Source organism: Carcharhinus amblyrhynchos, chromosome 1 (genome assembly GCF_965287045.1).
Source record: "Carcharhinus amblyrhynchos chromosome 1, sCarAmb.v2.hapA, whole genome shotgun sequence".
Taxonomy (NCBI): domain Eukaryota; kingdom Metazoa; phylum Chordata; class Chondrichthyes; order Carcharhiniformes; family Carcharhinidae; genus Carcharhinus; species Carcharhinus amblyrhynchos.
The window spans coordinates 157,475,911-157,764,268 of NC_137324.1; the positions used below are offsets into that span (position 1 = coordinate 157,475,911).

At 43.3% G+C, this 288,358-nt stretch overlaps 2 protein-coding genes across 8 annotated transcripts; one reads left to right on the forward strand and one right to left on the reverse strand.

The window, feature by feature from the left end:
* The first annotated feature begins 9,569 nt into the window (after positions 1 to 9,569).
* LOC145346724 (ETS-related transcription factor Elf-2-like) lies at positions 9,570 to 139,531 on the forward strand. Of its 7 annotated transcripts, XM_080194418.1 has the most exons (10): positions 9,572 to 9,975; positions 60,110 to 60,479; positions 63,592 to 63,681; positions 73,002 to 73,167; positions 104,204 to 104,317; positions 118,271 to 118,444; positions 120,639 to 120,725; positions 123,543 to 123,735; positions 128,598 to 128,969; positions 136,487 to 139,531. In XM_080194418.1, exons 4-10 carry the CDS (start codon positions 73,116 to 73,118, stop codon positions 137,127 to 137,129), a joined length of 1,635 nt encoding a protein of 544 aa, XP_080050544.1. In that variant the 5' UTR covers positions 9,572 to 9,975; positions 60,110 to 60,479; positions 63,592 to 63,681; positions 73,002 to 73,115; the 3' UTR covers positions 137,130 to 139,531. The 7 variants fall into 7 exon arrangements, with proteins under 7 accessions (XP_080050507.1, XP_080050497.1, XP_080050544.1 ...); XM_080194381.1 differs by lacking the exon at positions 63,592 to 63,681 and having other exon boundaries at positions 9,570 to 9,975; positions 136,490 to 139,531; XM_080194371.1 differs by lacking the exon at positions 63,592 to 63,681 and having other exon boundaries at positions 9,571 to 9,975.
* Positions 139,532 to 146,196: 6,665 nt separating this feature from the next.
* LOC145346758 (nocturnin-like) lies at positions 146,197 to 175,203 on the reverse strand. The gene is made up of 3 exons (XM_080194454.1): positions 174,916 to 175,203; positions 150,733 to 151,005; positions 146,197 to 149,204 (listed from the first exon to the last, which is right to left on the reverse strand). Exons 1-3 carry the CDS (start codon positions 175,145 to 175,147, stop codon positions 148,375 to 148,377), a joined length of 1,335 nt encoding a protein of 444 aa, XP_080050580.1. The 5' UTR covers positions 175,148 to 175,203; the 3' UTR covers positions 146,197 to 148,374.
* Positions 175,204 to 288,358: the final 113,155 nt, after the last annotated feature.

Genomic DNA, 288,358 nt, shown 5'->3' on the forward strand with positions numbered 1-288,358 from the left:
GGGATAATTAAGCTTGGTGGAAACTGATGTAAGAAAGAAGCTTTCAGCTGCAGATGGATTGAGGCAAGGGAGCTGGGTGCGGGCAGACTTGGTTATGAAGATATGGGGCACGTAGCTCAGCTCATCAATAGGAAACTCAGTTTGTGAATGGCCTGGTTCAGTGCCAGACAGTGGCAACGGAAAGAGATGGAATTGATGGTTGAAAATGGACTATTTATTGAAGGCAGTGGCTTTGCTCTTCCCATTTTATCTGGTGGGAATTTTGGTTCATCCAAGCTGGATGTTGGACAAGCAGTCTGACAACATCAATGCAGTGTCTTGGTCAAGAGGTAGCGATGATGTAAGCTAGGTATTGTCAGAGTATGTGTGGAACTTGCCTTTGAAGGAACAGAACCTATAATAGAGGCTACAATTACTGTCAGGAGATCTTGTGGCGCAGTGGGTAGTGTCCCTGCCCCTGAGCTGGAGGTTCCAGCTTCGAGAGCCACCCTAGGACTTGATGGCCAAGGAAGGCATGTTTGTAACGTGGTCAACTTGTAAATCCTTTCAACCAAGCCAATGGCTGATGATCAGAGTGGGAGAGACTCCTGGTCAGCCATGTTTGTTGTGGATGGCGCCCCTCAAGTTATAAGACTCTGGCAACAGACCAGTGACTTGTTCCTGGAATTACTAGCTATAGGAACGGACAAGTTTCTGCCTTAGTGTACCACTAGGCGCAGGAAGAGGATTGAAATTCATAGTTTCATTTATTTTCATAGGTTTACAGTGCAAAGGGAAGCCATTTGGCCCATCAAGTCTGCACTGACCACAATCATACCAAAGCCCTATTCTCATAACCCCACATATTTACCCTACCAATCCCCTGACACTAGGGTCAAATTAGCATGGCCAATCAACCTAACCCGCACATCTTTGGACTGTGGGAGGAAACCGGATGGACAATCTCTTTCAAACCCTTTGAGGTCTAGAAACTCCCATGCAAGAATGACATCTCCAAAAGCTCGATACAGCTTTTCCTGAGAACAATTGGGAATTCCTATAAATGATAATTGAAAAATCTGCCTCATGGTTAATGATTAGTAACAGCAAATGGCCTCAGACAGGCAGGAAGGTCAGTAAATAGGTTCAGCCTCATAATGATGCGACTTGACCATCATCTGTTGAAGTTCCTGCCCATTTCAAACAGGAACTGTGGTTGCCAGGAATTTTACTCTCTGACAATTCAGATTAGTTACAAAATCAGGTTGGGAGGAATTTACATTTTATTTTGTAGCCACTACTTCCCCAAGTTCAAAAACAATCAGGGTTGTATGGGGTCCAAAATCTCCAATGACCATCACAATTGAAAGGATGGCACAAAATTAATGCTCTGCTCACTAATTATTGTCAAACCATAGTCATAACACTCTAATCAAAAAGCACACTGTGAGGATGCAGGAAATCTGAAATAAAATCACAAAACTGCTGGAAACTTGCCGAGTGTTTTCAGCATTTTGATATAGTCATAACACACTGTTGTTAATTGTTTAAAGCTTCTGTTTTCTTGATCCTGATTGAAGCTCTATGCAATTAGTCGAGAAACTGTTCGATAGGATGACCATGAGCTGATCTGCTTAGAGCTTCTTTATTGGCCTCAATGATTTAATGTTAGCATTGACTGTATTTGCTCAATTAAAAATTGAAAGGATTTAAAAACGAGCTCAGTATTATTACAGGCGGCACAGTGGTTAGCATTACTGTCTCACAGTGTCAGGGACCATGGTTTGATTCCCGGCTTGTGGAGTTTGCACGTTCTTCCCGTGTCTGCAAGGGTTTCCTCTGGGTATTCTGGTTTCTTTTCACAGTCCAAAGATGAGTGGGTTAGCTGGATTGGCCATGCTAAATTACCCCTTAATGTCGGGGGACTAGCTAGGGTAAATGTGGGGGGTTAGGGCCTGGGTGGGATTGAGGTCAGTGTAGACTTGATGGGCCGAATAGCCTCCTTCTGCACTGTAGGATTCTATGATAGCCTCAGTGATTTCACGAATGATAAATGCCCTTTACACTCTTGTATTTGTTCCTAATTATTATGAAAAGAGTTCCTGCCACCCTGTTTATCAGTGCCTTTCTTCTTCTACTAATCAGCAAAGAACTCACTGGCAGAGATGTGTACTCTGAGCAGGAGCAGCCTGTTGGTGTTTCTGTTTGCTTTGTTCTGAAGCTGGTGGGGTACTCATGAATAGAATGCATTTTGAAAATTTAAAAACATTATTTCATGGGATGTAGGTGTCATTGACAAGTCCAGAATTTGTTGCCCATCCCTATTTGAGCTTGAACCAAATGTCTTGCTAGGGCCATTTCAGAAGCCAGTTCTGAGTCAGTCACATTGCTGTGGGTCTGCAGTCACGTGTAGACCAGACCTGGTAAGGGTGGCAGATTTCCTTCCCTAAAGGACATTAGTGAATCAGATGAGTTTTATGATAATATATGCATGGTCACCATTACTGAGACTAGCTTTATATCTATAATATAGATTTTTATTAATTGAATTTTTAAATTGCGCAACCTGCTGTGGTGGGATTTGAACCTGTGCTCCCAGAGCATTAGCCTGGGCTACTGCTTCACCAGCCCAGTGACATTACGACAGGACCATTATCTCCCCCCATTGTTATTCATTGTGGATTATAAGAAGGCTGAGGCATTCTGTGGATTTTTTTCTAACTAACAACAAAGACTTTGGGTGGAATTCTCCCAGGTCATTGGTGGGTTAGTGGAGTGTTGTTGGTGGGGAGGGGTGGGGGGCAGGGGTGGTGCAGAATGTGGCAGGAGGCCCAATAATTGGTTTTATGACAGCATTAATTTTTGGCATCTTCTGCATGTGCCCGCCATGGCAGATTGGGAAACCCACTGGAAGTTGCATCATATTAATGGGATGCAGTTGAAGGCCTGACTGCCCATAGAATCCTAGAAATGTTACTGTGCAGAAAGAGGCCATTCAGCCCATCATGTCCATGCTGGTCAAATAACGAGAAAAAAAACGCTCATTTTAATCCCACTTTCCAGCACTGGGACTGTAGCCTTACAAGTTACAGCATTTCAGATGCAGATCCAGGTACCTTTGGATTGAGTTGAACGTTTCAGCCTCAACAACCAGCTTAGACAATGAATTCCAGACACCCACCACACTCCGGTGAAAGTACTTTTCCCTTCTATTCCTTCTATCATTTACCATAAATCTATGCCCTCTGCTAATTGACCCATCACCCTCGCCTGATTATCTGCAGTGCCAATGGGAAACATGCCAATGCAAAAGAAACACGTTTGGAACAAGGTGGCATGCAGATGTCTGTACTCAGTATGGAGGTCACTGACACATGGAATGATGTGATGGATTGGTTTCTGTTAATTGCAGAGTTGGTGATTTGAGGGAAAAAGGAATGAAATAGATTGATTGATTTTCGCTGCTTTATATTGGTAGCTGTCCTTTAATTCAGTCACCTCCCCAAACCCTGTGAAATGCCTTGGAGTTCTTTCTTTTGTTAAAGATATCTGTTACAATTCCACAAGGACACTGCTTCTTCAGCCTAACTTCAGTGGTCGCACTGTGAAGATCCTGGAAAAGCTGTTGCAATGCTGTTCGACTGGATTTCCACCGAGGTTACAGAGAAGGAATGACAGAACCCAAGCTGAAATTTACCTGTACTATCTAAAGACAAATGGTTCAACTGGTCTGAAGTATTGATCTTGTAAGGTCGTGGATGAAACAATGTTGGAATGACAGGGTGTTGAGGTGTCAACAATAAAACTATAAAGCAGAAAAATCATTGGTGATCTTCCACCTATCGAAGCTGATGCAAAGAATCCATGTCAGTGGGGTGTCTTCTTTTGGTGCATCTTTGCCGATGGTTGTAAAGGCCAATTCTTGAGAAGTGGGCTTTGCTACAATTGCCGCACATGATGCACTTTTGCCACAAGTGCCTCACAGCACTGTGTGGAGCTTGCATATTCTCCCCATATCTGTTTCCTCTGGGTGCTCCAGTTTCTTCCCACATTCCAATGGTGTGCGGGTTAGGTTAATTGGCCATGCTAAATGAATCCCAGTGTCAAGGGGATTAGCAAGGTAAATATGAGGGGTTGCAGGTGTAGGGCCTGGGTAGGATTGTGGTCGGTGCAGGATTAATGGGCCGAATGGCCTCCTTCAGCGCTGTGGGGATTCTATGATCGATGAAAGTGCCAAGTGGCGTTGCGGGGTTATTGTTGTAAAGCATCAAAAATAACACTTTATTTAACTGAAAACATGACTGTCACAATGTTGATGTTCAGAACGGGTTCTTATATACAGTAGGCTTTTTAACCTCTCCAACCTGCTCACCATTCAAGTAGGTTATGGCTGATCTACATGGGGACACCATCTACCTAGTCTGATTCTGTAACCCTAATAGCCTTGCCTAACAAGAATTTATGAACCAGAGATTTTCTCTATTCTATCCCCTAGCTACCCTTTTGATTATCTTTATACACCTTTTTAGTTAACAATGCAGTTCAAATGTATTTCTTAATTTGTTAATTGAGACTTGGATTCCATTAAAAAGGCTGCACTACTTTGCTAACTACAATGAGGGTTTATGCCTCTTTTAAGCAGCAAGTTTCAGACCCTTGCTACTCCCTTTGGGAGAAATGATTTCTCCTCATCTCCCCTCCAATTACTCTGCCAATTACTTTTAAATCCATGCTCCCGAGCTTTTGACATTTCTGCCATTTTTAGATGCAACTTGACACTTTCCCTTGAATCATCTTTCTCTGACTGGTCTGCCGTGTGTGATGTCATCAAAATCCTTCCCAAAATCCACATAGACTATGTCAAAAGTGCTATTGTCATTACCACCTCCTCAGAAACTTACAATCAAGCTAGTCAGTCTAGATCTTCTGATTGTCCTTGAATAATCTGTGTGTTCTAAATGATTGTTTATATTATCCCTCAGACCTTTTTGCTAATAACTTGTCCACCACCAAGTGGCCCGTATGTATTCTGTCTATCCATCCTCCCTTTCTAAACAAGTGTGCAACATTGGCAGTCCTCAAGTCCACTGAGACCACACCTCAAACCACAGAGCATTGGAAAATAATGGCCAGAGCCTCCACGCTTCCCCGCCTTGCTTCGGGGACACATTTCGTTTGGGTTTGGCGATTTATCATTTTCAAAGATGGTAAGCTCCTTAACATTTCCTCTTTCATGATTTTTATATCATCCCTATATATCCTTATATTATTTTATATCATCGATATATTTCACATTTCTCCTACTTAAAGACAATGACGGGGGGAGGGCTTACATTTAAAATGTCATTCGCAGGCTTCCCCACTGTATTATCCCCTCATAGGTGCAACTTGACACGGCGGCACAGTGGTTAGCACTGCTGCCTCACAGCACCAGGGATCTGGGTTCAATTCTGGCCTCAGGTCACTGTTGGGTGTGAAATATGTACGTTCTCCCCGTGTCTGTGTGGGTTTCCTCCGGGTGCTCCGGTTTCCTCGCACAGTCCAAAGATGTGCAGGTTAGGTTGATTGGCCAAGCTAAATTGACCCTAGAGTCAGGGGATTAGCAGGGTGATGCGAATGGCACCTGAATGGGCTGAATGGCCTCCTTCTGCACTGTAGGGATTCTACGTAAAGGATTTCCCCCACCTCACTGGCGTGACATCATATTGGTGAGATTTACAACATAAAGGCAAAATCTCAAACAATGATGAGACACTGTACAGGAAAGAGATAGAGGAGCTGGTGCAACGATAATAATCTCCCCCCCTCAATATCAACAAAACAAAGGAGATAGTCATCAACTTCAGGAAGCATAGTGGAGAACATGCCCCTATCTACATCAACGGGGACAAAGTAGAAATAATTGAGAGCTTCAAGTTTCTAGGTGTCCAGATCACCAACAATCTGTCCTGATCCCCCCATGCTGATGCTAGTTAAGAAAACCTACTAGCACCTTTACTTTCTTTGGAGGCTAAGAAAATTTGGTATGTCTGCTACAACTCTCACCAACTTCTACAGACACACCATAGAAAGCATTCTTTCTGGTTGTATCACAGCTTGGTATGGCTCCTGCTCTGTCTAAGACTGCAAGAAACTACAAAGGGTTGTGAACGAAGCCCAGTCCATCACTCAAACCAGCCTCCCATCCATTGACACTGTCTACACTTCCTGCTGCCTCGGAAAAACAGCCAGCATAATTCAGGACCCCACGCACCCTGGACATTCTCTCCTCCACCTTCTTCCGTTGGGAAAAAGGTACAAAAGTCTGAAATCAAGAACCAACTGACTAAAGGACAGCTTTCCTGCTGCCATCAGACTTTTGAATAGACCTACCTTGCGTTAAGTTGATCTTTTTCTACACCCTAGCTATAGACTGTCACACCATACTCTGCACTCTCTCATTTCCTTCTTAATGCACGGTATGCTTTGTCTGTATAGCGCAAGAAACAATGCTCTTCACTGTCTGTTAATATATGTAACAATAATAAATCAAATCAAATTTAAAAAAGTACCACCTCCAGGAGGGGAGAGGGTCATGCCTGGACAATATCCTGGCACTGCCAGGATTGTGCCTGGAGGGCTCTTGTTGCGGAAGTCTTTGTTGGGAGTGGAGATTCCTGGATCTTATGTTCATGGGGGGAAGGGGGTGAGACATGTTCTGTGCCCATGGAGAGGTATTTTTTTAAATGTTTATTTGATTGGGGTGCCCTGATCTCTGAGAAACTGAGGTTGCTGGTGAAACGGATTCAGTTACAGCTCGCCACACCAGCATGAAGTTGAGGGAGCCACCTCCAGGATTTTTGTTCCCACAGAGCATCTAACAATTTGGTAGAAAAAAGATGACAACACAGCTGGCCGGTGGGCTACACGCTGCTTTTCCCACTCTGGAAAAGAGAAAGGAAATTCCGCCCGCTGTCTACATATTCCCATTCTTTTGCAAAGACAGATGCAAAGCATTAACTGAGAAAGAGGATTTTACAGCCTCACTCGTCCCGAAACTGTAAAATGTAGCCCAAGGTCAATGGGCCTTCCCATTGCCTGCCCCTCGCCCTCTCTGATTCCTGTGGTGGTAAAATTCCGGCCAGAGATTCACGTTTTGCACACACAAGTTACCCTTTCGGTCTCGAATCAATGCTTTAGCCTTTTGCTCTTTATGTGTTTATTTATACAACATCTTTAGTTTTTTTTCTTGATTTTATCAGGCAAATTTTAAAATATTCTTTGTTTTTCCATTTGCCTTTTTAATTTGACACCTGTGCTTCCTGCACTCCTCCAGGCTTCCTTAAGTATTAAGCTCTCAGCATCTGACATAAGCTTCCTTTTTAACCTTATTCATGTTCTTAAATATCCAGTGACGTCTAGATTTGGGAGTCCCACCCTTTCTCTCTTTGTGGCAACATATTTGTTCCGAATCCTCTTTAGCACCATGACACTCATTTCCCTCCAAGTTGCCATTTCAAGTCCACTTTAGCCAAATCATAGAATCATAAAGCGCGGAAGAGGCCCTTTGGCCCATTGGGACGTGGACCAACATGTGAGAAACACCTGACCTCCCATTTAATCTCATCTACCATCACTTGGCCCGTAGCCCTGAATGATATTATGTGCCAGGTCCTCATCTTGATACTTGTTTAAAGGATGTGAGACAACCTGCCTCTTCCACCCTCCCAGGCAGCACGTTCCAGACCACCACCTTGGGGTAAAAAGGTTTTTCCTCACATCCCGCCTGAACCTCGTCCCCGCCACCTTTAACTTATATCCCCTTGTGACTGACCCTTCACTTAAGGAGTTTGGAATTCTCTACCTGAAAAGGCAGTGGAAGCAGAGGCTTTGAATAGTTTTAAGGCCGATGTGGATACGTTTTTGATAACCAAGGGGGTGATAGTGATTTCAAATTTGCATCTCGCTAACCTATCAGATTAGCACTGATCTTATTAAATGGCCCGGAAGGCTCAAGGGGCCGAACGGTCTACTTCTGCTCCTTGCTCTATGTTAATTATTGAATGATTCTTAAGTGTCAAACAGCCTTTTTCCCCATCTCTAATATTTCATATCATTTTATAAAGATTTTTTTAAAATGCTGGCAGCAACGTCCTAGAGATTAATCCACAATTCCTGGAGATCCGGTGTCAGTTTTAAAGGGTTCGCATCCTAACCCGGTTACAACCTTATATTGCGAAATGTTTCACTTTGGAATCAACTCACAGAATTGGGTGAATGCACAGGCACTAAATAAAGCGTGACCACATGTGACCACTGCAAGTCTCTGTGGGAACGTATGTGATTAACATGACAGTGAATGGGGTACTTAAATCCAGTAAAACGATGGGGAATGCAAACTCCGGGCGGGAGAGGACTGGAGGCGGGATTTCCTGTTGTCAATCGGGCGCACAGACACACACAAAATAGCAACCTTATTCAGCAATGTTGCACAAAACATTAACACTTGATGCTATTCCCTGAGTTGCAGGTTCAGGGCCATCACTTTGGCTGTGGTGGGACAGATGAGTTATATTTCCTCCCTTCCCAAAAGAGGAGGGGGGTAAAAGCAAAACAACATCCAGTGAGCTGAAGCTCACAATTCTTGAGGGGAACTAGGTCTCAAATCAAACCAGCCCGCGGAAGTGTAAAATCGAGCGCAGGAACGCGGGGGGCAGCGAAGGTTCCAATTTGGAACGCGGGGCACCCCCGTAACATATTTTTCGAACGTTGTGGGCGCCGAATGTTCTAATTTCGAATGTTAGGCGCCCAAAGGTTCTAATTTGGAACGCTAGTGCACCCCCCGTTCCGTTTCTTTTTCGAATGTTGGGCGCCCAAAGGTTCTAATTTGGAACGCGGTGTATCTCCGTTTCATTTTTCGAATTCGGGGAGGCTCCGAAGGTTCTAATTTGGAACGCGGGAGGCCATTTCGCGCGCTCCGTTCTCAGACGTTGAGTAGCCAAGGTCCTTGTTCAGGGTGGCCAGGATCTACCTCCTCTCTCTTTAACGTTGCCGCCTGCTCCTTGTTGACTTTAACATTGCGACAGGCCCTCCTGGGCCTCTCTGCTGCCACAACACACACACAAAAATAAATCCTGCTCCTTCCTTCTACATTACGACCAAAACCTCAGCCACATCCAAAAAAATATATTTTTACCAACGTGGTTTTCCTTTTCTTTAAAAAAAACACAAAATTAAATGGAACAGATCTCGTGACAACCACCCATATTCTTTCTTCCTGCCTTGCCGATTTAAAAATAGCACCGGAGAGGGAATGTAAACAAAACTCTTTTGTGTGCAAAAGATATTCTGCGCTGGAAATGAAAAAATAAGTGATTTCGATATTTAAATCACTGCTTAATTTAAAGGAGGCTGATAAAGCCAAGAAAGATTAACCGAGTTATTGTGAGCTGTTTCAAATAATGACTTTTGCCACCCCCCTCCCTCAAAAAACAATATTGGAAAATGACCCGCGAAGAAAAAGCACGGATGACGTGAAAGATGGTTGGTGGGTGATGCAAACCAGCTGATTGTATTTTTTTTTCCTCCTTCTTCATCGTCTCGGCAGCCAGTGGGATAATTCCTGGGAAAGGGGGTGTTTTTTGGTTGGCTCAACGTTGTGTTGCTGTGTAAGAATCTGGGAGGCTGGGGAGATGTGACCTGGATTTAGCCTATCAAGCCCTTGGAAGAGAGGGAGAGAGAGAGGACAGGCAGAGCAAAGCAAAGCAAAGCAAGAGAGTGTGCTTGATCTGTGTGTAAACTGAAACCTCCGGCTTGCCTGGGGAGCTGCAGAAGGACGGCGACCACCGGGGGGCTGCCGACAGTCACACAAACAGACCGACATCCTGGAGACACTGCAAAACAACACAGGGCTATTTCTCAACCTCTTCCCCCCTCATTCCCCTCTTAACCACCATCCCCAGTTGGATTTGGATCTGAATTGAAAGCGCCCCCCCCCCCCACGAGAGAGAGAGAGAGGTAAGAGAGTAAGCTTTCAAGCTGATTTTCTTTTCACTCCTTGTGCCTGGGCATGAGCCCTGTCTGTAACTTGTTTCGGCTGTAAAGTTGTGGACATTTTCAGGGTATTTTATGGATTGTTTTCAATGTAATTTGGAATATAGCTCGGGAGGTTGCCCCCCCCCCGCTCCCCACCGCCTGGCTTGCTTGCGCGGGTAGAGTTGAATTCTGGTGTTTTGTGTTGAGTTTGGTGTTTGCAATGGGCTGCTGTATTTCGGTTTCATTTATGAGTCAGGCGGACGGAGAAGGCTGATTCCATTCCCCTCCCCCCCCCCCCCCTCTCCGGAGCACAACGTGGTGTAAAATGAAAGTAACCCTTTCTCCCCCCCTTTTTTTAAAAAAATACATTTAAAATCCAGGTGGGCAATGTGGATGACCCTGCTTTAAAGTTAGCGTTCACACACTAAAATGATTTTTTTTAAAAAAAAAGAAAAATGAGAGCTCTGTTAAAACTTGCACTGAGCTGGGGTGGTGGACACTTGTCCTCTGCTTTGGCCTGTGAAAAATAACCCGGGGGGGGGAAGCACATTATTTTAAATGTTTGTTTGGGTTTTTCTGTGTTATATAGCAATACAGTTTTTAATCTGAAGTTTCTGTTTTTCTTGAACAGCGGCAACTTAAACAAATAGTGTACAATTACATACCAGAACTCGATTGACTGATTAATTGATGCCTTGTCACTGTAAATGACCGAATAACCCTAAAAAGAATCGCGACCAAGCGTGCAAAAAGAAATGTACATTTCATACTACCTGCCTGACTTTTATTCGGGGGTCAAAATGAATAAATTTGGGAGGTTATTGTGTGTATGTTTTTACCGAATAGAATTTTTTTCAGCGTTATTAATTTGATTGCTTAGTTTCAATCCACTGCAGGACGGTCTAATGGAAAGTTTATTTGTGAATCGATCATTGTGGCTCCTGGATGGTTCTTGTAAGCTTTTACAGTAACACTGGAGTGGGATTGCACTGTGTTACTGCCCACTGGGCCAGGGAGACAGTGCGTACTTGCAACGTGCTCTTACACTGTCCAGATGATTGTCACATGTCCAACAGATACTCTGAGGCTCTTTCATAAAATATCCCGTGCCAGAGACTAACAATTTATACATAAGTGTCTTTAGCACATAGCTTAATTTCACCGACTTGCAGTTGTGTTTAAATTCCAGTTACTGCCTAGGCCACTTGCAGTTTATGTGGGGGGGGAAAAAGAAAGATTTGTTTCTTCACTTGTCCACAGAAGGATCATGGAGGTTTACAGCATGGAAGCAGGCCTTTCGGCCCAACTTGTCCATGCTGCCTTTATATTTAACCACTAAGCTAGTCCCAATTTTTGCCCGGCCCATATCCCTCTATACCCATGCAACTCTCAATGCTTTTTAAAAGATAAAATTGTACGTGCCTCTACTGCTATCTCTGGCAGCTTGTTCCAGACACTCACCACCCTCTGTGTGAAAGAATTGCCCCTCTGGACCCTTTTGTCTTTCTCCCCTCTCACCTTAAATCTATGTCCTCTAGTTTTCTTTCACCTACTCCACCCCCCCCACTCAAAAAGTATATTATGTACCTAGTGTTAACATACAGTCCTGAAATCTGTCCAGAATGCTCACCTTCAGAGCAGACCTAAAATGGCCTTAATAAATAGGGAGTTTCTTTAATATTGTGTTCAGTGGCATTCGAGAATATATGAAAGTTGCATTTACACAGCACTTGATCCTGTGACTCGATCTCAATGTGCATCATGTACAGTTAGTTACCTTTTGGAATGCAGTGACCATTTATGTGATAGGCGCAGCATCTGTGCCAAACAATGTCAGATCCTACAAGCTGTTTTTAAGAAGAATCTGTCTAGTCTGATGGTGGAGGAAGGGGAATGCGCAGGGAGTTCTTTGCTCTTTGAGGATGCTGTCTGGGCGACACAGTGGTTAGCACTGCTGCTTCACAGCGCCAAGGAACCAGGTTTGATTCCTGGCTTGGGTCACCGTCTCTGCGGAGTCTCCTCTGGGTGCTCGGGTTTCCTCCCACGGTCAGCAAGACGTGCTGGTTTGGTGCATTGGCCGTGCTAAATTCTCCCTGAACAGGTGCTGGAGTGTGGCGACTCGGAGATTTTCACAGCAACTTCTTTGCAGCGTTAATGTAAGCCAACTTGCGCTACTAATAAATAAACTTTAAACTTTTAGCGTTGTTAACACAGACTTGAACATCTAGGATAGGAGGACTGGGTCATAATTTGATGTTGCCTCAGTATTGTGTTCCAGTACTTGCCTATGGTATGAGCACATTTCCTGATGTGTAGCTAGAAACTGACAGCATTCCAAGGCTGGGATGCTCCCAGTAGAACCTGGCTGCTATTAGTGGGTATTAATGGGATTAAAGTGGTTGTTTGGGATCAGATTCTCTGGACCCTTAAAGTTTTGGTTTAGTTTCTGTAGGTGGGCTGTGCCTGAGGCATTTTAGGTAAATACCAATTCACTGTTTGCAAAATAAATACAGATAACAGAGCAGTTATTGATAGTTTACAAACAGGGATATTTATGCAGGTTGGAGGAGTGGCACGGTGGGGGCACAGTGGTTAGCACTGCTGCCTCATAGCGGCGCGGAGTCGTGTTCGATTTGCAGCTTGGGTCGTTGTCTGTAGAGTTTGCACATTCTCCCCGTGTTTGCGTGGGTTTACATAAGAACATAAGAAATAGGAGCAGGAGTAGGCCATCTGGCCCTTCGAGCCTGCCCCGCCATTCAATAAGATCATGGCTGATCTGTTGTGGCTCAGTTCCACTTTCCCGCCCTCTCCCCATAACCCTTAATCCCCTCTCTTATCAAAAACCCATCAACCCGCTTCTTAAAAATATTTAGCGAGGCAGCCTCCACCACTTCAACGGGCAGAGAATTCCAGAGATTCACCACCCTTTGAGTGAAGAAGTTCCTCCTCAACTCCGTTCTGAACCGCCCCCCCTTTATCTTGAGGCTGTGCCCCCTAGTCCTACTGTCTTTTTTGAGCGGGAAGAGTCTTTCCACCTCTATCCTATCCATCCCATTCATCATCTTATACGTCTCAATGAGATCTCCCCTCATTCTTCTAAACTCTAACGAGTACAAGCCTAGTTTATTCAGCCTCTCCTCATAGCTCAACCCCCTCAACTCCGGTATCAGCCTAGTAAACCTCCTCTGCACTCCCTCCAAGGCCAAAATATCCTTGCGCAGGTGCGGCGCCCAAAACTGCACACAGTACTCCAGCTTCCTCTGGGTGCTCTGATTTCCTCCCACAGTCTGAAAGATGTGCAGATTAGGCGAATTGGCCATGCTGGATTCTCCTTCAGTGTACCCGAACAGGTGCTGGAATGTGGCAACTAGAGCATTTTCACAGTAACTTCAATGCAGTGTAATGTAAGCCTACTTGTGACTAATAAATAAACTTTAATAAAGTATGTTGACTGGGAATGCTGCTGGGAATGTGCATCCAACACATTGAGCACCAGGTGTAGGTGTATTTAAGTTTATTTATTAGTGTCACAAGTAGGCTTACATTAACACTGCAATGGAAATTCCACTACTGTGGAAATCTCCGAGTCGTCACACGACAGTGCCTGTTTGGGTACACTGAGAGGGAATTTAGCGTGGCCAGTGCACCTCATCTGCACCTTTTTTGAATGGTGGGAGGAAACTGGAGGACCTGGAAGAAACCCATGCAGACATGGGGAGAACATTCAAGTTCCACATAGTGATCCAAGCCAGGAATTGAACCCAGACCCCTGGCGCTGTGAAGCAGCAATGCTAACCACTGTGCCACTGCATAATCTGGAATGTTATCCTTAATTATTACTTGTTATGTTTGTTTATGCACGATGAATAAAACTATTTCCGCACTTGTTAATATTAAAGTTTAAAAATTTCCAGCATTTTGGATGGCTGCATCTTTCAGTATATGCAGCCTGAATGCAGCACATTGAGTTTTTCAGTGCAACTTGCACATATGTAGGCAAGTAGGATTTTGTAATAAAAATACAAAATAATGGCTTGCAAAGCTGAAAGAGATTTGTAATCCTTTTCAGTAGCTCCAGTAAGTTTGGCTTGCGTACCGTGTGTACAGACACAAATGGTATTGTATAGCTGAAGCTAGGTTGATGTACAATCCTTTTTGCAATACTGGAAGCTGAGGCTCGGAGTTGAGTTCTGAGATTAAGGCCAGTGAAAACGTGATATGCCCTGGAGGTGGGAGAGGAATAGTAGTTTTGTTCTTAAACCTGATGTAGTTTGGATGAATAAAAGGCTACCTATAAATGGATGTGATTTGCAATTATTTACTACAGCTTATGTCTGCTGCTTCTGTCTCCTCCTCTGTAGTGTGAGGGCCAGGCAGAATGACTCGTGATTATAGCATTCCTACAGTGTGGAAGGAAGCCATTCAGCCCATTGAGTCTGCACTGACTCTCTGACAGAGTACCTTATCCAGGCCTTTTTTCCCCACTCTATCCTTGTAGCCCTTATACATTATGAACCTGGGATAGTGGAGTGACTGCAGGTGCATTGGCATGTACAGATGCACCGACTTTTTAGTTACTGATCTTGCTTGGTATTGCACCATCCAATCTAAGCCGCGTGCTTTTTTCCCCTCTGTAAATTACGTGTTTCGATATTTATACAATCAATAAAATTGCACAATTTGTGACCCAGTCATTAGAAAGAAAAGTATCTGTTCCTTTTACCATTCTGTTTATCTATGCATGTGTTCCACACATTATAGTTTTTTTCAGGGATCTTCTTTATACTTGAGGTATGGAATGTAGATTGTGGAATGACTTTTCATTTATAGTACCTGGGGCCAACAGCAAATGCTTAGGCAGATAAAGAATAAAGGGTCAGTCAGATTTTTAAATTTGTCTATGGGATGTGGGATCTCCGAGGGGCTTTTAAGAGTCAAGCACTGCAGAGTAAATCTTCTAGTCTTCTCCAACAATGTGCATTTATCTAATCTCCGCCTTCTGTAGAACATCTACTCAACTAGCCTGACCTTTTTCACTCCCCTCCTCTTGGCCTTTGAGTAAAACTGCTAATTTATTCCTGGCCTACTGCCCACTGGAACTGGGTGGTATTAGTACAAACCTGTGTCAAATAGAGTACACTTGCGTCCAGCAGAGAGAGAGAGAATCCTTTAATTTCGTCTGTTGTGTTGCATTTGAAGCCATGACACAGTTGTGCCCCACCACATTACTCTGTTATTTTCCCTTAAGGCTTGCACGCTTATAATGGGCCTTGTTTGTATATGGAGGGCTGAGGTCAACTGTTCCTACAAATATATTCTGTACTATACAAGTTGGTGCTAAATCTGGCAAAAAGGACTGGATGCAGTGCAAAATAACATGTATTTATTATCACAGAATCCCAACAGTGCAGAAGAAGGCCATCTGGCCCGTCTAGTCTGCACTGACTCTCTGACAGAGCATCTTACTCTGGCTCACCCCCATGCATTTAGCCCACTAATCCCCCTAACTGAAACATCTTGGGGTATTTAACATGGTCAATCCACCTAATGTGCATATCTTTGGAAGAAAGGTTTGTTTCCTACATTCTTAGAGCCGTATCATAGTGACGCTAAATGAGAGATTTATCTACAGCATTACATCGCTAATTTAGTAAATTGAAATTGTGGTAAACTTATTTTGGTTATAAATTTGAAGGGACAACAAATGTTTTATTGTTAATAATCAAATGTAAAGTTTGAAACAAAAATATGCAAAATAAATGCAATAAAATTGCAGCTTCATCTATTCTTAGACCATAGAATCCCAACAGTGCAAAAAGAGGCTATTCGATCCATTGAGTCTGCAACCATCCAGGCCATATCCCCATAACCCAAGGCATTTACCCTAGGCTAGTCCCCCTGACATAAAGGGGCAATTTAGCATGGCCAATCCACCTAACCTGCACATCTTTGGACTGCGGGAGGAAAGCGGAGCACCCGGAGGAAACCCACACAGACACTGACTGCAAGCTACTCACAGACACTGACTTGAGGCCGGAATTAAACCTGGGTCCCTGACGCTGTGAGGCAGCAGTACTTGCCACCGTGCCGCCCTATTGTAGTTGATCCCGATTATTCAATATGCTCCATAGGATTGGGATCATAGTGTACTCTACTTGTCCCTACATTTCATCTTTGTAATTGGACTGAAGAGTGAAGGCTGAAGAAGAATTGTACAAACTCGAAACATTAACTCTGTTTTCCCCTCCACAGATGGTAATAGACCTACTGACCAGCATTTTCTGTTTTCTAGTTCAGATTTCCAGCATCCGCAGTAGTTTGCTTTTATTTGAATTAAAGTTACTGTTGGTTCCGAGGTGTGTCACGTGGGGGCGGTTTTTGGACATTGGTGATGGTAGAAGCAAGATTACGGAACTGTTATTTGTTTAATTTATGGATAGGAAATATATTTTCTGCTCATGGGAATAATTGTATCTGTTTTAAGTATTGAAAGAGGGATTTATTTTGAGGGATTGATCGGATTGAGTTCCCTAATTAGTAACGTAAGGCCCTGGCATTCCCACTTAGTATTGAAATTAAGATAAAGTAACTCAAAATATTGCATTGTTTTTAACCCTAACTGTTGAGGTAGTTAGCGATGAGCAACACATACTGGCCTTTGTCACAATCCCCACATCTTGTGAAAGAATAAAGAGAATTCTGCAGTGCAGAAGGAGGCCATTCAGCCCATCGAGTCTGCATTAACCACAGTCCCATCCAGGCCCTATCCCCATAACCCTGTGCGTTTACCCCAGCTAGTCTCCCTGACAGTAAGGGAAAATTTGCTTGGCCAACCCATCTAACTTCCACATCATTGGACTGTGGGAGGAAACCAGAGCACCCGTAGGAAACCCATGCAGACACGGGGAAGTGTGCAGACAGTGAGCCAAGCTGGGAGTCGAACCTGGGTCTCTGCTGCTGTGAGGCAGCAGTGCTAACCATTGTGCCGCCCAATAAAACTTAACCCATCTGAATTTTTTGACATTTGATTAATTGGTCATGCTCTTGGGCGAAATGTTTTCATTCATCTTGCTATGCTGATGAAATTGACAGGATAATGTACCTGCATTTTAGAGTCGTGCTACCTTCATTAAGTACTGTACCGTGTAAAACTTGTTTCCAAAAGTATGACCGAATTATAATTTTTCCTTGTCACTACTTGTCTTGGACTGATTTGTTGTGTTTTTTTTTCAAACTTCAAAATATTTGAGGAGGGCTGGGAAATAGGTCAGAAATTGTGCTACGTGAAATAACCTTTTATGAGACAGTTGAAATTGTGAAGTATTGTATAAATAGTTAATTTTAACAAAACACTTGGATGTTGCTTGGCTTAGGGTGTGCGATTCAATCTAGTGTAGTAATTGTACGTCAGTTTAAATAAGACAAAGAAATTATGTTCCTAACTGCCAGTCTTGGGAGCTGCTTTTCAAGGTACACAGTTTTGTCCTGGTAAAATTGCAGTTGTGGTATATTCCGTCTTCTCAGAAAAGAACAAGACCCAAGTCTAGAAATGTGGTGTTTTCTGTTGCTGTCATAGTAATCGGGTAGATTTTGTAATGTGTATTTTTGTCTACACTCTTTGTCATGAATTGAAATAAGATAAAGGAGCAAAGTTCCTGAATTGAACTCTGGTCTTGGGGTGATTTGTTGCTTATAAAAACTGAACCCTTCATTCATCCATAACACAAGGCTGATACCACAGGAGCAGTCACCATTATTACTCCAGAGTGGCGTGCACCCATTTTGGAATGTGGTCTGCTTGATCTACTGGCTGATTCATTCATTTTGTATGATGCTTCTTTCTTTCAATATAAGTATAGTTTTGACTTTGCCAATGTAATGCTGGTCAAATTTCATCAATGTATTTCATAAACTCGTGAATTTTTCTTTTTCAAACAGGAGACTGCCTGAAAAGTCTCCCTGTCTGAGGCACGCTAAGCATGCCTAGTCCTGTTTGCTTCAGTCTATGCAAAGATTTCAAAACTTCATTTTAAGATATTTCTGCCTATGCACTTGCATTCAAATGCTATATTGTAGGGGTTAAGCTAACATTTGACTACATTTTTAAAACTCAGAAGGCATGCTGCATTAGCTGAAAATTGACCGCGTTCCGATAAGTACACAGCAAACAAAACAAGTTTTGATAACAACAGCTGCAAAGCCTGTTTCCTCGAGACAGACAGACTGCAAAGGACACTCACAATAGCGAGATAAGAATTAAAACAAAGTTTGGAACTCTTTGTTCAGCTGGCAGTTTTGTTTTCAAGTTCAGTGCGATCAGAACAGGAACTGGCAGGAAAAGCCAGTTTCTTCAAGTTTGCTTTGCTTTTTCTTTTTGCTTCTATAATGATTCATTTTTTTGGGGTGGCACGGTAGCACAGTGGTTAGCACTACTTCTTCACAGCTCCAGGGACCTGAGCTCGATTCCCGACTTGGGTCACTGTCTGTATGGAGTTTGCACATTCTCCTTGTGTCTGTGTGGGTTTCCTTTGGGTGCTCCAGTTTCCTCCCACAGTCCAAAGATGTGCAGATTAGGTTGATTGGCCATGCTAAAATTGCCCCTTAGTGTCCTGAGATGTGTAGGTTAGAGGGATTAGTGGGTAAATATGTAGGGATATGGGAGTGTGGCCTGGGTGGGATTGTGGTCGGTGCAGACTTGATGGGCCAAATGGCCTCTTTCTGCACTGTAGGGTTTCTATGATTCTTTTATGGTATCTATGATATATTTAATTTTCTTCAAGTTCTGTTCAATAAAATAAATTCATTTTAAAACCTGTACTAATGCTGTCCTTGTCTATTCAAAGGAATGAATGGACCCTACACTGTCTAACCAGTGCTGTGTTAGTAGGCTAACCACTGCTTGCTGGGACACTGAATACTGTCTGCTTAGTCCATTTCACTGTAGAGGTTCCCAAGGATCTCTTGAATTTCCGAACCAGGTTTTGGTACATGTTCCATGTGTTGAGTGGAGCCCAAGCCAGATGGTGAAGTGACTAGATGCTAATTGTTTTCTTGATAATAGGCTTTTTCCAGAAGGTAGCATTATCAAACCTCCTCCCCCTCATGCTGTGCCCCAAGGGTCTCCCTTTATACATACAGTAGGTATTCAATTAAACAATGCCCTTCATCTATGTATCTTTACAATATAGCTAATACACTAATACACTGTTTAACATCATGCGTGCCCACACCCTATTCCAACAAGTGGATGTGTAAAGTAGGTGATAGCCTGGGTTAACCTAATACACTAGTGTTGTCCAGATCACTAGCTGCAGAGTTGGATAATTGCATTTCTGGTTTTGATTCTAAAAAATAGAGACCATTTAATGTGTGGATGTGATCTCCGTGCTGCATGGTCAAAGTATATGTATTTAATCTTTTTGTGGTTTTGTTGCTTAAAATGGGAAGATAAAAGGCTTAGTCTCTGAGTTATTTGATTTTGAATGTTTTACTTGGTTGCCAAATGGTAATAGATATTTGTTAAGTATGAACATGACAGGTATGTTTACTGTATTATGTTTGTGTGTGTGTGTAAGTGAATCTGGCTGAAAACACTGCCCCTGTCTAAAGCAGTGCCACAGATGTAAGTATTTCTTCTAAGCAGTGCTGTTAAACGCTCCACCCGATTCAGTTCAGTGGAAAGGAAAATCAGGAAGAGTTTGTAACAGACGGCTGATCTGCAGTTCCCCAATTTGTGCTGCCTACTGAAATTTCAGATTGTGTTGAGAACAAGAAAATTTAACTTTCTCAATTAAGATGCTAAATTGCCCTTGGTGTCAAGGGGGACTAGCTAGGTAAACGCATGGGGCTTTGGGAAAAGGGCCTGGATGGGATTGTGATTGGTGCAGACTCGATGGGCTGAATGGCCTCCTGCACAGTAGGGATTCTATGATTCTAACAACGTATCCAGTAATAATGACACCAATGTCAAATTTTTAAATTCAGATGCGCGTTTCGCGGCAAGGTCAGTATTTGTTGTCCATCCCTAATTCCTTTGAGCCACCATCTTCAACCACTGATGTATGTGCTGTAAATACGCCCACAGTGCTGTGGGGATAGGAATTCCATGATTTTGACGTGGCCACAGAGAAGGAGCAGTGATATAGTTCCAAGTCTAGTTGCTATGTCCCTATATTGAAAGGGGATCTCATAGAAGCTTGTAAAATCCTGACAGGGTAGATTTAGAAAGAATGTTCCCGATCGTGGGGGAACTCCAGAACTAGTGGTCATAATTTGATGATAAGGGGTAAATCTTTTACAACTGAGGTGAGGAGAAGTTTCCTCACCCAGAGAGTGGTGAATGTGCGGAATTCATGACCACAGAAAGGAGGCCAAAACATTGTCTGATTTCAAGAGGAAATTAGATATAGGTTTTTGGGGCTAAAGGGATATGGGGAGAGGGGAATCAGGATATTGAACTTGAGGATCAGCTGTGATTGTAATGAATGGCAGAGTAGGCTCAAAGGGCCCAATGGCCTCCTCCTGCTTCTATGTTTAAGTTGAGATGGTGAGTGACTTTGAGGGAAACATGGTGTTCACGTGCATCTGCTGTCACAGCCCTCCCAAGTCACAGGTTTTGGTAGGTGCTGTTGGAAGGATCAAAGTTGCTGTGATATAATCGCACATGCGGCTCGATCTGTGGGATGACAGTTGCACTAATTTAGATCAGTTTTACTGTGCTGTAAGTAAGTCCTCCCTGCAACGAAAGTGACCCAGGGTTAAGGCCCAAGAATTAGCCGTATGTCAAGCTGCATTTGCTGATGCAGTAAATCTTTATTACCTGGCCTGTGTAGAGAATGGGTGGCGCCGGTTAACCCAAAATGATAATTAACAGAGCGTTCCTTTTACCAGCATTTATCGCTTGAACTATTGTGCAAGTACTTGGGGAAACAAAGAACAGTATTCTTTTTACTTGTGACCTTCAGCAGTGCACTAAAACACGAAGTATAAAATAATTCGGTATATAGGTACTGATATAATTATTTCTACTTGGCAAAGTGATGGTTCATTTAAGGGGAACATAGAAAATTCTGTTTAGTAAAGAATTGACAGATTGCTAGATAATGGAAATTTTACAGTAATTATCTTTAAAATGCCCTGCAGTGAGAGGGCCTCCGCACCACTGCACCAAGAGCTGGGTGAGGGTGAACCCAGCAGGAAATAGACCCATGTGAGCAGAACACTGCTCTCTCTCCCACATTCTTCATATGATTCTGGCCTTTTCCTTTGTGGGTGCCGCTATCTCTGTTTGTGATTGGTGTCTCAATTGTTACTGCTGCTCATCCCTGAAGGAGCAGGAGGGGTTTTGATTTGATTTGTTGTCACATATGCTGGGATACAGGGAAAATTACTGCTTCTTGCGCACTTTACAGACAAAGCATATCATTCATGAAGTACAGAGGGGAAAAGGATAGGGTGCAGAATGTAGTACTGCAGTTACAGATAGGGTGAAGAGAAAGATCAGCTTAATACAAGATAGATCCATTCAAAAGTCTGGCAGCAGGAAAGAAGCTGTTCTTGAGTCTGGTACATGTTTTCAGACTTTTGTATCTTTTTCCCAAAGGAAGAAGGTGGAAGAGAATATGTCTGGGGTGTGTGCCGTCTTGGAATCAGTGGTCCACTTTGAGTCCTGCAATTGTTGTTATCGGGCCACAAAACTGAATGTGGCTCCTGCTGTCAGCATAGCCCCAGCTGCAGGAAAGCAACAGCAAAGGTTACTAGAACTTGGGTACAGCCATTTATCAAATGCACCCAATTCACATTTGTTCAAATTTAGCGTTCCCCCCACCCCTTGTGACCCCACTGATAACTGTCTTCACCTTCCCAAATCGCTGGTTTGACACCTTCTGTGATAGGTGTCATGACTGCTGAGTTTCCAGGGAGAGAGTGTGGGTGGCATGATGGCACAGTGGTTAGCACTGCTGCCTCACAGTGCCAGGGACCTGGGTTCAGTTTCAACCTTAGGTGACTATCTTTGTGGAGTCTGTATGTTTTCCCCATGTCTGTCTGTTTCCTCCGGGTGCTCCGGTTTCCTCCCACACTCCAAAAGATGTACGGGTTAGGTGGATTGGTCATGCCAAATTAGTGTCGGGGGATTAGTAGGGTAAATACGTGGGGTAATGGGGATAGGGCCTGTATAGGATTGTTGTCGGTGCAGGCTCAATGGGCTGAATGACTTTCTTCTGCACCGTAGGGATTCTATGACTAGATAGTAACAATAAGCCTTGGTATGTCTGGAAGTGGAAGGGAGAGACTGAGGGTGGATGACTTCAATTTGCCCTCCCCTCACTGGGCTTAAAAAGAAGCCAAGAGTCCATCAGTGGTCTTCTGATGAAATCATCAGAAGAGAAAAACCTCCTCACTTTTTTTTATTATGAGCAGTTTTTTGAGAAAGACTCAACACTTTGCGGAAGATCACTGAATGTTAAGTGAACAGAATAGGAATTATTCAAACAATTCTCCTGCAATTCTGAAATATCTTTCTCAACATAAATTTCCCAATCTCAGCAATATGTCATTTGATGTTCCATCAAACAGACTGCAGAACACTTGATTTAAAAGGTTATTTTAAACTATTTCAACTAAAACTCCAGAATTCCTATCAAAGACTGACTTTCAAATAAATCTATATGATTAAATTATATCAATTATATATGAAATGATTAAGTCACATTCACAATATGTCGCAGCGCAAAGCGGCTCGACTAACACTAGATGTTGAAAAATGCAGTTTGGAAATTACACAAATGATTGTGGAAGAAAAGAACTGTTCAGCTAAAGCCTTATGTTTAAGTTTAAAAACACTGGAGCACAGAATTGTATTTAGGTAGGAAAACAGTCACATATAGGCAACCGTGCAAAAACAAAACTGTTCAAACGTTTTCCAAAGTTACAAGAATTATTGATGGCAACGTCAATCAATCAAACATTTGACACAATATTCTTGTGTCTTTTTAGCAAGGCTTCTTGTTTCTTTATACAATTAAGGATGTTTAAAGGCTTTTTTGTTTTGTTTTTGAAAATATGTGAAATGTTTGGATTAGAATTGCAGCCCAAATGATTCCCCTATGCAGACCGGCACCGAAATCCGAGGGGTCACGTTCTGCTACACTCCCAAGCGTGCGCTGCAAAGTGGCTGAATGGAAAACACTCCGAGCGGAGGGCTCCAGGATACATCAGTGACACTGAGTAATGGACTCCATAAGACGTAGGAGTAGCATGAGGCTATTTAACCAATTGAGTCTGCTCTACCATGCGATTATGGCCGGTATGTTTCTCAACCCCATTCTCCTGCCTTCTCCTCTTTGATCCCCTTCCCAATCAAGCATCCATCTATCTCTGTCTTAAATACATTCAATCACCTGGCCTCCACAATCTTCTGTGGCAGTGAATTCCATAGATTTCCCAACTTCTGGCTGAAGAAATTCCTCCTCATCTCCGTTCTGAAGAGTTGTCCCTTTTACTCTGAGGCTGTGCCCTTGGATCCTAGTCTTGCCTACTAATGGAAGCATCTTCCCCCACATCCACTCTTTCTGGGTCTTTCTGTATTCTGCAAGTTTCAAAGCGATCCCTCTGCCTCAACCTTTCAAATTCCATCGGATGCGGATTCAGAGTCCTCAAGCGCTCCTCAAATGTCAAGCTTTTCATTCCTGGGATCGTTCTCCTGAACCACCTCCAGACTATCTCCAAGGCCAGCACATTGTTCCTTCGATATGGGGCCCAAAATTGCTCACGATGCTCCAAATGTGGTCTGACCAGAGACTTCAGTGTCAGAAATGCATGAGTATTAATTACACCATTCGACAAATTCCAAGGACACCCAAAATCTGGTACCTTAATGTTAAACCTATAACGAGGCAAACCAAAGCTATGGCACCTTCTGGAAAGACACAGACTTTTCAACAACATGAGAACAGAAAACTTCTTACACTTTTAAAAACAAAATCTCTTTTTGAATAGCCTAGACAGATCTTTTCCTCAGAGGTTTCTAATAGGAAATCATAATCCAAGAAAAACTATATAGAGAACAATTACCTCCACTGTATTTCACATCCGTATTGTTATGAACAAAATCTGCCCTATTGTGAGCCCTGTAGAGACAGGTAACTTTGGCAAAAGAGATTAATTGCCAGCGACTGACAAAAAGTGCTGAAGGAAAATAATTCATGCCTGAGACTTTTACTGCAACAAAGTAGAATTAACATGGATGAAATATTAATGGGTAACCAGTATGTCACACTAACGAAAAAGCATGCTTTGTATAGAATCATAGAATTCCTACAGTGCAGGAATGGGCCATTTGGCCCATTGAGTCTGAACTGACCACAATCCCATCCAGGCCCTATTCCCGTAACTCCACATATTTACCCTGCTAATCCCTCTGGCCATGCTAAATTGACTTGCATGTTAATCAACCTAACCGGCACATTTTTTTTTCATTCGATAGCTTGTACAACCAAAATAAGTCTTTCAAAAATCCTTTCACTATATTCTGTATGTGACAATACTGTACCTTTTAAGAAATGAATTTTAATCATGTTTCGAGCAGTCCCTGGCTTTTTGTTGGAGCCATGTTGTCTGTAGCTGGTGGCCCCTCTCGTTACTGAAGCAGTATAATTGATATCGTGGTTGTTTTAATCTGAACGAATGCAGTGTTCTGTTATTTTAATGATCTCCTGGGATGGCAAGGTATAATTGATAGGTTAGGTCACGTGATTGGAGACAGCTATGTTTTCACAGATAATTCCAGCATGGTTTTTCAGATGCTATGTGGGATTTGAGACAGAGTTTGTTTCCCCCTCCCTGGAGTTGGAGTGTCTGCGTGGCTGTTTTTTGGAAGCTGCAGAGAGAGAGAGAGAAGAGGTATCTTTTCCTGTCCCTGGAGTCTGAAGCCCAAAAGCTGCTAGACATTAGGTTTACTTCTCTATTTTGCACCCTTGAGGATACATTCGCTGAAAAGCACTAGTTTGGATTTCTGTCCATACGTGTTACAAAGCTGGGAATCCGCTATCCATGTGAGCATGTTTGTCTTAATGCTAGCTAATTATGTAGAAGGGTGTATGCCTATTGGGTTGCTTTTACATTGAAACAATAGAGACAGCTAGGCGTTACGAGTTGTACTGTGCCACGTTTAAGTCTTGTCGTAGAGTCATAGAGGTTTACAGCATGGAAACAAGCTCTTTAGCCCAACTTGCCCATGTCGCCCAGTTTGTACCATTTAAGCTGATCCCAATTGCCCATATTCCTCTATACCTTCTTACCCATATAACTGTCTCAATGCTTTTTTAAAAGAAAAATTGTACTCTACGACTACCTCTGGCAGCTTGCTCCAGATACTCATCATCCTCTGGGAAAAAATGCCCCTCTGGACTCTTGTATATCTCCACTCTCACCTTAAGCCTATGCCTTTTATTTTTAGACTCCCCTACCTCTGGGAAAAGATGTTGACTATCTACCTTATCTATGCCCCTCATTATTTTATAGACTTCCAGAAGATCACCTCTAAGTCTCCTACGCTCCATGGAAAAAAAGCTCCAGTCTATCCAGCCTCTCCTCATAACTTAAACAATCAAGTCAGGATAGCATCCTACTAAATCTTTTCTGCATTCTTTCTAGTTTAATAATATCCTTTCTATAATAGGGTGATCAGAGCTGTACACAGCATTTTAAGTGTGGCCTGACCAATGTCTTGTATAACTTCAACAAGATGTCCCAACTCTTGTATTCAGTGTCCTGACCAAATGAAACCAAGTATGCTGAATGCTTTCTTCACCACCCTGTCCAACTGTGACTCTACTTTGAAGGAACTATGAATCTGTACCTCTTGATCTCTTTCTTCTGTGAATGTTCCCAATGCCCTACCATTAACTGGGTTCCTGCCCTGATTCAATCTACCAAAATGCATCACCTCGTACTTATCTAGATCGTAGAACCCTACAGTGCAGAAGGAGGCCCTTCGGCCCATCGAATCTGCACCAAACACAATCAAAGAACAAAACAGCCCAGGAAATGGGCCCTTCGGCCCAACGAGCCCGCGCCACCATTTTAACATTGAGTCCCCCCTCCACCCATGACCCTTGTCTATGCTTATGGCATTCCACATTGAGGGAAGACTAATTTAGGGTCAATTTGTTGCACCAATCAGCCTAATAGCACGTCTTTGGGGTGTGGGAGGAAACCAGAGCACCTGGAGAAAACCCACACAAGCACGGGGAGAATGCGCAAACTCCCACAGACACCGGCCCAAATCTATGTATCTGCACAGCAAACAGTGATAGTCACTGAGCTGTCGTGTTGCCCAGCATCTGGTCCAGTTTAAGCGTACACTAACGACGTGAAGTACTAGGCTATTCTCGAAACAACCAAGAGCAGCCCTCGTACGACCCATCGCGTGTATGCCCCTTGTTGGACAATCCCACCCAGGCCCTACCCCCATACATTATACCCACTAATCCCTCTAACTTACATATCCCTAGACACTAAGGGGCAATTTCTTATCATGACCAATCAACTTAACTCACATCTTTGGACTGTGGGAGGAAACTGAAGTACCCGGAGGAAACCCACGCAGACACGAGGAGGATGTGCAAATTCCACACACAGTGACCCGAGCTGGGAATCGAACCCAGGACCCTGGAGCTGTGAAGCAGCAGTGTTAACCACTGTGCTGCCCTGTTAAATTAAAGTCCCATCTGCTATTCATCAGCCCACTGGCCCAATTGATCAAGATCCTGTTGCAATCCTAGATAACCTCCTTCACTGTCACTATGTCTCCAATCTTGGTGTCATCTGCAAACTTACTAACCATGCCTCCTAAATTCTCATCTTGCAATTGGTAAAAGTTATATCAATAAGAATTAGCATATCCTATGTTCTTAAATTCTGTTAGATAAAAGTTTCTTTGTGGGTTCCATGGACCATACGTGGAGTAAAACACCTTATGCTTACCAGTGCCTAAATCAAATATTAAACTTAGGTTATAGGCTAACTTCACAAAACACCTTAGAGTTTCTGGCTTCGGTCTTAACATCTACATGTTAGAAATGTAGCATTATACAAACAGTTCAATAGTCATTCCCATCTCTCCAGTAGGTTCTCCTTCTCCCACTACACCAGGGTAAAATTTGAGTTTTCCCAAAATACAATTACTACCAACAAGATGCACATTGGCAACTCTCCATCCCTTAAAACCTCCGGAGCCCCATCTGTTCTATTCTCTTTCTTTTGAACAGAAACCAAATTTTCACTGGCGTTCTGCTTAACCAGCAGCAGAAAACAGCCTAAGCCCCCCAGCAGTAGCATCTTTGTCTTTTCGTCTCAAACCAACGGCTGTTCCTTTTGTTCTGTTAGATACTGCGGATATGTGTGAAAACCACCACCATTCATTCATTACTCCATCCTTGCTGACTCGCATTAGGTAATGGCTCTCAAAAGGTTTACATTTTAAATCCTCTCAGAAGAAAGAGACAGTCACACTTAGAAATCGTTGGCTCTGGTCCAAACTGGAGTTCCACCTTCCCGTATATCAGACCAGTCAGCAAGGATGGGGGAATGAATGAATGGGGCTTGAGGCCATGTTGGGAATAGCCACGAAGTTTCCGATGAACTGAAGTTTACAGAGAGCAGAGAATTGTGTGGCTCGTTAGGAGAGCATTTGGATATTCGAGTCTGGAGGTGACCAAGTTGGAAGGGTTTTGGCAGCTGGTGAATTGCAGTGGAATAGGATTCCTACAGTGCAGAGGGAGGCCTTTTGGCCAATTGACCCTGCTCCGATAACATTCCCACCCAGGCCCTGTCCCCATAACCCCTCGTATTTGCTCTACAATTCCCCTGACACTAAGGGTCAGTTTAGCATGACTGATCAACTTAACCCGCGCACCTTTGGACTGGGGGAGGAAACACCTAGAAGAAACTAAGCAGACACAGGGAGAAAGTGCAAATTCCACACAGTCACCCAAGGTCAGAATCAAACCTGGGTCCTTGGTGCTGTGAGGCAGTGGTGCTAACCACTGCCACTGTGTTGCCTGTAGTGTAAGTGGGCGTAATTCTGGTTAAATCTGACACAGGTTACAAACATTTTGGTTCAATTGGGGCGGAGAATGGAATTGATGGCAATGGTATGGAAGTGGTGACGTCTTTGCTGTTCCCAATATATAGTTGGAATTAGTTGGGTGTCTGAAGTAGTCTAACACCATAACCTGGTCTCACAACACCAAGTTAAAGTCCAATAGGTTTATTTGTAGCAAACGCCACTAGCTTTCGGAACTGGCTGTTTCTTTGTCAGGTTCATCGCTCAGCTGATGAAGGAGCGAGACTCTGAAAGCTTGTGCTGCCAGATAAACCTGTTGGACTTTAACCTGCTGTTGTGAGACTTCTTACTGTGTTTACACCAGTCCAATGCCGGCATCTTTACACCATGGCTACTTTTAGCGTTGTCAGCAAAAATATTACAATTTTACATTGCTACCTGAGGAGTGCTGGCTTTAAAATCAATGAAGATTTTGTCATCGAGTCAGAGGTTTTCAGCACGGAAGCAGACTCTTCAGCCCAACTTGTCCATGCCACCCTTTTTTTCTTAAAACCTGAAAGCTAATCCCAATTGCCCGCGATTGGCCCATACCTCTCGATACCCATCTTACCCATGTAACTATCTAAATGCTTTTTAAAAGACACAATCGTACCCTCCTCTACTACTATCTCCAGTAGCTTGTTCCAGACACTCTCCACCCTCTGTGTGAAGAATTTGCCCCTCTGCACAATCCCCTCTTGCCTTAAACCTATGCCCTCTAGTTTTAGATTCCCCTACCTCTAGGAAAAGATATTGACTATCTAGCTGATCTGTGCCCCTCATTATTTCATAGACCTCAAATGTTGGCAAGTGCGAGGTGGTCCACTTTGGTAGGAATAATGGTAGGAAGGATTATTACTTACGCGGAGAAAAACTGCAGCAAGCGACGGTGCAGAGGGACCTCAGGGTCCTTGTGCATGAGTCGCAAAAACCCAGCTTGCAGGTGCAGCAGGTGGTCAGGAAGGCGAATGGGATGCTGGCCTTCATAGCGAGGGGGATTGGATATAAAAGTAGGGAGGTCTTGCTGCAGCTGTATAGGGCATTGGTGAGGCCGCAGCTGGAGTATTGTGTGCAGTTTTGGGCGCCGTACTTACGCAAGGATATTTTGGCCTTGGAGGGAGTGCAGAGGAGGTTTACTAGGCTGATGCCGGAGTTGAGGGGGTTGAGCTATGAGGCGAGGCTGAATAAACTAGGCTTGTACTCGTTAGAGTTTAGAAGAATGAGGGGAGATCTCATTGAGACGTATAAGGTGATGAATGGGATGGATAGGATAGAGGTGGAGAGACTCTTCCCGCTCAGAAAGGACAGTCGGACTAGGGGGCACAGCCTCAAGATAAAGGGGGGGCGGTTTAGAATGGAGTTGAGGAGGAACTTCTTCACTCAAAGGGTGGTGAATCTCTGGAATTCTCTGCCCGTTGAAGTGGTGGAGGCTACCTTGCTAAATGTTTTTAAGACGCGGGTTGATGGGTTTTTGATAAGAGAGGGGATTAAGGGTTATGGGGAGAGGGCGGGAATGTGGAGCTGAGCCACGACAGATCAGCCATGATCTTATTGAGTGGCGGGGCAGGCTCGAGGGGCCAGATGGCCTACTCCTGCTCCTATTTCTTATGTTCTTAGCCTATCCAGCCTTCCCTTATAACTCAAACCATCAAGTCCCAGTAGCGTCCTAGTAAATCTTTTCTGCACTCTTTCTAGTTTAATAATATTCTCTTTATAACAGGGTGACCAGAACTATACACAGTATTCCAACTGTAGCCTTACCAATGTCTTGTACAACTTCAACAAGACGTCCCAACTCCATTGAACTATTCAATGTTCTGACCGATGAAACCAAGCATGCTGAATGCCTTCTTCACCACCCTGTCCACCTGTGATTCCACTTTCAAGAAGCTATGAATATGTACCCCTAGATCCCTTCGTTCTGTAACTCTCCCCAACCCCCTACTATTAACTGACTAAGTCCTGCCCTGGTTCAATCTACCAAAATGTATCACCTCACATTTATCTAAATTAAACTCCATCTGCCATTCGTCAGCCCACTGGCCCAATTGATCAAGATCCCGTTGCAATTGGAGATAACTTTCTTCACTGTCCACTATGCCACCAATCTTAGTGTCATCTGCAAACTTACTAACCATGCCTCCTCTATTCTCATCCAAAACATTAATATAAATGACAAATAACAATGGACCCAGCACTGATCTCTGAGGTACACCGTGGAGTCCAGGCAAAAGATCTGTGAGGAATGGTCAAACTGGAAATGTAAATGGGGCTGTTGTCCTTGCATCGTTTCTGAAATTATACTGTGCAGTCTGTCTGTCATGTTATGGTTTGATTCAGGGTGTGTGCAGAGCAATCTCTCTCTCCACTTACAAGTGACAAACTCCTGGAAGTGTTGCAGCTACCCATGGGGTGGGGCAGGGGTCACGGTCTCTGTGTGGAGGGCGTGAGTGGCAGGTATGATTAATTGATGTCAAGCCTTTATCCTGCAGGTCACAGGCAATAGCTGTTGTTAGGCTGAAAGATGTTGGGGTCACTGTGTTGATGTGATTCATTTGCCAGTTTCTTTCCTACTCTGACTCAGCGATTGTCTTTAGAAGTGCAGGTTTTGTGCAGGATTAACCAGTTCTTTCCACTCTGTTCCAATGCTGAAAGGGTTTCAGATCTTATCTGGAGCTTTTAATTTTGCTGTTAGACTCCATTTGCTTACCAGCAGCTATCATTGCGAGAGGAATGGGAGAGAAGCATAGGTTTTTCTTCCATTAACATGGACAAAAGGGTATATTTTGGCCTTAGTTTTCATCTTGAGCTTTTAAAATACAAGTGTGGGTTATGTATTGTCCAGAGTTCCCTGTTTTTCTTCATTCTTTGCTCCTCCGTCTGTCTCCTGATTCTACACTCACCAATAGATAGCTTGTTCTTTGTATTAACCTGTGCCATTTGTTGACATGATGTGGAGATGCCAGCGTTGGACTGGGGTAAACACAGTAAGAAGTCTCACAACACCAGGTTAAAGTCCAACAGGTTTATTTGGTAGCACAAGTAATGTCTTTCATGAGCCTTTGGAGTGTTGCCCCTACATCAGGTGACTCACCTGATGAAGGAGCAGAGCTCCAAAATCTCGCAATTCCAAATTGGACTTTAACTTGCTGTTGTGTGACTTATTATTGTTAACAGCCATGGTAAGTGCCAAAAGCGAATTCTATATTTATACGGATGGCCATAGACTAAAGCATGATACCACACTTGCGAGTGACTCTATTTCCTTCCGGATCCATTTGGAGAAAACAGCAGCAAAGGTCAATACAGAAACAACCTACCAACCATATTGGAACTTCCCCTCGACACCTCTCCCCTAGCTTCCTTAATGAACTTCACTCCACCACACATCCACCGACCACTGAAGACCCACAAGCTGGTTGTAATCATCCTTGCTGCACCTCACTTATCATTCTGTGATGACCTGTTCAATCCCACCGATTGCCCACCTTTCATTTTGATGTCCTATGTGGAGCACCCTTCCTGAGCAAGGCTGACCTGCATTCACCCTTTGGATCAGACAATGGGAATCTTGGGATGTCACCGATAAGTTCCTTGGTGAAAAATCGGATCTGTTGAATGGCAGCCTTTGAATTAGCACAGCAACGGTGGGTCCTTGCTGAATAGGTTCAGACCAGACCAGGCCAGGGTCACCTGTGTAGCAAAGCTCCGTTGCTGGGGCCTCAGTGGAAAGACACCATCAATGCTGCATATTACTGAGGAGGGTTCCCTCTGCAGGCTAAGTTGTGGACTAAACCCACACTTAGAAAATGAGATTGTTGCTTAGCTTTAGGAATTGGCATTGGCTAAACAAATAAATATCAGTAAGGTTTTTCCAACTTTTTACATGATGATTGTAAACTAAAGGTGCGAAAATGGCAGTGTGACAATGAAAGACGTAGCTTGCATGTTGCTTAAAAAGTTCATATCCTAGTGCTGGGATTTTCAGGCTCTGTTGCGTTTCCACCCATCGCAGAAGATTTGGCAGCTCAACCAAAAGTCCTTTGATTTTCAGCAGGAATGGTCAATCCCAGCAGTGGACGGGAATAGAAAACCCTACCCTTGGATCCCAGATGGAAACTCGATTCCTCCTTCCTTTAACTGTTTGAGGACCATGAAAACCTTTACTTTGCTCTGGCTGATCACCTTTTCTTCATTCATATTAACCTCTTTTTATTCAATCTTGGCAGTACTGGGTGGTATGGTCCTTGGGCGGCACGGTAGCATAGTGGTTAGCACTGCTGCTTCACAGCTCCAGGGACCTGGATTCGATTCCCAGCTTGGGTGACTGTGTGGAGTTTGCACATTCTCCTTGTGTCTGCGTGGGTTTTCTCTGGATGCTCCAGTTTCCTCCCACAGTCCAAAGATGTGTGGGTTAGGTGGATTGGCCATGCTTAAAGAAATTGCCCCTTAGTATCCTGAGATGTGTAGGTTATAGGGATTAGTGGGTAAAATATGTAGGGATGTGGGGGTAGGGCCTGGCTGGGATTGTGGTCACTGCAGACTCAATGGGCCAAATGGCCTCTCCCTGAACTGTAGGGTTTCTATGATTTCAGCGAGGTTTCTCAATAATATCACAAGTTGAGGAGGCTGTGAGAAGCCTATTGAGGATATGTCTGTATATAACATCCCAATGATGCTGCAGAATAGATCATCAGTAAAACCACAAGTCGCAGCAGCAGAGGCAGGCCACTCAGCCCATTGAGTCAATGACAGCATGACTGGTCTGGTGTGTTAATCCTCAACTCCACTTTCCCACCTTATTCCCATAACCCTTGATTCCCTTACTGATTCAAAAGAACGTCCACATTTTTTAATATTAAATACGATACCATGTTGAATTCCATTTTTGTCCCCCCTTCAGAATGTTGGCAATACATTTCCTACCAGCCTGAGGGTTGTTTCCAATCAATGAATAGTGAAGCATGCAGACAGATTTTTGTATGCTCATGGTAGTCTATAGTGTGCTACTGAATAATTTTAGTAAGGTCAGTGTTTTAATTATATACATATTCACATATACATTTAAAAGTTTTAAAGTTTAGTTATTAGTGTCACAAGTCATCTTAAATTAACTCTGCAATGAAGTTACTATGAAAATCCCCTAGACCCCACACTCCGGCGTCTGTTCTGATACACTGAGGGAGAATTTAGCATGGCCAGTGCACCTAACCAGCACGTCTTTTAGACTGTGGAGGAAACCGGAGCAACTGGAGGAAATTCACGCAGACATGGGGAGAATGTGCAGACTCCGCACAAGCAGTGACCCATGTCAAGAATTGAACCAGGGTCCCTGGCATTGTGAGGCAGCAGTGCTAACCACTGTGCCACATGTTTAATAATATCATAATCATGAAGTCCCAATGCTTCAGTATTCACTGGCTTGTAGAAAGATGAAGCATACACCTTCTTTGCAAACATTTCTTTCAGAATATTATTGCAGTATTGCAAATGCACTGTGACCTTTGGTTTTCTAGCCTAATGTAATTGAGAATCTGGTAGATCCTTTGTGGGTGGCGTGTTTGATTGCTCCCCCTCTAGGAACAACTTGTAAGTTTTCGTTTTGGCGAAGACCAACTATTGTAGTGAAAATTAAAGTAGGGGTATGATAGTGTCTGCCTTTCTTTTAACGCCTTTATTTACTTTTGTACCATGTTCACTACGTAATTATTATGCTGGAGGGCGGGCAACCTACCCAGTTATTGGATTCCTGTGAAGGAAGAATTTGATTGAGTCTGTGGCCTTTGCAAGGCAGTGGTTAGCAGCTGGTCTAGGGAGAGTTTTCATTGGCTGAGTGGACAGGGTCTGACAGCTAATGTACAGGCAGCATGGTTGCAAACAGGGAAATGGGATCGATGATTAGCTGTTTCTTAGCGGAGGCTGTTCAAAGGGGGGAATTATCAGCATGGGGGAACCTCCATGCTCTTCCAGTATCTGAGATTGTCCAGTTGTGCCTTGGCAGACGGGCAAGGCCTCCAATTAAACACTGGCATCACTGATAATGTAGCACGCCTTCAGTATTGTGCCAAGCTGTCAACCCAGATTGCATGCTCAAATATCAAAGTGGGATTGGAATCCCCACAGCTTTCTAGCTCAAAGACCGAGGATGTTACCAACTGAGCTAGGCTGACGCGTGGGATTCTCAAGAGCGAGAAACTGTTTGTTTGTTTGCTTCATTCCGAAAAAGCTGAGGCCAATTGGAGTGTCTTTCTGGCACTCCAGCTCTGAAGGTCTCGTCCGCTTCTGGCTCCGTGTGATAGCACGATACATTGACCCACCGAGCAATAGAGAATTCAGTAAATGTACGGCCACCGCCCATTTTATATCATTGCTTTAACGTGAATTTCAGGCAATTGATGATTATCATTTCCTCCCATTGTGACTCAATTAGGCAGCGCATTGCAGGATATTTATCATACTGAGCGAGATGATTCTGTGTTCGATGCCCAGGTCTGTGCTGAGATAGCTGATCTCAGCTAGGTTGTACTGCCTCCAGAACTAATCAACTTCCGCCTCTCTGGGCAATGTAGGAGGAAACACTGACAGCAGCCATTCTTGCTGCTGACTGTGATGAGGATTGCTGTCCATGTCCCACTTGGCACCAGGCATTATGCACACTTTGGGCCAGATGCTAATTCAGTGATGGAGTGGGCAGGGGGAGCGCTGTGTTTGCGAAATGAGTACAAATGGATTTTCAGTCTTCCCTGCTGAATGATGTGGAGATGCCGGTGTTGGATTGAGATGGGCGCAGTGAGAAGCCTCTCAGCACCAGGTCAAAGTCCCAACAGATTTATTTGGTGTCACGAGCTTTTGGAGTGCTGCTGCTTCTTCAGGTGACTTTAACCTGGTATTGTGAGGCCTACTGTCCCTGCTGAATTTAATAGCAAGACTGGATTTGTATTTCTTTCTTCTGATTCCCATCCACAGTTGGGGAGAGGGGAATGAGGGAAAACTGGGATGGATGGGAGAGAGACCAAGCTCAGAGGAAATCTGAGGTTGGAGGGGAAGATGGCACAGGCTGGAGTTGAGGAAGATTGGCAGCCGAGTTTGGAGATCAGAGGCTCAGGAGAGATTGCGGGAGTGGGGTGGAAATTGCAGGAGTGTCTGAGTGCGAGGGATGGGTGAAACAGAAACTGGATCCAGTCCTTGGATCTAGCAGATCCTGCCTCCTGTTGGCTTCTCATGGCCTGGAAATACTCGATTAGCCAGTATTAAATTTAAAAGTGTGGTGAACACAGCCTTGTTGTAATAATTGAATTGTCAACTCATCCCCTGGAAATGAGTTGGTTTTCCATCCCACCCTCCCACCTCCGTAGATGAAAATGTAATAAAAATGTGCATGCAAGTCAAAAGTAAATGTATTTATTCTCTCTTAATTCATTTATGGAATGTGAGTGTCATTGGCTGAGCCAGTATTTATTGTCCATCCCAAAAGTCAACCACGTGGCTGAGAGTTTGGAGTCACATGTAGGCCAGACCGGGTAAGGAGGGCAGATTTCCTTCCCTATAGAGGACATTAGTGAATCAAATGGGTTTTAACAACAGTCGACAATGGTTTCATGGTCGCCATTAGACTTTTAATTCCAGATTCTTTTATTGAATTAAAATCCCACCATCTGCCACGGTGGGATTCGAACCCGGGTCCCCAGAGTGTGACCCTGGGTCTCTGGATCGTTAGTCCAGTGACAGGACGACGATGCCACTGCCTCCCCTCTCTTGCGTAAACAGCGCATCCTATCATATTCTGCAATTGGTGACAAGAAATCTTGAGATTAAACTCTGCTCAGAAGTATTCATCTCTGAAAATTTTGCGTTAGCTTGAGGTCCAAGCTTTCACCTGAAATATGAGAGAGAGAGAGAAAAAACGATGCTTCCTTTCTGAAGATCACTTCCTCAATTATAAATCTTTTTATATTCAGACAGCATTGTTTTTGGAAAAAACTCTCTTTATTAAATATTGCATAGTTTGTGCTTCTATCACTATATCTATTCAGGCATCTAAGAGGAATTTTCAGAGTGTCCCTCTTTTGGTGGGAGGGAATCTTGTATTTAGCTGAACTCAGCTAGTACAGAGACTGTGAAAGACGGCATGTAGTTAGAGTTTATCGCTAATGCATGTATCGGGAGAAAAGATAGTCGGCAAGCACTGGCTACCCTTTCTGACGTAACAGTACAAGTGAGATTGATATACTCTCCTGAACGCTTCGATTCCCCACTCAATTTGTCACCCAAACTGGAGGGTCCAATTACAATATTACAAATTATTACCTTAGCCAAAAGCGTTCTACCTGTCAGCAGGATTAAGAGCTTGTTAGTCCATTGTACCTGAAAGTTCTTCCCTTGCTATTAGGAAACCTAACTTTGTAAATCCGGTAGATTCAAGGGTATTTTTATTACCTGCAAATTTTAATTGGTAAGGGGATTCAGTTCTGTTGCTTCTGTCCAGGGAATTTTCACAGTAAATTCATTGCACTGTTAATGTAAGCCTACTCGTGACACTAATAAACTACCAGAATGAGAAACTGTACCAACCTTGTTAACAATAAGCTAATACACTCCTGTACATTCCAAAGCCCTGATTAACTTGCAGCTGCCTGACTAAAGCTGATAAGGAGAGATGCTCACTCTATACTGTTTTGTCTCAGAAGAATTTGGTCTGTTGTCTACTTGTCTATTTCCCATCATGCCTGTTGGCCAAGGTTTACAAGGAGAGAAGGATACAGTTTAATTTCATAATACTTGGTTAAATGCATATATTGTATCAGGCACGTGGTGAATCCTTATTCTATATATAAGGCACCTTGTAATCTTTACTTATCCTAGTCTATTATCGTAAATTTAAAACAAGTGGCTTGTATACTATGTTTTATATTACCCTCCTTCAAGACACTGGAGGCATTTATCATGTGGGTATTAAAAGTTAGCCTGTATTTTGGATTTTCAAACTTAACAAAATCCTCGTTTTGGCTGATCATGCGAGCTTCTCAAACCCACGTTATAGATGTGGTTTTGCAGTGTGCATTGTAAGGATCAGGAATCCATTTGGTCATGTTCCTTTCAAAGATGTGTTGCACTGTTTGCAAACCATTTGGCTCCCTGCCAGCTGCAGTACACGTCTAAAGTACATACGTGCTGTGCTCTCAGACCTTTGAAAATAAATAACTCTGGTTATTGGGTAGAAATTAATATTTTGCAAGGGACTAGCTCAGCATTTCTAACACTGCTGGGATTGGAGACTGCTGCAACCCTTTTCTCAGATTATTCTACTCATTATTTTTAAGACGCGGGTTGATGGGTTTTTGATGAGAGAGGGGATTAAGGGTTATGGGGAGAGGGCGGGAATGTGGAACTGAGCCACGACAGATCAGCCATGATCTTATTGAATGGCGGGGCAGGCTCGAAGGGCTAGTTGGCCTACTGCTCCTATTTCTTATGTTCTTATGTATTCATTAGAGTCATAGGGGTTTGGAGCATGGAAACAGGCCCTTTGGCCCAACATGTCCATGCTGCCCTTTTTTTTTAAAACCCCTAAGCTAATCCGAATTGCCTGCATTTGGCCCATATCCATTTATACCCATCTCACCCATGTAATTGAATAAATGCTTTTAAAAGACCAAATTGTACCTGCCTGTACTACTACCTCTTGCAGCTTGTTCCAGATACTCACCACCCTGTGTGTGAAATAATTGCCCCACTGGCCTCTTTTGTATCTCTCCCCTTTCACCTTAAACCTATGCCCTGTAGTTTTAGACTCCCCTACCTTTGGGAAAAAGATATTGACTATCAGGCTGATCTGTGCCCCTCATTATTTTATAGACCTGTCTTAAGATCCCCCTCAGCCTTCTATTCCAGAGAAAAAAGTCCCAGTCGGTCGGGTCTCTTATAATTCAAACCATCAAGTCCGGGTAGCATCCTAGTAAATCTTTTCTGCACTCTTTTTAGTTTAATAATATCCTTCCTATAATAAGGTGACCAGAACTGTACACAGTATTCCAAGTGTGGCTTTACCAATGTCTTGTACAACTTCAGCAAGACGCTGGTAAACTAACCAGAGTAACATTAGCTATATCCTGCAGGGAAAAGACGTTCTCACTGCCACTTGGTAGGAGGGATAGAAATAGAGAGATGCATTGAAGAATGGTTACAGGGAGATATACACTGGTTAGTTGTAAACTCTGACTCTAAAACACTTTGAACATTCTATGCCACTCTTGTATATGATATCTATTGGAGTTTCAACTACCTATCTGATATGTCAAGTAAGTCATGAAGCCAACACACGAAAGAGAGCAGCGTTAGAAGTTTTGGTTTGATAGTTTCCTGTGCTAGCTAATTATTTGACCACAATAGCCTTAATGATGGAGTTGCTATGATTGACCATTCCTTTCTTGGATGTGGCTGTTTTAGATAAAATGCAATCCAGTGGCTTATTCAGCGACACTTGGAATTCTCCAGAGCAGTTAACATCTCATTGTTTCTTTATTTGCTAATCACGTGCAGAATACTGTGGCTCTGCCAGACTCGACAGATCTGCCGGAAGCTGTTCTGGGCTAAGTTTGACTTGGAAACAAGCAGTGATCTCCCGGTAATTAGTCACATATGGTTTTCTGTTTACAGGTCAAATTTCTTTTCTGCCAAATATGTTGTACAGAGTAATGGTGATAATTGATACCAGGGTGCCAGTTACTCCTGTATCTGTACCAGGATTGACTTGTTGGGCACTGTTGTTCAGATTTAATTGCATTTTGTGCCAGAAGATTGTGTTCAAAGATTAGGGGTATGGCATGTGATTAATGACAGGCCGGTTTCTTGCGTCGCTTAGATGACCAGAATCTCCTCACTCCATTGCCTCAGGGACAAGTTTGCCCTTTTCCAGCAAAGCGAGGTGGATGGAAGAAAAGGAAACTGAGAGAAATCCTGTCAGTACCATTTTATTTTAAATATGCCAGTTGGTTCCAACTCAAGAACGGTATCCACGGAGTCGTAGTCATTGTTACAATGATAGAGGTCTACAGCAAAAGGCCCTTCGGCCCATGGAGATAACCCCAGCTCAGGTTGTTCCATTCCTGTGAATTAGCAACAAGTTAAAGGGGTCAGAAGACAAAGGGATTATCTGGCCCCACTGTGTTAGGAACCTTCCCACAGGGGAGATGCAGTGGTCCAGCCAATAGTCCATTGACTTTTGGTGGATCAGGAAGATCACAGCTGAAGTATTATCAATATTGTGGAAAACCATTGTTTTGTTGAAGTAAAAAAATACTTTTTAAAAGATGCAGACGCTGCTACTGGATGTATGGTGAAAGTGTTTCCTTCGTAAATTAGTTAATGTGATTCTTCCCAAATTTCATGAGAAACCGTTGCTTGATCTAAAGTACAGTTGCCACAGTCCCAGATGGCCATAGATTGTTCTACCCTTTTGAGAGGGAGAGCTGATTGGTGGTGATTTAACCTGAGGCAAAGGGCAAGGTTGAGAAGGCAGGCCTTCATGAATAATCTCAACCGGTATGGGAGTGGAACCCACGCTGTTGGCCTCACTCTGCATTATCAACCAGCTATTCAACCAATTGAGGTAAACCAGCCCCCAGATCAAAAGTGGAGAATGTGGCCAATGATTTACTGAGGAGCTGAGTCAATAAGTACACATGGAGCTGTCCTAACTGCTGCTAGGTTTCAAATGCAAAGCATTGCAAGAGGTGGGAGGGCGTGAGTTTTGCTTCATCTGCACAGAGAAGAATTTCCTGCACATAATGGGACAGAAAACCAAAAGCCACAACATTGTTGCCCACCTCTTACTAGCTGGGAACTGACTGGCATTGGAATGGACCTGGAAACCGATTACCTGCTGCAACTCCTTGTCATGTATGACACACACTGGCAGCAGTGTCATCTACAAGATGCATTGCAGCGACTCACTAAAGTTCCTTTGACAGCACCTTCCAAACCTGCGATCCCTCGCACTTAGAAGAACAAGGGCAGCAGAAACATGGGAACACCACCACCTGCAAGTTCCCCTCCAAGCCTTTCCTGACTTGGAGCCATTATCACCGTTCCTTCATTGTCACTGGGTCACAATCCTGGAAGTAAACCTCTTTCCTAACATCGACATCCTCACCACTTTAAAGCACTGTGGGTGTTCCTCCAACCCATGGCTCACCTCCACCTTCTCCAGGGCAATTGGCAATAGGGGAATAAAAATAATTCTGGCCCAACTAGTGACACCGTCATTCTGTGAAAGGAATAAAAAAATTGAATCTATAAAATTGGAAAATATAATGTTAAAGATGAAAATCTCCGATTAAAGCAATAAATTTGGCTGACAGGTTTTAATGGTCAAAATTATACTGCTGCAGTTGCATGGCACTTATGTATGTTGGGTCCATTCATTCATTTGAACAGACGAGAGGGCAGCACTTAGTACAAATTTTAAAATGGTTTTCTTTTATTGAACAGATCTTAAAAAGATTAACATGACAGCAACAGTAAAAAGTGAACTTGGAGATTGGTTTCTCGCCAGGCCCTCGAACTGTATTGAACTTATGAACTGAACACACAGTTCCAGAATATATTTTGACCCTTATCTCGATAAATGTTTCTCCAGACGGAGACAGCCTGCAAAGGACAATCTTTGCAGCTGCTGTTTACCAGCATTGTGTACCCTTTAGGAATGCAGTCAATTTTTAACTGACTCATCATGCCTTCTGATTCTACATGTAGTCAAGCCAGCTAGAGTTGTTAAGCTTAGCAGAGTTAGTTGCATAGGCAGAAATATCCTAAAATGAAGTCTTTGCATAGACTGAAGTAAACAGAGCTAAGCATATATAGGATCTCTCTGTTATTTATGTATAGTATAGTAGTGCACCAGAGGCTTGGATGAACAATTCAGAAAACATTGAATATAAATTCCACCATCATAGTTTGAGAATTTGAACTCCAGCTTTTGCACTAAAGCTGGTACCAGTAAAAGTGATGATGAATCTGTCAGGTTCACTCAGTCCTTTTATGGAAAGAAATATGTTGGCTGTATCCGGTCTGGTTCCTAAGCGATTCTAGTCCCACACAATTGAATTTGGCAACTAACTATAAGCAGGACAACAAGGAGTGGTCAATAAATGGCATCCATGCTAGTGATGCCCTCGTGCTGAAAATTGAGAATAAAGATCACGCTCTCACAGGCTATTGTCAACACTATCATTGGTATGTTGGGCAAGGTGTTTTTGTTAAAGTATCTCCCACAGTGTATTAATATGAACAAAGAAAATTACACACAGGAACAGACCCTCTGCCCTCCAAGCCTGCACCGAGCACACTGCCTATCTAACTAAAACCCCCTGCCCTTCTGGGGACCATATCCCTCTCTTCCTATTCTGTTCATGTATTTGTCAAGACGCCCCTTAAAAGTCACTATCGTATCTGCTTCCACTACCTCCCCCCGCAGCGAGTTCCAGGCAACCAACGTCCTCTTCGTAAACCAAAAAAGATTTGCTTCATGCATCTCCTTTAAACCTAGCCCCTCGCACCTTAAACCTATGCACCATAGTAATTGACTCTTGCACTCTGGGAAAAAGCTTCTGACTATCCACCCTGGTCTGTGCTGCTCATAATCTTGTAGCCTTCTATCAGGTCGTCCCCTAACCTTTGTCGTTCCAGTGAGAAGGCGTATCTTTCAGATCCCAAATTCTGAAAATGGTGAAGGCAGTAGATGGGGTTTGCGTTGTTCACAGAGGGATTTATCTCTCTGTTGCAAACAAAGTGATGATCATAGGTTAAATTTCAAAATTTCTGCATTGGATTAACTGAATTTTTTAACCTTTTTTATAAATGTTTAAAAAGAGAGAGATGAATACTTGTGCTCCTCAATGTGAGGGTTGTTGCTTTAACATTCTCCCCTTCAGACATCTGATGTTAGCATCAAACTCTCCAGGTATGGTAACTTGCAGAAATAATCCCTCTGTCCACACTCTGATTCTATGATTATTTATCTGATTATTTAAATTTCCTACATAAGCCATCATGCAACCTCTTTTATAAATTTTAAAAACTTCTTTTTATTCCTTTTGAGAGTTATGTTCAGAGTGGACCCGACAAGCCCTTAATCCATCTCCTTGATCCCTCTAATAACCACATTCAAATTGAATCCAATTCATGGTCCCCAAATCGAGACATACTGGATCCAAGCTGACAAGAAAATATATTACCCGATCTCGGGCTTGATCCTATGCTTGATCGTAGCTAAGTGTAATTGCTGATTTAAGTACTGACAAGTGGGTGGCAAGGTGGCACAGTGGTTATCACTGCTACCTCATGGCAGCAGGGATCTGAGTTCGATTCCGGCCTTGGGTCACTGCCTATGTGGAGTTTGCACATTCTCCCCCGTGTCTGCGTGGGTTTCCTCCGGGTGCTCTAGTTTCCCCCCACAGTCCGAAGAGTGCGGATTAGGTGGATTGGCCATGCTAAATTGGCCGTTAGTGTCCAGGAGGACAAGCTAGGGTAAATGTATGGAGTTACGGGGATAGGACCTAGATGGGATTGTGGTTGAGGCAGACTCGATGGGCTGAATGGCCTCTTTCTGCACTGTAGGGATTGTATGATTCTACGAATTGAAGGTAGTTTTAAGTTGTGTGCTGCTGTTGTAGACTATGGGCTTGAATGCTGGTAAATGGGGATAGGTGGGAGTTCAGGTGTTTCTAGTGTGCCGGTGCAGACCTGATGGGCTGAGAGGCCTCTTCTGCACTATATGATTCTATGCATTGCAGCTGTCAAAAATGTGGTTTATGCAACTTGATCACCCTGGGCTGAATTCAAATCTAGGCCTTGGAGGTGAAAGCACACTGTGCCATCCAGTCTTATGTAAAGTTTTATTGAATTAACACCTTACTTTTAACATCAATTAATCAAAACTCCCTATTTGTTTTGCAACTGCAGGGGAAGGTGCCCGTTAAATCTCCGTGTTGTGGCAGGTCACTTGTCTCTGTGTTCTTTCGTGATGCTGGCACAGAGCTTGAAGTGGATGTTGGAAATACTTACTCAGCACTGCTGAATTGTTTCAGCTTCACTCAATTTAAAGTGGGACTTTTGCTTTTCAAAGAAAGCTCTGAACGCTCCTGGGCCTGACCCAGAGTCAGCAGTGACGAGATGCAAATCAAATCTTCGGCCGCAACCATCAACCAAATTGTGTAATTGCTTCAAAACCATAATCAGTTTGGAGCTGCAGCTCGAATGGTTATGGTTCAAAGTCCCAACTGTAATTTACTTATTTATCTTAAGCACTTAACTCACTTGTGGATTGTACTTTTGACTTGGGTAAATGCCAAGCCTGTCGTAGGGTCATAGTATCATTGTGGCACAGAAAGAGGCCATTCGTCCCATTGAGTCCAGGCTAGCGAAAATACTTCTGCCTGGTTCAGAACCAGGGACTTTTTTTTGTTGTTAGATGAATGTGCTTGCCACTCTACACTTACTGTAGTAACAGTAAGAAGGCTCACCACACCAGGTTAAAGTCCAACAGGCTTATTTGGAATCACAAGATTTTGGACCGCTGCTCCTTAATCAAGTAAAAACACTCACCTAACGAAGGAGCAGAGCTCCGAAAGCTCGTGATTCCCAATAAACCTGTTGGACTTTAACCTGGTGTTGTGAGACTTCTTGCTGTGCCCACCACAGTCCAATGCCGCATCTCCCCCTCGTGCTGCAGAAACGCACTGTCTTATGCAGTCTACGTTTAAGCTCAAAGGGAAAAAAAATTCAAGAGGTGGCTGGATATAGCACTTGGGATCAAAGGTTATGGAGAAAAAGCAGGATAAGCCATGATCGTAATGAATGGTGGAGCAGGCTCGAAGGGCTGCATGGCCTCCTCCTGCTATATTTCTTTAAAAGAGAATTCAGAAGATCTTTTGGAAGATTCACTTGTCAGAATTCAGGCATGTTGGGAGGAAAAGGGCTGAAAGTGAACTCATTTTAAAAAGTTAGAGGGACAAAACTATCCCAGTTTTGAGAGTGACTCAATTCTTTTGTGTTTGCTTAGTTGCTGAGAAACAATGGGATGTGAGAGGCCTCAAGCTAATTTGTTTTTAATTAAAATGTGCTGTTGTGCTTTTATTTCTAAATGTACTTACTGTGTTGCATTTCTGAAAGCCCCAAGCTATCCAGCCAATAAACTACAATGAAAGAAAGGGTACGGTGCTACTCCAATTCAGGCACACTCTGAATTTTAAATGCCTTCAACTCATTCCTTGTATGCTTTATCTTTTTTATATTTCCCTCCCCAGTGTAATTATGTTTGTGCTGTGAATGAATGAAGATCCACAGAGAACTTTAGTGTTGTGCAGGAGAACTTTGAAGCACAGTTATATCTTCACATGAGATGAATTTGACCCCATTCTCCTCCTGCATTGGTGTCCGACTTGGTGCATTCCCACAGCTGTATATATAAGATTGGATGGGCAGAACTCTTATAGAATCATAGAACCTTACAGCGCAAAAGAAGGCCATTCGGCCCATCGAGTCTGCACTGACCACAATCCTACCTGGCCCTATCTCCATAAGCCACCCATGTGTTTTCCCTAGCTAGCCTCCCTGACACTAAGGGGCAATTTAGCATGATCAATCTACCTAAACCACACATCTTTGGACTGTAGGAGAAAACCAGAGCACCCTCAGAAAAGCCACACAGACATTGGGAGAACGTGCAAACTCCATACAGTCACCCAAGATGGGAATCGAACCCAGGTCCCTGGCACTGAGACAACAGTGCTAACCACTATGCCACCGTGCTGCCCCATCTTGACTGTGACATTCTGAGTAAAGGAGCCACTAGATGTGATCGTTCAATGCTGGGACTTTTAGCTTGATAGGTAGTAATGCAAAGTGACTTAACTGCAGTGAGTTTCATAATGGGACCATGTTAGTTATCTTTGAGATAGAGGGCAAGAGACATCACGATCATGAAGTGATGAGACTGTGGGACACGAGTTTCAGTTAAGTGGGCACAAGACGGTGAGGAAAGGAGTCGGGTGAGTGCCTCTGACACATTGTGTAGAGCTGTGGAAAGATGCAGCAGAGAGTTTCTCTGTTAAATGTAAGAGGCGAACTGGAGGCTATGAGTGAATGGGATGACAGCTGTCCAGAAGAGTTAAGAGCAGTTTGATTGCTTGTGTTTTTAATGGTTTTGGGATGTTATAGTCTGCTGGCCAGGACATTATCTGAAAGATATTTAAATGGTTCTGTTCAAAAACTTACTATGCATAGACTTGAGAATTTATAACCACTTGCTACATTACACGATTCTGCAACAGTTTAAAGACACCACATAATTTGATTTTAATAAAGATTATTTGAAGGTTTAATCAAATGATTTCATTTTGTGTATAAGTTGAATTTCTACAAGCTCTGTTTGAATAAAGGATAATTTTCTACATCCTCTTCCTTATTCTTCCTTTCCTCCACCTCTTGTGGGTATTTCTTGATATGTTTTTGAGTTTCGTTTGAGTTGCTGGGGTGAGTTTTTTTTTAAGTTTATTTATTAGTGTCACAAGCAGGCTTACATTAACACTGCATTGAAGCTACTGTGAAAATCCCCTAGTCGCCACACTCTGGCACCTGTTCGGTACACTAGGGTAGAATTTAGCACGGCCAATGCACCTAACCAACGTGTCTTTTGGACCATGGGAGGAAACCGGAGCTCCCAGAGGAAACCCACACAGAGGGAGAACCTGCAGACTCCGCACAGACAGTGACCCGAGCTGGGAATTGAACTTGGTTCCCTGACGCTGTGAGGCAGCAGTGCTAACCACTGTGCCACCCAGTTTAGCTGCTATAATTTTAAAAAAAAAAGTGCTGAAGAAACGCAGCAGGCATGGCAGCATCTGTGGAGGGAGAAACAAAAGTTAACATTTCAGATTGGCTCTGATGAAAAGTCACAATGACAGGTGATGAACTGAAACATTGAACTCGGTATTGGTCCCCAGAGATGATGCCAGGCCTGCTGAGTTTTCCCCAGCATTTTTCTGTTTCTTACTTCGGATTTTTAATGTCCACACAGTTTTGAATTTGGATGAATATAATTGCTCCCTTGAGGAAGGGAGAGAGAAGAATGGACAAAATGGAAAATGACATCTTATGGTTCAGGTTTTTATAGGAATTCCCTCTACTGCCCAGGTCTGAAGCTCTGAAATTCCACCCCGTAACATCTCTCCTTCTGCAGCAGGTGATGTTGGAACTTTAAAGGGCTTTTAAACCAAAGTAGGTTAGTTTAAAATAGGGACCATGATATGTCTTATACCAAAGGTTTTATGCTGTACCTCCCACATGTGTATTATGAAGGTGTTGCCTATTAAACACAACGTAATCAGTAGAAGTGAGTTGTTAACAAATATTGTAATTTTAAAATGCAGTTTTGAATGCCTAGTAAGCTTTGGTCAAGGGGCGGCTTGCCCTAAAAGCATAATGGGGAGAAACAGAACCAGACAGGCCACGTTTGCTGGAACAATGACGTATGGAACCTAATCAGTGAAAGGCTTTGGAAGACCTTGCAGCTGGAAGGTACTATGATAGTGGTGTGAGTGGAAGGATTTAATTGCTAATTAAAATGAATAGGAACATTCTGCCCCTTACTCTTGCTGTGTCTCTGTAGGGGCTGTGATAAGGTAAAGCTAGTTAGGCAGAATTTCAGTTCCCACAGTGGCAAGGGGGAACCTTGAACCTGTCAGATATGCTTAGGTAAGGTTGCTAGGCAGCAGAGGAAAAGATTTCCAGGCCCAGTTAACCAATGAGTGCTTAATGATGCTAAAGGGTAGAATGCTGAGGGAAATGGTGTGTATTAATGTAATTGGATCACCCAGCTTGGATGGTGGGGCGGGGAATATGAATCTTCGAAAACAGTATATCAGAAGTGCTTGTGTGATGTAATTTCAGAGAGGCTGGAAGCCATCCTGCATCTCTCTCTCCCAATACGTACTGATCTTTAACCACATACTGTCTCTTGCAAGTCTTTGCGTTTAGCTTTATTTGGCAACGTGCAGGACCCTCTGAATTGGGGGCCCCAGAGAATTGCCCGAACAGCTTCTTTCCCTTTCTTTCCTTATTTAAGATGCTCCTCAAAACCTACCTTCAGGAAGCAAGAGGTCATCGATGACCAGGGCCTACCCATTGGATTGGTCCATGATTATGTTTGCCAAAATACTGCAGCTTTTGGCCGTTACCTTCTGCAGTTTCTTATCACCTGCCATCAGATGTATTGTACAGGCTGATAATCAACTGATTTAGTCACCTGATGACCAGCTATCAAGTCCTGAAGTAGGACTTGAACCCAGAATATGGGCCAATCCAATGGGAAGGCCCTGGTCACCAATGCCCTCTTAGGGCATGTTTCCTGAAGGTAGGGTTTATAATAGGGGGAAAAAAGGAAAGAAGCTGTTAGGGCAATTCACTGGGGCCTCAAATTCAGAGAGTCCTGCATGTAGCTGAGACTTGCGAGAGACAGTATGCGGTTAAAGATGTTCTATATTTGACCAGTACGTATTGAGAGTATTGTTACTGTCAGAGGATTTCCCCACAATATCTCCAAATGAGACTCCAGGACAAAGTTTGTTTGATGATATTCTTGTGAAGGTGCCTTGGGAAATTTTACTACATTAAAGGTGCTATGTAAATAGCTTCTGTGACACCACTGTGCCTTTAAGAAATATATTTGTGTCATATTTCTTGTGCAGGATTTTTTTTAGCAGTCACTTCAACTTATTGATGCCACTTTGTCTATGGCCAGCATCCCATGCTGTTATTACAACTTTAAATTGATCTTAATTGCTGGAATATTTTACTCAATCTGGCCTAATGCAGGGTTTTTATTTGTGTTTTCCCCTGGGTTTATTAGAATGGGGCTTGATTGCCAAATAAGGTCATGTGATCATCACTGCAGACCCAAGCCAGAAACTCCAAGGTGTTTATGAGATAGTCTGAACCCTAAATTTCTACATTTGAATTTGGCATGTGTGAGCATAAGGTGTTTCACTTTAAGTATGATTCAAGTGACCCACTAGGAAGCTTTTATCAAACACAGTTAAAATATAAGATTTAGCATAACTTTGTCAATTACAAGAATCAAACATGATACAGTATAAACCTTTACAGCTATCTATTGTGTATCTATGTACCTATGTATTTATGTATGTTGTTCCAAATCAACTGCCATCCAATAGACATAAACCCCCTTAGACTTGACACAAAAAGCAAGTATTCTTATGTGATGTTGGGTCTTCAGCTTTTTAACACCTGCTCTGAATTGATCCTTTGAATTTTAGATTAAATCTCTTGGGCTTCCTAGTCCTGGAACTTTCATCACATCTCAAGAGGCGGAGGGGGGAGGATGGGGTGTGGGTGAAGCACTGTTGCTGCTCTCCACTTCAGGCTACTCCTGAAAAGCAAAGCTTAAAAACTTGGACTTGACTGTGGGGGAAAAAAAACTGTCCCCATGCATCACATGACCTGTCAATCATCCTCCTCCCAGCAATTCCAAGGAATCATTAAAAACCACAGGATCCTCCATTAGTCCAGATTCAAATCAACGTGGTATCAATTATACTGCTTCAGTAATAATTAGAGGACACCGGTTACAGACATTGCTGTGCGAATAAAATCTTTGGAGCTTCTTGGAAAAACCTTCAGAGAAACATGATTAAAATACATTTCCTAAAGGCACATTATTGTCACAAGCATTATAATTGATCTTAATTGCTGGAAAGTTTGTTTTAATCTGGACTCATGCAGGGTTGTTATTTTAATGTTCCCCCAGGGTCTTTTAGAGTGGGGCTCGATTAGGTTGATTGCCAAATAAGGTCATGTGAGTGGGTGGGGGTAGGCTTACAGACAGAAACCCAGCTCAGTTGTTGTTTGGGATCTGTAGAGAGCGAAGAAGTAGCTCTCTATTTCTTTTCTCTGGATTTGGAGACAGTGATCAGCCAGAAAGGTGTTTCTTTCTCTAGAGTCCTACTGCTTGAAGGCAGAATTTTCTCAAAGCTTCTGTGTGGGACTCAGAAGGTAGGTGTCTTTCTCTATTTATCCAGAAGGGTTAAAGGCTGGAAGTCTAGCATTACTGTTTTTGGTGCTAATTTGTTCCGAAATAGGATTTATGTCTATGAGGATATTGCTTAAATTGGAACTATAGAGATAGATAGCAGTTAAGAATTATACTCTGTCTTGTTTAAGTATTTTAATTGGTAAAAGTTATGCTGATGCTTATGTTATATTCTAACTGTATTTTAAAATTTTGTTTTAGTAATAACTACCCAGTAGGCAAATAGAATCACACCTGGAGTAAAAACACATCATACACTAAAATCAAATATAGCTGGGGTCTAGGTTAACATCATAAAATATTTTAGAGTTTCTGATCTAGTCCCGAACACATCTTGGCTAGAGAGATTTAGAAGGAGATCAGCTGATTATGCCTTTTTTTACAGTGAATAGTAAGTAGTCGTGAAGAACCTTGACCAGGATGGAAAGGGGGAAAAAAAGTATTAAATTAAATAAATAGAGGAAAGTGCTGGGAAAGAGAAGCCATGATGTGAGGTGGGAAGGTACTTGATAGTGTGGGAGGCTGTAATGAGCAGAATGAAATAGTGTCATGGCTATAGGATGAGGAACGACTCATGGGATTTGAGCAGGCAATGGGGGCAAAGTACGTCAGTTAAATGTTGGTGATTTAGCATTATAAAATGTGATTTTGTGAAATAAGTGGTGTTGGATCTCTTGAAGAGCACTAAAGTGGATAAGACCCCAGAGCCTGATGGAATCCACCCCAGGTTACTGAGAGAGGAGATTGCTGGGGTCCCCTAACTAAGATCTTTGTATCCTCGCTAGCCACTGGCGAAGTGTTGGAGGACTGGCGAGCACCTAATGTTATTCCTCAGTTCAAGAAAGGGGAAAAACAATTCAGGATGTTACAGACTGTGAAAGAGTAAGTGGAGTGAATTGGCCCCAGTGAGGGCAAAACTGGAGGGTTCATAGTGGGGAACAAGAAATCAGTGGATGTATTGAGCACGTTTTTTAGTTTGCTGTAGAAGACACAAAAAACATGCCGAGGATACTTGGAAAATCAAGAGGTAAAAGGGAGGAATCGTAAAACAATCTCAATTTCTAAGGGGAAAGAAGTACTGGAAAACTAATAAAACTAAAGTTTCACAACTGCCCTGGACCCAATGGCTTTCATCCTAGGCCTTAAAAGAAGTGACTGGGGAGATAGTAAATGCATTGGTTGTGATCTTTCAAACTTCCTAGATTCTGTGGAGGTCCCAGTGAACTTGAAAATTTGTCATGTTACACCATCATTGGAAAAAAGGAGGGAGACAAAGCAGGTGAATGTAGGCCAGTTCATCTAACATTTGTCATCGGGAAAATGCTAGAATCCATTAGTATGGCGGTAACAGCAGGATGTTTCAAAAATAATCCAGTCAGGCATAGTCAACGTGGTTATGTGAAAGAGAAAACATGTCTGGCTATTTTATTAGAATTCTTTTGAGGAAGTGGCAAGCAATGTGATAAAGGACAATCTGTAGATGTGGTGTACTTGGAATTCCAAAAGGCTTTGGCAAACTGTCACATCAAAGGTCATTACACAAAATAAAAGCTCATGGAATAGTAAGTAACATATTAGCATGGATAGAGATTAGTTTGCTAACATGAAGCAGAGAATAAGGAGAATTGGGCCGTTTTCAGGTTGGTGGGCTTTTACGAGTGGAGTGCCACAGGGATCAATCTAGGGCATCAACTATTTACAATTTATATCATTGATTTGATCAAGGGAGTAAACATATGGGAGCTAATCTTTGCTGATGACACATTGTGTGTAATGTAAGTTATTAAGAGAAAGTAAAGAGTTTACAAAGGGATTTAGTAAGGTTAATTGAGCAGGCAACAATTTGGCAGCAGTATGATGTGGGTCGAAGGTGAACTTATCCACATTGATAGAAGGAATAGCAAAGCATTTGAATGGAGAGGAACTGCGGACCTCTGTCCTGGTATACACATCACAAAAAGTTGATTTGCAGGTGTGGCAAGTGGAATTTCGGTATTTATTGCAGCAGGAATAAAATCAGAAAATACTGGAAAGGCGCAGCAGGTTTGGCAGCATGTGTGGAGAGGGAAATAGAGTTAATGTTCTGAGTGCAAGTGACTTCAGAGCCTCGGAAGGAGAGTCAGACTGATTCAGAACATGAATTTTATTTCTCTCTTTACAGATGCTGCCAGACCTCCTGAGTTTTTCCAGCATTTTCTGACTTTCTTGTGTGTTTTCAGCATCTGCAGTACTTTGCTCTAAAGTAGGGAAGTTATGTTACAGGGTGTTGTTGAGACTATGTCTGGAGTACTGTACGCCCTTCTGTTCTCACTGGAGGAAGGTGATGACTGCATTTGTAGCAATTCAGAGGAGCTTCCCATGACTGATTCCTGTGTTCAAGGCATTTACTGAAACTTATATCGCCTGAGGGCACTCGGTAGGGTAGATGCTGAGAGGATGTTTCTTCTTGTGGGGCAGTCCAAAACCAGGGAACGTAGTCTTAAATGGGTGACCCCTAAATTTTAAACTGAGCTAAAGAGAAATTTCTCTTGTCAGAGGGTTGTTGGTGTGTGGAATTCTCTCTCCCCAGAGAGCAGTGGAGTCATTCGATATGTTCAAGTCTCAGATCAGTTGAGTCAAAGGTTATGGAGATAGGGAAATGGAAGTGAGGCTCAGTCAGATCAGGTTTGATCTTACAAAATGGCAGAGCAGGCTCAGTGGGCTGAATGGCCTACACCTCCTAGTTCTTGTGCTGAAATTATGAATCATTTTGCCATAACATTTTTATCAGCAATGTGATGACACTGTGCCTTTAAGAAATTTATTTATATTGATTCTTGTGAAGGGTGTGTTTAAGAGCCAACTTTGTTTGAATGGTGCCAATCTGTCTGCTCCAGGCAGCCCACAGGCTGAGAATGTAGAAGAATAATTGGTCCTAGATAATGGGATGTTTACTTTAATCTGAGCTAATGCAGTGTGTTTTAGGGTTGTCCCCTGGGATTTTAGAGGGTTTAATTAGGTTGATTGACAAGAGGTAAAGTCATGTGAGTGGACAGAGCTTAGCTTACAGGGGAAACAAGTTTAGTTTCCGCTTGGATCTGGAAGGAGCAGGAGGTCACTCTCTCCCCCTATCTCTGTCTGGAGTCTGCTCTTTGGGACCTGCTAGAAAATAGATATCTCTCACCAGAGTGTTCTGGAAGCTTCAGGGCTGGCAGCCCACATACCAGCATGTAAGCCTTATGTTGTTTGCTTACTGATTTTGAAGGGGAGTTTAAGACTATGTTGAATATTGCTTAAATCGGAGCTAATAGAGATACAATACTTAACTGCTAACCTATCATGACATGTTTAAGTATTTCAATTGTTAAATGTAAAGCCAATTAATTTTTTGTATTTAAACTGTATTGTTGAAATAAAGTTTGTTTTGATAACATATTCCTAATGCATAAAACAGAAACACACCTGGAGTGGGATGCAGAGTGGCATAGTGATTAGTACTGCTGCCCTGTAGCGCCAGGGAGCCAGGTTCGATTTCCGGCTTGGGTCACTGTCTGCACATTCTCCCCATATCTGCATGGGTTTCCTCTGGGTGTTCTCGTTTCATCCCACAGTGCAAAGATGCGTGAGTTAGGTGGATTAGCCAATCTAAATTGCCCCTTAGTGTTGGAGGACTAGCTAGGGTAAATGCATGATTATGGGATAGGACTTGGATGGGATTGTGGTCAGTGCAGACCCAGTGGGCTGAATGGCCTCTTTCTGCACTGTAGGATTCTATGACGCACCTCACACTAATGCCAAAATAAAACATAGTTGGAGTCTAGTCAGGCTTTGTAACGTACTTTGGGGTGTCTGATCTGGTCTCTAACAGCAAGCAGAGAAAGCATTTTGTAACCTGGAAGCCAAAGGCTGTTTTATGCATCTTCAGTTCATTCTTGCCATTGAACTTTGCTTCCCTACATTTCCCTGCCCTATCTCCTCCTATTTCCCAGCAAAATATAGAACCAAACATGCTCGGGCTGCAATTTATTGATGAGCTGGTCACACTTCAAGCAGCGACTTACCTCGTTCTCTTGAATGTGTTTCATGTAAACGGGCTACAAGTTGTTTTGCATGGTTTATAATGAAATATAGTAAGAAGTCTCTCAACACCAGGTTAAAGTCTAACCATTTATTTGATAATAAATCCGCAAGCTTTTTGGAAACGCTGTTCCTTCGTCAGGTGTGTGGGAAGTGAGAATCTTCCACACACCTGATAAAGGAACAGCATTTCTGAAAGCTTGTGGGTTTACTATCAAATAAACCTGTTGGACTTTAACCTGGTGTTGTGAGACTTCTTACGGTGTTTACCCCAGTCCAATGCCAGCATTTCCACATTATAGTGAAAGGGGCAGTGCAGTGACTAATCTTCTACCCTGATCATTTGGAGAATGTCTGACAAAGTGATGTGTGTGTTTGTTTTACTTTGAGTATATTTTGTAAGTATCAATTCAGAGAAATGTCAAATCCCAGCAGTTAGCTAACAGAGGAGTATACTCATAATGACAGCTTTATTGCCACGGACACTCACAGGAAACTTTGTTTGAATAATTATAGAAGTCTTATTAATAGACAGTACATTAAGTACAGAGAGTACCGTTTTAAAAATCGTGCTGAGCTAGTGGTGTGACTGAAACTGAATCACTACATGGGGACCAAGGATTTCCCACTAGGAAAGTTTTTCTGCTGCTCTGAAGCCGACTGTTCTTGCAACTATTTTTTTTTATCAATAGCGCTGACACAACTATGAGACTGCAGAATATCAGGCCGGCTGCTTGTTTGGCCAGAAGATAGCCAGTAAAATGTTTGTCCGATGAGTGGCGTTTTTCTCTTTTAGTGCCTTTGTTGTAAAACTGGGCTACGAGTGAGGTATTTTTAAAATCTTTGGTCCCTTCGTACTTAGTAAGGAAACCAAAGCCAAATATTTTCTAATGCTCTGAGGTTGTGTGCGCTGTGCGAAGGGTGGGGGAAAGGGAGGATTAAGGGAGGATAGATACTCACCATGTTTACAATCTGACTGCTTTTTGCAGCTTTTAATTGGTTCCCTGTGGTCTGTTGATAATGGTGACTTTGGAACTCTCATTGCAAATGTTCACGCCATAGTTTTTTTGGGAGGGTCTGAAGTCTGACCCCACTAATCAACAGAGCACCATTAGCCAGGCTGTATCTGTGTACCCTAACAGCTAACCCCACTAATCAACAGAGCATCTTTCCCCAGGCCCTATCCCTGAGCCCTGAAATACTGACCCCACTAATCAGAGCACCATTCCCCAGGTCTACCAATGTACCCTGACATACATGCCTCACTTTTTCCTTCTGTCTGGAAAGGTCTCGCTAAAGGCGGGAAAATGCCTGACCTTTTATCTGGGGGTTTGCCCTGATTGCATGCACGGATATGGTCGTGTAGAACGGTGTCAAAAAGGAACTGGCAACGTTATCACAAGCTTGCAACCTAACCGAGGGCTCCAGTAACATCTTAAGCCAGAACCGTGAAGCTCCCAGGGCTTGTAAACTTGATCTGAACCACGAGATAAAGTTACAGTGCAGCTTTTAATGGGCTCTCTGTCGTCTGTTGATAATAACGGCTGACCCTGGAACGCTCATTGCGAAATGTTTCGCGCCATAATTTTTTGGGAGGGCCTGAAGTCTGCACGGAGGTCCACGTGATGTCAAAAGACAAGTGTTAAAGTCCTCTTTGCAACAGGCTTGTTGATAGGCAAAGGGTTCGCATACTGGGGAAAAAGGATTTTTTTGAACTCTGCAACAAAATCCACCCCCCCCCCCCCCCCCCCCCACAAATTTTTTATACGCTAAATTGGTTGAGCCGACAGGGGATTTTTGTCCCATCATGTGTTCTGTAATTATAAATGATCGTGTGTCCTTGCGTGCGCTTGTATAAATATTTAGTACTTTTTGGTGCCTTGGTGTCATATTGTGCTTTTACCTTCTACTGCGAAATATCTTGGGAATGTTCTATTATGTTAAAGGTTTTGTTTTTGGGGTCCAAACAGCCAGCTCTTTTGTTCCAATTTAACAGTATTCCCCCTCAGACGTTGAATCCCTTCTTTAGAACCAGTGAGTGCACAAACCAAAGATGCAGACTTCAGTGCTAGATTTCCAGCCTTTTGACACTCCTGCTAGGTGACCCAGACAGACCCTTGTCTTGTCTTGTAATTCTCAATAAGAAGTGTCAACACCAGGTTCAAGTCCAACAGGTTTATTTGGAATCACGAGCTTTTGGAGCACTGCTCCTTCATCAGGTGACTCACTTGAACCTGGTGTTGAGACTTCATACTGTGCCCACCCCAGTCCAATGCCGACACCTCCATATCAAGGTTTCTAATTTTCATGCAGCAATTTCCAGAAACCCCACCCCAACCTTCCCTCCCCAAACACTGGAACCCCAGAAAGAAAGGCTTATTTCCTGGCAAATAGACAAAGCGCTAGAGAAATCCAAATTACTCATGATCCTCTCCCTACCTTAAGGGCACTGAGACAATCTGGCTCATGAATGCCCTTTCGGGAAGGAAATCTGCCATCCTTAATTGATCTGGCCTACACTGTTACACCAGCACCACAACGATGTGGTTGACTCTCAACTGCCCTCTGAAATGGCAAGCCACTCAGTTCAAGAGCAATTAGGCGTGGGCAATAAATGCTGACCTGCCAGTGACACCCATGTCCCATGAATGAATTAAAAAAAAAAGTGGCCAAGTTTGACCTGCTCAAGCTGGGGTGATAGCTGGGTAGTCGCTATGTTTTTTTTAAAACACTTTTGTTTAAATCATCCATTTTTTTGAGGTTTCCCTGTAAGCTGGCCGAACCTTATAATCTTATCCATTTTGAGCAGCAATGGCTATTTTAAGTGGGTAGGCATCATCGGTGTGGATCAGGAGGCTGGCAGGTTGGCTGCTGCCAGCTGGCTCGAGCACAATTAATATTGTGCTCAGGGAGGGGGACCGAGCCAGCCTCCTCTAAAGTTGCAGAAAATCTTTTAAATAGTTCACTCAGGGAGCAGGGCTGAGCACAACTCATGGTAATCTAAGATTGGGAGCTTTATGTGACTAGAACAAGTGAGCTATTGTCTGGCTTAACTCCAATGTTCTCGTCGTTAACTCGTGGTTGGGCAGAAACAAAAGCCCATGAACAACGAGCTAGATTTGAAGGAACGTGGATCTTGTGGTGGGTTGTGGTGCAGGTTACGGATATAGGGAAGGGGGTGAGGGCATGGAGGGATTTAAATACAATAACTTTAAATTAGACATGTTCGAGGACCAGAAGTCAGTGCCAATCAGTAAGGGCTGTTCAATTTAGGGACAATTTAACTCCTTTATTGGTAGTAACCTTTATCTACTTATGATTTTCCTGCACAATTTCACACTGCTTTCATGGAATCGTGGTATGTTGGCGCTGAGCAGTCAAATTTATTGGCTTAAAAATCCTAAGTTACAGAGGAAGAATGAGAGGCTGAAGATTATGGATTTAGCTGCAGCCAATCCTTGGACTTACGACACAATTAGTTTTTGCAAACTACGGTCAAAACCAATTTTCCCAAAGGAGCAATGGTGTTTATGCAGGATTGATTCCTGAACCAAGGCCGGAAATCCCTCATGGGGTTGCTGGCACTGTAAAATGATCTCAGTTCTTGCCCTGTCAAGCCGATGAGATGACGTGTTAAGGTGTGCAGGCATCAACAAAGTTTCTCAGGTAGCGTGTGGGTTATAATGAAACGTAGAAACTAGAAGCAGGAGTAGGTTATTGGCCCTTCATGCCTGCACCGCCATTAATTTTGATCATGGCTGATCAAATTCAATGTCCTGACTTTTACCCCCCCACTTCCCCCTCCCCCAAATATCCCTTTATCCCTTGATCCCTTTAGATCCAAGAGCTGTATCTAATTTCTTCTTGAAATCTGACCAATGTTTTGGCTTCACTACTTTCTGTGATACTGAATTCCCTATATTCGCCTAACCGCTGTCCGTTGCCTGTTTAACTCCTGCGAGCCTGAATGCATATTAAATACAGCACAAGTGAATGAATGCATTAAAATTGTGACAGTTGCACCAAAAAAAATTAACGGAATAAAAAACTCCAACCTAACAAAGAGGGTTTGACCTGTCCAGTCATACAGGTGGGCAGTGCAGAATGTTACTGCGCACATGTGAACATACTTGTGTGGCACCATAAAGATAAAACCGCCATTATAATGTCAAAAGGGGCTGTTAATTTATAAACGTTAAAAGTGATGTTTATCCTGTTTCAAATATCGTAAAATCAAGGCCTGCCTGTACTCCTACAGAGTTTTAAAAATTAATCTGCTTGTGGGGAAACTGTGTTGCGCTTAATACAGTAGTTTTAAAATAGAAATTGAATCAAACAAATGCAGTGTTTCCAGCATTATTCAGGAAGGAGCTATTGTGATGATACTGCGCCTTTAAGAAATGTATTTTTCATGTTCTTGTGCAGGCTCTGCTGTAGCAGTTTGTTTTTATTATTGGAGCCGTTTTGTCTGGATCCAGCAGCACTGTATTGTTACTGCAGCAACATAATTGATCTTAATTGCACCAATGCTTGTTTTATCTGAAGTAATGCAGGGTTCTGTTATTTTGTGTTTTCCCCTGGGACAGTGCAGAGGTATTACTTGATTGACAGCTAAGCTCATATGACAGGGTGGGACCAAGCTTTCACAGAGAACTCAAGGCAGTCTGTTGTTGGGATATTTAGAAGGAGGTTGCTTTCTTTGTATCTCTTGCTCTTGCTGGAGACTGGAGTCTGCTAGGAAATAAATACCTTTCTCTGAGATAGTGCTGTCTGGGGAGCTTTGTCTGGAAGTTTGTATGAGATTTAGAAGACGGGTCTGGTCTGTCTGGATCACTCTCTGGAAGTCAAAAGGCTGGAAATTTAGTACTTAGGTAAGCATATTTGGTTTCTATGCTAACTGGTTCTAAAGAACAGATTCATGCCAATGCGGTATACTGCTAAATTGGAATTTTAGAGATGGCTAGATGTTAAGAATTATGCTTTGTGAAGTTTAAGTATTTCAATTGATAAAAGTTATGCTAATTCTTTTTGTTATATTCTAAATGTGTTCTTAATAAATTGATAAAAGCTTCTTTGTGGGTCACTGGAATCATACCTGGAGTGAAACACCTTATACTCATCCAAATGAGAAATACAATGTAGAAGTTCGGATTTAGGCTAACTTCATAAAATATCTCAGTTTCTGATCTGGTCCTTAACACTGATTTTAAAATTGAAGCAGAAGGTTAATTTTGGTTTTTTTCTCTTTTTCCTTTATGGAATACCAACAGAAGGCATCAAGTTAATAGTTGACTAACTTGCTCCCTTATGTACTGTAACGTGCACATGGTTCTTTTGTTTTTTTCGAACTGCTCTCAAGAATCTTTTAGCATTTGCAACTTGGCAGATCAAGTGTAAAAACTGCAGGTGGTGACCAGGTAAGCCCTGTGCAAACCAGGGCAGTGTTGTAGTAAAGGGTGTACTGTGTTATTGAAACACAAGTGTTGTTATCAATCAGGTTTTTGCCTTAGTGCTGCGGTTCCTTGAACATTATAGCAGTGCAACACTGAATTTAAATCAAGCAAACAGAACTATTCAGCTCTCTAACCTTGTGGTCTTGATCTGAAACAAGTCCTGTCATGGCATTTCTTTAAAGCAGTTCATGTCCATCTGCAGACCATCTCCAACAAAAGAAATTCTAACTATCGCCCCATGTCATTCAATGGCTTTATCATCGCTAAATCCCTCACTGTCACCATTCTGAGGGTAATCCTTGACCAGAAACTAAGTCATATAAATACTGTGGCTATAAGAGCAGGTCAGAGGCTGGGAGTTCTTTGGCAAGTAACTCTATTTCTAACTCCTCAGAGTCTGCCCACCATCTACAAAGCACACATCAGGAGTGTGATGGAATACTCTCCACTTGCCTGGATGAGTGCATCTCCAACAACACCCAGGACAAAGCTGTCTGTTTGATTGGTACCCTACCTATAATCAACTGCTCCCTCCACCACTGATGCACAGTGGCAGCAATGTGTAACATCTACAAGATGCATTGTAGCAACTCACAAGGCTCCCGTCAAACCCACGACCGCTACCATCTAGATGGACAACTGCAACACGTGTACGGGAACGCGACCATCTGCAAGTTTTCCCCCAAGTCGTGCGCCATCTTGATTTTGCATTATATCTCTGTTCCTTCACAGCTGCTGAGTCAGTACCTGGAACACTCTCCCTAACAGCACTGTGGGTGTACCTACACCACATGAGCTATCACCACCACCATCTCCAGAGTAATTGGGGATGGGCAATAAAAGTGTTGGCCTAGCCAATGACTCCCATATCCCATGACAGAACTAAAAAAAAAGAAATAAAAAAAGTTACCGTGCTGAACTAATTTGTGGCTACTTTGCTTTGAGGACTGTTTTTTTCATAAGCACTGTGTGTATTAATCTTTAGCACTATTGGAGTGTAACTGTGTGTTAAATAGTGTTGATGAAGTGGAACAGCCCCTATCAATTATCGGATCTGAATAAAGCTGTTTCAGTGTAGAGCTTGTCCAACGTTGCAGTAACCTGTGGGAGTTCTACTCACTGGTGCCCTCTGTTGTTCTTCAATTTAAAAAAAAGCTCAAATATGTATTAATAATGTTTCACACAACTTGGCAACAAATTTCAGCAATGCACAACAGTTCTGATTCTTGTAGGTGAGAGTAAAATTTAGATACAGAGAGTGTCTAGTTATGTGCATTTCAAGTTTTCTTACAGCAGAAAGATCAAATTTAAAAATGACAAAACATATTACTGTGCTTTTTCTTTCTTTGTGTGGCGAGCAGATGAAACTAACCCGCTTTTCTTGTTCTTTTGCAGGCACCTTTTTGCAGAGGTTTGCTTTACTGGAATGACCTTTTCCTCAATTCGTAAGCTGAGAAAGTGGGATCCAGAAAGGAAAGGTGCTCCGGGGGGACTTATTTCTCTGCTGCACAATCTCTTTTTTGTGTGTGTTAGATTTTGAAGAACACTTCTTCTGTTAAGTGCCGCATGATTCTCTATGCGGTCAAAGCAAGAGGGCCTTTTTGGTTTCAGCAGACGCTGAGTGCAGCACACTGTTCTGTGAGGAAGGTTTGTTTACAGCACCCATAGAGGCCCCAGGGAATGTGCTATGACATCAGTGGTGGTGGATAGTGGAGGCCTGGCGTTTGACTTTACCAGTAATGGAATGGAGAATCATCAGCAACAGGTCTGTTTTTGGCAAATACCATGCCTCTGTCCTTTGCAGACGTTATGCATATGTACAGTATACCACGTTGTCCCAGAATTGATTGTATTTCTGCAATATTGCATGCTGTCAGCCTCTGGAATATACATTGAGTTCACTGAATCTAAACGGTTTTCCTTCACAACGTAACTTGAGTGCACAACTGCAAACTTTCCAAATGTGTTAACTCGGTCTGGAGCAGTCAACACAGCTGACTGGATTTATTCACATACCTATTTTCCACCAGTGCTTTTTATGGGAGTTGAGGCTTGATTTTTTTTATTCATAAACCAGTTTAACTAGAGTTGGGGCTTTTCAGTTGATTTTTAGAGTGTAAGAAGTCTCACAACATCAGGTTAAAGTCCAACAGGTTTATTTGGTAGCAAAAACTTCTTACTTGTGTTTACCCTAGTTCAACATCTCCACATCATGATTTTTATATAGACAGTGGATTCTTGGTCTCACTACACATCTGGCTTTGCAGCAACCAGCAGAATCTTCTTGTTGTGGGAGCCCTGATATTTAAGCTTGCGTTTGAGTCACAGCAGGAGTCTGAGCTTCTGTAACCTGTCAAAATCTGACTGCTGACAATTTTTGAGAATATTTCCCTTTCAAACTCAGATTATGTCTAATCTGAAAATGCAAGGACCTTGACGAGGGAATCCAAATTTACCAAGGCTTCCTTGATGATGGTTCTCTAACCAGCAGTGTCCTCCACCTTGAAAGATCAAGGCAGCGGATGCATGGGAACTCCATCATGCAAGTTTGTCTGCAAGTCACAAATCATTGTAATTGAATATATATCACAATCCCTTCATCACTGGGCAAAAGTCCTGGAACTCCCTATCGATTGTAGGATAATCGTAAATAACTCACTTAGCTCTCAAGTCCGAAGGTTTTGGGTTGAACACAAGAACAAAGGAATTAAGAGCAAAAGTAGGCAAATTCAGCCCTTCGAGCCTGCCCTGTCATTCAATGAGATCATGGTTGGTCTCTTTTGGTGTCACATTCATCTCTCCACCTGTTCCCCATATTCCCTTAACCCTCTTTTTATTAGAAATATATTGTTATAAAGCGGAGGTTGATTTCCCTTCCTCCCCCCCGCCCAAGAACTAGCATCAAAACATCCCAAAGAGGAGTACCTCACCCTACAACGTGTGAAGTGGTGCGACCTGCTCTTCAACTTCTAGTGGTTAAATAAAAATAACCGTGGGGTGACACTGGTTAGCACTGTTGCCTCACAGCACCAGGGACCCGCGTTTGATTCCTGGCTCGGGTCACTGTCTGTGTGGAGTTTGCAGGTTCTCCCCGTGACTGCGTGGGTTTGTCCAGGTGCTCTGGTTTCCTCCCACAGTCCAAAGATGTGCGGGTTAGGTTGATTGGCCGTGCTAAATTGACTATCATTTTGGGGGGATTAACAGGGTAAATATGTGGGGTTACAGGGATAGGGTGAGATTGTTGTTGGTGCTGGTTTGACGGGCCGAATGGCCTCCTTCAGTACTGTAGAGATCCTATGATTCTTCTATGAAATCCCTGACACACCCTCTAAAATCAACATGTAATAATTTATTTATCTAACAGTGAACAAATTAACGAAACTATTAACAAACCAAATAAATCCCTTCTAACTAACTATTCCCAAATAAAGCAAGATTCTAATGGTATGCTGTTCAAATATTCCCACTCATTAACAAAAATAGAATTTGTCACTGTCTAAATTACAACCAGGATTTGTATCTTCTGGAATGTCCTGGGCCTTCTCTGATGATTCTTCTATCTGGAGCTTCTTTCTTCTTTGGGACCTTTGCTATCTAGATGATGCTTTCTCTCAGACATAGATAAAGCTATGAGAGCCAATGATTATCTCTCTTTCTCTGTGGCTCTCATAGTTTCAAATATTGATACGTCATCATGGGTATAAAAGAAGGGAACAGTGGGACAAAGAGGTAGAGCAATTGCCGCCTGCCAGAGCTATCAGCTCTCTCTCTGTCTCTCTTGAGAGCTGATAGCTCTAGCTGGTGGCAGTTGCTCTACCTCTTTGTCCCACTGTTTCCTTCTTATATACCCATGATGACATTTCAATATTTGCAACAATAAGATTGGTTCTAAGTTGTCAAAATCATCCAATTTAAATTTAATAGGTTTTTGGTATCCAAGTGCCTGATTCAAATTGATTGGCTAAATTTAAAAGCCTGTTGTCTTGGTAAAAACTGCTGTTTGACCTTTCGGTACTGATGTTTCAGTCTGGGCTCTTTATGTACTTCCATTTTAAATCTCTAAGCACAGAAAAAGCACCATCTTTTAATGGGACAATGTCCCTCCGCCCCTTAGCATTTTACAAACACCAAATGCTAAGTTCCTAGTTCCCAATCTGCAATTACTCTGCCCAACTTCGCAACAATAATCTTGAAATCATTCAATGGTTCAGACTCCACCGCACTGTGGGGCAGCGAGTTCCACAAATTCACCATCCCCTGAGGGAAGTAGTTCCTCCTTATCTCAGTTTTAAATCTACAGCCTCTCAACCTATACCTGTGACCTCTTGTTCGTGATTACCCCATAACAGGAAACATTTGGTCTACGCTTACTTCATAAATCCCTTTTAAAATGTTATATACCTCGATCAGATCCCCCCTTATTCTTCTATAAGAATAGAACTGTTTAATCTCTCCTCATATGTCAACCCTTTCATTCCAGGAATGAATCTGGTGAACCTCCTCTCAACTGCTTTCTGTGCCACCATGCCCTTGCTCAAATAAGGAAACCAAAACTGCGTGCAGTACTCCAGATGAGGTCTCACTAACACCCTATATATAACAACACTTCTCTACTCTTATCCTTCAGTCCCTTTGCAGTAAATGCCAACATCCCATTTGCCTTTTGTATTATATGTTGCACACCTGCATACTGGCTTTCTGTGGTTCATTAAGGTGGACCCCAGATCCCTCTGCCCGGACGCGTTTTGAAGCTGTTTTCTGTTTTACCATTACCATTTAGGTGGTAATTTGCCTTTATTTTTTTTTCCATCAAAATGGATAACCTCACAATTATGCAAATTAAACTCCATCTGTCAAATTTTGACCCATTCTCCTAGCCTCGTCCCAGACTGGTGCAGAAGGTGAAGTCGCAATGGGATCAGAAGTGAGCTGGCAAGGTGGATACAAAACTGGCTCGGTCACTGAAGGTCAGAGTGCATTTCTGAATGGAGGGCTGTGACAAGTGGCGTTCCTCAGGAATCAGTGCTGGCACCTCTGCTGTTTGTAATGTATGTAGATGACTTGGAGGAAAATGTAACTGGTTTGATTAATAGTTTGGGATGACACAGAGGTTGGTGGATTTGTGGATAGTGATGAGGACCATCAGAGGATACGGCAGGATTATAAATCTGGAGGCTTGGGCGGAGAGATGGCAGATGGAGTTTAATCCAGACAAATGTGAGAGAATGCATTTTGGAAGGTCCATTACAGAAAGGAAATGCACAGTAGATGGCAGAACCCTTAAGAGTATTGATAAGTAGAGGGATCTGGGTGTATAGGTATACAGGTCACTGAAAGTGGCAATGTAGGCGGAGAAGGTAGTCAAGAAGGCATACGGCATGCTTGCCTTCATCGGCTGGGGCACTGAGTTTAAAAATTGGCAAGTCATGTTGCAGCTTTATAGAACTTTAGTTCGGCCGCACTTGGAATATAATGTTCAATTCTGGTTGCCACACTACTAGGAGGATGTGGAGGCTTTGGAGAGGGTACAGAAAATATTTACCAGGATGTAGCCTGGTATGGAGGGTATTAGCTATGAGGAGAGGTTGGAGAAACTTGGTTTGTTCTCACTGGAGCGACGGAGGTTGAGGGGAGACCTGATAGAAGTCTACAAGATTGAGAGGCACGGACAGAGTGGATAGTCAGAAGCTTTTTCCCCAGGGTGGAAGAGTCAATTACTAGGGGTATAGGTTTAAGGTGTGAGGGGCAAGGTTTAAAGGCGATGTACGAGGCAAGTTTTTTTTACACAGAGGGTGGTGGGTGCCAGGAACCCGCTGCTGGGGGAAGTTGTGGAAGCAGATGCGATAGTGAGTTTTAAGGGGCATCTGGACAAATACATGAATAGGATGGGAATAGAGGGATATGGTACCCAGAAGGGTTTTAGTTCCATTGGGTAGCATGGTTGGTGCAGGCTTGGGGGGCTGAAGGGCCTGTTCCTGTGCTGTAATTTTTTTTGTTCGTTTTTTTTCTATCTATATTATTCTGTGAAGTCTTTGTTTCCTCTTTGCTGCCTGCTTTTCCAACTATTTTAATATCATCCAAAAATTGTGCTATGTTACACTCAGTTCCTGCTATCAGATCGTTTATATAGATTGTAAACAGTTGAGATCTGAGGATTGACCCCTATGGCACTCCACGAGTTATATTTCGCCAGTCAGAGAAGGACCCGTTTATCCCGACCCTCTGCTTTCTGTCAGTCAGCCAATGCTCGAACCATTCCAGTAATTCTGCCCCCAATCCCCTGTGATCTTACTTTCTGGATCAGTCATCTTTGCGGCAACTTGTCAGACACCTTCTAGAAGTCCAGGTATATCGCATTGACGGATTCCCCAGTATCCACCTTGCTGGTTATGTCCTCAATGCAAACAAGTTTGTCAAGCATGACTTAACCTTCATAAAACCATGCTGACCATGTTGGATTGAGCTTTGTCTTTTCAAATGCTCATTCATCTCCACCTTATTAACTGATTCCAGCAACTTCACCATCACAGAAGTTAAGTTAACCGGCCTGTATTTTCCTAATTTTTGCCTCTGTCCCTTTTTGAATAAGGACATCACGTTAATGTGTTTCCAATCCACTGAGACCTTGCCAGAATCCAAGGAATTTTGAAATATCACAAGCAGTGCAATCACTATCTCTGCTGCCACCTCCTTTAGTACCCTAGGGTGCAGGCCATCAGGCTCCAGAGACTTTATCTGCTTTTAATCCCATTAATTTATTCCATACCTTCCTCCTAATGATGGTCAGTGCACCAAATTCCTCTGCATGAGCAGTTTTTGAAGCCCTACCCCAGGACTTGAGCATGTAACCCAACTTAGCATTGCATTGAAATACTTAGGAAGACCTCCGTTGATCAAGTCACCGGCTTTTGGATGTGACATTAAACCTCCACCTTCTCAGCTAAATGAGAATTCCTTAGTGCTATTCAAAGAGCCAACATTCCTTAACCAGCCAACGTCAACAGAAAAATGATTAACTCGCTATTGTTTCACTTGACGGTTTTGGAATTTGTGTGCCAATTGGCTGTTCGAATGCATACTTTATAACGGGGAATGCTTTAGTTGCAAAGTCCATCTATGTGGTGGGGAGCAGATTTGATTACTGTCAGTCTCTCTGAAACCAGTCACGGAAGGAGAGTGAGGGGCCTCAGTTGCTGCAGATAATCAAAATTCCATTATGACCTTCAGCAGCACTTACACATTAGATACACAATTTAGTGATAGATTTTACATTGCGTTGCATATTGGAAGTTGATGAAGAACTTGAATGGAACTTGCATCAAGTGTTAGCATGCAATGGGAGAGAAATGTGTTGTGAAACCATTTAGAATTTAAATTTTCCCCCTCCTGATTATTTCAACAGGGGCTGCGTATCTGTGCTTTCTATTTCCTGACAAAGCAGAACACGTTTCATCTTAGGAGGTTGTTGCCCTTGAAGCTTTGCAGCAGAATACAAACAGTTCCGATAGTCTCCATAGCTCTGAATTGTCAGTAAATCATGGAATCCCCATAGCGCAGAGTCTGCACTGACAACAATCCCACCCAGGCCCTATCCCTGTAACCCCATGTATTTATCCTACTAATCCCTTTCACATTAAGGGGAAATTTGGCATGGCCAATTAACGTCACGTACAGATGTTTGGAGCGTGGGAGGAAACCGCAGCACCCGGAGGAAACCCACGCAGACATGGGGGAGTGCGCAAATTCCATCCAGACAATGTCCCGAGGCCGGAATTGAACCCGAGTCCCTGGCTCCAAGAGGCAGCAGGCTAATCTCTGTGTCACTGTGCTGCTCCGTGGAGGAATCCCATTCTTGTATAGGTCTGTAAAGTAGCTGTAAAGGTGGGGAGGGGGGTAAAACTTTCTTGCAGCATTTATTGGATAACATTCAAGAGCAAAAAACATCATCTCTGTCGCCCTTGAGCATTCCAGCATTCTCAGTGTGTCTTCCAAAGAAATTGACAGGGAAGCTGCGATCTCCCGATTAAATCCGGTTGCTGCTGGAAATGGGAGGGGTCTCTTTGGTGGTCTTCTGTCTCTGGCCACCAAAAGCTGTGGAATGTGATGGACCCTGAGTTCTAATTCCCTTCTATTTAGTCCTGGTCTGAGCTGTATTGAACAGGGAGATGTCAAACACAGACTATTTAGTGTCCAAAATCCTTTGCCTTTGCGCCTTCTGACTGGCATTAGTGGCCGCTTTCTCTGCACGAGTAATATTGAAAAGATAGTTGCTGTTACGTTGATTTAATGCCTGAGGTCCTTTAAGAAGCCATCCAATAGTGAATGGCAGAATACCCGATTCATTCTAAAATATTGTTTATAATGTGTGCAAATCGACATTTAGAATTTTTCACAAAGCTGTGCATTGGAATATTTTCATATATTTATTTGTCAGAAGGAAATGTTTCTTTAAAAATGTGCTTTTACATTTCAGCCTGGCCTGCTTTAAGTGTTATGTGCTCCAAATGCTCGTCATTCACCCTCCTGCATTTAGTGTGTGGTGTGTCATTCAAATCTATATTAACTCGCTGAGTTCAGGCAACTCATAGCTGGTCAGTGGAGTTGCTTCGTTCTTTGAGCACTGACGTACCAGCAAATACCACTGTCGACATTTTCTAAGCAGCCTATTATCATTAATAACTGTGATAGGCAAACCGATATGCTTCAAGAGATATCGTTCCGTGGTTTATTTCTGGATCTGTTGCATCTCTTCCCTGTTAAAATGAAGATTTAAGTAGGGAGAGTTTGACAGAATTGTTATGGCACAGAAGTAGGCCATTTAGCCCTCTGTGTCTCTACTGGTCTCCAAATGAGTATCATGACCTAGTCCCATCCCCCTGCCTTTTTCCTGTACCCCTGCACATTGTTTCTATTCCAGTAATCATGCAGTACCCTCTTGAATGTCTCACTTGAACCTGCCTCCACTACACTTCCAGGCAGTGCAATCTGGAATCAAACCAATCAAAAATAAAAATTCCCTCACATTAGATTTCCAGAATTTGTCATGCTTCGAAACAAATGTTCAAATCAATTTCAGTTTTAGTCTAGGTCATTTGAAAATTTTGTCAGTGAAATAGAATAACAATTGACTTGATGGAGGGAATAAAAACTGGCTTTGCTTTTAGAACTTTGTCTCTAGCTGAACTGTTTCCCTGAGGATGGCTGCCCCTCTCTTTCTTGCTGCTGCTTCTTCAACACCTCATCTTTATCTAAACTGCTTCCTGGCTCAGAGCACTCTGAGTGCTAAGTATATCAATTGCAAAGCGCACAATGTTCCTTATTCTTTCCTTTTCCTTCCTTTTCTCTTAGTTTCACAGACATGGTTTACGGACTATATGGCAGGTTAATTTTTTTGGAAGAAAACATTCCATTAATAGCGTCCTTCCATTTTGTGAGACTGCATTAAAGAAAATCTAGCAGCTGAGATTTTTTGAGTAGGCTCTTCCAGCAAAAATTTTTTTGCTACGCGAGTGGGTGAAAGGGATGTGGTAAGGAAGCTATGAAAATTCAAAGTCCAGGAAGCACTTCCTTTCAGTGCCTGGGTTCCCTTTTGAAAATATGGGATTGCATGTTATTTCGGTACAACCTGCGAGCTTGGAACAACAATTTCTTCCTGCTAAAAGGGTAAAAACTTCCAAGTTTTTCCTCGGACCTGATTAATCACTTCCCCTTTTCAGACAGCCAGCATATTCCAGGCTGGGAAACACATCACCTCCCATTTTGCACCGTTGCAAGAGGCAGCGTGTTTGTATGGCTTCAGTCAGTGAACTCTGAAGATTTCCGACAGATTTGACTTATGACTTCCCCACTTCACTTGAGCTCCCCTGACAGAGTCCTGTTCACAATTGCCAGTGTCTTCAACTTTCCACGAAATTTTCTTTCTATGTTGTACGCAGTCACTGAAACCATGATCCTCAAACATAAATGAGGCATTTTTTTGCTTTTATATGCCAATACAACAAGCAAAAGACAAATACCAATGTGATTTTGTTTTTTAAAAAAAGTAAACTCATCTACACAAAATAAACTTTGGCTGCTGTAGTAATCCTGGTCCTGTTGATCTGGCCTTTTTGTTAATTTCTAAATTGAAGTTTGTTTATTTTTATGAGCTGTGTCTTAATAAATTGTCATTTATGCAAAATTGCTGTACCCTGAGCCTTGGATATGCTTTGGTCAGCGTACATACTATGTGCGCGAAAGCAGGCGAGTAGCCCTCCTCATTCTGTAAGCAGGAACGGTGAATGTTCAGTATCTGTGCATTTAATATTGGGGATTCTTCACTATATATTCCACATTTCTAAGTATGTAGTATTGTAACTAAGAATTAAATTTGTTTTTGACAATTGAGCATTGTACAGATTCTTTAGGGAAGGAAATCTGCCATCCTTACCTGGTCTGGTTGACTTCAGATCCATAGCAATGTGGTTGACTCTTAAATTCCACCTTCATTGGCTCAACAAACCTCAGTTCAGTGATGTTACAATTGAACATCCTATGAGTTGTTGAATTGCCTTAAAATGGGACAAATGTTCTTACTTAGTAAGGTCTGAATTTAATTTTTATATTCTGGGCTGTTGTGAAATGTTGGTGAGGCTTCACCTGGAATACTGCGTACAGTTTTGGTCCCCTTATCTTTTAAGAAAGATGGATATAGTAACAATCCAAAGTAGATTCACCAGGCTAATTCCTGGGAAGAGAGGGTTGTCCTCTCGAGAGACTAAAGAATCTGGGTCTGTATTCCTTAGAATTTAGAAGAGTACAGGGTGACCTTATTCAGAAATGAGATTCTGAGGTGGCTTTACTGGGTAGATGGTGAGATGTTTTCGCTACTGGGAGGGTCTTGAACAAGGGGTCATCGCTACAAGATAAAGGGCCGGTCGTTTAAAACTGAGCTTGTAGAAATTTCTTCTCGCAGAGGGTGGTTAGAAGTATTTAAAGCGGAGGGGAATAAATATTTGATAGATCAAGGAACAGAGTGCAGTGGGGGGAACGGCACAAAAAAGGAACTGAAGCCAGCATAGATCAACTATGTTTGTATTGGACAGTGGGCAGGCTTCAAGGCTTACTATCTTATGTGATCCACCAGACTTTGCTCATGAAAGTTTATACAACATATATTGCCATCAGTGCTGTGAACCTTCTGTTGTGCCAGAGTACAAACAATTTATATTTGTTTGCACTATCAGTGTTCATGGTTTATAGATTTTTTTGCTTTTTTTTTCATGGGTTGTAGAAGACGCTGCCAAGGTCAGCGTTTGTTGCCCATCCCTAATTGCCCTTGAACTGAGTGACTTGCTGGGCCATTGTAGAGTCAACCACATTGCTGGGGTCTGGTGTCACGTGTAGGGCAGACCAGATAAGGATGGCAGATTTCCTTCCCTCAAGGACATTAATGAACCAGATGGGGTTTTATGGCAACCAGTGACGGTTGTCATGGCCCCCATTTCTGAGACCATCTTTATATTCCAGATTTGTAAACTGAGTTTAAATTCCACTGGCTGTCGTGATGGGATTTGAACCTGCGCCCCCAGAGAATTAGCCTGGGCCTCTGGATTACTTGTCCAGTATAATTGCCGCTGTGTTGTCATCACCATTTAAAAACTAAATAACTCCCTCAGTTGACAATAACACAGCCTGGAGTTGTACTGAACCATTTGAATGGGGAAGGGCTGATACAAAATGCCAATGTGTGCCACAATTGCTGTGCTTCTGTCTAGAGCTCTCCTTGTACCAGAGACAAGGAGCCCAGGCTTGGTTTGATGTCTTCTGTAATCCGTATAGCACAGTACCATCAATAAGCTTGTTATCTGTAGAAATATCTGGAGGATATGAATGCGTTTATTTTCTCTCTAGGCTCCACCTCTGCAGCAAGTGGCCTGCAGCTTAGGCCTCTGCAGATCCTTAGCGGAGCGCAGACAGGCTTGGAAACAAATGGTTGCCCTATCCTCTCTTGCTATGGCTTGTTTGCATTTGGTAATTGGGGATTAGCACTGCACTCGAGTCAGGAGATTAAAGACCTGCCTTGTAGTCTGGGAGTGGCAAACCCTTGGAGATTAATGTCAAGAACATCGATTTAATCTTGCAGACCTAAAAAGATGGTTTAAAAACACATTTTTGAAATACTATGCCATTCCAGATATTTGTCATAGAGGCTTTTGATTGTCAGGTCACAAATGTTGTGTAGGAAACAGAACGTTTTCCAGATAAATGTAACATTTTGTTCAGAAAGCCAACTCAAAATTGCCGTGTGAATTTGGCAAAGTTGGGTGAACCCTCACCACTTTAGAGATCTGAAGTAATTGGGCTCCACCATAGTAAAGACAAAATGAAGTTTGGTGGTGCTGCTATTCCAATGTGCACCTCAGAAACTTAGAAATTAGAAGAAGAAGCAGGCCATTCAGCCCTTTTGAGCCTGCCCTGCTATTCATCTTGATCATGGCTGACCATCGAATTCAATATCCTGATTTCCCCCCTCTTCCTCCCGTATCCCTTGAACCCTTTAGCCCCAAGAGCTATAGCTAATTTCTTGAAATACGACAACATTTTGGTCCCAAATACATTCTGTGAAAGTGAATTCCACGCATTCACCACTCTCTGGGTGAAGAAATTTCTCCTCAAACCTCAGTTCTAAAAGGTTTACCTCTTATCCTCAAAATATGACCCCTAGTTCTGGACCCTCCCACCATTGGGAACATTTGTTCTGAATCTACCCTGTCTGACCCTATTAATCTTCCGTAGTCAGTTGCACACTTTTTCTTTGGAACCCATTCCCTTACCTCTTGAAATGCTGATTACTTTTGACGTGCCTTTCCATTGGTACCTCGTGCAAGTAAATCTTTTCAGGTTATTAACATAGGAACACGGTTTTCCTTACTGCAATTCTGCCCTCGCCACATACCCATCACAAACACAGACAGTCAGTCAGAGGTTCTGGCTGATAAGCGGAATCAGGAACTCTGGATTTATTTGCACATTTTCCCCCGCCGTGCTTTTAGCCCAGGAGTGTGCCAGGGCCAGTGGTAGCAGGTGAATAGCTTTACTTCCCTTCACCGTTATGTGGAGAACAATTGAAGATGGCATTTGGAATCAGTGGCATTAGCACTTGGTGAATTTGGGAAGACTTATTGTTGCAAGTGTTTGAAATCTGGGTAGCTCCAGTGAACAGTCTTTTCCTGCTCTCCCCACACCAGCATCTGAGACTATCTTGGATATAAATGGAACGATTTTACATGCCAGTGGATTCATTTCATGTATTTGACATTTGAACCACCTTGACATTGTATCAGATCATGTTTTCTATTTGTCTCACGCAAAACCATGGCTCCTTAAATATATTACATTGATTTTAAAAAAAAAATCCACATGCACAATTTCTATTAGTGCCAGCAATTTTCATAAGTATTAATACGTCTTGTAAACCAAGTCTTGTGACTTTCTTTGTCACGATAAAATGGGCAATGAATTGTGCTGGGGCCTTTATTCAAAGGCTTGAATATAAGGTAGGAACCCGAGAAGGTGATTCAGACAATCTAATTAGCTAGGCCACGTACAGGAGATTATTCTTGTCCCTTTTTCATCTCCCTATCTGGGTCTAGTCCTCAGTTGGTGTTGCTTAAGGGAGGCGATGGCCTAGTGGTATTATTGCTAGACTATTAATCCAGAAGCTACCCAGATGTTCCGGGGACCCGGGTTTGAATCCTGCTGCGCCAGATGGTGGAATTCAAATTCAGTAGTGAAATATCTGGAATGAAGAATCTACTGATGACCACGAAACCATTGCCGATTGTTGGGACAACCAGTTTGGTTCACGAATGTCCTTTAGAGAAGGAAATCTGCCATCCTTACCTGGTCTGGCCTACATGTGTCTCCAGAGCCACAGCAATGTGGTTGACCCTCAGCTACCCTCTAAGCAAGGGCAAATAGGGATGGGCAATAAATGCTGGCCAGCCAGCAACACCCATGTCCCATGAATAAATAAAACAAATCAGGAATTGCCAGCATGGAGCAAATCCCCAGTCTGCCGGTCTTTTCATGATTGCTGCTGTCACTACTGGGAGTACTACGCTGAAACAAGTAAATTAGCTGTTTAAATCATGGCAGATTTGCCAGAGAACATGACTTGGTGACCAAGGGTAAACAACTCGATGAGTGTAATTTAAACAACAAAACGTTACTGTTCTGAGCGGCCTATTTATAATTATGCATTTTTACAGTCCTCCTTTGTGTCTTGTGCTACTTTCCCCTGTAGGAGGCAGAGAAGGATGCAGGCTATCCGGCAGTGATCGTGGAGCCAGTTCCCAGCGCCAGACTTGACCAGGGCTACGCTGCACAGATATTGGTCTATGATGATGAAACCTATTTGATGCAAGATGTGGCAGAAGAACAGGAGATTGAGACAGATTTGTCAGAAACGGGTAAGAGTTGTACTAATGGAGGGGGCGGTTGGGGAAGAAAATCCACGTGGAATTAATCCTGAAACCCTTTAAATTAAGACAGTGCAACAGAACCATGGAGGGAAAGAAAATCGGTGGGTGTGCCCACATTTGCACGCTGGCTTTGTTTTTGTGGCAGATGCTTTAAAAATAAACGTAATTCCATACCTAATAAACTGATGTACCATTGCACGTGTAAAAATAATCTTCAATCTTCAGTGCAGGGGGTTGAATTTGTATTAGTCTTAAATTTTTTTTTGGTTTCTGGCTTCCTGAGTGTGGGAGAGACGAGGGCCGTGCAGCCATTGCGACTGGTAGGAGGTAAGTAAATGGGTAGGTCTCAGTGATTGCCCTCTCTATCTTTATTATTTTCTTTTTGAAATTCTTCCCGCCCTTCCTTGGCATAAAACACCTGGATTTTGCTGTATGTTTTCACAGAATAACACTGAGATCCATGGGAATATTAAACATATTGTTGCAGTCCAACTATGAATAAGTATCCTGCCACCTTCTGGAACATTAATATATTGTTTCCTTTCTGACTTTTCTGCTTTCCTATTTTCTGAAACACACACTACTGTCTTTCAGTTTGATAAGTGTGCACATGGCCATTCTTAACAAGTGGCTGCGTTTAGTGGTGTTCTTAAAACCAGAATGCTGGAAATTTGAAACAGAAGCAGAAAGTGTTGGAAAACTCTTGGAGTGTGGCGACTAGGGGATTTTCACAGTAATTTCATTGCAGTGTTGATGTAGGCCTACTTGTGACACTAATAAATATTTAAAAAGTGTACCCGTGGAGAGAGGAGCAGAGTTAATGTTTTGGGTCCAATTTGATTGTCCTTCAGAATCGAAACGGGATATTATGGGGAGGCGATGGCCTGGTGGTATTATCACCAGACTATTAACCCAGAAACTCTCACCTAATGTTCTGGGGATCTGGGTTCGAATCCCACCATGGCAGATGGCGGAATTTGAATTCAATAAAAAATATCTGGAATTAAGAATCTACTCATGACCATGAAATCAATGTCGATTGTCGGAAAAACTGAACTGGTTCACTAATGTCCTTTAACGAAGGAAATCTACAGTCCTTATCCGATCTGGCCTACGTGTGAGTCCAGAGCCACAGCAATGTACTTGACTCTCAACTGCCCTCCAGGGGCAACTAGGGATGGTCAATAAATGTTGGCCAGCCAGCGACAGCCATGCCTGATGAATGAATAAAAACAAAATGATGTTGAAAACGTTGGGGAGGATAAGCTAAAATAAAAAGCAAGGTGAGAGGGTGGGAGAGATTAAATGACAAAGATGTCATGGGACAAAAGGCAAAGGGAGAGATGGGTAATTAGGAAGCAAAGCATTAGTCTAGGGTAAGTGTTGATAGCAGAATAAAGAATGGATATGCCAGACAGCCTGTGTGTGGTCAGCCACGTTTGATGTGGAGAGGTGTCCCTCAAGCTGTAAACCGCTGGCGACAGACTGGTGATCTGTTGTGGTAATAACTAGCTAAGGGAATGGACCTGAGTGCACCACTAGGTGCAGGATCTGTGAATGTGGAACATTAAAGCAAAATGCAGACTGGCATTTGGCCAAGAAGGAAACAAAATGGAGGACCGTGTTCATGATCTGAAGCATAGTTGAGTCCTGATGACTGTTAAACACCGAATTGGAAGAGAATGTGCTGGTCCTCTGGCTTGTGTTGCTTTTCAGTGGAATGCTGTAGCAAGCTAAGGACAGAAATATTGAGCACGAGAACAAGGGGGTAGGTGGCAATGGCAGGCAATGGGAAGGTTTGGGTTATGCTTGCGGATTGAGAGGTTCCTGCAACGCGGTCACTCTGTTTCACTTTGGTTTCCCCAGTGTAGAGGAGACTGCATTGTGAGCAGCAAGTATACAGTAAATAAATTGAAAGAAGTTCAAGTAAGTTGTTAATTCACTGGGAAGGAGGGAGCAGGTAAAAGGCAGGCATTACATCTCCAGCGATTGCATGGGAAGGGAATGAGGTGTTTGGGGTGATTGAGGTGAGAGTAAGGGTGTCGCAGAGAGAATGCTGACACAGGATTAGGGTTAGAGGAGGTGATGTTTTTGGTGGTGGCATCATGCCACCACCAAACACATGGAAGGTTTGGAGGTTGGGCACTTGACGGAGGATGATCATCTGAATATCGAGGCTGGTGGGATGGGAATTCAGGACAAGAGGATCCCAATCAAAGAACAACACAGCAAAGGAAACGGGCCCTTTGGCCCTACAAGCCCGCACCGCCCATTTTAACACTGTGAGTGCCTCTTTTCAATCCTCCTTCTACCTATGACTTTTGTCTACATCTCAGGGACTCCACAATAAAGGGGTACAAATTTAGAGAATCATATGTGCACCAGATTAAGGGAGATCCAATTTGGGGACAATTTATTCACACCAATCAGCCTAAAAGCACGTTTTTGGGGTGTGGGAGGAAACCGGAGCACCCAGAGAAAACCCACAGAAGCACGGGGAGAATGTGCAAAATCGTGATTCTGGGAGGGCTGGGGATGGGGGTGAGGGCAGAATTGCAGGAAATGGGTCGAGCACAGTTGAGGGCCCTGTCGACTACAGTGCAGGGTAATCCCAGTTGGAGGCAAAAGGAAGACATATCTGAAGCACCATTGTGGAAGGTAGCATCATCAGAACAGAGACTGGAATAGAGTCCTTTATAGGAAGCAGGGTGTGAGGAGGTATGATTGAAGTAGCTGTAGGGGATGGTGGGCTTATAATAAACATTAGTAGACAACTTATCCCTAGAAATGGAGACAGAAGTCAAGGAAAGGAAGTGTTGGGGGTGGATCATGTGACAGCTGGACAAGGGTGGAAGTTGGAAACAAAATTGAGGATATTTTCCGGTTTCACCCAAGAGCATGAAACAGCACCGATAGTTATTGATTTACTGGATAAAGGAGGTGGCCTGAGTACGACTAGAACAAGGAATATTCCACATACCTCAGAAAAAGACAGGCATAATTCAGGCCCACATGGGTACCCATAGCGACACCTTTTTATTTGGAGGAACTGAGACACGTTAAGGGGGAAAGTATTCAAAGAGAGAACAAGTTCAGCCGGGCAGGAGAGGGTGGTGGTGGATGGAAACTGTTCAGGCCTTCATTCAATGGCAAGTGGAGAGCACTCTGACCATCCAAGTGGGGCATGGAGGTGTAGAGGGATTGGACATCCAGAGTTTTGTTGCATTGACGAAGGGTATCCAAAGAATCTCAATTTTAGTTAGGAAGAGATGACCCGGGAGGAAAAAAATAGAAGAAGAAATAAATTGCTTTGGGCAGGAACAGGCTGAATAAAATGGGTCCACCAGGACGGTGCTGTTTATGGATTTTGATAAGGAGGTAGAAGTGAACTGTTTGGGCTCTGTAACGTGGGAAGCTGTGTAAGGAAGATCTTCAGATATGAGGTCAGATAGGTTTCTAGAAACAATGGCGTGATGTTCGGTGATGGGGCCACAGTCCAGGGGGAGGTAGGAAGAGGTATCTAAGAGTTGGTGCTCAGCCCCTGCATAGTGGAGCTTGGTCAACCAGACAGCAGCAGCAGCACCAGTGTTGTCATCAAACCTGCTGACGATGTCAGGGTTGGACCTGAGGGAATGCAGTGGAGCGGGTTTAGAGGGAGAATGCTTACAGTGGCTGAGATAAGTAAAGAAATGAAGGCGGTCGATGTCACGTCAACAGTTCTGAGTGAAAAGGGGTTAAGAGGCCAGAGGGAGGGGTCGGGGTGGAGAACGAATACTGGTGGCAGGTGAAAGGCTCTGTTGGGGGGTGGGGGTTCTCCCTGACTAAAGCAGTAAAGGTGGCAGGAAATACCTGGTTTACAATTCCGCATCTTACAAAGTGAATCACCGGATCAGCCTTGTGGAAACTTTGAGCCTTAAACTCCTTCAATTACTTTGTGCTGCTCAGACTCCCAGTGTGTGCTCCATTTACAGCAAGTCCCCATTTAATGTTTTCTCGCTTTAGTGTTGCTACGTTAATGGGGCTGTTGCAAGATTCGTTTTAGCATTGTTTTCCGCGCGACCCAGTTTGGTGCCATTTTGGAGTGGCCTCTCCCCTCCATGCTCTGCCAAGTTACTACCTGTCCGTGACACACCTTCTGACTGAGTCTCCACGCCCTGACTCCCCCTCTCGTTTCCTGGACCCACTTTCCAGTTTGAACGTCCAGATCTGATGCGAAGCCAGATCTCTCATGTTGTGCAAGTCCTGATGGTACAGTAGTGCCGAGCTGTGGCCGCTACCATCCATGTTTCTGTATAAATGCTCCTGCCAGCAAGTCCTCCGAGGGTGGACAGTAGGGCAGGAACATTAAAGAAAAATAGACATGGTTTGTAGCAGCCCCAACTTAACTTCTACATCAATCGGCTCTTGCATTTCCATAACATTGGAGCTCCAGCTTTGGAGTGGGTCTTCACAGAGGAACACAGGCCCAGGAGAGGGTGAGCCAAGGAGCGGGAGGTTTTGACCAGAGCAAGGGAGGGTTGGAGAGAGGAGAGGCTACAACTGTGGCCACATTTGTGGAGCTCTTTGCTGCAGAAGGCTGTGGAGGCCAGGTCATTGAGTGTCTTTACGACATAGGCTCTTGATTAATAAGAGGATCAGGGGTTATGGGGGGAAAAGGCAGGATAATGGGAATGAGAAAAAAAATCAGCCACGATTGAATGGCAGAGCAGACTTGATGGGCCGAGTGGCCTAATTCTGCTCCTGAGTCTTATGGTCTTATCTCTGGGAGCAAGGAGGGCAAGGGGCAAATTCACAACTCAGAAGGGGAGGATCTGCAACAACCAGTAGGATTGGGGAGTGGAAGATGTGGGAATCTGGATCTGTGGCAAGCCAGTGGTGCTGTGAGTAGAAAGTCACATTTTTATTTTATATTTTTAAATCAATTTTATTTTATAAGTTGTTTCATTTATCAATGTAGGAATTTAACAAAGTAAAATATTTCTGCCTTAAGAGGGTATAATGTTTTAATCTTTGTTTTTTCTGAAATGGAAGATTGAGCACCTATCTGCAGTTATAACATTGGTTCCTATGTTTCACGTAAAGATTTTCAGGAACACATCTATAACATGTTCGGCACAACTTTGTGGGCCGAAGAGCCTGTATTGTGTTGTAGTTTTTCTGTGTTTCTATAACTTTTAAGTGACATTTTACTGTACTGTATGTGAGTTAGTTGCTAACATTGCTAATGGGAATTGACACTTCCCATTGAACACAATGTGGGAGTCGCCCAGTTCTTCACTATAAATCAGATCCATTGCAACACTTTAGGTAAATGAGAATGTTTGTATTGTAATTACAGTGCGGTGTTTGAGAACATTGCCAGTTACAGTAGTAAAGAGGGAGATGTTTTCCCATTGGGCACCCTGCCAATCTCCATTTATGGCAAATATGTTACAAGACATATATTCTTGTCTCCCTTGTTTTCTGTGGGTATTGTGAGTACTAATTGTATTAAGCAAAAGCGTTGCCTATATTGCAGCCAGTTACAAATTTACTTCAAAGTACTGAAAACATTCAGCAAGTCTGGCAGCATCCATGGAGAGAGAGAAATGGTTCAGAATTAAAGAATCCTACGGTGCAGAAGGAGGCCATTTGACCCATTGAGTCTGTACCGACTGCAATCCCACCCAGGTCCTATCCCCGTAACCCCATGCATTTACCCTAGCTAGTTCCCCTGACACTAAGGGGTGATTTAACATGGCCAATCAACCTAACCCGCACATCTTTGGGCCGTGGGAGGAAACCGGAGCACCCAGAGGAAATCCATGCAGAAACGGAGAGAATGTGCAAGCTCCACACAGACAGTGACCCAAACTTGGAATTGAACCTGGGTCCCTGGCGCTGTGAGGCAGTGGTGCTAACAGTGTGACACCGTGTCACCCAACAACAATGTGACTGTTCAGACTCAGAAATTGAGGAAGAAGCTCAAATTACAAGAATTTGGACAAAATGTGTGGGGGTCAGAACCACAGTGGAAGAAATTTAGTTAAGACAAAAATATAAATATTGTGCACGTGCACACAATGAACAACAGGTGACATACCAAAGAAATGGCGTTTAATCAACTAAGGATGACATTCAGAGGGATTTGAGCATCTTGATAGATTTGATGTTTGACTCTATCAGTGCAAAGTAACAATCAACAAGCTAATAAAATGTTGAACTACATAAGCAAACCTTAAATCAGAGGGATTTTATTCAAGCTGTATAGTACTGCTGGTCAAACCACAACTTGAACATTATTTTCAGTTCTGATTACTAGGACACGAGGGAGATGATTTGCAAATAGCAGCCACTGTAACTGAGCCCTAGTGTCAAAAGTCTATTACCAGGAAAGGCTGGAGAAAATTTTGTTTGAAAAGGAGATACGCAAGACGTGATTTTAAAGGTATGTAAGATAGTTACAGGAATGGGAAATCAGTAAGACTATGTGGATTTAAAAAGGGATTTAAGAATAGAAAAAAAATTACTGTTGAATCTTTTTGTCTTGCACTCATCAGGACAATCGCAAAAATAACAATTGTGCAAGAAACAATTTATACTGCATGGGAAGAGAGTGCTAATTAGTTGGCAAGTGGACTCAGATTGGTGAACTATTGCCAACCAATCCGTATTCTCTTCTCATTCAGTATATATTTGTCGTTTCCTCAGACATGGGTATTCTTGCAATTGTCATGATGAGTACAAGATGAAAAGTTTTGACAAAATGTCTTTTTTCAGCAAAACTCCAGTTCTGTACGACCAAACAACTAATTAAAAAATGGTAATTGAGCTCAAGGATGCTTTGAAATGAACAGTAATTGGCAGAACAAAAGAATGCATAAGAGAAGCTGAAGCCAGAAGAGACCAGGAGAGTATAGCAGAATGAAAATGGAATGAACTGTGAGAAAGAGAAATTAAAGGAGCCATCTGGGATCAGCTAAAATTGTAAATCATAGAACCGCTATAGAACAGTTAGGATACTGGAGAAGATGGGAAAGGAGCCAGAGATTGTGGTCTGAACAACCCGGTAAGAAATAATATAAGAGACTGAAAAAATCTCAAGAACAAGTCCCAAACTCAAAGATAAAGGGTGCAAAGTACTGTTCTCCGGCATACTTCTGGTATTGTGTTAAGGAGGGGGGAATCACTTAAGATAATTGGGGATGTAATTGAGAATAAACGGCTGTCAACTGGTGTGTTTGTGTGATAAGAATTGGCTACGTTTGTGTCTAACTGAGGAAAGACTTAGAATTAAAAAGGGCTAGTGCAGAAAAAATGGACTGTGCCTCAACCAAGAAAAACAATGATCTTGTAAGGAATTTTGATCAAATACTGAGATGCATTGAGAGATCAATGGTGGAGTTGGAGCAGAGTAAGACTGGCCATGAAACTATACTTACCATAGGGTGGAATGTAACCAACCAGCAAGAGTGAACACAAACTCAGACATTCGTGAACTAAAAATGAGAAAGCAGAGACAAGTCCAAGAAAGAAAACAAAACTGTTCCATTAAAATCTGAATGTTAAAAGTATTAAAAGTTAGATGCTTAAAATAGAGATTGTTGTGGTGGTAAGGAACTTGAATGTATGTAGGATTGTCAACAATGTGCCTGATTCTACATAATAGTTTCAAGTATAACGTTAAGGTGTATAATGGATAGGAAAGGAAGAAATGCTGCCCTGTTTAAAACTAGGAGGTGGAATACAGGACATTAGCCATTTTTAACTAGAATAATTGATGTATCGTAGAATCCCTAGAGTGCAGAAGGAGGCCATTTGGCTCATCAAGCCTGCACCGACAACAATCCCACCCTGGTCTACAACTATTCCTGTAACCCCACATATTTATTCTTCTAATCCCCTTGACAGTAAGGGGCAATTTATCATCGCCAATCAACCTAACCTGCACATCTTTGGACCGTGGGAAGAAACTGGAGCATCCGAAGGAAACCTGCACATACACAGGGAGAATGTGCAAACTCCACACACAGTGACCCAAGGCCGGAATTGAACCCGGGTCTCTGGTGCTGTGAGACAGCAGTGCCAACCACTGCCACCATATGCCATCAGCATAAGAAAGATAGGAATGGTTGGTGTGAACGGTCACTTCAAACCAATATAAATTGGGGAAACCTCAAGTGGTTTATAGCTGGGCTTGATGAATGTAATGCATTATTGCTTTATTCCTCATATCAGGAAAAGCACTAAAATGTAGCGTTCACCTTACATGACTGAGATAATTTCCAAGACACGGAAGTTGTGACACTGGCTTGGAGCTGCGCGCAGAATAATAAAATTCAAATGATTTGGGTTTCAGAAATACCAAAGATAAAAGAGCTGTGTAAGTCTAAGCCTCTCACAGTTTGAATGCTGTGTCTAATTCTGGTCGCTAAAACACAAGGAAGTTGCCCAAGAGTTGGAGGCAGTGCACAAGGCTAGTCCTGGCTGTCAAAGGTGTGAGTTATAAGAGAATATTTAAAAAAAAACATTTTCAGTCCTGAAAGGAAGTGTGTGTGTACAAGTGTAAGGTGACTTATACAGGTAATCGAAACAGTAAACTAGATGGAAAAGGCAAATCTGGAGAAGTACTTTAAGTTGTGAGAATAAGATGTGGGGAAATGCTTCAAAATCTGTAGGATTAAAAAAACACATGGGCTTTGCTTGAAAATGCAGGCATGGTGGTTAGTTTGCAGCAATGTTCAGAGTTTAAGATCATGTATCACCAAAGGAAGGTATAAAGGGTCATCTGGACTCAGCGTCAGCTCTTTTCTGTCCTTGCAGATGTTATGATGTGGATGTGCCGGCTTTGGACTGGGGTAAACACAGTAAAAAGTCTGACAACACCAATCGGTTGGACTAAAACCTGGTGTTGTCAGACTTTTTACTTGCAGATGTTGCCAGACCGCTGAGATTTTCCAGCATTTTCTCTTTTTTGGTTTCATCACCAAAAGAGTTGTTTTTGCCAGTTAATGTTGCTTTACCAAAAGATAGAATTGTTCCCCTTTACACTGTCTTGGCTTTGTTTCAGAGTAATGTCATTAATTGATTTAAAGCTTGCTATCAGTGGCTTCAAATCTGATTTCTCTGGCTGCATATGGCAGGGTGTGTCTCAGGCTATAGTCAATAACCACCCTTGAAGTGCCACAATGCCAGATAACAATTGGATTTTTCCCTTGGATGTTAACTGTTCTACCCAATGCTACTTTATCCTTGGTCATAGACTGTTTTACTCTACTAACAGTGTTCTCTATCCCTTGACAGAATATGACCTATATTTGACTTATGCCCCAGAATGTCATCCTTAGGTAATCTGTTTCTGTAGCTCCTATTTCTGCTGCAGAATGCAATTTTTTGGCTTGCAGAGCAAGTACCTTTTGATATTGAGGGAGACTGAGAATGTTGTGGCCATAATATGGTGGTGAACAATAAGTATGTAACAACTGGATAATGAGGAAACTAGTGTGTAAGGCCATAATAACCACAGCGGAAAAGGAGTTTCCTTAATTGATGGCAGAGGAAGTCTTTGTCAATCTTGTGTGTGATACATTGCTTACTCTAAACCCTGCTAGTGGTTTTGCTGCTGGTCTTTTTATGGACATGGAAGTGTTTTCAGATGTGATCTGACCACAAACCTTGCAACGGCGACAAAGTAACTTGGTGGTAACAATTTAAATAAAACCATGGCAAATTTGTTTAATCAACTTGGTGAATGAAGCTGTTATGTAATATTTTACAAAGCACAATTTGTCATCAGTGTACAACTTCAGTAAATGGCTGTAAATATTTTTCCACTCACTCCTGAAGAAAGCTCACCCTAGCATTTTGCTAATTAACTGTACAGATAGGTTGGATGCCTCTTGCTGATGGATTTGAGTGTTACACTTTATTAACTGAGCAGTTTGTATTCTTCATGTTGCCATCTGTATCTGGTTTTGATTTTGATGTTAGGGGCAGCATGGTGGTAGGTACTGCTGCCTCACAGCGCCAGGGACCTGCGTCCAGTTCTGGTCTTGGGTTGCTGTCTGTGTGAAGTTTTCACTTTTTCTCCTTATATCTGCATGGGTTTCCTCTAAGTGCTCCGCTATCCTCCCACAGTCCAAAGATGTGCAGGTTAGGTTGATTGGCCATGCTAAATTCTCCCTAGTGTCAAAGGGATTAGTTGGGTAAATGAGGGTTATGGGAAGAGGGCCTGGGTGGGATTGTGGTCAGTACAGACTTGATGGGCCGAGTGGTCTCCTGTACTGCAGGGATTGTGTGAAATTCCAATTTTGATTTGAACTTGAAAGCAAAGTCATGAAACTTACAAATATGATTTATTGTTTGCTTAAGAGATTGCATACACTTTCATGTCCCTTGAGTTAACAAAAAACTGTTTAAACTCCCCCACTGGACCTGTGTGTGCATTAAGTGTTTATTTTGGTGAGATTGCATATCTTTTTATTCGGCAATATTTCCATGTTGAAATGACTAACTGTGCAGTAAAAGGATCATAATAGTCTCCGTTAAGGTGTAATTTTGCAAAATATTTAGTTTTACTCTTCAGAGACTGTTGGTTAGATTGGTGGGTGATTTACATGAAGGACAAATGCAGAATGCAATTAGACTGAAGCCAAAATGCGAAAGATATTATTTGATCAGTTCAGCTTTTAACCTTGTCTGAATAAGCACTCCAGAAAACAGGACCACGAGGGACCTCCATAACTTGCAAAGTCATCCATTATGAGTGGCATACGTTTACTTTTATTTTCTCTCTGGGAATAACAGAGAAAATAAAATAAACAGGAATGTTTCTGGTGACTTTGTAAATCCAACAACTGAAGATTGAGCAAGTGTAACTTCGGCCAGAACTCAAAAGTTAACTCTCAATGCGGTTTCCTCTTTTTTTTTTTCTCACCTCAATACACAAAAGTATTTAAAATTGAATTACTAACCGGTCTACTGTGGCTAGAAGCATAGTTATGAGCCCTGGAGCCAAACCTGAGTGTACAGAGGGAGTGGAACAATTTGTACGGATCAGAAAAAGTGGCCACAAGGTCAGCAAATCACAAGACAAAATAAAAGCCAAGAGCAGAGAGAGTGCACTTCAGGTGACTTTGCCAGATTGCAAGATGTAGCTGGGAAAAGGAATGACTTGGGGTTGGGGAGGCAGAGGAACTGCTGAGAGTGACTGGCATAACCCAGTCTTTGTCTTTGATACTTTGTATGTACAGATGCCCTCAACTGGATAAAAGCTCTTTTCATCTCCAGGTCACTATCTGTGCAGAGCCTGCACATTCTCCCCGTGTCTGTGAGGGTTTCCTCCAGGTGCCCCGTTTTCCTCCCACAGTCTGAAAGACATGCTGGTTAGGTGGATTTCCCTCCGTGTACCCAAACAGGCACCGGAGTGTAGCGAATAGGGGATTTTCACAGTAACTTCATTGCAGTGTTAATGTAAGCCGACTTGTGACTCTTGGACGGAAGGAAGCATGTAATGTGGACTGCTAAATGCTATTTCACAGAACTGCACATCCAGCATACAGTCAGCAAGTCCGGTAATTCAAATGCGTTTTGGTGCTTAAGAATCATCTGATGAAGGGCAGCTCACTGAAAGCTAATGGCTTGTGCTACCAAATAAACTGTTGGATTTTAACCTGGTGTTGAGATTTCTTACTGTGCTGCAGTGATCCCAATTCTCAAGACTATCAAACCAGTGGAGACAACCTCTCAGCATTTACCCTGTCAAGCCCACAAAGATTTTTATGTAATACTACCTAATTCTTCCAAAACCCAAGAGCATAGGGACCACTCTACTCAATACCTCTTCGTAGCACAGCACATTTTCCCGGCCCCCCGTTCCCGGAATCAAGTGAGTGAAGCTTGTTACAGTTCCTCTGAGACACGGGTACGCTTACTTCAATTTTATTGTCTGCTGATTTCTGTACTCTCTCCTTCTCGGCCTTGCACTTTTCCATGCTTGCACAATACCAATCTTGTGATCAGTTAGAAAAATTCTACGGCCTACTTGAGATTTGAACTCATTACTGAAAAGATCAAGGTTCCTAATCCTTAAGAGTTGACCCATTTGCCTTCTGAGTGTACAATTTTTTGTTCAAGCTGCAGGTGTAAATAACAGTTTCCGTGTGGTTTTCTGAGGCAACACTTGAACGGTTTGTTAAATTGTAAAACATAGCTCTAGAGAGAGACTTATTTCTCAGTATGTTTGGGAACTATTTGGAAGAAAGGTAGTCATAAAAATCCTGTTCACAGGACCAACAACAATGAGAGAATCCTGCAGGTATATGGTAGTGAAATAGTGTACACCACACAATAATCCTTTTAGATCTCCTTCCTAATCTGTTATACATGCAAGACGCTAACAAACCGATGAGCTAAAGTCAAAATGCAAGCTTGAAGCCCAGGTATTTGGGAGAAGCTGTTCAAAACTCTCAAAAGGGCAATTCACTGGGCAGGTTTAATCATGTTATTGTAAAATGTGTTTTTTGTGTGTTTTTATTGAGCTTAAAGTCTTACATTCATAATTTCAATAACTGTGGGGTGAAAAGAAGTGGTGTGTGAAAGAAGTTCCAAAAATTTTCTTGTACTTTTTTGGGTGATTTGCTTTTCTTTGCTAGCCTTCTGCTCTTCAAACAATTTGAGAAAAGAATGAATCCAATGAATAAATTTGCATTAGTCACAGTAAAGAAGTTTCTGTGCTACCCAGATAACCAAAAGATATTTGTTTTGAGGTAAAATAAATGTTTGTCTAAACCCAAATCAACTTGGAAAAAAAAACCTGCTACAGAAATTTGCCATGATATAGAAGTGTTACAGGAATTGAGTGGCAATGTTATATGCAACTTATTTAATGTAGGTATATTTACAGGGTCAGCTGTGGCTTGGTGGTAGCACTCCTTTTGAATTTGGATTGGATTCCATTCCATTCCATTCCACGGACTTGAGAACAAAAGTCTAGGATGTGCTACAGTATTGGACGTTGGTCTTTTGAATGAGATATTAAACCAAGACTGTGTTGTCTTCACAGATGGACGTAAAGGTTCCAAGGCACTATTTTGATGAAGTTCGGGAGAGTTATATCTCCAATGTAACGGCCAAAATTTATCCCCCAGTTAATCACTAAATTATCTGGTCATTGTCACATTGCTGTCAGTGGGAGCTTGCTGTGCACAAATTGGCTCCTGGGTTTGTTTGCATTGCAACAGTGACTGTAATTCTAAGATACCTGTTTGGCTGCAAATGTGTTTTGGCACATCCTAAGCGAATGAAAGACACTATGCAAATCTTTTCTCCCGATGAACAGGCATCTCCTGCAGCAAAGGTTGACTATGTTAGGATAGATTTTGATGTCAGCTGCCTCGTGAAAATAGGTATGTGAGACCCATTCCCACTGTTGTTGCTGCAACCTGATCATCATCTACCTGTGCCCATTGAAAATACAAATCAGGGTCTTACGAAATACATAGTACCCCATTTGCTGATTGAAACTGCCTGAAATGTTCACTTGGAAGTCGGTAGGGAATTCACTAACTTGAGGGGAGGCGATGGCCTAGTGGTTTTGTCGCTAGACTTTTGGTTCAGAAACTCAGCTAATATTCTGGGGACCCAGGTTCGAATCTTGCCACGGCAGATGGTGGCATTTGAATTCAATAAAAAAAATTATGGAATTAAGAATCTACTGCTGACCATGAACCCATTGTTGATTTGTCATAAAAATCCATCTGATTCTCTAATGTCCTCTAAGAAATCTGCCATCTTTACCTGGCCTGGCCTCCATGTGCCTCCAGAGCCACAGCAATGTGGTTGACTCTCAACTGCCTTCTGAACAAAGACAACTAAGGATGTGCAATAAATGCAGGCCAACCAGCCAGCGATGCCGATGCTCCACAAATGAATTAAAATCATATGTCAGAAGAATCATATATTAGCCAGAGGTAAGGTTAAAAGAAAAAGTGATTTGGAATAAGTTTTGAGAATGATTGTAAATTTGACCAAAATTGCAAGCCACTGTTAAAGTTTTAAGGTAAAGTTAATTTATTAGTCACAAGTAAGGGTTACATTAACACTGCAATGAAGTTATTGTGAAATTCCCCAAGTTGCCACAGTCCAGTACCTGTTCGGATCAATGCACTTAGCCAACACTTTAGAATGTGGGAGGAAACCCACGCGGACACAGGGAGAATGTGCAAACTCCACACTGACAGTGATCCAAGCTGGGAATCGAACCTGGGTCCATGGTACTGTGAAGCAATAGTGCTAACCACTGTGCTACGTTTAGAAGCAATGCACACAGGCAAAGCTTTCATATATTAACAACAAATCTTCCCTGGATAACTCATGGTTAAATAGGTGTGCCGTCTTTAACACCAGTTTCAGTAAATTCTTGGAATAGGTGGTGGGTTCAGTTATAGGTCAGGCTGCAGTTCAGAGCCCTGGCTTTGTTCAAATGATCAATAAATAATAATTGTGAACATTCTGAAGTTGGCACATTCTTGAAGAGTGAGCTGAAACAGAATTTTGAACAGAAGTTGCACCCAGAAGGGAACTAACTTCGTGCAGAAGAGATAGAAAGGGTGCATTTACTTAAATTGTAAGGAACATTGTTTTTAAAAATATTCAACAGCCCTGCCTCTACACCTAGATTGGAACAGTTTGTTACTTCTCTCTAGTCTGATGTAGTTGGGAATAAGAAAGGAAGACCAATTGTGGATGCTAAAAGCAAGACATTTAATATAAGATTTATACAGCAGCTTTTACAATTGAAGGACATTCCAAAGTTGTTTACACCCCATTTTGAAGCAAAGCTAATGGAAGAAATGTGCCAATGTCAGATAATCTGTTTTAGTGATTTTCATGGCAGGATAAACATTGACCAGGACTCTGTAAAGTATTTTCCAGCTCATAGTGCCATGGGATCTCTTGCGTCAAACAATCGGGCAGAACAGGCATTTGTTTAAACACCCCTCCAAAAGAGGGCATATCGAATAATGCAGCACTCCCTCAGTCACTGCTTTGGAGTATCAGCCGGGAATTTTGTGCTCAAGTCTCTGGAGTGAGCTCACTGGCCTGGAGCTGGGACTGTTACCAGCCGAGTTCCAGCTGACTCTGATAAATAAATCATTTCTCAATCATTTGTAATAAGCAGAATGCTAATCTTCAGGCTCTTGGCGAGTGATGGACTTTATCAAGCCATTACTGGCAAATATCAGAGTACTATTTTATATTCCTACTTTGTAATTGTGCCGTCTGTTGTTGACTATAACTTGTATGTTTTAAATTACGATGAAACTATTCTAGCCGTGAATATCCTGTGATGTATGAATAAGGATTTTTCTATTTTGATATGATTTTCTACGTTCGTTTTATTTTAAATACGAGAGGGAACAACATGAATAATTTTAAAAAAAGTGTTTATTTGACTAGTTAGGTGTTAGCTGCTTATATAATCAGCAATACTTGTCTTACGATCCACCAAGATCAACTAGGATCACTTTTTTCAGTAAGATATTTATTCATTTACTGTTTGGTAACCTTTACACCCCAACAGCCTGCATATAATGTAGCACCAGTATTTCCTTTGTGTGATATTTGAATTTTTTAAAACTTCCTTTACCTGATTTCTTAATGGCACTCATAGGATTATACAATCCCTACAGTGCAGAAGGAGGCCATTGAGCCCATTGAGCCTGCACCGAAAACTATTCCACCCAGGACCTATTCCCGTAACCCATGTGTTTATCTTGTTAGTCCCCCTGACGCTAAGGGTCAATTTAGCATGGCCAATCCACCTAACTTGCACGTTTGTGGACTGTGGGAGGAAACTGGAGCATCTGGAGGAGACCCACGCTGACACGGGGAGAATGTGCAGATTCCACATAGACAGAACTGAAGCCAGGTCCGTGTTGCTGTGAGGCAGCAGTGCTCACCACTGTGCCAGCCATCTCAAAAAGGTGCAAATGGCATTCGATGTTCTGTCAATTAATTCTTTACAGCTGAGTGATAGATTTTATTTTTGCCTAACGAAGGTGTTGCTGGATATTAGGCAAAGGTGAGTAACATGGGGCTAGATCACAGATTAGATTCAGTGATCTCACTGGTGGAACAGAACTGGAGTGGGTTGAATGGCTGCTTCCCGTTTCTGTGGTATGTTTGTGCTCAGGTCAAATTGGGTGACTTTCTCTTGGAGAGGGAGTGTGCAGACTGACTTGGAAGTGGAAATTGACCAGTAACCATACTTGGCATCCTACAAGTTTATCCTCAGTGACAGCGTTTTGCCTTTCAAGTGACGTGAGGGTTCACAAGAGAATGAACTTAAAGGGGACACAAGTTTAGACGCAGCTCAGCAGCAGAATAAACACAGTGCATCAAAAGAAAAATGCACTTTCCTACCCAGTCAACGTTTTTTTTCTGCCTTATGGAGATGTGATTGAAATGTGTGTTTTAGGAGGCGGCTGTTACAACATAAACCCACAACGCCTTTAAAATACCTTAATGCAATTCCACCAGTAGCCACGGGAACAGTTACACGGTCAGATAAATTATCTCTTGGAGTTTAATGTTTGAAGTCGGGCCATTCTATTTCGAAGTCTCTCCGACTCATTTGAATGAGGCGAACTAGCTTTCTGATTCACTGCACTCAGTATATGCTCAGGGTTAAACAGGAAGTGAGTCCAGGACTTTATCCAGTCGTACACACCCCCTGATTTGGAGACTATTTAAAATGAGCTGTACCAACCACTGGGTGCTCGGACATTGGGTTCAGAATTTATTTTTGAGGGGGAAGGGGAGACGAAATAAATGCAAAACGCGGATGGAATCTGCCCTTGTTGATGTGAGGGGGAAGTTGATGGCATTGCATTGCCTGCGTGGACTCGCTTTCCCACTTGAAACAAACGCACACTCCAACAGCGCACCACAAGAAGCGATCTGCTGTGGATACAACAGCACGATCCTGTATCAGCCTCTGTCCTCCACTCCGCTTTTGCCCCTTCCCCCTTTTTTGCCCCCTCCCCCTCTTTTTTTGCCCCCTCCCCTCCCCTCTTTTTTGCCTCCCTCCCCTCCCCTTTTTTTGCCCCCTCCCCTCCCCTCTTTTTTTACCCCCCTCCCCTCCCCTCTTTTTTTTACCCCCCCTCCCCTCCCCTCTTTTTTTACCCCCCCTCCCCTCCCCTCCCCTCTTTTTTTACCCCCCCTCCCCTCCCCTCTTTTTTTACCCCCCCTCCTTTTTTACCCCCCCTCCCCTCTTTTTTTGCCTCCCCTCCCCTCCCCTCTTTTTTTGCCCTTCCTCCCCCCTTTATTTTTGCCCTCCCTGTGCTGAGCTGTGGTCTGGAGTGTGTGCGTGTGTATATATACATATATATGTTGTGCGGACGGATACAGCAATGTGTGTATGTGAGAGATTTCCTGTGGCTGCGGAGTGATACCTCTCCCCCTTCAGCCCCCACCCCCCCCTCACGGGAAGCTGCTGCTGCTTTTTGCAGAGAAGATGGCGACTTCACTTCACGAGGGTCGGAAAAACCAGCTGGATTTACTCATCCAAGCCGGTAAAGGAAAAGCTGCCTTTCCCTTCTCATCCCTTAAATACTGTACAGCCCTTGCTATGCTGAGGGTGGGGGGGAGAATGATGGATATTTTATTGTGGGGGGAGAAATCTGAGAGTGAGCTGTGCCTCAGTCCCGTTACTGTTAAAGGAAGAGAGAGAGAGGGAGGAGGGGAAAGAGAGAGAGCGAATCAGGAAGTGACCACCTTGTTAGCAACCTGCATGGAGAGCGAGGCTCTTCCGCATGATCCCTGAACAGGGGGAAGGAGGGGGATAAAGCTCGCCTTTTATTATCAATCCCTCACACCAGTCGGTGCAAACTGACAAGGGGGTGAATGACCCCGGGGAGAGGTTTGATTCCCGGGCATGTGTTTCTTCCCCCTGGTGTGAGCCGTTAGCTGATCTGAGTAGGCAGTGAACCAGGAAGTGTGTCGCGGGGATTGTTGTCTTTCCGACGTCTTGCCACGCTGTCTGGCTCTGCAAACACACACTCTTTTTAAAAAAAAAATCGCCGCCGCAGCCAGCATGGGGGGGCTTGCAATCTCACCATTTTGTGCACAAAACGTGGAGTGGGGGTGGTGTGTGTGTATTTTTTTTGTGTGTAGGTTAGGATTAATTCACGATCGCATTAATTCATTTTAATGAGTGCGGTCGGTCTCGATGGCGGAAGCGCTGCTGGAGGGGAGAACAATGTAACTAACTAACGTTCCATTGGAACGTGGCCCGGGAGAGGGAGAGAACGCGGAGCGGCCGGCGTTCCAAAATGGAACGCGGTGTATCCCCCGCCCGGGGCTTCCTTGGAGTTTGGATTTATTATTGTCCCAGGTAATAGTATACAGTGAAAAGTATGGTTTCTTGTGCTCTACAAAGCACACCCTACACGGAAAGGAAAGGAGAGAGTGCAGGATGTAGTGTGACATAGTTATAGTCATATAACTGTGACTAGTCATAGAACTAGTCATAGTTACGATGACTAACTATAATTATGACTAGTCATAGTTACGATGTAGAAAAAGATCAACTGCATACGAGGTAAGTCCTGATGGCAGCAGCAGGAAGCAGTTCTAGAGTTGGTTGGTATCTGATCTCAGACTTTTGTACCTTCTTCCCGACGGAAGAAGATGGAAGAGGGGATGTCCCTGGTGCGTGGGGTCCTTGATTCTGCATGCTGCTTTGCCGAGGAAGCCAGAAGTGTAGACAGAATCAATGGATGGGAGGCTAGTTTGCCTGATGGACTGGGCTATGTTCTCACAGCTCTTGGTCGTTTCTTGTGGTCTTGGTCAGAGCAGGAGCCACACCAAGGCGTGATACAACCAGAAAAATGCATTCTATGTTGCATCTGTAAAAGTTGGTAAGAGTTGTAGCGGACATGCCATGGTAGCACAGTGATTAGCGCTGCTGCTTCACAGCGCCAAGGACCTGGGTTCGATTCCCGGCTTGGGTCACTGTCTGTATGGAGTTTGCACGTTCTTGTTGTGTCTGCAGGGGTTTTCTCCGGGTGCCTCGATTTCCTCTTAGAGTCCATTAATGTGCAGATTAGGTTGATTGGCCATGCCAAAATTGCCCCTTAGTGTCTTGAAATGCACAGGTTAGAGGATTAGTGGGTAAATATGTAGGGATATGGGGGTAGGGCCTGGGTGGGATTGTGGTTGGTACAGACTCGTCGGGCCAAATGGCCTCTTTCTGCATTGTTGGGTTTCTATGATTTCCTTAGTCTCCTGAGAAAGTAGAGGCGTTGGTGGGCTTTCTTAACTATAATGCTGGTGTGGAGGGACCGGACAGGTTATTGGTGATCTAGCCACCTAGAAACTTAAAGCCCTCGACCATTTCTACTTCATCTGCGTTGATGTAGACAGGGGCGTGTCCTCCACCATACTTCCTGAAGTTAATGACTATCTCCTTTGTTTTGTTGACATTGAGGGAGAGATTATTGTCATCACACCAGTTCACCAGATTCTCTAATCTCTTCGCTGTACTCCGTCTCGCCATTGTATGAGATCCGACCCACAACAGTAGTGTTATCAGCAAATTTGAAAATCGAGTTGGAGGGGAATTGACCACAGGGTCAAAATGGAATGCAGAACTTTCCAGTCCCAGGGTTCCAATATGGAACCTGTTGCTGGCCAGCGAGCTCTGGTGCTTGCCAGTGGCCAAGGGATGGTGGGTGGGCGTGGGGCGGCAGTGCTCTATAAACGGGGAAGTGAGCTTGACTGTCTCTTCACTTTATCTGCTGGTGTTGCTGCTTCTCTACTATTCACCCCCTCCCTAGAAACAGGAATCCTCTTTGCAAAGATGGAAGGGAAGGAGGTGACAGCGACAAAGGGAAACCTCCCTTCAGCCATTAGACTCTTCCCCTCTGTCACCCTCTTTATTTTTGATAACTGCACTGATTACTGTTACGAATGAAGTGGGAATTGTAGAATCCTACAGCGCAGAATGCAGCTGTATGGCCCATAAACTCGCACGCACGTCAATCCCACCCAGACCCTATCTTCGTTACGCCACATATTCATCCTGCGAATCTGACAAGGGTCAATTTAGCATGGCCAACATGCTAAACCCACACATCTTTGGACTGTGGGAGGTAACTGGATCATGGGGAGGAAACCCACACACACATGGGGAGCATGTGCAAACTCTACACATGCAGTGACCCAAGCTGGGAATCGAACCCGGGTCCCTGGCGCTGTGAGGCAGCAGTGCAAACCACTGTGCCATGCTACCGCACACTTGAAACAAACAAAAGCGTGCACTTTCTCACTCATACGAAAAGAAGCACAGACACTAAATTGCTCCTCAGTGTCCCAAGCTGTGTCGGCTAAATGGATTAGCCATGGGAAAGGTGTGGGGTTAGAGGGATAGGGTAGAGCAGTGGGCCTGGGTAAGATACTGTCAGAGAGTTGGTGCACACTCGATGGCCGAATGGCCTCTTTGCAGTGAGGGATTCTGTGATTCGAATATGAAAAGAAGTGCACACACTTGAGAGCGATCTCCTATGGCACGGAGAAACAAGTAGATATTTGGGTTCATGATCTGGTGGAAGACTTTATTTTCCTTGCGCGTTATTTGGTACAATATATTTAAAATCATTTATTAACATTTTGAGCGCTGAAGAAGTGCTCATGTAAAATACATAACCGTGCGGATTGAAAAGTGTTTTAGTTTCAGGGAGTGAGGGCGGTTCCATGAATGCTGTGTGTAAAATAAGTCTTGAGGATCCCTGGCAAAATTCTGAAAGATTCATTGAAAGAGATGAATCTGACAGGGGACTTGTGATTTTTGAAACGTGTTTGTACTTCGGCAAAGCTCAGAGACTCTCCTGAACAAGTTTCTTTTCATCATAGATTCCCTACAGTGCAGAAGGAGGCTATTCAGCCCATTGAGTCTGCACTGACCACAATCACACCAAAGCCCTAAAATCGTAATCCCTCATATTTAGCCTGCTAATAGCCCCTGACACTAAGAGGCAATTTAGCATAGCCAATCAACCTAACCCGCCCATCTTTGGACTGCGGGAGGAAACTGGAGCACCCGGGGGTAACCCACGTAGCAATGGCAGAACATGCAAGGTCTGTACAGAATAGAACGTAGAATCCCTACAGTGCAAAACGACTCCATTTGGCCCATCTAGTCTGCCCTGACCCCATAACCCATGCGTTTACCCTGCTAGTCCCCCTGACACTAAGGGGTGATTTAGCACGGCCAATCCACTTAACCATCACGTCTTTGGACTGAGAGGGGAAACCGGAGCACCTGGAGGAAACCCACGCAGAAACGGGGAGAACGTGCAAACTCCACACAGTGACCCAAGCCGGGAATTGAAACGGGCTCCCTGGCTAATCACAATGCCACCGTGATGCCCTTGAGGATAAATAATGACTGAAAAAGCCATCTTCCTCCTCCACTGTAAATGAAAACCAGACAGCACCCACTCCCAGCATTGCAGGGATAAACTGATCTCGAGCAAGTCCTAACCCCAAAGGTGAATTATTGAAAGTTTATAGTTTTTAAAGTCGACTCTTTAACTGGGAGCAGTGATGTCCAACATTAGCCACAGGAGAATGAGTGAACCAGAACAGGAAAACAAAAGTCAAAAACCCGATCTGTAGGGTAAAACGGAAACTTTATTTTTATTAATGAACTGTGATGTTGAGCTGCACTTGAGCACTTCCGCACTCGGGCTGGTGTTGAATGTTGACTGTCAACCTTGGACACTTGCCAAATGGTTTTCCCTTTTAGGGAACGGCACAGATTTCTCACTGCTCGGGGCTGGGGAGGTGTGTGGTGTGTTGAATTCTGCAAGTTCCAGACGCTGCATTCAACCTGTGTAGATTTTGATTGCTTCCCTCGGGAGGAGAGTTGCAAATTCCAGTCTGTGTGCTTGCTCCTTGGAGTTTGGCCCACTCTTTTTATTTTCTCCCCTACCCCTCCCCTCCCCTCCCCTCCTGTTTTTCTGCAAGTAAAATGAAAGCTGGTGAAAATAGTTCATGTCGTGTCGGCTGGATGTGCTGTTTGCAGATGAATCGTGTAGTGGAACACGTTGCCTGAGAGGGGAGGGGCGAAGCTGTCTCTTCCCTGATTTAAAAGTTTACTCCTCCTCCTCCTCTCCTTCTGCTCCACATGGGTGGGAGAGGCAGAGCTAGGCTCACTGCTAATATAATGCTTTGCACACAATTCCCTACCCAGCAGGAACTGGCACCCAGCACATTCCCATAAATGGAAGCAAGCACAAGCAAGGGTACCTTGGCGAAAGTTGTGCTGATCTGTAACAGGTGGCATTGCTATATGAGGTCGTGTGTGTTTGGGAGCAGTCTACCTCTGATTTAATGTTCTTTGACTACTGTTTGAAATCTAAAACTGCAGCCCCCCCCCCATCCCCCCCATAGCAGAGCCCGAATTAATATCAATGACACAACTGTGTATTTATAGCTGCCCTTTAAACAAAGTTTGATCCGTCATATGAATCAGTGTTTTAATTTTCTTTTACCCTGAGCGCAGTGCAGTTTATTGGATGGATTATGTAAAATGGAGGATACTTGATTACCAGAATCCTGAAGTTTTCAATCTTGGAATTTGGCATATTTTCTCTGGTTAGAGCGTCAAGTCAAAACTTCTGACGCAGTGTTGGGAGATCCAGCAATTAGTCTGGTCAATGTTCTAGCTTCTTGCATTACTGGCAGTGAGAGTGCCAGCATTGCCAAGTTGGCATTCTGAAGATAACACAGTGTGTAGCTTCTGGTTAAGGCATTATCACGCTTAAACCTGACCTCATCCCAGGATTGCCTGCACATTTTCTAATGGAGGGGTGGAGTATCACTGAATACTGAACTGTCTGACCTCTACCAACCGCCCCCATCCCGCACCTACTCTCAGCTGCTGACAGCTCTAGTACCGTGGCTGAGATCAGATAACAGTTTTCAAGTTGACCCTGGCATTCCTGACCCCCACACTGTCTGCTGTGAGAGTGGCCCATTTGTTTTTGCAAAGAAGAGGACTTGATAAATTTGGGGTGGAATGATATTGATGTCAGCTATCTTGTAAGCAGTTACTCGTAACTGCAGCAGCTTGCTTTCTCTCTTCTCCCCACTCCCTCCCTGCACTCCCCCCACCACCAATAAACACAATGTCATGCATGTACATAGAACATGCAGAGTAGCATTGTACCTGTATCTGCTGCATTGGATCCAGTTACATCAGTGGTGAGAGGTAGTGCAGGTATGCTGCACTCTTCTGCCTTTGAACTGATCTTTAGAACCCAATGCATTAGCAGCAAGTGGTCTCGCACTTGTATTTAATTTCACATTTGACCATATGTGTCTGCTGTTCAACAGTTCCTGAAGTTTGTGCTGGCCTGGATTTTGCAAACAAAAGGTGCTAACAGCTCATTACACCCTCGTTGGGAACCCGTGATCTGGAACATCTCCGGTGAAGGGTCATCTCAATGCTAGCTCCATTCTCTCTCCACAGATCTACTTTCAGACCTATTGAGATTTTCCAGCATTTTCTGTTTTTGTTTCGGATTCCAGCATCTGCAGTATTTTGCCTTCATTCCCACAACCATCTCAGAATCCTTATTGGGAAGCATGGGTTGGGTAGGCGTAATTCTGACTCCCACAAAGAAATGGGTTAGATTCATAGAATCCTTACAGTGCAGAATGAGGCCATTTGACCCATCTAGCTTGCACCAGTAACAAACCCACCATATCTCTTTAACGCCACATATTTACTCTCTTAGTCCCCCTGACACTAAAGGACAATTTAGCATGGATGGTGGGAGGAAACCAGAGCTCCCAGAGGGAATCCATGTAGACATGAAGAGAACATGCAAACTCCATACAGGCAGTGAGGCCGGAATTGAACCTGGGTCCCTGGCGCTGTGAGGCAGCAGTGCTAACCACTGTGCCACCGTGCTGCCTGTTGGTGTTCAGTGAGTTGTGAAAGTTTTACAATCTCAATCTGCACTCCAGCCCGCTTACCTCTGGGTTTAACTCAGGTGGGGCAGAGTGAAGGCAACTGAGCTGCTCCCAGATTGAGTATTTAAATATACTATTAACCTCTCCAGTCTGAAAATGTATTGGCTTGAAAATCTCTGAAGCAGATCCAATCAACTCATGGACTCTCCACTCAACTGTTCCGGTGTTGCAGCAAATGGAGATGGTGGGTGGGAAATCCTTGGTAACACTCCAGCACCAGCTAGCATACTGGATGAAACACTGGCTCCAGAATTGGCTGCTCTCGCTGTTGAGCATCTGCTTTCCTATTTGCCCTTTTTCAATTGCTGGTGAAATCCAGCAGTATGTGGAATGACTTCTTCCCCCGATGTCATTTTGAGAGCGGAAAACTAGAGGAATACAGTATTTGGATAAGCTAACCCATTTGTATCATTATATCGTAAGAAATGGGCCAGGAGTGGGCCACCCAACCCACTGAGCCTGCTCCACCATTCTGTAAGACCAGGGCTGATCTGATTGTTTAAATTTATTTATTAGTATCGTAAGTAGGCTTACATTAACACTGCAGTGGCGTTACTGTGAAAATCCTCCAGTCGCCATGCTCCAGTGCTTGTTTGGGTACACTGAGGGAGAATTTGGCACGGCCAGTGCACCAAACCAGCACGTCTTTCGGACTGTGGGAGGAAACTGGACCACCTGGAGGAAATCCACGCAGACACGGGGAGAATGTGCAGCCTCCACGCAGACTGACCCAAGTTGGGAATCGAACCCTGGTCTCTGGTGCTGTGAGGCAGCAGTACTAACCATGTGCCCAATTGTGACCTTAACTCCACTTCCTGTCTGTTTCCGTCATAGCCTTGATTCTTTGTCAATCAAAAATCTGTCCAACTCAGCATACAACATATATTCAATGACCCAACCTCCTCTTCTGTCTATGGAAGAGAATTCCAAAGATCTTTGAATGAAGAAATTCCTCCTCATCTCCGTCTTAAATTGATGATCTCTTATTTTTAAACCGTGTGCCCCATAGTTCCAGATTCCCCTGTGAGAGGAAACGCCTTCTCAGAATCATTGATGTTTCAATAAGTTCACCTCACAGTCTTCCAAACTTCAATGAGTACAGACCCAACCTGCTCAACTGTTACTCACAAGATAACCTCTTCATCCCAGCAACCAGCCTCTTAGACCCTCTCTGAGCTGCCACCAATGCAAATACACTTATTGAAGCAAGTGCAGCAAAACTGCACACACTACTTCAGGTGTGAGCTCACCAAACTTCTGTACAACTGCAACAAGACTTACCTACCCCACATATCATCTCTCTTGTAATACAGCTAAAATTTCACCCAATCACCTGGTGGATCTGCATGCTAATTTTCTGTGATTCATATACAATGACACCCAGTACAGGTTCCTCTGTACTGCAACACTTTGCAGTGGCTCTCTCAATTTAAATAATATTCTGCTGCTCTATTGTTCCTCCCAAATGATCACCTCGCTTTTTCCTACATTATACTCCATTTACCAAACTCTTGCTCACTCACCCAACCCATCCATAACCTCATGCAGACTGACTGTGTTCTCCTCATAATTGTTTCCCTACTTCTCTTTGTATCATCAGCAAGACTCCAAAGCCCCCACTCACTCACTCCACCCCCCAGCCCCTGGTAATACAGCAGCAGGTTCTGCTTCTGGAGTGCTCCTCTTTATCAGGCTGGCTTCTGGATAGTGATCCTGTTTAAAACAAAAGGATGCGCGAACTCCCATGATATGAGGGGAAACCCTAAATCTAGCCTGATCTTCAAGATTTCCCCATTGAAAACACCTCTTCATGTTCACTGAACCTAGGCTACAGAGCCTGAACCAGGATAAGTAAGTTGGAATAGTTAATTCACTTCTAAATCGTATCCAGATAAGGAACGAAAGATGTGTTGACAAAGAGAGGAGACAGGAGGTAAAAATTCTTCATTATTGGTGAAAATTTTTTATAAAAGTTATAATCTGGGAATGAGACTCCAGATTTGTAAAATAGGTTGTTTGGTAGCAATTTGAGTTCATTGTGTATTACTAAAAATTTGCTCACACCTAAATGTGTAAGCTGTAATGTTTTAGTGTGTTTGGTAGTTAAGCGTTGCAGCTTCATGACTTGTCATGTGTTTCAATACCGAGTCTTTGGTGAGTGTTGGTGTAGTGGAGCTTCAGGAGTATCAGGATTTCAGACAGTGACATCCGGATTTCGTTGTTTAACTGCATATGGCTGGAGTCTGCAAAAGACAGCCTTTGATTTACGCATCCATTCTGGTGAGTGCTGAAAGCCTCACTCGTTATTTCTACCACAAAACCAGGGCCAGTGTTACAGGAGAACCAGCTGGGCTGAATCTTGAATGTGTTGTTAATTTTCTATTTCAGAGTTTTGTTTTCATCATTGTTACGTTGGTATTACAGCTGGTGCAAAAGCTGAGAGGACTCTTGTCAACTTCCTGACCTCGAGTGTGTCGTGTAGCCGTGTCATTCTTTTTGAAGTCAACCTCTCACCTGGTCCACTGCTGTGATTCTGCTCTTTCACCTCCTGGAACTTTGCCTCCTTGCCTGCCTATCTTCATTTAAGCAGTTACATTCCTTATTCAGACCTTTATCTTGAGGAATTAATTTATTACTGACTGCTGTACCCTTCACGTCCACTGTTGTCTTGTGGAGGGGGTCCAGTTTCTCGACAGTGTTCGTAGAACCCCAGAGTGCACAAGGAGGCCATTCAGCCCATCGAGTCTGCACCAACCACAATTCCACCAAGGCCCTATCCCCATAATCCCATGCATTTACCCTAGCTAGTCCCCCTGACGCTAAGGGACAATTTAGCATGACCAATCTGCCTAATCCAGACATCTTTGGACTGTGGGAGGAAACTGAAGCACTTGGAGGAAACCCACGCAGACATGGGGAAAATGTGCAAACTCCGCACATAAAGTGACCCAAGTCAGGATGTGAACCTGGGCCCCTGATGCTGTGAGGCAGCAGTGTTAACCACTGTGCCACCGTGCCACCAATATAGATGTTCAAAAAGGTGTGTAATTACACTTGGGAATATTGTCATGACGCAGTAAAGTGCTGCATCCCTTATTTAACCATATTTCTAAGCAGTCTACCTTTCAGTGTAGTTTCATCTCATGATTATTGAATGACACTAAAACATAATGGCATTTTTCCTTATTAAATATTATCTAGTACCCAGTTTAAATTTTAAGTTGCTGTTCTCCATAAGTTCACTCTTCCTTAACTAGTGATATGGCCTAGATATTAAAACATTTTCCATTTTTCGAGTTAAATTTCACATTATTGTTTGTAGCAGAAGTTGAACTTGCAATACAGAAAATATATTGCGTGGGGGAACCCTTTTCTGCTCCTGAATTAGACATGAGAAATGGGCCAGAAAGATGAGGTGACCGTGCACTGTCTGAAGGGTGGACAGATTTAGAACTGGATGTCTTGGGGAAACAAAATGCTTTTTGCCACTAGGTTTCTTCAGTGCCTGGCCGCAGTGTATTGGTGAAAACTGATTGTGGTTATTGCATCATTAAGACTAGGGCGAATCTTGATGCTGGCCTCCTGAGGCAGATCTTACCTTCTAACTTCCTGTTTATTTGTGTGCCATCATTTTCTCCTCACCTCGATCAAATTCTCTTGGTGTTTAGGTTCTTAAAAACAATGGTCGGGATCCTCCCAAACAAGTTCTAAATGCCGAATTTGCGTAAAAATTGGAGTAACTCTCGCCGTTTTTTGTTTCAGTGGGATTTTCGAAATGAATCTCCCGTGCTCTGTACTGCAGAGTGCCTCAGGGAGATTCAGGCTGAAAATCTGAGAGTTCCTGCTGGAAAGCATAGCGCTGAGCGAGTCATTGCACATGTCGATCTGCCAGTGTGGAGATTGGCGCATGCGCGGTAGCCTCACGCTGCCGGTCTCCTGATTGCTGGCCAGCATAGCAACCTCCCCATCGCTCCAACCTTCCCCTTCACCGCGATGGCCAGGCCCTTCCCTCACGCTGCCTGATGCCCAGTGGGCAGTGCCAAGGTGCCCCTTGGGCATTACTGTTTTGCCCCTTTGGCAGTGCCCAGAGGCACGCACCCTCTTCTGCACACCCCCCCCCCCCCCCACCCCCCCCCCCCCCCCCCCCCAACCTCCTGGGGGCCTTCCATGGGCTTTCTTCACTCCAGCGAGGTCAGGCTGCCAGCTCACTGTTAGTGGGGAGCAGTGGTAAACCCTGCTGGAATGAACCACTCCTGTTGGGAGGGGCGGGGACTGGAGGGAGCAGCTAGTGGTCCTGGAGACTTCAGTCCCGGGCCTGCTAATGGAGAGCTAATGGTAATTTTAATATTCAGATCAGCTGCACACAGATTGCCGGTATGGAGCTGACGACGCCGAAAATCTGGGCCCCGGAGACATGCTGAGGCCATAGTGCCCAACGGGAAACCTGCTAAACGGCGTCCGCTGATGTCTCCCGGCCTGTTGCTCAGCACAAAAGAATGGGAGAATTATAGAAATCCTACTGTACAGAAAGAGGCCATTCGGCCCATCGACCTGCACTGACCACAATCCCACCCAGGCCCTACCCCCATATCCCTATATATTTTACTCACTAATCCTTCTACCCTCCACATCTCAGGACACTAAGGGGCAATTTAAGCACGGCCAATCAACCTAACCCGCACATCTTTGGACTGTGGGAGGAAACCGGAGCAGCCGGAGGAAACGCACGCAGACACAAGGAGAATGTGCAAACTCTGCACAGACAGCGACCCGATCTGGGAATCGAACCCAGGTCCCTGGAGTTGTGAAACAGCAGTGCTAACCACTGTGCTACTCTGCCGCCCAATAAAGTAGGGACTACCTTCCCCCTCGCTTGCCGCTTCGCCATTTTGTGTTTTCGGCGGTGGTGGAGGCAATGGAATGGGTCTGGCATTTTGGCCTCAGCTTGGCTAGCTTTACTCGTACTCAAATGATGATCTTGGCAGCAATGTTAATCTACCTGCAGTAAATATTGTTTCAATTATCCACACTTGTTCTTAGACTTGTAGCTGGAATTGCACCACCAGTGCTGTCGCCTTTATTGAAGTGGGCCCCCGAGTTGAAGTCCATTAACAGCTGCAGTATATTTCCTTTTGGAGTTTGCGTTTTCAATTGTTTATAATTAAAACCGGTCTTGAAGATGTGTCCTGTGTGTGGATGGATGCCCCTTGAGGATGTTTGACATAGATCAAAGACAAAAGCAAAAGTCTTTTTCCTTAATGGCAGCTTTTTAAAATCTGTTTCTGAATTGTTAAATCTGCAGCTTGACTCTTGTCTGTGATTTTTCTCTGCGTTCTAACTATTGAATACTGTGATTTCCTGCGCTGTCGGTGGAAGGTCACTACTTCATTGTATGGGGCAGAACATAAATAGATTCAGTGAGATTTTGCTTCACAAACATGGATCGCTCTCTGTTTTTGTACATCTAATTTGTTTTGTGTTGCAGAATTTCAAGTGTTTCCAGTCTTCGTGTGCGTGTGTGCATATATATCGCTCGAAATTCGAGGGTCAACTTCTGTTTCATGTAATGATGAGATGCTGGCGTTGGACTGGGGTGGGCACAGTAAGAAGTCTCACGACACCAAGTTAAAGTCCAAATAAATCTGTTGGACTTTAACCTGGTGTTGTGAGACTTTTTGCTATTTAATGTAGCACTCTTTTTCAGCCGCGTAAAGATGAAACTTATTTCTACCTTTTTTTTTATTTCTCAGCTCAGCCCAGGTGAAGGATATTATTGTTGGAAAATTCCTGACTTTTCTACTTCCAGCATCCAGAAGCAGTCCATTATTTAGCACTCATTCCTCGGAAGGTCCCAAATGCCTTTTTTCTTATTTCCCAAACGGCATCAGTCATTCACGTAACTTCTTAAATGGAAGTACCAATCTTGCTGGGCATCTTTTGTACTCCCTGTGGATTATGCTCATTAGACACCGCCTAAAGACATTTGTCTAGTCTGGATTCTAACCTAGTTCCCAGAAGCGAAAGAACTGTAGTTTTTGACTGACGGTATACTGTCATATTCTACCCTTCACCAACCATCCCCAGTTGCGGAGTATGTTGAAACAAAGGTTGCAGTTTTAATGGTGTACTCCTCACAAGCTGGTCCTCTCCTTCCAAATCACTTGGATTGCACAGTAATGTATTTGCATCTGCTGTCATCCAACAGGCAGACTGTAAATCAGGACCTGGCTGTAAGTGGACAGGAACATGAAGTTGATGTTAGAGGATCGTGTGTGAGGGGAGGAGAAGGGTGAGGGATCAGTCATCACCTTGACTGATCCATTCACTCACCTACCAGCCAATGCGTTTTGCATGTTCCTTGTCTCCCACACACAGGAAACCCGATGGACAGAAAAATAATACAGATTCGACCCCTTACGTGGAAGTTTTAAGATTACTTTTACATCCGCTTGTGCTATTGAATTAGTTTTTTTTAAAAAGCAATTGCCATGAAAATGAAACCATCGTGCAAATGTAGGCACACCCACAAAAGGGAAGTAATGGATTCTTGGAGTGGCTTGGTAACACAATGGTTAGCACTGCTGCCTCACAATGCCAGAGACTTGGGTTCGATTCGCATCTTGGGTTGCTGCCTTTGTGAAGCTCACGTTCTCTCCGTGTCTGTGTGGGTTTCCTCCAGGTGCTCCGGTTTCCTCCCATAGTCCAAAAGACGTGCTGGATTAGCTGTATTGGCCATGCTAAATTCTCTCTCTCTGTACCTGAACAGGTGTCAGAGTGTGGCGACTGAGGGATTTTCACAGTAATTTCACTGCAGTGTGAATGTAAGCCAACTTGTGACAGTAATAAAAAAAACTTTAGTGTTATTAATTGTATGTCAACAATTGTATTCAATGACAAGTCAATAATAGAAATATTTCAATTTTATTGAAAATGTCAGTCTCCAGAATTTTGCTGGTTTAAGATCTCAATTGTTAATATACTGTTTATTCTAATCTCATAGTGGAAGCATCTGTCCATGGCAGTCATGTCCACTGCACAGATAAGACTATCGAGGCAGCAGAAGCGTTGCTCCATATGGATTCTCCAACCAGCCTGAGGGACGACAAGAGCAGCGGTATGTACCCAACCTTTTGAATCCATTTCCCAAGCTCGTTCTTTATTGAACACTGCTTATGATTGGTCTGCTGTGAAGGTTAACATCCTTAGAATCATAGAATCCATACAGTGGAGAAGGAGACCACCCAGCCCATTGAACCTGTACCCACAACAATCCCACTCAGGCCCTATCCTCGTGACCCCGCACATTTACCCTGCTAATCCCCCTGACACTCGGGGGCAGTTTAGCCTGGCCAATCCACCTAACCCGCACGTTTTTGGACTGGGAGGAAACCAGAGCACCTGAGGAAAACTCATGCAGACACAGGGAGAATGTGCAAACTCTGCACAGTCACCCGGGGCCAGAATTGAACCGGGATCCCTGACGCTGTGAGGCAGCAGTGCTGACTACTGTGCGACCCCCGACAAAAGGAAAATATCCTGGTGCTGAATTGTTCTCACCAGAAAGCTGTTGGTGTCACTGAAATTCTTCTCTTTATCCCCTGAATTCCCCCTGGGATGTAATTCCGGAAAGCGTTCCACAAGATCAGGGTACAGATCACAAAATTGGAACTTCACAGTACTGACTGTGAAGCTGGAGAGTGGTCTTGGTGAGGTCACGTTCAGATCTATAGCAAAGTGTGCGTTGGTTATCGGAGCCTTCTGCGGACTACCACAAGAGAGCTTCTCGTTTGCAGTACTTGTCTGACTTAAGGTATCTCTGTGTGTAAGTACTTTTGGGGCGCTTGATTTTGTTTTTGCTTTATTTTGTAATTTTTAACTTGGGTCAGAAATGACTGAAGTTTTGATCAAAATTACTTGTCAACCCCTAATAAGCATTTGGTTAGAAGATTCAATATTTTTCCACCCCTCTTGTGTTCCGAGATAGAAGTTGGAGTGCAATTGAACCAACCGGGCCCATGTTCGCTGCTCCCAACCAGAGATGCTGGGTTGAACCTGCCCTCGGTGACCTTTGGCCTCGGTGACCTTTTTAACTCAGAGGGAACACTTCATGAATTGCGAGTCAGAGACTTCAGAGATGGATTTGACAGCCAGGAACACCTGTTGTCTGAGCGAAACTAAGCTTGATGAGGCTTGAAGCGTAGTCGGTGTCCGAAGAAAGGACGGTTGGGGGGTGGTAAAGAGATCTAGAGGGTGACTGATTTCAGCCAATGTCTGGTTGACATAGAGACAGAAATACAAGCTAAGGGGCTCCTCACACAGTGGCACAGTGGTTAGCACTGCTGCCTCACAACATCAGGGACCCAGGTTCAATTCCCAGCTTGGGTCACTGTCTGTGTGGACTCTGCATGTTCTACCCTGTGTCAGCATGGGCTTCCTCTGGGTGCTCCGGTTTCCTCCCCCAGCCTGAAAGATATGCTGGTTAGGTGCATTGGCCATGCTAAATTCTCCCTCAGTGTACCCAAACAAGTGCTGGAGTGTGGCGACTAGGGGATTTTCACAGTAACTTCATTGCAGTATTAATGTAAGCCTACTTGTGACATGAATGAATAATCAAATTATTCTTGGGTGGTGGCATACCATCAAAGTATAGGTACACTGACGATGGGTCACCCAGACCCAAAGCGCTGGCTCTATTCTCACTCCACAGATGCTGTAAGACCTGTTGAGATTTTCCAGCATCTTTGTGATAGGTGCTTTTGGTTTGGTACATCTTTTAAAAGATGTAAATGTCAATAGGACTGAGGATGTAGGCAAAGATTTAAAATTGAAAGTCAGATGCCATTTTTGAAGGGAATTTATTGAAGATTCTTCCTATTTCATTTCATATTTCAGAATTCCTATGTGAGCATGGATAATACAGTTTTCACATTTTGACCTTAAATTCTTCTGTATTAAGAACATGAGGAGGCCATTTGGTCCCTCTAGTCTGCTCCTGCTTTAATGAGAACATAGCTGATCTTCTATCTCAAGCTGCACCTTCCAGTACTATTCCCATATTCCTTGATTCCCTTGGTACCAAATAATATCTGTTGAATATATCAAATGATTTGAGCATTCACAGCCCTCTAGGGTACTGGATTTAAAAGGTCCCCAACCTTTTGATTGATTAAATTTGTTCTGCTCTTGGGCATATGTGGCCGATCCCTTATTCTGGGACAGTGTCTCCGTGTCTAGCTTTTCTAGTCAAGAGACACACCCTCCCATCATTGTGTTCCAACGCGATCACTTCTCATCCCATTAAGGTCTAGATAATATGCGATTCCCTCCACCGGAAGATCTCCTTGTTCCTGGTCTAGTGAACCTTTGTTCTATTCTCTCTCTATCCTTCTTTGGCTAAAGAAACCAAAATGGTACATGGTACTCCAAATGTGGTCTCACAAAGGACCTATACAATTGCAGTAAAGCTTCTCTATTCTTATACTCCAATCCCCAGTGGCACAGTGGTTAGCACTGCTGCCTCACAGCTCCAAAGATCCAGGTTCAGTTCTGGCCTTGGGTGACTGTCTATGTGGAGTTTGCGTGTTCTCCCCTTACCTACGTGGGTTTCCTCCAGGTGCTCAGGGTTACTCCCACACTCCAAAGATGTGCAGGTTAGGTGAATTGGCCATGCTAAATTGCCCCTTAGTGTCCCGAGATATGTAGGTTTGATGGATTAGCCATGATAAAACGTGTGGCGTTACAGGGATAGGGCAGGGCAGAAGAGAGGGCCTAGGTAAGATATGGGGTCAGAAAGTCAGTGTGGACTCGATGGGCCAAATGGCCCCTTCTGCACTATAGGGATTCAATGAAGAACTACCATAAGATTTGCCTCCCTAACTACATGCTGTTTGTAAACTTTGTGATTCAGCAGAGGGGATGGGGCTGACCATCTGATTGGTGAGGGGGTAGATCGGGGCTTGCCTGGAGAGTTCTAGTTGGCACAGTACCCAGTATGAATGCCAACATTTCCCAGACACACTCTATTTAAAATAAAAATCTGCTTTATATTTTTCCAACAAAGCTGGGTAACTACATTTCTTCACGTTATATGCCAACTGCCATGCACTTGCCCATTCACTAAATCAGCTTATATTCCTTTGCAGCCCTCTGTATCCTCCTCTCAACTTACTTTCCCATTACTTTATATTGTTGGTAAATTTGGATGTATTATACTCGATCCCTCCTGGTTAGCACTGCTGCCTCACAGTGCCAGGGACCCGGGTTCGATTCCCGGCTTGGGTCATCTATCTGTGTGTCATGTCCTCCTATGTCTGTGAAATTTTCCTCCGGATGTTCTGGTTTCCTCCCCCAGTACGAAAGATGTGCCTGCTAGGTGCATTGGCCATGCTAAATTCTCCCTCAGTGTACCCGAACAGGTGCTGGAGTGTGGTGACTAGGGGATTTTCACAGTAACTTCATTACAGTGTTAATATAAGCCTACTTGTGAATAATACTTCAACTTTATAAACTTAAGTCATTGACACAGTTTTAAAAACTGTGCTTAAGCACTGATCCTGATGATACCCCACTAATCATAGCCGGTGGTGATAACAATTTCTATTCACGGTTGCAACTTAAAATCACTGTAAAGCCAACTTCTTCCATTATAATCCTCATTAGCAATGTGCTTTGCCACTGCAAATTCATCGCTTGGATTTGTGGAGCCTGACTGTTACATTCATACAAATGGTTCAAAAACACTTTTGAATTGCCATTTTATCCTAATTAACATAAATTTCTTGGGGGCAATTCTCCCAAAAAAAATCTGACATGCCAAATTCGCGTGAAAGCAGGAGTAACTCCTGCCGATTTTTTTTTTAAGTGGGATTTTCAGATTGAATCTTCCACATTTTCTGAGCGCTGCAAAGTGCCCTAGCCAGATTCACTCTGAAAATCTAGGGGCCTATTGCTGCTGGAGGGGCCTGCAACATCGCACTGAGTGGGCCACTGTGCCTACGTCTGTCAGAGTGGAGATGAGTGCACGTGCACTGGCCCCACTCTGCCAGCCTCCCGATTGCTGGCTAGCTCCGTGACCCTGCATCGCTGCCACTCCAACCACCTCTCCGGGCAAGCCCTGATTCACCCTCCTCCCCCAATCACACACACTGGATGGCCAGCCCCTTCCCACCCTCTGTCAGCAATCCTCTGGTATAGTGGCAGCGGGGGACCCCCCCCGCCTCGCCCCCTTGGCAGTGCCTGGTAGACAGTGTCAGGGTCTCCCTTGGGCATTGCCAGTTTACCCATTGGGTGGGACCAGGCTGGCATTGCCCAGGGTGCATCCTCCCCTTTTTTTTTGTTTTTACATCTGATGACTTGGAGGGGGGAGATCTCAGTGGCTTCTGTACGGGCTGGAGAAATGGGGGACTGGTGCGGCTATTGAACCCTGGAGACTTCAGTCCGTGGCCCGCTGATTGAATGCAAATGAGGATTTCAATATTTAAATTGGCTCCGTGCTGATTTCTAGCGCAGAGCTGATGATTCCAAAAAACGTAGGTGTGGAGGCCCGTGCACGCAGTGGGGAGCCCGCTAAACAGCCTCTGCTATACGCACGCGCGCGCGCGCACACACACACACACACACACACACACACACACGCACTCTAACACACAGTTCAAAGTAAAGATTTTGGGAGGAAAAAAAGTCAGAACTACATCTTTCACAACAGTAAATTTGTCGATTTGAATTGCCTTTTGTGCCTTTAATTCCTGCATTAATGGTTTTACTTAGAGATGTCAGTCTCTCTCAAATGCCAGAGGTTAAACCTGCTGTTTTTCTCAGAGCTGTGTGCTGTGAACTGAACTTTAATCGCACACCAGTCACAGCACCGAAACAAACCATGCCAGTGTTTGTGCTCCACGCAAGCTTCCGTCCACCCTAATTTCCTGAACCCTATCAGCATATCCTTTCTCTCTCATGCTGTTATCTAGTTTCCCTTACAAAACATCTATGCTCTTTACCTCAACTAATCCAATTGGTAACAAGTTCCACATTCTAACTGCGCTCTGGGCAAAGAGGTTTCTTCTGAATTAGTTACTGGATTTAATAGTGAGTAGCTTCTATTTATGACCTCACATATTGGGTCTGGTTCCCTCTCCCCGCCTTCAGAAGTGGAAAATATCTCTCTACGTCTTCTCTACCAGATTGTTTAACAGTTTTAAAGATACCTCTTCGGCCATAAAAGCTCCAGCTTGTACAGCCCTGTCCTGACGATTATAACCTGCAGTTCTTACGTAATCCTCATGAATCATTGTTGACAACACCTTTTTCAGTATCTATGTGTCCTTGCACTAAGGCAACCAGAATTGTGTACAGTATACTCAACCTGTGATTTAATTAAGGCTCTGTATTAACACAATTTCTTTTCAAGTCTGTTCCTATACTCCTTTGTTTTATTTGTACTTTACATGGCTTAGTTAAATTGTGTTGCTATTTTTAATGCTTTGCCAATCTGTGCCTTAAGATCCCTTTGCCTCTCTACCACATTTAGACTGTCATCAAGAACTAAGAATCCACTGATGACCATGAAACCGTTGTCGATTGTGGGGAAAAAACCCATCCGGTTCACTAATGCCCCTTTAGGGAAGGAAATCTGCTGTCCTTACCTGGTCTGGCCTACATGTGACTCCAGAGCCAGAGCAATGTGGTTGACTCTCAACTGCCCTCAGGCAACTAGGGATGGGCAATAAATGCTGGCCAGCTAGTGGCACTCATGTCCCACGAATGAATAAAAAGAATTCTTATTCTTCCTACTGCCTCTTGCTTGGCTACATTGAAATTTTATTTACCATCTAAACATCCATTCTCCTGACGTCTTGTATATATTGTCAAAGTAATCATTGGCGTTAATTATATGGTCCGATTTGATGTCATCTACAAATTTTATTTTCGATTCCCAAATCAAAATTGGTGATATAAATAGCATGGCTCCCTGCAGAATATCGCTGCCGAATTTCCATTGCTGCTTACCTGGTAGGGGAGAGTCAGTGATCAGGCAGTTTGGTCTTCCAGTATGAGGCTAACACTCTGGATGTGCCGACGCCTGTGATGTCCCCAAGCATACCCAAACAGGCGCTGGAGTGTGGCGACTAGGGGGTTTTCACAGTAACTTCATTGGAGTGTTAATGTAAGCCTTCTTGTGATACTAATAATATTATGTCTTATAACTACTTATAGCCACCATTCCCTATTTGTTGTTTTGTAGCCATCGCGCTATCCATTATGCTACTTGTCTTCTGATTCTGAAATTGGTCATGAGTTTACAATGCAGTGTACAGCCTAATTGTGTAGGATACCGAAATTCTCCGTGTGCACCAGTTACTGTATTGATGAAGTGATTTATTTACCTTCTAGCACTTTATGCTTTTCTTCAAAATTTGAAAATTGAGTGCTAAAATTTATTATAAAAAAATTCAAATCGATGCTTTTGGAACTTGCGTGTGTGGGTGTGTCTGGAAAAAGGGGATTTTCTGATTCTAATTATAAATCTGTGATGGCTTTTCTTTTGTATTCTGTGAATTACAAAGTGCCTTATGTAAAGAGCAGCTGAGTTGCTGAGAACTGATGTTCTGGCTGAGGTCAAGTATATTTCTGAGTCGCAATGAGGTTAGAGGCAGTGTTCCCTTGAATATGTAGTAATAGTTGTCCCTTTAGCCACAGTGCGTGGGCAGTATCTGTCACAGAGCAAGACTTGCTATGTATCCTTCTGGCAGCCACATCCGTCCACACAACCTAGCAAGAACATTGCTGTGAAGGCACTGGGGATTATTTAGTGAACAAGGCCAGGCTAGAATATTCGACGGGGAGGTAGATTAGAGATGGGAGGTAGCATTTGATGATAAAGTTATAAAGAGGAAAGAGCCTAGGCTACAAAATAGGTTGGCATGGTGGTACAGTGGTTAGCACTGCTGCATCACAGTGCCAGGGACCCAGGTTCAATTCCCAACCTGGGTCACTGTCTGTGTGGAGTCTGCACGTTCTCCCCATGTCTGTGTGGGTTTCCTCCCACAGTCTGAAAGACGTGCTGTTTAGGTGCATCGGCCATGCTAAATTCTCCCTTGGTGTACCCGAACAGCTGCCATAATGTGGTGACTAGGGGATTTTCAAAGTAACTTCATTGCAGTGTTAATGTAAGCCTATTTGTGACTAACAAATAAACTTTTAAAGATATTCCAACTCTGTAGAGGGGCTAGTGGGATGTCGCTAGGAGTCTGGCAAAATTTTAATGGGAAGTGTTTAGAAATAAGGGTTTATATTTAATTGAAAAAAAGAATTGTTCAAACCTGCATGCAAGATGCTGTCTGGGTCGGGTGGGTGGGCTGGGTGAAGTGAGCAGAGCAAATAGGGCCTGGTATCCAGATGTGAGGAGGCAGTTGTGGGCTGCAATTGCGATCGACCTCAAACTCTGACCTGGCAAAATTCTGATTTTTACAAATCAAGATAAATAATAAAAATAAAGCTTATCTTTATCCATGCAGCGAGGCTGGAGTTCTGGTTGCTTCCTGAGCTGTGAGAGGCCTATGAGCTGTGTAAATGCTGGTTGAATTACAGAAGAGTTGCATATATAACTGGTTATAGCTGCTCCCTTTACAGTGGGAAATTCCATTGCAGGGGCACCTAGTGGCCTAATGGAATAGTGATTATCAAATCTGGCCATTTAAAAATGGTAAATTTACCTCTTTGTGCTTATTGATTTTCCAGTCAGGTCCACAACAATGTTGTTCATATTAGTTGGAAGAAACTATACATCTTTTAGCCAGAGTTACTGGGCAGCATGGTGGCACAGTGATTAGCACTGCGTCTCAAAGCGCCAGGAACCCAGGTTCAGTTCTGGCCTTGGGTGACAGCCTGTGCATAGTTTGTACCTTCTCTCCGTGTCAGCATGGGTTTCCTCTGGGTGCTCCATTTCCTCTGTTCATCCAGCAGAAGGAATTCGGTTGCTAGCCATAAAATGAAACAAAAACTTACTCCAACAAATAAATCAAAGAGAAAGGTTTAATAAAGAAACTTAATTACGCCGACACATCCTGGGCCATCCAAGTTCCCCGTGATTCCCAAACTTAATTACGCCAACACGTGAGGCCATACCCTGGGCCATCCAAGTTCCCTGTGATTCTTTCTACTGAGTCAGCTGACCACCACATCATTTTGTGATTGATTACGTAGTCTACTGGGTCAGCTGACTCTCACAGCATATTACCATTGGTCACGTTATAACGAATCCAATGTTATCATTGGCTACATTCCAACATCCTCCTGCCATCCAAAGATGTGCAGGTTAGGTGGATTGGCCATTCTTAATTGCCCTTTAGTATCCCAAGGTGTTTAAATTGGAGGGATTGATGTGGTAAGTACATGGGCTTACAGAGGTGGGCTTGTATAAGATGCTCCGTTGAAGAGTCTGTGCAAACTCAACAGGCCGAATGGGCTCCTTCGGCACTGTAGGGATTCTATGATTTACTATTCAAAGCTGAAGGAATGTTCAAGTTTTACAAATGCAACAAGACCTGGACAGATGTCAGCCCAAGCCTGGATAAGTGGCAAGTAATATTCACACCACCCAATTGCCTGGCAATGACCATCCCCCACAAGGGAGAACCTAACCATTGCCCCTTGACATTCATGGCATTACCATCACTGAATTCCTTCACTATCAACATCCTGGGGGTTACCGTTGACCAGTGACTGAACTGGACAAACCATATGAATACTGTGACTACAAGAGCAGGTCAGAGGTTAGGAATTCTGGAGAGTAACTCGCCTGTCCACCATCTACAAGGCACAATTTAAGAGTACGATGGAATCCTCTCCATTTGCCGAGATGAATGAAGCTGCAACAATACTTAAGAAGTTCAACACCATCCAAAGCAAAGCAGCAGCTTAATTGGAACTCTATTCACAAACATTCACTCCCTCCACCACTGATGCTTAGTGGCAGCAGTGTGTACCATCTATAAAATATGCTGCAAGAACTCACCAAACCTCCTCCAGGCAGCCCTTTCCAAACCCACGACTGCTACCACCAAGGACAAGGACAGCAGATGCCTGGGAACACCGCCACCTGGCGTTCCCCTCCAAGTCACTCACTATCCTGACTTGGAAATATATCGCCATTACTTCACGGTTGCTTGATCAAAATCCTGGAATTCCCTCCCTAATAGCACTGTGCGTGTACCTACATCACATGGGTTGCAGTGGATCAAGAAGGCTTATGGGCAATAAATGCTGCCCTAGCCCACGATGTCCATATCCCATAAAATTAATTTAAGAAAACAAAATTAGGACATTGCATATTGAGAATAATGGTGGTTTTTGTAATTTTTTTTAGTGCAGTTAGAACCATCCTTGGAAGAAGTAAGAGAATACATCGCCTTAACTCATGATTTGAGTGTATGGGAATGATGATATTGCCAGCTCAAGAATCTTCTACTGTTGATGTATTTGATGCCGTTTGTACCCGGGAACTCAATGTCTTGGGCTATTAAAAATTACAAAAGTGAGACACAATGATGCCTCTTACGATGAGTGCTATAATCGAACATTTTGCCTCACCCTGTGGATCGTACTGTGTTTACATCATGAATAATTGGGAATGCGATTTGATAATGACATGACAATTATCAATGTCGCATCTGTGACCCTGATTGTCACGTCCAAAGATCTGTCTCATTAACCAGTAACATTTAAAAGACGCTCGAAGAAGCCAAGTGCACGATGGAGAAGGAAACTGGGTGAAATTAGAGCCAAATTAGATGCAGAAAGGGAAGGAAAGTGAGGGAAAAGGATATTGTAAGCCAGCATGTTTGGGAATTGTTATATTACTCCTTGAGGGTGGGTATGAGAAATGTGGAAACTTTTCCCAGTGAAATTTATAACAAAGGGTCTCATCCATTATAAACATGAATTGGGGGGGGGACACGATGGTTAACACTGCTGCTTCGCTGCACTGGAATCCAGGTTCAGGAAGTGGGAAGCTAACTGATACATCCTAATACTTGTTGCCCCTAGACTCAGGCAACTGCAGCTTGGCTAATTTTAAATGAGGCTTCTTCTTTCAAACAAAAAAACTGAGCCACCCATAATTTTCTTTCAGGACCTTTGCAGACAACAGGGTAGGGAGTATTTGCAGGGGGTGAAGTAGCCCAGAAAACACACACACCTTATCGAGGCAATTCTGCCCCACCAGGAGATTGATAGATGACCAATGAAGTACGTCCCACTTAACAGAGGCTGATAACGGAGGACGATTTGCCTTATATAACTGCCAAAAACCAGAGAAACTGTGATTGCCCAGATAAGGAAACCTCAAAGGGAAAAGTTGTGGGGGGGTGGGGTGAAGAGAGAGAGGCGGGGGAGGTGGCGTGGCCTACCCCTTAACTTGCCAGGTGCAGAGCCTCCGATTCCATGATGCTTATCTTATAGCCTGAAAGAAAATCTAGCTTTCACCTCAATAATAGCAGGATCAGGGACATTCAAGCCCGGAAACGAACAGCAACACATCATCCGCCCAAAATTTTATGCTGTTTACCTCCACTAGACAATCTGAAGATCGTGTCAAATGGTCTCTGCCAAATGTTCAATAACTAGTGCAAAAGAAAGTGTAGACAAGGGACTTCCCTGCCTCGCCCCTCTCTGAAGGCCAAAGTTCTCAGATCTATAACCATTTATAAGGACTGCTGCCGTAGGGTTTCTGAATCCACTTCACAAAGTCCCCTCCCAATCCAAGTTTATGCAACGTACAGAACAAATATTTCCATTCCACTCTATTGAAAGCCTTTTCAGCATCCAAAGAGATCGCTAACCCATCTAAAACACGCTTTTGGAAGATTTGGATAATATTCAGCGATCTCTAACATTATTGCATGAGTTTCGACCCTTCATAAATGATCGGTTGTTGTTATAAAGTAAAAGTCATTAGTGTCACAGGTAGGTTTATATTAACACTGCAGTGAAGTTACTGTGAAAATCCCCTGGTCGCTACACCCTGGTGTCTATTCAGGTACACAGAGGGAGCATTTAGCATGGCTATACATGTATGTAGGTATACGTGCCTGGCTCTGTAGCAGGCTTAGGGTAATAGATACTTTCTTTAAGTGCGGAGAATGGGGAAAGAACATCTGGTGGGAGCAAGATTATGCTTTACATTTGAAAGTTAAGTTTGCAACAGTTGTGTATATCACAGATCTTACGGCTGTATTCAAGTTGAGATGGACGAATATGATGGAAAAACATCATTTTTTTTATACACACATGGTTTCTAATATAGTTTTAAATGTTTAATAATAACTGTTCACCACCCTTCAGGCAAACCTCCCTGATTTACAACCACAATTTGGAAATACTGGGGTCTCTGATGTGCAATTGGAAACCTATGAACATTTTCAAAGCCCTTTTGCCAAAAAAGAATTTGATTCCTGTTAGCTTGGAACAATTGCACCGTGGAATTAAGGGGGATGGTCATCTTAAACACAGTTTAACCGTGGCAGCAGAATGATGTATTACCTGCATCTGTCGCGATCAAACCACAGGTTGTGTTAGCCATGAAATTATCACTGTCATGATTTGATGTTTCAGAACTGTAGCCAGGATCTTTTGGTGACATTTATATCAAACAGTGCTTCATGAGTACAGGATGTCAAAGGGGACACTGTATCAGTGTTCAATGGTTAATGAGTGAATAATGTTAGGGGATTAAGGGATCCCCTGTGGTATTCCTGCGAGTCAGAAACTTGTTACAGATATTGGTGTTGTACCATTTACTGAATGATGGATTCTGATTATTTCTGCCTATGATGTTGCTCACAGAAAGCACTGCCCTGTTTAAAAAAAACCTCCCACTTTCCCTCTTCTCCCACCCCTCCTCTTCCCTCCTCCCCCTCCCTCATTCCTCCACCAGCATCGTTCACACACATCCGAAGGGTGCAAGTAAGTCTTTGATTTAACATTGAAAAATACAACTCGTGACAAGTGAGACTTGAGCTTGCATATTCCTTCCTTGGAAAAGATGGTGAATGAAACTAAAGATGGAACCTTTGGAAGTGAAGGTGCAGGAGAAGGATGGGAAGCTGTTGCTGGAACTGCAATGGGCACATTCAGATTGAATTTGGTTAGAAATGGAACCAAGCAAAGACGTTGGAGGATATTGGAGGCGAGGCAGGCATTTGGTTGACCTTCACCAAAGGCCGCACGGGTCAGTTCACCCCCCCCCCCCCCCCAAACACACACACGCACACGCACCCCCCCACCCAAATCATTTCACATTTTTAGTTTCAATTGCGACCTGATCCTGTCCCTGGTATATTCTATCTGGTTAGAGTTATTTTTGAGACTTATGATGTCAGTTTGCAATTATATTTCATGTCTTTTGTCTTTTAAAAAGCATTTAGACAGTTGCATGGTTAAGATGGGTATAGAGGGATGTGGGCCAAATGCGGGCAATTGGGACTAGCTTAGTGGTTAAAAACAAAGGGGCGGCGTGAGCAAGTTATGCCGAAGGTCTTGTTTCTATGCTATAAACCTCTATGACTCTATGAAGCTTGAACCTCTCTCTGTCTAAAGAAACAAATTGTATTTGCTATGCACTTTTAGTACCTCTCTCAGGACCTGCCAAAATACTTCATGTCCAATAGTGTTGCATAGGTGAATGTGGCACATGGGAAAATCTTGGAAAAATCTAAAAGACAAGTGGCCGCTTCATGTTTTGTAGCTGAGTAAGGCAACGTTGCTTGGAAGACTGGGAGATGTCTGTTCCTTTTGAGTAATGTCATAAGCTCTTTTGAGATCATCAGAATTAATGGAAATTGGAATTCAATTCTCTGAAAAGTGAAAGCCACTGACATTGCAGCACTCCCTTAGTCTCTGGTACACGCTCATGTTCAATGAGCAATCTGAATCCATAAACCTTCTGAAGTGTTAGCAACTGGTGGCAACCTACTAAGTCATCGTAAAATCCATACAGTGCAGAAGGAGGCCATTTGGCCCATTGAGTATGCACCCGCTCTTTGACAGAGTATCTTACCCAGGCCCTCTCCGCTGTCCTATCATCTGAACCCCATTCATTTACCGTGGCTGATCATTTAATCTACACATCTTTGGACACTAAGGGGCAATTTTGCATGGCCAATCCACCAAATCCGCACTTCTTTGGGGTGTGGGAGGAAACTGGAGCACCCTGAGGAAACCCACACAGACACAGGGAGAACGTGCAAAATTATGCCTCTTTGGAACTTGTGAAGCTTGGGGGTACAGTATTGTCTCTTGGTGAGCAGAGTAACCAGAGACCTTGTACATCTAATGCTTTGCTCCTTTGGGGAAGTTTGTGATTGCTTAGTCAAGCATTTGGGGTTGTAGTGGGACCAAAGTGTCAACCATCAAAGGTTTACCTTTGTCAGAATGTATCCTAGACAGGAGAATGATCCTGACAGTGAAGTCCTTGACATAGGAGGAGCGTTTGAGGATTCTGGGTCTGTACTCAATTGAAGTTTAGATGAGGAGGGATCTCTTTGAAATTTACAGAATAGTGGAAGGCTTGGATCGAATGGACTTGGAGAAGATGCCTCCATTAGTAGGAGAGACAGGATTTGACGGCACAGCCTCAGAGTAAAGGGACAACCCTTTAGAACCAAGATGAGGAGGAATTTCTTCAGCCAGAGGGTGGTGAATCTATGGAATTCATTGCCTCAGAAGGCTGTGGAGGCCAAGTCATTGAGTGTATTTAAAATACAGATGGATAGGATTTTGATTGGTAAGGGGATCAAAGGTTACAGGAAAAAGGTGGGAGAATGGGTTGAGAAACATTTCAGCCATGATGGAATGGTGGAGCAAACTTGATGGGCTGAACAACCTGATTCTGCTCTACATTCTATGTACTTGTGGTGTTCTTGAATAATGTGTATGAAATGTGTCGTGTCTTCAAGGCGACTATCAAAGCCTTTTACTTTAGTTTGATGAGCACCACCAGTTAGATATAAATGGCAAAATCATTATTCTGTAAGGTTTGATTGTTTTTTTTTTGCTTTTTTTTCCTACGTAGTCCAGGTATTTGTGCCGCCCTGTGTGTCGACTCCAGAGTTTGTCCACGCTGCCATGAGGCCTGATGTGATTACGGAGACTGTAGTGGAAGTGTCGACAGAGGAACCTGAGCCAATGGACACGTCTCCTGTGTTACCGATACTGGAAACCCCCGAGCCAACCAAAAAGAAGAAAGGTATGAAAATATTTACTCCCCTGTTTTGCATGTTCCGAATTTTCCAGAGAATTACCGGGACTGTATCTTTAATTAGGGGGTGTCATCTTCTGCTTCTTGGGGACACTTAAATAAGGTGATTAGTTCTTCCCCTTTGAATGGGAATATTTGATGTGATAAAAGCCACTGTTTATCAGTAAGATTCCTAACCAAAATTACTTGGAATATTTGCAACGGAGTTCACACTGAGCTGCAAATCGCAGCATGAGTTATCGCCTTTAACTGGCATCTTTTGACACTGAATTAGCAATTTCTCTCGATGCTGCTGGCTGTTGCAGAGAATGGAAATGTCTGTTGACGTATTCGCGATGCTCAGATGAAGGTGCAGTTAAGTTACTGTTCGCGTTGAGCAGCCTTACCCTGCATCTGACCATGCTGCAGTAGGGCAATATATGAGACCATATGTGAAAATGGGAAAAATATTGACATTACCAATTTTGACTCCCTTAATTTTGGATGCCAAAATTTAACAAGAAGATTCCCTTGAGAAGGAGTACTTTGAAAACTTAATGCCACGAAGTACTGTTTCATTGTCAGCCATAGCAATGACTGCTGTAGCTATCCAATTAGGTTTTTTTTTGCTGACGTGTTTCTCCAGGTTGTGATGAAGTCATTTAGCTTTATTGCATATTGACCACCTGACCAATGCTCTCGCCCTTCTGATAATGTTCTCTCACTCTCCCAGTGAGTAAAGGTACTTGCCTTCTCTAGTACTGAGCCAAACGGATTGGATAATCCCTGGGGTAATGCCCAATCTGTGCTGCTCACAGCCAGGGTAAGGGTTACCTTTTGGAAGGAGAAGGGGATTTGAAATCGCCCAGTGAGTGTCCAGTTAGAAAGTATTTATGGGCCATGGGCGTCGTTGGCTGGCCTGCATTTATTGCCCACTCCTAGTTGCCCTTATTCAGAGGGCAGTTGAGAGTCAGCCACATTGCTGTGGCTCTGGTGTCAAATGTAGGCCAGACCAGGTAAGGATGGCAGATTTCCTTCCCAAAGGATATTAGAGAACCAATTGGGTTTTTCCAACAGTCAACAATGGTTTCTTGGTCATCATTAGATTCTTAATTCCAGATACTTTTTATTGAATTCATATTCCACCAGCTACCGTGGGATTCAAACCCAGGTCTCCAAAACATTCAGTTTCTGGATTAATAGTCTAGCAATGATACCACTAAGCCATTGCCTCCCCAGTGTATGTCAGGTGATACTATACTATGCTGCAATGCTCCGACTACACCCCCCTCCACCAAAAATTTCATATTGCCTGTGAACACTGTTTGGCATGGACACCATCCTATTGGGGCTACTTACTGGAGGACTTGGTGGCATAATGGTTAGCACTACTGCCTCACAGCGCCAGGGACCCTGGATCACTGTCTGTGTGAGTTTGCACATTCTCCCCGTGTCTGTGTGGGTTTCCTCCGGGTGTTCCAGTTTCCTCCCACAGTCCAAAGATGTGTCAGTTGGGTTAATTGGCCATGTTAAATTGCCCCTTAGGGCGAGATTTTTCTGGCCACCCTCACCCCAAGACCATAAAATCCCACCCGAGATCAGTGGATCTTTGCATGGTCCATGACCTGCCCGTAATGGTTCCCATGGCGGGCATGACAGGAAAGTTCTGCCCTTAATGTCAGGGGATTAGCAGGGTAAATACGTGGGGATAGTACCTGGGTGGGATTGTGGTTGGTGCAGGCTGAATGGACTGAATGGCCTCCTTCTGCTCAGTAGGGATTCTGTGACTGTTTTCACCCACACACTTGTGCCCGAACAAGAGCCCGTTTTTTTCAGGGGGAAAGGGCTAGCAAGGGTTGGGTGAAGGAAGGGCAAAAAACAAAAAAACAGCCTAGAAGTTGGGAAATACGTTTTTTAAATTCAAGACCAATGATTTCAGTCAGGTTTCAGTGAGGATTTAAGCCATTCAGGCTGAATTCAGCAACCAGTAGAGATGAGAAAAGTATTTTCCACTTTATTGATAAATAGTCAATTAAGTGAACGTCAATTCAAAGTCAACAGTGATAAAAATTCTACCGGATATTTCTTTTATCTCCCACTTTCCTGAAGCAGTTCAACTATTTAATTGAACTGGGGCTTGAGTTGCCCTTTTCACTACTTTAGTAAGATTTGTAGTAAATGAGCATTCCAATGTGTCTTACAGCTGGTCGAAAACCAAAGAACCAGCAGTCTGGGTTGCCTAATAGTCCGTCGGAACTATCTGTGAAAAAGAAGGCTAGAGAAGGGAAGGGTAAGTGTAGCGGCCAAAAGGCTAATTCCCACACTAACAAAGCCATGGGAGGGAAGAGGGTGTGGATTGGAAGGATATTGCACTTTCCAGACGATTAGTACGTTGGTGGGATGAACCTGGTCAAAAGTTCATCTCGTAACATTCAATCCAGATATTATCTTTGGAGGCAAAGCAGCTGTATCATCCATTGCCACACCAATGGGCCACTGCTCACTCCCATCGCTGGCGGCCCACCATTGAGATCAGAGGGATCATTTTTGGGAGCCTTGCCAAGTGACAGCCCCATTGTGGGGAAATGATGGGTGTACTGCCCACAATTTGTGGATGGATACTTGTGGGTGGTGTTTTCCTGTTACGCGCACCGAGGTGTTTGTGTTTAACCCTTTCGCGCTTGTACTGGTTTTCATTTTAATTTCCTGAAGGTTTTGCCATTGCAGAGAAAGACAAGGGAGTAAGTGTACATAGCTGATTGCCGAGGGCGTTTAGCCAGTGACAGTGAGCCAGGCAATTTCAGTCTGTATCTGAGCTGAGCTTGTTCCGCCCGGCTGCGCAGGTATTCGAAGCGGGTGAATGGACTCGATTGGCCCAGATATTGGGATGGGGAGAAGGGCCTACATGTTAGTGGTTTACCAACCCCCTTACTGGTCACAGGTATTTGTGGGCATTGGATTTCTCTGCAGCCAGATGGTTTGTGGCACTCACTGTTCAGACTGTCTGACAGAGAAAGGTCTTGTGCTTGGAGATGCTCAGGTACAACCACACCCTGCCCCAACACCAAAAAAAAAACTTCTTCAGTAAGCAATCTGTCTTAGGGAGAGGAAGATGAAGAATTCGTAACTCATAAAGGAGAACAATCCTTACTGTCTGAAAGCAGAATGTGCGACTGTAACCACATTCCAGCTGCTGATTTGTCAAGGCAGTGTATAAGGAAGAACATGCGGGGAAAATCATACATCAGGTTTGCTAAAACCCCCTGCAGTAAAATTGGCTGTGAGGTACTTGTGTGACCCAATGCCACCGTGCCACCCTATCAGGAGATATCAGCTATCTCAGTCCTCATTAGGAAATATAGTCCAGTTTGTTTGACTCTTTGGGAGTGGGATGGGTGCTGGGGAGGCCGTGTGCATAAGAAGAGAATAATCTCCTTTACTCAATTGAATCAAATCCTGATGTTTCTGGCAGGGAGGAAAGGAAAACATGGTAGTTTGGGTGAAATATTGCTGGGTCAGAACCCTGGAACCGCCCCCCCCCCAACAGCACTGTGGATGTACCTACACCATATGGCCTGCAGTGGCTCAAGAAGGTGGCTCACCACCACTTTGTTGAGGGCAGTTGGGAATGATTGACCTCGTCACTGATGCCCACATCCCATGAATGAATAAAAAATAGTTTCATCAGGCTTTGGTGCCCCTGGTCCTTCCAGAGTGGGAAGGTGAAAGAGGAGTAGAAACAATATAGTAAGGCTGTGAGCATGGGAACAGAGAGGTTAAAAAGATCTGATAATAATCAAAATTATAGAAGATCCGTTCCCACTAGTTGGTGAGTTGTAGGGCAGAAAAGTGAGGGAAGGAGTTTCTGGCACATATTCATAGAGTTCACTACAGTACAGAAGGTGGCCATTCAGCCCACTGAGTCTGTACTGACCACAGTCCCAGCCAGGCCCTCTCCCAAAACCCCTCGCATTTACCCTGCTAATCCCCCTGACACCAGGGTCAATATAGCATGACCAGTCAACCTAATCTGCACATTGTTGGACTGTGGGAAGAAACTGGAGCACCTGGAGGAAACCCACACAGACATGGGGAGAATGTGCAATCTCCATACAGACAGTAACCGAGGCTGGCATTGAACCCGAGTCCCTGGCGCTGTGAGGTAGTAATGCTAACTAGTGTGCCACCGTGCCGCCCTAACAATCCATTTTAAAAGTATGGATTAAATGCTTAAAAATAAAAGAAAAACATTAAAGTGATGTAAACAGGATGAACCAAATAACTCAACCGGCTAGCACAGATACAATGGGCTGAATAGTCATCTCTACTACTTGAAAATTCCTTGACCACCTAATGGATAGAGCAGCTGTGGCTGAAGGTGATGGCTAAAGTCTTCCATGACCCAATTCCTACCTCCGTCATCTTCCCAAGTTCACAAGAAGAAAGACAGAAACTCGAACCATAGCTATCCGGGCGTGATATTATTGTGTAACCACTAGCTAACATAGAGGAGACATCTTCAGGCGAGGAGAAAAGTTTTGGGGCTTGGGTCAATTGTCCAACACTTAATGTTACACGAGTCTTAAAAGTTCAAGGATTTACGTTGTCCTCACCCTCCATGTTAATGGTGACTTTAAAACAGTCAAGGAGAGGCTGCAAGGTAGCTTTTCTCTTTTGTCACTATTTAAACAAAATATAACACTTAGGAGAGAGTACTTAGACTTTCTTGTTTTTACTCAATCTTCACTCGCACCGAGAGCCCTATGCTCAACTTATTTTTTGGTCCCTCTACTCAAGTCCCGCTTTCTTGGGTATCTCCTGTAGCCAGGTGAGTCCAGATAGTGAGCTCTGAATGCTTCCTCCACTTGCACTTGTGCCAAGCAGCTAAGTGATAGCAGCCCCCGGTCGCTTCCTTTCCCTTGCTAGTGGGGGAGAGGAAAAGAGGGCGCTGAAGCTTGCATCGCACTGTTTTGGTCATGTGCTTTGCAGAAACAGTGTGGGGCACTACCTGTGAGAAACGTTGACGGAGGTGATGTGTTTTATTACCACTGAAGGGATTGCAATTGACTGTCAAACTTTACCCTCATGCTGTGTTTTGCTTTGCCAGGGAACACTACGTACCTCTGGGAATTTCTCCTGGACTTGCTACAAAACAAAAACACCTGCCCTCGATACATCAAGTGGACGCAGCGGGAGAAGGGCATCTTCAAGCTGGTTGACTCGAAGGCAGTGTCCAAGCTCTGGGGCAAGCACAAAAACAAGCCAGACATGAACTATGAGACGATGGGTAGGGCACTAAGGTAACGGTCGCTGTCAAACAATCAATAAATCTGCAACTTCTTAGCCGTCATTTAACTTGCAACCTTGTTGAATTACTGTTTTTCCAGATAAGATTGTAAAAGTGTAATAGGTTTAATTTTGCCGATTGCTTTTCCGAGCAGTTCTAAAGTGCGTTCTCTTTGAGGTGAAGCTTTGTTGGTTGAGTACAAAGTCGTGTTGAGGTTGTGAGTGAAGTACTCCCTCTCCTTTGTACAATTCCTTGTGGTGTCTGTCACGGGAGGCACAGTGGTTAGCACTGCTGCCTCGCAGTGCCAGGGGCCCCACCCCCGGTTTGATTCCTGGCTTGGGTTACTGTCTATGCAGAGTCTGCACATTCTCCCGGTGTCTGTGTGGGTTTCCTCCGGCCTCCGGTTTCCTCCCACAGTCCAAAAGGTATGCTGGTTAGGGGCATTGGCCACGCTGAATTCTCACTCGGTGTACCCGAACAGGTGCCGGAGTGTGGCGACTGGGGAAACTTTCACAGTAACTTTGTGGCAGGGCTCATCCACAACGTACTCATGACAGTAATGATAAATAATAAACCCTATTAGCTGTTTGCTGCTGGTTGGGGAAGGAGTATCTACAAGTACATGCTTGCGCATTCTCCCTGTTGTTGTGTGGGTTTCCTCCCACACCGCAAAGATGTGCTCTTAGGCTGATTGGTGTAACAAATTGTCCCTAAATTATTCTCCCCTTAATCTGGCTTCCAATGGGGGTACCATAAGCATAGACATGGGTCAAGGGTGGAGGAGGAAAAACACATTGTTAAGATGGCAGCGCGAGCTCATTGGGCCTGTTTCCCGTGCTGTGTTGTTCTTTGTTCTTGTACATAATGCATTTGCAAAATTACATGATTGACTCCTCTACACGAATGTGCCGATTATTTGCACTTGTGACTGTTTAACACTCGAGCAGTTAAAGGAAAGAAGTATCCCCAGTGTTGCACAGTTGGATTAACTAATAGTTTGGTGAGAGGTTTCACTACGTGATTTGTTGTCATTTTACCACCACAGCTAAGGGTATCGGAAAAATTATATGTGAACTTTAAGGATGTTGTGTCAAATGCATGTGCCTCTCCAAGTACATTTTGCAACATATGGAAAGTCAACTGCTCATACTGCCACGTTGAATTCATTCTTCATATCTGTATGTTACGTGCAAAGGCTTTTCGCTCTTGGCTGACTTGGAGTTCCTGGCTTGTTATATGGGGGACGAATAGAGGAATAGAAATCATGTATTCTCAGAAGTTTGGTGGGCCGAAGGGCCTGTTCCTGTGCTATATTCTTTCTGTATTGGGATATCAAGTTACTTCTAACTCATAACTTGACATTGAGAACAAATTGGGCATTGCCATCTCTTCCATGAGCTATCTTGTGCTCCATTAACTGCATTTGGGTAAGAATATAAAGTTATTTAATTGAAAAGAAGTGTAGGATGCTATCACAGTTTATAGTGGTTCATAGAATCATGTAATATAATCTCTACAGTGCACATGGAGGTTATTTGGCCCATCAAGCCTGCACTGACAATCCCACCCAGGTCCTATCCATGGAACGCCTCATATTTACCTGGCTAATCCCCTTGACACTAAGGGACAAATATAGCACGTCCAGTCAACCTACTCTGCATATCTTTGGACTGTGGGAGGAAATCGGAGCACCCGAAGGAAACCCATGCAGACGTAAGTGGGAGAAAGTGCAAACTCCACGCAGTCAAATCACCAGAGGACAGAACTGAATCTGGGTCCCTTGCACACTGTGCTAACCACAGTGCCACCCTGTAGCCTGTTCATTAAAGCGTAGAGATGGTTGGAGGATGAATCATGGTTGGCCATCTCAGTGCACAGACAGTGACCTGGGATGGGAACAGGTCTCCAGTTTAACGCCTGTATTTTTTTCTTGTGACTGATGTGGGCAGCCTGAAAAATGACGAAAGTGTAACACTCAGAAGGGAATTCTGATTTCCTTCATTAGAATTGATCAGTAACTTCCTGTCAGGTTGTGCAACTTTGAAAATTAGAATATTAAGAATGATCACAAGCTGGTGTAATGAGTATTAATGTATAGATTTCTTCGCAGCTCTGTGTCCTGCACTGAAAGTCCTCTTTTCATTGTTTAGAAAGAGAGTTCCAGGGCTTGTGTCCCAGAGAGCAGAAGGTATCCCTTCCACTATGGAGCTGAAGGAATCTTGAGACGCACAAGAAGCTAAAATTGGAGAAGGAACCCAAGTTCTCGGAGGGTTGTAGGGTTAGAGAAAGTTAGAGGTCGTGTTGGAAGTGAAGAGGGTCAGGATTGTGAAGGATTTGAACAAAAGCATTAGAATTCTAAATGATATGATTTGCCAGATGTACTGTAGGTCAAAGAGCACAGGGGGTGAACAAGTCAGGATAGGAAAACATTGAGATAGTCAAGTTTGGCGGTAATAGATGTGTAGATGAAGGCTTCAGAAGGGTTAGATAAGGCTTGATGGTTAGATAAGAGGTGGCAGTCGGCAGCCTTTCGGGTGGAGAGGATGTAGGGATTGGAAACTTGGTGCTGGCTCAGATAGCATTGTAAAGTCGTGAACTGTTTGGTTTAACCTAAAGACAGTGGCCAGAGACTAGAACCACCATCACCATCCCCAGTCCCTGTTCTTGGTCAGTGTTGGTATATGCATGGTCAAGCAGGGACACCGTGTAGCTGAGGCCAAATAAATTGCCACCTAGTTTGATCTACATACTCCGGCTCGGCACCACAATGGACAGTCCGCTGAGTCTCCGAGAAAGCCTCTGCAATTCCAGCACTGTGATAAAAGTTGTGCAATCCCTGTAATCAGGAGAAGCATTTGGCTTGTGTCTCCAGGTCTGTCAGAAATCAGAAGCCATTTTATGATGATTGACTGGTTTGTGGGATGCACTTCTAACTGGAAAACCAAAAGGCATTTTTGTAGATGAACAATGCAAATTTCTACTTTAAAATAAATCTTTGAACTTCATTTTTTTGTTCTTTCATTTGAGGCTTTTTCTTTCTTTTGCTGCTGCTTCATGAACTAATCAGTGGGCCAACCTTGGCTCAGTTGTGACATCCCCACCTCTCAGTCTGAAAGTCGTGCGTTTAACTCTCAATCCAAGGACTTCATCTGCTTAATCTAGTCCAGAGCTTCTTTGCAGCTTTGAGGGGGCACTGCAGTGTCAGAGGTACCATCCTTTGGTTGGGACGCTGAATTGAAGGCCCACCTTCAATTTGGCATCTGGGTTCCCACGACACTATTTGAAGAAAAGCGCAGGCAATATTGGGGCAGCACAGTGGTTAGCACTGCTGCCTCACAGCGCCAGGGACCTGGCTTTAATCCCTGGTTTGGGTCACTGTCTGTGGGGAGTTTGCACATTTCCCTTGTGTCTGCGTGGGTTTGCTCCGGATGCTCTTGCTTCGTCCCACAGTCCAAAGATGTGCAGGTTAGATGGATTGGCCATGCTAAATTGCCCCTTAGTGTCAGGGAGACTACGTAGGGTAACTGCATGGGGTTATGGGAAAGGGTACTGGGTGGGATTGTGGTTGGTGCGGACTCGATGGGCCGAATGGCCTCCTTCTGCACTGTAGGATTCTATGGTTCCATGAATACTCCTGGTGAACCCAGGAAAACAAGTTATAAACCCATTGCCGTTATTGTGCGCCGTTGTGTTTCCATTTCAACATTCCAACATTTAGTAGGTTGGAAGGTGCATTGGGTTGTTCTGCGGTTCTGCCAGACACTATAAATTCATAAATTAGTGCTTTTTTATCTCTGACGTGTGTGCAGCTGTAAAGTTGAGTTTTAACAGTGAAATGTCTGTGCCACTGGTGGAACATCTTTCTGCAAGGACAGAAGTTACATATTGTATTTCCAGGACTATGTGCTTTCTCTGCAAAATTCTGGTTTCTGACTTTTTGTCAATTGCCGTTTGTGCTGCTGCAAGTTCAAACCTGTTTAAGTTGATGCATTATTTTTCTCACTAGTAAACCCCTATTTATCTCATGATTGTAGATCCTTAATGCATAGGGTGTGTACTCCCAAGCAGTGGAAAGCTTGGTGGGCTAAAGAGCATCTTCCTGAAGTCATTGTTACGAGGCGGGGTGCAGTGTGAGAATCAGTAATTTGTACAGGTAGTTTTGAGTTTGCAGTCCTAGTCGGGGGGTGCCTCACAGGCCAGTAACACACACCGCTCCTCTGTTGCCTGTGATTATAAAGCAAGTGGTTGGAAATTAGTAGGTACTGAACAATGACCCAGGGTTTGAAAGCGACTTAACAGTACGTGGTTCAAGTCAATCTCCTGGTATCGAATCTCATTTTTCTCCCACGGGTCTCGCGTATTGGCGTTGGCCATTGGAATCACAAATGAAGCATAAGAATGTGTGAATTTGCTTTACTGCATCCACTTCAAGCTCTGAAAAATACCCAGTGATAATATGCTGGATTCCAGATATCATCCAGATATTTCTGGCAGAATATTGGAGCAGCCAGTGTGCAGATTGATAAATGTCATTCATGCCTTTGTAACTGGAGCTTTGGCAAAAGCAGGAGAATATGTTTGTGTCTCTTTTCAAGATTTAGTGTCGAGTTTTGATTTTGCTGGGAAGAGTTGGGGGGGAGGTTTTCCTCCAGTGTCCTGGCCTGCATTTATCCCTCCACTGAGATCACCAAAACAGGTTCTGTATAGACCTCGTTATGTTGTTGTTTGCTGTGGCTAAATTGGCCATCGCGTTTCCTACATTACTAAAGTGACTACGCTTCAGAAGTACTTCATTCGCTGTAAAGCACTTCAGGATATTCTGAGGTGTTGACAGGTGCTGTCTAAACGCAGAACCTTGTTTTTTCTTTCTTTAAGGTATTATTACCAAAGAGGGATCCTGGCCAAGGTAGAGGGGCAGCGCTTGGTCTACCAATTCAAAGAGATGCCCAAAAACCTAGTCATTATTGACGAAGACAAAACGGATTCTATTGGGGGATCGTATCCGTCTACAATACGGACAGACGCAGTTGGCAGCTTGTCTGGGATAACGTCTCCGTCTGCGCAAAACATCGCCTCTTCCATTACGCCGAAAATTATGATACCTCCACGCAACTCACGGAACACAGCACAGAGTGTGGTGAAGATTGGCAGGGCTGCGACAGCAAAGGTCTCATCGGCTGGCCAGGGTGGAGTCCTCCCTCAGGTGCCTACAACATCCATGCCAGTGGTAACCACAACGGTTCCAAGGTGAGTGGAAAAATGTTACGATTGTTGTCTGTGCGAGTACTGCAAACTTTTGTAGGTGCCAACCCGGAGACTGGGCTGTTGATGGGGTATCTTTTCACTCTTATTTAAAAAGATCCCCTCCCTTTTAATTAATCCCACCAAACAGAAATATGAGATGAACCTTGTTGAATTGTTGCTGAATTAATCACCAGTCTTCCCTCCCTTAACCCCTGCTTCCTATAATCTCTCTGACTCGTATTTCAGTTCCTCGTGCTATGTCCTGTAGCCACTCTGCCCTTGTAGCCTTTGAGCATTGACAGTACAATGACACAACAGTCCAGTTGGTATTTATCCACTGGTTTAGCTGTCAGCCACCAGATCTGACTGGGACCTCACTATCTGTTGCCAGAATCGCACTCACTGCAGTTCAGTTTATTTTATTTATTATTATCACAAGTAGGCTTACATTAAGACTGCAATGAAGTTACTGTGAAAATCCCCTAGTCATCACACTCTGGCGTCTGTTCGGGTACATTGAGGGTGAATTTAGCATGACCTAACCGGCACATCTTTTGGACTGTGGGTGGAAACTGGAGCACTCGGAGGAAACCCACGCATACATGGGGAGAATGTGGCAGACAGTGACCCAAGCCGGGTCCCTGACACTGGGAAGATCATCTCAGAGAACTAAGCCTGGCTCCTGTATCCAATACCACCAATCTCCTCAAACCTCACTCTGCTGCCCTGACCATCCTGGCCTTTAACACGTTCATTAACCACATGGACATCATTGTCATGGATTTTGGAACGATTTGTTTTGACTCCCTTTGCCACCGGCTCACACACAACCAACCACCCTCACCCTGAACTTGGAGCTCTCTCTGGTTTCTCTCTTGTCTCCATTGCCCTCTCATCAAGCTCACCTTGCAACTCCGTCAACCTGCTTTCCACCAAACCTCCCTGCTAACTGAGATTAGATATGCTTCCTCCTCATCAGCTACTCTTTCTGAAAGTATGGTTATCACATCCCCTCAAAAAGCTGCCCATGATTCTCAAACTACTGGCCACCCTGCCCTCTCCAATTCCCAAGAGGCCTTTCCCCTCTCATTGAAAGTTGACAACACAGGAGGCCATTCAGCCCGTAGTGTCCATGCTGTCTAGCTATCCAGCCTTTACAATATTTAGCCCATTACATTGTAGGTTAGGGTGGCATGGTGGCACAGTGGTTAGCACTGCTGCCTCACGGTGCCAGGGACCCAGGTTTGATTCTTGGCTTGGGTCACTGTCTGTGCAGAGTCTGTACTTTCTCCCCTTGTCTGCGTGGGTTTCCTCTAAGTGCTCCAGTTTCCTCCCACAGTCTGAAAGACGTGCAGGTTAGGTGCATTGGCTGTGCTAAATTGCCCTTCAATGTCCTGGGATGCATAGGTTAGAGGGATTAACAGGGTAAATATGTGGGGTTATGGGATAGGACCTAGGTGGGACTGTTGTCAGTACAGACTTGATGGGCCAAATGGCCTCTCTCTGCACTGTAGGTATTCTAAAAATCAAAAACTGAGTCAAGATTGGTTCCTGGTCTCCAACTTCGGCAACTGGCTGCTGGAGTTTAATGAAGTTCCTTGGGGCTGCTACTTCACTCAGTGGTTAGAATCAATCCCATCAGTTTACTGGAACATTTCTTAACTCTGCTTAGCCATAGGCCAGAACAGTTGGTGCTTGTGGATTTATATTACCTAAGTAGTATTATTTTCTTGCCCCTTTCATACATGGTGTTGCTACAGGTTAAAGTTCCTCAAAATCCTGCCATCCTTGTTGAGGTTAGGACCGATTTTCTGATTACTGGCATTCCATTTAATATCCGTGGAGCTATTGTACAGTTCTGCTCCAACTAGACTGCAGGACCGAAAGGAAACTAAAATCTTTTCATTTAGTGGCAGAAACATAATGCAGCCACCTCCTGCCCCTTGCCAAAGTTGCACTTTTGGACAAAATAGTTTTGCTTTTTTAGTAGCAGACATCTTTGCAAGAGATATTTGCCTGTGTCAAAGTTATCTCTGATACTGCCATCTAGTGTTATTATCCTCTCTCATCCCCCAGAGGTGCAGGCAAAATATTTGAGACTGAGGAACATCATAGCTCAAGAACTAGTGAATTACAGAAGAGAATTGAACAGTGATTATTTTCTTTGGAATTGAGCAGTTAACCGTGATGTATGGTGCTCATAGAATCCCTACAGTGCAGAAGGAAGCCATTTGGCCCATCGAGCCTGCACCGACCACGAGTTCATCCAGGTCCTATCCCTGTAACCCCACATATTGACCCTGCTAATCCCCTGACACTAAGGGGCAATTTTAGCATGGGCAGTCAACCTAATCTGCACATCTTTGGATTGTGGGCGGAAACCAGAGCACCCGGAGGAAACCCACGCAGGCACGGGGAGAATGTACAAACTCCACGCAGACAATGACCTGAGGCCAGAATTGAGCCTGGGCCCCTGGCGCTGTGAGGCAGCAGTGCTAACCACTGTGCTGCCCTGTTGCCTGATATTTGACCTGCGATTTAGAAGGGGGTTTCAAAAGTTTATTAAATGATGAAGTTACTGTGAAAGTCCCTGAGTCGCCACACTCTGGTGCCTGTTTGGATACACTGAGGGGCAATTTAGCATGGCCAGTTCACCTAACCAGCGCATCTTTCAGACTGTGGGAGGAAACCAGAGCACCCAGCGGAAACCCACGCAGACACGGGGAGAACGTGCAGATTCAGCACTGACAGTGACCCAAGCTGGGAATTGAACCCAGGTCCCTGAAGCCGAGAGGCAGCAGTGTTAACCACTGCGCTACCGTACCAATTGTACATGGCTCTCTCATCCAAATGAGCAGTATATGATTGCAGTCCCCATTCTCAGATGCTGCGAATAGGGCATCATTCGGGGGAGAGATTAAGACTGAGCCACAGGCCGGAGGTGTTAGAGATCGAGGGGAAGGGAAGGGAGGCAGAAGTGTGATGAGAATAATGATGTGAATGTGACTGCAGCAGGTTGATTAAAATGGAAAGCACGCACAAGGTTTGTAATGTATTTTCTGGACCAAATTTTTGACATGTGGAGCTATATATTTTGCACATTTAAATTCTCAACTATTGTTCTGAAAAGGCAGTGTCATTTGGTTTAAATCAAGGTCATTTTCAAGAGGTAATTGGCAGTGAGTTTAAATATGTCAGGTGACATGTTTTGTTAGTAAATGTCCCAGTATAAATGCAGTTCCAATAGCTTGGGAGGGCACAGGGGTTAAAGTATTAAAAGTAAGGTTTGGTAATGAGCATGGAGAAATATTTCACTTTTTTTATTAATCCATGGGATTTGGGCATTGCTGGCTGGCCAACATTTGTTACCCGAGAGCAATTGCGAGTCAATCACATTGCTGTAGTTCTGGAGTCACGTGTAGGTCAGACCAGGTAAGAATGGCACATTTCCTTCCCTGAAGGACATTAGTGAACCAGATGGTTTTTTTGACAATTGCCAATGATTTCATGGTCATCAGTAGATTCTTAACTCCAGATTTTTTTTTTATTCAATTCAAATTCAACCATCTGCTGTGGTGGGATTCGAACTCAGGTCTCCCAGAACATTAGCTGAATTTCCGATTAATAGCCTAGCAATAATACCACTAGGCCATTACCTCCCCACTTGTTTCTGGTTCTGAGTTTTCTCGGATGGGATGCATTTGACCTGTGCCATTTTTCATTGCTATGAAAAAGCTGTAATTTCAGCGCTGATCCCCTTACTCGCGGATGTTCTAACTGGGTGGGTAAGACAGGAAGGGCCGTGGTCAATGGTAATTGCAGGTGACATTGAGCTACGTGGGAAGGGCTGATGAGAACAAGTGGAGAACTGGAGAAAAAGACTGCAATTCAGGAGTATAAAGATCAGTCGACCAAAGACCCAAAATACAGACTTGAATGTGGACCCAACATATGAGCTTTGGGGTGTAAAAAGTTCCTGGTGAAGGCCTGGAGGAAGTGACTTCAAACAGCTGGGGGTCTGTGGAAGAATGGGGATGGAGATTAAGCAATGGATTAGCTCTGGTTGGAGTAGTTGGAAGAGGTGCTGCGGTGATAGAAAAGTACTGCTGAAACTCCAAGAAAAAGCCTGAAGGGATAGTTGTGAGACTGGCTTTGTTTAAGAGCAGAAACTAAGTCAACAACTGAGATGTAGTTGCTCCGCTGGATGAGGCAAAGAGAAAGGACAAAATCTGGAAAAAGCACATTGGGGTTGGGGGAGTTGTGATATATTTAAAGTGGTTTCATCTCTGTTGGTATAACTTGACTTGTAGCAGAGGGATTTGTGGGGTTTTCCATCTGGGACCTGGAATAAGCAATATCTCAATAAACCTGCATCGTGTTTAACTTTAACCCACAAGTGTGGCACCTCTTTACTTTTCTGTTTGCTAAAATGCCTGGTCTGTACTTAACAGCAGCAGTGAAGATCTTGGGAATATTGAAGAAAGTAGCTGAGAAGAGATTGAAATGGTAGGGTCATCTGTTGTGGAGTAAGCCAGGACGTGTTTTTCACTCAGAGGGTGGTTGGAATCCGGAATGCACTGCTTGGGAACGTCGTGGAGGCCGGAAAACTTAAAATCTTTAAAAAATATATATAATATTTGAGGATAGGGGACGAGTGCAGCAAAGTGGGATTAGTAGTAGACATTGTCAGTGCAGACTCAATAGGCCAAAGGGCTATTTCTGCACTGCATGATTCTGTGTGCTGAGGCGAGTGATAGAGATGGACTGTCAGGAAGAAGGAGAAAGGGAGGGCCTAAGACCAAATGGAAGGATGCAGTGGTGGAATACTTTAATGCAGTGGACTGGGTGATGGTCAGGAAGAGATGGAGAAGGATGTCAAGCCAGCTTTGTGGTGACTCGAAGTTGAAAGAAGATACTAGAGTGTCACAAGGAGGATTTGAAAGCTATTAGGTTGGATCTTACTAGTGTGAGCATGGTTATCACGCAATATTGTAATACCCCGCCACTGCGGATAGTAGAATTTGAATCCAATAAAAATCTCTGGAATTAAAAATCTACTGATCACTCTGAAACCATTGTCGATTGTTGGAAAAAGACCCATCTGGTTCACTAATGTCCGTTAGGGATGGAAATCTGCTGTCCTTACCTAGTCTGGCCTTCATGCGACTCCAGAGCCACAGCAATGTGGTTGACGCTCAACTCCAAGGGCATCTAGGGATGGACAATAAATGCTGGCCAGCCAACGACACCCGTGTCCCATGAATTAATTCTTCTAAAAAAATTTCAGGACTTCAGTAATTCATTTCCCCTTGTCCTTTTTTTTGTAGTGGCTATTTTGTGTGAGGGGTAAAGGAATAACCTGGTGATTAAAAATGTGAGCACATGTTGTGTTTGTGCTTTACTGCTTTGTGGGATGGTGGACCTGCTTTCATTGGGAATCTGCAGTGAGCATTGTAAATCAAGCTCTGCACAGAGAACTGAGCGAGCCTGATTTTCCAGCTGTACTGGATAAATTGTCCTAGCAGTACCTGGGCATAGTCCTGGAAAGTCATGTTGGATAAGGAAATGGCGGGTGGGGGGGAGAGAGAGAGAGAGAGGGGAGAAGCGAGTCATAGAATCATAGAGGTTTACAGCATGGAAACAGGCCCTTCGACTCAACTTGTCCATGCCGCCCAGTTTTTACCCCTAAGCTAGTCCTAATTGCCTGTGTTTGGTCCATCTTACCCATGTAACTGTCTAAATGCTTTTTAAAAAACAAAATTGTACCTGCCTCTTATACTACCTCTGGCAGCTTGTCCCAGACACTCACCACCTGTGTGAAAAAAATGCTCCTCTGGACCCTTTTGATTCTCTCCCCTCTCACCTTAAACCCATGCCCTCTAGTTTTAGACTCCCCTATCTTTGGGAAAATATGTTGACTATTTAGCTGATCTATGTGCCTCATTATTTTATAGACCTCTATAAGATCACCCCTTAGTTCCTTCGCTCCAGAGAAAAAGGTCCCAGCCTATCCAGCCTCTCCTTGTAACTCAATCCATCAAGTTCAAGGGAATAAGTCCCAATCTATCCAGCATCTCCTTATAACTCAAACCATCAAGTCCTGGTAGCATCCTAGTAAATCTTTTCTACACTCTTTCTAGTTTAATGATACCTTCAAGATAACGGTGACCAGAACTGTACACGGTATTCCAAGTGTGGCCTTACTAATGTCTTGTACAGCTTCAACAAGACATCCCAACTCCTGTATTCAGTGTTCTGACCAATGAAACTAAGCATGCTGAATATCTTCTTCACCACTCTGTCCATCTGTGACTGACTCCACTTTTCAGGAGCTATGAACCCATACCCATACTGATCTCTTTTTAACTCTCCCCACCGCCCTACCGTTAACTGAGTAAGTCCTGCCCTGGTTCGATGTGTCAAAATGCATTACCTCGCATTTATCTAAATTAAACGTCATCTGCCATTCATCAGCCCAATTGATCAAGATCCCATTGCAATCCTAGATAACCTTCGTCACTGTCCACTATGCCATCAATCTTGGTGTCACCTGCAAACTTACTAACCATGCGTCCTAAATTCGCATCCACGTCATTAATATAAATGACAAAGTTCAAGCCACCATATGCAGTGGCACAGTCGTTAACATTGCTGCCATTCGGCACCAGGGACCGTGGGTTCATAGCATCACAGAAACCCTACAGTACAGAAAGAGGCCATTTGGCCCATTGAGTCCGCACTGATCACAGGCCCTACCCCCATATCCCTACATATTTTACCCACTGATCCCTCTAACCTATGCATCTCAGGACACTAAGGGGCAATTTTAACATGGCCAGTCAACCTAAGCCACGCATCTTTGGACTGTGGGAGGAAATCGGAGCACCTGGAGGAAACCCACGCAGACACAAGGAGAACGTACAAACTCCACACAAACAGTGACCCAAGCCGGGAATTGAACTCGGGTCCCTGGAGCTGTGAGGCAGCAGCGCTAACCACTGTGCTACCGTGCCGCCCAATTCCATTCAATTCTGGCCTTGGTCAACTGTCTGGGTGGAATTTGCACATTCTCCCTCCATGTCTTTGATGTGTGGAAGGAAACCAGAGCACCCGGAGGAAACCCACGCAAAGATGTGCAGGTCGGATGGATTGGCCATGCTAAATTGCCCCTTGATGTGCAGGTTAGGGGAATTAGCAGGATGGATGCATGGGGTTACAGGGATAGGATAGGGGTGGGCCTGGATAAGTTGGAGAGTCAGTGCAGGCATAGTGGGCTGAATGGCCTCCTTGGGCACTGTCGGAATTTTACGGTTTTGCAGCATTGTTGATGCATTTATGAACTTGGAGAAAGGAAACTGTCATTTACAGCCCACAGTTGACATTGATATTGTAGCCATGGCGTGTAAGTATCAACACTGTCTTTAAAAAAAGAATCAGACGCTGTTGGAAGAGCAATGCAAAGTGTTAGCGAAGTCTAAAAATAGTCGGATGTTTTTAATTTGTTCTTTCCATTTCTCCAGCAGCAGCAGAACAGTTCATGTCGCAATGCAAGTGCCTGTTGTAATGTCCTCTTCAGGCCAGCAGTTTTCTACGGTGGCTGTCCAGTCAGTGAACCCAGTTTCAACAGTAATAACCAGCGCAAACACAACCATCTCTACTCCAAAGGTTCTTATCCAAACTATCCCGGCAATGGTGCCTGCCGCCACGGTAGAGAATGGGGACAAAATCACGATGCAGCCGGGGAAAATCATCACCATCCCCGCAACCCAGATCACCCAGTGTCACTTACAGACAAAGACAGGCTTGGCTACAGCCGGTAGTATTAACATCGTCGGAGCGCAGGCAGCTATTCGAGCTCTCTCTCCCATGTCCATAGCGGGAGGGACGCCGGTAATGAGACTGGCGATGCCTGCCCAGCAAGCGACCAGCCAGAGCCCAGCTCGGGTCATTACTGCCGTCATCAAAGGGGCAGAGGTCAAGCAGGATGGCGTGACTACAAAGGTGGCAGCCGATCTCCATCATCTACCTGTGATTAAGGAGGAGCGTTCGGTGGAGGGTAGCAAGACGGTGACTCGCTGGGTGGTTGTCAGCGCACCCTCAGCCATCGCCCTCCCTTTGACAGTGAAAACGGACGCAGAAGCCACAGTGACTGGTGAAAAATAATAGTGCAGCTTGTTTGAGAGACAAAAGGTTGTCAAATGAGACTTTTGATAAGGAATGTTTCCAGCAGGTATCAAAACTATTTTTCCACCCCATGCTTCACAGTGGGATTTGAGCCACATCATCAAATGCTGACAAAGATGCTCTTTGAATAGGAACAAATGAGATATCAATGAATTCATATGCAATTAAACGCATATTGACCCAACAAAAAGGGACCACGTGTTTCAATTCACTACATCTTAAAGTCTACACTAAGAATTTTGAAAACACTAATATTTCAATGACTGGGTTTGGAATGTTCCTCTGAAAGTTGCATAAGTTTTAAGGCACCAGTGCTGTCAAGAATTTGCGACCTGCTCCCGACTTCATTGTAGGTCTAAGCTACTCATGGTAGCTAAGGTCTTGAGCTAAAACGTGACCTGGTCTTTTGCTATATTACAAATGAGATCGTTCAGGGAAGAAAAAAAATTACAGCCCCTGTAATGTTTTTGACAGAAGACCATAGATCCTTCTGCCCAATCCTTCTAATTTCCCATCCGTCTCCAGGTGCTGTACCCTAAGAGGGTGTTGGTGACCATGGACTCCCATTGGATTGGTCCATGGATGACTTGCCATTGCCTTCTGCAGTGAAGTTGATCAGGAAACTCTTCCGCTCTTTACCACCTGTCATTAGATGTATGGGAAGGATTTCCAGGTTGACAATGTCCGTGTTATGCATACACCTTCCTTCCATGGATCTCATCCATGTAAAATTGAATAACCCTACATCTCGCGTACTAACTTGAATTCATCCTTTTTTTAAAAAAAAACCTGTTGTGTCCATCATTCTTCAAAACCAAATTAAAGTTTTCCCATTTTCCTTGTCTTTCCATTGATGTTTTATATTGTACCCCTACATTTTTAAATCCTTCCAATGTAAGTTTTCCACATCCGTCAATGTCCTCACCAGCTTCTCATCTTTTCTTAATACACCTTAAAATTAGGAATCCGCCTCCCAGCTCTTTACCCCGAAATGATGATAAAGATTTTTTTTTCAAATCAAACCAAAAAGCTGAAGTGCAGTTTTTATTTGTAGAATGACTCATGTAGCTGTTGCAGAATCACCACTTGTTTGGCACGTCTGATCGTCCATCAGCGTGTGACTAGCCAGGAAACTTACAATCCTGAAGTTTGTTGGACTGGTTTATTTGCAAGAAAATTGCTGATGATGCTGGCTCTCTTAAAACTAGATGCTGTCTGTTGCATTTGAAATGCGTTCCAACCTTTGCTTAAATAACACTGTGTGCACGCAGTACTTTTATTTCTACTGGTGCTAAGTGAATTCTCTTTAAACAGAAAAAGAATGGAATGCGGATTAAGATGAAATAGAAGTTGCGGCTTTTATTTGGAGCGAAGGGTATGAAGGTTTATTTTCAGGATTTGTATAATTACAGTTAGTGAGCAATGTTAAATGACAACTTGAGTTTTTTTCCATTTTTTAAAAAAAAGGAAATAAGCTATGTAAGAACTAGCTTTTTTGTTTAAAGCTCTTTTTAATCTTACACATAAAACCACAGTATTGTTATGGAGTAACCTGTTATTTTATGGTAGTTAGAGCCAGCCAGATACATGGTTTGTGGTCAAGTGACAGACCTTTGGCTATAACCTTTTTTTATATAATGCCTGTGTCACTTTGCCTTGATGTATGTATAAACATTCGCTTTTTAAAAAAAAAATTGCCACTTCAAGGTCATGTTCAGTCTAGCTTTGTGCAATGAGCTGGGTCTTTTTATCAGGTCATTCTCAACCTGCTGACTTCAGTTAAAGAGGAAGTCTCACCATTAGGACCCAATGTTTTTGAGAAGGAAACTTGTTACAAGAAATTATAATTAACATCCTTTTTGTTCCATCCATCCATTTTTTAAAAAAATTCAATTTCTGTTTACAGTGATGGTGAACTCTGTTGCATTTGACAGGGGATATTACGGTATTGGCTAGTTCAATTATTTAGCCTGGCCACGAAGACATGGCGGGTACCACACATGGTTAATTGCCAGAGCGGAGTTAGGTTAATGTTTCGCCATTGCACTTCAGTACGAACCTGGTAACAGCCCCCTTGTACCCTGGTATCATTGGATTTCATCAGTAAGCACTGTTCAATAGTATTTAAACGGGAAAGAAATGGACCAAAACAAGATGTTAAACCCTTCAGAATTCCCTGCTTTTTAAAACTGGATTCTGGTATTGGAACTCCCTCTTTAATGATTGATTAGGGAGATTACCAGTGTTCTGACTGAAAATGTTTGTACAGTTTCAACATTTGAAGTATATTCTATTTTGTTGTACTCTTGTTTCAAAGTGTATTCGAGTAGATTTTACCAAAATATAACGGTGAATCCTGTTTTGATTGTGTTTTGGTAAAGAAATACAAAGTATATCTAGTGTCTACGTTTCTTCTTTAAAGTCAACTTGCGACAGATGGAAAGAAAATGTTTTGTAACTTAAATGTCCCAAAACCAGCAAACTACAAAGGCACCCCACCCATTTTTTGTTTTTATTCCAATTCAATCCAATCAAGTCCAATTCAGAGTCTCAACAAGTTGAGACATTCCTGATCTAAGCTGACAACACCAGGTTTTAGTCCAACCGATTTATTTGATAATACTCACAAGCTTTCGAGGTTTCCCTCTTCGTCAGGTGAATGGAGGGTTCTGGCCTCAGACAGAGCATATAAAGCACAGACAGTTTAGAGATTACTGATTAGAATGCGAATCCTTACACCTAACCTGCTGTTCAAGACCTGAAGTGGCTGACAATGTGAGTGGAAGGAGCACTGATCACAGGTTACAGAGATGTGTATTGTCTCCAGACAGTACAGTAAGTGAGGTTTTGCAAACCCAGGCAAGTCACGGGGGTTACAGATAGTGCGACATGAACCCAAGATCCCTGTCACTTGCCTGGGTTTGCAAAACCTCACTTACTGTACTGTATGGAGACAATACACATCTCTGTAGCCTGTGATCAGTGCTCCTTCCACTCACATTGTCAGCCACTTCAGGTCTTGAACAGCAGGTTAGGTGTAAGGATTCGCATTCTAATCAGTAATCTCTAAACTGTCTGTGCTTTATATGCTCTGTCTGAGGCCAGAACACTCCATTCACCTGACGTAGAGGGAAACCTCGAAAGCTTGTGAGTATTATCAAATAAATCGGTTGGACTAAAACCTGGTGTTGTCAGACTTTTTACTGTGTTTACGCCAGTCCAACGCCGGCATACCCACATCATCTAAGCTGACAAGACAGGGCTCTCACCTCCTGTCTTAAAAATGGAAAACTTAAAACTTTGATTTGAACAGTTTTTTTTTCAAGCGAATGCAACAGGAATTAACTGGGAGGAGTTTTGATTACTTTTTAGAGATGGTTAAACTCCATAGTGTATCATGCTGGACAATTAATAGTTAGATTACACTTGCATCACTACACGTGGTCTTGAAGTTTGCAGGTATTGATTGTCCTGAAGGAGTCCCTAACAAAACAGCTTAAAATGGTTGCTTCTGTGAACGTTTTGCTGAAGTTACAAATCGGAAGATTTTTATTTACGAGAAAGGCACGACACTGTTAGCAAATTCAAACATTTCTTTTATTCATCATAAGTCAGTGTGTGTATATCAAAGTAGCACAGCCATTCAGTGCTCTAGAACTTTCTCTTGCCTTGCCGTATGTATTTTACTCGTTATTTGGTAATTGCACTACCGAATTTGAACTCACAGGATGCTCCACCCAACTCTATTGCATTACTTTTGAAGCCGTTCAGACTAAGAGCAGCCATTTTGCTATCTGCTTCAAATGGCCATCATCGTAAACTTGCAAGAATTTGAGCAGAAGGAATAACAATGGTGCTGTTTGGAGGAGGATTGTTGATGTTAGGGGATTGGATTTTCTTCTTACTGTGATTAGTGTTGGGCTGGGGCTTGTATCCACCACCCTGATCCCAGCAATATTTCTGGATTGGAAGTGGGGGGAGGTCTATTCATAATGAAAAATTTGAGAGAGATGGCAGAGCAACTTTGGGGCCAGAACTACTTTTGTATAAGAGATATGGGGGGGTCACGAGGCAAGAGCTCTGAAGATTGAGGCTCTCATAGGTGAGCAAAACAGAGGGAAGAGGGCCTGCCACCATTTGCAGGTGGTTTGGAAAGGGAAATGTCTAGGCAGTATTGTTTGGAGTGTTTCCCATATCACTGTCTTTTCCCGGGCTAGCTCACCTGATTAGTCAGGATGCTAAACCATCATGATTCCAGAATAAGGCCAATTAAGGTGGTTGAGATGCTTGTTGGGTTTGGGGGGGGGGGTGAATTTTCATGGGGGTGCACAGGCTCACATACTGTCTGCGGCAGACCAGGCGAATGTACGTGTGAGCAGAGTGGGGACACGGTTACAGCCGTCATTACTCCACCCGTAAAAGGGTGAATGGTGCAGAAGAGATCTTAGGAAAACAGGTGCCTCGAGCAAAGAGAGTGAGCAGGAAATGCATGTGTCAGCACCCACTAACGTGGAGGGTTGAGGGGGGCGTGGGAAAGAGTGCACGTAAGAGCAGGGAATAAAGAATGTTGAAGACAATTGGGAAGCCATCTTACTCCAAAGTAGGCAGCCAGCAGCCAGACTTCTGGACTTTGACAGGACATTGTGTAAATCCATCTCTCTCGAGTATGAATGTTCAAAAAGCAGCCACGGTAATATAGTTTCTATCAGGCCCACAGTTCAATTGGGTCCCCACTGTGCCTTCCCCCATGACCATTGATTCTGAGATGGGTCTTCAGTCAATTAATCAACTGGTTGTCCCATTAGTTAACTGCAAGGGTGGGGTTTGAGAGCCAGAAAGGTTAATCCCTTGCTATTTAAAACTGGATTCTGGTAATGAAACTCCCTCCTCAATGATTGATTAGGGAGATTGCTAGTGTTCTGACTGAAAATGTTTGTGTTAGTTTGAACATTGGAAGTATATTCTGTTTTGTATTCATGTTCCAAAGTTTGCTGATTCCCATTTCCTGCTTACATCGTGAAAATCCAGACCTGGGTGTCACATTCTGATTCTGATGAATGTCACTGACATTTAATTGAGATAGGTAAGAGGACACTTAAAAAGCTTTTTGAAGTAGAATTTATTTCACAAGTCTGTTACTTTTTGAGATTGGAACTGATGGGGTGGATAAGGGGGAACCAGTGGATGCAATATATTTGGATTTTCATGAAAAGATTGTGATAGTGTCTGATAACTTCTGTGGTGCTCTAATAGTGCTCAGAACCTAATATCAGCATGGCTTAGGGATTTTGCTTAATGGTCAAAAAAAAAGGTGTAATTGGGTAATTTTCTATAGGTTTTAACTAACGGAATACTGCAAGATCGTAGCTATTTTCTTTGCATATTTTGGTGAGAAGTTGAGTAATTTTTCCCAGGTTTGCTGCTGGTACAGACGTGTGGGTAAGAGTACTTGGGCTCTAAAGGAATATTGACAGGTGAAGCAAGTGGACAAGAATGAAGTAGTGGTAATGTAATAAGTTGGAGAGTGATCCAGAGGGACCTGTGCCCTTGTACACAAATTACAAAGTTAACAGAATCATAGATTACAGCACAGACCCATTACGTTTTGCCAGATCAACTTAGTTTGTCCCACTCCCCTGCTCTTTCTCTGGAGCTCTGCAACTTGTTTTCAAATGTTCATCCACCACCCTTTTGAAAGACCCAATTGTATCACCACACTCAGGTACTACATTCCAGACTGCTTGCTGCAAACTGTTTCGTCATCTTGCTATTTTTTGTCCATCATCCTAAATCGCTGTCCTCTGATCCATGACCTTTTCCACTAATGGAAGCACTCACTCTCTATGTACTCTGTCCAGATCCCCTTGTGGTTGTGAGTACCTCGATCAAGTTTCATCTTGACCTTCTCTTAAGTAATATGATCCTGGCCTCTCTAATCAAGCCATGTAATTGAAGTCCCTTGTCCCTGGAATCATTCTCAAATGTTTTCTGCACCTTCACAATCCTTCCAAAAGTGCAGTGCTCAACTAGATGCAATAGTCCATGTGAGGCTGAACCAGAGTTTTATAAATTTGTCATAACATCCTTGCTTTTATACTCTTTATAAAGCCCAGTTAGCCTATTTAACCACTTTCTTAACCTGTCTCAATGGTTTGTGCATAAACACCCCCAGGTCTTTGTTCTGGGGCCATTTAGAATTGTCCCTTAATTGCTGCTCCTCATCCTGCCTAAGAAGGCTTACTTCACATTTCTCTGTATTTAATTTCATCTGCCATCTCTCACCCTCTCCCTCCTGTCTATGTCTCTTCAAGTCTATCACTATCCTTTTAACAGTTAATGATACTGCCAAGTTATCTATCATGTGCAAATGTTGAAAACGTGCTTTGTGCATCCAATTGTAGGTCATTGATATATACATCATCAAGACAAAGTGATCCTAGTACTATCCCCTGGGGAATTCCACTGCACGACTTTCTGCCCAGTTCAGAAAACTGTTCATTTTTCAGTTTCCTATCACTAAACCAAGTTTGTTGCCACCATTCCTTTTATTTCAATGGCTATGTTGGCATGTTTATTATGTGACATTTCATCAAGCCTTTTGGAAGTCTACATTACCCTCATCATCCATCAGTTACCTCAAAAATAAAACTCCAAGTTAGACATAATTTGCCTCAAATCTGCATTGGTTTTCTTTGATATTTGTCTAAGTAACTGTTAATTATGTTCCAGATTATCATCTAAAAGCTTTCTTGTTATCAAGGTTAAACTACCTATGCTGTAATTGCTGGGTTTACCCGTATGCCCTTTTTGAGCAAGGGTGTAATATGTGAAACTCTCCAGTCATCTGGTCATATTCTTGAAGCGAAGGAAGACTATGGCCAGTGCCTCAAATTTCCACCCTTACTTTCCTCAGCATTTTCAAATCCTGCTGATTTATCAACTAATTGTCATCTTTCGTCTTTCTTAGCACCTGCAAAAGAGTATGTTAGCCTCTATTACAAAGGGATTGGGGTACACGAAATCTTGCTGCAAGTACATAGTACGCCAGGTGTAGTCTCACCCAGGTCCTATGTGCAGTTTTGAGTACTTCCCTTAGGAAACAAAAGATTCACTGGACTGGCAGCTGGCTTGAGGGGATTGTCACGTGTGACTGACCAGATGAGGTCAACGTTCCTGAGAGTTTAGGATAATGCTCTATGCCAGTGGGCTGCAGATGGTCAAAAAATTTGGACACCAATGACTACAAAAATTGTGCAAGAGGGTGCAGTTAGGATCAGCCAGCATATTGAATAGTAGGATAAGTCCTTGATTTTTGATTTAGGTGTAGATCAATGTCAGAGCTCAAAATGGTGAAATGATTGACAGTGCTTCAGATATGATGACCCTGTGTCAGAAGTGCAGGTGGAAGATCTGTATCTCAAACATTAAGCCATTCATCCTTTCTCAGTTGGAGTTTTTAAGCATTGGTTGATGAATTCTCAATTGTGCTAGCAATGGAAGAAATGCATGAAAGCATGGCCTTGAGTAATTTGTAACAGGGATTGCTCCCAGCAGTAACTTTCCAACTGATTCTACTGTGTTAGAAAAATGCATAAGGGCACCAAACCTGATATGAAAACAGGAATGAAATACTGCAATCTGGAGAGAAAGTTTCAGGTCATTTAGAACATTATCAATTGGAAAAAGTGAGATTGGAGACAGGCTGGTAATTATGGAGAACAAAGTCTTGTATGATGGGAGGTTAAATGACAAGAGATGATGGTACAACTAAAAAAAGCCTAGATGAAATTGAAGTGAGAAAAGCAGGATCATTACCAATAGCTTCTATCCAAAGTCACAGATCTGAAATTGTTGAACGAGATTGAGTTTGGAATGCTGTAAAGTGCTTAGAGAAATAGTGCTGTTTTAAGATTCACTGGACAGTGCAGGCAGAAAGTAGAAGCTTGGAGTGTTTTAGGTCAAGAGCAGGTCAGAGAAGAAATCTTATCCTGTTAACTTTCGGAACATAGTTCTGGTTAGCTACCACTTTCCATTTGTTGACAATTGCAAAAAGGATATTGTACTGCAGTAAATCTAGTGGCATGCATAATTTTGGCACTCCTGTGAAGGTACACCAGTAGATTTCAGTTGTAGTTTTCTGTAGGGTTCATCCCAATGTTTTTTTTAAAAAGAGTCTCTGCACAATCTACACTCATTTGTCTCGTACACTGCCATTTTTTTCTTCAACCCACACCAACCCAAAATATATTCATCTCAAATTTAGACTTAAATACTACTGAGCATCAGATTTGCACTGTTGGTTGAGATCCAAGAAAACTGAAGTCTGATTATTTTCTCAATAATTCAATATGAGCTGTATTATTCTGCATATTCTGAAGTCATCCTGACTCGAAACAAAGAACCCAGCACAGGCCCTTGCCACCCATTTTAACACAGTGCCTCATTCCAATCCTCCTTCTACCTACCACTTTTGTCTACATCTTGTGGACTCCACAATAAAGGGGTGCAAACATTGGCTCTATTCTCTCTTCACAGATCCTGTCAGACCTGAGATTTTCCAGCATTTTTTAAATTTGATTTCAGCATCTACAGTAACTTCAGTATGGTTTCTCCCTAGCAAAACTGTGGGAGGTTGGTAAGAGTCCTGCACTGCTCTGAATTGCCACCAAGAAATGATTTTCCAGATAACATTTAGCAGTAATGTTTCACTCATGGTTTCTTAATTGCCTTAAGTTTTGTAAAAGTTGGCACAGTGGCTAGCACTGCTGCCCCAGCGCTTGAGACCTGGGTTCAATTCCCAGCTTGCGTCACTGTGCGGAGTCGACATGATCTCCCTGCATCTGCTTGGACTTCCTCCAGGTGCTCTAGTTTCCTCCCAGTCCGAAAGACATGCTGGTTCGGTGCATTGGCTATGTTAAATTCTCCCTCTGTCCCCAAACAGGTACGAAGTGTGGTGACTAGGGGATTTTCAGAGTAACTTCATTGCAGTGTTAATGTAAGCATACATGTGACACTAAAAAACTAAACTTAAAGATCAAACATTGAATTGAGAGATTAATGGTGAATTTATTTACTTTAACAATTTGTAATTGCAAGCCTTTGATCAAAACTACCAACTCTAGTTCCTATTATTGAATGAACATGGGTCAGTACAACACAAATAAAGTAGTTGTTCCATGTATGGTGAATTAACAGGGAAACTAAAATTGAAATTCTTGAACTCAAACAAATGTTCATACTTAATACACAGATGGTACATTATAAAAGTCAAAAACAATAAATACCTGCATTTTAAGCTGCAGAAATAAATAAGCGTTTTTGGAATTGTTAGCAACACTTATGGCAGATTTTCAATTAGTTCATTTCATACCCAGGACACCAATTCAAAATGGAATATACATTCCAGAGTCAAAGATAAAATAATTCTATACTATAAAGACAGAACTAAATACCAGGCTCATTTATATACAACTTTCACTTTTTAAAAACTCTTCCATTAAAAATTGTTTTGAAATGTCATTACATTGGATCAATTTAGAGTAGCACGGTGGGTTTTGTTTTTAAAAAACAGCTGATTCTAGGACTTTAAGTTTTCTTTGTGCTCAGGATTTATCTTCAATTGCACCTGGAACATGCATGAAAAATAAATCTTGGAAAGAAAACTTTAACTGTTTAAATTAATGTTAGTGGCTATCATTTCATGTGAATGGATGACAAAAGTTAAGAGTAACAACAAAATATGGAAAATTAGTTACTCCTGGTACTTAGTTCAAACATTTCAAGTATTTCCAATGCATCAGCCTAACAATTACTGCTGATAGTGGTAGGTGTGACATTCCCAGATCCATTATTTCAATAGACTTATTAATTTTATTGGGGACAATATAACACCACATAGAAATGGTTTCTCTGCTAACTGACTCCCAGACTTTGGTAACATTTTGGGCCCAAAAAGTTTTAATTCAAATACTGTAAATACAAGTTTTTGAAAAGTTGCTGCACAAGTTACAATGGTTAGTACCTTCAGCGTCCAAAACGACTTCCTCAATCATATTAACTGCAATTTAACAATATCGACAAGTTTTCCCCAAAAGAACAGGATTACTGAGGCATTTAAAAAGACATGCTGGGAAGTAGTGAAAAAATTAAGTAGTGAAAAGAATTAAGAGGGGAATGTTGTGGCAAAGAATTGATCATGGCCTTTCACACCTCTTGAATCTGGATTCAAATCCAGCCATTCCTACTAGATGAAGGTGTCCTCTGGATGCTGATCATAAGAATCTTATGTAAGAGGAAGTTGAATTAATTTCAGCACAAAACGGTGCTTAATTTGGCATCTAGACCACAGGGAAATGGGAAATAAATAGGTGGGCAAGGGAGCTACAGTGGAAATTGATCCATTATGGATCAAAGACCCAAAACTTAACAGCACGATGGATGTTCCTGCACCAGCAGTGGCTCACCACCACCCTCCCAAAAGCATTTAGGGATAGTTAACAAATGCTGTCCTGGCCTGTAATGTTCCTCTCCCCTGGTGGCGTAAGAATAAAATAATTCTACCACCACCTTGATAAGCACAAAATTAGAATCAAAACGTTTACAACAAATTGCATATTTGGTTAGAGCCACTTAATAAAAGAAATTACTAACTGCTCAATGTAGTACTTTTCAACAATATTATTAACTGCAGTCTAATAATTTTGGTTAACATTTGTCTACACTTGGATAGTTCTGACAATACTTGTGCATTCATACTTAGCCCAACAATAGTTGGAGAATGGTTAGTGTAGTGGGTCTTCCTTTCTCCTTTGGTCAGTTGCAGTATGAGGGATTAAATGCAGGTTAACTAATAACTCAGCATGCAAAATCACAATTTAACAAGACTGGCCCTTGGTTTATTTCTGAAATAAAATGCAAAGCACACCATGCATTAAGGATTGATTTGAAAATAACCACACAATGAGATAAACTAATCAAAGCCCTGCCAAGAAGTGTGTGCAAATGCTTTGAAGAATCTCCTTAAATCTTTGCTGGCATTTCAATCTGGGGTTGCAAAAAAAATACTTAATTGCACATGAGCACAGTGGAGCTTTTATCAACAACCCTGGTCCAAGGGGACGCCTGCCTTCAAAATATTCATATGATGGCATCATTGGTCCAAGGGAGAGGAGGGGAGATTCAGTATCAACTAAATCTCTCTCTTTTACTAACAGTTTGAAATGAGTCAACATGCATCAAGTTGACCCAGAAAGCTAAATTCACAAACAAGTGACAAATGATCTGAAGGGTAGTGGAACGATGGCAAGCGGTTAGGGCCAATCTGTTCCTCTGTGGGCAAATTCAGCAATCTATTCACACAAAATGCATGTTGGGAATACCAAATGTAATCCAACGTATGGCAGCTCTCGCCCGAGGGCCGTATTTTCCACGTTGTGAAGGGAGGTTCCGACTGTCCATCCTCACTCAGTAACTTGTAAGCACTGTTCAGATTTAAACTGGATTTAGTAAACTGTTTGTAAACATCTTCAGTGGGCTCTGCATTGAAGTCTCCGCACACAATAAGGGGAATACCAGCACCAGTGATGTTTTCTAGATTTTGAAGCAGATCGCAGCCTTGTGATGAACGGAACCGCTCCCAACCACTACAGGCTTTCAGGTGTGTTACAGCAACGCAAAACATCCTGCTGGTTTCAATACACCGGAGGGTTTGGGCAATAGCTACTTGATTGGTCTGCAGCATACTGGCTGCTAGTCTAATTGTGGCACTATCAATCAATTCAAACCTCTCCCGCAGAAAAAACAAAGCACATCCATCTGGTCCATTGTTATGTTCCACATCCAAGCAAGGAGATGATGGCTTAGGAAAGAAGGTTGAATGATAGCCTAACCCACTGAGAATTGGCTGGAAGGTATCAAAGTAATGGTCCACTTCTTGCAGACACAAGATATCTGGGTGGTATGTCAGAATCTCCTCCAAGATAAGGTATTTACGTTCTGACCAGTTCAGAGCTTCCCTTGGACACTTTATAAAATTGTCCTTCCATTCTCCAAGAGCTGCATCAAAATGAGAGAAGAGTTGAAATCAAAATTACAAGTTAAATCTACGTTAAAAAATCAAATTACAATCTAGAGAGAAATAGCACAACACATGCAATTTACATTAAGGACAAAGCATAATTCAGATGCTATAAAATACACTGTCCTGTTACAGTTCAAAACTCCATTCACTAGTATCAGAGCCATACCAAGGGGAAGATCTCTCAATTGACCTGTGCTACCACGCTGCAGAAAAAGCAATTTGCGTGTTTAACCAAAGAGGCACCTCACCCACGTTCTGACTCCAGCACTAAGTTTAAGTGAATTGGACACCTTTATTGGGCTCATATATACATTCCCTTTCAAAGTAGAGCATGAATCCTGGCAGCAAGTCCAGGTTATTTCACTGCAACAGTGAAAAGCTCATCGGATATTTATGACTCAAGCTTAAATTGCATTGAACTACAACCCTGTGGAAAAACTGTACAGATAATTTAAGAATTGCATCTTTTTGAACATGGTAAGATTCTGTGCATGCCTCATCAAGGGATTATTTATCAATGTGAGACACACAAATTATACCATAGGATTTCCTTTATTCATTCACATGGGACGAGTGGCACTGACAAAGCCAGTGTTTGTTGTCCATTCTGAACTGCCCGCTGGGTCATTTAGGAGTATAATTAGTTAAGATCAACCACTTTACTGAGTCTGAAGTTGCACGTTGGCCAGTCTAGGTAAGGGCTACAGATTTCCTTGCCCTGAAATGAGCATTAGTGAACCAGATGGGTTTTCACAACAATAGATGACAGTTGTCACAGTCACCTTTACTGAGAATAGTTTTCAATTCAAGATTTATTAATTGAATTTAAATTCCACCACCAGTCTCCAGAGAATTAGTTTAGACTTCTGGATTACCAGTCCAATGGCATTACCATTACAGCAATATCACCTGAGGGCATTTTTACAGAGGTTTCTAGAGATCTAAAACAGCTCTGCTGTTCTGTTGAACTATATACTGTTTGTAAACAGCCACTTATACACTCCTGAACAAGATGTGAACACAGGTTTGAGCTCAGCAGTGAAACCTAAATGCTCAGATAACTTGTCGGCTACCACTTTCTGGATCCAGGGGGTTAGGGTCGGCTTCAAGAACTGGACATCTGTTCATGCTAATTTAGTTGGACAGAGTTGGGTTGTTACTGTTTACATCTGCATCTTTGAATTGAAAGAGGAAAACTAAACCTAAAATAAAATCACCATGCAGTGTCCCTGCTGGAAAACCTGAGTGTCAGGCAACAACTGGGTCAGATATGGTCTGTGGTACCCAGTGTTGGTAAATAACATTGCCTGGGTTCAAACATTTCCGTTAACCATTCAGGCAAGTGACTGGAGTGCTGAGATTGAATATGGAACAGTATTCCTACAAGACATAACATCTTCAGGTGAGTTATAATTTAACAGGCTTATCATACTAAAATTTCACTATATTTCCATTTGAATTCACCACTATAGTGCAACTGGTTTAGTACTAAAAATGACAAACCTTGTGCTAGAATGTTCCATTGCAGGACTTTGATTGGACGAGAGTCATTGGCAAGATTACTTTTCTTTAGATACAAAAAATCTCGCTGGAGTCTGGGTGGACGGTTTTCAAGGACCTTCTGGCATTCTTTAAGGAGATCTTTGGGGTCTGTTGGATCGATGGGTTCCAAGTCTGTCTCTACACCATACTCCTGTGGCTGTGGTATTCTGTTATCGGTTAAAGTTGGAGCCAGAGCACTGTACAATCTGTTGGTACTGGTTCCCATGGAACACACTAAAGGGGAAAGGAAAGGTACAGAAATTAGATACCCCAGATATCCAATGTTGGGTAAGCAGTATGGAATATGGAATGCAATTCAGTGAAAATAAAAAAAAGTGCAAATTTAACATGTTCGACTAGAGCTTTAGCACACTTTCCAGAGACCAGCAGATCACATCTTCAAACTTGCGTATCGGTATTCGTACTCTTGAAGGCACAGACTGACATTGGGATTTCCTACAGGGCAACTCACCTCTATGTTCTGGTGTCAGACAGTTATTGAAGCTTCAACTTACATTACATGTGCACTGGGTACCAGTCAGGAGGGGGTTACAGACAGATTTTCCCTTTTTTGCCCCTGGTCAATTTTAGCATCCATCATGTTGTTAAAATTTACTAACACCTAACTGCTTGCTCTGTTGCAGTTTTTCTATTATTTTCTGCTGCTTTTAATGTAGCCTGATCCTCAAAAGGAAAATTAACTTAAACAGGGTAACCACATTAAAAATAGCTTTACATTGCACTTCTCTCAATGTTTGCAGCACCACACCACTCTGCCAGTCATCTTCAACCTGTACTACTGGGCAGCACAGAATGCATTAGTGTTGAGACTTCCTCCAATGATTCATTTGAAAAATGCCACATAGTAAAGTACTGAACCATGCAGAGCACAGTAGTCCTCCATTCAATTAGAGGTCTGCAGATAGTCAACCTCACCTCGGATATTGCCATCACCAAATGTGGAACAAAGAAAAAGGAAAAGGAAAATTATAGTATAGAGAATCAGTCCTTGTTGAGGAATTAATTTTCCTGAAGGGATTAAGCTGAAGACCATCCTGTCGAGAATGACACAGCGTCACAATACATACTGCACTAATTGGCCAAGTTCCCATCTTCACCAGCCACCTCTAAATTTGAGAAGATTAAATATGGCGTTAACTCCCAGTCTAAACATGGAGATGTAAATGTTCTCTCTGCCAACTCTAAGGAACTTCATAATTAGTGCGAATACAGCATGTCAAACTGTCCATACTATTTTTCATTGGGCAGCCACAGAGAGCCTGAGAATATACCATATTGGTACTCAGTAGATTGGAGTGACAATGGAATAGAGTAAGTTTCAATCTACACCTGGCCTTGGACTGATCACAATAACAAGATGTGTAGAGCTATATCAATAACAGAATGAAGAATAGGATTTTAAAATATTCGCAAGACAATTCTTTTCATTCACACTGCCATTTCTGGTTGTCTTCAAAGCATGGAACTTGTATAGCCACTCAAAAACAAGTGTTGGTTCTGGCAGCACCAGACAATCACCACTTCAAGCTTATTCGTGTCAAGCACATGACCACACTAAGCTGATTAGATTCACAATGAAAAAAGTCACAGCGAATAATCTGGATTAAAAACAGCACAAATGAGACTAACAGCTTGGACAGCATGGAAGTGGAAGCAGCAAAAGCTCTGCACTCCATTTAACACGTCTACTGAGGACCATGATAGCAAGATGCTTCTCTTTAGGGATGTAGTGAAAGCAAGGTGTGCCCTAATACAGCTTTTCAAATTAGGCTGACCGACTACTGCAGTTGTCAAGAAGCTGTGAATAGTCCTTTACACTTTGGATAATAAGCCTTTGCATTTGATGGCAAAATAAGGAACAAAACCTTCACTAACACACACTAAGTTTGGCATTACTGTACTCAAGTGTCAACTCTCAAAATGTTTATGTAGAAACAATGAGATGGATCAAAAGCATATACTGCACCACATATAAAGTGGACAGTGGTATGAAGGGCAGCAAATCAATCCAACAGTTAGTGACATTACACTACCACTGGTTACAGTTTGATAAGATTATCCTATAGCATTCAGAAATACATGGGCATTTATCAAGGACAGCCAGTATGGATGTTAGAGTCAGAATCACACAGGAGACAGTGACTCAGTCCCTGAAGTCCATACCAGCTCCCTGGAGTGCAGTCCAGTGAACCAATCCATGGTAAAAAAGTTAAAAGTTTGTAAAGTTAACAGGATGTTTGAGATGGTCAATTCACTGGAAAACTGAAATAGAGAAGTGCATTAAATGGATTTGCAGAAAGTGCCTTACAAAGACATGAGTAAAATTCAGGTGCATAGTATTAGGAAATGTGGCAGCATAGATAGGAAGTTGGCCTGTCGGATACAAAGTTGAGGTAACTGGGTGCCACCTTGGATGAGGTTGATGTTCACAGAAGTCAGCACTGGCTGCACTTTTCTTCCTGATGTATGTAAATGATTTAGACTGGAATATAAGGGAACATAATCTCAATGTGCTGACAACACAGAGGTTTTGACAAAGACTGTAAAGACAAGCTTGCAGAATGGGCAAAAAAGACATTCAAATGAACATAAATATGAGGTTATACATTTTGACAGAATGTAAGAGTATATGCTGAATAGAGATATAAATGTACAGGCCTGCAAACTGGACTCTACTGTGCCTGACTTTCCAGTGAAGAGATAAAAAGCATTAATTTCTCAATGGGATCTTCTGTGTCCCCACATAATATGTTCCGTTTTCATATTTGGTTGCGTTAGGTTGACATTTTGCATGTGTTAATGGTAGGCCTAGGACATGTTTCAGGATCTGAACAGAACCCTGTGATGATAGGGGGTAGTTGGAGTAGTTTCAAACTGCTCAACACTCAGCTAGCAAAGACATTATGGGCTGAATAACTACCTGAGCTGTAAACATCTTTGATTCAATGGGAGTCCTGCTCACATGCTGTCTTATATAGTTTGAGTACTGTAGTTTGCAATGCCCCTTCTGTTGCACATCCAGGACGGTCAAATTCAGCATCAAACAGCAGCTAAATCTGGGATCTTCCATCTATATAGCTGATTACACCATGTGATCGGTTGAGACACCAAATCCAACAGGGAGCCACATTTTCATTTAGCTTAGAAATTTATGCATGTGCAAAACTATTTATGACCAGACTTATCTTTCTGTACGTGAATTTGGAAGAGTTCCATTTTATTTTAGTTATTCAAATTTTTGAATGTTGTAAAATTCATTGCAGAGCATAGGGTCAGTTGGGCATATTACAAATTGTATTTTCTGTAACAGTTATCTTGGTACCAGAACCTTGTGGAGATGCAAAATGTCAATATTGAAAAAAAAACATCGTGCTTTTTAACCAGCCTGTTCTTGCTTCTAATTTTTTTTTAAAATCAGATGCTGCAAGTTCCCACATCAAAGAAATCAACAGAACAGCAATCCTTTGGAGCTTCATTCTAGCACAGATGTCATTGCCTGTAACACATGGGGAACCATCCTTTTTTTTTTAAAAGCATCATTTTTATTGTGTCACATTTTTAAAGCTAACCCTAGAATCCTGCAATTTGGGAAAAGTTAGAATCTATTTAATTTGCATTTACCACTTAGTTTTTCTTTATTAAAAAACGCAAGCACAGACACTCCATCTATGTATTCTAATTAGCATTCAACTAAAGACAACAGATAGAGGTACTCCAATTCACATCAAGCAAATGCCATCTTAAATATAATAGGAGCTGTATAATTGCTTGAGCCATGTAAAAAATACTTCTGCAAGCTTCACAGACCCTTGGAGAAATAAAACTGTAGTATCTTGGGTCATACAAGAACTAGCACAATTGGTCCTTGGCCAACTGTATTAAGCGCAGTAAGAAAGAGCTAATGCAGGAAACTTGGCAATGCCAATTTGCTGACAGCAATGCCCCACAACAAGAGATTCATTGATGTTGTAGAGGGATAAACATTGATTAGGATAGTGGGCAAAACTTCCCACCTCTCCTTCACAATAATACAAGATCTTGTACGTCCACCTGACAGGACGAAAGAACCTCAGTTCAATGTCCAACAGAGCACTTCAAGCCATACATCAGTCCTTCAGTATTGTACTGAAGTGTCAACTTGGATTCGCTTGAATCAACCTTCAACTCAACCTTCTGACCCAAGAGCTGTGAACATTACCAGAGCTGAATATCAGGCTATCAGAAGGACACAACTTATGTTAAGCCAACTTTCCAAGTACAGGTGCTTCATCACTGGGAGATAAGGCCCGGAAAGCATGTGAACTAACCTAGATCAGATTATTAAACTGGGGTCTCCAAATCACCCATGGCCTGGAAGGAAAGTGATTTTCTCAGGTCAAGTTTCTATATTTGCTGAAATACGAGCAAGTTCTATCCAATGCTGTATCTACAAATTAAACATGTTTATGCTAACAGTAACATGGTTTTGATTAGGAAAGCTGACAGCGATTTTTTGCAATTTAGGACAGAGGTCACTACAGTGTGTCAATATTTGCAGTGATTCAAAACAGAAAAAATAGTTTAAGCATTGGCCTCAATCACTCAGGGACATCTTGGTGTCCACCTAGAGAGAAGAGGCCCAAATTAGGATTTCTAAATTTTCTAGAGTGTCAAAAAATTACGACAAAATTAAAATACATGTGAATGAATTGCCATGCATCACATCTTGTGACCTTCATTGAATCACTACAGAGCAGAAGAGGCCACTTGGCCCATCGAGTCTGCACTGATTCTGGGTATCTTATCCAGGCCCTCTCCCTACAACTGCACATATTTACTATGGCTAACCCATTTAATCTATACATCTTGGGACACTAAGGGGCAGTTTAGCATGGCCAATCCACCTAGCTTGCACATCTTTGGACTGTGGGAGGAAACAGGGGCACCTGGAGGAAACCCACACAGGCACAGGGAATATGTGCAAACTCCACACAATCACCCAAGGCTGGAATTGAACCAGCGCTAATCACTGTGCTGTTAGACTCTACCCATTTCTTATCAAAATGAAGATTTGTAATTGTCACAGAAAAATTTGTACAATCTCTAGTTCCATTTTCTTTCAAAATCTGAAACATCTAGCTAATTATGGCTAAATGTTGCATCTCCAATTTAGAGTGTTAAATCAGAATGAATTGTTTATTAACTTTAGCTCATTATCTATATAACTAGCAGCCTAAATGTTGCTACATAAAAGATCTGATCACGACAACAGCAAATTTCATTGCCAACTTCTACACCACATTCAACTCTAGTGCAACTCAAATTATTTGCAGCCCATTCCTCCTTCATGCATTGGAATGAAATATTAACTTCGATACAGGCAATTGTTCTGAAAAGTTACTGAAGAATGTGGCCAAACCCAAGTCCTTTTTTCAGTACATGTTTACACCAAATCAGACAAGTAACAAAAAAGTTCTTCGCCACTATCCTGATGTCAACCTTCAAGGATAGCTATTAGGCAGCAAGCAGGAAAGAAATAGGGTGCAAGTGTTAAAAAAACATCATCATACCCACCAGGCTGCATAGATCACCCAAAAAAATGAGCAAAGAACCTGAATGACTCAAGATGGAAGGCTTCTTGTCTGAAGATTCAGTTTCAAGGGCAGACAAACTGTACAAGGACATAGAGGAGCTGCTCCATCTAGAGGTGATTCATTGTACAGAAATCTAGATATGCTATATTAATCAGCTCATCTCAAACCTACCTCCTTCCATCTCCCCACAATAAAAAGCAAAGCCTATACTAGTACACATGACCTGGCACAAAATGCAAGTGGTAAGGGTGGTTTTGCACACGCCACTCAAAGTAATCCTGTTAATTCCGAAGTATAGCTGAATTTGGGCACGTATTGTAGGCAAATATCAATGCATTAACTATTCAATGCCTGCCAGATCAAATATTGCTAATCTAATGAGTGTAGGGAACAGACTTTCAGTTTAAGTGTCATCAGTTTCTTTGCCTCACCTGCCATCCTCACATTTACAAAGAACAAAACAGCACGGGAAACAGGCCCTTCGGCCCAACGAGCCCACGCCACCATTTTAACATTGTGAGTGCCCTCTTCTACCTATGACCTTTGTCTACGCCTACTGGGGAAGATTGAGGGTAGACTAATTTAGGGACAATTTGTTAACACCAATCAGCCTAAGAGCACATTTTTGGGGTGTGGGAGGAAACTGGAGCACCTGGAGAAAACCCACGCAAGCATGGGAAGAATGTGCAAATTCCCAAAGACACTGGCCCAAATCCATGCATCTGCACAGCAAACAGTGATAGTCACTGAGCTGTCATGTTGCCCGTCAGATGGTCCAGTTTGAGCGTACACTAACGACGTGAAACGCTAGGCAACTCTCGAAGCAACATCCAAGAGCAGCCCTCGCACGACCCACCACGTGTATGCCCCTTGTAGGGCAACAAGGTGGACCAAATCACCTGTGGATTAAAAGAAGACATCAATAAACATGCACAACTTATATACAGACATTTACAGAATCCCCAGAAGTTCAGAAGCAAGACAAATGAGCCATAAAATTTGCTAAGGAGAAAGTGTGTGATACAATGCAACAATTTCTTGCTATTTCCTTTGATTACTAACTCAGTAAGAATGTTGCACTACAACATGATACGACAGCACCTGGTGTGAACTTTATTACTACACTTCAGATCCTGACATGAACTTTATTACAATACTTTCAAATTCCTGTTTCTGCCTGTTTCCCCACATTCGGGACTTACGATGTCATTTCTGGTAAATACATGAATACAGCAGAGCTCAATAAGAATTAATAGAAACACACAACATTGCCCTCTCCCCTAAATTGAACTTTTCCAACAAGTTCAAAACAAGTTCAAAGTAGGAATTTGTTGACACTCGATCAGTGAACCTTATTCACTGGTTGCTCTCAAGGTACGTTTCATGGTTTGGACAAAATGTATGTTGGATACCATTTGCTTGCTAGGAACTTTTGAAAGAAATTGACATCCATTGTCACTTAGTTTTTTTTTTAGGAACTTCAAAACAACTAACTACTTCTAGTTTCTTGATAGTCTCCTCCAATGAAGTATATTTCATTACAGCAACCTCTGGCCACTTAGTGAGCACTGGCTATTACTAAGAACATACGTCCCCTTCAAAATTCACGCGCATCAGTAGCCAAGACTCTTCAGGCCATTCTCATGGATACAGCAATGTTTTTACCTTCACACAGGAAGAACATGTTCTAGTTTCTCTTCAATTTCCGCATCCAATTCAGGCCACCAGAAGTAACTTCTCATTATTTCCTGCATACATATGATTCTGCAATGGCCCTTAAGTAGTTTCTCTAAATCTGCTTTCTCAGTAGTGGTGGAATGATCACGCCAAGCCCCCAAAGTACTGACTCCAATCTGATGGACTAAGAGTTTCACATTAGGTGTTAATTCCAAAGTCTTACTTCATAAACTAAATCCGTTCCTTCTGAGAGCACATGACCTCTGACTGTATTTTCTCACTTGTCTAGAAGTGACAGATACGCTGTACTTATTTAAAGTAGAAGATGTTCCCACTTGAGTAGTCTGACAACTACCTGGCAGTGACCTAAAAATCCATCTGCATTACCATATAGACTTGACTGTCAGTACTTAATGGCATAATTATATGCAGACAAAAGCAATGCCCAGCTTTGAATTCTATTTCTGCTAATGGCTGAATTCCCGTGTGGGGTTCCAAAATGGTCATCAGTGGATAATGGTCCGTCAATGTAAACTCTCTCCCATACATGAACTAATAGAATTTCTTTACTCCAAAGATCCATAATCTTCCCTTTCAATGTGTACAGTTACTTTCAGCCTTGCTCAGGGTTCAAGAAGCAAAAGCTTTCTTACCTGATGGCATAACGTGTGAGGCAACTGCTCTAATACTAAGATGATGCATAAGTTAACTAAACGTAGAGTAAAATATGTAAGAGCTTCATGTTTCAGGGACACCACTTTGCTTTGCACAAAAGTGTTATTGCATTGATCTGACCACTTCCACTTCCTTTTGGCACAAGAGGTTAGGTAATAGTTTCAGAATAGTTGCCAAATTTGCTACAAATCTTCTATAACAGTTCAGGAAGGAATGTAACTGGTTAATATTCTGAAGTGCAGGTGCTTCTGTAATGGCCTTAAGCTTAGGAGGTTTGTGAAGGCCAGTGGCGTCAATCATGTGTCCCAAATACTCAGAGGATTGGAAGAACTTGCAATTCTTTGCAGATTTCCAGACCTTGGTTTTCCAATCTCTGAAGAGTGGCATTCAAGTTTCAAAGATGCTCGTCTTGGATTCTTCAAGTGAAGATGTCGTCATCCAGATAACACTGGACTCTTCTCAGTCCACTCAGGATCTGATCCGCTACTCTTTGAAACAATGGAGAAGCTGGTGAATCAAATGGCAATCTTTGGTACCAGAACAAGGCTTTTATCACAATTGTCAGAAGGTCCTGTGACGGCTTGCCCACATTCATCTGCAAGTAAGCCTGGGTTAGGTTAATTTTACTGAAATGTTGATCTCCTGCCAATCCTGTAAACAAGTCTTCAGTGTGGGATAATGGATACTATTCTGGAAATAACACTGGATTAACACGCTTAAGTTTCTCCTTGTAAACTGTGTTTCTGGCACCAGGAAGACTATTACTCCAGTGTCAACTTGCATCCTTACTGGCTATCCATCCAGCAGTGGAACAACATAGTATTGGTATGTAGCACCTGCCTTTCTGCCATTCATGGTGTCATGGCTGATGCGTACCTCAATTCCATTTACCCACCTTTGATCCATATTCCACCATAACCGCACTTAGTAAAAATCTACTGACAGTTCAGACCATAAATTTTAATTGAGACAGCATCAAGCATTTTAGGTGAGGGGGGAAACGAGGGAAAAAGGGAATGTGAATTCCATATTTTCATTATTCACAAGTGTAGTGTTTCCTAATTTTAGTCCTGAATGCTTGTGGGTCTTTGTTCTGAATAAAGAACAAAGAACAACCCAGCATGGGAAACAGGCCCTTTGGCCCAACAAGCCCGTGCCGCCGCATCACCCTACACCTATTCTACCCTGCATGTCTACAAATGGAACCCCTAACTTAGCCAGATTCAGGGGAGAATAGTGTCAATTTGGTAAAACCAATCAGCCTAAGAGCACATCTTTGGGGTGTGGGAGGAAACCGGAGCGCCCGGAGGAAACCCACGCAACCACAGGGAGAATGCGCAAACTCCCACAGACACAGGCCCAAATCCATGTATCTGCACAGCTAGCAGTGCTAGTCACCGAGCTGTTGCGGCGCCCGTCTACCGGTCCAGGATCAAGCACGCACACCGACACGAAGTACTAGGCCACTCCCGGAACTTCCAAGAGCAGCCCACGCACGACCCACCGTGTGCATGCCCCTCGTTTGACACGAGGTGGACCTCCACCTGCGGAATAAAAAGACAAAAACGTTAATCTTACAAGCCTGCTTTTCCGGTGTTTCCCGAGGTTCTAACCTTATTTAATAGCCCCTACCATAACCCTCCATCCTCGTTTCACTCATGTGTCTATCTAACTGAACCTTAAACGAGTCCAACGTTCCTGCCTCCACCACCCTACTCGGTAGCGCGTTCCATACCCCCACAACTCTCTGCGTAAAGAACCTTCCTCTCACTTCCAAATTATACCTCTCCCCCCTCATCCTTAAATCATGACCTCTCGTGTTTGTACCCAGTCTAGGGAGCAGTCTCTCACTATTAACTCTATCTATTCCCTTCAGTATCTTATATACCTCTATCGTGTCCCCCCTCAATCTCTGTCTTTCCAAGGAGAAAAGTCCCAGTTTCTCCAACCTTTCCTCGTAACCCAGCCCCTCCATGCCAGGCAACATCCTGGTAAACCTCCTCTGCACCCTTTCCAGAGACTCCATGTCCTTCCGGTAATAAGGTGACCAGAACTGGACGCAGTACTCCAAATGCGGTCTAACCAACGTTCTGTACAACTGAAGCATTAGACGGTAGCTTTTATACTCTATACCCCTTCCTATAAAGGCTAACATTCCATACGCCTTCCTAACAACCTTCTCCACTTGTGACGCAACCTTCATGGATTTGTGAACCTGCACTCCCAGGTCCCTCTGTATGTCTATACTCCTAATCTGTCTACCTTTTATCACATAGCTCCTCTCTGCATTATTCCTTCCAAAATGCATCACCTCGCATTTGTCAGGATTAAATTCCATCTGCCACCTATCTGCCCAATGCACCAACCTATCTATATCCTGTTGTATCACCTGACAATCCAGTTCAGTACCCGCCAACCCTGCCATCTTGGTGTCATCAGCAAACTTGCTGATCACACCACCTACGCTCTCTTCCAAGTCATTTATGTATACTACAAAGAGGAGAGGTCCCAATACTGAGCCCTGCGGCACACCACTGGTCACTGGCCTCCAGCCTGACAAGGTCCCCTCCACCACTACCCTCTGTCTCCTATTACCCAGCCAGTTCTCAATCCACCTAGCTACCTGGCCTCGTATCCCATGTGCCTTAACCTTTTCTACCAGCCTACCATGAGGGACTTTGTCAAACACCTTACTGAAATCCATATAGACGACATCAACGGCTCTCCCATCGTCAACCGTTTTTGTCACCTCCTCAAAGAATTCCACCAGATTCGTAAGGCAAGACCTCCCTCTAACAAAGCCATGTTGCGTATGCCTAATCAGATCGCAACGCTCCAAATGCTCATACATCCTACCCCGAAGTATTTTTTCTATTAATTTCCCTGCCTGATCAGAGCAATTAACTCCTCTATTCTCATCAATCCTTCTACTGTGTTGATTACAATTTGATCACTTTTCAATGTTTAAAAACTCAGTTGCATAAACTCAGCACATATTCTATTTACTTTAACACTTGCAGTCTCTGTTCAATATACTCTATCTTATTTTAAGACTAATCTTTTCTGAGATACATTGAACAGAACTGAAAGCGATATCACAGATGGGATATGACAATGGGTCTGTACTTCTGAAACGTAACTTCTATCCTAAGCATTCCAAACCTCAAGAAAAAGATCAGCTCATTAATTACAGTTCGTACCTGGTCATAGGCTTTTATGTTGCCACATTTAATATCAATTTACTTCTAAGCATACAGCACCTAAGCAGAGTGGATCCTAGACTTTTTTTTAATGCAATATTCCATCAAAATAGTGACTTACATTGACAACAGCAGGTTGCCCTACCGGTTTAAAACCTACGGCTTTAAATTTGAGTTGTTGACAATGATGGGGAAGGGAAGAATTGTAGGATTCTAAAAAAGGATCAGCTGCCACTCAGTAACTCCACGGTAGCCCTGTACATCATCTGCTCATGCTCCAATTCTAGTACATATCAGGCTTCGGCACTCATCGTCTAGGCATTTTTCAAAGGGATGGCAGTGACCCACCGGACTAGTAATCCAGAGGTCCAGCAGCACCCACCTCCCATCAACGAATAAATGAACTACTCAATACTATTTTAGGAAACAGGAGCGGAGATTTTTTAAATCCACAATCAATAGTATCAATCAATAAGTCACATTCCAATTTCACAAAGTTTCAATATATTTGACTAATTTTAGTAATTTGGCAGCTTTAAATCATAATTAATATAAATGATGGCATTACATTTGAGACCACAATGTAGTACTCCCATTTTACTTCATAAGAACCCAACCAAAATTATCCAGTCATCGTCACCTACACTACGCGAGTGTTAATCTATGATAGGCAGTAGAAATCTCGATCAAAGTACAAATGAATGATTAACATGCGTATTATGTTCTGGATTGTGCTATTGATACAACAATTTGAATTATGGGTGAACACCCATGAAATCATAGCACACACCCACACATGATACTTGTTTAAATATAAACTTTGCTGAATGGAATTTCTATTACAGATGTTGGGCAAGAGATAGGCATGGATTCAAACTTTTATATGCAAGAATGTTAAGAAGTTACAACACAGCTGACAGCATAATCTAGTCATCATTATTCTCCCATGCATAAGGAACTTATTCCCAGGAAGTATGGTAATTGCCTGAATGCAACTCATTGCCTGACAGTCACCCACCAGGACTAAATTGAGATAAAAGTTGTAGAGACTAGGTTTGAATTCCCTCTGTATAGAAGATGAAGGGGTAGTCTATTTGAAGTGTTTTAGGATGATTAAGAATTTGATGGGATAGACGGGGGAAATCAATTTCCTCTGGCGGAGAAGTCCAGGACAAGGGGTCTATGGGTGATACCATAAAGTACTTCAAATGAGGGATAGTTGAAATCTGTATCTTGTACTAAAATGCTGAGAGACTTTATCAATTAAAAATTTTGAACTTGAGATAGAGATTGTTGGGACAGGGACAAGGTTTAGGTAACCAAGGCAGGCAGACAGAAAGGGCCAGATCAACCATAATCCAACAGGACAGTGGAAAAGGTTTGAGGTTCTAAATGGCCTAATCCTGTTCCTCAAATCAGATGCCGCTTATCACAGGAACTAGTTTTAATTCTGGTTGATTTTTTTATAGGATGGGTCTTACTGCATGCTGGTTTTACAACGCTGACACAGCAACTTTGTAGAATGGCTTTCAGTAAAGCAACTGCCCTGACAGTTTGCAGCCAATTGCCACTGCACTACACAGTGTACCTTTATATTGTACCTTTTGGGACAAAATGTAACATGGCTGAGTCAAAACCTACCACACCTAAAATTGGTATTTTGTTACAGCATAGGAGAAAATGGATGAAGGGGTTGTTCTGAGGGAAGGTCGAGTAGTTATTCATTGGCGTTAAGAATAATGAAAGGTGATCTTATTGAAACAAAAGATCGAGAGGGCTTGACATGGTAAATATCTTGAGAATGTTTCCCTTGCAGGGGAACTGGAGGGCACAGTTTAAAAAAATGAGTCTCCCAATTAAGACAGATAAGGAAAAATTTCTTCTCTCAGAAGGTCACTAACCTTTGGAACACTTTCCACAGAAAGTAGTGGAAAGTCATTAAACATATTCAAGGCTGAGTTAAACATATTTTTGGTTGACAAGGGAGTTAGAGGGTTATGGGGGCAAGCAGGAAAGTAGATTCAGTCCACGAACAAATCAGCCACAATCTTACTGAAAGACAAAGTTCCAGGTGCCAAGTTTCTATTCCTATTTCTTATGATTTGATGAAGGTGTTTAAAATTATAAAAAGGGATGAGCAAGGTAAAAAGATGGACTTTCCAATGATTGAGGGATTTAAAAATAAGGTTAAAATACAAAAGAATTAGGACAAAGGGCAGAAAAATTTTACTCTGCAGAGTGCTGTGGCATTGTGAAATGAAATAAGGACCGTGTTATTATTTTCCGATCGGTTACATAAGTAATTGAAGATAAGGGACACATGATGGGATGACTACTGTGACATTCAATGACCTGCCCCTATAAGGTAATTTCTTAAGTTTATTTTAAAATGCTCTAAAGAAGTGTTTATTCCAGTGACAGTGAAATACTGATATTGAACAACTTCTGTACAACACTGTCCTTGTGCAGAGTATATGACTGACAATATCAAGGCCTCTCTATTGGGAGTACAGTACCTTGAACACATTACCAATTAGTTACACATACTGCAGAAAGGTTCTGCTTTCAACAACCAAAGGAACTCTCACATTGTTTAAAGAGACATTCAAAGTCATTGGTCTTCTTATAGGCTTGCTTTATGAAAGTGCTTAAACTGAAAACTTAACCCCCACCCCCCCCCACCCCTCAAATCAAAAAAATCTCCAAACAGGAAAGACTAAATGAAAACTGTCAGTCGATGGAAGTCTTTGCATGCTCTATACAAATTAGATTATTATTTGAGAAAATAAATTGCTGCATTTCAGAATGGCTTCACATATTAATAGTTAACAAACAAGTGGATCTTTTGGAATGAAGTACACTTCTCCTTGCTACATTCTAAGTGGGAAAAGTGGATTATAAAGCCATCTGCTTTCACTTTAAGAGAAGGGAGAAAGAAGATAATCATGACTATTTTGTTCATACATTAAAGTCCAACATTTCTCATCTCACCACCACAGGTTTCAGGTTTACAAGTCCAACCAGCTCCTCCATCAACAATACAACAAAACTGGGCTCAGTTCTGCCCTATCCTTTTTTTGATAAACACTGAAAATATCCAGAGATCATTGTAAAGTTTAGTTTGCAAACAGCTGATATGCAGAACTTTACCTTTCAATAATCTTCTCCATCAGATAATTTATCTCCTAGGAAGAAAGTATTAATTCTAAATTTTGCACTGTGCACACTGCTGGCTGGGTTGTTCATAATGTTAAACCAATGCCAAGAAACCATTTACCACACACTGATCTTCACATTCTGAATGAATTAGTTACATAATTTGCACAACATGGTTGCCATGAACTCAATGCTCTCTGCTCTCAAATTAACCTCAAGACTGCTGAAGGCATGGAGCCTCAGTGGACTATGGCCAGCAATGCTCACTGAGCTTTATGTGTAATGTTACATTCTGATAGCATCAGCACTTCATATTCTCAGTTATTAACTATTATTTCTCAGGTGGCAGAAATATTACCAGACAATTCCCAACCTTCAATGCATAATCAGTCATATTTACAATCTAATCAACAGTACCCAGGGGAAATTCATTTAATTATTTGGCTCTTGCTGATCAATGCAAAACGCATTAAAAGTAGTGAAATTCAGGGGTCCAGCAGATCAACTCACAATGAGGAGTGGTGGAAGGGTCTAATACTTCCCCAACAATTTCCACACAGCCTTACTTGGAGCAAAATTTCCACTAGCTGTAAAACAAGGACAGCAGTGAGGAAGTGACTCCTCTGTGACCTGGCAGAAGTACAGTGGACAGAGGCCAAAAGAAGCGGGACCCACCTGGAGATCCAGTCTGACCCTGGAATTCAGTCAATGTAAGAATGTGATAGCACAAATAAAAGGGCACAGGAGGATTGTAATGAACAATTCAGTAAGATAGCTAATAAAGTTAGAATAACTCAAAGCTCCAGACCAGTGAGCGCTTCCTAGAATGCTGAGGGGAGTCTAAAGGTTTTGATCAAAGTTGGGCTAAGGGCTTGATAATTAGAGTTGCAGATAAAGAGCTGGGACTTGGGCAAAGCACAACTGCTCTGTCAAAGAGGCAATACAGGCACAATTGACCAAATATCGTCCTTCAATTTCTATGATCTGCAAATTGTCAACGTAATACCACTGTTCAAAAAGAAGCCAAGGGTGGATCAATCATAAAGCTGTGACAAAACTGATATTCTCTGATAAAGACATAGGTTGGTTAACAGTAATCATCATAAATTAGTAAAAAAAAGTAATGATTGACATGCCAGGGAATGCTCAAAGAATGATTACAACACAGAAGGGGGCTAATCAGCCCATCATGTTCATGCTTATTCTTCGTAACAGCAATTCAGTTTCAAGTCCCCATAGCCTGCTGACTAACGGTTTTTCAAGTTGCTGTTGGTTCCTTTGCCAATCATTGGTGAACTCTGCTTCTTGATCTTTCCCCCAAAGGGAACATTTCTCCCTATCTACTTTGTCTGGATTTGTGATTTTGAACACTATCAAATCTCTTTTCAACTTTCTCTTTTCTAAGGCAAACAATCTTTTTCTACACTCTAGCTATCACTAACACGACATTCTGCGCCCTCTCCTTTCCTTCTTTATGTACGGTATGCTTTGTCTGTACAGCACACAAGAAACAATACTTTTCACTTTATATTAATATATGACAATAATATATCAAATCAAAACATTTCCAGCTCATCTAATCTGTCCACAGAATGGATGTTACATAAGAACATAAGAAATAAGAGCAGGAGTAGGCCATCTGGCCCTTCGAGCCTGCCCCGCCATTCAATAAGATCACGGCTGATCTGTCGTGGCTCAGTTCCACTTTCCGGCCCTCTCCCCATAACCCTTAATCCCCTCATCCTGGGAGCTATTCTCACAAATCTTTTCTGTACTCTAAAGATTTCATACATATTTCCTAAAGTGTGACATCTAGGATTGGATAAATACTTCAGCTGGGGCTGATCCAGAATTTTTTCAAGGTTGTACTCTATGCCTCTACTGATCATTCACCACTTTTGCTTCCCGGCAGTTAGCCAATTTCATATCTATGTTGCCACTTTCTCTTTTTATTCTTTTATTGCATCTTTGAGGAAATAATTGATAAAGGAAACAATATTTATCAATTTTCACAAACTATCAGAAAGAGCTATGCAAGAGATTGACAAAGTGAAGATGCATGATACATTCAAAGGAATGTGGCTGCCTGGACAGAAACAGGCGAGAGTGCTGAAAACAGAAGAGTATAGAATCCCTATAGTGCAGAAGGAAACCATTTATCCATCAAGTCTGCACCGAACCTCCAACACAGCATCTTGCCGAGGCTCAGCCGCCCCTCCCTAGATCTGCAACCCTGTGCATTTACCCTGCTACTTCCCCTTGACCTATATTCCTTGGGAACTAAGGGGCAATTTAGCATGGCCAATCCACCTAACCTGCACATCTTTGGACTGTGGAAGAAAGTTGGGCACCCAGAGGAAACCCATGCAGACATAATGAGAACTTGCAAACTCCACACAGTCATCCAAGCCAGGAATCAAACCCAAGTCCCTGGCACCGTGAGACAGCAGTGCTAGTAACCACTGTGCCACAGTGCCGTCCAGCAGTATGAGTAGTCAGTGTTCTTTATGGAGATGGAAACAAAACACTGTACATGCTGGAAATAAAAAAGAAAATGCTGGAAATACCCAGCTGGTCTGGCAGCATTGGTTTGCCACAGATGCTGCCAGACTTGCTGAATATTTCGAGCCTTTTCTGTTTTATGTCCTTTAGGGGATGTCTGTTAAAGTCATCGTTTTTTTTTCCATTGAGGTCTGGAAATAAAATTTGAGGAACGTTGCCAGAATTTGCAGATAAAATAAAAAAGGTACAAGTTGGCTAGGAAAAGGATTATGAGCAACTTCACAAAGTCAGACAGGCCAGCAGATTGGCAATATAATGCTATTAGCTGACATTTACTACAAGAGAGATACTGGAGGGAAGAAGCAGCATTGTTAAAAAGTGAAATGAAGTGTATAAAGAGCAGAGTTCTGGTGATAAATCTTTATCACCAGAGCAAAGAAATTGGGAAAACAATTAAAATAGAGAGTTTGTTAAGACACGGCATATGCTATCAGCAGACTGTTTGAATAGTTTTAAGAAAAGTGGATAAATATTTTAAAATTAGAAAAATGTGGAGGAAAGAGCAAAGAAAGACTAAGTGAATGGTTCCTTTACAGGATAACAATAACTATTATTTGTACAAAGTGCTTAAACACTAAGTGTTCCAATGGGCTTTTCAAGAGTGTAATCAAATAAAATTCAACCACATAAGGAGGTATCAGAGCAGATGACCACAGGTCTGGTGCGAGGGCTAAGTTCTGTGGCGTAATTTAAAGTGGGACAGAGATGGAGGGGTGTAACAATGGAGTTTCAGCTCATAGGGCCAAGACAGCTGATGACACAGCCAAAGGTACAGTGTTTAAAATCAGGCATCTGCAAGAAGCTAGAAATAAAGGAGTACTGATATCTTTTGGTGGTGGTGGTTGTGTTTGGCAGGGGTGGGGTGGGTTGGTGGGGGTGCTGTGGCCACTATGAAATCTGAAAACAAAATCTTAAAATTGAGACATTGCTTAACTGGGATCCAATGCAAGTCAGCAAGCAAAAATATGACAAGTGAAAGGGACTTGGTGCAACAAATGATGTGGGTAGCAAAATTTTCAATTACCTCAATGTCATGGAAGTTCACAAAGCAATGGGTTGGAATGGTCAAGTCTAGAGATAAAAAAAGCCACAGATGAGAATTTCGGCAGATGAGCTGAGACACAGCAGGGAGATGGTATACAGGGATGGCAGGGTTAAAAGCTCACCTCAGAGTCAGGCTAACTAAAGTTGTGAACAGTCTGGTTCAGCCTCAGACAGTTTGGTAGCAGGGTGAGGGAATTGAGTTTGCAGTAGGGACTGAAGACGATGGTTTTGATCCTTACAATGTTTATCTGGAAAAAAATTGTGTTCATCCAGTACTTGATGTCAGACAAGCAACCTGACAATTGAGAGAGGTTTAGTGAGGTACAGCTAAGCATCATCATTGTGGAAATTGAGTATATTGGGATGTTGCTGCTGAGGGACAGCATCTGCATGAGAAATAGGAAGGGTTGAAGAACACTACAGGTAATGGTATGAAGACAGGAAGAGAAGCAATTGAGTGATTCTTTGGTGTAATTAGATAAGAATGGAAACAGGTTGAGTTGTGCAGTAGAGGTGGTGCATTATGGAAGAATGGTGTGGCCTCCTGTCCTGGAGATTACAGATAGGTTCAAAAAGAAAAGGAAGTATATAGCTTTCCTTTGACAGTGAAACAGGATATGATTTGCGACTGATTAGAGCCTTTTCAGTATTGTGGCACAGAAAATCAACTGGCCAGATTTAAACATAGAGCTTCAGACGGGTACAGGTTTAGAAGGCATGCTGGGCTGAACCACCAGCGCTGTGTTGTAAATTTGTGAATTATAATGCCCATGTATAAAATGTTCAAGCTATTACACTCAATGTACCAACATCACAGATTTCAATGATTCAAGATGGCAGCTCACCACCACCTTGTCAGGGGCAATTAGACATGAGAAATAAATGCTGAGTGTAGCAGCGATGTTTATATCCCATGAAGTAATAAAGAACTGCACCATACGATTTAGTATAAATTCACATGCCATTTTAAAGAATAACAGATTTCCATCCCTACATACTTTTCAAGTATAACTACTAATTAATTTGAGAGAAATAGAACCAAACACATAGTAACTATACTTTTAAAATATTTGTGGGTGGGATGGGGGGGGGCCTTGAGGGTAGGAGGAAAAGAACAAATTTTCACAAGCATACAACTAGCGAGCTGAGAACTTGCACAGCAGCAATTCATTATTGTATAAACAGTTAAATCATAAAGAACAGATTGGGGCAATCACTCATTACCACACGCGTAGCCAAGTCATAAAAATTTATCGAAAGGAAATGCATACTATCAAGTGGAATCAAAAGGTAAAAAACAAATGTTATCTAATCCTCCCTATAGTTTAAGTCATATCCTGGAGTAGCCAGTATATCGTGATACTGTGATTTTAAGTTTCTCACCCATGTGACTATTTTTCCATGTGTCAACAGATTATTTCACCACAGAACGCATCACAACTTAGCTCAAAAAACCTGAACACAAGTCACATAACATGAATGAGAAAAGGGAACTTTGGTTATAATGTAATTATCTCAGTTTTCTCTAACACCGGATATTGAATCCAATCATAGTACCAATACGGCATCCAAACTGAGATTAGATGATTCAGCAGAATTCAGGAACCAAATCTGGGTCTTACTAAATAAAGTGCAAGGCTCTTGTCAGAGTCAGATGGTTGTGGGTTCAAACCCCACTCCAGGGACTTTGAGCACAAAAGCTAACACTTCCAGTGCAGCACTGAGGGAGTGCTACGCTGTCAGAGACATTGGGCTTGATTTTCATTCTGGGTGAAGGAACCTGGCTCCTAGATAATTTTCAAGCTCCCAGATCTGCATTGCAATCTGTAAGTGAGGATGCACTAACTTGGCCAGTGAACTTGACACCAATTAGTGGCACCTAGCCTTGCCAGGAAGTGGGAGCTGTCTGTACAGCATGATCCTCAAAGAGACGCAGCAGTGTGGATGGCACCTATCCTTGTCTTGCAGGAGACAGGAAGCACAATATCAGAGGGCTAGCAGTTTGCAAAGAAAGTGGCTAACTAAAAGACACTACATCCAATCTCACACAAAAAACCCTACTTAGTGACAATTTTTGCTCAAAGAACTATCTAACTGCTCCTCACATCCAACTTCACAGCTGTGCACAAATGTGCAAACTGTTTTGTTTTTGCAATTTAAATTGAAAATTGCCTTCTCGTTCTCACCAGCCTATTAGCAAGTTCCTTAAGGATCTTAACAGACAGTTAACTACAGCAAGCAAGATCCTGGCTCCACCTCCAGCCTCACTTTGAAAAAAAGTAGCATGTCCCATAGGCATCAGGATGTGGGCATCTCATTTGGGAGCTTGCCAGTTCCTGTTGCCATTCCTACAGCTCTCATCTTTCAGCCAAGACATTAAACTAAGCACCCATTCTCTCTCAGGTGATCATAAAAGATTCCCATAGCACAATTCAAAGACCGAGTGTGGGGACTCCCCAGTGCCCTATCCGATATTCAATATTCAAACAATATTACTAAAATTAATGACCTGGTCATTACAAACTGGTATTTGTACAGCTTTGCCATGTGAAAATTGGCTGTCCATCTTGCAATACATTCGTACATTGTTTCCTACCTTACAATACATTGCTTATTGATTGTAAAGTACTTTGGGATATCCTGAGGTTGTGATACATACTATATTAATGAAAGTCATCAAATACAAGTGATGAAGAAACTCTGAACTTGAAATAAAACTAGCCAGAGATATTACTTACAGATTGGAAGTGATATAACAAATAGAAAGCCAAGAAACATGCATATCAAGATTGTTTGGTAGTAAGGCAGTTTTGAAAGCTCTGGACCTCTCAAATAGATGGAATGGCCGTGCTAAAATTGCCCTTTGGTGTTCAAAGATGTGTAGGTTAGGTGGATTAGCCATGGTAAATGTGCATTAGGAAGGAGGGGGTTGGATAAGATGTTCTTTCGGAGAGTTGGCTTAGATTCAATGGGCTGAACAACTACTTCTGTGCTCTTAGGGAATCCATGGTTAACTTGAAGAATAATAGTTTGACTGGTATAGCACATGCTGTGTGGTTAGTTTAGTTTAAGTCATCGGATGGATTGTACTACTTACAACAAGATCCCAGTAACCAGTGAAGCCAAGCAGCAGCATAGATTTCCTGGTGTCTTACCCAATGCAGGTTGTGAATGTGGGATGGCATAGTAGGGTAGCACAGTGGTTAGCACTACTGCCGCACATCGCCAAGGACAGTGTTCAATTCCTGGCTTGGTCACCGCATGGAGTTTGCACATTCCGAAAGACATGCTGGTTACGTGCATTGGCCATGCTAAATTCTCCCTCAGTGTACCTGAACAGGTGCTGGAGTGTGGTGACTAGGGGATTTTCGCAGTAACTCCATTGCAGAGTTAACGTAAGCCTGCTTGTGACACTGACAAATAAACAAACTTGATTCCAGGAACACCTCACTTCTTTAATGGAAATGAACTTGAAAACTCAAAGAGGAAACAGAACTGCACTGTCACAGAGTGAACTACCACCACTGGTGAGAGTGAAACAAAGAAACACCGCAGGACTCTCAGCCAATCCTGCAATCTGAGAATCACCCAGTTGACAATGGCCATATTAAAAAATAAAGACACCTAAACAAGAAGGACTAACTTGTTGTAAATTTCTTAGGTGTCTATTTTACAGGTTCCACGTGTAGTTGAAACCTTTTTCAGAAAGGAGCATGAGCCATTTTAGAATATATCTTTGATATTGATAGGGGAATGAGAAACATTCACTTTGGCTATACAAAGAAAATTACAGCACAGGAACAGGCTCTTTGGCCCTCCATGCCTGCACCGCCCATGCTGCCTGACTTAACTAAAACCCCCTACCCTTCTGGGACCATATCCCTCTATTCCTGTCCTATTCATGTATTTGTCAAGATGCCCCTTAAGTCACTACCATATTTGCTTCCACTACCTCCCCTGGCATCAAGTGCCAGACACCCACCACCGTCTAAAAAAATCTGCCTCGTACATCTCCTTTAGATCTTGCTCCTCGCACCTTAAACCTGTGCCCCCTAGTAACTGACTCTTCTAACCTGGGAAAAAGTTTCCACCCTGTCCATGCCCCTCAATCTTATAGATTTCTATCAGGTCGCCCCTCAACCTCTGTTGTTCTAGTGAGAACAAACCAAATTTCTCCAACCTCTCCTCATATCTAATGCCCTCCATACCAGGCAACATCCTGGTAAATCTTTTCTGTACCCTCTCCAAAGCCTCCACATCCTTCTGTTAGTTGGTGACCAGAATTGAACACTATTTTCCAAATGTGGCATAAGGTTCTATAAAGCTGCAACATGACTTGCCAATTTTTAAACTCAATGCCCCAGCCGATGAAGGCAAGCATGCCGTATGCCTTCTTTGCTACCTTCTCCACTTGCATTGAGACTTTGAGTGACCTGTGCACCTGTACACACAGATCTCTTTGCCGATCAATACTCTTATATTAACACATTTTCCTTGAAGACAGAAAATGCTGTAAATGCTCAGCTGGTTAAGTATTCAGCTTTTTGGCATTTTTCTCAGTACTAATTTAAATATTTGAATTTCAATGGATATATGGAAGATTTATCTGTTGTTTTTGGCTTGATTTTAAAATGGAGGGGGCACCCACTAAAAGGAACCATAGTTATAACAATGCATGCTATGTCTGTGAAATGGGTGAAAACATTTGCATCACCCCCTTCAAAAGATTATCCTGCCAGTAACTTTGTGGTAAATAAAGCACAACAGCAGTGCACACATTAAATAATTGAAACAATTCACAGATTTAATGTACAGACTGGAAACTAGCTGGGGTGTGCTTTCTGCTCCCATTTTGCTGCCTACACAGAGTTGTCATTACTGTACTCTGCAGGTTATGTGACACAGTTGATTCATGCTGGAAAACATGTTGTAGCTAGTCATCAAGACCCCATCACGTGCTATAAATCAATGGTTTAGTAAGCCTATCATTCTCTTTCAAACTTTTTAAAAAGCATTTAAAGTTCCATTTTCATTACCCCTTTCAAAAATTAAAAAACTCTGCCCTTGAAAAACTTGAAACATTTTTCATAGCAGAACCAGACCAAAGCAATTGGTGACATTTCAGTCATTCTGCTATAGTACATTGTCTCCTTATCCATAAAGTCAAAAAAACTTGGTACAAAAACTTAAAACAGTAAAGGGAAGCATCAAAAAGAGGTTTCTAAGAGTCTGCAGCTTACAGATTTAGATTACAAAGAAAATTACAGCACAGGAACAGGCTCTTCGGTCCTCCACACCTGCACTACCCATGCTGCCAGATTTAACTAAAACTCCCTATCTTTCTGAGACCATATCCCTCTATTCACATCCTATTAATGTATTTGTCAAGACACCCCGTAAAAGTTGAACATTGCTGTTCCAGTTTATTCATCTGGGTACTCTCTTCAAATGAGGATAGACTTCCAACAATAAGTCCATTTCCCCCAACCTCAACTGTTGATATCACCAGCTATGCAGTCACGTTAAGTTTCAAAAACTAAAGTTTATTTATTAGTGTCACAATTAGGCTTACAATAACATGCAATAAAGTTATGTGAAAATCCCCTAGTCACCACATTCCGGCACCTGTTTAGGGACACCAAGGGAAAATTTAGCATGGCCACTGCACCTAACCAGCACATCATCTGGACTGTGGGAGGAAACCCACACAGACACAGGGAGAACGTGGAGACTCTGCAGAGTGACCCAAGCCAGGCACTGTGAGGCGGCAGTGCTAACCACAGTGCCACCCCAGAAATGTCTGGGGAAAAGAGTTTTCCATTAGAACCAAGAGCAAAACAGAGCAACAAGTGCAGCATCTGAGGAGACAGGACAATCTGTGAATCTCACCGAAGCGTTGGAACCACCCCCAGGGGGTTTGAAAAATTCGGGTGTAACGGTAGGCTGTCAGGGAACCTCCCCTCCCCTCTTCACCCAAACTTTCCTGAATGATGTAAAGGGTGAAGGGCAAGGTTGACTCCCAAAGATTTAAACCCATTCCAGTTAAAGAGACCATTTCCCCGATGAGGGAAAAATAATTATTCATTCAGTAGATCCCAGAGAATGATTGCCCACCCCACCACCACTCACTCTCTCTGATTCAGGCGGGGTTGTCGCCCCCATGATCGTCCCCCTCAGCCCAGCAGCCTCTATTTCCACCCCCCCCGCACTCTCTGTCCTGGGCGGCCCCTACTCACCCGCCGCCGCGCCGGCCGTTACTCCCCCGGTCCCCACCGCTCCTCCAGCCATCACCGGGGCCGCTCCCACATGTGTGTTAACCTCACAGGCGCCCGCTGCCGAGTCGGCTTTCCGGAGCGGGGCACCCCGGCGCCGGAAGGCGGGCGAAGAGCCGGACATGAGCTGCAGCAGATCCCGCTGGCGGAACGTTGCGCACAGCCGAGACGGTGCCCGAAACATTACCGGCCGCATAGACTGCTCTTACTATCCACCTTCCTTCAGCCGCTAGAAGACAGTGAGACTGAGTGAATCACTCCGCCCGCCGGCCGGCCGGCCAACTGCCGGCCCACACCTCCCCCTTCGTATTGCGCAGGCGCCACCGCCTCGCCCCTCCCATCACACGCAAGCGCTGCCACTCAACGCCACACTGTGACACACAAGCGCAACTGCCCCACCCCTACCGACACACATTGATACGCCCCCGCCCCCACACTATGACGCTCAGGAACGACAGACCCACTCCCAGCACCACCCCGTGACGCGCAGGCACAATTATTACACGCTTCCAGCATCACCCCAGTAACATGCAGGCGTGGCTGCCCTGCTCCTAGCATCACCCTGTGACGCGCAGGCGTGGCCGCCCCGCTCCCAGCACCACCCTGTGCCGCGCAGGTGCGGCCGCTTCGCTCCCAGCATCACCCTGGCTGAGACGCGCAGCCGCACCGCCACTCGATGTCGTGTAGGCGTTGTTGTCTCTATCATGCCAGGTAAACACTAATGTTTCAAGGAAAAGACACAATTTTGTGAACATTTCACCAATTAAAAATGTTATCTTGAAGTTAATAAAAGAGGGATGTGCAGGAATACCTGCTTGATATTTCAATTTAGCTGACACGAATTGTTTGCGCTCCACTACCCTGTCAAGGTGCACGTGGGATGTTTCCATGTTGAAGTTTAGCCAGTTAAAACCATCCAGTTACTGAAGTCAGTCACTGGCAGACTGGCTATGGTAGACAGTGCTAATTAGTGCTAATAGATGGAGGAGTACCCCTGAAAGGAGAGTACTAGCTAAATTTATCAGGATATTTAATCACAATTCCTACAATGTGGAAGGAGGTCATTTAGCCCATCGAGCCTGTACCGACAACAATCCCACCCGGGCCCAATCCCCTTAACCCTAGCTAATGCCCCTGACACTCAGGGTCAATTTATCATTGCCAATCCACCTAAGCTATCCATCTTTGGACTGGAGGAGGAAACCAGAGGAAACCCACACGGACACAAAGACAAAATGCAAACTCCACACAGACAGTGACCCGAGGCCAGAACTGAACCCAGGTCCCTGGTACTGTGAGGTAGCAGTGCTAACCACTGTGCTGCCCATAGTAGTCATGCTAACATTCTGGACAGAGTGACCTTTTACTGATCAATTTAATCCGTAACCTTTTTACTTTCTGTTTTTCAGGATAAGTATTTTGTAGCAAGTCCAGCAACAAGGTCATACATGGTGGCACAGTGGTTAGCACTGCTGCCTCACAGCGCCAGGGATGCGAGTTCAATTCCAGCCTCAGGCCACTGTCTGTGCGGAGTTTGTATGTTCTACCTGTGTCTGTGTTGTTTTCCTCCAGGTGCTCTGGATTCCTCCCACGGCCCAGAGATGAACAGGTTAGGTTGATTGGCCATGCTAAATTGCCCCTTAGTATCTGGGGGATTAGCAGGGTAAATATGTGGGGTTACGGGAATAGAACCTGGGTGGGATTGTGGTCAGTGCAGACTCGATGGGTTGAATGGCCCCTTTCTGCACTGTAGGGATTCTATGATACAACACAATAATATGATCACATTTTGCTTTTAAAACCAACACCTGAAGTTGAATTCTTAAATAAAAGTATCATCCATTTTATGTTGTCACCTTCTGAAACCTTATTTTAAAGGCCTTAGTTAAAAATGTTGGGATATAGGAAAGCTCAAGTGAATTGTTTGGAATAATTTTTTATAATTCCTATTGATTTGGAAGATCAGTAAAAAAATTCACTATTCCCCTCATAGCTCCCATTCAATGCTGCATCCTCCATAAAGGGAGAGAATGCCACAAAGAAAGAACACAATTAGTAAATATATTTGCATGGAGAATGGATAAGCTAAATTAAAAAAACCCAATTGTATACAATACTCAGTTCACTTTGCTGCACTTCAGGGCAGTTCCAGAAGATACTGACAAGGTGTGAAAAAAGCAGGGTAGTTGTGCTGGGTGACTTTAACTTCCTCCATATTGACTGGGACTCCCTTACAGCCAGGGGCTTGGATGGAGAGAGTTTCTGACCTAAACCATAACAGTGGAACCACAGAAAGTGAATGAGATGCTTAATGAGTACTTTGTATTGGTATTCACCAAGGAGAAGGATGAGACAGATGTTGAGGCCAGGAATAGATGTGTGAACGCTTTAGAGAATGTCACTATATCGAAGGAGGAAATGTTGAGTATCCTAAATTGTATTAAGCAGGACAAGACCCTGGGGCCAGATGGGATCTATCCTAGGTTACTGTGGGAGGCAAGGGAATAAACAGCTGGGGCCTTAACATCTTCTGTTAGATGTGACCAGGAAGACTTTTTGGTACTGTATGTTGACAGTTCAACCAGGGAGGTGGTATTGGGGAATGAACCGAGCCAGGTGATCTATGTTTCGTTGGGGGAGCATTTTGGTCTTACCAACCGTAATTCCGTAAAATTTTGGTAGCCATGAATGAGTACAAGAATGATCCTTGGGTGAGAATGCTTAATTGGGTGAGGACCAATTGTATCCAAATTAGGCAGAAAGTGGGGAACATGGATTGGAAGTGGCTATTTGAGGGCAAATCCATGTCGAGCATGTGGGAGACTTTTAAAGGCCAGTTGATTGAAGTGCACGACAGGTATGTCCCCACAGAAATAAAGGATAGAAATGGCAGGATACAGGAACCGTGGACAACAAGGGAAATTGTAAGCTTAATCAAGAGGCAAAAGGAAGCATGTGATAGGTCTAGACGTCTAAAAACTGACAAACCCTTGAGGAGTATAGTGAAATGGGAAGGAACTTAAACGTGGAATTAAGAGAGATAAAAGGGGCCATGAAATGCCTTTAGCAGACAGGGTCGAGGAGAATGTCAAGGCTTTATATGCATATATGAGGAGCAAGAGGATAGCAAGAGAAAGAGTAGATCCACTCAAGGACAATGGAGGGAAGTTATGCATGGTTTGACATTAGTGTACCTTTAAGAGTTTTTTAAAAATCATGCTCTCTGTAGCTGTCATTGTTGCCGGGCTGTCTGTAGGTTCCTTTTATTGCTCCTTCAGTGGTTTAAATGAATCATGTTTATTTTTATTCTGGGTTGTTTTATGTCTCTGCATTGTCAGAAGGAAGAATGTTTGCAGGTCAGTTGACAGGAGCTCTTTCATTTTCAGTTGTGAACTGCAGGTTTAGTTTTAGAAGGGACATCAAAAGAAGTGTTTCTGTCTCTCCCTGGTTTTGGGAAATTTTGCTGGTTAGCTGAAAGCCTTCCTGGAGTAGAAAATCTGCTGTTGATTTGACAAGAATCTCTCCTGGGTGTTTTGGGAAGCTATTCTAACTTCAAACTGTCCTGAGTGTGTCAGGAGAATTGCAGTATTCATCCAAAGGACTCAGTTCCGTATTACTTGAGCATTAGACTTTGCTGTGTTAAACCTGTGGAAAGGTTTTTGTTTACGGAATTGGTTTGTTTGAAACATCTTACAGATCTTTGTTAAGGGTTATACATTATTGTGGTTGTTCTGTTTGTCATTGATAAAAATTATTGCTAATGTTCTTAAATATACTTTGTTTGATAAAAGCTCCCTAGTGGGTCATTTGAATAATACCTGAGGTGAAACGTATTATGCTTACTCTAGCCAAATTCAAGGTACAAAACATATGATTCAGGTATGCTCCGTAAAACACTTTGGAATTTCTGACCTGAACCATAACAGTGGAACCACAGAAAGTGAATGAGATCCTTAATAAGTACTTTGTATTGGTATTCACCAAGGAGAAGGATGTGACGAATATTGAGGTCAGGAATAGATGTGTGAACGCTTTAGAGAATGTCACTATATCGAAGGAGGAAATGTTGAATATCCTAAATTGCATTAAGCTGGACAAGACCCTGGGGCCAGATGGGATCTATCCTTGGTTACTGTGGAAGACAAGGGAATAAATAGCTGGGGCCTTAACTACTGACCACAGGCGAGGTTCCAGAGGACTGGAGAATAGCCAATGTTGTTCCTTCTTTTAAGAAAAGAAGCAGGGATAATCCAGGAAATTATAGGTCAGTAAGCCTGACGTCAGTGTTGGGGATGCTTTTGGAGAAGGTACTGACGGACATATACATGCACATTTAGAAGAAAATGGACTAGTTAGCGACTGGCAGCATGGTTTTGTACAAGGAAGGTCCATTCTCACCAACTTAATTGAGTTTTTTGAAGAGGTGACAAAGATAATTGATGAGTGGATGTAGTTTATATGGAATTTAGTAAGGTGTTTGATAAGGTCCCACATGCAAACTGGTACAAAAACTAAAATCACATGGGATTCAGGGAGGGCTGGCTAGATGGATACAGGACTGACTTGGTTATAGAAGAGTAACAGTAGAAGGATGTTTTTCAGAATGGAGATCTATAGCTAGTGGTGTTCTGCAGGGATCATTGCTGGGACCTCTGTTGTTTGTAGAATATATAAATGATCCACAGGAAAATGTGGCAGTCTGATTAGTAAGTTTGCAGATGCCAAGAAGATTCAAGGAGTTGCTGATAGTGCCGGACATTGTCAGAAGATACAACAGATATAGATCGATTGGAAACTTGGGTGCAAAAATTGCAGATGGAGTTTAATTTGGACAAATGGGAAGTGATGTATTTTGGAGAATCAAATTTAGATGTGTATTATGCTGTAAATGGCAGAATTCTTAGGAACATTAACATACAGAGGGATCTGGGCATGCGGGTCCACAGTTCCTTGAAAGTGGCAATACAGGTAGCCAAGGTGATTAAGAAGGCTTATGGCAAGCTTGCCTTCATCAGCCAGGGCATTGAATACAAGAGTTGGCAAATCATGGTGCAGCTATATAAAACTTTGGATCAGCCACATTTGGAGTACGCATGCAATTCTGGTCACCGCACTACGAGAAAGATGTGAAAGCTTTGGAGAAAGTGCAAAGAAGGTTCATCAGGATGTTGCCTGGTCTCGAGGGCATTGACTATGAGGAGAGGTTGAATAAACTAAGATTGTTTTCACTGGAAAGACGGAGGCTGACGGGAGACCTGATAGAGGTTAACAAAATTATGAAAGGGATAGACAGGATGGGTAGTCAGAGGCTTCTTCCTAGGATGGAAGTGTCAATTACAAGGGTGCACAGGTTCAAGGTGAGAGGGGGAACGTTTAAGGGAGATGTGCAGGGGAAGTTTCTCATGCGGAGAGTGGTAAATGCCTGGAACACACTGTCAGAGGAGTTGTTGGTGGAAGCAGGCATATTAGCAATATTTAAGAGGCATCTGGATGGGTACATGAATAGGGAGGGAATAGAGGGATCTGGACTGTGTAAGGGCAGATTTTTTTTTAGTTTAGTTCGGGCATCATGATCGGCATAGGCCTGGAGGGCCGAGGAGCCAGTTCCTGTGCTGTACTTTGTTCTCTTTCTTTGTAAGTCCTGGAAAAAGTGTGCTTGCAAAAGTTGTATTAAACTGCGTTTGTTGTTGTTTTAAAAATGAACAGTCATGACCTGAAACAATTCTGTTTTTTTGCCTCCACAGTCGTTCTTTTACATGCTAAGTGTTTCCAGCAATTTCAGTATAAATTTGCTGAAGTTTATTGGCCCATAATCTTGGAAGCAGTCACATTAAGAAAGCATTCTCTCGTTATCAGCTAGCTCGACTAAATGGTATCTGGAAAGTCCAAGTGCTGCAATTTTTCCAAAACTCAATGGATGCAATGTCCTCAGTGACTGATGAGAGACATGGCCAAATTATTGTGGAAATAACTTTTTCATTTTATTTTGTCTTCACCACTGATCACAAAGGAAAAACAGCAACATGCAAAAATACTCATTAAATATTGAATGCAAGGCAACTTTGATTCCAATTAGGAAAAAAATCAGAATGATCAGTTTCCAGGGTAAACACTTCTGGACACGCCATGAGTTATGAGTCACAATGCGATTCCACTTTTGTCATTTTTCCCAAAGGCAGACTGGTATTCTCTTGTTCCTCCAACACAGATATTGAAAACTTTGACAGGCAAAGCATTATTCTTTCTTAAAGTTGTGCAGTTCCAAGTTCAGTCAAGAATTTGACTGGCTGGATGTGATAAGCATAAGTATTCATAAACTGCAGATGATTCTGTAGCACCTGCCCTGCATGATCCTAGAAACTTACTTACAAATTGCAGTTATATTGCAGCATAAATGTGTCTGATCCTTGAGTATCATTGGCATTATTCCAAGACTGGATACCACTGGAAACAGCATGCTAATCAGTATCTGTGAAGATGCCAGCTGAATTAACATCGTGGGTGAAGTTCATTTGGAACTGGAAGCAGAGAGATAGATGGGGTGGGTGGGTGTGTTTGCATGTGTGTGCCTGTGCACGTGTGTGTTTATGAATGATTCTGTCCTGTGACAGCGCATTCGTAGTCAACACTCTCAAGACTAGGCAATATCCTGGTGAACTGTTCTTGCACTTTAATTTTTATGTAATTTAATGTTTTATTTGTTTTTATGATTAGGCTGTTCATTGCTCGCCCCTCTATGAAAAAGGAACTTTTGTTTGAGTGTTTTGTTTGATGACATTGGGGCAGCCCAGTGTTGTACTCATTGGCCCAATTGGAAGGGTACCAATACAATACTCTTTTGAAGTCTATTCATAGTTGTAATTACAAGAGCACAACAGCTAATCTGAGCACCATGAGGCCTGTTATGAGCAGCCCTAGATGAGGTTCCCCAAACATTGTTACCTGGACAAGATCCCCTCAATTTGTCATAATTTGGCTAGGATGTCTCCAAATTGTACAAACCCAGGTGAGGAGGGATGTCAGGCTCTGTGTCTTTGCTCAACCCACCTTCTGCTGGTAGCAACAAAGGGTTAATCTAACAAGGTTCCCTTTTCCGTGGATACCTTTTCACCAATAGTTATGTTGAAAAAGGAGCCAATTTAACTAGACTTTTTGGCGCTAAGATAGAGTAAGTTAATTAAAAAAAGGACAAATGGTAACACACATGTATTTACATTCATATGGATTAGAAGTAAGAATTGAGTCTAATAATAAGTAAATATAAATATTATATGGAACAGTCCGTGATTTGAGAGGAATAGATGATGAGCCTTGCAGTTTGATTCCAGTAGTTAACTTCGACTGGCGAATAGTTAGTTCTTACGTTCAGGTGTTCTGGCTGAAAAATTTCATTTCTTTTTCCAGTTGCAATCATTCTGCTGGCTGATGACTTTCACAGTCAGAGAGAGTTTTAGATGTTCCTGCAAAAGTTGGCTATTCTTACAAGGGTCCTGTCTTAATTACTCTATCAATCAGTGTGACAAATTCCTTGCTGCTTTTCTTACTGCACACACACAGACCAACAGATAGACAGAGACCCTAATAGCATGCAGGCTTTTAATTTTTTCCTGTGTATATTCCAACTGAAGACCCAGGATACACAATCTCATCCAGGCAATTACACCCAGGGTCTAAACTGTTTTATTGATTGAAGGATAAGTATTGGCCAGGAGAGCAGGTGATTTCCCCACTTCTTCAGAATATTGCCACGATATCTGTTTATCTGTTGCATTCATCTGAGAGAGCAGATGAGCCTTCAGTCTGATGCCTTGCCTGAAAGAGACAACTTCGGATAGTGCAACATTCTCTCAGGACTGAACAGAAATATAAAGTTACTTTCTATCATCAGATCCTAGAATGAGGCTTGAACTTACAACGTTCTGGCTCAAAGATGGATTAGGGTTTGTGTTTAAACCTTGAACTGAAATACACTGAAACAACATACAAAGCCATGCATGGCCAGAGGGCTGAGAGTAAGAATGGGATTGGCAAATTAAAGCGGCAAGCTGCAGGTAGCTCAGGGTTTCGCTTAAAGATGAAGTGAGTTATTTGACAAAGTGGTAACCTAATTTGCATTTGGACTCCCCAACATAGAGGAGATTGACAAGAGTAGCATAGACTACAAAAACTTTGAAATTAACAGAACTTTATTTACTTTTATCACAACATAGCTTATAGTTTAACACACAAATGAATGTTTCAAACAATTGCTGGATGAAAATAAACCAAGGTACATCTGGAGCTGGATCTACCTGAAGGAGATGGAAAGTGGGAGTATGGAAAGTTTCCAGCTCTACAAACCTTCTCCATTAAGGAAGCCCCGGCCTGCCATATTTGCATTCCGGTGAGGTGGGGCATTTATGACTGACCGCAGCCTCTGGAGGCAGACCCAAGGCAGCAACAGAAGAAGGCATTTGTTGAAGCCAGCAGGCTGGAAGGCCCATCTCCATTTATTGGGACATTGGTCTACTGTAATCATGACTATCAGGCAATTATTTCTCATTTCCCCACCTAGCCTCTCATGTCCCTCCTGCACTTTCCATGCTCTTACTTGCCTTCATGCCTCTTCATATCTCCCCATCCCCATGCCCCCCATACATCTTCCACGTCCTTCAACCATGTATAATACCAATGAGTCTTTGGAAACTCTGTCAAGTCTTTGAGATGCTCTTGAAACTGACAATATAAGAAACACATGTTGAAAATCTCCTTTGGAAAAAACTGCTCATCTTACAACATTATAAAAATGTTGATTACAAGCAGCCATTCATATTATCAATGACAAAAAACTTCTATATCCTTCACAACTCTTAATCTTGTGTAAATAATCTCAGCCAAGCATTCAAAATGATGCCATCTGGCAATTGTATCAACAAAACAGGCTGAACAGAAGACCGCACGATGGTTCCTTGGCTGAGCTCCAAGAATGGTTAATAGACTCAGCCTTGAAGGCAATGTTGACACAGCTTTCATGGAAGTGATAGCTTTATTTAATTGACACCTGTATTATCTCATAGTGACCTGATCTTCCCTTGAAGAGTTTTCTCAATGCCTCTGTTTATTTACATAGGATTAAGGTGTGTGAAATATATAAAAATGTTTTGACATTGATTCTATGAATGTTTGCAATTGATTGGCAGCGTTATGAGACGATAACAAGGGCAATGTATTTCAAAGGAAATTTTCAATCTCTTTAAGTTGATTCCTGCCTCGGAACTAGGGCTCCCCCATGGTTAACAACACTTCCAAGGTGATATGAACTATGTCTTTTTACAAGCTATCAAAATTGTGGGGTTTTGAAATGCCCACCCTGCAATGGAGCTAGCAAGGGCAGAAATGCTGGGTGCAGGCTGCCTATTTGCACCCTTATCCCGAAATTGCTGGAAGCAGGTATATAGCAGGGATCCTGGAAGCAGGTATATAGCAGGGATCCTGAAATCAGATCCCACCCACCATTTTTAAAGGCCACCCAACTCAGCTGCTGAACCTACATAAATTAAGTATTTCAAAACTGAGCTGGATATACTCCTGTTAATCAAACATATTAAGCCATATGGAAGTGGCCAAATGGTGTTGAATACACATCATCTCCAACCTAATGGAATGGCAGAGCAGGTTTTGGTAAATAAATGGTCTTTTCCTGTTCCCATTATCCTGGAGGCAGAGGAACAGCTGAGGGGGTTGTGAAGTTCTTACAATGAAGGAAAGGGTTTGAGATTCTGTATATTAATAATTGCTACGAGAGGGTTTGGGCAGGAAGCTAAGTTAGAGGCTTCTAAATGGAGGGTTCCATGAAGCATTAATTGAGCAAATCTCTTAAGACATTGAAGAGAATGTAGATGGCCAAGGTAAGCAATTAAAAATGGGACAGATGTGCAATGCCTTGCTTGACTTGCCAACGATGTGTAATCTTTTTGTGGCACCTGATCTGCAATCTGAGCCTGAGAACATTGACACTCAGTGCCACTTCCCTACAGCTGATACAAGCGATAATTCTGGATAGCATTGTGGCATCACGACCAGGACTTCGGAATCTGTTTGCCCTGCAGTCAATGCCCTCTTGTTGGGTACACTGACACAATCAGGTTTCTGGCTTTAATTAGTTGAATTGGGTAAATGGTAGATCCCTGGGCTGTTCCTCTTTATTTCATGCTGCCTGAAGTTAATTAGAACTCCGAAAAGGATGAATGGATTCTCTGTTTGTCTTCCAATCTTCCCATACTCTCAGTGAAATTGTGTGTACTTGGTGCCAAGCTGTGCTTTCCTCTGGGCACAAGTGGTGCTGCAGTGGTAAACTTGTGCACAAAAACAATGACAAGGCCATCATGCAGTGTTACTAGAGTGAGATATAACATCTATTTGATTTGATTTATTATTGCCACCTGTATTAGCACATTGTGAAAAGTATTGTTTCTTGTGTGCTATACAGACAAAGCACACCGTTCATAGAGAAAGAAACGAGAGAGTGCAGAATGTAGTATTATAGTTATAGCTAGGGAGTAATGAAAGATCAACTTAATGCAGGGTAGGTCCATTCAAAAGCCTGATGGCAGCAAGGAAGAACTGTTAGTGTGTCAGTTGGTACGTTACCTCAGACTTTTGTATCTTTCTCCTGATGGAAGAAGTTGGAAGAGAGAATGTCTGAGGTGTGTGTGGGATCCTTAATTATGCTGGCTGCTTTTCCGAGGCAGCGGAGGCTCATTTGCGTGAGGTACTGGGCTTCATTCACGACCTTTTCTAGATCTACTATCTAAGCTCTCTTATTTGATTCTCTCCAATTAACTGCTGAAGCGCGCAGGCTAAATCATCTTTTTACAGGCTGCACATATATTTTCCAGATATTTCTGCAGCTCAGACTTGGACTGTCTGTGAACTGTCCCATGAAATGTGTATAGCCCCATCTAGAGGTTACTGGCGAATGTAAACCTTTAAAGGGGAGACCATGGTGTAATTCAATTTGAGGAAATTTTAGTCATGAATGAATTAAAAACAAAAACTGACTTGTGTTCCTGGATGATGTCACCAGCGGCAGACCATAAGTGAGAAATAGGAGACAACAAAGGATAAATCTTGGGCGACACCAGAGGAATGTCTGGGAGCAAGGAAAAGAAGCCATCTCTGGTCTTTCACTGGCTATGATTAATTTACAACCTTATTGTAAAGGTGCCTCTTGTAGCAGTTATAATATTGTTGAATTTTGCACTCAGTTCAAGGGAGAGAAGGATGGGTTTAAGACTAATGTCTTAAGTAAGGGCAATTATGAACGTGTGAAGACAGAGCTGGCAAAAGTGAATGGATGAATTAGATTAAGAAATAGATCAGTCGAGATGCCGTTGTAGACATTTAATGAGCTATTTCATAAAGCTCAACGAAGATACATTCCAGTGAGAATGAAAGACTCTGAGGGAAGGATGTACCATCAATGCCTAAGTAAGGAAATTAAGGATAGTATTTTAATTTAATTTAAAGAAAAAGTGCACATTTCCATGAAGATTAGTGGCACGTCAGAAAATTGGACAGAATATAAAAAAAGCAAAAAATGACTGAAAGAATAATGAGGAAGAAATTAGAGTGTGAGAGGAAGCTAGCTAGAAAGAGAAAAATAGAGTATCTATAGGTATTTAAAAAGGGAAGAGTAACTAAGGTGACTGTGGTCTCTGAGAGTAAGTCTGAGAAATTAATAATGGAAAGTAAGGAAATGGCAGATTAATTACCAGATATTTTGAATTTGTCTTCACTGTGGAGAAATCCCAGAACTAATTGTGAGACAAGAGGGGAATGGGCAAGAAGAACTTAAAATAATCACCAATTACAATCACCAGGCACATGTTTTTGAGAAAATTATTAAAAATAAAAGCTGACAAGTCCCCTGGTTCTGATGGACTTTATCCTAGGGTCTTAAGAGAAATGACTACTGAGATAGTAGATGCATTAGTTTCAATTTTCCAAAATCCGTCAATTCACATCACAACCTCAAATGGGCACATTGTTTTTTGTGGGGCCTTTGCTGTGTGTAAGTTCGCTGCCATGATTCCTACCCCCCCTAAAAGTGACCAGTGTTTTGGGACTTCCTGACTTCATGAATTACGTTATATAAATGCAAGTCTTTCTTTCTTCTTTCTACTGTGACCGAAATAAAGTTATTTGTTCAATAAGGAAGTTGTGAGGATAGATTGATAAACTTCGGAGGGCAGGGACACAGAATTTTCTTTCATAAGAATACAAAAGCATTGACAGTACCTGTTCTGCAGCAGTGAATTTCTACAGAATTCATGCTTTCTGAAAGAATTCTGTATGCATACCAATACATACACTCTTTCACCTTTACCCAACTCCAGTAATATTTGCATCTAATTGGTCTAATTGCAGATCCAGATTTCACTCAAACAAGACACATCATAGATCGTAGAACCCTACAGTGCAGAAAGAGGCCCTTCGGCCCATCGGGTCAGCACTGAACACAATCCCACCCAGGACCTACCCCCATACCCCTACGTATTACTCCCATTAATCCCTCTAACCTATGCACCCCTAGACACTAAGGGGCAATTTCTTAGTATGGCCAATCAACCTAACCAGCACATCTTTGGACTGTGGGAGGAAACTGGATTACCCGGAGGAAACCTACGCAGACACGAGGAGAACATGCAAACTCCACACAGACAGTGACCCGAGCCGGGAATTGAACCCAAGACCCTGGAGCTGTGAAGCAGCAGTGCTAACCACTGTGCTAAGACATATGAATGATGGCACGGTGCTCTCCAAGCGCCAGAGACCTAGGTTAGATTCCTGGTTTGGGTCACTGCCTATGCAGAGTCTGCATGTTCTCCCTGCGTCTGTGTGGGTTTTCTCTGGGCGCTTCAGTTTCATCCCACATTCTGAAAGATGTGCTAGTTAGGCGCATTGACCATGCTAATTTCTCCCGCAGTGTACCCGGACAGGCACCAGAGTGTGGAAACTAGGGGATTTTCACAGTAACTTCACTGCAGAGTTAATGTAAGCCTACTTGTAACACTTAGAAATAAACTTTAATGCTGAGCGTCCATTTTGTTGTCAAGCCTGCTCTTCTCACCAATTGACGTCAACACACATTCTTGAGGGTTTGCTGAATAGCAGTCAGAAGTGGGCAACTTGGGATGATCGATTTCCCAAACTCAGGCTCTGAGAAAGATCATCATATCCGTGCAAAAGCCCTCTGCAAAGGTGGGAATTTGAATCAAGTACAAATTTTGCGCATTAACGTGGCTCACCCATTGATTGGATGCACTTGCTGAAGCTATTGTTAAAGTTTAAACACAAGAACTTTTCACTACAGATTTGCCACAATGCTGAATGAAGAATTTATATGCAATGTTTACTTGAAAGCTTTACTTACAGGCTTTGTAAGCAACTCACACACATAATCATACATAATACACAATTTAAATTAAAAATAGGAAATCATTATAGGCAGGCTGTAAGAGGTAAGTATCCTCGCATTAAGTCAGCAAACCTGAATAAAACCTGTAATCTCTGGATTTCCACCAGCAATTAAATCTAATGCTTCCATTTTTCATTCAGCACCGTAATACTGACTTTAATAAACTATTCTTACTTCAGACTGATAGCATTAGCGTTTCATTTTCGTTATTTGGTGTATCTATAAAAGCTTTATTTTTAACGTTTTAACTTTTATCGACCATGCAGGCAAACTTTACCATATTCCTGTCATAGTGGTATTGATCCTGGCTGCAGAATAAAATCAATCTGTACTGTTGCCATTAAGATGAGGATACAGTCTGTACAAAGCAAGGAAATTAACACGGTGACGTTTTAATTTGTTGTATTGGGAAATGCATTAGCGGGAGTCAAAGTTAAAGTTACAGCTTATTTATTAATCCCAAGTAAGGCTTATATTAACACTGCAACGAAGTTACTGTGAAATTCCCCTGGTTGCCACACTACAGCGCCTGTTTGGGTCAATGCACCAAACCAGCACGTCTTTCAGAATCTGGGAGGAAACCAGAGCATGCGGAAGACATGGGGAGAACATGCAAACTCCACACAGACAGTAAGTGAGTGTAAAGAAAAACAAATTGCAGCTCATTATTTTCCTCTGGTGAACTTTCAAAGTTCAAACTTCTTACCCTTTTGTTTTAAATGCACTGATGCAGTTTAGTGGAGCAGTGATGTGATCTGTGAGGGTAGATTTTTGCTTTGGGCAGGTAGCAGAAGGAAATGCCCAAGCTATCATGATGGTCAGGCTGCATTTTTAGGTTGCAAGTGGAATTTGGGCACTCACAGGCAGCTTGAGCCGGTCGGAGTCAGGAGGGTTTTGGTGGGGGATGAATGACGCTCATCTCAACCCCATGGAAAAACCTTTAAAAAAATCAGAGACTTACCTCATTTTGGAGAGGCTTGCAGCGGACCCTTTAGCATCGTTGTTTAGGTCACTTGATATCAGGTACTAACGGGCAGAATATGTGTGGTGCACACTCCACCTATTAGTACTTCAAAATTGCACTGTGATATGACTCCAATTTACATATTGAAAGTAGACTCTGGGAATGACTATATTGTCCACGATTTCCCAGTTTTGATGATCCGGGTGAAATTCCCAGATTTCAAAATCTACGCTTAAATCATTTCAAACAATTGATTATCTCAGAATGTGTTTTCCTTGCAGTCTCGGAAATACAAAATGCAGATTTGTTCTGAACCCTTTTCAGATCTGCCACACCATCCAACAACTCCCATGGAAAGGAGCAAAGCAAAGATGCGACAGAAGCAAAAGACATTTGGAAGGAAGAAGGTGAATAGATCCAGAGTGAAGGAGAAGCGTGAGAGCACACAGACAGAAGAACAAAGAAAGACAAATGCAGAGATCGTAAGATGAGGACAGGCACAGAAACCGCACCAGGTTGATGACAAAGGCAGGCAAGCTCTCACTTACCGCGGGCAATATCATAAGAGGTAGATGGATACTTCAGACAGAGTGGGAGAGAAAATGAGAGGGAGAGAGTGAGTCAGTAAATAATAGTTGGAATTTTTCTTTGGCTGGTTTCCTTTTCTGGGCAAGATACTAAGTGGTGGCTATTTCTTCTTTGAGGAGGAACTTCTTCTCTGAGGGTGATGAATCTTTGGAATTCTGTGCCCATTGAAGCAGTGGATAGATTTCTGATCAGTAAGGGAATTAAGGGTTATGGGGAGTAGGCGGGTAAGTGGAACTGAACCACTACCAGATCAGCCATGATCTTATTGAATGGCGGGGCAGGCTCGAGGGCTAGATGGACTACTCCTGCTCCTATTTCTTATGTTCTTATGCTATGAAACATATCCTACTGAAGAGTAAACACCTTCAGGAAATGAGGGGAGGGAATAGAACTGATAATGAAAAAGTATTGAAGATGATCAATTAAATTGCCATGTTTATCGTCCTATTTCTATTCCTATCTTGTTTATTTACTGCTTTGTTTTTGCACTAAGTCCTTCAGGGTCTGTTATGCCTGATGCCTTTCTACTTCACTGGAAGTGTACTCTGATCAATAGTGACTATTAGTTACAAGTTTAAAAAAAATCCTTCTGAAATGTTTTCCATCATTGTGTATTGCTCATGCATGGAAAGTGTAGATCTATTTTTATGGTAGGAAAGGAAATTGGGTAAGAGGCCAGTACAAAACATATCCAAGGCCTACCAAGAGAGGCGCACAAAACTCCTCCTAAATGCTATAACTGTTGTAATACTTAATTATCATATTAACATTCATTCTGATTATAATTCTCACAATATTTAATTTTCACATTAAAACCATTCTAGATTTTTTAACAACTTCCACACATGTAGTTCAATATTTGTTAAAAAGTACAATGATCTATGGAAATTATTTTGTGTAGATGATTAGGGTACAAGTTACACTTCCTCTATCACACTATATGAAGGACTTTGTGTGTAGATTGACACTTAGGCCATCTCTACCCGCGAGTATAAAACCCCTTCCAGCAGCCTGCCATACACCAGTTAGGCTGCAGCAACTGCAATACAGCCCCTGCCCAGGATGACTCCTTCAGAATCATAGAATCATAGAATTGCCACAGTGCGGAAAGAGGCCATTTGGCCCATCGAGTCTGCACTGACAATAATCCTACCCAGGCCCTATTCCACATATTTATCCCTCTAATCCCTCTAACCTATGCATCCTGGGACAGCAGGAGTCAGTTCACATAGCCAGTGTACCTAACCCACACATCTTTGGACTGTGGGAGGAAACTAGAACACCCACAGAGACACAGCGCCAGGGATTCGGTTCGATCTCTGGCTTGGGTCACTGTCTGTGTGGAGTTTGCACGTTCTCCCTGTGTCTGTGTGGGTTTGCTCCAGGTGCTCTGGTGGAGCAACAGAGCTGACCACTGTGCCACCGTGCCGCCATAGAGTGTCTGAATAACCTGGTGGATCTCTTCAAAACTTTTACAACTTTGATTGGAATGCCACTGAAACTCAAATAAAGAAATTCTCCTGCCCCCATCCTCCCCTTACTAAACAGTCTGTGTTTCAGAGAGTGAGAAAAACAAACTGCTCTTAGGTTTCTGCCTATCACAATTGCACTCAAATTGTAATCATTTTCTTTCTTGCCTTAATGGAAAAATTATATTCTCTCTTTCCTTGAAGACACGTTTGAGATCAAGCATGTATTATGCAGGAAGTTATGGGTTTATCATGTTCTCCCAGGGTGTACTGGTGCATGCATAGCATCATCAATACTTTGCAGCCCAGGGCTGCCAATCTCTTGGCCAGTTTTTGGTGATTTTTATACCCATGTTTACTGTCATTGATATAGTGCTGAATAATATGGTTGCTCAGAATCAGTGTGAAGTTGACTGACTCCATGCCAAGCAATAAAATGCCGCAGGGCTCATTGACCAGGGCTGAGTGAGATTTCCACCCCTCACTGGGGCAGACGACCAATCCTCTTGAACTGTTGACCCTCCCCAATCTAATTGGCCAGCAGCCTCAGCAACACCAGGAAGACACCAGTGGCAGCTGATGGACTGCAGCTGATGCGAGAACCCCAAGGCCTATTATCCCCAGAGGAGGAAAGTGCAGGGTCTTGGACTGGATGGGTTTGGGAGCAATAGGGGCAGGGTCAATGGTGGGAAGAGTGTTGGTTTAAGAGAATGAGGCAGAATTCATTCTAAGGGGTGTTGCCACACCATTGGCAAAGGGCAGTTCCTAAAGAGCAAACCCACCCACGCCATCCTCTCCCCACCACACCTCCCCCTTCCTTCCCTCCCTTAAACCAGTAAAAATCAGCTTGCCACTCCCGCCATTCTACCCAGGCCAAATGGATGGCATGAGCAGCATATTATTAGTGTTAATAGGCTTGATGGCAGACCTAATTGACTTGTAATTCATTATTTTAATATGTTGGATGGGCTGTAGATTTCAGCACCCAGAATTATTGTGGGGATGAGTGCTGGGGTGGGCGGAATGGTGGTGAGATGGGCACCCACTCCATTTTACATGCCTGCTGGGGACACACAAAATTCAGCCCATAATCTTCCCATCACTTCATTATCCACAATTAACATAGAATGCCTCATTAATGCAAGAATACACACAAGTAAATAGCACCTCATTAATGCATAGGATTTAAGAGCAAAATCCTTCTAATCCCCTCTATATTATGTGGAATTACAGTTTGTACGAAGCTAATTGCATTGATTGAAGTCTTGTTTCATTTATTTGATAGCGATCTGTGACATTAATTGTTATGTAGTAGAGCGCTATATTAGCACCATCATGTCATACATTGCAAAACCATTTTGCCCACGATACGCATTAATCCATTGGCTATAATCAACAATGACTCTATTTTCAGTGGAATAGAAGATTTTAATTGAGCAGAAAAATAACTGAAATGGCCAAAATATATATTTAGTGAAATGAAATGAAAATAAAATACTGCAGATGCTGAAAATCTGAAATAAATGCAGAAAATGAAGGATCTGACAGCTTTTGTGGAGAGAGATTCGTCACATTCTTTAGTCCTTAATGTTACCATTAATAGTCCATTTGTCTTGTGTCCAACTTATCTCTGACCTTCCATTCTGCTCCACTTTCTTCATGCTCCTCTCCAACTAGATAATCTAAAACAATTATTCCTATGAAATTCATCCCCAAACTCCGTGGCCTGGGCCTTGGTTCCTCCATCTGCGATGGGATCCTGAACTTCCTGACCCACAGACCACAATCAGTAAGATAGGCAACAACACTTCCTCCATGATCATCCTCAACACAGGTGCCCCACAAGGTGCCCCCGATCATACTCCTTATATACCTATGACAATGTGGTCATATTCCCTTCCAACTCAATTTTCAAGTTTGCTGATGACACCACCGTAGTAGGTTGGATCTCAACCGATGAAGACACAGAGTACAGGAATGAGATAGAGAACCTGGTGAATTGGTGTGACGACAATAATCTGTCCCTCAATGTCAACAAAAAACTAAACGAAGGAGATTGTCATCAGCTTCAGGCAGCCTAGTGGGGAACATGTCCTTGTTTACATCAATGGGCACAAAATAGAAATGGTTGAAAGCTTCAATTTTTTAGGTGTCTAGATCACCAGTAACCTGTCCTGGTCCCCCCATGCCGATACTATAGTTAAGAAAACCCATTAATTCCTCTGCTTTCTCAGAAGACTAAGGAAATTTGGCATGTCAGCGACGACTCTCACCAACTTTTACAGATGCACCATAGAAAACATTTTTTCTGGTTGTGTCGCAACTTGGTATGGCTCCTGTTCTGTCCAAGACCACAAGAAACTACAAAAGATCGTGAATATAGCCCAATCCATCAAGCAAACCAGCCTCCCATCTGTTGACTCTGTCTACACTTCCTACTACCTTGGCAAAGCAGCCAGTATAATAAAGGACCCCACGCACATTCTCTCTTCCACCTTCTTCTGTCAGAAAAAAGGTACAAAAGTCTGAGGTCACTTAGCAACCGACTCGAGAACAGTTTCTTCCCTGCTGCCATCAGAATTTTGAATGAACCTACCTTGCGTTAAGTTGATCTTTCCCTATACCCTAGCTATGACTGTAACACTACATTCTGCACTCTCTCGTTTCCTTCTCTCTGAATGGAATGCTTTGTCTGTAACGTGCAAGAAACGGTACTTTTCACTGTATGCTAATATATTTGACAATAATAAATCAAATCAAAACATTTCTATCCCTCTTCAACTTTATAGAAGGGTCATATGGACTTGAAACATTAACACTGTTTCTCTCTCCACAGATGCTGTCAGACCTGCTGAGTTTATCCAGCAGTTTCCTATTTTTTATTAGTTCAATATTCAGTGAGATGTATGAAATCCACATCAAGAGCCATCAGCTGCTCCACAGGCAGGGAAAGCAGAGGCAGGGAAAGCACAGGCAGGGAAAGCACAGACAGAAAGCCGGGATGAAAAGGTAATCACAGAGAAAATGCAATCTGTGTGTGGTGTGCTGTCAGGTTAGGGGATTCAGAAGAGGAACTGAATGCTAGGCAGTAAAGCAAATAAACTAAACAACACTGGGGTCTCGTCCAATTGGGAGTTGTTGCTTATTTGAGTTATTTACTCAATTTTGGATGTCAGATTTCTTTATTAAATTATCATTTTAGTTGGGCCCAGGAGTCAGCAGACTGCAAAATTACTTGCTATGCTCTTTTACTGTGGGTAGAGAAAAATTGACAGTGATTTCCTTTGTGAGCTCAGATGTGGTGCTGTGAGAGGCAGGGAGCTGGTTACCTGTCCATACCTCAGCTAACAAATGCTGCATACAACAAGGAATGGACAATAGCTGTATGGCTACTTATATGAATAAGTAGGAAAAACACACTCCAGTTTCCTTCACCTTGTTGTTGGTGGTTTTAGCTTCAACTCCCTGGGCATGAATGTCTGAACTTCCCTTCAGAAATCTTTCTGCTTATTTACCTTTTGTTTCTCCTTTCAGGCACTCTTCATAACCTGTTTCTCTGACTAAAATTTTGGTCACCTGTCAATTAACTTTTGATGCAATTTGTTGTCAAATTTTGCCTGTTAACTTTTCTGTGAATTGTCTTGGGATGTTTTAATGCATAATGCAAATGTTAATAAATGCTTTCACCTTGGTTTACCAGTCCATTTGTCTGTAAACAATATATCTCAAAGACTATGGATATATTTCTACAAAAAATGAATGCAGAGGGTGGCATGATAGCACTGCACCAGGGACCCAGGTTTGATTCCCAGGTTGGCTTACTGCCTGTGCGGAGTGTGCATGTTCTCCCTGTGTCTACATGGGTTTCCTCTGGGTGCTTCGGTTTCTTCCCACAGTCTGAAAGACGTACTGGTTAGGTGCATTGACCTTATGGCGATGAGGGGAATTTCACAATAACTTCATTGCAGTGTTAACGTAAGCCTACTTGTGGCATTGATAAAATAGACTAATAAAGTAAGATAGGGTATGGTGCAGTGAAGAACGGCTTTTTTTTGACAAGGATTCAGGTCCGGACCTGGGAATTCTTTTGAGGACCTGCATGACTTTGGGAGATAGATCAAACTACTTTTTTTTTAGAATGATGTGAATTATCTTATGTAGAATGTTGTTGATTGTTTCAGAATGTTATGGGATATTAGCCACTGTGGTGTAATTTGTAAAAAGAATAAAAAATACAAGCAGAGTTTTCAGAGCAGGTTGTATGAAATGGATTGGCTTGAAGCCTGCTCAATGAGATGGAAGTTCGTAATGAAAATGATTTTATTTTCAACTTTGTGGTTACGGAGGATCAATAAAATATTTGAAATAGTGAACACCTGATTGTAAGTTGTTTAGGCACATTTAATAGGGTAAAAAAATCAGCTGTGATAAATGTTATAGCATAGTTTAATGTTGAGCTAATATAGCATGGCAAAAGTATGCACCGTACTACATGCCCTCTAGACTTGTTGATGTTTTGATTTTAGTTTACTCATCTTTCTTGAGACTCATCATTTTCTGTTTGAAGATGAAAAGACATTATTCAGTTAATGTTTGCCCAATATCAGTCAGAAAGCATCATCATTTCTTTGCCTGATGTAGATAAATTCTCAAAACAGTCCTGTCAGTAGTTTATAAAGCTGTCTCGTATCCTTTGTGTTCTCGCTCGTATCCTTTGTGTTCTCGAGTGGAATTTTTTGTATGGCTCAGAATACAAACTGTTTTATGTGCACTTTAATGAGATGAGGCTGTAGCAAAAGTGCAATGGTTTAAGAAGGCAGCTCACTATCAAGGGCAATTTGGGATGGACAATAAAAATGTTGGCCTAGCCAGTGATGCCCACATAAGAAATAGGAGCAGGAGTAGGCCATCCAGCCCTTCGAGCCTGCCCCGCCATTCAATAAGATCATGGCTGAACTGTCGCTGCTCAGTTCCATTTTCCCGCCCTCTCCCCATAACCCTTAATCCCCTCTCCTATCAAAAACCCATCAACCCGCGTCTTAAAAATATTTAGCGAGGCAGCCTCCACCACTTCGATGGGCAGAGAATTCCAGAGATTCACCACCCTTTGAGTGAAGAAGTTCCTCCTCAACTCCGTTCTAAACCGCCCCCCTTTTATCTTGAGGCTGTGCCCTCTAGTCCTACTGTCTTTTTTGAGCAGGAAGAGTCTTTCCACCTCTATCCTATCCATCCCATTCATCATCTTATACGTCTCAATGAGATCTCCCCTCATTCTTCTAAACTCTAACGAGTACAAGCTCAGTTTATTCAGCTTCCCCTCATAGCTCAACCCCCTCAACTCCGGTATCAGCCTAGTAAACCTCCTCTGCACTCCCTCCAAGGCCAAAATATCTTTGCGCAGGTGCGGCGCCCAAAACTGCACACAGTACTCCAGCTGCGGCCTCACCAATGCCCTATACAGCTGCAGCAAGACCTCCCTACTTTTATATTCAATCCCCCTCGCTATGAAGGCCAGCATCCCATTTGCCTTCCTGACCACCTGCTGCACCTGCAAGCTGGGTTTTTGCGACTCATGCACAAGGACCCCGAGGTCCCTCTGCACCGTCGCCTGCTGCAGTTTTTCGCCCCGTAAGTAATAGTCCTTCCTACCATTCTTCCTACCAAAGTGGACCACCTCGCACTTGCCAACATTAAATTCCATTTGCCATTTCCTGGCCCATTCGCCCAGCCTATCTAGATCCTCCTGTAGACTCTCCACACCCTCCGCACAATTTGCCGTTCCCCCAATCTTGGTGTCATCAGCAAATTTCGACACCCTACACTCGGTTCCCTCCTCCAGATCATCTATATAAATGGTAAAAAGCTGAGGCCCCAGCACCGACCCCTGGGGCACTCCACTAGTCACCATCCGCCAATCCGAATAGCACCCGTTGACCCCCACTCTCTGCCTCCTATTTGACAACCAATCCTCTATCCACACTAACACCCTACCCCCAACTCCATGTCCCTCGACCTTCTGCAATAACCTCTTGTGAGGTACTTTGTCAAACGCCTTCTGAAAATCTAGAAAGACCACATTCACCGGCTCTCCTCTATCCACTGCCCTAGACACATCCTCATAGAACTCCAGTAAATTTGTCAGACACGACTTCCCTTTAATGAAACCGTGCTGCGTCTGCTCTATCAAGCAATTCCCTTCAAGATGCCTCGCAATTTCCTCCTTAATGACAGATTCTAACATTTTACCTACCACAGACGTTAAACTAACCGGCCTATAATTCCCCGCCTCTTGCCTGGCACCCTTCTTAAACAACGGCATAACATTAGCCGTTTTCCAATCATCCGGCACTTCTCCGGAATCTAGCGACGTCTGGAAAATAACCACCAAGGCATCCACTATCACCTCCGCCATTTCTTTCAGAACCCTCGGATGCATTCCATCCAGTCCTGGGGACGTGTTCACAATTAGCCCCTCCAGTCTGTCGAGCACCGCCTCTCTAGTAACAGTAATGTAATTAAGACCCTCCAGTCCTACCACCTTTCCATCGCTAACATCCGGTAAATTATTCACGTCCTCCTCCGTGAAGACAGAAACAAAAAAGTTATTCAATACCTTAGCCATATCCCCATCCCCTACCACTAGGTGCCCTTTCTCATCCTCTAAAGGACCAACTTTCACCCTCTTCCTTTTTATATATTTATAAAAACTCTTGCTATCCTTTTTTATATTAAGCGCTAGCCCAGCTTCATAGTTTCTCCTACCCTTCTTTATCAACTTCTTTGTCAATCTTTGTTGACATTTAAACCTCTCCCAATCCTCTTCTCGCCCACTACTCTTAGCTACTCTAAATTCCTCCGCTTTTAGTTTAACACTTTCCTTCACCTCCTTCGTTATCCATGGCTTATTACCTCTCCTCCTACTATCCTTTTTGACCATCGGAATAAATTTCCGCTGAGCACCAAGAAAGATCTCCTTAAAGATCCTCCACTGCTCCTCAACAGACCCTCCCTCCAATGCGCTCCCCCAGTCCACATTCGCCAATTCTTCTCTCATCCTACCGTACTCCCCTCTATTCAAACAAAGGACGCGTGTCCGGGAACCCACTTTCTCCTCCTCCATCTGCACCAGAAACTCCACCATACAATGATCATTCTCCCCAAGAGGATCCTTCACCACAAGGTCCCTAATTCTACCCGCCTCATTACATAGCACCAGATCCAAGATAGCTCGCTCCCTCGTCGGCTCCAACACACACAGTTCGAGGAAACTATCCCGGCAGCATTCCAAGAACTCTTCCTCGAGCCCCCTGCGTCCAACATGGGTCGACCAATCAATATGCAGATTGAAATCCCCCATAACTACGGCCGTCTCATTCCTGCATGCCGCACTTATTTGCGCGTTAACAGCCCGCCCCACCTCCAGATCATTATTCGGGGGCCTATAGACGACACCCACCAGCGTCTTCCTCCCTTTGCTGTTCCCAATCTCCACCCACAATGATTCCACCCTCTGCTCCTTGGCTCCAATATCATCCCTTGCTACCACCGTGATGCTATCCTTAATCAGCAGAGCTACGCCCCCCCGCTTTTCCCTCCTGCCTATCCTTCCTAAACACTTGATAGCCCTGTACATTCAGCTCCCAGTCCCTGTCACCCTGCAGCCATGTCTCTGTAATGGCCACCAGATCGTATCCATTTGTGTCGATCTGTGCCATCAGCTCATCCACTTTATTCCGAATGCTTCGTGCATTCAGATAAAGTGCTTTCATCCCAGCCTTCACCTGGACCCTATTTGCCGCAACGCCACCAACTATACTCACGCCCCCTACTCCCTTTATTATTGGGACATCCTCGGCCTCTACCCTTACCTGTACCCTCTCCTTAACTTTAGACCTCGTAACATCACCTACCCTCGCACCCTCCCCCCACCCAATTAGTTTAAAGCCCTGTCTACAGTCCTCTTTACTCGATTCGCCAGCACTCTGGTCCCAGCACGGTTCAGACCAACCCCATCCCGCCCGAACAGGTCCCACCTACCCCAATACTGGTGCCAGTGCCCCATAAATTCAAACCCATTCCTCCTACACCAATCCCTGAGCCACCCATTCACTTCCTTAATCCTGTCAACCCTACGCCCGTCTGCACTCGGTTCAGGCAGTAGCCCAGAGATAACCACCTTGTCGGTTCTACTTTTTAATTCCATTCCCAGCTTTTCATACTCCCTCCCCAGATCCTCAGTCTGCATTTTGCTTACGTCGCTGGCACCCACATGTACCACAACGACCGGATTCTCACCCTCCCACTCCAGGTTCCTCTGCAGCCCAGCTGCAACATCCCGGACCCGAGCCCCAGGCAGACAACACACCCTTCTGTGCACTTTGTCATTGTGACAAAGGACAGTGTCAATACCCTTCACCCCACTATCCCCAATCACTACTACATTCCTTTTCCATCCCATGAAATAAAAATTAAACAGCTTCATTTCTCAGGCAGCACATGGATGCACAGAGCAACAGACTTGACTAGCTTCATTTTAATCAATAGCAACAACTTGGTTTTGCATAATAATACAAAATAATGAACAGGCTGTGCTTCCCCTACATTAGGGTTGTCTTGCTTGATATAGATAAAATTATTCTTAACTGCCTGCCTATAGAAGAACGATTTGAGTCTTGGTGTTTAAAGACCTGACAGTCATTGTGTGTTTCCTTTCTTCTTTCTTTCACAAGGTATGCGTATTACTGGCTAGCCCAGCATTTATTGTCCATCCCTAATTGCCCTTGAGAAGACGGTGGAGAGCTGCTGCCTTGAACTGTTACAGTCCATATCGTGTAGGTGGACCCACAGTGCTGTGAGGGAGGGAGTTCCAGGATTTTGACCCAGCAACAGTAAAGGAATAGCAGTGTATTTCCAAGTCAGATTAGTGTGTGCCTTGTTTAATTTGCACCCTTCCCATGATTGTGAACATAGGAAATGAATTAGAAATAGAAACCACAATTTCTATTGTGGTTAGAAGGAGGAGAACTTGCAGGTGGAGTGTTCCGATATATCTGCTGCCCTTGTTCTTCCAGTGGTTAAGGTTGGTGGTTTCTATTCCTATTTCATTTCCTATGTTCACAATCATGGAAAGGGTCTATGCCATTCCCAAGGGTGTAAATTAAACAATGCTGGAGTATTCCTTATTCAGGAAAGGAGTGACACTTTCCCACTTTTTGTTCAATCTGAGCATCCAGACTTGGCCATCAAAAATAACTATGTGCTAACTACTTCATCTAGACTATACCAAGATGTGCTTTATGCAGTTGTTCAAGAACTCTTTCATGCAAGCTAGGAGCAATGATCATTTGGATTCCTCACAATAGTCACCCACCTTGGATGGTCAACTCGAGCTTCATTGACACATGGGAGGGGGGAATTTTCCTGCGAGAAAATCTCACCCGAGGTCAGTGGGCATTTCCGTTGTTCGCTTCTCGTCCCCCTCCGATTCCATGGTGGGGCGGGGCTCTAGAACTCCAGCAATAGTTTCCAACCAGAATATGGATGATGTGTTCCAGCTGTCATTCCTTTCAATACCATACCCATCACATTCCCCATCATGGGATCATTTCTGGTATGTCTCTGAACTGGAGAAGCTGTTACAGGCAAGTGATCTACTTGTGAAAAATATAAAAGCTTTGCAAAATTAGTTGGTGGTATCTGCTCAACAGATAAGTGTGATAATGCATTAACATTAGCATGGCACTCTGACAGTACTTTATATTTGAAAATTTTGCAGATAGGATCAGTGACCACCTTTGTAATCAGTTAGCAACTAATGAAGACATTATACAGCCCAAAAATAATATTTAAGGGTTGATGATCAGTTGATAATATGAACTGGTAACCATACAAATAATGATGAAATCTTCCTACATTAAAAAATTATACTCAATGCTTCTTATTCTAGTTGAACATAATTAGATCCAGCACTAGTCAGAGTACACAAAGCAAGAGCTATGGTCATTCTTCTCCCAAAAACATGGGGTGGAATTCTCCCAAAAACACTCTAGGTGCCGATTTTGCATAAAAACAGAGTAAATTTCATTGCTTCATTCAGCTGTCTCTGCTGATGTCTTCCAGCCGCTGCACTGCTAGAACAGCACAGCGGGCTGGGAGAATCACCCTCCACAATATTTGAAATAACTGCCCATATACTCCATAAGGTGAAGCTTTGCAAGCTAGCAATAATGGTTGCTTCAGATTAAAAAGAACCAATACATCTGACTTCTGCAAAGCATCTTTGACATCCTTGTCTGCTTTCTCATATTCCATGGTAACCGTGGTTGCTCCCCATCCGTCTGCATTTGCAGTGTGAGGACCCACAGAGTTTTTTTTCTGTACTTAGGGACTTTTCTCGAAACAAAATTCTGACTCATTGCCAATTTTCTTTTTGTAATGTTCTCACTATGTTAGGGACTATGGGTTTTTAACCAAAAAAATGTTTGCACATGTAGATTCAACCTAACAACAGATATATTGTAGGAGATTTTGCCTGAACAGAGAGAAACTGAAACCAAAACAGCAGTTTGTGCAACACCCTAATGGCATCACCATCAAATCGTGACAATAATAATGCAACTACTTAAATATATAGAACAGTAGGTAAATGGGAGGCAGCATGCTGGCCATAATAGCTAAAGCCAGCCTTGTCGTCCTTTATCTATGGAATGTACTTTTCAGAGGATTGCTGGATAACTTACTAGGGTGGAAAACCTGGCTGATTTCTTTATTCTATCTACTCTGGGGATTTAGTGGTAATTGTAGTAGCCCCATTGTTACAGCAATTGAAATTCAGTAGCCCAGCACAGATCAGGGATCCAATTAATCTAAATGGGGCAGTTCCATGTTAGCCAATACACTTGCCACCACCTACCCAAGGACAACTAGAGATGGGTTATAAAAAATGGCCACCTTGCTAGTAATGCTCACATCCTAAGATTGGCCCGCTAAAAATGTTGTATTCGTGACGCAGTCATCTGATGCTCTTTGTTTTCCAGCATCTGGGTCAGAACTTTTCCTGTTTTGGATGGATATTTGCCCCTGAAACGAAAAGTTTTTAGCATTTCCAGTGGCAGCTTAACGGGACATGTTGTGATCAACCAGCATAATGGGACAAGGCCAGGTGCACAGCTGCATTGTAAGACAGTTTGTCTCTCAGGTCCAGGATGCAGGTGGCAGAATTGATTAAATTTTAATCTCTTTTCTCCTAAGGTGGAATTGTACAACCTGATATCTGAAACATAGTTGTGGAGCTGATGTCAGTTTGGTGTCTCCGCTGGGACTTCAGCATGCTGCAATACACGGTGTCTCTTTAAAAGTTGACAAATTGGATATTGTTTTGTTCTTCCTCATAAATAGTCACAATCCTAAACATTCAAGTCACCTTAGTTTCCTAGTTAGCAACCGGACCCGATTGGTGGGCAGTTAATGTGGAGCGAGTTAAATACTCAATACTCTTTGTTCCATTCCGATTTCAAAATGCCTCATTTTTCAGGCATTCAAGGTGGCGGACTAGGTCAGGGGGCAAGTAGGACCTCAATGCCATATCGTAACCTGAAAGGGAGCTTGACATGAGTACAGCAGTTTTCAGCATGCCTGAAGATCGGCCAAAGAGGCCTTTCTAGTTTAGTTTAAAACTTGTGGGGCCAGGGGAAGCAGCATTGACTGCCCTGAGACCCTTATTTTTCCTGTTGTTCCACTTTTCTGAGCAGCCATGGTTGATATCTGGATCGCCTGATATCAACCATCCAGCTGATTTCCTACTTTGGTGTTATAAGGCCCTGCCATTAAGATTAGTTGCTACCACTCGTGGGCAGATAATCTGCTTCCCCCACCTAAGAGTTAAAATTCCCACCTTGGTGATGCAGCATTAATTTTCTACAGCACTTGACACAAATAGGAAACAAGCTGATATTAGACACTGGTTTGCGGGGCCAATAATTGTGCTGGGAGGTCTTGTGGCGCAGTGAGTGCGTCCCTGTCTCTGAGCCAGAAGCTCTGGGTTCCAGTCCCACCCCATGACTTGGTGGACAAGGAAGGTGAGTTCATAGTGCAGTGAAGTATCAGTGCAAATCCTTCAGTGATGATTTATGCACTCTTGCTCTGCCCTCATCTTCTTCTCACTGCATTATCTTCTGTGCATAAATCAAATTGGCTGAAATTTTACTGCTTTGCTCGCCACGGTAGTCAGAATGGGTGAGGGGTGGACAATGGAAAGGTCCATTGACCTCGAGATTTTATAGTTTGGGACAAGTGAGGCTGTAAAATCTCGCCCATTGATGGCCTCACCATCAGCTCGTCATCAAATTATGGCCCATTGCTGTTTATAGGAGTGGCCATGTGCAAAATAGTTGCAAGCATTTGAACATAATTGAATTTCAAAGGAATTAGTTGAGTGAAGTGCTTCTGAGAGATGTGATGAATCAGGGTAGATACACAGTTAATTAAACCTTCATATTATTTGTATTTAGTATCAACTGACCCATTGTTTACGGTGCTGTGGAAGCACAGAGCTTCTTTTTCAAATTGTGTTTGAGTTTTGTTGTGTGTTCTTTTAAAAGTGATATGAGCTGGATTCTTTTCCTACCCTTACAGCATTCGTGAACTGTTTTCCAAATGGCTACTTACTCAGTCTGCTCCGGGTTGCTGTGGTAAATTGGCAGGTGAGAGCAAAGTGATATAAATCACTGTCCACACCTACATATTGCAACATATTGTGTAGGGATATGGGGGTACGGCCTGGGTGGGGTTGTGTTCGTGCAGACTCGATGGGTCAAAGGGCCTCTTTCTGCACCGTAGGGTTCTATGATTCTATGAACGCCATGACTGCAGTCCCAAGTAGATAAACTGCGGTTCATTCTGGAGAAATTGAAGCCAGTTATGTTGCACAGAAACCTACAAATATTTGGGTGGTTAAGGCAAATTCTGGAAACCTGAAGTTAAATCTGAAATGAAAATGCTCCAATTATACCAGGTCCGAGAAAGAGGTTAGCATTTCTGATGGGAGTGTGCAGATGCAGGTATAACTTGGATCTATGGTTATGTATAGGAAATTCTCTGACAGTTCCCATGATCCCGATGCATTTTGCATGATTGCAGAATGGATTAACAATAAAGAACACATATGTTTATAAGCTCTGAAGGCTGTCCTAATTTATTAATGCCTTAATGCAAGCATTTCACACTGTTAGAATAAAAACAACTGAATCTATTAGGATGTTGTCAAATGTGATGTGAAAGAAAAGGAATGGAATAAATGAAATCGTTCCAATGGCAAAGTAGCTTAAACCTCCTTAAATACTGATCTTGCATTGGTTTTGTTTGACTTATTCTGTGAAAATATTGGTTACAATTAGTTAAAAATGGAAAATTAAAATGGAAAAATGGGTCACTAGAATGCAATCATATTGTTTCTCCAATCAGCTGTTTCCATTAAAATTAGTGATGGCAGTTAATCTAGCAAGTACTGAGAATTTGGGACAATTACGAGATGCATGAAAAGATGTCACAGCTGCAGTGGATGCTGCAATACTAATCAGGATGGAAAAAGAAGCAAGGAAAAACATTAATGGTCTCATTTTGGGACAGACAGACAGTGGAAGACTGATGCAGAGGATGTCAGAGGAAGGAAGAACAATTTTAGTTTGGTGAGAGTTATGTATTTAACAATCAGGGCCCAAATCCTGATGACATTTTTACACGATTCAGAACTGACATACAAAATTTGCTCTTGTAGGTGTAAAGTTTTGTGAATCAGCAGTGAAACAGCTGAAAAAGACAAAGCAAAATAACTAACCAGTTGATAGTTCCTTTATTTTCATTCATTTATTGGACATTAGTAGCACAGTGAGTAAGACCAGCATTTAGCAATGGTAAGTTTCCTTCCCTAAAGGACATAAGTGAAACAGGTTGGTCTTTATGACAATCTGGTCATTTTATGGTTGTCATGACTGTCAGCAGTTTTTTTTTAAATTCCAGACTTATTTAACTAACAGAATTTAAAGTCCCCATCTTCGAGGGTGGGATTTGAACTCACATCCCCGGGTCATTAATCGATGCCACTGGCTTACTACTCAACAATAGTGCTAACATGCGACATTACCCCCTTATATTAGGCTTGATAAACTTTGTTAATGTCCTGATTAAAACGTGGGCCAAACAAATTGTGAAAAATATCCAAGTGAAAACTGACAGGTGGTGTGTTTTTCAGGCTTACAATGAACACAATGCCAACATCTTTAGCAGTGCGACAGCCTGCAACCAATCTGTGTGCACATTTGGGCCACTGCTAAATTTATTAGGATAATGATTTCAACAGCTGCTTTAAGCAGCTCCAAGATTCTACTCCATAGGTTCCTCAGGGCAGTATCTTAGGCCCAAACATCTTCAGCTACTTTATCAATGACTTTCTCTCCATTATAAAGTCAGAAGAGGAGATGTTCATTGGTGACTGCACCATGTTGTTCCATTTGCAACCCCTTAGGTAATGTCCACATGCAGTAAGACCGAGACAACATTCATGCTTGAGCTAATAAGTGACAAGTTAACATTCACACCACATGAGTGCCATGCAATGACCATCTACATCGAGAATCTAACTATCTCCTCTTTATATTCAATGATATTACCAATGTTAAATCTACCACCACCAACAATCTATAGCTCATCAATGATGAGAAAGCAAACTGACCAAGCCACATAAATGCTGTGGTTATGAGGTAGACACAGTAAGAAGTCTCATAACATCAAGTTAAAGTCCAACAGGTTTATGTGGTAACAAAAGCCACTAGCTTTCGGAGTGCTGCTCCTTTGTCAGGTAAGTGGGAGTCCTGTTCACAAAGAGGGCATATAAAGACACAAACTCAATTTACAGAATAATGGCTGGAATGTGAGTCTTTACAGGTAATCAAGTCTTATTAAGTCTTATTTAAGTGTTGATTACCTGTAAAGACTTGCATTCCAACCATTATTTTGCAAATTGAGTTTGTGTCTTTATACGCCTTCTTTGTGAACAGGACTCCCACTTACCTGACGAAGGAACAGCGCTCTGAAAGCTAGTGGCTTTTGCTATCAAATAAATCTGTCGGACTTTAACCTAGTGTTGTGAGATTTCTTACTATGTTTCCTCCAGTCCAATGCTGGCATCTCCATGTTATGAGAGTAGGTCAGAGATTGGGGATTCTCTGTCAAGTGGGTCATTTCCTGACTTCCCGATGTCACTCTACCATCTACAAGTCACAAGTCAGGAACACTCACCACACTCAAGAAGTTCAGCGCCATCCAGGACAAAGCTGGCTATTTGGTCATTGCTTCATCCACCATCTTAAACATTCACTTCCTCCACTATCAGCAATGCATGTACCATTTACAAGGTGCAATCCAGCAACTCACCAAAGTTCCTTTGCCAGCACCTTCCAAACTTGCAATCTCTAACACCTAACAGGTCAAGGTTAGCAGATGTATAGTAAAGCTATCATTTGGAAATGCCCCTCCAGGTTCACACTATTCAGACTTGGAAAAGCATTGCCATTCCTTCATCATCACTGGGTCAAAGTCTTGGACCTTACTACTTAACAGCATTATGGATTTCTCTTCACCACTGCAATAGTTTAAAAATATTACTATGAGCAATTGTGGACAGATAGTCTTGCTGATGATGTCAACATCTTGTGAATGAATTTTTTAAAAATTAGTCTCTTGTGTATGATGATGAAGAGCCTATAATCTGTTCATGGACTCCTCTGGAAATTTGTTTCCAATGTGGGGAGTAGGTACCAAGCCTAACCTGTTCAAATTTCTCCCGCAGTCACTGCAGCCTAAGTAATGACCTCTGATGAAAGATAAAATATAGTTAATTTAAAGAAAAATGGCACTTCTATGGAACCAGGGAGGATAGGATCATTGAAACCCTACAGTGCAGAGAGAGGCAACTGGGCCCATCGAGTCTGCACTGACCACAATCCACCCAGGCTCTACCACCATATCCCTACGTATTTACCCATAATCCCTCTAACCTACTCATTTCAAGACACTAAGGGCATTTTTTTTTATCATTGTCAATCGACCTAACCCGCACATCTTTGGAATGCTCCTCCAACTCCACCATACTCATGTTCATTTCCTTGCACAATATCCCTTCTGCTCTCCTCCTCTCAAAGTACTTATGTTTGTACCACTGCTGATGAGACAAGTTTAAAGTTTATTTATTAGTGTCACAAGTAGACTTACATTAACACTGCAATGAAGTTACTGTGAAAATCCCCAAGTCGTCACACTCCGGCGTCTATTTGGGTGCACCGAGGGAGAATTTAGCATGGCCAATGCGCCTAACCTGCACGTCTTTCGGACTGTGGGAGGAAATTGGAGCATCTGGAGGAAACCCATGCAGACCCCAGGGAAGAACGTGCAGTTTCCTCGTAGACAGTGATCCAAGCTGGGAATCGAACCTGGGTCCCTGGTGCTGTGAGGCAGCAGGGCTAACCACTGTGCCAGCGTGCCACCCAAGCACACCAGCATTAATTTTCCTCAAATGCTTGAGCTACCCTTAGGAGCAAAACAGGTGCTCTAAACTGGTGCAAAAATGCTAATGTGGACCAATCTGATCCCCTGGTTGCGGTGATCTCTGTCCAAATGCTGGTGTTCATAGACTTGAAAATGCACATTGGAACATAGGAACAGATCACTTAGCTCCTTGAGAGGCTGAGATCATGACTGATCTAACTAACTCCATATAATCTCTTTTGTCATATATCTCTCAATATCTTTGGACGACAAAAAAACTACCAATCTCAGACTTAAAAATAACAATTGATCCAACATCAATTGCAGTTTGTGAAAGAACATTCCAATCTTCTAGTGCTCTTTGTGTACAAATGTTTCCTAATTTCACTATTGAATCATAACCAATTTCTACCTTACTGTGTCAGAAAGAATAAATTCTTCAAGTCAAAATTGAATGTTGAAGAAGGGTGCTAACCGAGATATTAACCTTTACTTATGTGCATTTTCTTAATATAATTGTTTGAGAACAAATCTCTCATTATGTGGACCTTCGAGTTAAAGTCAGATCAAATACCACGAAAGCAATGCTTGGGCATCGTCTGAAGCATAAAATTACTTTATGCTGTCTTCTCTTCCCCTTAAAACTACTCTGTGGAAAGCACTAGGGTACAATTTAATGTTTATTATTGTGAGACAGTCAGTAATAAACACCAAACACCAAGCAGAGCTGATTAAATGAATTATTTCAGCTATTTGATTTTGCACTGCAATTGCTAGTCATAAAACAACTCTTAGATCACAGTGAATGTTTAATCACTGTCTTATAATTCAATAAAGTGTCATAACCATACAGAAGTCACTGGTTTTCTTCCCAATTCCTAGGAAGGAGGATTTCATAGAAATTATAGAATCATAGAAACCCTACAGTGTGGAAGGAGACTATTCGGTCCATCAAGTCTGCATTGATAACAATCCCACCCAGGAACCATCCCTGTCAGCCCACATATTCACCCCGCTAATCCCTCTAACCTACGCACCCCAGAAAAATAAGGGACAATTTAGCATAGCCAATCAACCTAACCTGCACATCATTTTTGTTACTTTGTCTGAAATGAAACACGTCAGCCCATACTTTTGCCACAGTGAAGACATTGTCCGAGGAATAGCAGAAGTGGTCTAAAATCCTAAGTTTTCCCTCCAAATGAGACATTTCCTATTTTCACAGGGCTGGGACTTGAGCTGACGTTCGCATATGCGCAGTTTACGGAAGCATCCAGAACAGTTAAATTCTTAGCTTCCCTAATGTGGCCTTTTGGTTGGCCAGGAGTGCGAAACTTAGCATAAGCAGATTAGGACATGAACTTGGTGGATTCATTTGGATAGTTCTTTAGAAAGGTAAGGTACCAGTTCTCTGGGATTGTTAAAGTTAAACATGATTGTGTTGTAGGTAAAATGTTAGAATCCGTCATCAAGGACGAAATAGTGAGGCATCTTGAGGGGAATTGCTTGATAGAGCAGACGCAGCACGGTTTCGTTAAGGGGAAGTTGTGTCTGACAAATTTATTGGAGTTCTATGAGGATGTGTCTAGGGCGGTGGATAGAGGAGAGCCGGTGGATGTGGTCTTTCTTGATTTTCAGAAGGCGTTTGACAAGGTACCTCACAAGAGATTATTGCAGAAGGTAAGGGGGCATGGAGTTGGGGGTAGGGTGTTAGCCTGGATAGAGGATTGGTTGTCAAATAGGAGGCAGAGAGTGGGGGTTAATGGGTGCTATTCGGATTGGCGGTTGGTGACTAGTGGAGTGCCCCAGGGGTCGGTGCTGGGGCCTTAGCTATTTACCATTTATATAGAACATAAGAACTAGGAGCAGGAGTAGGCCATCTAGCCCTTTGAGCCTGCCCCGCCATTCAATAAGATCATGGCTGATCTGTCGTGGCTCAGTTCCACTTTCCTGCCCTCTCCCCATAACCCTTAATCCCCTCTCTTATCAAAAACCCATCAACCTGCGTCTTAAAAATATTTAGCGAGGCAGCCTCCACCACTTCAATGAGCAGAGAATTCCAGAGATTCACCACCCTTTGAGTGAAGAAGTTCCTCCTCAACTCCGTTCTAAACCGCCCCCCCTTTATCTTGAGGCTGTGCCCCCTAGTCCTACTGTCTTTTTTGAGCGGGAAGAGTCTCTCCACCTCTATCCTATCCATCCCATTCATCATCTTATACGTCTCAATGAGATCTCCCCTCATTCTTCTAAACTCTAACGAGTACAAGCCTAGTTTATTCAGCCTCTCCTCATAGCTCAACCCCCTCAACTCCGGTATCACCTAGTAAACCTCCTCTGCACTCCCTCCAAGGCCAAAATATCTTTGCGCAGGTGCGGCGCCCAAAACTGCACACAGTACTCCAGCTGCGGCCTCACCAATGCCCTATACAGCTGCAGCAAGACCTCCCTACTTTTATATCCAATCCCCCTCGCTATGAAGGCCAGCATCCCATTTGCCTTCCTGACCACCTGATGCACCTGCAAGCTGGGTTTTTGCGACTCATGCACAAGGACCCCGAGGTCCCTCTGCACCGTCGCCTGCTGCAATTTTTCGCCAGGTAAGTAATAGTCCTTCCTAACATTATTCCTACCAAAGTGGACCACCTCGCACTTGCCAACATTAAATTCCATTTGCCAGTTCCTGGCCCATTCGCCCAGCCTATCTAGATCCTTCTGCAGACTCTCCACACCCTCCGCACAATTTGCCCCCAATCTAGGTGTCATCAGCAAATTTCGACACCCTACACTTGGTTCCCTCCTCCAGATCATCTATATAAATGGTAAAAAGCTGAGGCCCCAGCACTGACCCCTGGGGCACTCCACTAGTCACCATCCGCCAATCCGAATAGCACCCGTTGACCCCCACTCTCTGCCTCCTATTTGACAACCAATCCTCTATCCACGCTAACACCCTACCCCCAACTCCCTGTCCCCCGACCTTCTGCAATAACCTCTTGTGAGGTACTTTGTCAAACGCCTTCTGAAAATCCAGAAAGACCACATCCACCGGCTCTCCTCTATCCACTGCCCTAGACACATCCTCATAGAACTCCAGTAAATTTGTCAGACACGACTTCCCTTTAATGAAACCGTGCTGCGTCTGCTCTATCAAGCAATTCCCTTCAAGATGCCTCGCAATTTCCTCCTTAATGACGGATTCTAACATTTTACCTACCACAGACGTTAAACTAACCGGCCTATAATTCCCCGCCTTTTGCCTGGCACCCTTCTTAAACAACGGCGTAACATTAGCCGTTTTCCAATCTTCCGGCACTTCCCCGGAATCCAGCGACATCTGGAAAATAACCACCAAGGCGTCCACTATCACCTCTGCCATTTCTTTCAGAACCCTCGGATGCATTCCATCCGGTCCTGGGGACTTGTCCACAATCAGCCCCTCCAGTCTGTCGAGCACCGCCTCTCTAGTAACAGTAATGTCATTAAGACCCTCCAGTCCTACCACCTTTCCATCGCTAACACCCGGCAAATTATTCACGTCCTCCTCCGTGAAGACAGAAACAAAAAAGTTATTCAATACCTTAGCCATATCCCCATCCCCTACCACTAGTTCCCCTTATCCTCTGAAGGACCAACGTTCACCCTAGCCAGCCTCTTCCTTTTTATATATTTATAAAAACTCTTGCTATCCTTTTTTATATTAAGCGCTAGCCCAGCTTCATAGTTTCTCCTACCCTTCTTTATCAACTTCTTTGTCAATCTTTGTTGACATTTAAACCTCTCCCAATCCTCTTCTCGCCCACTACTCTTAGCTACTCTAAATTCCTCCGCTTTTAATTTAACACTTTCCTTCACCTCCTTCGTTATCCACGGCTTATTACCTCTCCTCCTACGGTCCTTTTTGACCATCGGAATAAATTTCTGCTGAGCACCAAGAAAGATCTCCTTAAAGATCCTCCACTGCTCCTCAGCAGACCCTCCCTCCAACGCGCTCCCCCAGTCAACATTTGCCAATTCTTCTCTCATTATATAGATGATCTGGAGGAGGGAACCGAGTGTATGGTGTCCAAATTTGCTGATGACACCAAGATTGGTGGAACGGCAAATTGCGCGGAGGGTGTGGAGAGTCTGCAGAAGGATCTAGATAGTCTGGGCGAATGGGCCAGGAACTGGCAAATGGAATTTAATGTTGGCAAGTGCGAGGTGGTCCACTTTGGTAGGAATAATGGTAGGAAGGACTATTACTTACGTGGCGAAAAACTGCAGCAGGCGACGGTGCAGAGGGACCTCGGGGTCCTTGTGCATGAGTCGCAAAAACCCAGCCTGCAGGTGCAGCAGGTGGTCAGGAAGGCGAATGGGATGCTGGCCTTCATAGCGAGGGGGATTGAATATAAAAGTAGGGAGGTCTTGCTGCAGCTGTATAGAGCAATGGTGAGGCCGCAGCTGGAGTACTGTGTGCAGTTTTGGTCGCCGCACTTACACAACGATATTTTGGCCTTGGAGGGAGTGCAGAGGAGGTTTACTAGGTGATACCGGAGTTGAGGGGGTTGAGCTATGAGGAGAGATAGAATAAACTAGGCTTGTACTCGTTAGAGTTTAGAAGAATGAGGGGAGATCTCATTGAGACATATAAGATGATGAATGGGATGGATAGGATAGAGGTGGAGAGACTCTTCCCGCTCAGAAAGGACAGTAGGACTAGGGGGCACAGCCTCAAGATAAAGGGGGGGTGGTTTAGAACGGAGTTGAGGAGGAACTTCTTCACTCAAAGGGTGGTGAATCTCTGGAATTCTCTGCCCGTTGAAGTGGTGGAGGCTGCCTTGCTAAATATTTTTAAGACGCAGGTTGATGGGTTTTTGATAAGAGAGGGGATTAAGGGTTATGGGGAGAGGGCGGGAATGTGGAACTGAGCCACGACAGATCAGCCATGATCTTATTGAATGGCGGGGCAGGCTCAAAGGGCTAGATGGCCTACTCCTGCTCCTATTTCTTATGTTCTTATGTTCTTATGTTCTTATAAAAAGTGCATCAACTCGTTGGAACTGTCAAAGCTGTCAAAGAACTGTCTGCTGCCTTCTTTATGCACCCAGTCTGCGTGTGAAAATCTGGGCCTGAGCATCAAATATGGAACCTTACCTGGTCATAGGTGCACAATATCATAAAATATATATTTTGGCAGGAATTGACATGTCTTTATTTTACACTAGCACAATGGGTGCACAATTCAGCTTGAAACGTAATAGCTCTGGCACAGGAATCATCCCTTGTGACCTCAAACTTAGCTTAGAGTCCAATTACTTTGGGCAATACTTTGCTGGGAAAGTGATAGTGTGTTATTGACACATGCTCTCCTCAGCAAAAATTGGCCAGCTATTTCTGGGAATTAGGTTCTGTGCATGGGTTGAAGATGTCCAGAACTTGCTGGTCTGCTCCTTTATGCTGCTCCGCATTTGTGTGAAGCAAATGGCATCTTGCCCTTAGACTCCCCGTTATTTTAAAAAACTGCACATGAACGCCCATTAAACTCACTGCAAAAAGTTAGGGCTGGCAAATAAGGGCATAAGTAACCTTGTAACAGAGTGATAATTGCTAATGCAATGCCAGATCAATCTCTGAAACTCAAACTGCTCAATCTTATTCCTGCAGACGTAAATTGTTAGAAATTTTGAAAATATCGAAGTGAAGCTACAGCAAGATGTCTAGTGGTGCATGGTGCAAAGTGTCACAATCCAGTAAGGTTTAGTCCAATGTAATCGAAGCGGTGATTTCTCACCAGATTGCTGTCCCAGTATGTCAAATAATCAGGAATAATATTCAGCCTCTCCTCAGAGGACAACCCTCTCAACCCAGGGACCAATCCAGCGAGTCTTTGTTCTGCCACGTCCAAAGACAGTCTATGCTTCCTTAAATACGGAGACCAAAACTATACACAGTACTTCAGGGGTGGTCTCACCAAAACAATTGTAGCAAGATTTATAGAATCCATAGCGTGCAGAAGGAGCCATTCAACCCATCAAATCTGTATCAACACAATCGCACCCAGGACCTGTTCCCGTAACCACGCACATTTACCCTGCTAATCCTCCTGACACTAGGGTCAATTTAGCATGGCCAATCAAAATAACCAGCACATCTTTGGACTTATCCTTATACTCCAATCCCCTTGTAATAAAAGGCAACATACCATTTGCTTTCCAAATTGCTTGCTGTATGCACGTGCTAGTTTTCTGAAGTACTGCATACAATTCTGGTCACCCTGATATAAGAAGGATGTTATTAAACTGGAAAAGTTGCAAAAAAGATTTACAAGGATGTCACCAGGACTAGAAGATTTAAATTATAAGGAGAGACCCAGGGTAATGATCTAGGCACCCGGGTTAAATTCCTACCATGGCAGATGGTGAAATTTGAATTCAATTAAAAACACATCTGGAATTAGTCATGATCATGGAAAAACATTGGCTGGAATTCTCTGGCTGTAGATGTCCAATTGCAGCTGCCAGAGCGAATGGGCGAATTTGGCACTCAGCCAAATCTCCGTTCACTGTAGTGGGACCACAGAATTCTGCTGGCGTGAATGGCCAGAGAATCCCGCCCATGGTTGTAAAAACCCATCTGGCTGACTAATGTCCTTTAGGGAAAAAAAATCTGCCATCCTTACATGTGACACCAGATCCACAGCATTTGCAAGCCATTCAGTTCAAGGGCAACTAGGGATGTGCAATAAATGCTGGCCAGTGACACCCACATCTCCTGAATGAATGTAAAAACTATATATTTAAGGCTATAATAGACAGATTATTGATTTCATAGGGAATGAAGGGATAAGGGGAGTGAGTGGGAAAGTGCTATTTCTTGTACTCTTTTGTACAAATTGAATGTGGCAGGACATGTTGAGAAGGCTTAAAAAAGCCAACAGGATCCTTGGCTTCATAAGTAGACACAGTAAAAAGTCTGACAACACCAGGTTTTAGTCCAACCTATTTATTTGATAATATACTCACAAGCTTTCGGGGTTAGCCCCTTCGTCAGGTGAATGGAGAGTTCTGGCCTCAGACAGAGCATATGAAGCACAGACAGTTTAGAGATTACTGATTAGAATGCGAATCCTTACACCTAACCTGCTGTTCAAGACCTGAAGTGGCTGATAATGTGAGTGGAAGGAGCACTGATCACAGTTTAAAGAGATGTGTATTGTCTCCAGACAGTACAGTAAGTGAGGTTTTGCAAACCCAGGCAAGTCACGGGGGTTACAGATAGTGCGACATGAACCCAAGATCCCTGTTGAGACCGTCCTCATGTGTGTGGAACTTGGCTATCAGTCTCTGTTCAGTGACTCTGCGCTGTCGTGTGTCGTGAAGGCCGCCTTGGAGAATGCTTACCCGAAGGTCAGAGGCTGAATGCCTGTGACCACTGAAGTGTTCGCCAACAGGAAGGGAACAGTCTTGCCTGGTGACTGTCGAGCGATGTTCATTCATCCGTTGTCGTAGCGTCTGCATGGTCTCCCCAGTGTACCATGCTTCGGGACATCCTTTCTTGCAACGTATCAGGTAGACAATGTTGGCCGAGTTGCAAGAGTATTTACCATGTACCTGGTGGATGGTATTCTCACGTGTGATGATGGTATCCATGTCGATGATCCGGCATGTCTTGCAGAGGTTGCTGTGGCAGGGTTGTGTGGTATTGTGGTCACTGTTCTCCTGAAGGCTGGGTAGTTTGCTGCGAACAATGGTCTGTTTGAGGTTGTGTGGTTGTCTGAAAGCAAGAAGTGGGGGTGTGGGGATAGCCCTGGCGAGATGCTCGTCTTCATCAATGATATGTTGAAGACTCCGGAGAAGATGTCGTAGCTTCTCCGCTCCGGGGAAGTACTGGACGACGAAGGGTACTCTGTCCACTGTGTCCTGTGTTTGCCTTCTGAGGAGATCGGTGCGGTTTTTCGCTGTGGCGCATCGGAACTGCCGATCTATGAGTCGAGCACCATATCCTGTTCTTATGAGGGCATCTTTCAGCGTCTGGAGGTGTCTGTCACGATCCTCCTCATCTGAGCAAATCCTGTGTATACGGAGGGCTTGTCCATAGGGAATGGCTTCTTTCACATGTTTAGGGTGGAAACTGGAGAAGTGGAGCATTGTGAGATTGTCTGTGGGCTTGCGGTACAGTGAGGTGCTGAGGTGACCGTCCTTAATGGAGATGCGTGTGTCCAAGAATGCAACTGATTCTGGGGAATAGTCCATGGTGAGTCTGATGGTGGGGTGGAATTTGTTGATATCATCATATAGTTGTTTCAGTGATTGTTCACCATGAGGCCAAAGGAAGAAAATGTCATCGATGTATCTAGTGTACAGCATCGGTTGAAGATTCTGTGCAGTGAAGAAGTCTTGTTCGAACCTGTGCATGAAGATGTTGGCATATTGAGGTGCAAATTTGGTCCCCATGGCTGTTCCATGTGTCTGGATGAAAAACTGGTTGTTGAAGGTGAAGACATTGTGGTCCAGGATAAAGCGGATGAGTTGTAAAATTGCATCTGGAAACTGGCAGTTGTCAGCATTGAGTACTGAGGCAGTCGCAGCAATGCCATTGTTGTGGGGGATGTTGGTGTAGAGGCATAGAATACAAAAGCAGGAAAGTCATGCTAAATCTTTATAAATCCCCGGCCAGGCCCCAGCAAGCGTCTAATTCTGGTCATACGCTTTAGGAAAGATATTAAGGTTTTGGACAGGGTGCAGAGGTGATGTACTGAAATAGTACCAGCGAGGCGGTTTGTGGAGAGATGAGAGAAGGGTTGTTCTTCTTGTAGCAGAAAAGGTCCAGGGGGAAATTTAACCAGAAGTGTTCAAAACCTTGAAGGGTTTCAATAAAGTAATTGCAGAGAAACTGTTTCCACTGAGCAAAGGGTCAGTAACTTGAGGGCATAGATTTCAGGTAGATAGCAAAATAACCACAGGGGAGCAGAGCTGAATATTTTCTACATCGTGAGTTGTTCTGATATGGTGGCCAATGCCTGAAAAGGTGGTGGAAGCAGATTCAACAGTAGCTTTCAAAAGGGAATTAGATATTGTAGCAGAAAATATTGCAGGGCTATTGGGAAAAGAGCATGGGATAAAGACTAATTTATTAGATCCCACAAAGAGCTAGCAGAAGTCTGATGGGGGGAATGGCCCCCTTATGTGTTGTATCATTCTGTGATTCTCTGATTCTATAAATACAGAGTAACTCCTTTTCAAATGTTTGCGGATAATAAGTCCCTGTCAACTTTATTAGCATTCTGTGTAAGTACAGCACACCTGGTATAATTGTACCCATTATCCTCACTGCACAATGGTGAGAAAAGATGAAAGAATACAATATATGTATTAGGTGCAATAATAAATCTTCAGCATTCAATTACAAGGCTGCAATTCAATCAAAATAATTGTGCTTCACTCTTGGGGATTATGACACTAGCCTCCTATAAATTACAGTCTTGCAACTCACTGGCTGCCGGCTGTCAATTGTCCTGTACATACTTCAACGAGGAAGACTGATAACCATATTATCAAAATAAATGTTACAACGCGTAATTGTGCTATTTATAGTGCACCTAGATTTCACAGTCATTATCTTGTCATGTAAGTGGTGATCCAAAATGTTTGAAATAAATATGAATAAAGTAGCTTGATGATTTTTTAATAAGTTTTTGTGTGACATGCTTGAGTACATGATGAGCTTAATTGCACCAACATTAGTTTCACTCCAGTTTGATGGTGAATTTTAATGAATGCTTTTGCTAATATCAAAGGATGCCAATGCCAGCCATGTGTGATCAACATCATCCAGATTTCCTTTTGTAATCCCGTTTATGCCGAAGGCAGGGACTTGCACTGGGACATGATTCAATGGCGTGACAGCCCTCTCTTCACTTGCCAAGTGACTGTTCTTCATTTGTGAACTTGGAGGAGAAATGCTTGTGGACTCTCTAATATGATGGGTCTCATAACTAAATCTCACCCAATATACACTTACTGGACGGCATGATTGGATTCAGGAATGCTGGTTGATTTTAGCGTCATAGCTTGGAATAGAGACTAAATGTACCCACTGTCACTGAGATCAGGGTTCACTCCAAATCAGTTGTGGCTGAGCCTGGCGTTGGAACCGAACTGAGTGTGTTTTGTTATAATTATGAAGTGTTTTCGTTGGATGAATAGAGAAAAAAAATCAATTTACGCTGCCACCCAAGCGATGACAAGGGTTCATCAATTTAATCACTAAGAGAGTAAAGAACAGGATTAGAGGAATTTATTTATGCAGAAGATTATGGGACTATAGAATGCTTTACTAAGGAGAGGAGTTGAGACAGATAACATTGGAGCTTTTAAGTGAAAAGTGGACCATCATTTGAAACAAACAGTGCAATGATATAGGGAGATGGCAGGGTACCTGAATTACATTTGGATAGTTATAGTAAAGTGCTAATGCTGCTTGGGATACAGGACGTTTCAAGGGTTCAAGGCAATCTTGGAAATCCAGATAAAGGCAAAACACTGTGAATGCTGGAATCTGAAATAAAAACAGGAAATGCTGGAAAATCTCAGCAGATCTGACAGCATCTGTGGAGAGAGAATCAAGCCAACATTTTCAACATTGGCTCTAATCTCTTTCCATTGGTGCCATCAGACCTTACAGAAGGAAGTTAAGTAACCGGTTGAGATTTTCCAACATTTCCTGTTTTTGTCTTGGAAATCTAGGATTGGTTAGAACTTCTACATCAACAAAGCATCCCCTGAATCTGGCTACATTAGGGGTTCCACTTACATACACACAGGGCGGGGTAGGTGTGGGAAGATGCGGCGGCGTGGGCTCGTTGGGCCGAAGGGCCTGTTTCCCGTGCTGGGATGTTCTTTGTTTGTTCTTTGTTTTTGTAAAGCAGTATTCAACCAATGATTTTGATGTTCTTTTGTTCAAAATGAACATTTGGAATACAGTCTGTGTGATTTGGAACACAACGTTACTGAGTTTTGAGTGTTGTGGGGCAATGTCAATATCTCTGTTAATATTATTTAACGTTTGGTGCTGACTATGTGACTTAAATGTAAATTTTAAATACACTTTCCAAGAAAATATACAAAATCAGAAAGTTCCTTATGTTTAAAGTGGTCAAAGCAGGGTAAGGCATTAAGTGGATTTTCCTTGTATCAAAAACTGGGAATCTGCAGTACATCCTTTACGTTTAATAGGATTATATACCACTCCAAAGACATGTGGTTGCTAAATGATCAAAGCAACTGGTGACATTGACAGTTAGAGTGGAACAAGTGGCATGAAGTATTTGGAACACCATTACTGGGATTTTACCAGCATGCCAGTCCTGGAATTGGGCTGAACGAGATTCGCAGAACGGCATTCTCTGTTGGCCTCAGGTAGGATCTTACCAGCCTCGGGCAGGTGAGGCAGTAAAATGCCGGCATATGTTGGAATTCAGATGTAGGTGATTCGGATGCTTAAAATGTAAAGATCAACTAAAGAGCAATGTTGGTTTAAGAATTGTCTAAACTAAGTCAAGTTTGAGTTAGCAAGACTCGTGTGAAAGGAGAAAAAACAGAGGAGTTCCAGCTAAAAGAGGAGCTAAAAGAGGATAACATCAGTGGTAGGGAAATTACTGGAAAAATTTCTGAGGGACAGCATTAATGAACACTTGGAATGGCAAGGTTTGATCAGGAATAGTCAGCAAGGATGACTATACTCAATTTAATTGAGTATTTTTTGAAAAAATAATTAAGTATATCGATGAGGGCAGCAGTTGATGTGGTTTATATGGATTCCTATAAGGCTTTTGACAAGGTCCCACATGGAGGGCTCGTCCAAAAAGTTAGAGCTCATGGGATCCAAGGCAAGTTGGCAAATTGGATCCAAAGTTGGCTTTTCAATAGGGGGCAAAGGTGATAGTGGAGGGCTGCTTTTGTGTTTGGAAGCCTGTGACCAGCAGTACACCACAAGGATTAGTGCTGGGACCTTTGGTGTTTGTTCCATACATTAACAACTTGGATATGAATGTAGAAGGCATAATTAATAAGTTTGCATATGACACAAAAATTGGTGGTATTGTTGATAGTGAGGAGGATGGTGTAAGGCTACAGACTAATATTGATCAACTGGTAATCTGGGCAGAGCAATGGCAGATGGAGTTTAATCCTGATAAATGTGAAGTGATGTATATTGGGAGGTCTAACAGATCCTGAAGATGGCAGCACAGATACATGGGGTGATGAAGAAGGCATACGGAAAGCTTGCCTTCATTAGCTGGAACATAGAGTATAGGAGCAGGCAGGTGTTGACACAACTTTATAAAACATTGGTTAGGCCACAGATGGACTATTATGTGTAGTTCTGGTCGCCACACTATTGGGAGGATACGATTACACTGGTGCAGAGGACATTCACCAAGATGTTGCCTAAGATGAAATTTTCAGCTATGAGGAGAGACTGGATAGACTGGGTTTGTTTTCCCTGGAGCAGAGGAGACTGAGGGGGGCATCAGCATTGTGAGATGCACAGATAGGGTATATCATAAGAATCTTTTCCCCATGGCAGAGGTGTCTGAGACCAGAGAGCATAGGCTTAAGATGAGGAGTTAAGTGGTTTAGAGGGGATCTGAGGAAACAATTTTTACCCAGAGGATGGTGGAAATACGGGACACACTGCCTAAGAGAGTGGTGGAGGCAGGTATTCATGCAACATTTAAGAAGCACCTGGACAGGCACTTAAATTGCCAAGCCCAAGTAGGCAATGGTCCAAGTGCTGGTTAATGGGCTCAGTATAGATTGGTATTTAATGGTTGGCATAGACATGATGGGCTGATGGCCTGTTTCTATGTTGTATGACTCTGTGAAAGTCTATGAGAGACAGTTCAACTGGAGCTTGAACAATGTCGGCAAGAAAAGCAGAAATGAGAGCAAAAATTTACAGTAAGAGAAAGGTTTGAACATAAATTCAAGGCAAGTGAAGAGGTGATTAATATCAAACATGAGGTGAACTGCAGGGAGAAAGAGCAGTGTCAGGCACATTCCGACTGGCAGAGAAAATACAACAGCATAAAGCTGGGTAAGTCGGATAGTGGAACACATGGCCCAGCATCTCATTCAATCAAATCTTCTACCAAATTTAAAGAGAGTGAATGCTTTGCACTTGACCTTATCCCCTGTCTCTCTCCTTCCAAAACAACTCTCCCTGATCGCTGCCCTGTTACAATTCTGGCTTCCTGAGCATCCTAGATTTTAATCATTCTACCGTTGAGCCTTTAGCTGCCTTAGACCCAAGCTGGGAAATATCCTTCTTAAGCCTTTCCTAAACCTCTCTACTCACTTATGACATTCCTTAATACTTACCTCTTTCACCAAACATTTGTCTTCATGTTTCCTTTCACGGCTAAATGTTAAATTTTGTTTGATATTTAACACTTCTGACAATTAAATGTCTTGGGACATTTTACCAAGTTATAGGCACTATATAAATGCAAATTGTTGTTACTGTCAGTCAACAACCACAAGTGTGGCGAACAGGAAGGCTACAAAGATAGGTTTAAGTTTATTTATTAGTGTCACAAGTAGACTTCCATTAACATTGCAATGAAGTTACTGTGAAAATCCTCTAGTTGCCACAGTCTGACACCTGTTTGAGTGCTCTGAAGGAAAATTTATCATGGCCAATGCACCTAACCAGCAAATCTTTCGGACTGTGGGATGAAACCAGAGCGCCTGGAGGGAACCCATGCAGGTATGGAGAGAATACTGAAGGGAATAGAGTCAATAGTGAGAGACTGCTCCCTAGATTGGTTACAAATACAAGAGGACATGATTTAAGGGTGAGGGGGGAGAGATATAATTTGGATATGAGAGGAAGGTTCTTTACGCAGAGAGTTGTGGGGGTATGGAACGCGCTACCGAGTAGGGTGGTGGAGGCAGGAACATTGGACTCGTTTAAGGTTCAGTTAGATAGGCACATGAGTGAAACGACGATGGAGGGTTATGGTAGGGGTTATTAAATAAGGGTTAGAACCTCGGGAGACACCGGAAAGGCAGGCTTGTGATTAACGTTTTTGTCTTTTATTCCGCAGGTGGAGGTCCACCTCGTTGTCAAACGAGGGGCATGCACACGGTGGGTCGTGCGTGGGCTACTCTTGGAGGTTCCAGGAGTGGCCTAGTACTTCCTGTCGGTGTGTGTGCTTGATCCTGGACCGGTAGATGGGCACCGCAACAGCTCGGTGACTAGCACTGCTAGCTGTGCAGATACATGAATTTGGGCCTGTGTCTGTGGGAGTTTGTGCATTCTCCCTGTGGATGCGTGGGTTTCCTCCGGGCGCTCCGGTTTCCTCCCACACCCCAAAGATGTGCTCTTAGGCTGATTGGTTTTACCAAATTGACACTATTCTCCCCTGAATCTGGCTAAGTCAGGGGTTCTATTTGTAGACACGCAGGGTAGAATAGGTGTAGGGTGATGCGGCGGCGCGGGCTTGTTGGGCCGAAGGGCCTGTTTCCCGTGCTGGGTTGTTCTTTGTTCTTAGAATGTGCAAACTCCACACGGACAGTGACCCAAGCTAGGAATCAAACCCAGCTCCCTGGCGATGTGAAGCAACAGTGCTAACTACTGTGCCTTTGTGTTTGTGAAGAAGAAAATGGTGTTTTTCTTTTGCTGAGGCAGTGGAGTTGGAAATGAATGCTTTTTATTTTGCATTATTATGGGAAGGCATGTAGTATGGATTACATTGAATTCTCCTGTGGAATAAGCAGTTTAATTATTCTTAGCTAGCATTGTCTCATCATGTTTCTGTTGTGTTCATTTTTGGAGAGATTGGAAATGCATTCATGCAAAAGACATGAACATCTAGACCGGGAAACAAAGCGATTCTGCTGCTTTATTCTCTCAGTAAGTAATCATCCAAGTAGACATCAGGCAGCAGACGTCAGCCCCACATAAAATTAAAATGGCTGTCACTGGACCAACAAGGTATCCACACTGGACTTGAATATGAATGCTGTCAATGCTATGTGAGAAAACAAAAAGAGGGATTGACGGGGTTCTCAAGAAAGGGAAAACGTTATTTATAAGAAAATACTGTATTCAGCATCTTGTCAAAGGGACAATTTTGATTTGATTTGATTTATTATTGTCACATGTATTAGCATACAGTGAAAAGTAGTGTTTCTTGCGTGCTACACAGACAAAACACACCGTTCATAGAAAAGGAAACGAGAGAATGCAGAATGTAGTGTTATAGTCATAGCTAGGGTGTAGAGAAAGATCAAGGCAAGTCCATGCAAAAGTCTGACAGCAGCAGGGAAGAAGCTGTTCTTGTGTCAGTTGGTACGTGACCTTAGACTTTCGTATCTTTTTCCCGAAGGAAGAAGGCGGAAGAGAGAATGTCTGGGGTTCGTGGGGTCCTTAATTATGCTGGCTGCTTTGCCGAGGCAGTGGGAAGTGTAGACAAAGTCAATGGATGGGATGCTGGTTGAAGCTTATTTTTTTAAAGTATACTCTGCGGTTATCCTTGACAAAGATTTTGTTATATCTGGGCAGCATGATGGCAAAGTGATGAGCACTGCTGCCTCCTGGCGCCAGGTTCCCAGGTTCAATTCCAACTTCAAGTCACTGTCTGAGTGGAGTTTGCACATTCTCCCTGTGTCCCCGTGGGTTTCCTCCAGGTGCTCTGGTTTCCTCCCACAGTCCAAAGATCTGTGGGTTAGGTTGATTGGCCATGGTAAATTGACCCTACTTTAAGGGGAATTAACAGGGTAAATGTGTGGGTTTATGGGAAAAGGGCCTGGATGGGATTGTGGTTGGTATGGACTCGATGGGCCAAATGGCCTTCTGCACTGTCAGAATTCTATGATAAATGAGCACTGTCTTGAATACTATGTAAACAATGATAGTCAATAGTAACACAACATAAACTGAAGTGCTTTGGAATCCCGTACAGTACCATTGGAATCAGAGTGCAATTAAGGTGATTTAAGAAAACAAAAATCTCTTCAACAATTTTTTGCCTCCCCTCATGCAGATATCGCCTGCTTGGACTTTGATGACTCTGGAGCACGGTGTGCACGTGAATCTTAACAATGAATGTTGATGGATTATTTGAGGGGCATGGTTTACGGATTGGGGGTGTGGATGGAAAGCGGTGTTTTGGTGGGAAGTTCCCTGCAAATAATTCTAAGTAATAATATCAGTTGTACTTTCTGGTATTAAATTGGTGATAACAAGTACTGTTTGAAGGAAATCAAAAAAGTGATCGGGCTACAGACCTAGGAACAAACTATGACAGAAGCGAATATTTTGACCAGAGTTACCTTGTACTTCCTTATTGTCTCTTTAAGTTAAATTAGTTTGAAACTCAAAATTAAAGTCACTGCTCGACTTAAAAATGAATCTTGATTTGACTTATTATTGTCACATATATTAATACACAGTGAAACATATTGTTTCTTTTACGCTATGTAGACAAAGCATACCATTCATAGAGAAGGAAACATAAAATCCTGCAGTGCAGAAGGAGGCCATTGGTCCATCGAGTCAGGACCGACCACAATCCCATCCAGGCCCTATTCCCGTAATCCCTCATATTTACCGTGCTTATCCCCTGACAGTAATGGGCAATTTACTATGGCCAATTCACCTAACCCACACATCTTTGGACTGTGGCAGGAAACTGGAGCATCCGGAGGAAATCCATGCAGACACGGGGAGAATGTGCAAACTCCACACAGACAATGACCCAAGGCAGGAATTGAACCTGGGACCCTGGCACCGTGAGACAGCAGTGCTAACCACTGTGCCACTGGACTGCCCAAGAAACGAGAGAGTGCAGAATTTAGGATTACAATCATAGCTAGGGTGTAGAGAAAGATCAATTTAATGACAAAATAGATCCATTCAAAAGTCTGATGGCAGTAGGGAAGAAGCTGTTCTTGAGTTTGTTGGTACGTGACCTCAGACTTTTGTGTCTTTTTCCCAACTGAAGAACATGGAAGAGAGAATATCCAGGGTGTGTGGAGTCCTTAATTATGCTGACTGCTTTGCCGAGGCAGTGGAAAGTGTAGACAGAGTCAATGGATGGGAGGCTGATTTGCGTGTTGGATTGGGCTGCTTGTTAGCTAAGATAATAGAATATTTTGATTTCAAATCTCAATAAAGTAAATGTACTCTTAGAAGAAACAATTTATATTTATAGAATTTGGAAGATTTGGGCATTATTGGCAAGGCTGATATTTATTGCCTTTATTTCCCAGTGTGGCACATGCATGTGCTGCTCGAGGGCGAGGAGGCACTCCTTTTGTTGCTGGCTGGTACCAGATTGGTACACAATTGACTGGATTATTTGGGTCTGTTCAGAGGATTGGTGAAAGTAAACCACATTAGTGTCAGATCCTTACCAGAAACATTTGACATTGGGTGGCATTCTCCGGTCTTGTCTGTAACAGGACCCGTTGCAAGCAAGAACGGAAAGTTTGGCGTTCCAGCTAAAATTCACCGAAGAATCCCAGCCGCGAAAGGGGACAGAAGATACCGGTCATTGATTCTGCTTTTGATTGCTTTGCAAGTAGGCAGTTCCTCATTTGACATCAAATGGTGTTATGGGAATAAGTTTTGATTGCATGAGCAGTTTTCAAATGGAAGCAGACTCAGTTAAGGACTGGAGAACATTAGTGAACCAGTTGGATTGTTAGGACTATCTACTAGCTTTTCAAGGTCACTTTTATATGGATATCGAGTGAAATCTTACCAAAAAATGGCAAGAGTGTTGGCTCTGGTGTGAAAAACCTGCTGACAGCACCAACTTGTTTTCTGGCCAAATCTTATGTCTCATTAGTGATAATTTTTATGCCCACAAGTGGCTGCTCCAGTGGCAGGTTCCCTCTGATTTGCCTGCTGCACAACGACTAAAACTGCTACAGGCATTGGATAACTCAAAATAAACAGCTGCCTGGCACTTATTCCACAACGACTGTAGGCGCTGGCAGGCAAGAAGGCAGCACTGTGCTTTTTGGAGGGGGCCCTCATCAGGATACTGGATGGAGTGGAGCAGAAACGGGACACATTCTACCCCTGCTCCAGGAGATAGCCTTCCAGCAGCATCACCACCATCCACCCACCTCCGCCACCCCATGCTCCACGTGACAGCCTAGTCAGTGCAAGCGCACTCTAGAAGAGGATGGGGCAGCAGGGTCAAAGAAAATGAATCATCTTCGCTCAGTCAGGGTTGGTGAACCACCTTCGGTCTCCCCTTTGCTCACTTCTCACAACCACTCCCCCCACCCCCCCAACCTTTTCTCTCATTCAGCCACCCTGGCCTTTGCCAACACCAGGCATCAGATTCCCCCTTTCCACCCACCCACAATCACCATGTTCCCTCTGTAGCTGCTATGCTCCTCACACTCCAGCTCCCACCCAAGCCCTGCTCCTCATCATCAGGCTAAATGTCAACACTCCCACCTATGCTTTTCCTCTCTGTGTCATTGCAGGACAAACTCAACCACAACTGGCATCAGTGGGCACAGCCAGCTGGAGACCTGCCCGAGCTGAGGACCCTCAAACATTTAGAGAAGTGAACCCTTGAGCTGGCTGGAGAGGAGGAAGAGCGTTGCCTGCACTGCTGGTGAAGTGGGGGCAGCAGAGAAACATGAGAATCCCTAGCGTATATGCTGTCATTCCTCAAGTCTCAAGTGAATAATCAACGTTCCCTCTGTATTCCTTGTAATGCACTGATGCCATGTCCCTTCTCTAGTAGGCTGAATAGGCCAGACTATCCTCACACCTCCTGGATCCACCGGACTCCAGCAGGGGGGACTTCTCCGACTCCACCATTGAAAAGGCATCACAGCTGTCACCTGCACCCAGCACCTGCGCAGATGCTCACACCTTGGTGTGTTCAATAACGTCAGGCTTCTGGAGCACTCGCTGGTGAGCACCTCACAGCTGAAGATCCACAGCAGGTGCAGGCAAGGACGCTCAAGGGAACTGGCACTCGGAGGGATGCTGGAGCCCAGGACTCTGCTGAACCCCTTCCCAATGGTGTGCTCCTGGGCCCAGATGTCCCATAGCAAAGGCAGAATCGTGAGTATCAGGAAGGGTTGACAGCAGCCTTCCTCAGAGTGCACGACTGATTGGAGGAGTCCCCAGTTCCCTTCTAGTCGAGGAGATGATGCCATCACTGTAGTGCACTGGGCCAACACTGAAATAGTGCTGTCCAGATTGGAGATCTTGGTGCAGGACTTTGACTGCATGGTCAGGCACTGGTGGGAATCCACAAGTGTCAGCACCAGAGGACAGTGGGTCTTCTGAATCCCATTCCAGCTGCTCCTCCATCTAATGGAGGAGCACAGGGGCTCTCAGGAACCCAAGGGCCTGGACTACAGCCCGGGACGCTCTAGTGAGGGGATCCTGAGTGTCTCCAGGCCATCTGTCACCACTACCCCACCTCCCTGTGAGTGACACACCTCCAGCTCCTGACACTGAGGGGGGAAGCGGTCAAACATTTGCACGCCCGAAAACAGGCCTGGATCCGTAAGGTCCCAGCCCTGTAGAAGACACCCGCCAAAGTCATCTCAGGATAAGGGGAATGGAAGTCAGCAGGCCGCCTCAACCTCCGCTGTGGATCCTGGGGAGACACCTAAATGTAGTGGGAGGGCCAGGAAGATTAAGAAGCTTAGACACTTAGTGGACACGGGTCAATATAGGCATTATTGCAGTAAGGTAACCATTTTGTTTTGAACTTTGCATGATGGCCCATGAATATCTGGAGAGGGGGGAAGTCCCAGAGAGAGTGCTCGCTAATGACATGCTAATGCATTAAAATGAGCTTTCTGGACTCCCACAGCATATTTCATGCAGCTCTGCTGGTGAGGGGCTGGTAACTTGGAAACTTACCAGCGTGAATTATGCTCTCTGGATTTTGAGCATGCCCACAGATGGAGAGTGCAGGCTCAAAATGATCCCCATCAGCTTTTCACTTCCAGACTTTTAAGCTGAATTCAACACCACAAACTTCCCTGTTGGGTTTGCACTCATTTTCTGCATTATTCGGCCAGGCACCTGTTCAGTAACAGGGTATTACCATCCCTCTGTAATTCAAATAAACAGCTTCCTCTTACTCCAATCCCGTAATGGTTGATTGAGTTTATGATGCATGAGTCAAAAAGTTCAAATCTTGTCACCCTACTTTTGTATTTATGAATTGTGAAGAACTTGGGGAATTTTCCTGTTGGTTACCTTTGTCTTATGGGCAGAGCTTCAAAGCAGGGATCAATGTTACAATTTGGGTATGAAATGAGTGATATTAGATCTGCCAAGATTTCATACTAGAATCATTGAACCCCTACAGTGCAGAAGGAGGCCATTTGGCCCATCGAGCCTGCACCAACAAAACTCCCACCCTATCCCCAGAGCCCCATGTATTTGCCCTGCTAATAACCTGACACTAAGGGGGAATTTAGCATGGCTAATCAACCTAACTAACATACCTTTGGACTATGGGAGGAAACCGGAGCACCCCGAGGAAACTTACGCAAACACGGGGAGAATGTGCAAACTCCACACAGATTGTCACCCGAGACTGAAATCGAACCCGGGTCCCTGGCACTGTGAACCAGCAGTACTAACCACCGTGCTGCCCAACATGGAAAGAAACAAAACGTGACTGGCAAATACAATTGCCCCAGAGCGAATCATTGCAATTCTACAATAGTAGCACATTACTTTTATTTCTTCCTCCAGGTTATGGACTTAACAAAAAAATGTAATTAACATGGAAATCAGAATGAGAACCTTTACTGGTTTAGACAGATGAACATTTTGATTCCAAATATTCGTGTTGAGAATTACATTTTTTATAATTATGTTTTACCTTATTTATTAATTGAGTTTTTGACCCATTTGGAAACCTTGTTGCCAAGATTTTCTTTGCAGTTCATTGCAAAGATTCAGTTTTATGTAACGTTGAAAGGCCGCCAAGATTATTTCGGCAATACATCAGAATGTATTTTTAAATGCAGAAAAGTCTGCCGCTGTCATCTTTTTTATGCAGACAATAGGTTATATATGTAAATATTTGTTCCATGATTTGCTTGTAAAATGTTTAATTTGTCAAAGCTTTTCACTTGGCTTCAGAAACAATGCCACAGTACTTTGTTTGACAGCCATGCAGAAGTAAACAACCTCAACATGAATGTAGTTTAGCACTGAGGTTTCACATTTTATTCCTGATCTGTTCCGGCAGTAATAAGTCTCACAACACCAGGTTAAAGTCCAACAGGTTTATTTGGTAGCAAAAGCCACTAGCTTGGAGAAAGCTAGTGGCTTTTGCTACCAAATAAACATGTTGGACTTTAACCTGGTATTGTGAGACTCCTTACTGTATATACCCCACTTCAATGCCAGCATCTCCACATCATGTTCTGGCATCAGCAGGAGTGCTACACATGGCTGCTGCAATCTCAGGTTGGGGAAGGGAAAGTTAGTGTTCCCACTGCTGGTTGTTTATCCAGTGACTCCAGTTGGATGGACTTGTGTGTGGATGCTAATGAGGATAGAATTGGATTGGATTTTAGTGCACAGTTGGATCTATTGCTGCCCAAATGGATTATGATCTCAAGCCATGGCCGGAATTCTCTGACGTCGGCAACCACCACCACTGCCAGTGAGAATAGAGAATTTGGCACTCAGCCAAAACTCCACTCACTCCGGCATTCGAGGTTGAAGAATTCCAGCCTGTACCTTTTTATCTTTTATACTATATGTACTCATTGCTACTTCTAAATTTTAAAACTGCACCTTGGATGAATGCAATCCTTAAAATGGCTGAACCTATTGTCGGTCTGTAACCTCAGAACAAAAGAACCCATTTTGCAGCTTCAAGAAGCTGATACCTCATTATCCCTGGTGACTGCACAACCTAACTTTATAGATAGTTGTGCAAAGGCCATTTGTATTTCATAACCCATCTCATCAGAAGGAGATGCTGGGTCTGCTAACCATTGGCTCTTCAAATATTTCTTTCAACTCACAATGGCCAGGATGTTGAGCAGTCTTTGAAACTTAGCCAAATTCCAGATGAAGGATATACGTTCTTTGTTGAAGACTTGGTGGAGAGGTGGAGGGGGAGGGGTCATGTGACTGAGGCTTCTTGGCTTGTTGAACAAATTAATATTGCCTTGGTGAACTGAATAGCTCAGTCTGCTTTTTCATATCTGACTAGCAACCACACAGAAAGGAGATCTGCCCATCTATTCTGCCCATCTACAACACTTCTGTTGGAAATTCTGTCCCATTGCCTACAAGGCTGAATCATCCCTGCCTATCTCATCAGGGCAACATGGTGGCATAACGATTAGCACTGTTGCCTCACTTCGCCAGGATCCCAAGTTCAATTCTGGTCTTGGGTGACTGTGTGGAGTTTGTACATTCTCCCCATGTCTGCTTGGGTTCCCTCCAGGTGCTCCAGTTTCCCCCCACAATCTAAAGATGTACAGGTTAGGCGGATTAGCCGTGGTAAATGCCCGTGGTTATGGGGATAGAGTGGGGCAGTGGGCCTGGGTAAGGTTGTCTTTTGGAGATTTGGTGCAGATGCAATGGGCCAAATGGTCTTCTGCTGCACTGTAGGGATTCTATGGTTCTATGAAGTTAACACTGGAAAAGTGAATTCTATCTGCAACCAATATATATTTTCTCTGCGGCCTCTGTATTGTAAAATCTTGTTCTGTCTAACTCAGTCTTTACTTTCTGGAGGTGATGTGCAAATTCTCCTTCCTGCATTTTGAGTGCATGAAAATAAACTAATCCTTTGAGTTTATCCTATCTTGAGTTTGCTGTGGGGTTCTTAATGGAAATACGAATTGCACAAAAACTGAGGGGGCCGGGGGGATACGCCACCACTCATAAAGAGGGAAACAAATCAAAGCACCCTTTGGTTAATGAATGGGTGGTGAGAAGAGAAAGTAGTGTTGTTCAAATTACCCTCATGTTACATGTCATTCACCGTCAACCCATTCATAGCAGCAGGCAAGGTTGGAGAATTACAGTCTGTACCTTTGTATTATATGTACTCACTGCTATTGCTAAATTTTAAAACTGCACCTTGGATGAGCACAGTCCTTAAAATGGCTGAACCTATATCTATCTGTAACCTTAGAACAAAGTTTCATTGGACTTTAGCCCAGGTCCACAGGTTTGAATTTAAGGTCTCGGTCTCATTCCAGAGCACATACTCTGACTTCAACACTAGACGATTGGGGGAGCGCTGTCTTTCAGTTGTGACATACTGAGGCCTTAACTGCTCTTTCAGATGGACTTAAAAGATCCTGGGACTCCATAGAAATATACAGTGCAAAAGAGGCCCTTCAGCCCATTGAATCATAGGATCCCTACAGTACAAAAGGAGGCCATTTGGCCCATCGAGTCTGCACCAGCCCCTACCCCGGTAGCCCCACGTATTTACCCTGCTAGACCCCTGACACTAAGGGGCAATTTAGCATGGCCAATCCACCTAACCTGCACATCCTTGGACTGTGAGAGGAAACCGGAGCACCCAGAAGAAACCCATGCAGACATGAGAACATGAAAACTCCACACAGTCAGTGACCCAAAGACAGCCACTGTACTGCCTTCACCACACCAGCACATTAGAAATTTTATTTATTTATTGGTCACAAGTAAGGCTTACATTAACACTGCAATGAAGTTACTGTGAAATTCCCCTAGTCAATACACTCCGGCGCCTGTTCAAGTCAATGCATCTAACCAGCACATCTTTGGACTGTGAGAGGAAATTGGAGCTCCCAGAGGAAACCCAAACCGACAGACAGTGACCCAAGCCAGGAATTGAACCCAGGTCCCTGGTGCTGTGAGGCAGCATTGCTAACCACTGTACACCATGTCACCCATAGAAAAGGACCAGAAGTCATCGGGACTCCACAAGGAAAACAGCCATACTGTTTAGGTTTGGCACCTTAGACCACACGGCCTTCCTGACAACTTAAGCACCTGAGCTCCCACCTAATTCCATCTGCCGTACCATTTGAAGAATATTGGCTAGTTCTCTATGGCCTCTTGGCGAATATTTATGCCTCAACCAACATCATTGAAAGAGGCCGTCTGGTTATTATCTTGCTGCAAAATAGAAGATGGGCTGTCAATGTAATGTCAACACGACGACTTCTTAAATGGGATGAAAGAGGACGTGGAAAATTGGCCAATGCTTTAGATTTATAGCCACAATTTGACCCTGACCTTCATTAGCATTTGAATTTTGCAGGCGTTGCAGTGAGGCAAATGTTTGACAGTTGTGCCTGGGAGTCGCTTGATAATGCATTTTTTGCATAGTTGAAGAGTAATTAACAAGAAATATAGTCAATAAACAATTAGAATAGCATTAATTATTCATTGTAATGGAATTGCTCTCCTGCACAGGGGGAGAAAAATAAACTTTCAGCTGTGTTTCACGACCTGGCCTTCGAGACAGGGAATGGTGTCCATTCAGCTCAGTAGAGGGAGCCAAAGTCCTTAGGAACAGCACTCAGATTAACACTGGGAAATGGGGAAAGGGAAGGAATTGAAAACAGTCAAAAGGACGGATGATTGGCAGGAGATCTGAAAGCTATTATATTGCATCCCTCTTAACAGCGCAATTTTGAGCAGGAATTAGGCTACAATGTTCACAGTAGTTGAATATTTAAAAGGGGGATACACTTACTGTGCTTCCCTGACTGGGTTACATTGTGAAAGTCCCACTCAGAGTCACATAAAAACATAAGAAATAGGAGCAGGAGGAGGCCATCTAGCCCCTCGAGCCTGCCCCGCCATTCAATAAGATCATGGCTGATCTGTCGTGGCTCAGTTCCACTTTCCCGCCCTCTCCCCATAACCCTTAATCCCCTCGCTTATCAAAGACCCATCAACCCGCGTCTTAAAAATATTTAGCGAGGCAGCCTCCACCACTTCAACGGGCAGAGAATTCCAGAGATTCACCACCCTTTGAGCGAAGAAGTTCTTCCTCAACTCCGTTCTAAACCACCCCCCCTTTATCTTGAGGCTGTGCCCCCTAGTCCTACTGTCCTTTCTGAGCGGGAAGAGTCTCTCTACCTCTATTCTATCCATCCCATTCATCATCTTATATGTCTCAATGAGATCTCCCCTCATTCTTCTAAACTCTAACGAGTACAAGCCTAGTTTATTCAGCCTCTCCTCGTAGCTCAACCCCCTCAACTCCGGCATCAGCCTAGTAAACCTCCTCTGCACTCCCTCCAAGGCCAAAATATCCTTGCGTAAGTGCGGCGACCAAAACTGCACACAGTACTCCAGCTGCGGCCTCACCAGTGCCCTATACAGCAGCAAGACCTCCCTACTTTTATATTCAATCCCCCTCGCTATGAAGGCCAGCATCCCATTAGCCTTCCTGACCACCTGCTGCATCTGCAGGCTGGGTTTTTGCAACTCATGCACAAGGACCCCGAGGTCCCTATGCACCGTCGCCTGCTGCAGTTTTTTGCCACGTAAGTAATAGTCCTTCCTACCATTATTCCTACCAAAGTGGACCACCTCGCACTTGCCAACATTAAATTCCATATCCTATCTAGATCCTTCTGCAGACTCTGCACGCAATTTGCCGTTCCACCAATCTTGGTGTCACCAGCAAATTTCGACACCATACACTCGGTTCCCTCCTCCAGATCATCTATATAAATGGTAAATAGCTGAGGCCCCAGCACCGACCCCTGGGGCACTCCACTAGTCACCAACCGCCAATCCGAATAGCATCCATTAACCCCCACTCTCTGCCTCCTATTTGACAGCCAATCCTCTATTCACGCTAACACCCTACCCCCAACTCCATGTCCCCTGACCTTCTGCAATAACCTCTTGTGAGGTACCTTGTCAAACGCCTTCTGAAAATCAAGAAAGACCACATCCACCGGCTCTCCTCTATCCACCGCCCTCGACACATCCTCATAGAACTCCAGTAAATTTGTCAGGCACGACTTCCCCTTAACGAAACCGTGCTGCGTCTGCTTTATCAAGCAATTCCCCTCAAGATGCCTCGCTATTTCCTCCTTGATGACGGATTCTAACATTTTACCTACAACAGACGGTTACAAATCCTCCAAATATAAACCGGATGGAATCAAGGGTGCTCATGAAAGTAATCACTGCTTGTCAATTTTACCTGGTATTGCCATGATAAGAACACACTTTATAGAAGAATAAACACACAAATGGAACTGTGGGAGAAACATGTGAGGGAGAGGGGGGTATGTTGGTAGATTCGGATGAAGAAAAACGGAAGGAGACTCGAGTGGTGCATAAGCAAAGGCCATGGGCTGCTTGGGCTGAATGGCCTACTTCTGTGCCACATGTCCTACAAATTTTATGCAATCCTATGTAAGACTTCAGCACATGGTGTACTGCAGGCAATTATCAGCAGAAGGCCAATTGCCAACAGCCAGGACATGTATTAGGAAGCAATTAAGTTTGCAATCGGCAACATGGTCACTTGTAGATTGAGATAATGCTTTGAGTTTTAACAGATAAAGCACTATTGGCTATCCTAGAGATGTTGTTTTGAAGAATATCCCTTGACCTTGCCTGGTTGAGGACAGGTTAATCTTGGCTCTGATGGCTTTCATAGGTAAAGAGCTATCAAGTGCTTTTTTTTTAGGATCACACGTGAAGCATGGTGACTTTGATGCAGTACTAGAATGCAGGCCAGATTTTGCTGAAACCCCTACCCTTTCCTTTGTCACCAACAGCCGAGGCTATTGCATTTACTCTCCTGGCTGGTCTCCCATTCTCCACACATTGTAAACTTCAGCTCATCTCATGCTCACATCCTTTTCAGCCTCAGGTCCTGCAAACCCATCACCCCTGTCCTTACCAACCTAACACACACTCCTTAGTTTCTAAAGAAATGTAAAAGTCTTATCCTTACGTTTAAAGTTTCCATTGCCTTGCCCCCTTCCTTCTCTAGCTCCAGTGCTCTTCTCCCACCCTATACACTCTGTTCATCTATCTGGCTTCTTGTATATACCACCATCGCGGACACTCCACTGCCCCCAACCCTACTTCACTCCCACATCTTTGATCAACCAATGACTGTGCTTTGAGCTGTTTAGACCCCACATTCTGTAATTCCTTCCATAAATTTCTCTATTTCTCAGCCTCCTGCTTTTTCAAGATTAGGTTGATTGGCTATGCTAAATTGACCTTTGTCAGGGAATGTGCAGAGTAAATATGTAGGCTTACAGGGATAAGGCCTGGCTGGGATTGTGGTAGATGCAGATTTGATGGGCCAAATAGCTTCCTTCCGCACTGTAGGGATTTTATGATTCTGTGATTCATTAAGATTCATCATCTGACCAAATTTCTGGTTATCGCTCCTAATACATCACTCTATACCAAAAACCAACTTTTGGTTCGGTTGTGTCTCTAAATTTGAGAGGTTCTCTATGTTAAATGCTCTCTCTATACGAATGCATGTTGCTTGTGTTATTGCTGGTATCCATGGAAACTTATCTCTGTATCAGTCAGTCTTAAGAAAGAAAAAGGTTTGAAATAATGAAATAACACACTCCCAATCATTCCCACACTATTTTCCCACAAAGATGTAAGATAATTCCGTTTAAAAATAATCCCGTGGTGGATACCTTCTGATTTTCAAGTTGCTCGAAATGTTAAGGGATAGAAAAAAGGAACTATTATTAGGAATTGGTGGGATGAGAGAATCTGATTTACAGGTGTCAGTCTGAACATTAATATGTCATTAATCCAATGGTGTGATTCTCCAGGTGGTTACGAAATGATCAAACTACATTTTGACAGCACGTAGGATAGATTTCTTCATTCAGTCTGACTCTACACGATCCTTTACTTAAACTGATGTTATTTCATCCTTGCCGACCTAACAGTGCAGTTTGCCTGCACTGTTGAATCCTGAGTCTAGTTTGAAACTGGCTTAAGTAGCTCCCTGCGAATTTTGCCCAATCCTTTTCCTGATGTTTGGTCAGAGTTAATTCCTTTTCATGTTATCATTTTCTACCAGGGCGCGGCTGCTTCACAGAATACGTCAAATAACATGCAGTAAATTGCGGGGCTCCCGTAGCTGTCATCTTATCAAAGAGCAGCTATCCATTTGTATAATAACGAAATTGCTGCAACTCTGGTTCGAAAAGTTAGAAGATAAAATCTGTGTGATGCCACGATCTGTCACATTTATCGTAATTTCCTTGAAGTCCTATAGCCTCGAAACTATTAATGATATTAGTGGACAAATGCTTATGTGTTTGTATAGCATTCCCCTGTTGGGTGCTTTTTAAAGTGGCATTGACCTTTAAATGGGTAAATGTCTCTGCTAAATTAACAAAGAATATCATGTAAATACATAAATCATTTGCCCGCACATATTGCCAACAGTGATTTCTGGGATCATATTATGTTTCTACTTCCAAATAGATGGGCATTAAACATACAGATGCAACAATTTGTTTTCTAATCAACTATAGATAATGAAATCTTAACTTCAATGCGTGTCCAGCATTGTGCTTTTGGTTTGGGTGATGTCACTTAAATGCCACTGTAAACTGCCTTGCAGATACTGTGCACATGTATAGGCATAATGTTGGGTCAACGCGACAGAAAAGCCTGTAAAGTTGAACCACAGTGTGCAGGAATATTTATATACCAATTGACGTTGGAAGTTTATTACACATTACAGTTCAATCAAATGAGGGGAGGCAATGGCCGAGTGGTATTATCACTAAACTGTTAATCCAGAAACTCAACTAATGTTCTGGGAACCCAGGTTCGAATTCCGCCACAGCAGATGGTGGAACTTGAATCCAATAAAAAATATCTGGAATTAAGAATCTACTGATGACCATGAAACCATTGTCGGAAAAACCCATCTGGTTCACCAATGCCCTTTGAGGAAGGAAATCTGCCATCCTTACCTGGTTTGGCCTAAATGTGACTCCAGAGCCACAGCGATGTGGTTGGCTCTCAACTCCCCTCCAAGAGCAAATAGGGATGGACAATAAATGCTGGCCAGCAGTGACACTCATGTCCCACAAATGAATTAAAAAAAAATAATGGCAGGCATTAGCAGAACAAGCTGGGGAAATCGAAAGTTTCAATTTGAAAAGGGGTCGCCACTGATTATTGGGAATGTTCATTTTCAAAACATCACTTGCTTTAGAGACAAAATGATGGTCTACTTGACCTTTGGTCTTCCATTTGCCTCCGTAACATCATAGAGTGACCACAGCATGCTCATTCCAGTTGATTAGAGAATCATTAAGGCAGAACAAACCAAAATTTACAGTGTTGTTTCATAATTCTAAATATAAAATTGGAAGGCATCCACGCCCTTTTCAACATATCTGACTCAACCCTGGTTCGATTGTGTTTTAGAAAAGCTTGCGAAGCTAGTTTGTGAGCAAACATTTTGTACGCAACCCTCTTCAAAACTCCACCTATTGACATTGTGAATGTAGGTGGCAGATTACGGGAAGATATCTTTTTTCTGACTCATTCATTTTCAAAATGATATGTGTGTCTCTGTATAGATTGAACAATCAATTATCCTGTCAAGTCCAAGGATCTTCATAGAGCTAAGAAAAACGGTTCTCTCTTTGAGTGAAAACGGGTGCTTAAAATAAACAAGGTGCACTGGCAGAATTTAAACAGATCTCTGAAGAGAGTTGAATTGAATGAAATGAATAAAATGCAGCAGAGAGCAAACTCAAATTAAGAACGAGAAAGGCACCAGTTAACAACGGGCGAATCTGGCCTCTGACACTGAGGATCCAAAGATATATTGGCTGCTCAAGTTCCCTTTGGGTGTGACAAGGATCATTCTCTTTATTGACATACATGAATGAATGCTGGGCACTCAGAGAGCAGCAAAGACTTAGTCAACATGATTGAATCAATACTCTGCCGAATAACTATTGCTCATGAGATAGTGCATTTGAAACATAAAACGTAAGATCAGGTCAAAGAATTCAGGATTAAAGAAGGCAGTTAATTGGTGGAATATTTAAGTCAAACATCCGTTCCCACTGGCTCCCTGGAAAATGTGGCTTGACTAGTTATAAAAATCAGTTGGTGGTTCCAAGCTCTGTGTAATACATTACTGAGAAATAACCTAACATGATGCAGATAGGAATCTGGAAGAGATTTCCAAGAAGGCTGCTGAAGATCCTTTAGAGGGGGTTATTCATTAAAATTTTGAATTTGAACACATGATGATGAGTGTTACAGAATGCCATTTTTCAGCTTAATGTCACCACTTTACTCACCTTTCCAATGAGTATAAATTCAAAATATCACATTAAGCAATTTTATTCTCCTGTCTCTTTCTTCTTCCAAGCCGGTTATTTCAGGCATTGAGTGATATGACTCAATCCAATATGACTATCCATGGTTATACATTCACACTGGGTCTGAAAATGATTACAGGTATCGCAATGAGTAATTGATCCATGCCTGCTTTGTCCAGCATGTGCTTCATGCTGTCTTCTGATAACTGCATGTGGCCACCATTAAATACTGTGCTGTGCAACTGCATGCCTCAGCAGGGGGCTCAAGTTTATGTGATGCTAGCAGCACTGAAAGCTAGCACGTTCTTCTTAAAGCCTGCACTGCTTAAAAGGAAGATGTATTCCTGGTCGGAGTAGGTGCCGGATCAAGTTGCAGAAGAAAGTGTGAGAGAGAGGTACACTAAATTATGATGCAATAGGGAAGAGAGCAGACACCGAGGTTCTCTGATGCTGCGCCTTGCTGGAGAAAGTGAACTGGAAGACAGAGGTCCTGTCCGTAGGAGACTCCCCAGACAAACTATGTGGTGGCATTGGACGCAGATAACTGTGACAGTGAATCCCAAGGATCTAACGCTGAGGACATAGATGCAGTGCCACAGGATATTCAATGATTTCAAATGAATGGTTAAAGGCAGTGGGATTAACCATCAAATACCTTATCTAACCAACTACAAATTACGTCCATATGCTTTTCAATGCACCATATCCTCAGCACTCACCTAAGCAATAAGCTCTACCAATCATGACAGGTACATCACATTCATAATTCCACTTCACTCTCTGACACTGCACGTTGCTGCAAATCTCACATCCACATCTCTGCTGACTATTTGACCATAACAGGCCCAAATGGATTGCATGACACTCACTGACACACCACCTCTGCAAGGACAAAGTGATACCTAAGCAGAGATGGCAGCACCTAAACAGTGGGAGCCAGGCACGACTGGATATCCTTACACCTGATGAAGGAACAGCATTCCAAAAGCTTGTGGCGTTTACTGTCAAATAAACCTGTTGACTTTAACTTGGTATTGTGAGACTTCTTACTATCCTTACACCCACAGAGGTAATGATGGTCACCATCATTGGAATGGCCATAACTGAGGTTGTGGCCAGCGAAGTTACTGAAACAACTGAGGACAACATTTTGATCATACCTAATCTCCTTCTCACGTCTCATCTCCCCCAAACCATGCAACCTCTCCAGATTGTCAATCTGGAGATAGTGTAAAGATACATCTCTTGCCTTCCCTTTCCCAAACCACCTCATCACACCCCTTTCAGATACTCAAGAACTGCCACTGGGCTTTGCAATGGTGGAAGAGAATGAGATGGAGGAGAAGGAAGATGGTGATGAAGAAGAAACACTGTCACTTGATCTCCCTTTTGCAGCCGCAAGTTCAGATACTGATACTATGAGTACTTTCGAGGAGAGCTGTGTGTGACAGGGCACAGGCACCTGCAGTCAGGCCAGAGAACAGGAGGAACATAGAGACAAATTTGGCAGAGGTTGAAGGTTCAGATAAGTTCTGCCGCAGAGGACTCAAAATGATGACTTTGATGGACCAGCATACTAAAGATGGCTGCTGCGCATTTGTAGCCAGGGATTTCCTCATGAGGCTATGTATTTGCTCAGACTTAAGCTAAATACAAAGACTCAAAATGCAGTGTACTGATGTTGAGGACGTGACTTTATTCAACCAATCGAATGGGAGAATGATGAGGAAGCCGTGCACTCAAGGAATGTGTGCAGTTGGATATCAATCTGAAGAACAATGCCCCTGTAAAGGCAATTATAGATTCCCAAAATCATATTGCCCATCTTTTTGGTGGGCATTATTCAGTAAACATTTATACAAATGAGTCAATAACCATCCTGTCATTAACCTCAGTCAATAACAGTACACATCCTGACCTCATAGATTTCATTTGTCATTAATTACACATATTACCTCCTTTCTGTTGCCCAGCAATATGGGACGCTGGACAATGAAATGGGAGAATGATTCCCTCCAAATTGAACCCACGTGACTCGGATCCGACCCTGAGAAATTCTTCATGTCTGCTTGCCATCTGCATTATCCTTCGGAGTTGTATAACCTTATAAGGTTAGCATTAGTAGCCATCTTGTTCCCAACCACTGCTGAGAGCACTACTGCTTTCAGTGAATCTGTTGTTCCTTCCCTCTCCCTGTATTTTGTCACTGACTGAAGTTTCACAAAATGTAACTCAAAGCAAAACACATCCCTCTGGTAATTTCACAATACATGTTTTAAATGAGAAATATTAGTTGATCATACAGAGTTGTCATCGATGGTAGCAGCCCTGGCTGGCTTATGTTCCCATAGTCCAAGATCATTCATTCTAAAGTTATTATTGTGTTAGTGTTCCTAACTCTTTGGTTGTGTGATTGCTAGTCTAATTAGACCCCCTATATCAGTATTGAAATGCTTGGCTTATTGGCAGGCCTGACAGAATACTTGTGATTATTATCAAGGAGCATGGAAGAGTCTGGCATCAACTCGACACACGGATTTGCACACATCTCCCTCTGCAGCTTGGAAGTGGTGGTGGCCAGTCCCATTAACACCATACTGCCGTGTCTGATGGCTGATGGCTCAGCTTCCAGTGCATTACCAATGGAAAGGAACCGTGTTGGTTACCTCCTCTTTCCTTCTCCTCCTCTTCCCCCTCGTCTTTCTCATTCTCCCTCTCTTCAGCTAGTCACGATACAGCTCTCATGATGACCCGGCTGTTTGGCATGCTTTGCGTGACGAGTCCTGCAGAGAGGTCCAAGTAGTGGACATATTATTTATGCAATCCAATTCTCTGCTTGGTCACATTTTATGTGGCAGCAAGACTTGCATTGTAGGCATACTGCGTATATGAACCATGTAGTCAGTGGATAGCCCTTGTTCCCCAGGAGCCCATCTCTGGTTTGGTGTAGTGGTTCAGTTGCAGATTGTCCAGTGAATTGCTGCAGAATATGGCTGAAAGAACCAAGGACAACAGTTTGCTTACAACTAATCCTTCTTTTCATATCCACCTCCCCCAATCATATCACCAATTCACATTGATGACTGCTGCCAGGATATGGGCATTGACCCGCATGATGTGATTTGGTCACCCAGTTGCTGGGTACTGAGTAAGTGGAATCCCTTGGGGTTGATATGCTGCACCAAAGAATGATCCACTTCTCTGCGTGCTATTGGGGAAGCCAGCAATCCTGGTAATGCCACGTCTTCACCATGTCTGCTTCATTTCAGTAAAGAAGAACAAAACATGTTCAGCTTTCTTTGGAATACGGATCCTCTGCAACCTCCTTTAATCAACAGTGGGTGACGAGCTAGGAGCTATTGAGAATATTGTCTGTCGTAGCCTGGGAGGAGCCTGACACACAAACGCTCAACACCACAGTCATAGTCACAGCCATCTGCATCCAACTCTGCAGCTGTCAGTGCTGCTAAAGCAGACAGCAAATATCAGTGATGTCCTCCTTAATGAAGATAGCTTTTAAAATGAAGATTTCTTTCCCACTTTTGATAGAAACATAGAAAAATAGAAGCAGGAGTAGGCCCTTTAAGCCTGCCCCACCATTCATTTTGATCATGGCTGATCATCAAATTCAATATCCTGATCCCTCCTCCCCCCATATCCCTTGACCCCTTTAGCCGCAAGAGCTATATCTAATTTCTTCTTGAAATCACATTGTTTTGTTCTCAACTACTTTCTGTGGTTGTGAATTCCACAGACTCACCACTCTCTGGGTGAAGAAATTTCTCCTCACCTCAGACCTAAAAGATTTACCCCTTATCCTCAAACTATGACCGCCAGTTCTGGACTCCCCCCATCACCAGGAACATTCTTTCTGAATTTACCATTATCCATGACCCATGTTCTCATTTCATTATATTTCCACGTGCCTCTTATCATTCCCTAGTTGTGAAGATAGGCAGCCCACTCTTGGGTTTTTTACAATGTTGTTCTTCAGTCGTTGTGAATGATTTATCTCTCTGCTGGGAACTGTTGGGAATTGTTTAATTCGGTGCAGTGTACAACTCTCCCTGCTGGCTTGACTTGAGGTACTTAATTTGCCTTCTCACACCAGCTTAAAAAGAATGAAAATGCCTACCTAGACTTCACCTTGTATATAATGTGGGACCAAGGTCTCTGACCTCAGGGTCATTGCGAAAGTATCTTAGTCAAGAGGGATTTGATATGTTGGTCTGCACTAGAAAAATTGCTCGTGATATTACTGTCGACTCTGCATTATGCTATTCCCAACCTAGCTTGGATGTAAATATGCTGTAATTGTTCTGCATTCTTGAATGTATCACCCAAGTTTCAGCTAAACATTTTGTGCAGAGAATGGTGAATTCTGCATCCTCCAACCGACTGTTAATGTGTTGTTCCACCACCTGAAAACCAAAGAGGTATTTGAGTCTCCCGACTGAAAACAGCAAACCTTCAGTACATTGTACGAGTGTCACTGGGTGAATCTACATTACTGACATGCTTTTCCCTCGCAATAGCATCTCAAATACACTGGTGTGCCTTGAGATCTTGTTTGTCCTTGTAAAAAAAAGTAAACACACTTTTGCAACTTTCTCAACTCACATGTGCATCGCTGGAGCTAAAGTCTGCCAAAATTGCTTGCAGTCTGATTTTGGGCTATAACTTACTGGCAAAATAATGCTGGGTTAAAGGCAGGAGCATACAGGTGGTTAAATTGTTCCTGGAGACCTCCTTCAATTTCCATTTTCATATACTTTTCCTCCCTTAACCCAATCTTTCTTTTCCTCTCTTTGCTTTTCTGCCTTAATTCAAATTCATCCCATCTCCTTCTCCGTTATTCTCTCAGTTTCTTTGCATTGGTTAAAGAAATAGTACAAAGGTTAATAATCACGCAAGTTTAAAAACCTCAGTCACAAAGGGAAAGCTATATGAAAACCACAAGTCTTGATTAAAGCAGACCCAGATAAGAGTCAAGGATCATTTAATTGAATGATGTGCAGCTGCAGCTCATGCTTGTCCACTAGAACAAGGAAAAATGGAGAGGAAAGTTGATATATCATTGCTCAGAGATATCGCTATCATTTCTTGATGATATAACATGTACAAGTTATAACCGGACACTATACTCTTATGTATGCATGATGTAACCTTAATCAATAACAATGAGTGGATAAAGTTAACTCCTGTACTTTTATTGGTTTCTGCTAAATACTTGTAATCAAAGATGAAACTACAATTGCTTGCGCATTTCTGAATTCTGCACTCTGACTGGTCTGAATGAGTTAGTTGGAGTGCTGCGACAATGCAGTTTGTCAATAAATCATCATGAAACTACCCTGTGATTTTTTTTCTGGCCACTTAAAGTAAAGTTTAATTATTAGTCAGTCACAAGTAAGGCTTATATTAACAACGCAATGAAGTTACTGTGAAATTCCCCTAGTTGTCACATTCTGGCACCTGTTCGGGTCAGTGCATCTAACCAGCACGTCTTTCAGACTGTGGGAGGAAACTGGAGCACCCGGAGGAAACCCACGCAGACACTGGGTAACGTGCAGACTCCACACAGACAGTGACCCATGCCGAGAATCAAACCCGGGTCCCTGGCGCTGTGAGGTAGCAGTACCAACTACTGTGTCACCGTGCCGAGTTGAGGGGAACAATAGTTCTAAATACAAGAAGAAAAACATAGTGACAGCCCCAGAACGCTTAAGCTATTGGTTCTGCCGGTTACTAGCATCCTAGATGCCCTATTGACCTGGCTCTGGCATTATCTGCTCACACTTTCAGCAATTTGTGGTGCAAAATTAATTGGAGCTGAAGGATTGGGGCGGGGGGGGGCAGAAATAAAGAAATCAAACTGTGAGATGCCTCACTCCAGCCACTGAGCCATCATGTTGGAGGTTTTTTTTGGTTTTGTTCATATTTCAGAATGTATTTGTAAGTGCGATTATATTATTATCGAGATAAATTATACATGGACTCAGATCCTGCAAAACTCAAAGGATGAGTCATGGCCTTTTTTTCCATGTGTTATGTAAATCACAGTAGTGTCTGTCCCTCGCCTGTACTTTGCTCAGTTGCAGTAACCAGATTATACCTTAGGCGGATGAAGAGCCTGTGCTATCATTAACAAAGACAAACTAATTTTTCCATCTGTTGGATGATGTACTCCCATTGACGTCATTGTATTTGGCCATTTCTCATATCAGGAACCTTTCAGTGCTGTTCGCATTCCTCTTTTGATAGTCATAGGTGAAGTTGCATGTGATCTTGATGCAGATTTTTCGTGCTAACATTCTGGATAAAAGCATATTTTATATTTTAAACATTAATAATAATAATTAAATATTTTATATTTAATAGGATGGTTGAATTGAGCACGGCATCAAAAGTCATTTTACTTAACGTGCCTAAAAGTGAAATATTAAGTAAATGTTGAATATCTAATTAAAATCATATTCTGTAGAATAAAATTGTACATCTGTCATTGTTATGTTTTTTTCCCTCAGTCATTACTTTGGGACTCTGATTAAAGAGTCATCTAATTTTCTTCTATTGGTGTTTAATTTGAGTTACATTAACTGTAATATACTGTTTAAGTGAATGAATTAATAAAAAAAGAGGCAGATGAAATTTGAAGAAAAAGAAAGAATTGCAGTTATACGTTATCTTTCATTGCCACAAGACACCTCCAAGATATTCACAGGCAATTAGGGAAAAAATGAGTGTTTTGGGGAATGTGCAGGGAAGTGTGGGTAGCTGAATTGTTCTCATAGAGAGCTGGCACATACACAGTGGACTAAATGTCCTCCTGCCTTCTGTGCTGTAATCTTTCTCTAATTCTAATGTAGTCACTGTAATGTTGTAGAAAACCCCACAGTCAATACTAGCACCCAACATATTCCCATCTGATAATGACCCAGATAATCTTGTTTTATGATGTTGATTGAGGGATTGGGTGGCACGGTGGCACAGTGTTTGGCACTGCTGTCTTCCAGCGCCAGGGACCAGATTTGATTCCGGCCTTGGATGACAGCCTGTGTGGAGTTGGCACGTTCTCCCCGTCTCTGTGCATGTTTCCTCCAGGTGCTCCAGTTTCCCCCCACAGTCCAAAGAAGTACAACTTAGATGGATCGGCCATGCTAAATTGCCCTTGGTGTACATTAGGGGGATTAATGGCGTTAATACATAGGGTTATAAGTCTTTCAGAGAGTTGGTGCAGACTTGATGGGCTGAATGGCCTCCTTCTGCACTGTAGGGATTCTGATTCAATGACAAATATTGCTGTTCTTTGAGATAGTGCTGTTGGATCTTTAAATTGGCTTTAATGTTGCATTCAAATATCAGCACTGCTGCCAATGAAACATTGTCCCATATTACACTGAAGTGTGAGCCTGGATGTTGTGCTCAAGTCTCTGAGTTTATGTGAGATATTGCAATCCATGCTCAACACAAACCCAGTAGACGCACTGCTACGCCTTTTTTTTCATTCATTTGTGCAATGTGGGTATTGCTGGCTAGGCCAACATTTATTGCCCTTGAGAAGATGGCGGTGAGCTGCTTTCTTGAACCACTGCAGTCACAGTGCTGATAGGGAGGGAATTCCAGGATTTTGACCCAGTGACAATGAAATATATTTCCAAGTCAGGATGATAAGTGACTTGGAGGGGAACTTCCCGATGGCGATGTTCCCAGGTTCTTTGTCCTTCTAGATGTTAGTGATCATGGGTTTGGAAGGTGCTGTTGAAGGAGCCTTGGTGAGTTCCTGCAATGTATCTTGTAGACACTGTTACTGTGCGTCAGTCTTGAGGGAGTGAATCTTTGTGGATGAGGTGCCAATCAAGCGGGCTGCTTTATTTTGGATGGTGTCGAGCTTCATGAGTGCTGTTGGAGCTGCATTCATTCGGGCATGGGGAGCTATTTCATTACACTCCTGACTTGTGCCTTGTAGATGGTGGATGGGCCTTAGGGAGTCAAGAAGTGAGTTACTCACGCAGGATTCCTAGCCCTTGACTTGCTCTTGTAGCCACTGTGTTTAAATAGCTAGTCCAGTTCAGTTTCTGGTCAATAGTAACCGCCAGGATGTTGTTATTTCTTTTATTTTAAATTGTATGCACATTAACTTGCAAATTTGTTTTATTCATTTTTTGGATGTGTGCATCGCTGGCTAGGGCAGTGTTTATTGTTCATCTCTGTACTTGTGTAGGTGTTAGGCATTGTGTACATATCATAGAATCCCTACAGTGCAGAAGGAGGCTGTTCAGCCCATTGAATATGCACCGAGCACAATCCCACCCAGGCCCTATCCCCATAACCTATGCATTTACCCTAGCTGGTTCCCCTGACACTACGGGGCAATTTAGCATGGCCAATCCACACATTGGATTGGATGTGTAACCCGCACATCTTTGGCCTGTGGGAGGAAACCAGAAGAAGCCCATGCAGACACGGGGAGAATGTGCAAGTTCCACATAGACAGTGACCCAAGCTGGGAATTGAACCCAGGTCCCTGGCGTTGTGAAGCAGCAGTGCTAACCACTGTGCCATCGTGCTGCAATGTTAGAAAGGCTGCATTTATTACCCTTCCTTAGTTTCACTGAGAAGGTGGATGGCATCCTTCTTGAATTCATCACTATAAAATGCAATAATAAATCATTTCAGCAGCAGCACCCCAATCTATTCTTTTCAAGTGGTATCAAGGATTAGTGAATCTTGAACTGTCCAAAATGAATTGAAGTGTGTATAAGCCACCAGTGAATATATCAGCTTGCAAGCGCAGCAGTTTCTTGAAAGAAATTAATAATCTTTTCTTTCTCCTTTTTTTAATCAAAGGAAGAGAGATTATTTCCTAAACTTGCCCTGTCATGAACTGCTCTGGGTCCCCTGTATGCCTCTGTGCAAACAGAATTGAAGACAGCTTTGCCAGAGGCTTTCGATCGCACCGCACAGCATTCAAGTATTTATCAACAGCAGTGAAGCTTCTGCAGACAAAGGCTGTTTTTGTAATTTCAAATGTAGATTATCATTTATCAAAACGCACTCTGTTTGTCATAACTATTCAGTGTTGGCAGAAATGAAGCAGGGTCCTCATTACACCGCAGAGCAGCAGGGCAAATCTCAGAAAGGAAGGACAGAACTCCAGTGTTATAAAATTAAACTGTAATTATAAAACAGCCAGAGGAAAAGCTGACGTAGGTGGTCAGGTTCTCTGGTGTATGGTCGCTAATGAATTCACTTGGTTCCACATGGAGAACAAAATCCTGCATTCTCAAGATTAAACAGGCAACCCTGAAGAGGACTGCATTTCCAATATTTCAACACTTTGCCCCTCTTCCTTTCCTTTCACTGAAGCTGTATTTTTCTTTAATATATCCATAACTGCCAACTCTTGTTGCCTTCCAAGAAGTGTCGCCACATGACCGCTTGCCTTCAACCACTCCTGTGATTTGTCGCCTGCTACTTCCGTCCTCACAGCATGCGATCTTCCACAGCCAATTGGAAAGGAAATAAGCTTCTTGTTACCTAATTGGACGAAACTTGGCTGTCACTCAGCCTTTATTCTCAACTTCTTTTGTAGCAATTAAACAACATACGTAACAAAGAACGTTAAACTAAAAACATTAATTTCAATGAATCTTCTGAATTCTGGGCTGCTCGCAACACCGTCCAAGAGATTAACCTTTCAATTCTTGGAGGTTCCGGGAGAATCCCAAAGGGTTTTGGCAACCCTATCTGTGACACATCTTCCTATTCAAAGGTTGTGTGAGAAATGATCCTTGCTGGATATGTACCCTGGACATGCATTGCCACATCAATGCTGCTACATGTATGTGCGATCCTTGGACATCTCGCAGTTTGCAATCTGAACAACATGTCCTGCTTTATGATGAATGTATTACCTGTACAAAACAGTATTTGGAAGCAAAATTTAACTCTTGCCATCTGATTGGTCAAGCAGAGTGGGTGAATGCGGCAAATGAAGATTGGTGCTGAGGCATACAAATCGAAAGGTTCTGAGTTTGAACACCGAGTCTCTACTGAAATATTTGGGCTCAGGTGAGGCAGTGGTTGACAGGCTATAGTTGGCTTAATACCCTTTGTCTAAGGAGGGACAAAATAAAAACATAGCTCAGATTCTTGCTCTTGATAGCTTTGTTGGAACGAACATATATATGACATAAAAAAAAGTACAATCCAGAAACAGGCCCTTTGGCCCTCCAAGCAAATGTTGTGTGTGAATGGGATTCAACTAAATTGTGATGTCCTCCTTAAGTAAAATAACCCACAAAAGAATACTCAATATCAGGGTAACAAATGCATAATGGCTTGTTGGACAAGGTATCAGAAGGTAATGTACGGAGCTGGGCCCCCCCCAGGAATCAGCATGTTCAAGAGAGGAAAATTATATATTGTGCTGAAAAACCTGTTTAAATGGAAGCTTTCTATTGTATAAATAAAAATGTAACAGGATTAACAGCAGAAAAGTTCAATTCAGAACATGAAGACGATAGGATTAGTCTTCGATTCTTTCAATCTTTTGAATATTTTATCACATTCACTTGAAATCTACTTGGCAAATTGGCTTTTGCGAATGTTTTTGCACATTGTGGGAGCTGCAATGGTCTATTTTGATATTGAAACAAGCTTGGTCCTTGCTGCGCCTATCCAGAGGCATTATCTCCCCTTTCTTTCATGTGTGTTCCGAGTATCTCTAGCGTTGTCAATCACTTAGTGCTCTCTGATTCCCGTTTCCACTGGAGATTTAGACTGATGATTCGATTTCAGATGTGTGAGGGCTAAAGTAATGATGGCATATTCCCATCTGTCCACCCACCGCTGTACCTAATAGCTGGCAAACATTTTATCAAAGTTCCAGGGAGGAACGCTACGCCAGGTGTTCCAGGATTCGAAGAATAAAACAGGGTAGAGCAATCGTGACAGAATCAGAACACTACAAAAAAAACCCACATGGCTTACCACAAGATAAATTCTATTCTTTTAACTTTTAAACTGAGAGTTATATATTTTGTGGCCATTAAGGTGAATCAAGTGGGGAACGTGTCTCAGCCCCAGTCTTTGATGTTCCTCCCAGACTCCGTTGTGTAACATGTTCTGTTTCTCATAGCAACCGACCTGTGGCTTTTCTGAGTGAAATTGCCAATTTAGTGCCCAATTAGGAATGGTTTTGTGCCATGGGTCCATAACTACTGGGAATTAAGTTTTGAATTTAATTCACATTTGACTCTTATAGCCAGTAGTGGGTTGCTTTCATTTCAACAGTCTGGATTGTCGAGTTATTACTTTTTACTGATGGTTGGTGAAGTTTTCTTTGTGTACAAGGGAAATATAAATGTATTTAAAAGTCTCGGTTTAGTATGGAGCATGCCCTAGGCAGGCCAGATTCTCAGTGAAGTTTGCACTAACTGTAGCCTGGGGAGAGAGAAAACAGAATTAACATTTCAGGTTGATAAGCTCTCTTCACAGATGTTGCCTAACCTCCTGAGAGTTTCCGGCATTTTCTGATTTTAGTTAAGGTTCCCGCAGTGTATTGTTTTTGTTCTAAAGTAAAGGGGATACCTGGTCAATTTGGCTTTGAGAGATTGAGTTTATATTTCTTCAAACATGTTGTGGAGTAGCCTAGCAAAATGAAGATGCCGCACAGCGAAATCCAGAGAGAGAATCGATTCATAAGAACATAAGAAATAGGAGCAGGGGTAGGCCATCTAGCCCTTCGAGCCTGCCCCGCCATTCAATAAGATCATGGCTGATCTGTCGTGGCTCAGTTCCACATTCCCGCCCTCTCCCCATAACCCTTAATCCCCTCTCTTATCAAAAACCCATCAACCCGTGTCTTAAAAATATTTAGCGAGGTAGTCTCCACCACTTCAACGGGCAGAGAATTCCAGAGATTCACCACCCTTTGAGTGAAGAAGTTCTTCCTCAACTCCGTTCTAAACCGCCCCCCCTTTATCTTGAGGCTGTGCCCCCTAGTCCTACTGTCCTTTCTGAGCGGGAAGAGTCTCTCCACCTCTATCCTATCCATCCCATTCATCATCTTATATGTCTCAATGAGATCTCCCCTCATTCTTCTAAACTCTAACGAGTACAAGCCTAGTTTATTCAGCCTCTCCTCATAGCTCAACCCCTTCAATTCCGGCATCAGCCTAGTAAACCTCCTCTGCACCCCCTCCAAGGCCAAAATATCCTTGCGTAAGTACGGCGCCCAAAACTGCACACAGTACTCCAGCTGCGGCCTCACCAATGCCCTATACAGCTGCAGCAAGACCTCCCTACTTTTATATTCAATCCCCCTCGCTATGAAGGCCAGCATCCCATTTGCCTTCCTGACCACCTGCTGCACCTGCAGGCTGGGTTTTTGCGACTCATGCACAAGGACCCCGAGGTCCCTCTGCACCGTCGCCTGCTGCAGTTTTTTGCCACTTAAGTAATAATCCTTCCTACCATTATTCCTACCAAAGTGGACCACCTCGCACTTGCCAACATTAAATTCCATTTGCCAGTTCCTGGCCCATTCGCCCAGCCTATCTAGATCCTTCTGTAGACTCTCCACATCCTCCGCGCAATTTGCCGTTCCACCAATCTTGGTGTCATCAGCAAATTTCGACACCATACACTCGGTTCCTTCCTCCAGATCATCTATATAAATGGTAAATAGCTGAGGCCCCAGCACCGACCCCTGGGGCACTCCACTGGTCACCATCCGCCAATCCGAATAGCACCCATTGACCCCCACTCTCTGCCTCCTATTTGACAACCAATCCTCTATCCACGCTAACACCCTACCCCCAACTCCATGTCCCCTGACCTTCTGCAATAACCTCTTGTGAGGTACCTTGTCAAACGCCTTCTGAAAATCAAGAAAGACCACATCCACTGGCTCTCCTCTATCCACCGCCCTAGACACATCCTCATAGAACTCCAGTAAATTTGTCAGGCACGACTTCCCCTTAACGAAACCGTGCTGCGTCTGCTCTATCAAGCAATTCCCCTCAAGGTTCCTGAGCACTAAATACATTTTTTCTGTTTTCTCCCCTTCTCTCTCTCCCAAAAGTAGAGATCCTAAGCTTACCCTCTTTCACATCACCTCAGTACCAATTTGAGAGACATTTCCAAGGTCATTGGCAGCCATCTTGTATCTCACTAAGCGGCTATTTTTCATGGGCAAGACTACCAAAGAACGAATCCCGACTGGATGTCTGGAACAAGCTGCCAGAGGTAGTTGTACAGGTGGGTACAATTTTGTCTTTTGAAAAGAATTTAGTCAGTTACAAGGGTAAGATGGGTATAGAGGGATATGGGCCAAACGTGGGCAATTGGGACTAGTTTAGTGGTTAAAAAAAAGGGCGGCATTGACAAATTGGGCTGAAGGACGTGTTTCCATGCTGTAAACCTCTGTGACTAATAACTGGCAAAACAAGTCTCATTGAGACTGACCCCGTCCTCATCAGATGCCCACGCATTCACACAGCCTCTAGAAGCTTATTGACGATAAGTGGTGAAACTCTGGCTAGAGTTAGCTCTTTGCAAGGCCAGCGTTGATGAGACCATTGAAACGTGCTTGCAGTCACCTTGGTTCAAATTAACCAAACTCAGCAAAGACCAGGGAACTCCAGCTCAGTATCCCACCACACATTGGAGTAGATCACCTCCACACTCTCCCCAGTGCAGATTCTGGAGGAGCACTCGGGCTAGTGGTGTGATGGGGCCAGGCTGGAAGTTCAACTAGTTATGAGGGCCAGGACGGGCATTTGGTCGGTGAGCTGCAATTGGAAAACAACCACCCAGAGAAGCCTGGAAGAAGATAATCCATGGGCAGGGGCCAGCTTGATTTCTTGGTGTTTGGGATTTCCAGCTTCACACAGATACGATTCCTCCCTGACTGGACTGCCAACTGATACTGGGCACTGATCCCTCTTATGATCTTGGAACAGTATTAGATGTGTGCAGTGCAAATCCTGCTCTGTGCTGTCCTAAAATGATAAAAGGGATTCTGTGTATTTCATTGGGCCCTTTTCTGCATGTTATGAGAACCTAGAATCATAGCATATAATCATAGCATCCCTACAGTGCAAAAGAAGCCATTCAACCCATCGACTCTTTGACAGAATATCTTATCCATGCCCTCTCCCCCACCCTATCTGTGAAACCCCACACATTTACTATGGCTAACCCATCTAATCTACACAACTTGGGACACTAAGGAGCAATTTAGCATGGCCAATCCACCTACCATCTTTGGAGTGTGGGAGGAAACTGGAGCACCTGGAGGAAACCCACACAGATGCGGAGAGAATGTGCAAACTCCACACAGACAGTGACCCAAGGCTGGAATTGAACCCGGTCCCTGGTGCTGTGAGGCAGCAGTGCTAACCACTGTGCCACCATGCTGCCCTAGCGCTGGTCACTGGTTCTCTTGCCAACCAGCTGTAGATCTGCTGGGGAAGTTTTGGCGTTCAGAGCAATGGGGGACAAGGGTGTGGAACAATCCTCCGCCATTTCTGGGATGCTACATCCTGTTTCCAATGGATGGGAAACTCAAAATTCTCACCATTGTGGTCACCAACTGGGCCGCTGAGAAAAGCATGAGACAATGCAAATCAGCAGTCTTTAGCCGAGGACCATTAGTCGAGATAATCGATATGACCAAGCTGATGACCGTCAAGAATTTCTGCAAAAAGATTTTTAAAACAAAAGAGAAGATTTTCTGAAAACAGATTCCTGGAACTTGCAGCCAGGAGCACACATTAAAAAAATTGATCCTGAGGTTATTATTCCTTTTTTAAACAAATGCACTCCGTGGGTTAATCATGCTTGACCTCTCCAAATTTCAGAAATTATAGACTGAAATGAAAACAGAGTTATACAACAGCATTGTGGCATAGTGATTAGCACAGATGCCTCACAATGCCTGGGACCCGGGTTCATTTCCCAGCTTGGGTCACTGTCTGTGTAGAGTCTGCACATTCTCCCCATGTCCGTGTGGATTTCCTCCAGGTGGTCTGGTTTCCCCCTACAGTCCGATAGACGTGCTGGTTCGGTGCATTGGCCACGCTAAATTCTCCCTCAGTGTGCCGAAACAGGCATCGGAGTGTGGCAACTAGGAGATTTTCACGGTAACTCCATTGCAGTGTTAATGGAAGCCTACTTGCAACTAATAAATATGCTTTAATGATTTTATTTATTCACGGAACGTGGGAATCACTAGCAAGGCTAGCAATATTGCCCAACCCTTGGTGCCCTCTAGAAGATGGTGGTAAGTACTATCACAGATCTGTTTGGTCAGGACTTCCAGGACTTTAAAGTAACAGTGATCAAGGAATGGCCAAAGTAGGGTGATGAAAAGAATTGGGCAGAATTTTGGAGCAGGTAGTGCTCCCATGTCACTCTGATCCTACTAACTGTTGCGGGTTGTAGATTTTATTTATCCCTTTATCAGATGTGGGCATTGCTGGCAAGGCCAGCACTTATTGCTCATCCTTAATTGCCATTGAAGCTTACTAGGAGAGGGCAGTTAAGAGTCAACCACACTGCTGTGGATCTGAAGTCACATGTTGGCTAAGCCAAGTAAGGATGGCAGATTTCCTTCCCTAAAGGGCACTTGTCAGCCAGATGGGTTTTTATGACAATTGATGATAGTTTCATGGTCACAATTACAGAAACTAGCTTTCAATTCCAGATTTTTTATTAATTAAATTTAAATTCCACCAGCTGCTGCGGTGGGAATTGGACCCATAAAATTTTGGAAATGCATTCATGGGATTGTGCATCACTGCTGGGCCAGCATTAATTGCCCATCCAACATTTCCCTTGAGAAAGTTCCCAGAACATTAGCCTGTGCCTCGAGATTATTCATCCAGCTCTATTCCAACAACGCTGTAATCTCTCCCAGTCTAGCAATTAGGAAGGAGGATAGGTGACAACAATTTGTTTGTGTACCCTTTCCTCATGCCAGCTTATAGACTGATATTTGTGACATAACTTGCAATCATATACAGAGGAAATGCATATAGAGTTTGCACCTTCTCCTCGTGTCTGCATGTGTTTCCTCTGGGTACTCCAGTTTCCTCCCACATCCAAAAATGTGTGGGTTAGGTTGATTGGGCCATGCTAAATTTCCCCTAGTGTTAGGGGATTAGCAGGGTACTTATGTGAAATCATGGGAATAGGGCCTGGATGAGATTGTGGTTGGTACAGACTCAATGGGCCGAATGGCCACCTTCTGCAGGGATTCTATGTTCTATGCTCAGATACCTTCAGTTGGAAGTTCATATGTGCATTATTTTATAGTCACTGTTTGCATTCCCCATTTTGGAACTGAACCGATAGAGAAAGACATTTTTGTTCTTGTACAAATGGCAGGAAGGCAAGGAGGCATGGTGGTGTTAGAATTCTTTCAGTACCAGCAATCCTAAGGCACATTCAGTCAACTCTTAACGCAAACAGCACTGGACACCATGCATTCATTGCAAGGTCTTTAATTACTTTTACACAAGGAGAACATCCCTCTGTCCATTGAAATGGTTGGAGCAGTTCTTAAATTACAGAGAAACAGCATTACTGCCACACAGTGCCAGGGACCCAGGTTCAATTGCCTACTTGGGTCACTATCTTTGCAGAGTCTGCATGTTCTCCCTGTGTCTGCGTGGGTTTCCTCCAGCTGCTCCGGTTTCCTCCCATAGCCCAAAGATCTTTGGACTTTGGGAGTGGATTGGCCATGCTAAATTGTCCTTTAGTGCTCAAGATGTGTAGATTAGTGGGGTAAATGCATGGGTTACAGGAATAGGGCCTGGGTCAGATGCTGTTTCAAAAAATCAGTGCAGACCTTCTGCAATGTCAGGATTCTATGAGAATGTTCCAACTCCCCAAATCCCATTTCTACCACATCCATATTCATATCCCCATTTCATTAACAACTCACAGTTCATTGCAATGTGATGACAAATGGACTAACTAAAATACAGACATTTATAAACAAGGAAAAGATGATTTCTCACCAGAGCGGTAAGGTCTGGTATCTGTGAGTAAAAAATATTCAAGGTAGCCTAATGTTACATATTTCAAAATCTACAGCAAACCCATATTACCTCTTTTATTAGCCCGATGCATCAGTTTAGACGAAGATAATTTCACAGAGCAGGTAACCTTATAAAGTGTTCATTGAAATGTAGCATTGTATTACATTATAGTTTTCATATTTGTTATAGATCCAAAGGAGAAATTAAATTGCTGCTGTGCCTGTTTTCTGTTGGAAAAAAAAATCAGCCTTGGTGGATTGAATTTTGAATCGCTGCCCTGATTTCCCCCCAGAAATGTACTGGTTGCCAAATTGGAGGTCAGTGACTTCCATGTGTGCAGAAGGCCCTGTGCCTTCCGTAAGTCAGAGCCTGATGCAGTCAGCCCAATGTGTGGAGCGCAGTTGTTCTTAAAAAGGTCAGAACAATTTTTCATTGTTTAATTTTGGAGGACATGAAAGGCAGGTGTGCCCCTGCTGGCCCCTGGAAAAGTACTTGGGGTCCAGACAGCCCGAGACCCATCCCCTCTGCCTCACCTCACTAAACATGTCTCCTCTCCACCACACTGTGTGGGGCGGCATGGTGACACAGTGGTTAGCACTGCTGCCTCACAGCGCCAGTGACCCAGGTTTGACTTTCTGTGTGGAGTCTGCATGTTCTCCCTGTGTCTGTGTGGGTTTCCTCCAAACGCTCCGATTTCTGGAACACGTGCTGGTTAGGTGCATTGGCCATACTAAATTCTCCCTCAGTGTACCCGAACAGGCGCCGGAGTGTGGCGACTAGGGCATTTTCACACTAACTTCATTGCAGCGTTAATGTAAATCTACCTGTGACACTAATAAAAAAAAACTTTAAAACCATCAGGTCTCAGCTTTGGGATGGGCTCTGACAAAATTCCAAAGGACACAAAAATAGAAGATGCTGGAAAATCTCAGCAGATCTGACAGCATCTGTGGAGAGAGAACTGAGCCAATGTTGCGAGTCTGGATGACCCTTCATCAAAGGTCTGTCAGATGTTGTCAGAGTTGTTGAGATGTTCCAACATTTTCAGATATAGGTAGATAACGAGGTTCAGTTGGCATCCTTACCGGCCAGCCCTCTGCCCCCTTCTCCATGCCCTTTCCTCCTCTGCAGCACGAAGTACAGATTGGCTCTGTTGGTCAACCACAGCGCGTTGGCCAGCAGCACTTCTGTGGGATTGACCCACATCCCCAGTAGTGGTGAGAGATAGAGAGACAGGTGGGCGCATGATACTTAAAATCCCTTTTTTTTTATAGTGTCAAACTTTAATCTTTAATCTTTGATGAAGGATCACCCTGACTTGAAACGTTGGCTCAATTTTCTCTCCACAGATGCTGTCAGACCCGCTGAGATTTTCCAGCATTTTCTGTTTTCGTTTCAGATTCCAGCATCCACCGCTTTTTTTTTGCTTTTATCTTAAAATTCCTGAGGATTTGACCATGAGCTGCGCTGGCATCTTCACCTGGTCAGTTAGACAGTTGGATGATGCTGAGTTTGGTTTGGAGATCTCTCCAACTTTCTCAGGCGCACGTTTGGATCGTGCTGCTGATTTGGCGCTGAGAATTGGCACCTCTTGAATCTTTGCCTCTCCCTCTTGCTCTCTACCTGAGCAGACTTGTGCCTGAACAGTGGCCAGTAGATGGCAGGGAAGACCTGCCTGAAACTTTGCCGCAACATTTTATGATGTATGCGAAATTAGTGCACGCCGAAGAGGCTTTAGACGGGCAGCTCGTCATTTTTTTGCAAACATGACTGATTACAGCTATTAATATGCAGGTGATGTTGGGTAATTTATACTAAAATTCAGCTTCATTTTAAAGTTGTTGGCACAGCTCGTGCTGCCTGCGTTTATTCAGAATTGAGTATAAAAAGAAACGGTGCCTGTTACATGGTGGGAATTGCTTTCTGCAATGATGGATTGAAGAAAAGGGTCATTACAAAATTTTTTGTCATTTTCGCCGCCCCAGAAAAATATTAAACCGCTATAATAGGTAATCATTTTTAAAAAAAATGCAGTCTGTGGCTGGGAAATTTTCTGGACTGTTCCACTAATATACCTAATTCCTGTTTTGAAGAATGAGATAGTGTGATCTATCTGTCTGAAGCCACTAATGTGTACTCTTGGGTCTCCTGGGGAGCCTTGTAATAGTTCCTGAAGAGGGAAAACACACACAAAAAAAGAGCTTTAGTTTATGGCTCAGCTCACGTAGAATAACCTGATTTCGAAACGAGGTAGTGTTGCCTGGAAGTGGAGTCTTGTTAGGTTTTCACAGTCATCTGAAGCAGGGTGGATTAATTACAAAGTTTGCACATCAGCAGAAGGTAATGTTGACACAAATATAAATCAAATGATCAGATAGACAAACATTATTACACTATACGCTGCTGATAGAGCAGCAGGGGTTTACTAACTGCATTTATTTGCTCAAAGCAACACACCGATCTCCGCGTGGAGGCAAGGGCAGATGAATCTGGTAAATTGGCTTCAGAGTACAGGCCTAGTGTGGCTGGAGTCTTGACTCCAGTAGGTCCTGTGCTCTAATAGGCTAGGGGAGATGCTCAGAATGTTCATAATCACTTCATATATTTCTCAGCTTGAGATCCGCTATTCTAGTGCAGGATCCGCCAAAGATCACACAGTCAGCATGAGTGTATGGACAGTGCTTTTCCATCATAGCACCCCATACAAATTGGAACAGCTTTTAAAATCTAAGCTTGGCTGCTCCTACTCCTTAATGTAACTTGTTTATTCTTTTCAACTTTAGCGGTGTCCTGTACAATAGGTTTTGTTCTTTCACATACGCTTCCCAGTAAAAATACTTTCTTATACAGTGCGCTTTTCAGGGATGAAGGGGGCAAATCTCCCAAAGATTAGTTAAAGGCGGCGTGATTAGCACTGCTGCCTCTCAGCACCAGGGACTCAGGTTCGATTCCTGGCTTGGGTCGCTGTCTGTATGGCGTTTGCACATTCTCCCCGTGTCTGCGTGGGTTTCCTCTGCACGCCCCAATTTTCTCCCATAGTTCAATGATGTGTGGGTTAGGTGGATTGGCCATTTGCTAAATGGCCTCTTAGTGTCCATAGATATGGGGTTAAATACGAGAGGTAACAAGGATAGAGCCTGGATGGGATTGTTGTCGGAGAGTCAATGCAGACCCGATGGGTCGAATGGCTTCCTTCTGCCCTGTAGAGGTTCTATGATTCATTGTCAAATTGCCAGTACTCCCTTAGTTACTTACCTGGGACTGGAGCTCTACAATTCTCACCTGGACTTCTGATCTGGACCTGCTAAGAAATGTGGATCTGCTCCTGGAGACTTTCCCTCATAGCGTAGGAACGCCAGAGGAAACTAAAGTATTCAATCCCTCCTTATATATTATGTTTAAATATTCCAAAATCAAATTGACAAGCAGCAGAGAGAAGGTAAGAGGTAGGAAAGAAGGCAAGTGAGTGAAGAGGTGTAGTGTGTCAGGAGAGGGGTCAGGAGATAGCCAGGTGATTTCTTTTTTTATTCATTCATGGGACATGGGTGTCACTGGCTGACCAGCATTTACTGCTCATTCCTAGTTGCCCATGGCATTATTGTGGCTCTGGAGTCACATGTAGGCTAGATCAGGTAAGAATGACAAATTTCCTTCCCTAAAGAACATTAGATGGGCAATGATTTCATGGTCATTTTTAATTCCAGATATTTTTAATCAAATTCAGATTCCACCAACTGCCATGGCAGGATTTGAAACTGGGTGCCCAGAACATTAGCCGAGTTTCTGGATTAATAGTCTAGCAATAACACCACTGGGCCATCACCTCTCCTAGATGGGTAGTTGGGGGGAGGGGGAAGGGGAGGTGGGAATGTCGTTGGAGTACTGGGGGGATATTTGGGGTTGCAGGGGTATAGTCGGGCGGGGGGGGGTGGTGTTGGGAAGGCAGTTGGGAGTCGGGGGTTACTTGGGCTGTGGGGCAGTCATCAGATGGTGGAGAGATGTTGATGGGGCGCCTGAGGTGACCAGTACTGCCCAAACTTCAGACAATCCAAGATTCACAAAGCCAGTGTCTCTGTATTAAAGACATAACTTCATTTAAACCAGCAACTGCCAGGAATTCATCAAAGGGTTAAGTAGCTCCGATATAGAGCAGCAAAATGATTCTGAAGAATTTAACATATACAATCAAAAACAGATCAATAATAGTTTTTTTTAGTCAATCATTCTGACCCTTCAGTTACTTTAAATCAATCATCTTCAAGATACCCAAATCAACACTAATACATGACAAGTACCTTAGCCAATTGTGTTCCACCTCTCAGCATAGTGGTATTTTATTAATCCATGCAATCCAGAAACTAACTCCTGTCTTGGCTGACCCCACACCCCGGTTGCCTAGGTAACCTAAGACGCTCAGTCCAGAGTTCAAATGAACATTCTCATGGGTTCCCTTAAAGGTCACAGACTAACCAAACTAACTCATGATGCCAAGGGCCCAATTTTACCATTGTGTTGTGCCTGTTTTCGGGCGCAAAAACTTGGTAAAGTCGGGTGTGAAGAATGCTGCCTCCGCACCGATTCCCTCTTTGCTGAGACCCGAGAAAGGACGCGATTGGGACCACGCCCGAAACAAGTGCGATGTCAATTTAATTGCATGCAAATACATTTAAATTGATTTAATGGGTTGCACGCCCAAACTTACCGGCATTTTCCCCTTTGCCACGGCGTTCGTCTGTCCAGATTCGGCGCAAAACAGACATGCTCGGCAAAGGTCTGTTTGGGGTGCTCCAGCTTCTGAAGAGGTAAGTTCAGAGCTTCTAGCAGTTCTCTAACTCAGATCAGTGATGGGGGTGGAGGGAGATGGGCCAGATCATTCTCTGGTGGGAGGGGGAGGTGGGTGGGTGGGTGGGGGGTGGTGGTGAGGTGAAGTGGGTCAGATGGTTCTCTGGTAGGGAGAGAAGGAGGGAGGCCAGATTATTTTCTGGTAGGGGGAGGAGAAGGTGGGTCAAATCATTCTCTGGTGGGGGGGTGCAGGGGCAGAAGGGTCCACTGCCACTCTGTAGGCAATCGGTGGGAGGGAAGTGAGAGAGGGGGTCGCGATCGGTCTGTGTAGTGGGAGGATGGACAAGGGGGACAGTTATGCTGTGGGGGCAGGGCAATGTCTGTGGGGGCCATTGCTGCCGGGCCGCTTTACCCACTTTTTGCAGCCCAGGACAATGTGACAGGGGAGCATTTTTCAAAATTTTTTTTACTGCGCATGCGCAGTTGAAGGGTCCAATTGGAGCAGCAGTGTTTTGGGCGCGATAAGCCCCACCTATAGCACGATTCAGATTCGCCACTCTTTTTTCAGGCTGAGTGTGTATGGAGGCGCCTGAGGACATGTTTACAAGTCGGATCTGAATCATTCCCAGATTCAGCATTTAGAATCAAAATGGTAAAATCGCCCCCGTGTCTGGACACCAGACCATCTCATCAGGATAGTGAATAAACCATATTCATGAAATATGAATAAGTGTTCTATATATTTCTTCCATCCGAAACTTTGCTGATAAAACTTGCATATTTCCAAGGCCCAAATATTCTCTCGAAATATGGCTTTGCCCTAATGACTTTTACCATGATGCTTTGTGGTGCAATGCTTTTTGACTAAAGTGAACAATACTCTTTAAAATCAAAAATACATTCAAAATATCAGCATATGTGTTTTATAATCATAATCACTCATTTGAATCAATTACTGCATCTGTGAAAATTGCTTCTTATTAGCTAATAAACTTATTTTAAAAGTCATTTAACTGAAAACTGCTAGCTTTGCCAGTGCCTTTAATGTCTACTGGTTTAAAAATCTTGCCACCCATTAGGGGTTCCACTTACAGTGGAGAATCGGGGGTGGAGGGAATAGTTGAAGGTTGGGGGCAGTTGCAGTGTTGGGAGCTAGTGACAGGATCAGTGGTAGATTGGGAGGGTTATGGAGGGTAGTTAATGCTGGGGGTAGTTGAGGAGTCTGGGATGTAGTGAAGTGATTCACTAGGGAATTGGGAGCATCAGTAGAATAGTTACCCAGGCATTGGGATAGGCTTTAAATATTCTAACTTTTTTCTGGATAATCATTCTGTGAAAAAGTTGGAACCATTGGAAATCTCTGACTCTTACTCAGAGCTTAGGAGTGTTGGCTAATTGCTCAACAGAAGTTGAAACTTCCTAGCCAATTCCTGTGAAGTTCTTACTTTGGGAATTCTCAGGAGTCCCTCAGTGCATCTTCCCGGGAACCTCTGGAGATGACCATCTCTGGAGGTTCTGAGCCTCTGTCTTTTTGTCAGCTATTCTTGTTATAGGCCTGTAAAGGCTGCACGTGTGAAAAAGCAGTCTATTTGTTTGAAGATAAGAAAGTGAACATATGCTAATAATCATTTGCTGGCCCTAGTCTTTGTTCCTGCAACACAGCTCTTCCACGTTTTTTACCTGCAGTATTCAATTTCTGTCATACCATCTTCTCTGCTCATGTGTGGATTCAGTTAGATGCAGCGCTTCTGTGGTCCCCAGATTTGCATAGAAGAGGATTTCACTGTAATTTGAATTTATAAATGAAAGGATTATACTTCCTGAGCTCACCGAGGCAAATAATAAGAGCTTTGGGAAAGGAACAGTTTTCACTCTGTGTCTAGTGATGCACTTTGACCTACTGCCTCAGACGAGTACATTCCAGCTCTGTGATTGCTGAATTAAGCACTAACATATGGGTCGGCTTCATACACTGGTGATTCGTACCCATTGGGAACATGCCAACTAACCAATGACAAAATACTTGCCCAAAATATTTGTAATTATAGCAGCGGTTAATTTTCTAATGGTAATTTTGTCATTCTCCCAGTTTCGCATCAGCAACTCCCAATTCCCAGCATATTTTCTCCAACAATCTGCCATATTATAATGCGTCCCATGGCAATGATATATTACCACATTGAGGTTGTTTCTTTGACACGGGTAAACAAATTGTGTGCTTTCATGCAGACTGTTGGTACTTTAGCCCTGTCAAGGTTTCACAAGCAAGATCAACCTTTCTCAGTGGGGAACCAATCAGATCTTTTGGAGTGCGGAGCTGATGGTTGTTGGATCTAGGCTTGTATTCGTTCACACATGAAAGATCAAAAGATGGTCTGATTGAGGCATTTAAGAGGATCGACAGGGTAGATAAAGGGAAATCATTTCCTCTGCTGAAAGGGTTTAGAATAAGGAGACGTCACCTTAAACTTAGAGCAACAGACTCTTCAGGGGTGATGTTAGGAAGCAATTAGTGGTACTGACAATGGATTAGTCATCCAGAGACCCTGGGCAAGATCTGGGGACCCAGGTTCCAATCCCACCATTACAGATGTTGAGATTTGAATTCAATAAATATCTGGAATTAAAAAGTCCATTGATGGCCATGAAACCATTGTCAATTGTTGTAAAAACCTACCTGGTTCACGAATGTTCTTTAGAGAAGGAAATTTTTATATCAGAGATAAATAGGTATAGGGATCAAGAGTTCTGGGAGAAAAATGGAGAGTGGGGTTGAGAAGCTTGTCAGCCATGATTGAATGCAGAACACATTCAACGGGCCGAATGGCCTAATTCTGCTCCTGCATCTAATGGTCTTATGGAAATATGCCATCCTTACTTTGTCTGACAAACATGTGACTTCAGACCTACAGTAATGTGGTTGATTCTCAAATGTCCTCTGAAATGGAAATTAGTTTAGTTTATTTATGAGTGTCACAAAGGCAGTTAGGCAATAACTGGTGGGTCAGCCAGTGATGACCACTCCCTGTAAGTGAATGAAGAAAACTCTTCATATGGAAGATTGTAGCTATTTGGAAGTCTGTCTCCACAATAAGCTGTCACGAATAGGCCAAGTTAAATTTGCAAACTAGGATCGGCAACTATTTGTTAGGTAAGTGATATGGAACCAAGATAGGTGACCAGGGTTAGGTTAACAGGCCAGCCCAGATCTGATTGAATGGCAGCAGAAGTTCAAGGTCCTAGTCCTGCATTCATTTGCAACATTTTTCTTTACCCATCGTTTGTGCATAAGCATGAAGCAGAAAGATTTTATGATGAGCTGATGGTTTCTGAGAGTTACGGGTGTGTTCATCCCTAAATCTTCCCATTGTCCTCAAAGGAATCTTTCAGTGCCAAGTCTAGCTATTTGATTAGATTTGTGGACGACACAGTGGCACAGTGGTTAGCACTGCTGCCTCACAATGCTAGGGATCCAGGTTCGATTCCTGGCTTGGGTCACTAGCTGTGCATGTTCTCTCCGTGACTGCGTGTGTTTCTTCCCACAGTCCGAAAGATGTGCTGGCTGGATGCACTGACCCAAACAGGCGCCGGAATGTGGCGTCTAGGGGAATTTGACAGTTACTTCATTGCAGCCTTAATGTAAGCCTAACAAATTAACTTTAACTTAACTTGAGAAAGTTCATTTTCCTCAAGACCCTTTGCTGCCAATCTTTTCAGATAAGGAGGATGCTCCCTTGGCATTAACTGGCTATGGTTAAGCATCACCATCATCACAATTAAGGGTCATCCAGATTCAAAACATGGGCTGTCTTCTCTCCCCACAGATACTGTCAGACCTGCTGAGGTTTTCCGGCGTTTTCTGTTTTTGTTTCAGATTCCAGCATCTGCAATATTTTGCCTTTATGAAATTACCAGGATTTGGTAATAAATAGAGAGTGGAATTTTGCCCAAATTTGTTCCCTCTGAATCTTCTTGCCTGACAGATTGCCTCAGGTTGTCCGAATAAATGGCTGTTGTCATACTTGGTTTCTGTCAGGTGGCCATCACATCTTGTTTCTGTTACCTACACAAAGAGTCACTGATGGTGTGAGCATTGACAGGTAATAGTATTTGCATCTCCTTGTGATGGAATGGGCTCCTTCCCACTCATATTCTGCAGAATTCTGACAAGAGGTCTGTAAATTAACTTATATAGGCATTTGGACAATAGCAGCAATTAAATTTGTTGTATTTTAATGCGTTCTCAATGGAATGCCCCAAAGATCATTTGCATTTTAATATCCTGCCTGGACGAGCAGGCTCCAGAATTGTGCTGTTCTAGGTATATTGGCAGACAAGAAAGAAGCTCACCTGACTTCTCAACTCCATTTTGTTTCAACGCAGACTGCTAATTATCCATTTTGTTGTCAAAGTGGTGCCCACTTTCCCTAAATCTGTGAATATAACTCTGTGGGTATGACAGTGTTTTGTGCCAAGCTTCATGGAAATAAATAATTCAGCTCAGAAACACAAATTTGGAAATCCTGACCCAGGCGATGCTTTGTTATTCTACCTGAGGAGGTTGATGATTTACTCCCACCTCTGTAACATCACTCAGCTCCCCACCTACCTCAGGCAATCTGCCACTGAAACCCTCAATCATGTCTGTGGTGCCACCACACGTAATGAATTTTAACACTTTCCTGGCCAAGCTACCATTTTCCACACTCATTAAACCTTAGCTGATCCGTACCCCTGCTGCTTATATTATGACATACTCACCCATTATATTCTCCCCCCTCACTGATATACAATATCTCCCATCCCCAGTTCACAACAAAACTTTGGGCAGGATTCTCCAACCTTGCCAGTGGCTGAGATTCTTCAGACCCTCTGCTGTGAACATAGAAGCATGGAACAGTGCAGAAGAATGCCATTCGGTCCATCAAGTCTGCACCTAACCAGAATCCCATCCAGGCACTATCCCCATAACCCTATGCATTTACCCTATCTAGTCCCACCACTCTAGGGTCAATTTAGCATGGCCAATCCGCCTAACCTGCTCATCTTTGGACTGTGGGAGGAAATCGGAGCACCCGAAGGAAACCCACACAGACACAGGGAGAACGTGCAGACTCCACACAGATAGTGACCCAGGTCCCTGGTGCTGTGAGGCAACAGTGCTGACCACAGTGCCACCGTGCCGGCCTTAGATTTGGCTAAGCGATGAATTCTCCGTCCTCTCTGGCAGTGGGAGGGGGTGTGCGAGATGGAGAAATCCAGCAATTGTGTTTAAAACTCTCTTATAGCCTGTACTCTCCTCATCTCTTTCAGTATTTGTTCCCAGTCTTCCCGTTTTTTTAACCAGTTACAAAATATAATTAGTTTTTACATTGATATGTCTTTTACAGGACTGGCATGAATTGATGGCACAATATTAGTTTCAGCTGAATTTCCAAAATTGCTTTTGCATTACTTGCTCTGATGACTCACTCATAGTGACAAAAATGTTTTGCCAAATGTTTCTCGCACTCATTATTATGTTCAACTGGCCAGAGAAATGTATGGTAAATCCAATAGTTGCTGTAGGGCTTTGTTCCATTATTTTGTGCAGGCTATTCTTGACCTGCTAAACATGATGCCAAGTGGCAGTGGATCAAAATATAATGTCCACTTTATCTTCCCTTCTGCTGCCCACACTCTGGAAACAACAGAAACATTGGAAATTTTTCCATAGCCCTAAACCCACTGCTGAAACATTGAAACACATTTCATTATTCCACCTTCTGGCTTCGAAATTGTGATTTATAATTCTTTTAACTTGCATAAAACTTTGGTCAGGCTGTATTTGGAATATTGCATGCAGCTCTGGGTGCCACATTAGTAGAAGGACTTGGATGCTTTGGAGAGCGTTCAAAGAAGGTTTATCAGGATGTTGCCTGGGGGGCGCGGGGGTGGGGATGGGGGTGGGGGTGTTGATGGTTTTTAGGTATGAGGAGAGGTTGGATAAACTTGGATTGTTTCCAGTGAAAAAGACAAAAGCTGAGGGGGCGATCTGATAAAGATCTACAAAATTACGAGTGGCATAGATAGGGTGGATAGTCAGAGGCTTTTTCCCAAGGTGGAAGGGTTGACTACAAGACGGCACAGGTTTAAGGTGCGAGGGGAGTTTAGGAGAGACATGTGGGGAAAGCTTTTCACACTGAGAATGCGCTGCCAGTGGAGGTAGTGGAAGCAGGCATATTAGTAAGGTGTATCTTGATAGACTAATGAACAGGAAGTGAACAGAGGTATAGAAACTCTGTATCAGGGCAGGCTTTGTGTGCCAAAGGGCCTGTTCCTGTTCTGTATTGTTCTTTGTTCTCTCAAGGTAAATTGCCACTTTGATATTATTAGAATTACTTCTCTGCTCAACTCAAATTTTCCCCTTCATCCAGTTCTGGCTGGGACACTTCTATCAAATGCTACAAGTTTTAAATGTCAGAAAAGTCTGTGACTGTAGTGCATGTAAATTATGTCTGTATGCTCTACAGGACAGGTGAGGGATAATGAACAGCTCATGTCTTGCTTTTGTTGACTGTTCCCAGGTATGGTCTTGTCCCAGAAGTGAAAAAGCAGTGACTGCGACTAATGCCGCAGCCATCTCACGGGACTGCCTCCTAATGTCACCTGAGAACGCGGTCACCTCCAATGCTGTGTCCTGTGGAGTCTCGCAGTGCCGGGGAAAATCTACAGTTGTTGCCACCAGTGCTATAAAAAACACATCAATAAGACTGATGTCTCATTGTAAGCAAGAACGGCAGGTGGGCCAAGCCCAGTCACATGAACAAACCGGCTCTGGATGAAGCTTTCATTTCCACCCTCTCTCTCCCCACAAGGTAAGTAAGGAATTGTTGGAACAGTCTGGAGTCTATGAAGCATTATTCTCAATCTAACTTCCACTTCAGTTAAAATGTAAAGTTGCTTCATCTCCTTGCACCATACTTGCCCTCAGCCTTCCCTACTGCCTCCCCTCTCGCTAGTAACTGAAATAAAAATCGAAGGGAAACTAGTGATGGACCATGCATATAAGCACCTCAGTTTGTGTCACTCAGTAAATTAAGTGTTGTTATACCATTTTAGATTAACAAGATATAACATGCAGTAATTGGCTTTAGAATGGATTGTACTCTTTAATTAGCCTTTTGATTTGATTTGATTTATGATTGTCACATTTATTGGTATACAGTGAAAAGTATTGTTTCTTGCATGCTATACAGGCAAAGCATACCGTACATTGAGTACATAGGGGAGAAGGAAAGGAGAGAGTGCAGAATGTAGTGTTACAGTCATAGCTAGGGTGTAAAGAAAGATCAACATAATATAAGGTCGGTCCATTCAAAAGTCTGATGGCAGCAGGGAAGAAACTGCTCTTGTGTCAGTTGGTATGTAATCTCAGATTTTTGTATCTTTTTCCTGATGGAAGGACATGGAAGAGAGCATGTCCAGGATGCGTGGCGTTCCTGATTATACTGGCTGCTTTTCCGAGGCAGCGGGAAGTGTAGACAGAGTCAATGTATGGGAGGCTGGTCTGTGTGATGGACTGGGCTACGTCCATAATCCTTTGTAGTTTTTTGCAGTCTTGGGCAGAGCAGGACCCATCCCAAGCTATGATACATCCAGAAAGCTCTGGCACTATTCCATCTCCAGAAAATTTCCCTCCTGCCCCTTTGGCTGTCCTGAGCCAACATTGAATTCTCAACCACATGAAGCTAAGATTCTCAGCTGAGGATCTGTAGTAAAGTACAAATAAAAGAACCTAGATGCTTCATGTTAAGGGCAGCATGGTGGCACAGAGGTTAGCGCTGCTACTTCACAGTGTCAGGGACCCTGGTTCAATTCCAGCTTTGGGTGACTCTCTGTGTGGAGTATGTACGTTCTCCCCGCGTCTGCGTGAGTTCCTTCTGGGTGCTCCGCTTTCCTCCCACATTGTAAAGGTGTGCAAGTTAGGTGGATTGACTTTGCTAAATTGTCCCTTAGTGTCCCAAGATATGTAGATTAGGGGGATTAGCCATGGTAAATGAGTGGGGTTATTGGGATAGTGCAGGTTGTGGGCCTGGGTAAGATATTCTGTTGGAGAGTTGTACAGACTCGATGGGCCAAACGACCTCTTTCTGCACTGTCGGGATTCTACGGTTCATAAACACTGCTATATTTTACAGACAGAGGCCAGAATTCTCCAATGTTGCACAGAAGACGAGAAGTCATCATTTAAGGGTGAGGGGGGAGAGGTTTAATTTGGAGGTGAGAAGAAGGTTCTTTATGCAGAGAGTTGTGGGGGTCTGGAACGCGCTACCGAGTAGGGTGGTGGAGGCAGGAACGTTGGACTCGTTTAAGATGCAGTTAGATAGGCACATGAGTGAAACGAGAATGGAGGGATATGGTAGGGGCTATTAAATAGGGTTAAACCTCGGGAGACACCGGAAAGGCAGGCTGTAAGATTAATATTTTTGTCTTTATTCCACAGGTGGAGGTCCACCTCGTGTCAAACGAGGGGCATGCACACGGCGGGTCGTGCGTGGGCTGCTCTTGGAAGTTCCAGGAGTGGCCTAGTACTTCATGTCGGTGCGTGTGCTTGATCCTGGACCGGTAGACGGGCGCCGCAACAGCTCAGTGACTAGCACTGCTGGCTGTGCAGACACATGGATTTGGGCCTGTGTCTGTGGGAGTTTGCGCATTCTCCCTGTGGTTGCGTGGGTTTCCTCCGGGCGCTCCGGTTTCCTCCCACACCCCAAAGATGTGCTCTTAGGCTAATCGGTTTTTACCAAATTGACACTATTTCTTCCCTGAATCTGACTGAGTAGGGTTCCATTCGTAGACATGCAGGGTAGAATAGGTGTAGGGTGATGCGGCGGCGCGGGCTCGTTGGGCCGAAGGGCCTGTTTCCCGTGCTGGGTTGTTCTTTGTTCTTTGTTCTTTGTAGCTGCCGGTAAGAACGGAGAATTTGGCGCTCAGCTACAACTCCATTTACAGCTCATCTCCCTGACATTGAGGAGCAATTTAGCAATTTTCAGGAACCCAATGCACCTTTCCACTATTGAGCGGGTGGCTACAGGGGCCTCATTATACCAGGTCTCCACCTCAGTCACGGGCCTCCCCCGCACAGGCGTCACCAGCCATGTCCGAATTGGATAACCCATGTCAACCATGAGCCAACCCTGCATTTTTGGCTCCTTCTCATAGGCTTCCGGAACGTCAGAGCTCCTCAGAATGAAGCTGTCATGCACGCTGCCAGCACGTCTCATGCAGACGTGCATAATGTTCATATTGAGGTCACAAACCATTGGACATTTAGGGAGTGTAACACTTTTCTGTTACCGAATCTTCGTGGATTCTGCAGCGGGGCCTTGAGGGTGACCTGGGTGCAGTCGATGGCCCTCTGCACATTGGGCATCACTCAAAATGGCTGTGAACCTTGCAGCCCCGGCTTCCTAATGGGCCTAGTCCAGGTGAAACTTGAGGTACTTCCCAGCCCGGGCATACAGGGCTTCCCTGACCTGCTTGACACAGCTGTGCGCTGTGAAATGTTGCATACATCTCCGCTGAGGGTCTGGAAGGAGCCAGTGGCATAAAAGTTCAGAGCGGCTGTCAATTTGACAGTCACCGAGAGTGGGTGCCACCGCCTCCCCCCCCCCCCCCCCCCCCCCCCACCCCGGCACCAAGGTTCCAGGTCCTGCAACAGGTGGACAGGTGTTGCACTGTGTCCTTTCAGACACAGAGACATTGGTGGCACACTACGTCTGACACTCATGCACAGAATTGCTGGGGTCTCTGCTCCCTCTTTCTCCTGCGCCCTCCCCCGGGTGAATGGCAGCCACTTCCTGCCTCTGCTGGCCATCTCCCTCTACTCCTGCGAGTGATAAGGCCTGGCCTCTTCTGCCTACAATTCTTCCTCCAGCTACTCCTCCTCCTCAACTTCAGCAGCAACCAAAAGAACAGCAAGATCAATTGGTTGCATCGCAAAAGCAATCTCATTACTCTGAAGGGAGGGGGAATTGGAGAAGCAGAGAAGCACATGGAGAAGTTAAGGAATGCTGCTTGCCCTTAGCCCAGCAACACACACTGTCCATACTGCCCATTCCCCCACCCACATGCCCCACAGAATCACAGACCCCCATTCCCCACCTACATGTCCCCCAGCAACACAGCTCCTTGAAAAGCTCTGAGGCTGCAGCAGTGTAATTTCTAAGGGTTTTGTGAACATCCTTCAGCAGGAAGAGTGCTGAGTGCACTAGGATCCAGCAGCATCCACCAGACCTGAGGTCAGTGCTGAGATCTATGTCTGTGCTGCAAATCTGACTTCAGATACCCTGCTGAGCATCGCCCCAACCCCCGCCACCCCCGCCCTACACACTTACAGAGCCTCTCCGACCCAATAAAAATGGCCACCACAAAAGGACCTGCGTAAGCAGCAGAGAACTGTTGGACACTAGGCACTTAGCTCCTCACTAACTCTCGCAGACGGAGCACCCAAATCAGACTTTTATGGAGTATGTCTGTTGCAGGCCGATTCTGGATTGGCGAATGTGATGGTAAAGACGGACTTGCCGGTAAAGTTGTCGTGTAACCCGTTAAGTGGATTGAAATCCATGCAAATATATTTAAATGGCCACCACACCCGTTTTGGGTGGGATCCTGATCATGGCCACTTGGTAAAGTAGAAACTGGCACGGAAGTGGGTGTGGATCACAGTACTCGTCTCACTCCCGACTTTACCAAGTTTTGTCCTGAAAACGGGCACAACGCAATGGTAAAATCACCCCCAATTCTTATTCATTTGAAAGTGGAAGTTGCCAGTGAGACCTGTGTTGGATTTGAACAAGTAGAGATTGGTGGGCAGGATCAGGTAGACGCTGGGTTTAGCTGGTGCTGCGAGTGAGAATCAGGACAAGACATTTTGGGTAACGGGATCTACAAGATCCTTGAGGTTTGCTTTGGAATATGCAGAATCCTTGCTGGGTCTTTCAAATAAGCTTTAAACATTCTACAGCTAAATTCTTGGGCTATTTGCTTTTTATGCTGCTTTAGCTATTTGAAGAATATGAAATGTAGAATATTACAAACATATATTGATTGGCTTGATTCCTGTCATTCTCATATGAATGGCATGGTGGCACAGTGATTAGCACTGCTGCCTCACAGTGCCACGGACCCAGGTTCGATTCCTGGCTTGGGTCACTGTCTGTGGGGAGTCTGCACGTTCTCCCTCGTGTCTGCATGGGTTTCCTCCAGGTGCTCCGATTTTTCTCCCACAGTCTGAAAGATGTGCTGGTTAAGTGCATTGGCAATGCTAAATTCTCCCTCAGTGTACCCGACCAGGTGCCAGAGTGTGGTGACTAGGGGATTTTCACAATAATTCCATTGCAGTGTGAATGTAAGCCTGCTTGTGACACTAATGAAATAAACTTTAAAATTTTCAAATTCGGAGTTTGGCTGCAGGTAGGATTTTAACTGATGAAGTACCATTGTGATTTGTGACCATTAATTATAATTAATTAATTAGAACAATGAACTCTTTTGAGCAGAAGAAGTAAGTATATCACTAAATTATATTCTGTGAGCAAATTGCATGTTTTACCAATCTGGCAGCCTTAAAGGATTTTGACAATTGCACATAACTTATTAGTAACCAGAGGTCATCAACTTAATGACACCTTGCTGACCCTTTTTAATTTTCGGCATAATTCTTATCTGCTTGAAGACCGTCCATTATCAACTAAGACCTGAGCATAGCAAGGTTATATTTCACAAATGCAGAACAGTTGGGATCAATTTGTGTTCTGTTGCTGTAGTCTTCCAATAGCCCAAAGTGAAGCAGGGAGGAGAGGTGGGGCACTTCTCCCAGAGGTAGGGAAAGGAGGTTAGAGGATGAAGGGGACTGCGTTATTTTTGGTTTAAAGGCAAAATATGCAGCATGCGAGGGAAATGATCTGTCTTTCCCCTTCCATCATGAATGCTGCGCCGCACACAGGAATTTTCATGCAAAGGAAAACAATTATGTTGAAAGACATTATACATAATACAGTCAAATAAAATAAATGTTGCTTGCTATTCTGCTTGGAATGACTCTGAATCAAGAATCTGAGCTCACTTCATTAAAGAAAGTAAATATATATTTAGTGCCATGAATAATTCAGAGCATGATTTCTTAGTCCTTTCTTGCTCTGGTTCAAAAATAGAAGAAATTGTAATTTTTCTCAGTCAGAACAATGTGAACAGCATATCGAGCAGGGTAATGCTATTCAAGTTCCCACTCCCCCACTGTGGCCTGTGTGTGCGAAGATGAGGATGCATTCTTGCTTCCAGTGAAGAGACAGGACTGATTTAGACCATTCACTTCCTGATCCCCTCTTCAATGTATAGAAATAAGGAAGGGAAGCATGGTACCACAACTCTTGTTGCACTCATGATGGTTTCCTCAGGGAGGGAGAAATTCAACTCTATCTTGACCATTTAATGCGAGGAAAATTGAGGCTGGGTGATGAAATGTCTCGTTCTTCAACTCCCTTGAAGTGGCAAATCAAAAAGAGAGTGATTTCAAAGTGCAGTGGTGCCCAGGGCGTCACAATGGCACAGTGGTTTGCACTGTTGCCTCATAGCGCTAGGGACCCGGGTTCGATTCAGGCTTGGGTCACCATTTATGTGGAGCTTGCATGTTCTCCCCGTGTATGCTTGGGTTTCCTCCAGGTGGTCTGGTTTCCTCCCACAATCTGAAAGATGTGCTGGTTAAATGCATTGACCCGAACAGGTGCCTGAGTATGGTGACTAGGGGAATTTCATAGTAACTTCATTGCAATGATAATGTAAGCCTTACTTGTGACTAATAAATAAACTTTACGTGAAACAAATCATGCAACTGCTGGTCCCGATGATGATGGTATTTGTAGGATGTTGATTGAGTGACCCACGTAATAGTTTTGGGTTTTCAGGGGTCCTTTGAGGAACAATGGGGAGTGTAATAAAAAACGGTCAGAACATTTTTTTTTGCCCTTTCATTCTCGTGAAGCAGGAGGAGCGAGATGTTGCATTGCAACAGGATGGCTGATCGGTGACTACAGCTCACCAGTTTCCTGAGGATGAGATTCCAGGCTCAGTTTTAATCACACCTTCACATTGTGGCGGCTATTTCAAATTGGAAACTGTTAAAGCTTTAAGTCTTGCTTTTAAGGATCCTGGATAATAAATCAAAATGAATTATGTGAATCATTTTTCATTTGTGAATGAATATCATAGGATCCATAGAAAACCCATAGAATCCTGACATACAGAAATAGTCCATCGGGCCCATTGAGTTTGGTTTTAGTTCAGTCAGGTAGCATGGTCAGTGCAGGCTTGGAGGGCCTGTGTTGTACTTTTCTTTGTTCTTTGAGTCTGCACCGACTCTCCAAAAGAGCATCCAGGCCCACTTCTTCATCCTTTCCCCATAACCTCATGCATCTACCCTGGCTAATCCATCTAAACTGGACACTGAGAACATTTTCCTGTCCTGCCTGCCATGGGAATCATAGAGGGCAAGGGTGGACCATGGAAAGGTACATGGACCTCGGGCTGGATTTTGGACAAGTGCGGCCGGAAAATCCTGCCCTAGGGGGCAATTTAGCATGACCAACCCACCTAACCTGCATGTATTCTATTGTAGAATCACAGCATTGTGAATATAAACCTTTATGGAACTTTTGAGAACTTCCTCATTAAGCAAAAGAATTGAAATTAAGTTAATTAATTAGATCTGATTTGAAGGTGTAATCTGGGTCAATTGGAAAAAAAGATGAAATCCCATATGTACCCAGTGCGTAGGCTAAGTGCTGCTATCCTTATGTGGTTTGTTACAAAGCCATTGAGATGTGCTTTTCCGAGTACATTCCATTGTTCAAAATTGTTCCATGGATCTTTTAAATTGAATTTTGAACTGCAAGTCATGCCTCTTAAAATGTCCACGAGCTCCATCTGAATTCTGATATCTCATATTTCCAGACTGTGGGAAGAAATCTTGCAAATAGATCATCAAAAAAGAATTACAAATTCCCAGCAGACTGTCGAAATGCTTGTGGTCGGTCTGAGGGTACATCACTCGAAACATGACCCGATACGCTGTTCCGTCAGAGTATGCTTCCTGACATTTTAATTGCAAAGTAAAATTGTTCACGGATGAACTGGAGAGGTGGAAGCCCGTGGAGGAAATAGGGATAGATATGATTTACTGCACCCATAACAGACTTAAAGAAAAAAAATAAAGAGTTAAAGGCAGAACATGAAATGAGAAGTTCATAAGCATTTGTGTAATGAACGGTAACTCCAACCTTTTTTGTCTTTTACCAATGATTAATTAAGAACTGAAATGTCTTGAGTCTGAAGACCCAGAATTTAAAAAAAAATTATTTCACGCTATGTGGGTATTGCTTCTAGACTTGCCTTTGTTGTCATCCTAATTGCCCTTGGGAAGATGGTGGGGGGCCGCTTTCTTGAACTGCTGCAGCCGATCTCCTTTTTCATTCCTTCATGTGTGCGGGCATTGCAGGCTAGGCCAGCAATAATAGGCCATCCCTGTTATTGTCCGTCTGCTGTAAGTATTATACTCACAGTGCTATGAGGAAAGGAGTTCCAGGATTTTGCCCCAGTGATAGTGAAGGAGCGGCGATATGTTTCCAAATTAGGATGGTGTGTGGTTTGGAGGGGAACTTGCAGGTTATAGTATCGCTAAGTGTGTGCTGCCCTTGAACTTCTAGATGATAGAGGTTGCAGGTTTCAGAAGGTACAGTCCAAGGAGCTGTGGCGACTGCATGTTTTATGTAGTACACACTGCTGCAACCCTTGGTGGTGGGGGGAATGAATTTTTAAGGTTGTGGACAGGATGCCTGATGATCAAGTGGATTGCTTCGACCTGGATGGTGTCATGTTTCTTGAGTTTTGTAGATGGTTAAGATCTGAATTTGTTAGACAATGGAGATAAATATCAGTGAGTGTTGCAGAATAAGTGGGAAGGGACTATATTTAAGTCAGAATGTAAATGTTAAGATGTGTCCATTAGGAACATCTGCTGCTAACCCTGGTGAATTCCCTGAGATAAAGTGAAGGTTTCTTATTTTCAATCACTGCTACAGACATATCTTGGGCACTTACTGGCTGAAGGCTCTATATACTGCATTGTATAATGCTGGATGAAGGAGAGATATTGAGACCCAAACTCCAGCAAGGTGAAAGATCAGTAATTTCAGTGTCATTTTGAAGGGGTCCAATCTTTCACAGTGGCACTCTTTTCACACTCTCACTCTTCTCTCTCACAACCTCCTCATTTTCATCCTGCTGTCATTCTCCTCTTCCAACACTGTTAAGTTGGTACAATGTGGTTGACTCATAACTGTCCTCTGAGCAAGCCATTCGGATCAATGGCATTTGGGGATGAGCAACAAATGCTGGCTTTGCAAGCAATTTCCACATACCATTGGAAGAATAAATAAAAATGATCTTGTCTGCTTTGACATTCGAATGGTCAAGTTCTTGGTCTGGCCAAACCTATTTGGGTATCTGCAGTAACGTAGGCCTAAAACTTCTGATCTCGCCCAGCGTGGGAATCGTCTCATGTGGGATGGAGAATTTGATGGACAAGCTAAAGGTCTGCTGACTTTGGGTGGGAATTTTTGGTTCTGGGTTGGATGGGACTGGAAAATCCCAATTTCCAAATCTGAGGGAGGTGGTGACAGCATCCTTCCTACATGAACATATGGCTACAATCCAGGAACATGGAAGGCAGGGAAAAAAAAACACTACTCACACATAGTCAAGGGATTTGTTCCCATGAAAAGAAAATCATGAAAACTTCAGCCGATAATACTGATCTTTTGCCAGAAAACACACAAAACAAACAAAACTGAATTAATTACTAAATTACTTGGTACCAAATCGCAGCCAAAGATTCTTCCAAAATATTTATTGTTTAGGTTTTCCCAAGCATTTTTGCTGAAGGGAAAATATACTGGCAGTATTTCAGAACTGTGAACCCAGCAAAAATGATCCCTGAAGTCCAGTCAACATTCCTCAACCCGACATTAAAGTGATTCTTATATCTGTGAATGTGATAATTCCTTTGGGGGCTGTAGTTTGTGTCGCTTTCAATGCGGCTTTTACATGACAATGTAAAATTCTCACTGAATTCCATTAGAAGTCTAATGTGATCCAGAGTTGCACCATTGTTATATTGTCTCCATGTATTGTTGTGAATTAGATCAGTTGACTGTTGAAAAATTGCACTCCCCGTTTTGATGCTGATTACAGATAAAGCTACATCTTCTTGATAAAGTAAAATCAGATCCTGTTTTACAGAAAGCACTCTCTGGATCTCAATTCTTTCATTGCTCTGAAATTATGGGCTCACAGGAGACAGAAGTTGTTAGTCATAATTTTCCAGACATTTGACCTTGGGGCTCATTTCAGTCACCTCATCATCATTTGCAAAGTGCCAGCTCCGTCTTCGGCTAACTGAGGATGAAAATTATTGAGGAGCAGGATCTCAAACTGAAGACTAAGGTCTTGTTTACCAGGCAGCAGTGACCACTGCACTCCTACAGGGAGGACTGACAGCGTGCGCTGCAAACTATCACAAGCGGTACCTTTGCAAAGTCTTCCAAATCCGGTGGCAAGAAGGGTTGTCCAACAGCAGTATCTTCTCCTAAGCTAGGGTTTCCCAAACTTCCCCAGCCGCTGAACCCTTCTTACCTCTCGGCCTCACCCATTCTCACCCTCACCCTCATCCTCACTCTTGCCCTCGCCCTCACCTTCGCTCTCACTCTTGCCATAACCCTCGCCCTCTCTCTCACATTCCTCATGCTCGCCCTTGCCCTCCCCCTCACCCTCTCACTCCTCACCTTCGCCTTCAGCCTTGCCCTCTCTCAACTTACCCTTACCCTTGCCCTTACCCCTCGCCCTCACCCATCATCCTCGTCCTCACACCCTCACCCTCATCCTCATCCTCACCTCCACCCTCACCTCCACCCCTCGCCCTCACCCTTGCCCTCTCTCTCTCTCAATCCTTACGCTTACCCTTGCCCTCACCTCCACCCTCACCTTCATCCTCAAGCTCGTCCTCACCCTCACCCACCCTCACTCTCACGCCCCATCCTCACCCTCACACACCCTCAACCTCACCCTCACCGTCACCATCCCCATCTTCACCCCCCACCCTCACCCCCACCCCACCCTCACTCGCACCTCCAACTCACCCCAACGCCACCCCCTCACTCTTACTCTCACCCTAATGCCCATCCTCACCCTCACCTTCAGCCCCACCCCCACCCTCACCCTCACCCTCATCCTCACCCCCCTCGCCCTCACCCTCACCCCCACCCTCACCGTCACCCTCACCTACCCTCATCCTCACTCCCCTCTTCACTCTCACCCCCACCATGGAAGAATAAATAAAAATGATCTCGTCTGCTTTGACATTCAAATGGTCAAGTTCTTGATCTGGCCAAACCTATTTGGGTATCTGCAGTAACGTAGGCCTAAAACTTCTGATCTTGCCCAGCGTGGGAATCATCACGGGTGGGATGGAGAATTTGATGGACAAGCTAAAGGTCCGCTGACTTTGGGTGGGAATTTTTGGTTCCGGGTTGGATGGGATTGGAAAATCCCAATTTCCAAATCTGTGGGAGGCGGTGACAGCATCCTTCCTACATGAACATATGGCTACACCCTCGCCTGCACTCCCACCCTCACCCTCAACCCCACCCTCACCCTCACCCTCATCCCCACCCTCACCCACTCTCAACCCCACCCTTGCTCTCACCCACTCTCACCCTCACCCACTCTCACCCTCACCCTTGCTTATCCTCACCCACTCTCACCCATTGTCACCCACTCACATGCACACTTTCATACAATCACTCTCCTCTCTGGTCTCTCTCCCAGCCTTGGCTTCAGCTCTGGCTCTTCTCAGCACCCCTGCTGGCCTTGGCCTCGGCTCCTCTTGGATCTCCACATCCCTGGCTCTTATATCTCCCCTACTACTCATACTGCCCTTTCCAGACCCAGCTCCCAGCTCTTCTCACTGACCCCTCCACATCCCTATAGCTCTTCTCAGGCTCTCCCTGCATCTTCTCATTATAACTACCCCCCTCCCATCAACCCCTGTCACTCCTGGCCTTGGCTCTTCTCGGGCCCACTTGGCTAGATCGACTGTGGAATCCCTGCAGAATGCTGCAAAACCCTAGGGGTCTGAGATATCCAGGTTGGGAATGCCTGCTCTAAGCCAAATTGCCCAGCATCAAGACAATAACCGCTCAGAACCAGCTCTACTAGGTGGGACATGGCATATGTATGCCTGACACCATGCTTGAAGCAATTACTCTGCTCAGTTGCAGCAGCAGGTTTCCAGGAGGACACTGGAAGTGCCTTAGGGCTGCCTTGAAGCATCCATGAAGAAGTCAGACATACCCATCAGCTCATCCCAGGCTTGTAACTGACCAAATGGGAACTGGACACATCAAACACTTACCAAGAAAGGTGAAGCTTCCCACAATGTCCTGGGATACACTTCATCAGGTCCTGGGGATTTATGTACCTTGATGAGTTTTAAGACTCCCGGCATCTCTTTCTCTGTAATATGTACACTGCTCAAGACAGTACTATTTATTTTTCCAAGTACCCTAACATCCACGCTTTTCTCAACAGTAAATACTGATGAGAAATATTCATTTAGGATCTCGCCCATCTCTTGTAGCTCTGCACATAGATGACCTTGTTGATCCTTAAGAGGCCCTACTCTCCCCCTTGTTACTCTTTTGCCCTTTATTTATGTATTTATAGAAGCTGTTTGGATACTTCTTTACCTTATCTGCCAAAACAATTTCATGTCCCCTTTTTGCCTTCCTGATTTCTTTTTAACTCTACTCCTATACCCCCTATACTCTTAAGCGATTCACTTGATCCCAGCTGCCTATGCATGTAATGTGCCTCTTTCTTCTTCTTGACCAGGGCCTCAATATCCTGAGTCACCCAGGTTCCCTACTTCTGCCAGCCTTGCCCTTCACTCTAAGAGGAATGTGTTTACCCTGAACCCTGGGTTACACACTTTTGAAAGCCTGCCACTTACCAGACATCCCTTTGCCTTCCCATAGACTCTCCGAATTAACTTGGAGTAGTTAATTTCAGTGCCAGAGAGATTGACTTCTTTTATGTATTTGTGGGACATGGCCGTGGCTGGCTGGCCTATATTTATTGCCCTTCCCTAGTTGCATAAAGACAGTTGAGAGTCAACCACATTGCTGTGGCTCTGGAGTCACATGTAGGCCAGATCAGGTAAGGATGGCAGATTTCCTTCCCTAAAGGACATTGGTGAGCCAGATGGGTTTTTCCAACAATTGACATTGATCATCGATTAATTTCAGATTTAAATTCCACCATCTGCCGTGGTGGGATTAGAACCCTGGTTTCTAGAACATTAGCTGAGTTTCTGAATTCATAGCCTAATGATAATACGGCCATTGCCTCTCCTAAACTGACAACAATTAAAAGTTATCCTATTGTTAATAGGGTACAAAGACTTGAAATGTTTTGATTTAATTTTCTGTGGTGAGTCTACATGGTATCTACTCAGCAAGAATAGGAACTTTAAGCCGCTCAGTAAGTTTGAATGGGGAGTCAATGAGATACCATTTTCACAAAGCCAGTGGTGGATCAGGACAATCCCTGGCAGCAATAATCCCTGTGTTTGACTTTGCAGTCACCCTTGCCTGAAGTTGCTGTGCTGTTTGGGCATAAGTAATGGTGATGGCTATTACCCTGACCATTATTCAGCTGCAGATTTTGAATGTGTATGATTTGGGAAACAGTAAAGTGAACACAACATTTAAGAGGAATATTTCTTTTCAAACTTCAAACAAGAAAATGTGATAAAAATCATGCGATTGACCATATAGATCTGTGGCTGAGAGACAGATAGCTGCATTTATGCACAAACATTTCCAATGCTAATGCAAATACTCGATCAACTTTGATCCCAAAAAACCAGGCATAATGCAACCAATGCAGCTGAAGGTACTAACTCGAACAATTCATGCTTGCAATGTTGGAATTTCCAGAAATGAAATGCAATCATGTAATTGATTATTTTGCATCAGGCTGCAACATTCTTCTCTCATCCTGTATCCAACAAAATATGTTCATTTGTTTAATGCCAGGAAACATATAGGCTGGGATTTTCCCAAAATAGTTCTAAGTGCTGAATTGACATCAAAACTGGACTAAATCCAGCTGTTCTTTTCAGCGGGATTTTCAATATGAATCTCCCACACTCTGTGCATCACAGAGTGAATCTCATTAAAAATCTGTGGGTGGGGCCTATTCCCGCTGGAGTGGCCATCAGCATAGCGCTGAGCAGGTCACTGCACATGCACTGATCTCTGCACCGACAGATTGGCACTTACGCTGCAGCCCCGTGCTGCCATCCTCCCGATTGCTGGCCAGTTTGATCACTGGCCAACCCCGCACCGCTGCCTCTTTGATCCCTTCACGCCCCAATCATTGGCTTCCCAGACGTGCCTGGGCCAGCCATGCCTCTCAGAGGGCATTTGAGAGTCAACGACATTACTATGGCTCTGGAGTCGCATATAGGCCTGACCAGGTAAGGAAAACAGATTTCCTTCCCTGAAGGACAATAGTGAACCAGATAGTTTTTTTTAACTGACAATCAACAGTGGTTTCATGATCATCAGTAGATTCCTAATTTCAGATTTTTTTAAATCGGATTCAAATTCCACCATCTACTGTGGCAGGATTCAAACTCAGGTTCCCAGAACATCAGCTGAGTTTCTGGATTAATAGTCTAGCGATAATACCACTAGGTCATTGCTCCCTCCCAGTAACTATAAAGGCTGTGAGCCTAGCATGTGGAGAATGCCAGGAGTATCCCATCCCTCCTCTCCAAGTACTGTGAATGCACTAATGTACCGTAAAGGCGTTCTTTCCCCAACTTTTGGAGGGTAATTTAATGCCAAAAGATCACACTAAACTTTACATTACAGCAGTGACTACATTTCAGCTGCAACCAGCTTTATGATAGACTCAGGTTCAGGAAGGAGCTGAGTAAATGTAATTCCTTCCTTCTATTCGTTTTGGAAGAACATAAGAACATAAGAAATAGGAGCAGGAGTAGGCCAACTAGCCCTTGGAGCCTGCCCCGCCATTCAATAAGATCATGGCTGATCTGTCGTGGCTTAGTTCCACATTCCCGCCTCTCCCCATAACCCTTAATCCCCTCTCTTATCAAAAACCCATCAACCCGCGTCTTAAAAGTATCAAATCTGAGAAACATGGGCATTGGCTGGACTGTGAAAAGAAGCTGAGAAAATGTGCATCTAACTAGGACGTGTACTCTGGATTACTTACTCCAGTTTATCCAGAGTCCTGGGAGAGTCATCGGCATTTACCAGTTAAGAACTACTCAAAACCTGATACTGTTGTGAAATAAAACAGATTGATCAATTACTCTTTCCAAAAATCTCTCATTTTTATTTGGCTCATGCTTCGCATATATACTTTGCAGCTATTGATTATCTGCTGAGTTGAATGAGTCAGATTTGAATCATCAGGGAGCTTAACTTTATGATTGCGTGGACGGAAAATGATGAAACTGCCCCCTGAGTGTAAATCAGATAAACTCAGGAGTATACTGGCACTGGGATTCCAAGGAAAACCTGCCAACAGACACAAATTTTCCTTTTAATAGGGGGTCAAGGAATCTCACTGAGAACAATTTCAAACCCCGATGGTAAACATTTTTTCAGGTACCTTGTCAAGTTACATGTTATGATACCACATTTTTATTTATAAAAGCTAAAAAGATACAAAACGTTTTGCGATTTAAGGAAGTTTATTTGGTGGGGCACGGTGAGGTTAAAGTCTGGAATTTCCTGCACTTACATACCTGAACTTGGGGTGGTGCAGACATTATCTGGCAAGAAAGAGAGAATTGGGAAGCCTTCTGCAAATGCTTTGCTCTATTAAATGCCTAGGTTATTTTACTGGGGTGGTGATGTTGTAGCCTCCCTAAGCCTTGCCTCCCTCTGTGGCGGGTACTGTTCGATTGCCGATTTCCAAGTTTCCCAACAGTCTCTTTGTCATATCTTATTGCTATTGCTTATCACTACTTCTATCCCCTTCTGCCTAGAACTCTTTTCACATCTGAACACAATCTCTGGGCTGGTCCGTGACACTGGCCGGCATTCCCTGACCTTGCACGTCCTGCCACTGCTGCCAGTGAGGATGGAGAATTTTGTGCTCAGCTGAAACTCCATTCACTGCAGCGGGGCTGGAGAAGATCAGCCGCGGGCGAGGTCAGAGAATTCTGGCCACTGCCTCCATTTCAGAAATTACTGAGATTGGAGGGAGGGATTGAGATGGTGGGCGGGATTTTACAATCTCGCTCGGGCGAGGCTCCTAAAATCCCGCCAGAGGCCAATGGAGAATTCTGTTCTGTGAGCCTCACCTGCCCCAGAATAGGTAAAATACCAGCCGGTGGGGCTTTAATGCATTCAGTGACCTCCCGTGTTGGCCTGTGCTGGCACCAAAAACCACTTTACATGCGGACAATCTGTAGCTCTTTCTAGCAGCCCAGGCTAAGCACAGGCTGAACAGAGTACTGACTTCAATAGCATGAATACTTGAGCTGGTCGTGGCCACCACTCAACAATTGCTCTTGGAATTTCCGTCTAGTGTCCTATTACCAGAGAGATCTGGACTATCACATCATGATGGTGTCCTATGTGATTCGATGTATGGCGTGCAAAGTGAGTTGGGATCTTCTTCAACTTATTCACCATTCCCAAATATGAGAGAAGACTGGCTCCACTGCATGTCCATGAGGATTAACCTTGTGAATCAAAGTTGTTTCGAAGTCTGGGATCCCGGGCTTGTCAGTGGAGGGCCGGTTATTTCTGTCACCCCTCTTCCTATTGATGAAGTTCTTTATTTCTGTGATCATAGAATCCCTACAGTGCAGAAGGAGGCCATTCAGCCCATCGAGTGTGCATTGACTTTCTCTCAGCGTAGCCCATCTCCCCTGCCCTATCCCCATAACCCCACGGCTAATCCCTCCTCACCTACACATCCTGGGACATTAAGGGGGAATTTAGCATGGCCAACCCACCTAACCTGCACATCTTTAAACTGTGGGAGGAAACCGGGGCACCTGCAGGAAATCCATCAGACACAGGGAGAATGTGCAAACTCCATACAGTCATCCAAGGCTGGAATCGAACCCGGTTCCCTGGTGCTGTGAGATAGCAGCATCAACCACTGTGCTGCCCTCTCTCATTAGTTACACATTTCAGTGGGTGTGAAACATCTGATGATAAAGTTGGTGCATGAGGTACGGGAATAGCTGCTCTGGAGCTGTCAGGCTGATCCCAATTTCTTTTTTCTTTAAACATACAGCAGCCATAAGGCATCCAGAGATTAATCACTTCAGGAGGATGCACCCTTACTTATGATGTGGCAGAAGTGTGATTGAGCAATGATAGGATGTCTCTTAATGAGTCAGAGTATCGGAGACTACAACCACACACAGCACCATGGGTAGCCTAGTATCAACCTGAATCTGCCATCTCTCCGTCAATACCTTTATCTCTCACCAGCCAGAATCACATGAGTTCCTGTTGTATTTCCTCACTTACTCAAAGTTGAGGAGACAGAGATGAATCCAGAAACCACAGGCCCAACAGTTAAATTTAGGAAAATTTCTAAAGGTAATAATGCTAGGCAACTTTGCATTTGGAAAAATATGGGTTAATACATGAAAACCGGCGCAGATTCATTAAAGGCAAATCTTTATTGATTGAGCTCCTTGGTGAAGTAGTGGAGAAAATTGATGAGAGTAATTTGGTTGATGTTATGTAGATGGGTTTTCAAAAGCTACAATACCACATAATGGACTCGTTAGCAAAATTGCAATCCATGGGATCGAAGAAGTTGTGGCTGCATGGACACAGGACTGGCTACGGGACAGAAAGCTGGAGGTCTGTAGGGGAAGAGCAGGAGATTAGCAACAGGATTTTCTGACTGTTCCTGGGCAGGGAATTCTGATCCCATCGACAGCGACCCCTCCCGCCACAGGTTCTCCGGGGGCAGTGGGTGTGAGCAACATGAAATGCCAGTGATAGTGGCAGGATTGGTAGATCCTGACACTGGCCAATGGTGAGGTGCCTCTCATGCCACAAAACATGTCGCAAGGGGGGAGTAGGGGATGGCCTGGGGGAGGACGGTTTCTCATCTTGAATCTGTGCTGAATATGAAATGAAAGCATTTTCTGGCAATCACAACTGATTTTTAACAGCATCGGGTGAGCAGGTAGAAATCCACTCCACTATATTGCCTCTGAATCAAGGCAACTCCAAACTGAAGTGCCAAAAAAGGCCCATAGACAAATCCCATTAATTGCCTTTTTATACTGATACATTAGTGACAAATCCTAAAATATGTTATTTTCTTTTGTTCTTTAACCTGAGGGCAATTCTGAACTGTTTTTCTTAAAAATGAGGATTCAGCCATTGCAACAAAAGCAGAAATAACAGCAACTTGATTGCATATAATGTTGAGAAAATCTTGTTGATGGTTCACATTAATATTTTGATATTTTGGAGATAATGATTTGTTAGAATCATACAATCATAGAAAGCCTACAATGCAGAAGGAACTATTCAGCCCGTCGGGTCTGCACTGACAACAATCCACTTAAGCCTATCCCCATAACCTCACATATTTATACCACTAATCGCTCTCACCTACACATCCAGGGATACTAAGGGGCAATTTAGCACGGCCTTTGCATCTAACCCGCACATCTTTGCACTGTGGGAGGAAAGCGGAGCACCTGAAGAAAATCCACACAGACACGAGGTGAACGTGCAAACTCCACACAAAGCTGGGAGTCAAACCTAGGTCTCTGAAGCTGAGAGGCAGCAGTGCTAACCACTGTGCCACCATGCCACCCTGGATGGATTATTGTCGTATAGGTGAGGTAATCAGAATGCTGGGTTTTAATAATTTATTGATTTAAAATTGAAGATGCAGAGCTACAAGACAGCAGGTTGTAGCTGGGCCATCATAAATGAGTGGTACTTAGCTCAAGATCAGTTAGTGGACAGCCCAGTGCAGCCTACATCATCATGGAGATGGTGGAGGAAAGCCTCTTGTTTTAATTTATCTGGGTGTTCGTTGGGAGAGATTTTTAATTGCAGTTTGGACCTCCTGTGGTTTGCAGTTCACTGAGAGAAGTTACCCATAATGAATGACAGTTAGACAGAACTGCAATGTAAGCAGGAACATTAACTTCTGGGGAGGGGAAGAGTGTGAGGCTTAATCTCAGGTTGCATTTTTCTTGTTTTCTCAGCCTGCATTTATTGCCCATCCCTAATTGCTCTTAAAAGAAGGTGGTAAGCTTCCTTCTTGGCAGAAAATCAACCTTGTGAGGAACAGAAGCTAGTGGGAGAAATTACTGTGGGCCTCACAGTGTCTTATTGTAAAAGAAAGTAACCAGCAGATTAGCTTGGAAGTATTTGATTAATAGCCAGAAGAAGGGACAGCAGCCTTCACAGTCAAGAAATGGTAAATGAAAGTTTTACCTCTGTGAATAGTTGGAGACGAGGAGAATTTTCCAGGAGATTGTGGAATGGCCCCTACAGAAGAAAATAAAAAGATTGATGTATCTGATAAGAGAATTCTTGAGTGAAGTAGGACGTTTTAGTTTAGCCTGTGCAGTAATCACCAATGTGGAGATGCTGGCGTTGGACTGAGATAAACACAGTAAGAAGTCAGACAACACCAGGTTTTGGTTGGACTTGGTTGGACTTAAACCTGGTGTTGTCAGATTTCTTACAGTAATCACCAAGCCAGGCAATAGTTTCTGTAGTGGCTAAGTGGAGTCCTCTGAGCTTTCTGCTGAGTTTTGGCAGAGGGTGGTCTTCAATGGTGTGAGTTATTGATTGGGGTACGCCATAGCTGCAGTCCTGGTTCTCTGCAAGGCCCCATTTGTGTCAATGTGCTGCAGAAAGGCCTTGGCCAGTGTGGAAATGGTTGAGGGATGCCCGATATTGGCATCGCAAGTAGACGAGCTGCAGGATCTGTGATGAGGGATTTGTTTCTAATGGTGACATTTTAGTTCTATTTAAGTCGTCATAGGCCTTTCCTAATATGTATTCTCATGGTGGTCTTAGCCATACAGGCTGGCGTGATGGGAGGTGAGCAGCAAGTGGATTGATGAGGTCCCTGTGTAGTGGCAGGCTTGGGTTGACGCAAATTTTCTCCAGGAGCTTTCTTGCTGAAATCTCTCTCGTTATATGAGTGGATGTGATATTGCTCAGGACTGGGATCCAGGGGAGTTGAGTTGATTGGAGAGTACCCCAAGATGTTATATTGAGCTGGGTATCTGCAAGACTGATATGGGATGAGTTGCGCCATCCTGGCGCACAGTACTCTGCAGTTAAGACAATGGCAAGAGCTGAGGTTCTTAAGGCTTGGGCATCTGCACTCCATGAAGATACAGCACGTTTGCTGAATGAGGCCATTTGGCCCATCAAGTCTGCACTGGCAACAATCCCACCTAGGCCTTATCACTGTAACCCCACGTATTTACCCTGCTAATCCTCCTGACACTAAGAGGCAATTGAGCATAGCCAATCAACCTAACCTGTACACTTTTGGACTGTGGAAGGAAATCGGAGCACCTGAAGAAAACCCATGCAGACGCAGGGAGACCGTGCAAACTCCACACAGTCACCCAAAGCCGACTGGCTCTTGTTGTGTCTATTTTAGAAAATATTCAAGCCTGAGAATCACAGCAGATATTGCCAGCATAGATACGCCTCCAAGACAGGATTGTAGGCAAATCATTGATGACGACATTGAGAAGAATTGGAGCTAGAACAGGTCCCAGGAGAAGCTCGTTGGACTGTTTCCTCCAAGTGCTTGGAATAATAAGTAAACCCCACTGGAGTGAAATACCCCAGGCAGGGTGGGAGATGCTTTCGGGCCTGAGAATTCAGTGCCGGGCCTGATAATGATATTTAAATTACATTAAAAACAGATTAATATCACTTACCTAGTGTTTCTGCCGGTTTCCTGCGTGGTCTCAACTGCGCCTGCTCTCCTGCAGTGGGAGACACGCATGCTTCAGGAACGGATGTGCAAGTCCTGCGAAATGGTCGACTTGCCCATCTCCCAACTCAACGCACCAAAAAATTGGCGCATCACGATGGGTGAACCAGACCCCTCCAGTTTTTCATTATCTAGGTATTTTTCTTTAAAGTGAGAAAGAAAACGACAAACTTTGGAGATATCATACTCAATTTGGCCTGACCATGTTTACTTCTTCATTTTTTGACCTTGCCTCTTCCACAATATCAAGACTGGAATTGTTTGCAGGAATCGTTTGCTGACTATTGCACAAATGTTCAGTTCCATTTGCAACTCCCCCAATAATGAAGCAGTCCATGCCAGAAATATCAGGATAATATCCAGGGTTGGCCTGACAAGTGGCAGTCAGTATTTATGCCATGTAAATAATGACTATCTTGATCAAGGAGAAGGTTAGCCATCTTCCTTTGACCCTTCCATAGCAGCACCATAACCAAATCCCCTTTCATCAGCACCTTATGAGAGACTTTTGACCAGAAGCTGTACTATACCAACAATACAAATACTGTGGCTTCAAAAGCAGGGCAGAGATTCTGTACTCTGTGATGAATGTCTTACTTCATAACCTCTCAAAGCCACTCCATCATCAAGTAGCAGTATGATGGAATACTTACTACATGCTTGGATTGATGCAGCTACCACAACACTTAAGAAGTTTGATGTTATTAAAGCCAGAACAGTTCACTCTATCAAGTGTCACTACCTGTGTGCTATGGTAGCACAATGATTATGTTACTGGATGAGTAATCTTGAGATCTGGGCTAATGATCTGGGAAACATGAGTGCAGAGGCTGCCTCGCTAAATATTTTTAAGACGCGGGTTGATGGGTTTTTGATAAGCGAGGGGATTAAGGGTTATGGGGAGAGGGCAGGAATGTGGAACTGAGCCACGACAGATCAGCCATGATCTTATTGAATGGCGGGGCAGGCTCGAAGGGCTAGATGGCCTACTCCTGCTCCTATTTCTTATGTTCTTATGTTCTTATGTTCTTATATGCGCTGTGGGCATAACTGCC

Excerpts from the sequence above, each read along its gene's own strand:
- LOC145346724 (XM_080194371.1), top strand. The coding sequence starts at position 60,402 with ATGACATCAGTGGTGGTGGATAGTGGAGGCCTGGCGTTTGACTTTACC. Across the intron at positions 118,445-120,638 it reads GCCAACCAAAAAGAAGAAAG|CTGGTCGAAAACCAAAGAAC; the intron begins GTATGAAAATAT and ends TGTGTCTTACAG. Across the intron at positions 123,736-128,597 it reads ACGATGGGTAGGGCACTAAG|GTATTATTACCAAAGAGGGA; the intron begins GTAACGGTCGCT and ends TCTTTCTTTAAG.
- LOC145346758 (XM_080194454.1), bottom strand. The coding sequence starts at position 175,147 with ATGCGGCCGGTAATGTTTCGGGCACCGTCTCGGCTGTGCGCAACGTTC. Across the intron at positions 151,006-174,915 it reads AACGGCCGGCGCGGCGGCGG|TGTGTTCCATGGGAACCAGT; the intron begins GTGAGTAGGGGC and ends TTTCCCCTTTAG. Across the intron at positions 149,205-150,732 it reads ATGGAACATTCTAGCACAAG|CTCTTGGAGAATGGAAGGAC; the intron begins GTTTGTCATTTT and ends ATTTTGATGCAG.